Raw genomic sequence first — 243,793 nt, 5'->3', positions numbered from 1 at the left:
ACGTTCTGAAGAGTGCACAGAAGTTGGCAGAGGAACTTCATACTGAAGCTGTTTTCCCACCCGTTCAAGAATACAAGAGTCACCAGAGAAGATATTTTGATTACGAGGCACGGGATAATTCCATAAGAGACCCCAAACAACAATTCAAAGTTGAATTCTTTAACCAGGTGCTAGATTGTGCAATACAGTCAGTTGAAGAACGTTTCATGTAGCTCAAGGAACACAGCAGTATAGTTAGGATGTTGTATGATATTCCCAAACTCCTCACTATACCTGAAGAAGACCTACACCAGCAATGCAGGGCACTAGAGACAGTGTTGACACATGATGACATGTGCAATATTGATGCAAGTGATTTAGGTGATGAACTGAAAGCCCTTTCAAGATGCATTTCAGCAGGATCAACTCCAAAGGCTGTTCTGAAATATATGTGCACAAATAAGATGACCACCCTCTTTCCAAATGCTTTTGTTGCTTTGCGCATACTTCTAACACTTCCTGTAACAGTTGCCAGTGGAGAACACAGCTTCTCCAAGCTGAAGTTAATAAAAACACATCTACGCTCCACAATGACACAGGAGAGGCTGGTCGGCCTTGCAACCATCTCAAAAGAGCATGAACTGGCCCTGACTGTGGACCTTCAGGAAGCAGTTCAAATCTTTGCAACCAAGAAGGCACGGAAAGCACCACTTTGATTGTTCAAACAGATAAAAATGCCAGTGTTTACTATGCAGACAAGAAAAGTGACATTTACTGTTCAGGAATTTGAAAGTTAAGTGTTACTTAAAAATTTTTGAACAAGGCATTTTAAGTTGTTAGTTCACCTTTATTAGAGTAGGTAGCAGAGCAGTACCATGAGAGGAGTAGAACAGGAGAAGGCAGAATTGAGACCTTTCAAGGTTTTGGCCCAAGCAAAGGGGCATGGGGGCCTCATTTGAGCTCCCTGCCTCAGGTGCCAAAATGTTGTGGGACGGCCCTGTTTGTTTGTCAGACTTTCACACAGCAAGGTGAGAAAGTGAGGCACAGGATACTGCCCAACAAAACTGTGGGGTGGGTGTTTGCCTATGGTCACATGCTTTTGACTTTTGGTTGTGGTGTTTTCCCAAATTAACCCCTTTTCCCTTTTAATAACAGTTTTTGTTGTACACAAACTCAGTGCATGTGAGCGAGGCAGTATTGCCTCTTAGGGGCGCCCAGAGGTAGTGTTTAGTTTTCCCAGATTACTGAAGGATGGGCTCAAGCAAGTTTGGTTTTGTATAATACTGGCATTTCCTACTGGTAATTTTGAGTGTTTGATTCTACAAGCTAAAATAACTTTTTTTTTCAGTTTAGTTTCTTTGTATCTAAGTTTCTAGTTTATTTTAAAGTAGTAAGGTAAAAGCTGAATGTAATTGAGGAACACAAGTGAGAGAAGGGAGATGGCAATTTTTTACAGCTTGTTACTGCAAAAGCTGAACAGAACTTCAAGTGAGAAAGAAAAGGCAATTCCCTAGTCTGAGGGCATTGCCCCTGATGCATATCAAAGGCTTGCTGCAAGCAATGGAGGTGTGAGAGCTTCTCAAAGAAAAGATCTTTTATAATAGAAAATATTAGGTAACCTAAATACAGGGTTTGCTCTCAGCTCCATTTATTGTAATAAAATAGTGAAGCTATCCATCAGAGGTATTACATTTTGGAGACTTGCTTTATTCTGATAAATCAATACAGTACTGTCAAACCATCTTCCTTTTCATACCCCACCATCTTTATTATCTCTCCTAGTTTTCAGTTTTATTTAACTTTGGCCCCTATCTTGCAAGGAGGTTTCAAGCAAGGAGACCTCTGTACCCATACAGAGCTCCTTGCAAGATTAGGGCCTTAGAATATAATCTTCCTGTGGCAGGGATCGTATAATATGTCTATACAACACCATTTACATGTGTGGTGTGGAAAAAATAATCTACAAAAATCATGTTTCTCTGTATACAGAGGCGGATTATGGTTTTGTGGGGCCCTGGGCCAGAGCAAGTAGGATCCCTCCCCACCCCTTCTGCCTGCAGTACCCCTCCTCCAACCCCTCTCTCTTTGGTGCTCCTGCTGGGGAAATGGGGTCGGGGTCCAGGGGCTTGCCCCACTCCGCCCATCTGGTATTCTGGCTGGGGAGTGGGGCAAGCTGCCACACCCCGACCCCACTCCCCAGCAGGAGCTCTGGGCGTGCAGGTGGAGTGGGGCAAGCCCCAACCCCGCTTCCTGACAGGAGCACTGGGCGATTGGAGTGGGTCAAGGGGGCGGGGGAGGTCATTTTGCTGTGGGCCTTCCAATTGGCCGGGGCCCTTGGGCATGGGCCCTGTTGGCCAAGTGACTAATCCACCATTGCTTGTATATTACCTGTATGAAGATTTGTAATAGTTCTTGGCCATAGGTTAGACTCATGACTTTTTTGACAATCCAGGGGAAATTACTTTTAAAATGATATACAGCTCAACTTTCAACTCCTGGTAGCCTAGCAGGGCTTCACATCCAATTTCCCTCAGGATGTTTGAGTTATATTTTTAAATAATAGATTTGTTATGTACATAATGGAGCTATCAGCTCTTTCTTAGTCTCTTTTAGCTCTTCTGAAACATCCCCATCCCAAAGAATTTGCCTGAGTGAAAGTACATGGAAATAAAACACAAGAAATAAAATTTCTAAAAGGAAGTTACAGAATCCACATAAGAGACTGTACAATTTATCACTTCCCCCACAAATGTAACAAAAAAGACTGATTATTACTGCTGTCAGAGAATGTCTAAGGTGGAAAATACTTTATACTACTAAACCTCCTACTTCATCAGTTATGTATTTCAGAAGAGCAGACTGAAGTACTGTTGTTTTTCTCGTTAGCTTTACATAAAATCAATGTGAAAGAACAGTGATATTTTTAAGAAGCTGTCAGTGGTTTATCTTCACAGCTGGCACCTATTAATACTGTGGCTATTTTTTTGCAACCCCAAATAGGCTCTACAGTTAACACTAACCCATTAGGAAAGACCACAAAATGCTAAAATTGCATCAGAATGCTTTCTAAGGTAATAAATCATTCTTAATGTTGTATTTCCATCCATTAACACAGGTTTCTAACCAGGAAAGTTGCAAATGTATTTATTTTTAATGCAACTTAATCCATATCTAGTTTAACATTACTGACAAAAATTACTATTTTTCTATTATTCATACACCCATGAGTTTTTGTGGGAACTAATCAAGTTGACATTTCACTTGCTTTCTAGCGACCTTCCGGTAGTATCACAGCATCCTTCCCAGCCTCTTCAGCCTCTACCAATTGACAAAATTACTCTAGATTCAACAGTGCAACAATAAATTACAAATTGTCCTCTAACTTATTTTTGCACTCCCACAGAAGGCTCCTTCTCTGCAGTAGCTCTCAGAAAAGCGGAGATTCCATCTGTCCCCTTTCTTACCCAAGCAAGGGAAGGGGGCAGGGGAACCATCAAACCAACAACCATCAAACCAACAACCAAAATTTAAGTACTAAAGTTGGCATTCACTTTAACCTCTGCAAATCCAGAGTAACTCCATTGACCTCAACACAGTTACTCTGGATTTATAGTGATGAAACTGCCTGCCGAATTTGGCCAAAAATTGTACTCAAAATAGAAGTTAGACTACAGTATTGTGAACACAGTCTGGAAGCAGGTTGAAATGAGGAAGGAATTAGGTCTGGGGGCATATTCACTTCTAGTGTAAGCTGCTGAAGCTCCTTTGGATTGAAGGCTATGAAAGCTGCTCTAATTTACCCCATATGCCAAGGGTCACAAGGGTCTAAGGCATCTGGGAATCACTGGTGTACATGAAAACCCAGCCACATTTATTTCCTCCTGGCAGCACTCCGTGTTCCAGCCTTTGGGGGTGGAGGTCTTAGTGCAAGAGTTACCAGAGAATTTCCTCATGTTGGGGTGATCTTCCCATGTTTGGCTACTCTTACTTCCTGCGCAGAGTGACACTAGCACAGCTGGGAGGCGTGGCCTTCAAGTAGCTTTACAATCTGATCTCTTTTACAACTGTTTTTTTCTATCTCCGTAAGAGGACTCATAGGATGTACTCACCATGGCACTGAGATTTCTGTTGCTATTTTCTCCGAGAAATGTAAAGGCCCATGGTCATCTTATCAAATCATTTGCACCCATTTTGCAATAGAGTAACTAAACTGCCTTCATTTGAGTTAATTGATTTAAATCATTGTGAGATCAGAATCAAGCCCAGTATTTCAGAGAGAAGAGGCCAGAGTTCATACACAAAAACTTGGGAGCACTCACATTTGCCTGCACAAATTGGTTAATTTCATTTGCAACACTTATTTCAAAACAAACAACAGATTTGTAGAGACAAATACAGATACATGTATATCGTTGCCTTGCCTATATTGTTTCATTGCTACTTAAATGTATTTGCTGATAGCAAGTAGCACTATGTTCTTTGGTACACCTCTGACCCGATATAACATGACCCGATATAACACGAATTCGGATATAACGCGGTAAAGCAGTGCTCTGGGGGGGGCGGGGCTGCGTGCTCCGATGGATTAAAGCAAGTTTGATATAACGTGGTTTCACCTATAACACAGTAAGATTTTTTGGCTCCTGAGGACAGCATTATATCAGGCAGACGTGTACTTTGTAGATCTCCCAAGACAGACTATGCTAAGTTACTTTATATACAGCAGCTCTTGACTTTTGGAAGGTTTCTAACATCAGAACATGACCTCCCTTCCTTGTCAATTGAAAATTAAATAAAACAGCAAACAATAAGGGAGAATTGTCAAGCAGCCTAACCTATGGAACTGACAGTCTCCTTTTTTTAACTCCCTGGCTTTTCCACTGCTCTGGTACAGTTGAAGCATGTTCACGTTACCATAAGGTGTCCCTGCTGTTTCTTTTCTCTTTATGTAAGAAACATTAGATTTGCAGCCCTGCCAATCTCTGATAACAATGAAAATAGAAATTTCAAGGTTACTTCTGAATTTGGGGGGTTTGTATGTTTGGGCCATTTATCAGCACATCCAAGACGCTGATTGGACTGACCAGTAATAGCTCTTCCAAGATCCTCATTGAGGCTATTGAATTGAAATGGCTGCGTGCTGTGAGAGATTGTTTTGACCATGCTTAGTTCTCCAATCTGTTCTAAAACTCGGAATATAGATAATGCTGTCATTTCATGTGGTTATTGCGTCATATTTACAGACTGGGTGTATCGTAAGGAACAAGTGCTTATAATACGCAGCTGTATAATGCGTGTATCATTATAGATGTATGCAGTGTAGTTGTAACCGTGTCAGTCGTAGGACATTATAGAGGTGTCAGTCACAGACTGATCTGAATTTTACACTTAAAGCAAGGATTCAAGCTCTTTGTTATGGATGAGGAATACAGCACATACTCTCTGAGTACAGAACGTATTTGTGACAATTTACAATTAAATCTTTTAATTAGTTTATAAGTTACATTTAAATTTTTAATGGGTCCAACTAGAAATGTATCACTTCTCAGACCTTTTTTGTTCTGAATGATCTCAATAATGGAAAAACACTGACCGTTCAAACTTTCCATAGAGTTAAAACTCTTGAAATCTTGTGTGTAGGCTACATATGAAGAAATTAGGTAATAACTGAGTTAGCTTATTCATGATTTTTTGTAAAATTGTTATGATTTATAGGTAATAAACAGAGCCAGGTCAATAGTTCAGGTAATTCTTAAGTGCCATTGTGACACCAGATGTAACTTCACTAACCGTCACGCTTCCTCTCCAGTTAATTTGCATGCTTTAGTTTTATTGGAAAAAATGAATCAGTGACATGAGGGGACTGTACATATGTTAATAATTCTCATTGACAGATTACTTGGCCCACAATTGTCACTGGATTGGTCCCATATGTGTCTGCTCTCAAAAAATTCCAGAGCTGCGTGCAACTAAATTAAGGGCCAGATTCATGAGTTCTCTATGGCTGCTTTGTGCTTCTCCAGTGATGCAAAGTGGCTGTAAACCTGACCTCACTGGCCAGTGTGCGCTGGCTGCTTTCCAGTGTGGCACAAAGCAGCCAGAGCATACTGGTGAATGTATCTTGAAAAGTTAAAATGTAAAAAAATATCATCTAAGGATGATACTACATATCTTCAACTCATGAGCAATGTCATGGTAGCATTCTGTTTGGGTTTCTTGTGCCATGTTCACATATAACATTTAAAATACTTTTTTAAAATAAAAGAAATTCTCAGACAAAATCTGCTTTAAATTGGAATTAAGATTGAGAGTACATTTCAGTAATTAAATTAAGTATGAATGATGTAATTATCCCCCAAACAAGCATTACAAACCCCAAACATTCAGAGTTAAAGTTAAAATTAAGTTAAACCTAACCATGCTACAGTACAGAAATGTACAATTGAGGCGCTCAAATGATCTTAATTGTGCTCAGTAACGACACCATGCAATAACTATCCAATTATGTTTAATGCATCTAAGAGTTTGTGGTCCCAGATTACATTAAACTGGTTTTTATGGATAGTTTTCTGTTTTCCTCATAGCATTACTAGAGTGTTAAGATTGTCTAAGTGCCTTAATTGTGCATTTCCAAACTTTAACATGTTTGTATTTCTTTTAAGTTTAACCTTAACTCTGAATTTCTTGGGTTTATAATGCTTGTTTTGTGGATAATTACATCATTCTAATGTTTTTTACTCCTAAATTACAGAAACCTACTCTCAACTGTAACTCTACCTAACACACACTTTTTTGGGGTCTATTATCCCTATATACACACACACACTATATATATGTGTGTGTGTGTGTGTATATAGGGATAATATAAAGGTGCAAAGTTATTTGAAAATCAGGACAGTTATGTATGTGCCTATATCTGGATTTAGACACCTCACTTTTGGCACCAAAGTTTGATAATCTTCACCTCAGACATGGATCCCCAGTCTCAAAGTCCTAGAATCTTTTGAAAGGACATGACTTGAATCCTATCTCAGTTAGTATTGCTAGTTGTCTTAAAAACCACATATCTCTCTTTTTCACAGTGGATCAAATCTGCCACTGATTAACTGAATGCCCAATGTTAGATGAACAATACAGTATTCAAGGGACCAAAAAGGGAACAGATATTCAAACATTTACATCTGATGTATTTTAACTCTGACATTTGGAGTCTCAGTTTAGAACTGTATTGATTTATACGGTGCATTGTCTGGTTTGTTTCTGAAGTCTTCTATACTTTTGTCAATGGACAACAAAATATTTTCACCTCTCCTAAAGTGATATAAATCTGTTGCAAGGCTAGTCATAGAGAGAAAAATTCTATTCTGTTTGAGGAGCATTAGCCTTTTTCCTTAGTGTTGATGAAAGCAGGCAATTTACTGTCAATTACAGGCTGTTTAGTTTATAGAACCATATATTCAGACCTGGAATTAGCCATACATATGAACATAATCTGACTGAAGACTGCTATTTGTCCATGGCTTGTCCTAGTCCAGTCAAATAAAAATTCCCATTGGTTGGTCCTTTGCCAGCATGGTAAATTGTACTTCAAATTATGTCTTGTTACTCTTTGAAGCTTTTTCATCCTTTGATTGCTACAGTGTCTAAAATTAACACTGGAAGAATGATAGTTACTGTGGTATACAAAGGATTCTATAGCTTCAAAGATTATAGATTAAGTACACTTGCTTTTGAAGATTAGTCTATCAATAATCCCAGTATTAATGAAAATAATACCTTACAACCCTGTAATGGGCTTTCAGGACTAGCCTTTCAGTTGTTTTCATCATATCTGCAAAACAGGCTTCAAACTGCAAGAATTCCAAATGCTGTTTGAATCATTTATTATGGCTACAATTTTAGATATGGCCTCTCTGCCTGGACTTCTGGCATTGCATATTTACCTTGTCCTGTAAGAAAATGATATATCCTTTTTTATACACTTCTGCATTCAAATCTGTCAGAATAATATTTTATCTTGGCAAATGTTCAGCCAATACATCAACTTAAACAACAGAAGCTATTATGATTTTGAATCCCTTCAATCAAATCTCATCTTTGAAACCCTAGTGTGTACCTCACCATGAATTTGTGACTTTCCCACAACACCATTTGAAATTAAGGGATTGTTAGCTTTCAGACACAGGCATACCATCAAATTATGAACTGTGTTCTATCTTAAAAATGCCACTTGAATAAACCCTAGTTTGGCAAACCAGAGAGATAATGATTCATGCTTTAATTCTATCTGTTGGGTGCTATTGCAAAGCTGTTCTGGCTAGCATCCCAGGCAAATTATTAAGATTTAAATCCAGACAGAAAATAGCTATCAGAATATGCACCCATTTTAAACATCTAAACTCTATATCCTCTCTTATATTTCACCTCCTGAGGTTAGCAAATGAACACAAAGTCAATCAATCATTTTCTGCCACTGAAAGGTGCATTTTTAATACATCCACTACATAATTTGTGATCTTCTACTCTCATAGGGCCAGATTCTCAGTTAGTTTTAATCTGTGAAGGACAATTGACTTTAATGAAGATATGCTGGTTTCACACCAGTTGAGACTCTTGCCCATTTACTGCACATTGATGTCATAGGCTTGGCAAAAGGGCTGCTGCCTACTGATGTGAGATATAGCTTTTGTCAACAAATAAATCCAATTATATGATGTTTTTTCTTTAAATGTATTACACGAGAGAAATAACCACTGCATTTATTTGGAATCTTCTTACTAGGGAATTATAATAATAGCTGAATATATTTTAAAAGAACTCTGCACCCCACACTGGAGCCCATATGGCATATCATTAAACAACTACAACCCATACTAGATGGGGAACAGATCCTGAAAGAAATCTTTCCTGAACCCCCTTTTCTGGCCTTCAAACAACCCACAACCTCTCCAAGCTCATCATCAGAAACAAGGTCCACGCAGACCAGGACCCACCAACTCAAAGCGGCACCACACCCTGCCGGAACAACAGATGCAAACTTGCAGACATATCTCCGCTGCTACAATATCAGCACCTTCACAACTCACCTCTCAAGATTCCTACACTTGCCTATCACACCATATGTGATGTACCTCATCTGGTGCATTAAATGCCCCAATAACAACTATGTGGGTAAATGAGACAATCACTATACACTCTAACAAACTCACATAGAAAAATGATAAAAGACAAAAACACGCTATCACCTGTGGGCTTTTCACAAAATGGTCACTCCATATATGACCAAAAGGAAACTTGCACAACACTTTTTCAAAAGATTAATCTGGAAGCTTAAATTCATAACTTTGTTAGACACTAAAAATCATGCTCTGAATAAAGACACTGAATTTATTTCTCATTACAACAATCTATAACCCACTAATCCTCCTTGGTCCTATGATTGCACTGGTGTTAACTGCCCACTTCACCTTGAATGGTCTCTTACAACGTGTTAATTAACTCCTTATGCTAAACAATCTGTTCCATCTTTTATTTAGCTGTGACACTCTAATACAGTGGTGGGCAACCTGTGGCCCGCACGTGGCCCGTCAGGGTAATCTTCTGGCGGGCTGTGTGACAGTTTGTTTACATTGACTGTATGCAAGCACGACCGGCCACAGCTCCCAATGGCCAATGGGAGCTGCAGGAAGCAGCGACCAGCATGTCACTGTGGCCCACGCTGCTTCTCGCAGCTCCCATTGGCCGGGAACGGCAAACCGTGGCCATTGGGAACTGTGGGAGGCCATGCCTGCAGATGGTCAATGTAAACAAACTGTCTTGTGGCCACCAGCGGATTGCCCTGATGAGCTGTGTGCAGTCCGTGGCCTGCAGGTTGTCCGCCACTGCTCTAATACCTTTCCTAGGCCTGAATGAGAATTCTACATAAATTCAAAAGCTTGTCTCTTTCATCAACAGAAGTTGGTCCAATAAAGGATATTACTCCATGCACTGTGTCCTTCTAATAACTTCTTATTTTAGGAGGGCCAGAAGGAATTAGTAATATTATACATCTGTTTATCCCCAAAATAGGATCCACCTTAGAATAAATAAAATAAGAAAATGGTTCACATCACATGAGACACTTTATTTAAATACCCACCAATCAGCCAAGGTCGGAAGTTCCTCTCCCCAAGAACAGAACCCATAGAAATTAAAATGGCTAAAAGAAAGTTGTTAATCACCTAGGCAAGAATCTCTCATAATCTGTATATGTATAAAACCTCTTTCTCCATCGTAATCTAGTTGAAAAGAACGACAAGTCACCAACCAAGGGTCACACCCTTCTTTCCTATCAGTGTTTTCACCCCAAAGTATAAACTATACATTGTTACCTTATAAATCAAATATACCATGAATAATCTCTTTCACCCCAAATCATAATCTGCACATTTGTTTGCCTTGTGGGTCAGATCTACATCCTTCTATATGTGAAAATGTCATTTGTTCTGTTGTAAGTCCAAAATAAAGTGAACTGCTTATGCACAATCAAAAATGTATGGAGTATGTCATCCAAATTTAGATGATTATGTGGATTTTGTTGGTTTTCATTTTAAATAAAAGTTGTTGCATTCTAGAAGTAATAGGAATTCATAGAATCATAGATGATTAGGGTTAGAAGAGACCTCAGGAGGCCATTTAGTCCAACCCCCTGCTCAAAGCAGGACTAACACCAACTAAATCATCCCAGCCAGGGCTTTGTCAAGCTGGGCCTTAAAAACCTCTAAGGATGGAGATTCCACCACCTCCTTAGGTAACCCATTCCAGTGCCTCACCACCCTCCTAGTGAAATAGTGTTTCCTAATATCCAACCTAGACCTCTCCCACTGCAACTTGAGACTATTGCTTGTCTTGCACAAGGAAGAAGAAATGTTAAAACATATAAACCAGGGTGTAACTTTGGATATTAAGAGTTAATCGAGTGAGTTAACTGTGATTAATCAACAGCCTTACTTTTAATATTCTAAACTGTTCTCTTTTGCACCAATCCAGTCAAAGAGGAGTACCACACTCTTAAAAGATGCCTTCAAGATGAGTGCATCCTTGGAAATCTGATAAATGTGTTAGGAATTGAGAATTTAAGATCATAAGTAAATGTAATAAGAAATCTTGATAATTTGCATTATTCCTGAATACAACTGCAGAGCCTCAGCTCTAGTCTATGATAATTGCTTGCAAGACTGTATTGTGTTGTAGTATGCACAATTGGCTATGTCTACATTTGAGTCGTGAACTGTTGATTGTACTAATGTGGTTCTGGGTGAATTAATAAATTGTTGGTTGGTTAAGAATAAGCAGGAGTTCTGATTTGAAAAATACTATTCAAGTTAAAAGTTGACCTGAAAAGAAACCAGAGTTAAAACTAGTAAGCTAACACCTCTTGGGCTCAATAAAATGGGGTTATCCTACCGGATTCTATTATATATTGGCAAACCTAGGTTGTCAGATTCCAGCACCCTGGCAAATTCATAAATTGACCCCCTTCCATGCTTATATCCCCACCCCCACTGACTTAGAGCATTCTTACAGTAGTTCTAACTTACACCAGCCTGTAGTGGCTGCAAAAGGTTAAAACTCTAATTCAAGGTTGGTGTCATGTAGGTGTGTCTTCAACACTCCTCCTTTTAAGTAACCCCATCCCCATTTCCTGCTCACCAGCAACAAGGAAGAGGTGTTACATAAGAGCCCCTATCAGCTGTATGCCATTGTAGGGTTAAATTTGCATCCTCCAGGAGCCATTTGCAGCCAAAAAACACCAGCAAGATAGTGCAAAGCTGCTGCATCCCACTGAAGGAGCCAGCCTGTAGTGTTCAACTTAAGAGTTCCAAGAATGAAAATCAGTAGAGGTCAGTACTATTATTATTTACTATTTTCTGGATACTTCTTGCAATGTGAAAATGGTCTTAAAAATGCAATTCTACTGGGTCATCTAGACTTTACTAACTGCTTCTCTTTGAACAATCATCTAACAGAGTGAATCAAGCCTGATCTAATATGACTTACAGGCCCCCTTGAGAGGTTTCTCCTTCTCACAGCTCCAGACCACCTGTCAGTGCCATAGGCTCACTGTATACAGAGTATTGTACCTAAGGGCAGAGCCTGAGGGTGCACTCCACATTAATTAAAAATCCTCCTTGCTCTCTTTCTTTTTTTTATTTTGAAAAAGAACCATAATAAACAGGTTCTATAAAACAGTCAATTGAAATATTACACTTACCAACAATAAAAGTATCACCAATGGGAAAGGATGTAAGGAAGAAAAAAAGGTGAGTTTATTATCAGATTATAGAACAAACAATACTAGTGGTGAGGCATCTAGTAAGAAGTAGAATCATCCTGTAATTTATTAAAGAGCTTCTAATTGAAGCAGCAAAGAATCCTGTGGCACCTTATAGACTAACAGACGTTTTGCAGCATGAGCTTTCGTGGGTGAATACTGAAAGCTCATGCTGCAAAACGTCTGTTAGTCTATAAGGTGCCACAGGATTCTTTGCTGCTTCTACAGAACCAGACTAACACGGCTACCCCTCTGATACTTGAGCTTCTAATTGTCTATCCTGACCATCATCAAAGCCCTCTCCATTGTGTGTGTTATTTATTGGCTGTATTAGTGTGTGGCTGTGTTTGCCACATCTGATATTATATTTTATTTTGATTTAATTAAAGAAAAGGGAAAGTATAACAATATCCACTGGAGTCAGTGGTTATTGACACCTGCTTTGTGGGGGGATGGGAAACACTTTCAAAGGGTACGTCTACAGCATGAAATTAATTCAAACTTATTTTATTCGAATTTTCAGAAGCAATTTTATACATTCGGTGTTGTGTGTCCCTACTAAAGCGTGTGAATCTGGCAGAGTGCGTCCACAGTACCGAGGCTAGCATCGAATGTCGGAGCGGTGCACTGTGGTAGCTATCCCACAGTTCCCGCAGTCTCTGCCACCCATTGGAATTGTGGGTTAAGCTCCCAGTGCATGATGGGGCAAAAACATTCTCGCGCGTGTTTCTGGGTGTGTGCTGTCACTCGCTCCTCCCTCTGTGAAAGCTACGGCAGACGCCATACTACCAACAGACGGTGCAGCACGGTGCACCGCCTGTGTCCTGGTACTATGAATCCACCTCACATGCTCTCATCTTTCTATCTACTCTTTCATCTAACCATTTCCCGTCTTTTTTCAGCTACCATGAACAGAGCCGCACAGCTTCAGCCGCTTTTTCCATGTTGTCTGTCCTGGGCTCCTGTGGAAGCTACAGAAGGCAACAATTCCCTGCTGTTTTTTGGCCATCGTGAACAGAGCCGCACAGCTTCCGCTGCAAACTCTGCTCATGTTTCTGCCGCAAACTCTGCTTTCCCACTCTTGCAGCTCTAACGAGCTTCCCAACTCTGTGAAAGCTACAGAAGACAACCATTTACCGCCTTTTATCAGCCATCTTGAACCGAACAGCTCATTTCATGCCCTTTTTCCAGGATTACCCGTGCAGGTGCCATAGCGCAGCAAGCCTGGAGCCCGCTCAGATTTCTGCTGCAGTTTTGACCATTCTTTGGTGTTAAGGATGTCATTTGAAAAAAATCCTGTGAGTGGACAAAGTGCTCCTAGGTGCTGCATTTTGCAGGGAAAAGGGGAATAAAGTTCACCTAAGAATCTAGAGATATTCCCTCGCTGTACATTTCTGTAATGTCCTATTGTGATGTTGCACCCCAAAAGGCTTTATGGAAATATGCCTATGAATGTATATATGACAACTGGAATATGTTTTATTTACATATCTCTGTAAAGGTTATGATCTACTGAATCTATTCATCCTATTTGTATGCATGTATCATTTTTGTATTCGAAGTTATGAATATTGGCTGTGTACTGGTTTGATTTTCAGTAGCCTTAGGGCTTGGCTACACTGGAGAGTTGCAGCGCTGGGGGTGGGTTTACAGCGCTGCAACTTACTCACCGTCCACACTTGCAAGGCACATACAACGGACAATAGATCTTGGAAGGCTCCAATCCACATAAGAAGTCTACTTGAGGTCATTCAAGGTAGCATGTGAACCATGGCTGCTACCTGTAAGTTCTGAGTCATGCATGGACATAGGCACAGCTGCTTGCTTTGAGATATTGGTAGTGATTTCAAGTAAGTTTTGGGTGTGGTGGCTGGAGAACAGACAAACTGGTTACTAGTTTGTTATTTTCTGTTTGCTTATTTTGGGTAAGGGAAGTAGGGACAGAAAAGTAAGCAAAATAAGTAAGAGTAAAGATCAGAAGAAGCTAGAACTGCACAGGTTGCAAATTGCCCAGAAAGGCTGAACACTGGGCACTGGGAAAGTCTCTGTTAACTAAGGGTATGTCCAGACTACCCGCCGTATCGGCGGGTAGCGATTGATTTTTCGGGGATCGATATATCACATCTCATCTAGACGCGATATATCGATCCCTGAAAGTGCTCCCATCGACTCCGGAACTCCACCGGAGCGAGCAGAGTCGACACGAGGAGCCGCGGACATCGATCCCGTGCCGTGAGGACCCCAGGTAAATCGATCTAAGATACTTCGACTTCAGCTATGCTATTCACATAGCTGAAGTTGCATATCTTAGATCGATACCCCCCCTAGTGTAGACCAGCCCTAAGAAGCCCGTGAGCTGAGTGCATCCCAGTTTCAGTGAACTGGAGAGGGGGTGTGGACCAGCACAAGAAAGCAGGATAATGACTACCAGTGAAGCAGCTACTAAACTAGAGCTGGCTAGACTGGAAGCAGAAGAGAAGGCAAAGGACCAGGAGTTTCAATTGAAACTCAAAGAAGCAAAGGCAACTGCACACAGAAGGGCTATGGAGGCAGAAACAGCCAGGGAGGAGGCTGCCCATAAAAGAGCCCTGGAGTTAAGAGAGAGAGAGAGAAATACAGGCCCAAATTGAGGTCCAGAAGCATGAACTGGCTGTTACGGAGTTGAAGAGACAAAACTCTCCAGCTGCTGACTCCACTTCCCCAAAAATTCACAAATGGGAGCGACTATGTCCACAGTATGATGAATTGAGCAATATTGCTGAATGTTTCATCACCTTTGAGAGACTATGCACCCTCTATGCTATCCCTGAAGATCAAAAGATGACCACATTGATAGCAAAATTAACTGGCAGAGCGCTAGACATAGTCAATAAAATGCCTATTAATGATGCTTCAAATTATGGTAAATTTAAGGAACTGGTTTTGAAATAGTTTCACATTACACCTGAAACCTACAGGGTTAAATTCAGGAATTTTAAGAGGGGATATGAATTGAGTAATGTAGCTTATGTAAATGAAATGAAAAATTTGGTAGATAAGTGGGTGAGGGGGAAAGGCATTACAAGCTTTGAAGGAATGTGTAATTTGGTTACTCAGAAACAATTCCTAAATATGTGCAGTAATAATGTAAAACAGTATTTGTGGGACAAAAAGGTGAATGCAGTGGGAGAATTAGCTGGGTTGCAGACTCTAATGAGCAAGCACAAGCTGCAATTAAGCATAAACCACTGGCAGAGGGGTACAGGATTGGGGGAAAGCAAAATCACCATTTTACCCCTGGGAAAAAGGAGGCTGGGCCATTACCTCCCCATTCCCCTGTTACTCATCCCAAATCTCCTGTACAAGCAGAGAAGCCCAAGAGGTGCTATCATTGTAAGTCCACTGAGCACTTGAGGAATAATTGTCCTTGGCTAAGAGGGAACAGGCAACACATGAAGCTGCTGTGTCTCAGAGCCAGGCTGCAGCCTCTTTCCACACAGGATTTGTAAAGGTTGCTTCTACCCAACCAAGCAGTGAGTATCTGCATGCTGTTAAACTTAATGATAAATTACTCATTGGATTAAGAGATACAGGTGCTGAAATTTCTGTGGTCAGGAGGGACCTGATCCAGGAGAAGGATTTGTTGCCAGGGAAAATGGCAGAATTAGAACTGGTGGGAGGTTACAAAGTTCTTGCATCTTTAGCTAAGGTACACATGAAAACTGGTCATTTGCAGGCTAAGCTGACTGTTGCAACAGTGGCACACAATTTTGCACTGTTTCTACTAGGGAATGATTTATTTGATGTGGCAGGAACTGTCCCAGGGTTTGTTAGCAGCAAGAAGGAATCCTGTGCTAAAACCCCAGGGGGGAGGTTGTGAGGTCACATGGACTGCTGGGGGAATAGGAGGGTGTCTCTTAAACTTCTCTGTGGCAGTAAAGAATGCAGCTTTGGGGGCAGCAATAGTTGTAACCAGTTCCTGTAGCCCTGTGGCTCAAGGCAAGTCCCAGAGGGAGGGGCTGGAGGAAGCCAGCTCCTGTCCCATAATCATCTGCCAGCGGGAGGGGAATGTTCCACCTTGTAGCAGGGAGGCCATCCCAGCTGCTGACTGCCATGAAGTTGCAGGTCAGCAGGGGACAGGGCCTGCTCTGGGGTGCACAGACACGTGTCCCAAAGATGGAAGTTGGGATCCTGATAACTGCTGCGGTGAGAATAGACCCCAAGGACTCTGTAGCTGGAAGCAAGCCCAGCCTGAGGAAAGGGGTGGGGGGGATTTTGCTGGCCAGGGAAGGATCTGTCATAGCTGGTAGCTGTGAGTCCATAGCTGGACCAGGGTCACCTTCCCTTTTGGGGGACACAGAAGTGTCTGACCCAGAGGGGAGTCCAGAGAGGGAAGTCCAGATGAAAGGTGGGGGGTGGTCGGAGAGTCCACCCACCTTTTGTAGGGAGGATCTATCCCAGGAGGAGGGTGAAAAATCTCCTGTGGATCAGGGTTTAAGGGAAAACTGAGGGTCAGATCTCCTGGAGGGGAGAGCCCCCACAGCTAATCTTTTGGGAACAGACAGTGGGGTGTCCAAAGGGGTCTTACCAATCCAAAGCACTCCACTGAAAGATGTTCCTGCTACACTTGTAAGAGATAAAACTGTCTCTTCAAGGCAGGAGGAAGAAAAACTTTGCCTTAGGGAAACTTCACAAGTGTGTGAGGTCCAGCCCAGAGAAATTCCAGAGGGAGGGGCTGAGGGCAGGCATGGTTGCAGTATACCCTTTCCTTGCCAAAGCCTCAAACATATGCCTGAATTAAAAGCCTTCTCCAAAGAGGCAGAAGAATCTGCATCAGGGCACCTATCATGGTACACAAAGTAAGTGAAAAAGGTAATAGACACTAAACAAGCCAAATTGTGTGAACAGAGCCTGTCTGCCATAGATTTGTTGTTAATCTTGTGTCTTTTGCAACTTCATCTATATGTCAAGACAAAGGAGTTAATACTAGTGGTAAACCCTTTAAAGATGTGGAACATACCTGATTTGTGAAAAAAACAAAACCGTTGTACATGCTAGGGATGGTGACAAGACAGTCCCACAAGCATGTTACCTTTCAGCTTATACCTATAAACAGGCTGGAAGCTTGGCATAGCAGCAAAAGCATAACAGGCATATACTGCTGTGTAGAAGGGAAAACTGAGGCACACTGCCTCCTGGCATTGGTGGCTAAATGCCAGGACGCCAACACTTTAACAAATATTGCTGTCTGCATTCTGTTAGCAACATTACACCCCAACCTGTTTTCAGGCACCTGGGGACAAGGAACCCAAAAACTTGCTAGAACACTTATGAATGACATCCTTTCCATACCTTTAAACCATATGGAGTGTGACCAAGACAAACAGGGATTTTACATGTACTGCCTCCACCATGGACAGTGTCCAAGTCTCTGGCAGTAAGTTCAGGAGAAGGGTGTGACATTGCACCCCATAAGGCTTTAGGGAAATATGCTTATGAATGTATATTTGACATAACTGGAATATGTTTTATGCTATATATGCATGTAACATATCTCTGTAAAGGTTATGGTCTACTGAATCTATTCATCCTATTTGTATGCATGTATCATTTTTGTATTTGAAGTTATGAATGTTGGCTGTGTACTGGTTTGATTTTTAGTAGCCTTAGTAAGGCATTTGGGCAGCTTCTTTAGAAAGGAATTTGAGTTAAGTGCCCAATCAAGAAACACCTTATGGACAATGGATCTTGGAAGGCTCCAATCCACATAAGAAGTCTACTTGAGGTCATTCAAGGTAGCATGTGAGCCATGGCTGCTACCTGTAAGTTCTGAGTCATGCATGGACATGTGACTTGCTCATGTGGTGCCAAAACTCCATCTTGTAGCTGGGATTCTACACTGGGGGAGGGAGGAGTGTCCACCCACAAGAGAGAGTCTATTTAAACCCCTCCATTTTGTCTTCAGCTGGCTCAAGAGATAGATAGCCTCTCCACCCCAAAGGATACCTGAAAGAAACTGGGACAAAGGACAGTAAGTACGGGGGTGTGAGTGATTGCTGGACTCAAACTAGAAGAAGGCCAGTCTGTAAAAGAGGCTTATTGGAACCGCTCTGAGGGTGAGATTTTATCTGTATTCTGCTTCCTACTGTATTGGCCATAGGCTTGCACGTTTTATTTTATTTTGCTTGGTAGTTCACTTTGTTCTGTCTGTTATCACTTGGAACCACTTAAATCCTACTTTTTGTATTTAATAAAATCACTTTTTACTTATCAATTAACCCAGAGTATGTTAATACTCTGGGGGAGGGGAGGGCAAACAGCTGTGCATATAGAGGGCAAACACTTTATACAGGGTACAATGGATTTACTTGTGGTTCAGACCCCATTAAAAGCTGGGCATCTGGGTGTTAAAACAAAAACACTTCTTAAGCCATTTTCAGTTAAGCCTGCAGCTTTTGGGAAACATGGTTGAAACTTGGGTCTGGGTTTGTAGCAGGCTAGCGGGTCTGGCTCAGAGCAGGCAGGGCCCTAAACCCCCAATCTGGCAAAAAAGGTGGGCTCAGGGGTAGTCTCAGCACATCAGTTGGCAGCCCCAAGGGGGTTTCTGTAATCCAACCGTCACACGTATTACTGTCCCAAATTCAGGACTTACCTGAAGCTTTCTCTCTCTGAGCAAGTTTCTCCTCCTTCCTGCCTCCTAGGTTGAGGTATGCTGCTGAGCGCTACTGCCTGGAGCACGAATCCATCTTTCAAAAGTCACTCTGTCCTATGTCACAGACCAACAATATTTTAGATGTGGTTACATCAAAGGTAGGCACGTCACTGGTGGTTTCCTGTGCCTCTATAAGTGTACCAAGGTATGCAGAAAATAGTATTTCTTCTCTCTCTAATGTTATTCAAATAGGATGAAATTCACTTAACTGCTTAAAATAAGGCTTAAATAGGCAGCAGGTTTAAGACAAATAAAAGGAAGTTCTTCTTCACACAGCGCACAGTCAACTAGTGGAACTCCTGGCCTGAGGAGGTTGTGAAGGCTAGGACTATAACAGGGTTTGAAAGGGAACTGGATAAATTCACGGAGGTTAAGCCAGGATGGGTAAGGAATGGTGTCCCTAGCCTCTGTTTGTCAGAGGGTGGAGGTGGATGGCAGGAGAGAGATCACTTGATCATTACCTGTTAGGTTCACTACCTCTGGGGCACCTGGCAAAGGCCACTGTCGGTAGACAGGATACTGGGCTAGATGGACCTTTAGTCTGACCCAGTATCGCTGTTCTTATGACTTAAGTGGTGAACAGGTCTTCTGCTAGCCCTCTGCATGTGGGTAAATTTAACGCATCTTGAGCAGGGTCAGAATGGTGGAATCTGAAAGATTAGTGGGCAGTTAGGAATGATAGTTGGGGATTAGCAGTTGTTGCTCTCCCTGATGATCAGAAATGATACTCCCCAGGAAATTGTCCCTTAGAGGAAAGAGAAAAGCTGCTATTCTTAGGTTGCAACATAGTAAAAAAGCAGCTTATCCTAGTGTTTCATAGGCAGTGGTCCAAGTTTTATTTTGTTTCTTTTCATTTCTATGGGAAAATTCATAATGTCAGAGAAAAGGTCAAGAAAAAAGGGGTTATTTCAAAATAGTTGCTTTCTCAAAGGGGAAAAAAAGTTACGTATACAGTAGAGACTGTTATAAATAAAAGGGCACCAGGAGACAGGTTCTACCATCATTTCCAACCTAAAGATTTCTTCACAGTATCCAAGTGTCCAGCTTAGCAGTGCATCTCTGGGTTCCATCCCTGTTGTAGACCAGGCTCTGGGAGCGGCAGGGAAAAGGAAGAAGTAGACATTGAGGGAAAGGGAGAAGTGAGGATGGGGAGAGGGAAACATGGTAAGGAGCATGGAGGGCAGTGATCATCAGACAGAAAACAATATTCATTCTTCATATTGTAACAAGTAGTCTGCTACAGCCATAGCTGGCAAGGTCCAGAAAGAGGGGCTGTGGTGCGTTTAGGTAAATGCTGAATGCCCCAAGAAATGAGGAGACAACCTTTTAGTATAATATAGCTCACTATTAGTAGGTCCGTCTCGATTTTCAGCCTACATTTTCCTTTTCTTTATTACACCCCACTATTCCTAGCTAAAAGTCTTTTTGGCAACTTTCAGGCCAAGGAAGAACATTCTTAGTGTTTTGTTGAATGTTGTTAGAGCATACCATGTTAGTCACATTTTATTTGTACTTAAGAATCTATAAGTACAAATATTAATATTATTTGTATCCTTGTATCTAATGCTGGATAAGATCTATTATCTTATGAGTTTGTACCTGCATCTGTCACACTAGTACCAGTGTTTGGCATAGCAAGGTACCTAATGGAACTTCATGGAGTCTTCTGCTCTTCAGACCCTGGTTATAGGCAGCAGTGCCTGGGATACATTTTTTTTTCTTGGGCAAGGGGGTCTAATTATTGTGGTAAATGTTACTCTGTGATAATACGAAAGTTTTATCAAAGAGGGGAGGTCTTACAGCATGATCTAAAGTGGTTAGATTCTAGTTTAGATTACTCTCTTCTGGAATTTTGTTCCACAGCCAGATCTCCTTAATGGATAACTCCTTAACTCTGGCTCTCATAGTGTTTTGTCCTGAGCTTTGATCAGCATTGTTCCAGTGGAATGCAGCTATATTGGTAGTTCATAGATGGGAAATGTAGTCTCATGTACTTAGGACCTAGGGTTCACAAGTTTGGTTGGACATATTCCTGGAGGTTTCATCACATGACATAATCTTTAATTAAAAATTTATCTTTAATTCCTGGAGACTCCAGAACAATCCTGGAGGACTGGCAACCCTATTAGGACCAGATCCATTAATGGCTGTGAAGAGCATGCCCAAGGCGTTGAACTGGCAGTGAAAATGGACCAAGAGCCAGTGTTGATGTGGCCTAAACTGTGGAGAAAGTGGGCTGTCTTATTCTGTACTACTTGCAACCTTAGTATTGTTCATATTTATATTCAGGGAATTATGATTATCCAGTCTGGAGCTGATAAATGAGGCTAGGTCTCTGGCTCACAGGAAGAGGTGTAGTTTGAAGAGATGAAAGGTAGAGGTTTTCTGGATCAGTCCTGGCTTTATGAGGATTGGGTGCTATCTTGCATTGTGTGTAATTTACATATCATCCTAGGTGAGATGACATTCATTTACATGTAATAGGAAAATGGTTCTGTCATGTATTTCAGCCCATGCACTCTACATCTGTAATACATCAAAACACGCATGGCCTATATGAAATACATATGTCAGCGCTGGAGAGGGGATCCGTCTCTCGGCCCGCCTGGCAGCTTGCTTGCCATGTGCTGTTAGGCAAGCTGTTACAGGCGCAGGAGACAACACAATGGCCCGGGGGACCCCCCCACCCCGTCACTCCCAGCGCGGCGGGGACCCCCAACCCACACATGGGGGGGGGGGTTTGCTGGCCCAGCACACGCACGAGTTCCCATCTCCTGCCACCTGCCCCCCGGGCGCTGGCCGTGAAAGGGCGACCCCGACTGCTGGGGCCGTGTGGGGTGAGGGACCCGGGCTGCCCTAGTGGCCTCAGCTCTCCGCCCGCCTGCCCTGGCCGCCGCCCGCTCACCGCAGCCGCGTCCCCGCGCCCCTCCGGCGCCGCCGGCAGATGCGAACCTGCCGCCTCGCGCGGCCTGGGGCTCGGAGGGCTGCGGGCGGCCGCTGGTTGGCGGCGGGGGGACACGTGAGGGAGGAGGGGGCGGCAGCGGCAGCGGGAGCCGGAGTTTCCCCGACAGCTGGAGGTTGCGGCGGCGGCGGCTCCTCCTCCCCGCTCGAGCCAGGGCCCCCCGCGCTCCTCCTTATTTACAAACACACAAAGGGCCGGGCCGGGGTCGCGTCTGCAGCCGGCATGGGAGACAAGAAGAGCCCGACCAGGTAAGGGCGGCGCGGGGGCCTGGCGCCGGCAGCGCCCGCGCCCTGGATTAGCGGCGCCTCCTGGCCGGGCCCGACCCTGCGCCGGGAGCAGCGGCGGCGAGCCGGCTCCGCCGTGCAGCGGCCATGGCGGCCGCGGGAGCCGGGCTGCAGCGGGGGCGGTCGGGCCGGGCTGAGAGCCGGGCCTGACCCACCGCCCTGCCTGTTTTGTCCCTCCCCTCGTTGTGTGTGTTGCAGGCCGAAGCGGCAGCCGAAACCCTCCTCGGACGAGGGCTACTGGGACTGCAGCGTGTGCACCTTCCGGAACAGCGCCGAGGCCTTCAAGTGCATGATGTGCGATGTGAGGAAGGGCACCTCCACCCGGTGAGTGTCCGGCCACCCCGGCCCGGCCGCCGGCGAGCCGCTCGCAGCAGCCCCGGCATGCCAGGGAGCCGCCTACTGCAGCAGGAACTAGGTCAGATTTATTGGGGACTCTGTCGCCCGCGGGCTGCAGGGACAGGGACCAGAAATGCTGCAGCGTTTGATCCCAGAGTCATTTAACCCTTTGGCTCTGCCAGCTAAGAGGCATTTTCCTTTATGAAATTAACAGAATACCTGTCCAGACACTAGCTGATTCAGCTCTGAAATCATCTGGAAGGGAAGAAGAGGTGAGCTCCCTTCATTGCTAGGAGCTCCCTGGGCTTGACTAACATCTTGTTGTGCTTTGATTAATGTGTAGTGTCCAAGCAGGTTTCCTTTTGTATGTTGAACTAAAATAGTGTATGCAATGTTACATTTTGAATATAATGCCTGTTGGCATTAAAATAATTCCATGCAACATAATATGAGAATTATTTTCAAGTTTTAATATATAAAACTATCTGTACAAAGTACAATGTGTTAAACTTTCATTTTTTTAATTGAAAGAAAGACAGGTCTGGGTCACCTTTATACTATTTTACATCCTAAAGCTTTTACCTGTATTAGTGTTTTTTCTTTGTGCAGTAGCCTAATTCTGTTTCCCCAAAAAACCTAAACAAAAATCCCTACATTTTGTTTATTTTATCTCTAACATTAAAGAACTGTCCTGTTTATTTTCAACCCCACCTTAGAGATTCCATTTCTCTAGAGAGGCAATTTCCCCATACTGATTTTACAAAAGAAATGTAAATTAGCTGAGTTTTATTATACAGAAAAGTCAGTCTGAAAATCAGTGACTTCCTAGAACAGCCTTTTTCTTTAGAACTCCTTCAGAGAGCATGCTGGGAATTACATGGATCCAACACGTCTATATAGTTTTAATATTATAGGTTAGAACAGAAATAGTCAATTATTTTTTGTCAAGATACAGATTTCTTAGTCTAGGTATAGTCAAGGTCCAGACTCCAGAGGAAATAATAATAAAACCCCCAATAATGATGATAAGAAAATAAAAATATTTTGGTGTCTGTTCAAAAGTGTTTGGTGGTCCAGATTTGGCCCACGGTCCGCCTATTGATTACTCCTGGTTTAGAACATGCACTAGAGGATGGATAATTCTATAAAACCAACAAGAGTGCAATTGTAGAGTCCTTTGCACGTTAGCATAAGAAAATACTTATTTAATGAGCTTTTATTATTACTATTATACCTCATCAGTTAATCTTGTTAGCAAAAGAAGTTTGTGGCCATAGAAATCGCAGTCTTATCAAGAGTTATAAGAACTTCAATGGCTAGCCAACTACAAAAGCAGTTTCTCCTCCCTTGGTGTTCACACCTCAACTGCTAGAAGAGGGCCTCATCCTCCCTGATTGAACTAACCTCATTATCTCTAGACTAAATATGCAGGCAAGAATCATACCTGCCTCTGGAAATGTCCACTACATGCGTCTGACGAAGTGGGTATTCACCCACGAAAGCTTATGCTCCAATACATCTGTTAGTCTATAAGGTGCCACAGGGCTCTCTGTTGCTTTTTACAGCTCCAGACTAACATGGCTACCCCTCTGATACTTGATTCCAGACATAAACCATAACAATGTTGAATATGACTTTTACAGTGAATTTATGGTAAGTCAGTGTTAGAATACAAAACTGTGTAGAATTGAGTAAAATTATTTCAGGAATAGAGATGAGTCTGTCTCTCTCTCTCTCTCTTTTTTTTTTTTTTTTTGGAAAACCATAATGAATGGTTAAGAATTTTTTTCAAAGCTAACTTTAAATTAATATGAGACTGGCTTTCTGCTTAAGTCACTTTGTCAGTTTTCAGAGAATTTAATAAGCTATACATCTTTAATAGAAGCAGGTGGGTGAGGTAATATCTTTTACTGGACCAACTTCTGTTGGTGAAAGAGACAAGCTTCACAGACCTGAACAAGAGCTGGGGCTAAGCGCAACAGCTTGTCTCTTTCACCAACAGAAGTTGGTCCTATAAAGATTACCTCACCCACCCTGTGTCTCTACTATCTTGGGACCAATATGGGTACAACAGCACTGCAGACATGCGTCTTAATAGTCAGACAGTATCCATAAAAAGTTACAGTGCCAGAAGAGTGAAAGCATAATTTCCCAAACAAGTTTAATACAAGTGAAGATGACAGCTTCTCCTAGACTTCATTAAGGACTCAAAGCCAGTTAAAATAGTGTTTTATTACACTAAAAAAATCATTTGGGAGATAAGTATTAGAATCTACAGGTGGGATTGGGTAGAGAGGCAGCTGTGGGAAACCATTGCTTTATTCTATGGTATTTTAAAAAGAAAAAAACTCTAATTTTGTTTTTCCTCGTTCAGTGATGTTCTGATATGGAGGGTTTCAGTAGATTCATGGATTTTTGTTCCCCCCACTTGAAAACCTAAACCAATCATATAATCGACCAGACATGGATTTCTTGCCATAAGACTGTCATATTTTCAAAAACAGCCTTTTAAATTGTGTTTACAGCACAATGTGTGCAAAGTCCTGGATTTACACATGCCAGTCATATGTACAGATAGTTGAATCACATGTTCAGTTACATTTGTGCGCACAAAATAAACCCTAATCCTGCATTTGGATTTGTGCTAGTGAATGCCTGTGCCCATGAAGAACTTTGTTAGGCTCATTAGAGTCCATGTATGGATCCAATTATAGGAGCCTTAGAGGCTAGAGCAGGGGTAGGCAACCTATGGCACGTGTGCCAAAGATGGCACGCGAGCTGATTTTCAGTGGCACTCACGCTGCCTGGGTCCTGGCCACCGGTCCAAGGGGCTCTGCATTTTAATTTAATTTTAAATAAAGCTTCTTAAATAAGGTTTTTAAAATGTTTACTTTATATACAACAATAGTTTAGTTATATATTATAGACTTATAAAAAGAGACCTTCTAAAAACATTAAAATATATTACTGGCACGTGAAACCTTACATTACAGTGAATAAATGAAGACTCGGCACACCACTTCTGAAAGGTTGCTGACCCCTGGGCTACAGTGAGGACCTTCTGAAAATGTGTTCTAGGTAGTGCATGCAAAAAAAAAGTTTGTAATCAGAGGGAAGACTAGTCACTCCCAATTAACACTTTTGTTAGAGAGAGAGAGAGAGAGTGGATGAATTCTGTAGCCTTTTAAGAACATAAGAATGATTGTACTGGGTCAGACCAAAGGTTCATCTAGCCCAGTATTTTGTCTACTGACAGTGGCCAATGCCAGGTGCCCCAGAGGGAGTGAACCTAACAGGTAATGATCAAGTGATCTCTCTCCTGCCATCCATCACCAAACTCTGACAAACAGAAGCTAGGGACACCATTTCTTACCCATCCTGGCTAATAGCAGTTAATGGACTTAACCTCCATGAACTTATCCAGTTCCCTTTTAAACCCTGTTATAGTCCTAGCCTTCACAACCTCCTCAGGCAAGGAGTTTCACAAGTTGACTGTGTGCTGTGTGAAGAACTACTTCCTTTTATTTGTTTTAAATCTGCTGCCCATTAATTTCATTTGGTGGCCCCTAGTTCTTATATTATGGGAACAATAACTTTTCCTTACTCACTTTCTCCACATCACTCATGATTTTATATACCTCTGTCATATCCTCCCCTTAGTCTCCTCTTTTCCAAGCTAAAAAGTCCTAGCCTCTTTAGTCTCTCCTCATCTGGAACCCCTAATCGTTTTAGTTGCCCTTCTCTGAACCTTTTCTAATGCCAGTATATCTTTTTTTTGAGGTGAGGAGACCACATCTGTACGCAGTATTCAAGATGTGGGTGTACCATGGATTTATATAAGGGCAATAAGATCTTCTCTGTCTTATTCTCTATCCCCTTTTTAATGATTCCTAACATCCTGTTTGCTTTTTTGACTGCCGCTGCACTGTGTGGACGTCTTCAGACAACGATTAATGATGACTCCAAGATCTCTTTCCTGATTAGTTGTAGTTAAATTAGCCCCTATCATACTGTATGTATAGTTGGGGTTATTTTTCCCAATGTGCATTACGTTACATTTACTCACATTAAATTTCATTTGCCATTTTGTTGCCCAATCACTTAGTTTTGTGAGATCCTTTTGAAGTTCTTCACAGTCTGCTTTGGTCTTAACTACCTTGAGCAGTTTAGTATCATCTGCAAAGTTTGCCACCTCACTTTTTACCCCTTTCTCCAGATCATTTACGAATAAGTTGAATAGGATTGGTTTTAGGACTGACCCTTGGGGAACACTGCTAGTTACCCCTCTCCATTCTGAAAATTTACCATTTATCCCTACCCTTTGTTCCTTGTCTTTTAACCAGTTCTCAATCCATGAAAGGATCTTCCCTCTTACCCATGACAACTTAATTTACGTAAGAGCCTTTGGTGAGGGGACCTTGTCAAAGGCTTTCTGAAAATCTAAGTACAGTATGTCTACTGAATCCTCCTTGTCCACATGTTTGTTGACCCCTTCAAAGAACTTTACTAGATTAATAAGACATGATTTCCCTTTACAGAAACCATGTTGACTTTTGCCCAACCATTTATGTTTTTCTATGCGTCTGACAATTATATTCTCTACTATTGTTTCAACTAATTTTCCCAGTACTGACGTTTAGACTTACCGGTCTGTAATTGTCGGGATCACCTCTAGAGCCCTTTTTAAATATTGGCGTTACATTATCTGTCTTCCAGTCATTGGGTACAGAAGCTGATTTAAAGGACAGGTTACAAACCAAAGTTAGTAGTTCCGCAATTTCACATTTGAGTTCTTTCAGAACTCTTGGGTGAATGCCATCTGGTCCCGGTGACTTATTACTGTTAAGTTTATCAATTAATTCCAAAACCACCTCTAGTGACACTTCAATCTGTAACAATTCCTCAGATTTGTCACCTACAAAAGCGGGTTCAGGTTTGGGAATTTCCCATATATCCTCAGCCTTGAAGACTGAAGCATATAATTAATTTAGTTTCTCTGCAATAACTTTATTGTCTTTAGCGCTCCTTTTGTATCTCGATCATCCAGGGGCCTCACTGGTTGTTTAGCAGACTTCCTGCTTCTGATGTACTTTAAAAACATTTTATTACCTTTTGAGTTTTTGGCTAGCTGTTCTTCAAACTCCTTTTTGGCTTTTCTTATTACATTTTTACACTTAATTTGGCAGTGTTTATGCTCCTTTCTATTTACCTCACTAGGATTTGACTTCTACTTTTTAAAAGATGCCTTTTTATTTCTCGCAGCTTCTTTTACATGGTTGTTAAGCCCCGGTGGCTCTTTTTTAGTTCTTTTACTGTGTTTTTTAATTTGGGGTATACATTTAAGTTGGGCCTCTATTATGGTGTCTTTGAAAAGTGACCATGCAGCTTGCAGGGATTTCACTCTAGTCACTGTACCTTTTAATTTCTTTTAACTAACCTCCTCATTTTTGCATAGTTCTTCTTTCTGAAATGAAATGCCACAGTGTTGGGCTGTTGAGGTGTTCTTCCCACCACAGGACTGTTAAAAGTTATTATATTATGGTCATTATTTCCAAGCAGTCCTGTTATAGTTATCTCTTGGACCAGATCCTGTGCTCCACTCAGGACTAAATCAAGAATTGCCTCTCCCCTTGTCCAAGAAGCAGTCATTTAAAGTATCGAGAAATTTTGTCCCAGTCAATATGGGGATAATTGAAATCCCCCACTATTACTCAGTTCCTAATTTTGATAGCCTCTCTAATCTCCCTTAGCATTTCATCGTCACTATCACTGTGCTGGTCAGGTGGTTGATAATAGATCCCTAATGTTATAGTCTTAATAGAGCATGAAATTACTATGCATAGAGATTCCGTGGAACATGTGGATTCACTTAATGTAGAATCAAATGAGGTAAAAATCTTTTCTATCACATAGAGTGCCACTCCCCCACCCTTCCCCGCACGACCTGTTCTGTCCTTCCGATATTTTGTATTTTGCTTCAGAATATAATTTTTTTATAAGTAAAATCGATAGCCTCATTATAGTACTGAGCAGGCATTCGTTCACATCTCAAAAATACTATCCATTTTTTTACTGTGTGATAGGACTGCCTCCTAGGGCATTGTAGACCATTGTTGACGTGCCTTGGCAATTCGGTGCAGAGAAATTTCCTGCTTGGTATCTGGCCTTTTTAGCTTTTTGCATTTTGCGAGTGCTAAATTTCACTAAATTAACTCAGAATTGCAGGGACAAAATGCAGACAACTACAAACCATGAATATTGTATTTTTGAAAGCCACTGGAGAACAGCTGAAAATGAGATACTTGAATCTTCATTGTTCCAATATTAAGTGCATGCTATTAATATAATATAGTAAATATTTTCAATCTTTTCACTGTAGAATAATGGATTTTTTTTACATTTCCACAAAGTTTGACTTGTGCTAATAGATAGGCATTGATTATAATTTTATAAAAAGATAAGTAAAAACAGTGTAAATGTGGGTTTTCATCTTAGTTGGATGGGAGACCTCCCAGAGAAATCCAGGATGCTGCAGGAAGTGATGTGATTCATTAGGTAGCACGCTTTTCTTTTTGTTAACACTAAACCATTACCCTAGCATGGTGCCAGGCTTCAATATACTGCCATTTGGATAAGACATACAGTTAAGACCTTTGTTTTAAGTTAAAAATCCCATTACTTTGGACAGTAAAGCTGAATTCCATTTTGGGTAACTTCACTCATGTCCTAAATTCTTCCTGTAGATATAGTATTTTTATTTACTTTCTAACCTATGTTGTTTGTAGTTGCTGGGTGCTAAGTTATTGTGTTCCACTGCATAGGGAACTGCATTTCAGTGCAGAATGAAGTGATTTCTCTGTCATTTGTAAAACATGTTGGGAATTTTTTGGATGAAAGATGCTGTATACATGTATATAAGACAATATTCATCATGCCTTATACAGCCAGATCTCTCACTGAAATTCAGTAGAGCCCTAAGATATTGCTTTATAGAAGGAACTGGTAGTGACCTCTATATTTAGGTTGCCTAATACTTTCCATTTTAAAAGATTCTTATGATCTCCCTTGAGAAGCTCTGAAACCTCTGTTGCTTGTACCAAGCCTTTGAAATGTGGCAGGGGAGAGCCCTACAGTTAGATTAAGTGCCTTTTTTATTTGTCCCATGAAATTTTGCTCAGATTTTGCTGAGCTATAAAGAGCTGAAAATCATTACTTTCTGTCACTTGCATTGTTCAGGAAATTTGTGGCACCATGCCAAAATAACAGAACATGAAAACATTAGGTGGACACTGCAGTGGGATCTACTCCCAAGAATGCCTGTTCCCCCCTCCCTCATATACCTACCCAGTTGTGGCACCATGTGGGGCAGGTGTCCTCCCAACTTTGGCTGGGGGTAGGAGAGAGGGAAAGAGAACTGAGCTGGGTTACCCTGACCACCTGTGAACCCAGCACATGATCCCTGTGGCCCATCTTCATCTTCCTCCACACACATGCTTTGTACTAAGTCTTCTTCTGAAAGCTAAAGTAGTTAGGCCTGTAGTTCAAGTGATAGACGTCTGTGCTGCAATGCCAAATATTCAGGGTTCCAACCCTGCTGAAGATGCTTGATGAAGGGCTTGTTAGAGTTGTACCTAATAGAATTTTTGTTTACCTTTTCCTTTTGAAAACAAATACCCCCCTAGGAAATTGTATCAACCAACCAAAGTATGTTAAAATAATGTTGTTTGGGTTGCAAAGTCAAGTGCTGAAAAGTTAAAAAATGCGAGATGTATGTAGTTATGCTTTTAATTGATCACATGCTACATCCCCCACTGCTGCCCACCCTCCCTGTCTATCCCTGTTTATTCATTTCACAGGATAAACACACAAGGGGGCAGAATTAAGGTTATATGGGCAATTGTAAATCTGGCTTTTCCTAACTTTCAGGTGCTTAACTATGTAAAGTAAACAACATTCTTTTAACAAAGTTTTTAAAATGTAATTAAAGAGGCTTGTTTAATAGGTGGCCTTCTTTAGATTTAACAGAATTAAATGGTATGTCAGACTAACTAAATAGGTGGAAATCTAAAACCCACTTTTATAAATGTAATTTCAAATAGTATTCTTTAGGAATATAGCAACAGCAGAATTGCTACATAACAGTGTTGTTTTTTTTTTGTTTTTTTTTTTCAAGCCATGGTCTGCGACCCCTACTATGTCTAAGCTTTCCAAAGGGGTCTGCACCTTCATATGAAATTTTTTAGGGGGGCGCAAATGAAACAAAGATTGAAAACCACTGATATATAAAGTTAAATAGTTATTGATTCTTGAAGAATATTTCTGAAGTTATGCTTGAGGGCTTATTACTCCTAAATTGATCTTTAAATTACTTGTATTGCTTGCTTTGAATTTAGTAAAAATTTAATCTGGCTTCTAAACTGCAAATTGGTGCAAAGCTATACAAACCCAAAGAAAAATGGATTTGGGTTTTTCGTGTGGATTCTGACATTTTATAAAATGTAGCACTTTTTAATAAACATATTGGGCCACCTGCTTTACACTACAGTAGATACTGAGAGTTATGAACTGACTAGTCAACCGTACATCTCATTTAGAGCAGGAAGTACACAATTAGGCAGCAAAGACAAAGAGAAAAAAAAAAGCAAACACTTTACAGTACAGTGCTGTGTGAAACAAACTAAAAACAAAGGGAAAGTTTAAAAAAAATGACTTGACAAGGCAAGGAAACTGTTTCTGTGCTTGTTTCATTTAAATTAAGATGGTTAAAAGCAGCATTTTTCTTCTGCCGAAAGTTTCAAAGCTGTATTAAGATAATGTTCAGTTGTAAACTTTGAAATAACAACCATAACCTTTTGTTTAGAGTTATGAACATTTCAGAGTTATGAACAACCACTATTGCTGAGGTGATCATAACTTTGAGATTCTACTGTACACCATTAATGCAGAAGATATGTAGACAGGTATTTGAGGATCACCCCAGTTTCAGGGAAGCTTCTAGAGGCATAGAGATGCAGCCCCACCACACTCCACTGCTGAAATGGGAATATGATGGAAAAAAGGGGGCATGGCTGGAGTATCCTTATGCTCTGCTGATCTGAGTTATAGGATTGCCCCTTCCACCTAGCCTGATTTCGAGGAAAGCAAAAGACATCACGGAGTTATACCAGGAGACTGACAGTGGTGCACAACTAGGCTAGGAAAAGAGGTGCTCAAAGGCCACCTTTGAACCCCCTCTCCCCAGATATTTATTCTGCATTTCTTGTCTATAGCAGAGGATCTATGATCTGGGCCACAAGTTTTCTGTATGTATTTTAAAAAAGACTTGGCTGTTTCTGGTAAACTTGTAAATGTGAGATACAGATTTCCATTTGAAACTCTCATGTGACTTTATATGCATTGAGAAATTATAAATAAAATGCCTTTTTTTTTAGTTGGTTATCAGGGTCATTTTTCTTCATAAAACATGTGAAATATGTTTGGTCATGTGCCATCTGGATATTTACAGTTACAAATGAGTTACATTTAACCAAATCTGGTATGTTTATTTCTTTTGAAATGCAGTACCTCTCAGTGCTGATGGCCAGAGCATATCTAGCATATCTGAGTTTTAACATGTCTGGGTTACAGCAGTTTATTAAGGACTCTTCTTTTGTCTTCCAATACTCAGATTTGTACTGGAGGGGGGAGGGAGGGAATTGGCTGCTATGCTGATTTTACCAAATTCAGGACTGAATCAAGCTTAGTGTATTGAAGAACCGAAAGGGCATGCATTTTCATGCACATATGGCAGTTTTTGCAAAAGAAATATTTGCAAGTGTTGTCTTTGTAAATTTGTTTTCACTCTCATTGTAATGTATATGACGCTTATGCCATTGGTCTTTAATATGAAATTATTATGAGGAAGAGCTGAGTATGTCATAAGTAAATTGCTTCCTCACATTCTATACGTAACCATTAGGAGTTGGAAATACTGAACTGGACTCTCTTAAGGTTTACATGACCTTTGTTAAATCTGTGCATCACAGTGCTGATTTTTTTTAAAATTTTTATCAAAAACGTAATGAACTTTGAGTTTCAGAAAGCTTTATTTTTTGCATGAGTAGTCAAATGAAATGGAGTTCTTGTATCATGATGAGGTGCCATCTTTATTTTGAACACTGTTAGGAGCAGTTTGTATGGGGGTTTGTAAGAAGAGGTCATAATTAGCTGATAAGCAGAAGAGCAGACTTGAAGTAGTAGGTTTAAAAATATTTATAGCCTGTTTTTCAGAATTAGCTCTGAGTGTTAAATGTATTTGATATTTTAAACCTAACTGATAAATAAATTTCAACCCATGTTCTTTTGCAAAATGTTGTTTTTTAGAAATTATGAACTTGATATTTTGACTTGGTTTTATGTAACCATCTCCTGATTTCTCCTGTGTCTGTGTAAAACAAACAAAACAAAAAACCCCCAAGCATTTCATTTGAATTTAAAGTTGTTCCAGTACTACATGAGCTATGTTATACAACTATGTCTGGTTGATGCAAACAAAGTTAGAGATTTCATCTGAGATCAAGTCACAGAATATATTGGTTTTATTGACAACCAGCTTTGTGTTGCGGAGCGTGGCGTGAAGTGAAGCTTAGGTAACTTTTAGGGCTGTCGATTAGTCACAGTTAACTCATGCAAGTAACTCAAAAAAAATTAATTGCGATTAATTACACTGTTAAACAATAGAATACCAATTGAAATTTATTAAATATTTTTGGATTTTTTTCTACATTTTCAAATATATTGATTTCTGTTACAACACAATACAAAGTGTACAGTGCTCACTTTATATTATTTTTATTACAAATACTTGCACTGTAAAAATGATAAACAAAATAAATAGTATTTTTAAATTAATCGCATACAACTACTATAGTGTAATCTCTTTATGGTGAAAGTGTAACTTACAAATGTAGATTGTTTTGTTTTTGATGTAGGCTCTGAAGTTTTACAATTTTTTTTTATTACAAGTCCACTCAGTCCTATTTCTTGTTCAGCCAATCACTAAGACAAACAAGTCTGTTTACATTTATGGGAGATACTGATGCCTGCTTCTTATTTACAATGTCACCTGAAAGTGAGAACAGACATTCACATGGCACTTTTGTAGCTGGCGCTGCAAGGTATTTACTTGCCAGATGTGCTAAACATTTGCATGCCCCTTCATATTTCGGCCACCATTCCAGAGGACATGCTTCCATGCTGATGATGCACGTTAAGAAAAATAGTGCATTAATTTGTTACTGAACTCCTTGGGGGAGAATAGTATGTCTCCTGGTCTGTTTTACCTGCATTCTGCCATATATTTCATGTTATAGCAGTCTTAGATGATGACCCAGCACATGTTGTTCATTTTAAGAACACTTTCACAGCAGATTTGACAAAATGCAAAGAAGGTACCAATGTGAGATTTCTAAAAATACCTACAGCACTCAGAATCCAAAGTGCCTTCCAAAATCTGAGAGAGATGAGGTGTGGAGCATGCTTTCAGAAGTCTTAAAAGAGCAGCACTCCGATGAGGAAGCTATAGAACACGAACCACCAAAAAAAAAAAAAATCAACCTTCTGCTGGTGGCATCTGACTCAGATGATGAAAATGAACATATGTTGGTCCGCTCTGCTTTTGATCATTATCGAGCAACACTGATCATCAGCATGGACACACGTCCTCTGTTGAAGCATAAAGGGACATATGAATCTTTAGCACATCTGGCATGTAAATATCTTGTGACGCCGACTAGAACAGTGCCATGCGAACTCCTGTTCTCTCAGGTGACATTGTAAACAAAAAGCGGGCAACTTTATCTCCTGCAAATTGTAACCAAACTTGTTTGTCTGAGTGATTGGCTGAAGTAGGACTGAGTGGACTTGTAAGCGCTAAAGTTTTACATTATTTTATTTTTGAATGGAGGTTTTTTCTCATAATTCTACATTTGTAAGTTCAACTTTCATGATAAAGATATTTCACTACAGTACTTGTATTAGGTGAATTGAAAAATACTATTTGTTTTTTACTGTGAAAATATTTGTAATAAAAATAGTGAGCACTGTACACTTTGTATTCTGTGTTGTAAATGAAATCAATATATTTGAAAATGTAGAAAACATCCAAAAATATTTAAATAAATGGTATTCTAGTATTGTTTGAGCGCGATTAATTTTTTTTCAATCGCTTGACAGCTCTAGTAACTTTCTCTGACACCTTGACTTTCTCTGAGAACATGAACAATGATGATAAAGAAATAGGAATCACATTACTTCACACTTTGTCAAGGGAAATACCTTTTGTCCGTGGTCACTGGAACTGATGAAGTCAGAACTATTGGAAAACCTCTACTTATTGCTGTTCTTGGCCTTCTAGATCCCAATACTTCAAGTGTTGTTCAACCCTCCTTTTACACCGTTGGTATATGTGTTTCCTGAAGGACACATCTAATGCAAATGTATGCTGAATAACATCGGCATAGCTGAAGGGGTTTGGGGAGGTGAAAGAAAAAAGTCTGAGGATCTACTGCATAGGAGGGATTCATAGACTCCAGGGCCAGAAGAGACCATTATGATCATCTACTGACAGTCTGACCTCCTGCATAAGACAAAGCCAGAGGACTTCCTCAAAATAATCCTTTCTGAACTAGAGCATATCTTAAAAAAAAACAGAAAACCAATCTTGATTTAAAAATTGAGAATCCATCACATCCCTTAGTAAATTGTCCAGTGGTTAATTACTTTTTCTGTTAAAAATATATGCCTTGTTTCCAGGCTGAATTTGTCTAGCCTCATCTTCCAGCCATTGGACATTTGTTTGCAAGATTGAAGAGACCATTATCAAATATTTGTTCCCCATGTAAGTACTTATAGACTATAATCAAGTGTGACAAAGTTCCTCCTCTCCCTTGGTGGGTCCTGCACTTATTGGCAGATTTGCTCACCTCAGTGATCTTCCCCACAGTCTGGATCAACTCCTCTTGTGTCTGATCAGGAGTTGGGAGGTTTGGGGGAAACCCGGGCCCGCCCTCTACTCCGGGTTCCAGCCCAGGGCCCTGTGGATTGCAGCTGTCTATAGTGCCTCTTGTAACAGCTGCATGACAGCTACAACTCCCTGGGCTACTTCCCTATGGCCTCCTCCAAACACCTTCTTTATCCTCACCACAGGACCTTCCTCCTGGTGTCTGATAACACTTGTACTCCTTAGTCCTCCAGCAGCACCCGCTCTCACTCTCAGCTCCTTTTGCCTCTTGCTCCCAGCTCCTCACACGCACTCTCTCCCCTCTGGCTCCTCCTCACCTGACTGGAGTGAGCTCCTTTTTAAACACAGGTGCCCTGATTAGCCTGCCTTGATTGGCTGCAGGTGATCTAATCAGGCTGTCTGCCTTAATTGGTTCTAGCAGGTTCCTGATTACTCTAATGCAGCCCCTGCTCTCGTCACTCAGGGAACAGAAAACTACTCATCCAGTGACCGGTATATTTGCCCTCTACCAGACTCCTGTACCCCACTGGCCTGGGTCTGTCACACAAGTCACCCCTTAACCTTTTTCTTTAAACTAAATAGATTGAGCTTGAGTCATTACTATAAGGTGTGTTGTCTAATTCTTTAGTCATTCTCGTGGCTCTTCTCTGAACGCTCTCCAGTTTATCAGCATCCTTCTTGAATTGTGGACACCAGAACTGGACACATTATTCCAGCACTGAGATCACCAATGCAAAATACAGAGGTAAAATAACTTCTACTTCTCCTCAAGATTCCCCTCTTTTAGCATCCAAGGATCACATTAGCCCTTTTGGCTCCAGCATTGCACTGGGAATTCATATTCCACTGATTATTCACCGTGACCCCAAATCTTTTTCAGAGTTAGTGCTTTCCAGGATAGAGTCCCCCATCTTATAAGTATGGCTTATGTTCTTTGGGCTTAAATTACTACATTTACATTTAGCTGTATTAAAATGCATGTTGTTAACTTGTGCCCAGCTTACCAAGCAATCCACATCACTCTATATTACTGGCCTGATATTATTTCTATCCATTATTTACCACACCCTAATCTTTTGTTATATGCAGACTTTATCGGTGACGATTTTATGTTCTCTTCCAGGTCAGGGTTGTGCTGAATCCTGTTGATCTATCTTAGCTATTTGTAAGGCATCTGTCACTTTGGTATTGAAGTGCATTTAAAATAAAGAGAACTTGGGAGTTTACTCCTGGGGTGCTTCTAGGAGGACTGCTATGGGTCCTAATGAGCATTCTAATGATTCTGGCTCTTCTGTTGTCCTTCACTCTTTCACCTAAAGGTTGTGTTTTAATATAATTTAGGGTTTTTTTTTGTTTTTTGTTTTAAATGTGTGCAAGTGGGGTTAATAAATTTAGTGTTAGTGCCACCAGTCTCCTCTTCTTTAGCTATCTTGCTGTTGCATGGTCTGAAAGATACTGAGATTTGAATGAATACCTGAGTCAAGATTAATTTAGATAAGACAGATGATATTGGTACCATCTTCTAAGGGGAAACGTGACCAGCTTGCATTATTATTTTCTTGAAAGGTTTGGGGAAGGGCCACCAGCAACTAGAAAATTCCTCCAGCCTTCTGGCTTTCCTTTGAAAGCAATGACTTGTCCTTAAACTTGGCTATTCCATAGTGCTTGGCTTTGCCATAATTAGAACACACAAATTGATTCTCCCCCCCCCCCCCCAGTGGAAAAAGCATCTGAATCCATCGTTCATTTAAAGCATAGAACTACCAACTCTAAAAAAAATAGATAAAAGGTCAGCTTGACTGGTTCAGCAAAAAACTGTTGCTTACAAATATAGGGTCAGATTGTCCCCTTATACTTTCTGAGCAGAAGAGCTTGTATCTGCCTGCGTGAGGAGAGGAACAGAGAAGTTGAGGAATGCTGCTTCTGTGGCATCATCTTCTCCTGGGCTTCTGTAAACTCCCCACTGTGAGCTGAAGAAAAAGCAGTGTTGTCCACATTCCCTCCTCCTTCCTCTCCAGAAAAGTGATGGATATTTATACCCAATATTAACCCTCCTTTGAGCAATATTAACTGTGCCTCTGCAGATAAACTGTGTGTGTGTGTGTGTGTTGGGAGAGGTCATGTCATGTTCCCATGAATCCCACAGATCTGGGAGTCTATATCAGCTGCCTGCTCTGTAGATTCCCAAAGGCTTTCTCCTAAGGGGATGTTGTAAAGGAAACTGAGCTTTCTGACCCTTCTAGCCCCCTTCCATTTCGCCTGTTGTTTTCTAATAAATAGTAGCTGTCTGAGATCCGTACTCCTTTCAGTTACTTTTTTGTAACAAGTGTATTCCAATATTTATTATGTGAGCCTACATTTCTTTCTAGTGAGAAAACATACACCTCTACCTCGATATAACGCGACTCGATATAACACGAATTTGGATATAACGCGGTAAAGCAGCGCTCCGGGGGGTCGGGGCTGCGCTGCGCACTCTAGTGGATCAAAGCAAGTTCAATATAACGCGGTTTCACCTATAACGCAGTAAGATTTTTTTTTTGACTCCTGAGGACAGCGTTATATCGAGGTAGAGGTGTATTTGAAATAAACATCACTTTGCTGCATACTGGGGTGGGGGGGAGATCAGTTGTAATACCAGTATATGAGAAGTTAAAATCTTTAGCTGTGTTACAGAAAATAACATTAGGTTGCTGATTTTTTTTTTTTTTTAATAGATCCATGAATGTAAATTTGGGTTTTCTAAAGCTGCTGAAATGGATATTTCTTTCTCAGGATGGACTGCTATGCAGCATACCAGTCCCCTGCAGGATGCTTGCTGGCCTCATCTGTTAAATGCCATCTGGAAAATAGGGCAGTATGTGCTTTAAGGGAATGATTAAATAGGGACACTGCCTCAAGGGGTAGTTTTCCGCACATTTATACAGTGACTGATAAAACCATATGGGACCTGTACGTCTATTCTAATTGAATCAGTTTTTATAGAAAGACAGAATTGCTAGAAATGTAGTAAATGGATAAATTCCAAGTAAATACTTCACACAACAAAATAGCTAGGAATCTTAAGGTACTGGAAATCAGTCACTGTTGGAAATCTGGGGTCACTTGGAGGTTAGATTATTATTAATTTTTTAAGTGTAGTAAATACAGGGCAACAGTGCAATTTGTATGTATTCGGCACATGGCTTTGGGCTACTAAGAGTTCCATAGCACCATTCAGGCAACTATTTCCATTGTTTGCATTGTCAGGACTGTTGTATAATTTGTATAAGCAATACGACTTGCCCTAAGCAATATGGCATACAACGGAAGTGATGGTAATGAGAATAAAAAGGGAAGAAAATCATTTGGATTAGTTAAGTAAATTAATAAATGTTGAAGATACTCTTATCATGCACTGTCCTAATGTAGAACTATGGAAGACTAGTTACTCAGAAGATGGCTGCGTGTTGTCATTAGCAGCAGTGTTTATGTAACATTGTTGCACTGCTTCAGTTTAGAAGAAATTATAATTTTAAGTAGAAGCTGCAAATTCACTTTCCACAGAGTTAAAGTTGAGGAGTGATATTTTGCTCCCATTGAAGTTGAGGGCAAAACTTCCATTGACTTCAGAGGTGCCAGGATTCACCAAATGTCTCTAGTGAAGTTGAAAAAAGTTGCTAGTTTTGTAATAGCTTTTATTTAATATTGCTGTAGTACCCAGTGAGGATCAGTGTGCTGTTGTGCTAGGTGCTGTACAAAAATCTGCACAGATACAGCCCCTATCCCAAAGAACTTGCAAAATAGGTAGGTAAGTCTGATATAGTCTGTCTTAATGGGACAAGAGATGTAAAATAATTTAGAATTTTTAGTTTTGAGAAACTAAGAGAACATTATTAGAGTAGTTGCAAAAATTGAGTGCCGAGTAAAATTGACTGAAAGGGACACCTTCAACTTGAAAATAACATTATCTGGAAATTTTGTACTTACTCTACACTTAAGACCATTATAGATGAAAAGTTGATCTATGAGATTGTGTGTGGGGGGGGTGACCTTTATTTTTATGTCAGTATGGTTTTATGCTTGACAGCTCTTTTTTGAGCTTGTTTGTTCCTGCAAGAGGACTTTGAGGTACTGAGCATCTTCAACAACCATTAAAGCCTCTGCGAGTTGAAGGCACTCAGTACGTTACAGGATCAGGCCCTTTGTGTTTAGTCAGTTTTATAGTTTCCCTACATAGTCAGCAATTTTCTCATTATTGGAAAAAAAAAAAAAATAAGAGAGCAGAAAAACCTTTACAGACTTTTCCAAGTTCCTTTTAAGATTTCAGGACATGTGATTTAAAAGATGACCTATCAGAAACTAAAACTTTAATTTAAAAAAAATACACTTTTAGCTTGAATCATGAGCTGAGGCCAATAAAAACGTAGTTTTGTTTCCACTTTTTAAAAAAGATTGTGCAAAAGTGCATGCAGTTAAGGTTTAATTAGACTGTTCAAAATGGAATAAACAGCATAAGATGCAAGCTTTTAAATTTCTGCCTTTACCTGGAAGCTGACTTCCATCAGATCCTGCCTCTTAATGACATCAGTACAGTAACTCCTCACTTAACGTTGTAGTTATGTTCCTGAAAAATGCAACTTTAAGTGAAACGATGTTAAGCAAATCCAATTTCCCCATCAGAATTAATGTAAATAGGGGGGATTAGGTTTCAGGGAAACTTTTTTTTTTTTTTTTGGCCAGACAAAAGGCATTATATACGTTTTAAACAAGCAATTTAATACAGGTACTGTACTATAGTTGGGAGGTGCCCGTGCCTTACCCTACACAGGCAGAGCCCACTGGCACTGGAGATGAGGCAGGCAAGGAGGCTGAAGGTGCTGTAGGCTAGGAGAAGCACCTTGCGCAGCAACGGCAGCTTCCCCTACTCTGCAAGCACCGGGGTGGGGGGCTCAACCCTTGGCCCACCCACTCCCCTCCTTCCCCCAAGCCCCCATGCTTGATCTGCCTCTTCTGCCTCCCCACCTTCTCCCCCTTTACTTCCCATGCTGTGTCCTCACTCCTCCTCCCTTCTAAACGCCACAAGCCAGCTGATTGCCCTTGGGCAGGAGGCAGGGGAGTGAGGGGGAGCCTGCATGCTGAGTCCTCGCTCCTCCCCCATTCCTCCTGCCCCCAAAATGCCACAAGCCAGCTGATGCTGCGGGTAGGAGACAGGGGAGGGAGGGGGAGGCGTGCCGAGTCCTCGCTCCTCCCCCCTCCCTCCTACCCAGGGCAATCTACTGGCTTGCGGCGTTTAGGGGGCAGGAGAGAGGGGGAGGAGTGAGGAGTTGGTGTGCAGGCTCCCTCTCCCACCCCCCTTGCTTCCTGCTCGGGGCAATCAGCTGGCTTGCAGAGTTTAGAAGGGAGGGGGAGCCTGTGCACCGAGTCCTCGCTAATCCCCTCCCCATCTGCCCCCAAAACGCCACAAGCCAGCTGATTTGCCGCAGGCAGGAGGCGGAGGAGGAAGGGGAAGGCGCTGATCTGTGGGGTCCGCCGGCGGGCAGGAGGCGCTGTGGGGAGGGGGAGCATAGAGAGGCTGCCAGCTGTGGAGAAAGCAGGCAGCCAAACAATGTAAGAGTGGAGCATTGCACAACTTTAAATGAGCATGTTCCCTAATTGATCAGCAACGTAACAACGAAACAACATTAACTGGGACGACTTAAAGTGAGGAGTTACCGTATTGGTTTTAGTGAGAAACTGTGGCAAGATTGAATTACTAACTGTATGCCGTCTACATCACCATATGAGCAAAAGTATTAATTGTTTTACTTTCTAATGTCTTAATCTAAATATATAATTTTTTTTGCTGAAATCTATTGATTTCTGCCCATATCATGAAGACTTGCATTTAGTGGCAATTTCTTGGATCTGTGGAAATTCCACATCTGTGCATTTGTAGACTCTGGTCATAAGATAAGGATGATAAATTCACTATGTTCTTATATAAAATGCTAATAGGATTACAACATAGGTACAAATATGCATCCTGATCCCGCAAGATTTTCCATGTAATGGAATCCCCTGGCCTACAAGGGGTTCTTTTTGAAGTCAGCAGGACTCCTCCATATCGGACCCCGTACAAATAGAGGTCATCCCCATACAAGGCTGCTTGTAGGATTAGGGCCACAGTGACATACATGCACTTTCTACTAGGACTAAAGATCAGAATATAATAAAAATTAAAAGAAGTTGTGAAAGCTGTTAATATTTGGTTATTATAAAATACATCAGAAGCTGTTAATTCTTATAAGAACAAGACAGTTCTGTCCTTCTATGAATTACTGATAATTTAATAAAAAAAATTATTTGCTTTTGTACTTTTAAAGGAACAAAAGATAGATGGGAAAAGTACATAGATACAGATGTCTCTTAACCTCTATGTGCCTTTTAAAAAAAATCTTTTCTGTAACAGGATTTAAAAAACATACCTATTTGTACAGTGGTGTTGTGTGGATTGATCAATGTTTGTAAAGAAGTTTGTCATCCTTAGGTGAAAGGTACAATGTAAGTGTAAAGTATACTGGAGGGAAAAAGATGTTTACTTGGTTGTAACTCCTGTTTTATATAACTTTTTAATGGTATTGCAGTTTATACTGCATGTTTATTTCAGTATATTATGACTCTATTGCATCCAAATTGTCACTTGTCATGAAAAATGTGTCTTCTAATGCTGCTCATAGTTGTAACCTATTCTGTAATTTCAGTGCTGAGCAGCTTTGTGTAGTTGGTTTCGGGTTTTGGGTTTTTTTTGGTTTGGTTTAGTTTTAGCTGCAATTAAAATTTTGCATAATGACCTTTTGTAGGAAACTATATTAAATTAGAACAGGGGTTCTCAAACTGGGGGTCGGGGCCCTTCATGGGGTCACAAGGTTGTTACATGGGGGGTTGCGAGCACCACTCCAAACCTTGCTTTGCCTCCAGCGTTTATAATGGTGTTAAATATATTAAAAAGTGTTTTTAATTTATAAGGGAGGGGTCACACTCAGAGACTTGCTATGTGAAAGGGGTCACAATCAAAAAGTTTGAGAGCCACTGAATTAGAATGAATATTTACTGTCTGACACCGCACCTATAATAAAAACCTAAACATTGTACAATGATTATTAAGATCATACATACATACATATTTGGGTTACGTGAAGGTGTGCTTCTTAATACTATGTATTCTGATATTCTGTGTGTAATCTCATACCAGAAAGGTTTAAGTACATGTTTCCTGTATCATTTATAAAAAATATACCTGCTTGTGTTTTGTAGTTCTAGCATTTGCTGGAAATAAACAAAGTAGCTATAATTCCAGCTGGTATGAAGAGAGAGAGAGAGAGTTGATTAGATTTAATTTAGAATTTTCAGTACATTTGTTTGGATTATTGAATTAAGATACTTGAGTACCTAAGCAGTTATTTGTTCTTTTTTGTGTGGGATTTGGCAAAGATATGATTATGTAGATAGAAAGTTTTAAAGATACACTGTGACAATTTGTGGTTCAGCCCAGACCAGTAAGTGGTGGTATCACCATCTGTCCTGTAACTCTGGGTGCCTTAAATGCTATGCTGACACCAACACCCAGTCGACAAACATTCAGGTCACACCCAGGCTTCCACCACCCATTTACTTTTTGCAGAGTGACCCCAGCACCTTCCCAATCCTGAATTTCTCCCAAATTCATTTGCCAACATGACAATCTGCTGATGCTGCCTGAATTGTGAGTTACTGTGTTACCCCTCTCAGCCTCAGCAAGTGGGAATTTTGCTCCTCCTGAGCTGTGTGATAACACCCTGACGGACCAGTTTCTCTACCCTGCTAGCAAACTCTTCAGGAGTCTGCCAGTCCAAACCTTGCCTTGCAGGTAGCAAACAGTGAACCCCCACTACTGAGTTCCCCAGAGACATCTCCCCGCAGTGTCCAGCTCTCTCCTGGAATACTCTCAGAAGTTAAGTTGGTTGCTCCTTTAACAAGACAATACACTGCAGCTCATTAATTTAACTGGGGTTTGGCAGACACTCTTATTTCATTCTCGGCACTGGATTGGTTTATAGTAAACCAGTTTATTAAATAAAAAATCATAGATTTAAGTCATACCAAGTATAAGGAGTAAAGATAGAAATGGTTACAAACAAACAAAAGTAAATCTACACTTCTAAGACTAAGTCCTGGTCTACACTAAGAACTTTTGACTGTCACTGAGGAGCGTGGAAAATCCATACCTCTGAGTGACAGTTATACCAACTGAACTCCCAGTGTAGGCAGTGCAGTGTCGATGGGAGGGCTTCTGCATTCACATAGCTACCATCTCTCAGGGAGGTGGAGTGCCTGTGTCGATGAGAGAAGTCCTCCTGTCGGTGTAGGTAGCATCTTCACTACATCACCCAATGCAGCTGCGCCACTGTAACTCTGTAAGCATAGACAAGCACTAAAACTTAACTTTAGCAAGTTGCAATCTTTGCCTAAGCAGGTAACTCACTTATATTCCGTTCCCAGAGACTTAAACCCCCTTGGTTGATGGACCTAACATTCTGTGATTTCAGTAGCTCTGGCCCCTCGAATCCCCTAAGTGATGGTTAACTGTGGGGTTCTCTCCCCTTCTTTTTGTAGTCCGGTAAACCTCTGAAATGTAGTCTTTGAAAAGTAAGCCCAGACAAAGTTTCTCTCTCCTGCTGGGGTGTAGATGCCATGCTGTATTCTCCTCTGCTTGTTAGCTGGATAGCTTTGTTTACCTTATATTTAAATTTGCCTTCATTGTCTTTGCTTGATGCCCAGGCTGGTGAGACAAGCACATTCATTCCTTTAGACTAGATTTAGGCATTGTTTGCCAAACAACTTTAAGAACAACATTCTGTCACATACTTAACTGTTTGTACACACCCTATACATACATCACTGGATGATTTTTTTTCTTTTGGGACCAGCATGTCACCAGTTTGCATATGATACCTTACATGACATCTTTTAAATGCACATTATGACAGTAGTATGTTAGGTGCAGTGAATGTTTCAGGCCTGATAGCTGCTGACAGAGAGTTGTAAACCCACCAGTGGTACCCTGTGTCACATATGCTTTTTCTTCTTAGGATTTCAGAGATGACTATGCATTGGAAAAAATGGGAAGATGGAAAAATGGAGATAAAATCAATTTTATCTGAAGACCTGTGATTCTATAAGTGGTTTCTTGAGACAGTGTTTGAGATTCAACTGGTGTGGTATGGCTGGTGGTCTTCAAATAAAATCCATTAATTTATATAGGGAAAGGATTCCATCAACTATTAGAACTGAAGATAGGTGGAATTGGAATTATTCTTGCTCAAACCTCTGCAGGACTCTAGTGCATTTAGTGTTTCTCTAGCTGCACTATAACTTCTGTCATGTCAAAGAAACATTTTTTTTAAAATGCTGTAAATGCAGAAATATTAGCAGAAAGAGAAATTATTGCTTTACATGTTTTTAGAACCATTCTTGTAAAATGCTCTGGTTTTACTTTGTATGCAGCATTCTTGTAGCTGTATTTTTACTTTGGTGTTTACTAGGGCTGTCAAGCGATTAAAAAAATACGTGATTAACAGTGCGATTAATCGGGCAGTTTTTAAAAATGATAATAGAATGCCATTTATTGTTTCGGGATGTTTTCTACATTTTCAAATTGATTTCAATTACAACACAACACAAAGTGTAGAGTGCTGACTTTATATTTATTTTTTTACAAATATTTGTGCTATTTAAAACAAAATAAATATTTTTCAGTTCACCTCATGCAAGTACTGTAATACAATCTCTTTATCATGAAAGTTAAACTTATAAATGTAGAATTATGTACAAAAAACCCCTGCACTCCAATAAAACAATGTAAAACTTTAGAGCTTACAAATCCACTAAGTCCTACATCTTGTTCAGTCAGTCATTCAGACAAACATGTTTGTTTACATTTGTAGGAGATAATGCTGCCTGCTTCTTGTTTACAATGTCACTGAAAGTGAGAACACTTGTTCACATGGCACTGTTGTAGCTGGCATTGCAAGATATTCACGTGCCAGATGCATTAAAGATTCATATGTCCCTTCATGCTTCAACCACCATTTCAAAGGACATGCGTCCATGCTAATGAGGGGTTCTTGATAATGATCCAAAGCAGTGCAGACAGATGCATGTTTACTTTCATCATCCGAGTCAGATGCCACCAGCAGAAGGTTGATTTTCTTTTTTGGTGGTTCAGGTTCTGTACTTTTCATATCGGAGTGTTGCTCTTTTAAGATTTCTGAAAGCATGCTCCACACCTTGTCCCTCTCAGATTTTGGAAGGCACCGGATTCTTAAACCTTGGATCGAGTGCTGTGGCTATCTTTAGAAATCTCACATTGGTCCATTCTTTGCATTGTGTCAAATCTGCAGTGAAAGTGTTCTTAAAACAAACAACTTATGCTGGGTCATCACCCAAGACTGCTATAACATGAAATATATGGCAGAATGCGGGTAAAACAGACCAGGGGACATACTGTTCTCTCTCAAGGAGTTCAGTCACAAATGTAATTAATGCATTATTTTTTTTAACGAGCATCATCAGCATGAAAACATGTCCTCTGGAAAGGTGACTGAAGCATGCAGGGGCATGCAAATATTTAGCATCTCTAGCCCGTAAATACCTTGCAACACCAGCTACAAAAGTGCCATGCGACTGTCTGTTCTCACTTTCAGGTGACATTATAAATAAGAAGCCGATAGCATTATCTCCTGTAAATGTAAACAGACTTGTTTGTCTTAGTGATTGGCTGAACAAGAAGTAGGACTGAGTGGACTTGTAGGCTCTAAAGTTTTACGTTGTTTTGTTTTTGAGTTATGTAACAAAAAAAAATCTACATTTGTAAGTTGCACTTTCATGATAGAGAGATTGAATTATGGTATTGTAGGAGGTGAATTGAAAAATACTATTTCTTTTATAATTTTTATAGTGCAAATATTTGTAATAAAAATAATTGAGCACTGTGCACTTTGTATTCTGTGTTGTAATTGAAATCAATATATTTGAAAATATCAAAAAACATCCCAAATATTTAATAAATTTCAATTGGTATTCTGTTGTTTAACAGTGCGATTGAAACTGCGATTAATCACGATTAATTTTTTTTAGTTAATTGTGTGAATTAACTGCGATTAATTGACAGCCTTAGTGTTTATCTAACATGGTAGCCACTAGTTGCGTTGTATGCTATTCCCAATAGTATATTGCTGTTGTGTTGTCTTATTAACATCATCTGCAATTTATCCCATGTTACGGTTCATTTATTTTAAAAGCTGGATTTCTTCATATAAATATTCATGGAAAAAGTACTACTTGTCTCTATTTTTTGTTGGCAGGTGCGGTGGTGAGTGCTTAATGTGAGGTCTGTGTTTGTTGAGAGAAGCATGATGCTTCTGATATATTACATTGTTTTTTCTTGAAAAGGTGATGTATGAACTAGCTGTTTTTTGCCATATCCTGCAGTAACTGCATTTCAAAAACTGCCTGGTTAAAATTGGAATGTTCTAAAATATCTTTACAATATCGATTTTGATTTGTTTTTGAGATGTAATTGTAGTTTAGGATTTTAGCCTTTGTATATTTTAAACTAGTCAAGATCTGTGGCTTTCTACTAGTGTTTAAATGTAACTTTTAAAACCAAACAATTTCAGATAATTCAGTGTTAACATTTATAAATTATGTAACTAAGCATGCAGTACAAAGATCTAATACCATGGAGGAGTTCTGGTGAAGAGACAGTCCACGAGAGCAAAGAAAGTATTTTGTCGTCAGGATCCATTACTAGAACTTATTTCCAAAATGACAATTGGATATGGCACCTTTGCTGGGAGCTCAGTCTCCACCCCCATGACTTTTATCCAGAGCCTATCTTTTAGCCCCTAGAGATAGCTTATCTCCCACCATTTCCCCCCTTCCTCCCCTCCCATATTTGAGCTGAAGTGCGTTTTAAATTGCTGTGCCTGTTAAGGTAGGCAAGTAGACTATGTCAGTCTGGCATCTTTCACATCAGTGGTCCCCAACCTTTTTGTGGCCAGTAGCACATTCATGTTTTCAGAAGAGTGTGGCGGGCGCCAACACTTACTCACATGCAGGGCCAGCTCCAGGCACCAGTGGAGCAAGCACGTGCATGGGGCAGTGCATGCTACGGGGCGGCATTCCGTCCATTCTGCAGAGTCAGAGTGGTTTTTGGTTTTGTTTTTGGCGCCAGTTCTGGGCAGTGCGGAGAGAAGCTGGGAGGACAGAGAACACAGGCGCCTGCAGCCCTGGAGTACTCTGTCCCCAGCAGGTGCGGGGCCCCAGCTTTTCTCCTCTGCTGGGCACTAGGTGGGCCCCGCGCCTGCCGGAGACAGAGAACACCAGCGCCCGCAGCCTAGGAGTTCTCTGTCCCTGACAGGTGCAGGGCTGCGGCTTCTCTCTGGCTTAAGCTGCGGCCCCGTGCCTGCCAGGGACCGAGAACACCGGCGTATGCAGCCTTGGAGAAGCTGGAGAGAAGCCATGGCCCCATGCCTGCCAGGGACAGAGAACACCGGTGCCCGCAGCCTGCAGCCCCGGAGTTCTCTGTCCCTGGCAGGCGTGGGAACACGGCTTCTCTCCCCTGCTGGGTACTAGGCGGGCGCACATAAATGCCTCGGCGGGCGCCATGGCGCCCATGGGCACCACGTTGGGGACCACTGTTTCACATGGACTGAGCTTGTTGTTAAATGTTAAAAGAAATTAGGGTTGGAAAAATTCATAAAATAGAAATCTTGATATTTTTAAATCTTACCTCAGTGAGGTTACATGAAAGAATGGGGAAGGCGGTATCAGCAGGATGATGAAGATGGAATTCCATCATCTCGGTTGAAACAATATTTTGACTTCAAAAGAGCTTAGTCAGGAACACACAAATATCCTATATCAGAGAGGACACAATGCAGATAGGGATAGGAGAGTGTCCAGATCCATTGAGCTCTATGTGAACCTAAGAACAAGAGCTAGAGATAAATTAGTTTACACTTTGCATTCTGAAAAGTTGAAATAGCTGCCAAATATTATCCCACTCTTCAGCTGCTGAAAAAAGTATGTATGCTGTTTCCTAGGCCTTGTGGAAGTGGGGATTTTTACTGCACACAATGTACAAGGTGCTTTATGAACATTAAAAAGGCACAGTGACTGCTGCAAAGAGCTTGCATTCCAAAAAAAGGATAAAAAAGATGCAAAGACAGAGGGGTAGGGGGAAGGGAGGTCAAGAGACAAAGCAGTAATTGATGATGTTCTGATAACACAATGTTTTAGTAATATGTTTGGGTTTTATTTTTGTAAGATACATACTATTTCCAAATACTCTACAATGCTGCCACAGTCAGATGGTTAGATTTGTATAGGCCAGGTCTACACTACAGACCTATATTGGTGATAAATCCACACCCCTGAGCAACACAGTTATACTGACCTAAGCCCCTATATAGACAGCGCTACATTGGTGGGAGAGCTTCTCCTGTTGACATAGCTACTGCCTATCGGGGAGGTGGATTAACTATGTCGGCAGCAGAAGCTGTCCTGTCAGCTTAGTATGTCTTCACTAAAGTGCTGCACTGGTGTAGCTGTGCTCCTGTAATGCTGTACGTGAAGACAAGCCCATAGACACTATAGCAAAAGTGAGCCTTCAGGAGAGGCCTGAATTAGGGGATCTTAGTTGCCTTTTGAATTAGCTTGGGAGGGAGGACATTTCTTGTACAGGGGATGGTGTAAAAGAAAGCAGAGATAATTCTGAAGAAGCAAACAAGTGAGACATCAAAACAAACATTGGGCATGGAACAGGAGTTGGGTGACCCAATGAGAGAGAGAGTGGATAGGGAAAGAGGGTCAGTTTATGTGGAATGTCTTGGTGTAGTGGTTAGGGTGCTAGCTTGGGACTTGAGAGGCTCAAGTTTTCTGCTTTGCTGCAGACTTCGTGTGATAGGCCACTTAGCTTTTCTGTGTCTCAGTTATAAATAGTAGTAGAAGTAATAAGTACTTTTCTATGTCACTAGCATAGTGAAGATTATTGCTAAAGATTGTGTGGTCCTCAGATGCAACAGTAAGGAGGGCCATGTCAGTAGATATGAAACAGAGATGTCTATCTTAGATAAAAAATTTTGTCCTCAGTGTCTAACTTGTGTTGAAAAAGTGGAAGCCAGTCAAGGGATTCAAAGTTGTGTGTAAGAGACATGGCCAGATTGGTGGACAAGAAATGATTTCAGCAGCTTTATTTTGTGTGGGTTTAAAGGGACAACATTGGTGTCAGGAAGATATTACAGAGTTCTAACTACATGGGGGAGGGATAGCTCAGTGGTTTGTGAGTTCAATCCTTGAGGCCATTTAGGGATCTGGGGCAAAAATCTATCAGAGGATTGGTCCTGCTTTGAGCAGGGGGTTGGACTAGATGACCTCCTGAGGTCCCTTCCAACCCTGATATTCTATGGTTCTATGATACATGAACAGAAAGAAGAGGAATGATTTTAGACATATTTTAGAGGAATCAAAGGGACATGAATGATATGAAAAGTGATGTCCATAGTAATGGAGATAATGATAATAGTCCTAATAATAATACTTTGGATCCTTACAAGACAGCATCCTGACTTTTGGATTTTGAGCAGAATTAGGACAAAGGTAATGAAGAAAGTTCTGGATGAATGTAGAAGAGGAGAGGAAGGAAACCTGTCAACAGTGGGGGAATTACTCCTCATGATGCTTCAGGCCATTGAAAGATTATAATTTAGACATGGGCTCCAAGAGTAAAAGTGGTTGAGTTCACCATTTTGATCTCTGGATGAGGTTGATTAGCTGGGACTCTCTGGACTAGATTTGACTTTAGGGCTTCTGCTAAGTATGGAGATAAATGAGCAAACCTGCTGTGCTTAGTCCAGTTATGTGTGGTCAGCATTTTAGGGTTTGTTGCAAAAGTTTCATTGAAGTTCTTCTACAAAATGTTGCCATGATACATGAGGACAAGAACTGAAATTGAACTTTGATAGGAAAATCTACATGTGATTGAAGTGATATCACTTCTCCTTTTTTCCCCATCCCTCCTCAGAAAAAAATCAGTCTCTTCTGAGACTGAAAAGCCATAATTTGGCAGGGTTTTGTGTTTGTATTATCCATTCCATTGTAATTAAACTTCCCAGTGTTTGACTAAAGATGATTTATGTGAATGGATTAATTAGTGCTTGTAAAGCCCTTTGGAGATGAAAAGAGCTATTATTAATTATTATTTAATAGGCTTGGCAGAATTCAATTTTTATTATTTATAATGTTGACATCAATTTATTTTTATACTTTTTTAAATTTTATTTTTTAAATTTTCACAGTTGTGGGAAATTATGGGGGGGGATTCAGACAATTGGAAGGTCAGACAGCAATTAATGACAACAGATGTTGAGATTCAAAAAACTGTTTTATAACCATTAAAACAGAAATTGTTAACATCACATCAACATACAGAGTAAATATTGTGAAATCAAACACTAAGTTTTCAAGCAGCATTTTTCTTACTTTGCCTATCTGTAAATTTCAGCTATTATTGATGGACATTTTTGTGTGTGTGTGTGTGTGTGGTGAAATCAGCAATTACTAATAAAAATCTAATATTTCCAAGCCTAATTATTAATCATTGATAAAACTCTGCAGCATGAAATAAATCTGCTTTAGAGTACTATTGGATCAGATGTGCATTTATGTGAATATCTTGTCTTTGACAATAAATGGTCACTCTCAAGTGTTCAGGGAGCTAGCCTGTAAGAGAAACTTGTGTCCATGAACCAAAAGTAATCTGACAGTGTTGTAATTGCCACTGCAGTTATTGCTTTTCACAGGCCTCTATGAATTGAATTTCATATTTGCCTCTATGAATTGCTTTTCACAGGCAGTTGCGTCCTAGGCCCTGGCTTCCCAAACTTTGTAGTAGGGAGAGAGATGCACTAGCAATTTGTCAGGAGTCCAATGAACACACTGAATTTGAATACTTTAAAATGTATGTAGTTTTATTAAAAACTAACACCATAGTGCACATATACTTTATCAATAGGTGAATAGAAATTGCTTGTTACAGTGCACCAGTTATGAACAGAAAAAATGAGCCATGTAAAGCAGCGAGGGAAATGTAATAGTTAAATTGGGTAAGAGCGGATTAATACAAGAATCAAAAGGTGGGTAAGGAACTGGTTAAAATGGAGACTACAACAGGTCATGCTAAAAGGTGAACTGTCAGGCTGGAGGGAAGTTACTAGTGGTCTTGGGGACAATCTTATTTAATGTTGTCATTAATGACTTCGACACAAAAATTGGAAAGTATGGTAATAAAATTTGTGGATGACACAAAGTCGGGAAGTATTGCCAACATGGGGAGGATTGGACTATCGTACAAGAAGATTTGGACCACAAAAATTGGAGTAATAGAAATTGGATGAAATTTAATAGTGCAAAGTTCAAAGTCACACCCTTAGGCACTAACAACAAACATTTTTGCTATAAGTTGAGGTTGTATCAGTTGGAAGCAAGAGAGGTGGAGAATGTCCTGGGTGTATTGTTCAGTCAGAGAATCGCTGAGAGCCCCAGTGTGATGCAGCTATGAAAAAGGATAACGCAATCCTAGGATGAGGTGCTTTTGGTAGAGATAAGGAAGTATTATCATCATTATACAGGGCACTGGTGAGATGTCATGTGGAATATCGTTCAATTCTAGTCTCCCATCTTTAAGAAAGATTAATTGAAATTGGAACAGAGAAGGGCTACTAGAACTAGATGATCAGAGGAATGGAGAACCTACCTTACCGGAGGAAATTTAAGGAGTGTGGCTTGTTTATTCCAACAGAATGAAGGCTGAGGGAAGAGATGATTGCTCTCTCTAAATACATCAGAGCGATAAACACCAGGGAGGGGAGGGGAGTTATTTTAATTAATGGCCAATGTTGGCACAAGAATAGTGGATATAAACTGGTCATCAGTAAGTTTTTAGGCTTGAAATTAGATGAAGGTTTCCAACCATCTGAGGAGTGACATTCTGGAACAACCTTCCAAGGAGAATAGTGGGGGACAAAAAGCTTAACTTGTTTTAAGACAGAGCATGATGAACTTATGGAGGGGATATGATGAGATTGTCCACAATGGCATGTGGCTCATCCATGACCGTTATAAGCAAATATCTCCAGCTACCAGAGATGGGATGCTAGACGGGGAGGGCTCTGAGTTACTGCAGAGAAGTCTTTCCAAGGTGTATAGCTGATGGGTCTCGCTCACATGTTCATGGTCTAACTGATCATTATATTTGGGATCAGGAAGGAATTTTCCCTCAGGTCAGATTAGCAGAGACTCGGGGGTGGGGGGGTTTCTCCTGCCTCTGCAGCGTTGGGACATGGGTCACTTGCTGGTTTGAACTAGAATAAATCATACATTGCTGTAATTTTAAGTCTTTAAATCAGGGGCGGGCAAACTATTTGGCCTGAGGGCCGCATCGTATGGAGGGCCAGTTAGGGGAGCGGGGTCATGACCTGGCCCCCCCCCCTAGACTCCTGCCCCATCCAACCCTCTCCCCCCCCGCCCCCCCGTTCCCTGACGGCCCGCCCAGGAACCCTGCCCCATCCAACCACCCCTTCTCCCTGTCCCTGCCCCCAGAACCTCTGCCCCTGACTGCCCCCAGTTGCCCCATCCAACCCCCTCTCCTTCCTGACTGCCCTCCCCTCCCGTGACCTCTGCCCCATTCAACCCCTGTTTCCCTCCTGACCACCCCGACCCCTATCCACCTCTCCCCGACCACCCCCCCCCCCCAAACTCCCCTGCCCTCTATCCTGTCCCCTTACCACGCTGCCTGGAGCACTGGTGGCTGGCAGCGCTGGAGCTGGGTGGGTCAGGCCGGGCTCTGCAGCTGCGCTGCCCTAGGAGCTCACAGCCCCACCACCCAGAGCATTGCACCGGCGGTGGAGCAAGCGAGCTGGGGCTGCGGGGGAAGGAGGACAGCAGGGGAGGGGCCAGGAGCTCGGGTGCCGGGCAGGACGGTCCCACGGTTTGTAGTTTTGCCCACCTTTGCTTTAAATGAAGATTTGAGGACTTTTGAAACTCAGCCAGAGGTTATAGGCCTACTACAGGAGTGAGTGGGTTAGGTTCTGTGGCCTGCAACGTGGAGGTCTGACTAAATGATCATAATGATCCCTTCTGGCCTTAGTCTGAGACAAATGGCAGACTTGACCTCTGGGTTGTTTAATCTGGATCTGCAGCCCGTATATAGACATAGTAAACTATATTAGATACCATGAACTATATAATATGTTGTGTACCACACTTGGCACCCTTGTTTTAGTAAATTGAGGGATCTGCCCCTCACTTAGGATAACGTAGACTCCCAATGAAGTAATCACCTATGCTTAAATCTCAACAAAAATGTAGATGGGCATTAAATAATTTGGGGCGAGGGGGAGGAGACTACAGTAGAATAGAAGGCCTAACTGGAAAGTGTGTCTCTTGGCCTAAGTCATCCGCTACAAAATAAACTGCCACAATAGTAGAAAAATTAGAGGTAGTAGTTGTTTTTTAAAAAACAAACAAACATTCAGCTGTTAAAAGGTTTCCTTAATTTGTAACCCTCAGGTAGAAGAGAACCATTTTAGGGATCCTTAAAGCAATGTGACCGGTGGATTATTAAACTCTTAATAGATAAGGGTGGTGGTGGTGGGAGTTACTTAGGTGAAAGTATACTGCCAGATTAGGAGACAGGGGACAGTGAATAGAGAGGGAATTATAAAAGATGGAGAAGGAATAGGATGTTGATGTGAGGAGAATTATTGTATAAATCCTCTTGGAAAAATAGTTTGCCAAACTAGTTATAAATTATTATTGGTATTGCAGTAGTGCCCAGGGGCCCATGTCTCAGCTATGGTCTCTGTCTCAATGAGGTTGTAGCCTTATCTAATCTAGTACAGTGATTCTGAAACCCATGAAACACAGGCCTCTTGTGGCCCAATCAGCACACAGCTGCGGCTGATGTGACATTCTCAGGGCCATGCAGGTAGTATATATATTGTATGAATGCAGCCCACATAACACATAGAGAGATGCATATGCAGCCCACAGTGGTAAATATGTTGAGAACCACTGACCTGGTGTAAAAGCGTGTGTCTGGTGGTTGTCCCACTCATCACTAATTTCCTGTTTCTTCAGTGTGTTTGTCTGCATGAGCATTTTATAAACAAATATATACTTTGGCTTTCTTCACCAATCAATGCTTGGTAATTCTGACTTTTGAATACTGATCTCTGAGCTTAGAACCAGGTCAGATCTCTTTCCAGAACTCAAAAAATGCTACTGAGGGAAAGGAGAGGCATTCTGGATTAAAAAATTGAAGCTTACCCTTTTTAGGGTTGACCGTATCTGTGACCAAACCAGTACAGGCAGAAATACTTCTACAAATGCCAGAAAAAATTACTACTTGTATCCTTTTTCTGTAAATGGGAATTAGTCCTGTTACACCTGCATGTAGTCATAAAAGCAAGTTTAATGTGCATAAAATACACAATTGTTTAAAAAGACCAGTAGAGCAAATAGCAAATACTGTAGAATTTTAGTAATTTCATCTATTTTAATTGTCTATAAGAATATCTATTGTAGCCGTAAACTAGTTATATTTAAAAATTTTTTTTTTTTTGGTATATTGCTTAGAACAGTGGGGTCTTGATGGTCAGTTTTGGGCTCATAAGCAGTATGGTAATCAAAATAAATAAGCTAGTTTGCCCTGTATGTGAAACTGGAATTATTTAAAATCAAAGGTCTTTATGGTAGCTGTATCTAAGGGTTTGGCTACACTTGCAGCTGTACAGCGCTGGGAGTTAAAGCTGTCTTCGTACAGCTGTGTAGGGAAAGCGCTGCAGTGTGGCCACATTTGCAGCAGTGTTGGGAGTGGTGCATTATGGGCAGCTATCCCAGCGTTCAAGTGGCTGCAACGTGCTTTTCAAAAGAGGGGGGTGGGGTGGAGTGTGACAGGGAGCGTGGGGGAGAGAGAGAGAGTGGATTTTTGGAGCCGACACTCCGACCACTTCCCCCACCCCTCATTCACTCATAAATGCAAATAGCCTTCAGACCAGATAAGCAGCTGCTCCGATGGACTCCCCCCCCCCCCCCTGCTGTTTATCTCCTTAAGAAAACACTAGCTGTGGACATTCATCCCCCTGCCTGCCTCATTCACAGCAAACAGTAGCTGTGTTTGTTTTTTAGATAAGCAGCTCCGGGAGCCCCAGTTCACAACAAAACAAAGAGAGGCATCATAACAAAACAAAGAGAGTTCTTTAGTTAAAAGCATTATGGGAAAATTCCGGAGGTCAGTTACAGAGTAGTAAGGTTAATCACTGTTTACACTGGCACCCCAGCGCTGCAGCACCAGCGCTGCAGTCGTTATTCCCCAGGCCAAGGTGGAGTACAGCCAGCGCTGTAGCCAGGGAGATACAGCACTGTATGTGCCTTGCCAGTGTGGATGGGGAGTAAGTTGCAGTGCTGTAAAGCCACTACCAGCGCTGCAACTCTCCAGTGTAGCCAAGGCCTAAGACTGCTTTCTAATCTGAATTTAGCTTCTGGGACCTCTGACCATAGGGTCTTTCCCAACACTTGCCAGAAATTACTCCTACATGTCTCATCAAATATGCCAGGGGTGAAAGTAAGGTGGTACGGGCCGGCACGGTGTATCGGTAAAAGTGGCCACCAATACTGGCCCATACAGCGCTTTAATGTTGCTGCTCCTTTTGCGTCTCCCCCATCAGCGGCCCTGATTGGGGGAGTGGGAGTGGGGGGACGCACAAAAGGGGCAGCAATGTTAAAGTGCTGCTGCAGCAAAGGACCCTGTTTAATGTTGTTGTCCCTTTTGTGCTCCTCTTCCTCCCCCCCCCTCCCCCCCAGGGCTGCCGACGGGCAAAAAGAGCAGCTGCCCTGGGGTTGGCGATTTAAAGCAGCAGTGGCTGCAGTCCTGTGCCCTTTAAATCGTCGCTGGAGCCCCAAGCAGCGTGGACCAGGCAGTGCGGATGGGCTGGCTGGGGGACCCTGAACCCCAGCCCCGCCCCTTCTGCCCGAGCTCCCACCCCTTCCGGTAGGAGATAAATTTTACATTCACCCCTGGCAAGACACCAAATAATTCTTCTTCGAGTCGTGCCCTATGGTGGCTCACTCTAGGTGCAGTAGTGCCCCCTGTGCCTTTGATCAGAGATTTCCAATAACAGTGTCAGTTTGGCCTGGGTATGTGTACTAACCAGCCCCATGCCGTTATATAGCAGAGTGTGGGTGAATCGCTTTGTTTCTTCTCAACCACCTCGTCCTGAGACAGAGCTCTGGCAGTTGTTCTTATTTCTTAGTCTTGTAGTTAGTTGAAGTTGTTCTTAGCATTAGTGTATTTAGTTTAGTGAATAGTAGTAGTTACATTTTCTTCTTTTTTCATATATAGGTAGATATTAGTTAATAGTTCTTGTTCACTGGAAAGTTATGCCCGATTCTCCTGGCTTCACATGTTGTCTATCATGCTGAGAGGTGATCCTGGTAAGCAACGGGCAAACCTGGTGCATCCGTTGCCTCACAGAATTGCATGTTGCCCAGAAGTGTAACTTCTGTCTGGCACTAAAATCCAGAGCCAGACAAAACAGGTAGACAAAGTTTTGTTTCATTATGATAGAGTTCTCTCTGTCCAGCTTTTGACCCAAGCAAAGGAACCCTGCCCTGTACGCTGGTCTCTGAGCAAATTTGCTGCCTCCACAGTATCGGAGCCCCTCTCCTCCATGGCATCTAAGGGGAAGACACATGACTCCTGTCATAAGTCCTCCAAGGACTGTGCCCCAAGCTCACCAGTCAGAGAATATACCTCTAAAAAGCCAAGGTCATTTTTGTCTTCAGCCACTTCAGCACCATCTGCTCTCCAATCAGGTATACACAAGGCTTCTGAAAGACCAAACGATGGCAAAGCCTCAGGCCCAGGGAGATCACTGGCAGACCAAGGCGGCAAGAAGAGCTCTTCCTTGGTACCAAAGAAACCCTCTTGGGCTCCGACCGCACTTTCCTCAGAGTGCCCAAGACTCATGGTACAGTAACTCCCCAGTTAACGTTGTTTCGATCTTATGTCCCTGCTCAATTACAGAACATGATCCATTTAAAGTTGTGCAATGCTTCGCTATAACATCGTTTGGCGCCTGCTTTGTCCACAGCTGGCAGCCCCCTATCAGCTCCCCTATGCCCCCCCCCAGCGCCTCCCGTGGATCAGTGCCTTCTGCCTTTTGCCCGCGGCAATCAGTTGGCTTGCGGTGTTCAGGAGGGGGTGGGGGGAGAAGCAAGGACTCGGCGCGCAGGATTCCCCTGCCTCCCGAACGCTGCAAACCAGCTGATTGCCATGGGCAGGAGGCAGTGGGGGGGGGGGAGAGGAGCGAGGACGTGGCATGCGGAGTAAAGGAGGAGGGGTTAAGGGTGGGGGCTTGGGGAAAGGGGTGGCGTGGGCGGGCCAAGGGTTGAGCCCCCCGCCCCTGGTGCTTGCAGAGTAGGGGAAGCTGCCGTTGCTGTGCAATGTGCTTCTCCTAGCCTACAGCACCTTCAGCCTCCTTGCCTGCATCATCGCCAGTGGGCTGTGCCAATGTGGGGTAAGGCGGGGGTGTCTCCCAACTATAGTACTGTACTGTATGGCAAAAAAAAAAAATTCCCTAGAACCTTCCTCTCCCCCCCCCCCACCCATTTACATTAATTCTTATGGGGAAATTGGATTCGCTTAACGTTTCACTTAGTTGCATTTTTCAGGAACATAACCACAACGTTTAGTGAGGAGTTACTGTACTATCAGTGCCCTCGGCCACCATCTCTTCAGTGCAGACCATGGACTCAGTACCAATAACACATTTGATATTGCAGGAATTCCATTTTCCCCAGAACCTGGCTGTATCTCAGACTCCCGAACCGCTGCTGCCCTGCTTTGACTTAGTGTCTGTACCGAGGACATTGAGTTCACCTGAAGTTCATCTGGTACTGACAGTTTCACCTCAGATTTTTCCAGGTACTCCACCAATCCAGAGTGAATTTGAGGAAGAGGATTCTGATGAAGACCTTGCCTCGGTGTCTCAAATATCAGTTCAGGATTCTCTTTTTCACTCCTATAGAGGCTCCTTTCCAGAAGTCTCTGATGAGCCTATAATTACTCGTGCCACAAGCTTGCAACCAGCATCTCACTGGTATGAGCATTTGTGGGTGCCTCCTCTTATGTCTTATGCACCACTTCCTTGGCCATATTGGGACCCTTGGACAGCCCATTGCCAACAATTTTCCAGGGCACTGAGCACCACCTGTCACAGGAAATCTGCATCACCTGCTCTCTCTCAGAGACCTGCCCCTCAAAAAGAATCCTTTGAGGAGCAGGAAGATAGAGCCAATGAAGAGGCCTGTTAACGCCAACATTTCATCTTCATCTCCAGATGAAGCTGTCATGCCTCCTCCTCCTCATCCGGGATGGATGATTTTAAACAGTTTGAGGATCTAGTCAAGAGAATTGTTGACTCCTTGCAGATCCGTCTCGAGGAGGTTAAAGAACCTCATTATAAGCTGCTTGATATCTTTCATTCACCATCGTCTGCACGCATAGCTTTGTCTGTCAATGAAGCCCTTCTGGACCCAGTGAAGATCGTTTGGCACACTCCAGTTGCTATTCTGCCTACATGCAAGAGAGTGCATAAGAAATATTACGTTCCAGCAAAGGAAGCAGAATTTTTTTTTCTCATCCTTCACCTAACTCCTTGGTAGTTGATACAGTTAATGAACATAGAAGGCTGCATCATGCTAAAACCATACCCCATGAAAAAGACCATAAGCATCTATACCTACTGGGAAGGAAGTCTTGCTCATAAGCCTCCTTACAATTTAGAATTGCCAATTACCAGGCACTAATGGCAAATTACAATCATATAAACTGTACCAAACTGAACTCTCTTTTGTTGACCACCTGCCGGCAGAGCACAGGAAGTAATTCCAGGCAATTATTGTGGAGGGCCAGCTACTCACCAGAACATCTCTACAAGCCTCCCTCAACACCTGATACTGCCATCTATTAAGTCACTACAGCAGTAGTTATGAGAAGGGCTTCCTGTCTCCAGCTCTCCGGATTTCCGAAAGAAGTCCAAAATATGGTGGAGGACCTTCATTTTGATGGGTCTGAATTATTTGTGGACACCACGGACGAATCTCTGCAAATGTTAAAGGACTCTAGAGCTACCTTATGTTCTCAGATCTGCCTACAAGAGAGAGCTCAGCAAGTCCCAGACTGCTCAGAGATCACATCGTGCTCAATTCCTGACGTCCCAAAGGCCATACGAACCATATCAAAAGAGACAGATTCCAGAGATGGAAACCATCCACCCCTCAGCCTTCCACCTTGCACTCGTCCACCTCCAAGCAGCAATCTTGACAGGCTGGTAGAAGGCCTGAATTACCATCCTGATCCTTTATCAGCTGCAGCGATTCACCTGCCTTCCTCCCTTTGGTGACTGCCTTTACGCCTTCAGGAGGGCTTGAGAGTTAATCACTACAGAAAAGTGGGTTTTGAGATCATCTCCACAGAGTATGCCATCCATATTCCTATGTTTTCACCAGCAAAGCCCCCTTTCCCGCCCCTCTTCAGGGACTCCTCTCATGGGAACTTGTTTTTTCAAGAAATAGACTCTCATATGGTTGGGAGCTATACAACCAGTCCCCATGCAGCACAGAGGGAAGGGGTTTGATTCCCAGTATTTCCTGATACCAAAAAAGAGCAAGCTTTGGAATTGGTGCACATGCAACTTGGTCGTCATCACAGCAGGTATTCAGAACATGACCGGGGAACTGCTCGATAGTTATCCAGAGTGGAGCATGCATAGGGACGCTACTCAAAGAAGAAGAAATGATTACTCACCCTGTGCAGTAATTCTGGTTCTTTGAGATGTGTGTCCCTTTGAGTGCTCCACTACCATCCTCCTTCCCCTCTGCTTAGGAGTTCTCTGCTATGGAGCTTCGCAGTAGAGAAGGAACTGAGGGCGGTTCGCCCATACAGTTCTATGTAACAATAGCACAGGACATGAGGCTGACTAGCATGCATGTGGGGGCTGAACAGACATTGAATAATCTCCATTGAAGGGTGTAGGGGATGCTAGCACACCTAGAGAGGAGCACCCTTAAGGATGCACATCTTGAAGAACCACAGTTACTGCACAGGGGCAATAACCATTTCTTCTCCCATTCACCACAGACTTAGATATTAGTATTTCTAACAATTGCCTCATGACAGTCTATTTCACTGTATCCTCATCTCCTGGAGGGATCTCCTTAATGTATTCGCAGTGATCAGCCTTCTCTCCGTCAAATGGTGATTCCTACCTAAGGGTGTTTATACATCCATTCCACCTTGTTTCCTGCTATTTTGACACCTGCTACTTCAACTGTAGCATAGTGGCAGCCAGTTCTGAGGCAGGATCACTGTACAGTATTCCTCTATGCTTTTCTTAACCCCTATCTATAATGCGTAGTGAGGGTTGAGGGGGAAGCTGCATTATCATGGGTGACTTCAGTCTGAATGACACATGCTGGCGATCTCATGAAGCAAGTATTAATATTTCCTCGGAAGTTCTAAATATTGCAGCTGATAAGTCCCTAACTCAAAAAGTGTTGCATTCAATATGGGGGAATTCTGTATAAGATCTCATTTTGACAGATTAAGAGGAATTGATTTCAGAAGTAAAAATTAGTGGTTATTGAGGTGCAAGTGATCATGACTTGAATACATTTATGTGCAAACAAATCAGTAATATGTACTTAGTTAAAAGGGTCAGATTTACAAAGTTGAAAATATTTGAGCTGAATCACCTGGGAGAAAGAACTTTAAACAGAAAAATGTGAATGATAATTGGGAATTGTTTAAGAACATTTTAGTAGATGCCCGAATCCCACAGAGAAAAGGTTGCACTGATTTTAAAGCAAATAAAAAAAAGCCTGGCTTAAAGGGGAGTGAAAGGTGTGTGTGTGTAATATAAAAATAAAATAGAAGAATGAAGAAGTTGATAGTATTGAATGTAGATTAGAAGTTTAGGAAGTGAAGAAAATTGATAAGGGAAGCAGAAGGACACATGGAGAAATCTGTCAGAAGCATTAAGGACAATAAAAAGGTGTTTAAGTATATCAAGTACAAAACAATTCTAACATTACTAGAGGGACATGGCAGAAATAATAATAATGATGTAAAAAAGGAAAAAGTTTTAAATAAATATTTGTTCTGTATTTAGCAAGAAGCCAGATGATGCATTTATATCATCTGATGATACTGAAATACTTTTCACCCTCACACACAGTACCTGAAGGTATGTCTATACAGCAGCTGGGAGGAGCGATGCTCAGTATCGGTAGACATATCTGTGCTAGCTTTGCTTGTATTAGCACCTAAAAATAGCAATGTGGCTATAGCGGCATGGGTAGTGACTCAGGTGAGCTGCCTGAGTACAATCCTGCTTGACCCCCTGGGTACATACTTGGGTGGGTAGCCTGAGACACTGCTATTTATCATGCTTCTGTGACCACACTGCTGTTTGTTGTGTTAGCTCAGCCAGTGGGAGCTGCGATCGGCCGGACCTGCGGATGAGGCAGGTAAACACACTGGCCCGGCCCGCTGCAGCCAGTGGGAGCCGCGATCAGCCGGACCCACGGACGGAGCAGGTAAACACACTGGCCCGGCCCGCCAGGGGATTTCCCTACACAAGCGGCAACCCCTGTTTGAGAAACCCTGTGTTAGCTTGAGGAGAACTAGTGCATGTATGTCTACTCCTGCTGGGATTCTCATGGTTTTTGAAATCAGTAGGTTTAGATAACTTGCATCCAATAGGTTGCCGAAGAGGTCTCCAAATGGGTAATGTTGATTTTTTTTCAATCAGTCTTGGGACACTGGGGACAGTCTAGAGGACTGAAAGAATGTTAATGTGCCAGTATTTAAAAAGGGTAAAAGGAATGACCCAGCCCGACATTGATCCTGGGCAAAATCATGGAGTGGCTGAAATGGGATTCGCTTAATAAAGAATTAAAGCACAGTAATATAATTAATGCCAATCAACATGGATTTACAGAAGATAAATATCACCTTAGTTTGACTATCTTTTTTGACACCTTTATCAAGTAAACTTGTAATCTTAAGAGTTGATGTAATATACTTATTCCAGAAGGCATTTGACTTGGTATTTGACCTCTCGACTAATAAACTAGAACATTAAAAGGATTAAAAACTGGTCCCAAAATGTAATTATAAATGGGACATTATTGTTGCGTGGCTATGTTTCTAGTGGGATTCCAGAGGGATTGGTTCTTCCTATGCAAGTTTTTATCAAGGAGTTGGGGGGGGGGAAAAACATAAAATTGTTACTGATAAAGTTTGCAGATGAGACAAAGATTGTGAGAATAGTAAATAATGAAGAGGATGGGTTACTGATGCAGAGTAACCTGGATCACTTGGTAATCTGAGTTTAGGCAAACAGTATGCATTTCAGTACAGCCAAACATAAGGGTCATCTATCTAGGAACAAAGAACGTAGGCCACACTTAAGATGGGAGATTTATCCTGGGAGGTAATGAGACTGAAAAAGATATGGGGGTCATGGTGCATAAACAGTTGAACATGAGTTCCCAGTGCGACACTGTGGCCAAAAGGGTTAATGTGATCCTTGGAATACTGTCTAGATTTGGTGTTCATACTTCAAGAAGAATGTTGAAAAATTGGAGAGAGTTCAGAGAATAGCCATGAGAATGATTAAAGGATTAGAGAATATGAACTCATTAAATCTTCCATTATAATGCAATTTATCTTATCAAAGAGAAGGTTAAGAAGTGACTTGATCACAGTTTATAAGTACTTACAAGGGGGACAGAAGTTTGATAATAGAAGGTTCTTACTCTAGCAGAAAAAGGTCTTACAAGAGCCAATGGCTGTAAACTGAAGCTAGGCAAATTCAGATTAAAAGTAAGGAGCACCTTTTTAAAATTTATTTATTTATTAATGGTGAGGATAATTAATCATAGGAACAACTTACCAAGGTTTGTGATGTTTTCATCATTGGACATTTTTAAATCAAGACGGGTGGTTTTTTTCTAAAAGTGTACTCTAGTTCAAGCACAGTTATTGGATCTAAAGCAGGGGTAAACAAGGAAGTCCTATGGCTTGTGTTAAGCAGAAGGTGAGCCTAATCACAATGGTCCCTTGTGACCTTGAAAAATCTATGTAGCTATTTCCATATAAATATTTCAGCTACTGTCTGCTATTTTAGTTCAGCAGTTCTGGCCTCAAGATGCTCTGACAACCATGCACTATATGCCAATATCAAGTGCAAATGTACGCCACTTGGCCCCAAAGAAAATAGTCATATGTTTTGCCTTCTGACATAAACTGTATAGTTCTCACTGACTAATTGGGTGCTATTTTTCTACCTCCATTTGTTGTTCTGGTGTTTTTACTCCATGTCTGGGTGTTGGGTGAACCTAGGTTTCAATTTCTGTCCATTGTATCAGTCTAATTGTCTCCAGCACTCTGGCCTCTCAGCTTGACAGTGGAACTCTATATGTAACCTTAACAATAATGGTAGTTACTGAAAATACTATAACTTGCTGAAGGCAGTTACATTGGCATTCTGTTTGCTATTTCAATTACTGTTGCACCAAACAACAAATGCTGAAGAAGTGAACCTGCAGGCTAAAATAAATAAGGCTATGTCTACACTACAGTTTCTGTTGGCATAACTTATGTCACTCAGGGGTATGAATAAGCCACCCTTCTGAGCAACATAAGTTACACTGACATAAGCAGTGGTGTGGTCAGCACTATGTTGGCGAGAGAGCTCTCTCCAATCGGTAGAGACTCAGGAGTGGCCAAACTGACTGATTACCCCCGCCCCCTCCAAAGCCGCATTCAATAATCTTCATAAATTCAAGAGCCACAAGACAAAACACAAGCTGCCCTGTGGGGCGGTGCCTGCTGGGGCACAGGGCTTCTGTCCCGACACCTCCTTGTAGGGCTGAAGCCCTTAGACTCCCCTCCCTGCAATTCAGAAGCCCCTAGTCCCACCACTCCACCACAGGGCAGAAGCCCCGAGCTCCCCCCGTTCAGTCTTGGTAGGTGCAGAATGGGAGGGGGTGTGTGTGGTGAGCTCTGCGAGCCACACTTTAAGAAGAGCTGCATGCAGCTCATGAGCCATTTCAAGCTTGATTTAACAACTGCTTTGTATTTTCTGAATGTTATTGTACAATGCTCATGGTTTCACAATCTTATTTTTCTAAGGAATATCTAGAGCTACACAAAAGATGGAAATTTTGTTTTCAGAATCATAATGAAACCTGAAAATTTCAAAATTCTGCAAAAGAAAAATCTGAAATTTTTGTTGATCTAGCCAATTAAAATGTTTCATTTTGATTTCAGCTTTATTTTTTATTTTTATTACAAAATATACAACACAGAAGTTTCTGTGTGGAGTTCAAGGGTATAGGATTTAATCTATAAAGCCCACAATGGCTTGGGATCTAGTGAGATGAAAAATCAGCTCTTTCCCCATGTGATATTACTGCTTTTGCTATCCGCAGATGTGCTCAAACTGGGGACCTTTAAATTAAAGAGGTGGGTGCTGCTGACAGGGCATTCTTTGTGAGATCACCACCTTTGGTGTGTCTACATATATTAATTTTCTGGGCACACAGTGTCAGTGAGTCAGCTGGGGTCCAAAAAGGGATCTCATACTTCAGCGACCACATCGCCTAGCAGTGAAAGTCCAATAACTGGCCACTTACTTCGGTGGCCAAATTGTCCCACAGCAACAGTCTATGGGGCCGCCTCTCTCTTGGTGGCAGTGGTTGCCCAACAGCAAGTCTAAGGAGCTGCCCTCTCTAGCGGCAATAGTGCCTAAGGGTAATTGTGGGGAGGGTAGGGGCCTCTATACTCCACTGGGTTCCAGCCCAGGGCCCTGTGACAACCAGGTACCCTGGCATAGGGTTCTGGTTTTAGTATGCCCAAACGTGTACCCTGGGCCACTTTCTACCATTAGTCTCGATTCTGTAGCTCCTTGTTGATAGTGGCTCATCATCCTGTCTGGTCTCTGAGGTCGACTAGGGTCTCGCGGCATAGTCAGGATGCTCTGCCTCAGTGATTTGGAGCTCTGGTGGCTTCTTAGCAGCAGCCTACAGCACATGTCCTCTCTCCTCCTCAGCCAGCCCAGACTGAGCTGAGCTGCATACTTCTATATGCTCCCTTCATTGGGAGCATGCCCAGCAATGGCTTCGGGGTGTGGCCTCCTGTGCCCAAAGTATTAGGTTAACTCTTGTGATGCCAGTGCAGGGTTGATACACCTTTTCACACATTCCACAAAGCCCTGTCTCTAAATCCTTAAAATTTGTCTCTTCTGGTGGATTAGTAGGTTAATGAGTAGGATACAGTGAGTTTGAATTGGAGATGCTATTACTATGAACTGTTGGCAGTTTGAGGTGTTTAACAGTCTTGAATTATTTACAGTGAAATGTAGAGTATAAGACTGACACTATAAAATCTAAATAATAAATATATATGTGTTCACAGGAAACCTCGACCTGTCTCTCAGCTGGTTGCACAACAGGTTACTCAGCAATTTGTGCCCCCTACACAATCAAAGAAAGAGAAAAAAGACAAAGTAGAAAAGGAAAAAAGTGAAAAGGAAACAACTAGCAAAAAGAACAGTCATAAGAAAACCAGGTAAATTAAAAGTTGTTGGTATTTGTAAAATATTAAATGATGCACATTTTTCATCACTGGTGTAAGTTTTCTCTTAAGTCATTTTAAAATTAGACTAAATATTTGTTGAAGTTTCATTGTTTTATGATGCTGTTGTTTAATGTGAAGCAATCTTGCAGTTTGTAGTTTTGACCACAAGATGGAGACTAAATAGGAGAGGGAAAATTAGGTATTGTCAGTAAAGGGACAGAGTTTTCTTCATCTAGCAAAGTGATTTGTAGACAGAAAAATGGAAGCTATAACATTCCAGTAAACCAGGAGAAGAGGAAAGTGACTAGTTTTTATACAGAATTGGATGAGAAAAGGGAATATAAGGTTCTGGAGAAGTAGGCAAGGTAGAGTTGTTGATATTCATGCAGAATTTGGCATAAGGAACAAAGGCTAGAATAGCGACTTTTGGAGACCAAACTGACTTATGAAGCTGAAAACAAATGCAGTGGATTGAGATACTGAAGGATATCTTGGACTCTTAGAATACCAGTCTGAAATATGACAGTTCAAGCAAGTAGCCGCAAAGTCTTGATCTTGCCATGGACTAGGAGCAGCCTGCAGTTGGAAGAAAAAATGTAGGATGTTAGACACAAGTAGAACTGGGTGAAATTTTTCACTCAAAAATACAGATTTGGTGATACAGAAATTTTTTTCATTAATTTGTGTCAGCGTTGCCAAATTTTGTGTTTGGGGGGGGGAGAACAAAATCCAAAAATGTCTTAACATTTTGTTTTAATATTTGCGAAATGAAATGTTTGATTTTTTTTATTCAAATGGACTGTTTCAATATTTCCTTCAATGTAATTTAAAAAAACTAAAAACACCCACTCAGTGTTTAAAAAAAACAAAAAAAAAACCCCAAACATACATTGTTTCAGGTAAAAAGAAACATTTCATTTAACCTGAAACTGATTTTTCTAACTTTTCAATTCACTGAAAACCTAGAAAAAGTCCCTTTCTGGGTTGATCCAAATGGATTTTTTTGTAATTTATCTTTTGGAACTGCAAGCAGACCAAAAAATCAGTTGTTTGCATAGCTCTGGGACAATATTGCTTGTGTCTCGATTTCCCCAAATTAAGTATAAAGTTACTTTAGTCACAAATATGTAACTAAAAACCTGAGAATACTGAAAGAGGTGTAACCTGCTTAAAAGAGGAAGAGAAAATGTAGGGAAATAGTGTCACTGTGTGTTTTGGAAGTGTTGCAGTCTGTGAGGCAGAGTTCAGCCAAGGAAGATTCTATGGAATCACTTCTGCAGAGAAGTAGCAGACATTTTCCATGCATTGGATGAAACAGGACCTTTCAGGGACTGCGCCAGAAAGAGTAAAGAGTACTCACCAAATTTACGTTGAAAAGATTGGGACTATTTTTTTCAACAGGAAGGAAATGGAACAGACTGGGATAAAGGATTTTTGTAATGTTTGTCTTATTTCTAATTGTACATTTTGGCTGGCTAGAGTGTAACATTTGTAAGTTAGTTTCTTTAGAGATATTGTTTTGAATAGTAACAATTATGTGGGAATGCTGAAGGTTAAATAGTCTTATTACATGAGAAGTGAGAGAAGGTGATATTGCAAGGGCTGGGAACGGGAATGTGCACAGGAATTTAAATTTGACCGCTTTTGGAAGGGCACATTAAACACACACATTAAACCATATCAGGACACACACGTACATCACATACATAGAAATAAACACTCACCACTTCAATGAAAATCCACGTGCTGTGGAGCCATTTGAATACATAGATCCACAAGGACTTGGCTGTGGTGGAGTCACAGAGCTCTATCCACCACAGGGCCATGGTAGAGAGACTGAGCGGAGCTCTGTGACCTTGCCAGTTATTGAAAGGGGCCCGTGCCACTGCTTGCCCTCCCATGTGCACACCTCTGGCTGGGAATATTGTTTTAAAAAAAAAAAGTTCTTTTAAGTAATCCACGTAGAAACTAAGGTGAGCATTCTTAATCAGAACCCAGTCGAGCCAAAATCAGATAATACTTTTTTTTACTTATATGTAATAGTTGAGTGTTTGACTATGGAAACCAGTAGGTTGATTTCTCTTCATTATTAATTTTTCAAGCAATTCTTTGGGTATGGCTACACTTGCGAGTTGCAGCGCTGGTGGAGGCTTTCCAGCGCTGCAATTACTAAGTGGCCACACCTGCAGGGCACTTCCAGCGCTGCAACTCCCTGGCTGCAGCGCTGGCCGTACACCTCACTCAGCATGGGAAATAAGGATTGCAGCGCTGGTCATCAAGTGTGGCCACACACCAGCGCTGTTATTGGCCTCCAGGGTATAAGGGTGTATCCCAGAATGCTTTTAACTAAATTACTCCCTTTGTTTTGTTATGCAGCCTCTCTTTGTTTTGTTGTGAACCTCCGGAGCTCCGTTGCTACCGGAGCTGCTCTACCGGAGCTGCTTAGCAGCTCCTGTTTGCTGTGATCAATCTGTGAACAATCAAATGAGATCCTCCTCCCTGCGTGATTCACAGGGGTTGAGTGTTTGCGTTTTGCTTGACCAGCAGCGAGAAAAGGAGTCATTCACAGGGGTTGAGTGTTTGCTTTGCTTGAGAGAAACGGGGGGAGGGGGCAGAGGGGGGAAAGAGAGTATGTTGGATGCAGGCTGTTTGCAGTTAACAGTAAGGGGGTGGGAAAATTTTCTGATTTTGCACAGTGTCAGTTCCAAAAATCCACTCTCTCTTCCCCCCCCGGTCCCTGTCACACTGCCCCACACCCCCCTCTTTTGAAAAGCACGTTGCTGCCACTTGAATGCTGGGATAGCTGCCCATAATTCATCACTCCCAACAGCGCTGCAAATGCTGCAAATGTGGCCACACTGCAGCGCTGGTAGCTGTGAGTGTGGCCACACACCAGCGCTGGCCCTGCACAGCTGGACTACCAGCGCTGCAGATTTGTAAGTGTAGCCATACCCTTAAAGGAGCTCCTTTAAATGTTGTTTCCAGAAATATGTATAACAAAATCTGCATACAGTAAGCCCTAAGTTTTCTCTCTGGCATGCAGCCCATTCAGGCTGGCAAAAGTGAATCCTTCCTCTACACTCCCACATCTTCGAGCAACCAGTTAGGCTTTTTATTAATGCCAGTTCAGCCTTGGGGCAAGAGTCGCATTGGGCTCCCTGTGTACTCTTATGCAGCTTCAACTCTTGGCTGCGTGGGAGTGCAAAAGGTGGGGTGAGGTGACTCACCTGCCAAATCTTGGTTTCATGTTAATTTCTTTACTTCCAAGCTTGGCCTGGAGAGAGTTGTGGAATCAAATATAGGTTCTGTAGGTCAGTTTTAAAAGGCTTGCTGTGTGCTGTGCTGCTGTTGTCAGCAGGTATTTTCAGCTGCTGTGGTGACATGATTGGTCACCTGGCACATACACACACAACTAGCAACTTAAAGTTTTGCAGGCCTAGATCACCCATTGCACTAGCACCTGTAAAGACCAAGTTGATGGAATATAGTTTAAATGTTCTGTTGTGGTATTTTTAAAAAAAAAAAAAAAAAAAAAAAAAGTAGAAATCAAACCAGAGTTTGTGGCCCTGTGTCCTATGCAGGATATTAGGATTAAATTATGCATCAGGGAACCCAGACTCCATTCCTGTCGTCATAGTGTTTTGTGTGTAAATTATTTTAAAATTTTAAATTCTATTTACATGATGCCCATTCCAAATTTTAAATTTTCAGTGTGCTGCAGAATTTGTATTTGATAATACAGTAACTCCTCACTTAACGTTGTAGTTATGTTCCTGAAAAATGCGACTTTAAGCGAAACGATGTTAAGCGAATCTAATTTCCCCATAAGAAATAATGTAAACGAGGGGGTTGGGTTCCAGGGAAATCCCTCTCTCTCTCTCTCTCTCTCACACACACAGTTTTAAACAAACAGTTTAATACTGGTACACAGTGATGATGATTGTGAAGCTTGGTTGAGGTGGAGGAGTCAGAGGGTGGGATATTTCCCTTACTGCTAAATGATGAACTAGCAATTGGCTGAGCCCTCAAGGGTTAACTCTCTCACTCGGCAAGGCAGCAGGAATGGAGGGAGATACGCACATTTCCCTTAAGTACACTGCCTTGTTAATTAGATCAGCTTGCTGAGACCGCAGCCCTGGTGTGTCCCTCCTGCTCTATGGAAGATGGGGTAAGCGGGGTGCAGGAGCAGGGGGGAAGGGGACACCCTGACATTAGCCCCCCTTTTCCTTCCCTCCCTCCCCCCCCCGGCACAGCAAGCAGGAGTCTCGGGGAGCAGCTCCAAGGTAGAAGGCAGGAGCAGCACATGGCAGTGTGGGGAGGGACACAGCTGAACTGCAAGCAGCTGCTGCACAGGGAACTTAGGGGGCTGCTGGTCCACCCTGGTTCCAGGCCCCCACAGCTAGCTGCAAGGGGCTGCTCTTTCTGTAAGCAGTAGATGAAGCAGGCCGCTGCCAAATGACGTTAGAAGGGAGCATTGTCAACTTTAAACGAGCATGTTCCCTAATTGATCAGCAATGTAACAACGAAACGTTAACCAGGATGACTTTAAGTGAGGAGTTACTGTACTTGCACAGTAGAAGTTTAGAAACAACTGGTTAGAGGACATGGGAGCTGGTTTCTGCATACTAAGAACTTAAAGTCAGCACCCACTGAGATGAATGGAGAAGTTCATGCTTCTCAGGGCTGTTGTTTCAGGCTGTCTGGTGACACTGATATTACTGTGGGGTCACATTTTGAACATTTGTTGCAGCCGTGAAGGCTAGAGATTTACGGTATATACTTGTTCATAAGCCGAATATTTTTGGTAAAAAAGTGACGCATCAAAGACCAGGGGTCAGCTTATAAACGGGTCTACACCAAAATTTGATGATTTTAAACTCTATGGAATCATTGAATTGAATATCTAATACATTGTAGTGTTGTTTACCTGGAGCGTCTGCAGGCACAGAGCCCCTTGGCTCCTAGTGGCCGCGGTTTGCTGTTCCTGGTCAATGGTAGCTGCGGGAAATGGCGCCATTTCCCATAGCTCCCATTGCCTGGGAACGGCAAACCACGGCCACTGGGAGCTGAGGCGCTCCGTGCCTGTGAACGCTCCAGGTAAACAAAACTTCCCAACCCACCAGCGGCTTACCCTAATGGGCTGGGAGCCAAAGTTTTCCAACCCCTGAAATATAGGGTCAGCTTATGAAAGGGTCATACAGTTTTTGCTGTTTTTACCTATCCATTTGGGGGGTCGGCTTATAAATGAATCGGCTAATGAACGAGTATATACGGTAACTTTTTAACAGCAAAAAATTTTAAAATGTGGAGTACAGTTTTGAGACTCCCCCTTAATCACATTATCCAGGGGGCCCTGTTCAAATCAAATTACTTAGAGGTGAAGAAAAATTTTAAATATTACAGTATAGAGTTGCTAGCTATGTGGTACACTCTCATTTTATGTATTCATAATATTGCTGTGTGCAGTATTTCACTACGTTATACGTTTTCTACAAAGATCACTAAAAATTGGAGTGGCAAGGGGATTATGGGATGCGGAAGCTTCTAGCTTTTAATTTGATTGTGTTTTATTTAGGCCAAGATTGAAAAATGTGGATCGAAGTAGTGCCCAGCATTTGGAAGTTACCGTTGGAGATCTGACAGTCATTATTACAGACTTTAAGGAGAAAACTAAGTCACCACCTGCTTCCAGTACTGCATCTGCAGATCAACACAGTCAGAGTGGTTCTAGCTCTGACAATACAGAGAGGGGAATGTCCAGGTCATCTTCGCCCAGAGGAGAAGCCTCATCGTTGAATGGAGAATCTCATTAAAGTTTATTTTCTCCAGTTTCTTTAGTCTCTTCTCTTCAAAACATGCAAATACACAACTTCTGCCAACAGCTACCACATTTTCATGACAGATTATCCATGCACAATTGATATGTTTACTGGAACATAATTTATGCAGTTTTACAAAAGTGAAGTGAAGCAGTAGAAATAATAATTTAAATGCAATCTACAAATGCCTACAAAGCATTTTCAGACTAACTTTTTAATCTTCACATTTAAAGGTGCCATGAAAATGTGGTTTGAATGTTCATTATGCAGTGTTATTGGTAAGTCCATTTTCACTTTTAGTTTAGTGAATTCTAACACAACTCTTGGAGTCTACTATTGGCATGTACTGAATTAAAATTTTTATAACATAGTTCAAGCTGCCTAAATATGTATTATTTGAGAATTGTGAAACAGTTATATGTATGCAAATCAAAGATCAACTTAATCAACTATTGCTGCAACAGAATTTTCATAATTATTATCTTCTTAAAAACACCTGCTGGTACTTGGTGTGCTTAAATAGGAAAAATGTTATTAAATAAAACATTTGTATGAATTTTTGCCAATGTTTGACATCGTTTACTAAATTACTGTTACTGAATTATGTTGCTGGTGTTACCAATATTTTTTCACACTTAAAACACATTGTAATGTTTACGAACAAAAAGAGTGAACATATTATGAGCATTGGTTATTTAGCTTTATAATTCAGATACAGTACTACATTGTCCTTAGACACTGGTAGTGTCTGTATTCTATAACCGATATCAAATCTCAAATGACTAAGCATTTGGCAAAAAGTAAAATTTTAAAATCTGAAATTCTGGAAAAGCTTTAAAAATAACTTTAGTACAGTTTTCATTTCTGCTTAGCATTATTTCTTTGCCCCAAACTTGCCCAGTGTCATAGTCGCATATCAGTGTAGTACAAAAATACTATGTTGCACAGGAGTAAGGAAATAAGGAATACTATCACATTTTGTTCTTAGATCAGCTTCTTTGATTTTGAATTGGCCCTTTATTAAATACTGTAGCATCAGTCATAAGAAAAAAATGCAGTACCCTATTTTCTGGCATAAACTGTCAAAATTTATGCATTTAGCAATATACTGATACAGAGCAAAAATATTTACAGTCCCACCCGGTATTATGTAAAATAACCAATAAAATATTTTTATGAATACAGATTTCGCATTTTTGTTTACAAGTAGGTGTTGGGGTTTTTTTAATGCACAAAAAAATCCATATATAGATTTAAATTATAGGGTCAGATTCAATACAAAAATGCATCTGGCTCCTGTCCAAAGGAAGCCCATTCACATCCCAGTAATTCTCTCTTCTCTTTGTGTTTCATTCAAAATATGTATTTTTGGGCCAATGTGAAAGTGGGATGGACTTTTTTGGTAGTGAATCCAGCCCTAAAATATCTTCGTATGATGCATCCTGATAGCTAAAATAATGGATTTTTGTAGACCCTGACAATTGTGATGTTTGGTGGTTTCTTGTAGTAATGTATCTTTCTGTTTTTTAATGCAGTACTTCTACAGGCACAATGGTACTGTCTATTTTGTAAGATGCGAGTTGTGAAATACAGTTAGTTGCATAAAATGAAAGTCTGATGTGATATCTAAAAACTTACATACCTCATTCCTTGGTGTTACTGTTAAACTTCTAAAAATCCAATGTTAATTATAGGTTATTTCAAATGGACAACTACTGACCTGGTTAAAATGTATTATGCTTTACCTTACTAGACATTTCTTCATTCCAATTTTCTGATCATATTTTAATACCTTTTAAAACATCGCATTTTAAGTTTCATAAATGTTTTTGGCTGGGGTGGGGTTAGATGTTCAAGTAATGAATGTTAATTCTTACAAAGAAAGATGCATTCTTCTGAGTTTTACTTTTTACAATTTGTTAGGTGGAGCTATATGGAAAAGAGTTAATGGATTACAAGAGAGCTGAATCTGTTTAAAGTAAGCAATAGTGAATCTCAATGCAAGATCCTTTATGAAATGTTTCAATTTTAAAACAAAATGAATATTAACATATTTCAGTACTCTTTGCAAACATCAAATAGTGATCTAATACCTATAGTTCACTAAATCAGAACCTTATTAAATTTAGTATAAGTTGACTATTCAGCACCTGCAACAAGTGGTCTTTTCTGTCTAGAGAAGTAGGCAGTCATTGATTTATTTAGTTAGTTAGTAGTCAATTCCATGCAAACTAAGAGGTATAATCTAATATCAAATGAAAGCAATCCTTAGCATCTGCAAGAGCAGTTTTAAAGTGTGGTTATTATCAGAAAAGTGATTGTAAAAAGAATGTAACTGGATTGCTCATTGTTACTCAAAATTTTCTATATCAAATATACTCCATTTATGTAAAATTGCCAGCACTGCATACTCCACTTAGAGTTTGTAATTAAGTTGTAGTATTGGGGTGATGTAAGAGGTGTAAAGAACAATGATTACGTAATCAAAAGTTAGCTTGCCATGCCTGTGGATACATGATACACATCAGAATGTTTGCTCTTCTATAGCAAAAGTGGTGTGACAGTGCTGATGGCAGAGTTAAAAAAAAATAATCAGCGAAGTAAGGAGCTCTGACTCTCTCTACTGATAACATTATAACTATACTTTAAACCAGCCTCACTTCCATAATCTCTGAAGAAGTTTTTAGTTGGTTTAAACCAAGTCCTTTCTTCAACTCTGTAAATTCATAAGGAAGGTCTTACTCCATCTTTACTCAGTTTGTAGAATGTAAAAACCTAACATTGTAACTCATTGTTAGCTATTTTTCTTTTACTGTTCTCTGCATAATAACTGATCATCATCTGTTACATTCTAAGTCTGCACCAACCTTCATCAGTCAAGCATTTTGCATGGTTACATGAGATGATCCAACAAAGATGAATGTGATGATGCTCCATGTAAATAAGTTCCTTTGTGCATTGATTGTCCACTGTTTCAAAAACAAAAAGAATGAGATGCAGTTAATTCACTGTAAAGGTGTAAAATAATTCAATGTTTTGTCATCCTGTTTTCTGCCACTAATTATGGCTGGCATAAGGAAGTACTGAAATATACAATAGTAAGGTGTGATTTATTTTTTTACTTCTGAATTTCAAAGTCTGCATAATAGAAGCAATCAAAATCTGTACCAAGTAATACCATGTCAAAATCTGCAGTGTAAAATATTGACTCTTAGGATTAGCGATAGGAAAAAGGTTATCTTCAAAGGCTTAATTTTAAGTTTTGATGCAGTGACTAGTCTTGAAACAATCAAGATTATGATCTAAAATGTTACCCTACTGTATGTGTTTCTCTAGCTATTTGATGTTGTATGGCATAGATATAGTTCGAGCAATTTAAGATTATGCAGTATTCTGAACTTTAGATGTGTGGTTTTTTTTTAATGTGGTCAGAGGCAGTGCATTTTATCTAGCCATGTAAAATAGAATGGATAGGTAGCTCATGCTTCCCCCCCCCCCCCGCCCCCGACACACACACCCCTCTATAGCCCCAGGACATGTCTTCCAAGCTCCACACAGTGGTGTAGCTCTGTCCTGTGGCAGAAGTAGCCTAAGGTTGCCTCACCACTCTGGCACATGTGGGGACGCTTACAAAGTGCACAAATAGGGAGGCAATTGATTAGGTCTGGATGATTAACCAGTTAACGTGAGGATTAACTTGTCAGCTGGGGACTGTTAAACTGGAGACAGGAAGGCAGAAGGGGAAAGAGAGGCTGGAAAGAAGGGCAAAGACACTCAGGACCTCACAGAGGTGAGATCTCTTTCCCTTCCCTCCCCTCCATGCCTAAGGGGTCTGCTGAAACTTGGGGAAAGCCTTATGGTGATGGGACATGAAGCTGCATAAAACATTGAAAATAAAGTGCACTGTGGTGAATTTACATAAGAATGTGTGAGGACTGCTTGCAAAGGGAAGTCTAGGGTGAGGGAGCCCACCCAGTGACATGCCCTTTGTATTTTTAGTTCTTTCTCTCCTCTTCCCAAAAGCGGGAAGACTTCCCAGATCATGCAGCTAGCTGTGCTTATGAAATATAGGAGGGAGCTAGTGATAGACCTGTCAAGTGTGTGCCTTCATTAAAATCCACTTTTTTCCCCTCTCTCTGTATCTAATCTATTTTTCTCTCCCTTACATGCCTTCTGATACTACTACTGTCTACTAGAGAGAAGGGCTGAAACCAATTTCCTTTGGAGTAGCAGAAGTCATAGCAGAGGTAGATGAAATCAATTTTTCCCCTGACAATTGCATGTTACCACATTCGTAGTGGGTTTGATCACTAGGAAAAGCTAGTTCTGGAGACAAGTTCAAAATGTTAATGCATTTATTGGATAATGCACTAGTCCAATGCTAGGCATGTTTAGTTAGCAACACATTCTCTTAGCAAATTGGTAAGATTTGAGGTTGTTGGAAATGTCACTGGAAGAGTAGAGCTATAAAAGGTTGGATATCGTTTCTTACCTGACTTCAGAAGCATGAGTCTCGTTTGAAGGTATATATTGCACCTACTAGTAAGTAGGACAGCTTGACTTTTTTTTTTCCCCTTCCTGCTTCACAAGTATTTCAAGGCAATATTTCTGTAGCAGAAGGAGGAAAAAGAAAAGTAGTGTAAACAAAAGCCACAAATTTGAGCCTAATTGAAGACTAAAACAAACAAAACCAACAACCCTCTCCTAACACCATTTTAATGAAAAGCAATACAATCAATCTAGGATTTAGTTAAAATAAGGACTAATACTTTGCAAGTCTGTTATGAACAAGTACTTTACAAACATTTTAACCTCCCATATCCATCTGTACGCATTAGGTAAATATTATTCCCATTTTGTAGGTAAGGAAATAAGATTTACAACTTAAATGACTTGCCCAACATGTCACATGTGGAAAATTGGGGTAGAGTTAACAAATAATAATCTATGAATATGCTACTTCATTGAACTAATCAGCCTGGTCCTCTGGCTCTAGAGGTAGAGGCTCCTGCTTTTAAATTCAGAGATTCTGTGTTCAAACCTGGCAGACAACCCACCCAGAGATATAAATTACCAATTCCATTAGTTCAAGGTACTAGCAAAGAAAGTAGCTAGTCTAGCCACTGAAGAAAGACAAAGAGCCACTTGGTGTTAGCCTGGGCTACATAAGCAGAAAAGGCAGTGTTAGAATAAATGGGCCAAAGGTGTTGTTGTAACCCAGTCACTGTCAAACATTAAACAATTTGAACAAGGTCCAGGGATTTGGTGTACAGAGATGTCAGCCTGCTTAGTACCATGGCACAAACATCATTAACCTTATATTAAAGATAGAGAAGAGAAGGAAAAACAGTTAAAGCATTTACAATATGAAGTATTAAATAAGACTTTCATTTTAAAATTTCTTGTTCCCTTTCCCTTCAGGATGGAGAGAGTTTTAGAAGGAAAAACCCCTTGTTTGACAGTCTTTGATCGTATTAATGATGGCAGTAACTATCTTTCTTAGAAAAAAGTTAGTTTAGATGAGCCAAGAGCTGGATCTGTTGCTGCTGTTAAAATCCTTTAATCCCAGGTAGTTGTTTGGGATTCAGCTGCAGCTGATAGGCTTGTGATGTCCTCTGGCTCCTTCTCTCTGGCCTGGTGTGGTCATCGTTCCAGATGAGGATGATGAAGTCCCAGGAGACGGTAGTGGCAGCCGTGATGATAAAGTTTGGTTCAGTAGTCTCCGTCTGTTGTTTTAAGTGTGTGTTATGTATTTTTGTTCTTTCATATTTTCCCCACAAAAGCTTTCTTTTAAGGACCCAGAAAGGCATTGATGAGTAGAATAGCCCCTCCCCTTATTATTTTGTCCACCAATTAGGCCTAGTATCCGATGTACCAATTTTGGCTCATTAACTTCTGGCTCCACATCTGTTTTTTAATGCATAATTTCAGAACAGTCCTGGAATCATCTCAGCTTTACCTTCTTTAGCCTAATTTAGTTATTCTGTCTCCCTTTTGTACCTTTTCCCATCAACATTTGTTATAGTTTATTTTAACACCGTATAAACTTTAACATACTTTTTAGTTGAGCTCACAATTCTTGAAAATTTGTAGGCCCAATTGTCACAACAGTGGCTGTGGCCAAAGTTCTGACTACTGAGGACCTTTTTTAGAAGATATATTACTGGTTTCCCTGAAAAAGAGAATATCTATCTCAGACTGATCCTTCTTTGCAGAGAATAAATCAAAACCAAGGTCTATTGGGTGTACAGTTCTCTAGGCAAGAGAATCTTCCATCAGGTTGGTCTTCTCTAACACAACAGCCAACAGCTATGAGAGGTTCTCTTTGACACTTTTAAAATAAATTTAGTATTGGTTAAGTATCATAGCTCCACTTGTAAAGGAAATAGGCTCTGCTCTAACATCTCTTTGAACTCCAGGGCCAATTTCACTGCTAGCGTAAGTGGGTGCTATTTGTTTGAAATAATAAATTATACTTGATTATGCTAGTGATCAATTTGACTGACACCCACCCACCTACCCACCCCCTGGTGTTCCTGATTCATTGAATAGTATTTAGGTATCTCTACAAACTAAACCTTGTGTGTGACGGAAGATCTCCCAACTCTGCTCTAGTTTTTACACAACTCTCTTTCTTCCTAGATAAGTGATATATATATATAGGGAGAATTTTTGCTGAATAATTTTCCTTTGTACACTCATGGGAGCTCTCTAGTTGATGAGACTGGCATTCTGAATGCCAGTTACCACTTTGGTTCTCAGATTCATGTCCCTGAAAAGAACTGCTATCACTTGAAGGAGGTTTTCACTCCTAGGAAAGTAGTTGGGATATGTTCTAGATCTTGATGAAGAAGTGTCCCCCAAGTGACACACAGTTCCTGAAGGCTTTTGCAAGGTGCAGGAAAGAAACTTTGGAGAGGCAGCCAAGGGTGGATGGAGAGGGAGATCTTCTGCCAAAAAGAACACACAGTTTTCACCATCTCCTTATGGAGATCCTGGGGAGATGGCCTCTCTCTCCAAGATGTCTCTCAATACTTTTTGTTGGAATGAAGAACAGAGAGGATTATAGCAAGAGAAAAATTATTTTGTAAATCTCTGAATGACTAGAAAGTCTTCCTACTTCTGTGTTTAAATAAAAAAACTTCATGAGCTAATATGCCCTTCTCTGTGAGAATTTGTTACTTTGCACCACCATCTGCTGTTATGATGTGCAGGTAGGCATCCTCCATTTCTACCTTTACTAATATCCATACTGATAGATGGCTTTGATTTAGAATCTTTGGGCATAGGTAAAAAATCAGTGAACCAATCTAAGATATATCGCAAAATATGACCCAAAGAAGAGCACTATCTAAGCTCGAAAACATCTTTCTCTCACCAACAGATGGTCCAATAAAAGATATTACACCTCACCCACGTAGACACTCTAAAAATATCTGTCTGTCAACTTTGGGGTTCTAGACAGTAAATGGCATATATATCTGGCTTTTGGCTACAGATCCTTGGTGGTGGCTCTATATATACCCTTAATTTTTCTAGAGGACTGGGGGTCAGGAGGATTGGCTTGAAGGGGAAGAGAAAGGAAAAACTCTTGTGGACCTTCTTGCACATTCTAGAGACCATCCAATCTGAGATGATCGTATTCTAAACTTCTGTAAAAAGGATAATCTTCCTATTGAAAGAATGTTCTCTGGGACAGTCAGAGCCCCAGTTAGACCTTGTGGTCTTTCTCAACTGAGGAAGATTTTGTAGGCAATAGTTCCAGAATGAATAACTGGTCAAGGTTTGGAATAGCCAATCTTGAAGCATAGTAGGAACAGTAATAGGTAGAAAAAACCTTTAGAAGTAGATGGAGACTGGCTCTGACAAAATTCTTGGTAGCGAGATCCTCTCTCTGTAACTATGCCATCAAGTGCCTTATCCGCAGCATTACTGAGGCAATGACTCCATTGAAAGCAAGAAAATATTTGTTAAAAGATCTACCCTATGGGTGAAGCCACAAGTTGTTATATTTCTGGTTATAACCCAAGGAATCTTAATGTACTGCTGGTAAAGGTACCTTAAAAGAAGCAGTGAGTCCCACAACTTGTTGAATTTTTCTGTTTGTGAAAATAAGTAATTTTGGAGGTGACCATTTCTTCTAGTCCAGTGGTTCTCAAACTTTTGTACTGGTGACCCCTTTCACACAGCCAGCCTCTGAGTGTGACCCCCCCCCCTATAAATTAAAAACACTTTTTTTATATATTTAACACCATTATAAATGCTGGAGGCAAAGCGGGGTTTGGGGTGGAGGCTGACAGCTCACGGCCTCCCATGTAATAACCTCCCGACCTCCCCAGGTTGAGAACCCATTCTACAAAACTGCTATAGCCTACCAGTATATCACAGAATGGATGAAATTACCTGGAGGGAAATCATTACTAATGCTATCTGAGTGGACACTCTAGCTTCTTGACTGCCATGTCAAAGGGAGTGACCCCTTCAATGGGTATAAGTAGACATTGGATTGATCAATAGGATTTGTATTTGTCTAAGGGTAGACTTTAAACTTTAAAGATTTTCTCAGAAAAAGTTCTTATGAAATTTTGGAAAATCCCAGAAACCAGGCTGCCTGCCCTAAGTGAATAAATTTCTGTTCTGACTTCTTGGAAGAAATGACCTTGTCTAGACTGAATTGTAAATCTTGAATAAATGACTGAAGTAGTAAGCACTAGCATTAGCTGAAGGCCTGAATTATGATTCCTGCTCACTGCAGGCTCCACTTAGTTTTGTGGCTTCAGCCATGCCACTTTAACATGGGATATCAGATATCAAGTTAATGATAGCTAAGTATGGATTGGAGATCTTCAAGGAAAGCTTATGTTTTTCAGGAATGGAACTAACATTGATTATTCAATGGTCAATACCCTACTCTGATTCAATGATGCTCCACCAGGATGGCAAAGGGTCCTTTCTATTGATGAACACTAAAACTGAGGCCCTGAAACTTCTAGTCACTAATGAACCTGTGATATTTATTTGAAAGAATAGGACTGTGAACCTTGAAGTCATGCTTGCATTTTAATTAGGTAATTATGTTCTTCTCACCTAAATTTCACCAGTTGCCAGGCAGGAAGAAATGTATGAAAAACAATGAGGTCCTCCAATTTTATTGGTTTTGCTTCCTATGTGTGGAAAAAATCTTCACTCAGGATTGGCACCGCTGAATGTATATTTTTCCTTCATGCTTAAGGCTAATTTTTAATGGGGTTTCTCTGAGACACTTTTTGTAGTAATATCCATATTTCCAACAAACATTGAAGGCAACAATAAACATATCTCCATAAACAAAATATGCATGTGAATGTTTTTCATGAGCACACAATATTTATTATAAAATCTCAAAGGTATTGCAAGGAAAGGAAAAACAGGGTCAGAATAGAAGGCTGCTTTGCACTAATTACAGAATACAATTTAGAGCAGTTTCAGCAGGAGGGCATATGCTATAAAATCTGTAGGAAGATGTGAAATTATAGGTTTGCCTTCAAGCGCTACTCCCTGTGTGTCTTTCACTGTGCTTCATATTTCCGGAGTCAGAGAATTCTTGAAAGCAATGTCCATTGGTCCATGCAAGCACCATTGCTCTTCTCGTGCATCCAATTATGCATCCAACCAAGGAGATAAAGGGTGGAGCAGACCAATTGCCTTTCCAGTTCCTTTTCACCACTGCATGGCCTTTGTTGGAGCCTCCAGTGTCCAGAGCTTCATCTTCATTTACTCTTCTATCTGTAAATACATATTTTTAGAACTTTATCCAGTAGCTTAAACCAAGTTTTATAGTTAAATTCTCCATACTGGGGAATTCCACCCTCCCTTCCCTTCACCCCCCGCCTATCCCCTAGAATCTAGGCTTCAAAATCTGTGCTTCTCAGTCAGTGATGGTTATCGGAGCTGCCTGTACTGCCTTGGGGAAATCACATTGTGGCAAGGTGCAGTATTTGAAGCTCTTTCCTCAGCTGCACCCGTGAAGTGCAGGAACTCCACCTTAAGAAGCTTTAATGGAGAAGACTTTGAAGTTGCAATCGGACCCAGGCTGGGGGCCCACTCCATACTTCAGCCTGACTCAGCAAAGAGTGCCCCTCCGGGTGCACGGTCTCATTTAGGAGAGAGGGAAACTACCGCTCCCCTGCCCCCCGAGAACCTCTGTAGGGTCTTGTTAGGAGGACAGGGAATGTTCTCATAAACCCAAAAGCAAATCCTTTAAATACACTTCAAGGAAGTTGGATACAACCCTGCCTAAGTTGAGCAAGTCTTTCCACTCAGCCCAGGAGGACTTAGAACATCCTAAGTCTTAGGATCATGACAAGAAAGTCCATAAATCCAGGGCTTTGTCAGCACCAGACCACACTCCAGTGGCAACAATGCCTCTGGAACCAACCAACCCTAAACTTCGAGAACAAAAGGCGACCATTGAGAGCCTCCACCATCAACGATACTGGCTCTGCCTCACCTGACTATGACACAAACAGTAACTGCTCCAGCCTCTTCAGTTTGGACTGACAGGATGTCTGACACTTAAGGGAGAGCAAAGTCTTATGCTCCACCTGAGGGCATTATTGTTGGCCCAGATCACCAGTCTTGATCACCATCAAGTCCTTTTGCTTATGAGACAGGTCCTGAGTCCACCACAAGATGCAACTTAGAATAGGAGAGATACTCCTCCCATATCATCTAGCCTTAGCTTCCCTCCAGTGGAACTCTCAGTACTGTCAGTGGATCCAGAATTGACATTTATTTTCTCAGGAGACTCTGAAGCACCTGATGAACTGACTTCTCCTCTTTTGAAGCATGCCTTCCCAGGTGGGACCCGGACCAACCTGCATCCTATTACCTGCCTCAAAACCATTGGTACCCCATGCTATGGGGACCTCCATAATCACCCTGTGACCCACCTTACTGGCCAAACTGGGGATTGTGGGACCTGTACCACATTGTAGAGTTGACACAGTCTGTGATGCTTTGTACCTAGAGGGAACAGCCTACACCCCCATATTCATCCTTGTAAAATGATTGTGTGGTATTCAATGTAAAGTTTGTCTTGGGTGTCTTCGGAAGGCTCATGATGTACCGAGCATTGTTGTTAGTGATGTTATAGGTTATAATTTCATGTATCTAGTTATGAGGCTGAAAATGTATCCTCATGGCTTAAAGCAAGCCCAGGCAAAAACTCTCCAGAAGCAGGGGGCAGTTCACACCTCATCAGGGTATGGATGGGACAAACCCAGCACAGCCTCACAGCAACAAAGGACACTGGCCTAGGCAGCAACAAAAGAGTCTGTTAGACTCTCGAGGGAGTCACCCCCCTTCCTTTGGTCAGTTTGGAACTGTGATGAGGTAATGCTCACCTGATTCTGAAGGGGAGGAGGCAAAGCCAAGAGGGAAGAAAGGACATCTCTTCCACCTACATCTACAGACACCACACCAAGCAACTGAAGAGCTGATCAAAGGGGAGAGCCTGGCTGAAGTGCAACCAGCCAGCCTGTGGTGAGAAGCATCTAAGGCCTTGGCTACACTTGCAAGTTACAGCACAATAAAGCAGCCCCAGGTGCCCTAGCTCACTCCCCGTCCACACTAGCAAGGCACGTACAGCGCTGTGTCTCCATAGCTACAGTGCTGCTGGTACTCCACCTCGGCGAGTGGAATAACGTTTGCTGCGCCCCCACTGGAGTGCCGCAGCTCCAGTGTGAACGAGGTGTTGCGTTACTGCGCTGTGATCCGTCTCCGGAAACGTCCCATAACCCCTCTAAGTCAAGTGGCCACTCTTATCATTGTTGTGAAATCAGCTGCACGAATGCAGAAATGCCCTTTCAAAGCTTCGTTTCGGAGAAGCCGGCTGCTGATCAGCTCCGAGGAAAAAGCAAACATTTACTGTTTGCTTTGAGTGAGTGAGAGAGAGGCAGGCGGGGAAGGGGGTCTGAACTTACAAGACAGCATGCTGACACACTCTCAGCACCCCAAAAACTCACTCACTCTCTCTCTCCCCACATACAACACAGTCCCTGTCACACTCCATCCCACTCCCATTTGAAAAGCACGTTGCAGTCACTTGCATGCTGGGATAGATTCCCATAATGAACCACTCCCAATGCCACTGCAAGTGCCACAAATGTGGCCATGCCAGTGTGCTTGAACCTGTCAGTGTGGACAGACTGCAGCACTTTCCCTATTGTGCTCTACGAAGTTAAGATCAGCTTAGAATGCGTTTTGCTTTTATTTCATTTGACCAAATCTGACTTAGATTTTGACTTATAATCACTTAAAATCTATCTTTATAGTTAATAAATATTTGTTTATTCTACCTGAAGCAGTGCGTTTGGTTTGAAGCGTGTCAGAGACTCTCCTTGGGATAACAAGCCTGGTACATGTTAAATTGATGAACTCATATAAGTTTGCAGCATCCAGCAAGCATAACTGGACACTGCAAGATGGAGGTTCCTAGGGTTGTGTCTGGGATCGGAGGTATTGGCTAGTGTCATTTGGTTGCAAGTAGCTGGGAGCAGCTTACATGCCAGAGGCTGTGCGTGAACATTCTAGGAGAGGGGGTTCTCACAGCAGAGCAGGGTAAGGCTGGCTCCCAGAGTCAAGGATTAGAGTGACCTAGCAGATCACCGGTCCCAATAACACTAGATGGGAACATCACACAGACCACTAGTGGGTCACTCCACCCTTCCTCTCCAAGTGGACAGCCAGAGCTTCCTCCTGACCCCATGGAAGAGGAAGAGTATGAGCTGGAACCGTCAATTTCATCAGTACTGGTGAGACTGTTTTCGTCAATCTCCAAATTAAGCAATCACTACAATATCTCTACCTCCCCCTCTCTATCTTGACCATAAGCAGTTCCAGGAACTATTATGAAAGGTTGCAGAGGAGCTACAGATCTCACTTAATGGAAGGTCAGAATCCTTAGCACAAACTCCTGGACGTGCTCCATTCATCTGGCTCCAGCTTGATAGTGCTTCCTGTTAATAATGCCATTCTGGAACCAGCTAGAACTGTCTAGCATTCTCCTGCCATTTGTGTCCCTACCCCTGAAGTGAGGCGGGAACGGATATTTTGTCACAGACAAGGGGATGGAATTTCTGTTTTCTCATCCTGCTCCTTTATTCTTTGGTTGTCCGGATTGCCTTTGAGAGATCTGGACAGCAACACCATATATCCACTCCGGTTGATAAAGAAAATTGTAAATGGTTTCAGCTCCAGCACTCCCCCTGTAACTAAAGCCCCAAACCCTGATGCACCCTCCCCCGGCTGAAACTGGGAGTGAATCTGTGGGGAGCCCCAGTGCCCTCTGTGCTCCAGCGCTCTGTCCCGGTCTAAAGCCCTGAGCCCTGGTGCTCCCCCAGAGCAGAAGCCCTGAGCCATCTTCCCGGAGCTCTGGTGCCCCAAAGGTCAGAAGCCCCAACCTCCCTCTCCTGCCCAGAGCCCTGACACCCTCCCCCACAAACACCTTGTGGCTGCAGCCCCAACTCTCCTGTGGCTGAAGTCTGTAACATCTTGTTCAGAGTTACGAACAACCTCCATTCCTGAGGTGTCCTGAACTCTGAGATTCTCCTGTAGCTCTATCACATGAATCTGCTAATGCCCTGGTAGGACCAGGAAGGCCTCCTCATAGCACCAGATTCACCTGAACCTGAGCTCGGCCCACAGGTACCCTTAGGCCATAATATTAGAGTGATATCCATGGAAGAAGTCCAACCTGAACAAAAACAACAATTATGACAGCTGATGGAAGCCTTCTCCTCAGTATTTTCAGTGCTGCCAAGATGCATCCACCTGGCTTACCATCACATAGATCGTGAACTGGGAAAAAAGGTCTGAGAGTCTATGACCTCTGCCACAAAAGATGTGGGAGACAGTCCGCCTAGAACTATAGGCCCCGTTAGATTTAGGGGTGGTTGAGGAATCCCCTAGTGAGTAGGGGAGCCCCGTCGTGTTTTCACTGAAGCCTGACAGGTTAACCTGATTCTGCATTGATTTCCAGAGAGCAAATGTACTATAGAAATTTGTTGCATACCCTGTGCCTAGAGTAGATGAGTTGCTAGACAGGTATGGGGCTGCCAGGTATGTATCCACTCTTGACCTTATGAAATGTTATTGGCAGATACCTTTCACAACTGAAGAATAAGAGAAGACAGCATTCTATATACGGTTTGGTCTCTACCAATTTAAGACTATGGCCTTCGGCATTCACGGAGCCATGGCCACATTCCAGTGCCTCATGGACTATGTATTTCAACTGCATGGATGGTACATCACAGAATATATTGACAATATTGTCATTTATAGTTATGACTGGAACAATCACCTAAGACACCTCACCGCAAAACTGAAATTCCTCAGAGGCAGGACTAACTGCCAACCTGGCCAACTGCAAACTGGCCAGCCAAGAGGTGACTTACCTCAGCAAAAAAGTGTGGGGGTGGACATCTGAAGTCGCTAATTGGTAATATACAAGATGTGGAGCAATGCCACATACCAACCACAGAAAAGCCGGTGTGTCGCATCCTGGGCCTCGCTGGGTACTACAGGCACTATGTATTGAGTTTCACCATCATTGCGACCCCTTGATAAAGGACATGAGCCCTAAGAATTATCAGTGATCTGAAGCCTGTGACATGGCATTTAAGACTCTGAAAGAACAGCTAAATTGGTAACCAGTGCTCTCACATCTGGACTTCTCAAGATGATTCACATTGCAGACAGATGTGGGTCTTGGTGCAATACTTTCACAGGACATTGATGGAGAACACTCCATCCTGTACATCAGCAGCCAAATCATGAAGAGAGCATCCTGGGTCATAGAGAGAGAGAGAGAGAGAGGCAGTAGGGCACATGAACATGCAATAGAAGGGGGCATTGGACCTGGAGAGAGCTAATCCCCGGAGCAGCCAGGAAGAGGCATCTCAGTGGTGAGTGAACCCAGTGTCAGGTGTGAACTCTAGAATGTTTTTGTTCTGAAGCTGTGCAAAGCATTCTTACTAATAGTAGAAAGGATTCCATTAGAAAATGTAACTTAACAAAGTGGAAGCGTTTCTCTATCTGGGCACATCAAAAATGTATATCCTCAGAGAATGTGTGTATTCCCCTTATTCTGGACTACCTTTTTCCACTTAAAAGAGTGGGTCTTTCCATTAACTCTTTATGGGTATACTGGCACCAGTCCGTGAGTACCACCTTTACATGGGTAATCAGTTTTTGCTCACCCACTAATTAGCAGATTCTGAAGGAGTTTAATCAGAACCTACTCTTCAGTGAGACTTAAACCTCTTTCAAGCCTCTCTTCAAGCTATTAGCTATATGTTCCATGTGTCTTCTATCCATAAATATTGCATTCCTTGTAGCCATTGCCTCAGACAGGATAGGTGAGCTCAGAACACTGATGGTGGGATTCGATTTACCACATATTCCATAGGATGTGAATGCAATGAGATTTTGTCTAAGATCATCCCCAAAGTAGTTTGAGTTTCAGACTGAACCAGTCTATTCTCTTACTTGCGTTTTTTTCTGAAAACACACATACCTCTGAAGAAGAGAGGAGACTTCATTCCCTCAGTGTGCAATGAGCCTGCAATGGACAAAACAAATCAGAAAATCTCTCAGATTGCAGATTGGAAAGAGTTTGAGGTCAAGCTATATCCTCTCAGAGGATCTCTAAATGAACCTCTGCCTGTATCTTACTGTACTATAAGCTGTTTAATGTTCCTTCTCCTTGTGGGATGAGAGCTAATTCTACGAGAGCACAAGCAATGTCAATGGCATTTCTTCAAGAAGTACCTCTACTTGACTTTTGCAAAGCAGCTACATGGAGTTCCATCCACACATTTGGGAGACAATATCTATGTGTTAGTACGGGACTCTTCCACTGATGCATCCTTTGAGAAGGCAGTCCTTAAAATGGCCATGCTGCCTGCATCCCCTCACCCTCCTCCTATTTGACTACTGCTTATCACCCACAGGGACAGCACTCAAAGAAGTGAAAGTTACTTACCTTATAGTAACTGGAGGTTCTTTGAGATGTGTGGTCCCGATCTGTAGTCCACTGCCCACCCTCCTTCCCCTCTGCTTTGGATTGTTCCAGGATTTTTGTTAGAGAAGGGACTGGAGAGGCAGTCAGACCACTCTGCCCTTTATATCCTCAGTTGGAGGCACAAGGAGAGCAAGGACGCATGTGTGGACCAACGGATGCTGGTTTCAAGAATTCTTTGGCTCTGCATGTGTATCCACAGGAGAGTACAGACAGGGATCACACATCTCAAAGAACTCCAGTTACTGTAAGGTAAATAACTTTTCTCACACCAGTTGCCATGGACTTCAGTAGCCTGTCTCAGACAATGAAACATCTGACACTAGCCAGAGGAAAGTGCAAGAAACCCCCCTGAGAACAATTATGGAATAACTTGCTGTAAGAGGCTAGGAATATTTGTATCATACACCTACCTTGTTGTCAGAGGCTGATGCTGCTGAAGTGCTACTTGGATTTTGCTGACTCATTGATGCAGGATTCATATTCCTACCCAGCTATGGGAGAGGCGAAAGTTAATAATCAAAGCAGAGAGTGCCAAAGGTAAGAGCTGGGACAGACGGTTCTGAGGGAAGGAACCACAGGAACAGCCAAGCCTTAGGAGAAGGCTTAGGCTAGGGTAAAGCAACCACAGGGGCAGGAAGCTTGAGGAGAAGACCTTGGCTGGGTTTTGTCTTGTATTGTTTGGATTTACCCTAAGAGAGGTGAGCTCTTTAATTTTATGGAATGTGTATATTTGTTTGGAGTGGACAGGGAGCCCCACACATTTATACCTGCCCTGAAGGAAAGTTCCTTCTTAACCCTTGTCAATTAATCATTTGTTTTTGTCCTGAAACATGAGACTTTAATCTGTAAATTGTTTCCAGAAAGCCATCGCCTCACTGCAGAATGGTCTGGACTAGATCCCTTGTTTGTTGACATAGCACATGGCTGAAGTGTTGTCTGTGACCACTTGAACTACTCATCCCTGAATGCAGGAGAGGATTGGAATTGCTATCAGCTCCAGAACACTGATATGTAGTCTCATCTCCCAGATGTTCCAGTGGCCACAGACCCTGAGGCCTTGACAGTGAGTGCCCAATGATGGGAGGAAAATGAAACAATGATTGCCAAGGGAACTGGAGGGGTGAATAGCTTTCCCCTGAAAATTATGTCCAATTTTACCAGTGGAGAGAATGAAACACTTCTCTGGGCAATGTTAGCAATGGGGACATGTCCATGTTTGGAATATAGAATCTTGGCAACCAATGGTGGAGATGTTTCACTATCAGTCATGCAAATGGAGTCACATAAAGCCATTAAACTCATTAGCCCTAAGAAGAATATCACTGGTTGACATGAGTGCTTCTTCAGGGTCCTGTAGCTGTGCACATCTGGTGATACCTGTCCCCTGGCAGGAATGCCTTTCCATACGTTCAATCCAGGACTGCCTCAATTAAAGTAATTTGTTTGGCATGAGTAGTGTGAGGAGGTTAATGAGCCAGCTCCTGAACGCAAGTCTTTTGCATAGCTGCTGTGACAGCTACCTGGGATGATTCAATTGCAGCCAGTCATTGAGATAAGAGTAGACATGAAAACCTTGTCTTTGAAGATCAGCAACCACAGCTCAGAGCCACTTTGTGAAAACTCAGGGTGAGGAAGGGAGTAGTCTTTTCCAGTGGTAAACCTCAGATATTGCATTCTGTTACTACCATGACAATATGCCACACCAGTTTGATCACCAATCCTGCGCCAGCCGCCTGACCTTTCAACAGGAATAGCCATGGTAGCCGTAGCACAAGAATGAGCATGGTACCATTGAGTGACTACATAGCAACATCAAAGAGAGAGACTGAGAAACCTTCTCTGTTTATTTTCATAATGTATAACATCTGCAAATATGGTGAAAAGAAATTTACAGTATTTTTGGACCCTAAAAGCTCCCATGTTTTTCTATTAGTGCCACAGAAACATTAAGACTGAGGGATAAACATAAACTGAACATAAAAGCTATGAAATTCAAAAAGTTTGTTTCTTAGTTTATGTAGTGCATTAATGCAAAAGTTCATGAAAAATCGGATTTACATTACTTATGTTTTTGATGCTTCAAAAAAAGTGTGAGAATCTATTTTTTTCCTACATTTTGGCCATACTTTTCTTCATAAAGAGGCATCTATTACAATTATGCTGTTTGTGTGTTAACGTGAGTTGGTCTGTGCAAAAATAAAAAGGAACACTATATCAGTGCTGGTATTATCAGGGCAATATCCCACATTCCCAGTCCATGTTTGGTTCTGTACAGACAGTGCTGTCTATCCAACATAGATTTACAAACTAGTATGACACTCAGTATGTCATGGGCAGACGGTCTAGAGACTCACTAAATATTTACTTTCTCTGTCATTTATCTTATGTATAGTTCAATTCCTATGATAGTTCAACTCCTCCTAAGAGTCCAACTCTTCCAAGAATAGACCAAGGAGGGGAGCAAGTTTCAAAGTCCTGCCAATAGTCTTCAATCCTTTGACTTCCTCTGTGGACTACTTGACAGGAGGTCTCTCAGGTAACTAGTTCTCAAACCAATTAAGGCTTTGAGGGTTAAAACCAACATGTTAAATTCTACACAAAAGTATTGGCAACCAGGGCAGATCCCAGAGCATTATATGATATGCTTTCTGCCTAGTTAATAGCTTAATGTTGTACCCTAATGTTTTTTCCCTTGACACCAACAAAGGGTTCTTGTAAAAGAGTCTAAAACTACATAAGAAAACACTGCTAAGTTATTTGTGGCTACTTTGGACCCCCGGCATAAAATGTTACTTTAAAGGCACATTAGTCCCTCCCCATTCTTAGATCCTTTACCTCTCACTGGCCTAAGCACATATCTTAGACCTAGATTCTGCTACAACTCACAGAAAGCAGCACAGCTTGATATCTATTTAAGGTATTTAGAGTGCCAATCAGCACAGTATCTAGGCACTAAACTAGGAGTGGCATAAGAATATAAAAAGTAAGCTGACAGATGCTTCACTGCTGTATTCGTCTGTGGATTTTGTGAGACACTACAAGAAGGAATTGTGATGAGGTCTAAAGATGTTCTGGTATGTAAGAATTTACAGGGTTCTGGCCTATCACATAACTGATCTGTGCAGGGTTATAAAAGGAAATGGGAAACTGGTGCAAAGGAATCTGCTACAGGGAATGCATATATCCTCTCTCATCCCTACAAGCTGAAGCTGAAAGGCCTTGGACAGTTATTACCCAATAGATTGAGCTAACATGTCCTGGTTTTTAGTTAATTTTTGGAAATAAAAAGTCCTGAAGAAAGGGATGCAAACAGCTTAGTAATTACGACTTTATTTCTGTGTCTCTGGCTGGTGAGTCTGCACACTGTGTTAAAGCTTACCTGTAACATGGAAGCAGCACACAAATAATAAAAGTAGCAAATTGACTTGGCCAGCAATTGTCCCCTTACCAAATCTGATTGGTGCAGTTATGCGCCTTCCAGCAAACTCTGTTACTCTAAACCATTTGTCCTCTTTCCACTGCAGCATTATCTAGCCTGTTCTGAAGATGGCCAGTTAGCTACCTAATCCCCAGCTCACCTCTTCCAAGGTAGCTGATTTGTTCTAGTGAATGGCTTTTTGAGATTCCTCAAAATCTCAGTTGTTCCCTCTGTTGACACCAGCTGGCTGGCATCTTCCATTACCTTCCTGACTATAGCTATCTTCCAGTTTTGGCCCTCAAAAAGTCATACAGGTTCTTCTTTGAGTGATTGCACATGTCCATTTTACTGTATATGTGTGCACACCCCGCGCACAGTTGTCAGATTTTTCCCTCTACTGCCTCATTCTGCTGTGTAATGGTATAAAGGGTGGAGCCAACCACTGCTTTGCCAATTCCTTCTTACTGCCTGTGACAGTTGTTGGAGTATGCGTTCTTGCCATTGGACACCCTTCCCTACTTCTTATATATAGTATCCATTTTCTATTTAGAGTAGTTTATACGTTTTTAGATAGTTCTGAGGTAGAGATAGTGTCAAGTTTTAGTTCTTAAGTGTTCGGGCATGACTTGGTCACTTGGCTTCAAGTTCTGTCACCCCTGTAATAAGCTGATTGCTAGTGAATGACTTGCACCCTATCTGTCTTAACTGCTTTGGAGAAATGCATGTTAGTAACAGGTGTCATATTTATAGGGGTTTTAAGCTTCACTCCAAAAACGGTAGAGCAGTGTGATAGGGTGTTCAACCTAAAAGGGGATAATGAGGCTGAAGAGAGGCCACAGCTGAGGGGAATTAGTTGGCTTAAGTAACCCTTGAATAATGATGGAACCAAGCTGAGAAGGAACAGGTAGGGCTAGTATAAACCTGGGAAGCTGGCCGCAGAATGGGCTGCAGTGAGCTTGGTTGTCCCCACTCTCTGGACAGTAGAGAGGGAAAGAAAGGGTGTAGGAAAAGGCAACAAGGTTTGAGATGGTGCAGAACGTGGCTGCTAAACTGTATAAGGCAGGGAGTGACATCATCTGTTCTTCACTCCCCACATAAGAAGACTCCTGGAAACACTTGAGGAACAAAGACTGAACTCGGGGAAGTGCTGGACCCAGGCTAAGGGGATTTCTAGCCTGTGTATGAAAGACCTGGGGATTCCAAGCTGTAAAGCAAGTGCAGCTTGTCCCTTAAGAATCTGAAGCCTGCTTGTATCATCAGCCAGGGTGAGAATTTGCTAATTCATATCATTTCTCCTATCCTTAATTTGCATTTTTATTTATTTACTAGGTAATCTACTTTGATCTATTTATCACTTATAATCATTTAAAATCTATCCCTGTAGTTAATAAACTTGTTTTTGCTTTATCTAAACCAGTGAGTTTGAAGTGAAGTGTGTGGGGAATCTTAGTTCACAGGGACTGTTGCATATTCCTCTCCACATGGGGAGGGGTGGGGTGAGGACACTCCTATGAGCTTACGCTTTACGGTTCCCTGTGCAGTGTAAGATGGTATAATTTTGGGTTTATGCTCTAGATGGGTGCTGTGCCTGGGGAGCTGAGAGTTAACTTGATTGTTGGGTCATGCTGTAGCTAGTCAGAGAGCCTTCATGTAACTGCAGCTGGTTGTGTCCCTACCTGTGTGAATGCTGGTGGAAGTGTAAGACTAAGAGTGGGTCTACAGCTTGTCACAGCAGCACAGTACGAGAGGGAGCCCAGGAGAGTGGGTCAGAGGTTTCAGTGGTACCCCAGTTCCAGGTGACACCTTGGGGGGATGGGGGGGGGAACCTGTCATCGATGGTATCAGAGTACTTCTGACCCACCTAATGATTACACAGCCCATCAAGACTTGTTGAGGAGGATGGCCACAGCTCTGGATATCCAGCCAGAAGAGGTCCAAGAAAAGTCACAGATTAGTGGGTCTTAAACACAGTGGAAATGGAATATATCCGTTAGTTTGTTTCTGATCCTCCTTCTCACCCATTTTCCCATCCCTCTTCAGGAACTACTCTTATGAGGTCATTCTACTGCAGGAGGTGCAATCTCTCCTTCACATGGGGGCCATAGAGGAAGTTCTCCTATTAGTCAAAGGAAAGGTGTTTTATTCACACTATTTCCTAATCATTAAAGCAAAAGGGGGTTTCAGAGACCTATTTTAGATCTAAGGGAGCTCAACAAATTCCTGGGAAAAAAAATTCCAGATGGTAACTGAAGTTTCCATTATTCCTTCCCTGGACCCAGGGGATCAGTATGCTGCCCTAGACTTAGAAGACACATGGCACTTCATCAGAGCCACAGAAAATTCCTCAGGTTTGTGGTAAACTGATCCCGCTACCAATTCACAGTGCTACCCTTTGGCGTATCAGCAGCTCCTCGTGTATTCACAAAATGCATAGCAGCATTCCTGTGAAGGTCAGAAGTTCACGTGTTCCCTTACCTAGCTGACTAGTTGGTGAGATGCCGGTCCAGATCTCAGGTGCTGTCCAACACCTTATCCAGTCCACTTTCAATGTGCTAGGGCAATTAATCAACATGGAGAAATCGGTCCTGACACCTGAACAGAGAATAGAATACATTGGTGCAGCCCTGATCTCTATGAAGGCCAAGGTCTTCCTTCTACAGCTGCAAAGAGTCCCGTGGCACCTTATAGACTGACAGACGTATTGGATCAGAATAAGAATCAGGCTTGCATATTTATACCTGCCTCTGGAAATTTCCACTACTTGCATCTGACGAAGTGGGTATTCACCCACGCAAGCTCATGGTCCAATACGTCTGTTAGTCTATAAGATGCCACGGGACTCTTTGCTGCTTTTACAGATCCAGACTAACACGGCTACCCCTCTGATGCCCTTCTACAGCTGAGATTCCAAAAGATGCAGGCCTTTGCTTTAGACTTAAAGGCACATCCGGTCACCACAGTATGAGACTGCCTTAAGCTTCTGGGGCACATAGCAGCATGCAGTTATGTGGTGCAACATGCCAGATTGCACTTCAGAAAGCTACAAGTCCATCTAAACATGTTCAATGCCAATGCAGGGTCTTGTCCTCCTTGCACTGGTAGACAGACCCCTTGAAAGTTTGGATGGGGCCCCTTTTGCTGCTCCACAACTGGTACTCATCTTAGTTATAGAATAGATGTTACAGGTTGGATAGCTCACCTGGGGTTTCAGCAGACACAAAGTCTTTGGTCTATGCAAGATCTGAAAATACACATAAATGTCAGAGAATTGCGAGCTATTTGGTTATCTTGCTTGGCCTTCCTTCCATATATTGAGAGGAAGAGTTTTCTGGTGCTAGTGGACAACAGAGTGGCTATGTTCTGTGTGAATAGACAAGGAAAAGCCTGGTCAATGAGATTGTGCCAAGAGGCAATACGGCTTTGGAATTTCTGTATCACCAGCTCCATCCACCTGACAGCTGCTTACCCTCAGGGTGGTCCTTTCATCCAAATCTGGCCAGATCCATTTTCTAGTTGTGGGAGACTCCTAAGTGGACCTGTGTGCAACCAGGACCAACAGAAAATGCCATCAATTTTGTTCTTGAGCAGGTCACAGCCCAGTTTCTTTGCCAGATGCCTTCCTGCTACCCTGGATAAACAGCCTGCTGTATGCCTTCCCTCCAGTTCCGCTCTTGCCCAGAGTCTTGTCCAAAATCAAAGAAGAGCATTCTCACCTCATACTTAGAGCCCCAGTGTTGCCCTGACAATACTGGTTCTTGGCTTTACTAGCCCTACTGGGTGGACCTCCACTGTCACTCCCACTGGATTCAGATGTGATCTCCCAGGACCACAGGTGCCTCCTCCTGCAGGTCCTCCACCTGATGGCCTGGTTGCTTCATGGAAGGGAGATGTTCTAAGGAGGTACAGGAAGTGTTTTTAAATAGTAGAGAGCCTTTGACTAGGAGTACTTACCTGGCCATCCATCCATCATGTATTGGACTATCTCCACTTCTTGAAACAACAAGGGTTAGTGTTAATTCCATCAACATCCACCTAGCAGCTGTCTCGGCTTTGCGCTCTCCTGGATCCACTAGTAAAAGACCCTATTCCCCCAGGAACTTGAACCTAGTACTGGGAAAGCTGATAAGTCCCCCTTTTGAGCTGCTGGTCACCTGTTTGCTGCTACACCTTTCAATGCAAGTGGCCTTTTCAATTGCTGTTACCTCTGCTGGGAGAGTAGGGGAACTGTGAGCTCTGGTACCAGAACCACCCTATACAATCTTCTATGGAGACAAAGTTTACCTTCACCCTCATGCAATGTTCCTAACTAAAATAGCAGCAAAGAATCCTGTGGCACCTTATAGACTAACAGACGTTTTGCAGCATGAGCTTTCGTGGGTGAATACCCACTTCTTCGGATGCAGCTTGGGTATTCACCCACGAAAGCTCATGCTGCAAAACGTCTGTTAGTCTATAAGGTGCCGCAGGATTCTTTGCTGCTTCTACAGAACCAGACTAACACGGCTACCCCTCTGATACCTAACTAAAATGTTTTCCAGTTTTCACATAAATCAAGCAATCTATTTACCAACATTCTTTCTTTCCAAAACATATGAATAAAGATGAGGAAAAGCGCCACACTCTGGACCTTAGAAGAACTTTGGCTTTTTATCTAGATCGGTCAATGTCATTTAGGTCATCGTCCCAGTTGTTCATCGTGATTAGAAACAAAATGAAGGGCCTCCTAGTATCCTCCCAAAGAATCTCTCCTTGGATATCTGCTTATGTTTATTTATGTTATTAGTTGGCTAATGTGATGCCCTACAAGTAGAGTATTGCCCATTCAACCAGGTCTCAGCTTCTGCAGTATTTCTGGCTCATGTGCCCATCTTAGACATTTGTAAGGCAGCAACTTGGTCATCGGTCCATCCTTTTTCCTCTCACTATGCTATTTCTAACAATCCAGAGACAATGCCAGATTTGGACATATGGTCCTCCAATCCTTGTACAAATAGACTCCAAGCCCACCTCGTGTTCAAACTGCTTGTGAGTCACCAAGTGTGCAATGGACATGTGCAATCACTTGAAGAAGAAATGGTTATTAACCTTTTCTGTAATTGTTGTTCTTTGAGATGTGTTGCACGATAGCTCAGTGGTTTGAGCATTGGCCTGCTAAACCAAGGGTTGTGAGTTCAATCTTTGAGGGGGCCATTTAGGGAACTGGGGTAAAAATCTGTCTGGGGATTGGTCCTGCTTTGAGCAGGGGGTTGGACTAGATGACCACCTGAGGTCCCTTCCAACCCTAATCATCTATGATTCTATGATTCCATGACCCACCCTCCTTCCCCTCTCTATCAGAGTTTATCAGGTAAGAAGGAACTGAGGAAGGTCAGTGGTGGCTGTGCCATTTATACCATTGTGCAGCAGCAAAAGGCAACAGAGGTCACATGTACATACAGGTACCGCTGAGGGAAAAATCTCTGATAAATCTCTGTTGACTGTGCAAAGACCTATGGTGGAACGTGTGACGTTGCAGTCTATATGATTTTATAAACATTTTATGAGTGAATATAATGTAACTGGAATATGCTTCATGCAAAAGATCTCTTGTATCATTACAAAGCTTATTGTCTACTGACTGTGGTCATCCTATTTGTATAAAGGTATCACTCTTGTATCTGAAACTAGAAATATGAAATATAACTCCGAGGGCCTATTGTAATTGTGCAAAGTGTGGGCCATTAATGGTGGTTTGGAATCTTAATGGCTCCCATCAACCAGGACAATTGACTGGATGGCTCTGTTTGCAGGCAAGCCTTCCTGTGAGTCAGGCTTGGGGGAATGAAGGCTTGGGGTCTTACAGTGACATGTGATCATGTCACATGAACTGAAATCCATCTTTAAACTGATGCTTTTCCAGTGTGTGTGTGGGGGGGAGGGGGTTGGAAACCCAGAGAGAGACAAAGGATTCCTGCCTTATGCAAAAGACATATAAGGGGGTGGAACAGAACAAAGCAGAGAGCCATCATGAAGAATCCCCTAGCTACCCTAGCCCCCTGAGCTGGAACAAGAGCTCTACCAGGGGAAAGAATTGTGTACAGGCCTGGAAGGTGTCCAATCTGAGGAAAAAACTTACTGAAGCATCTCTGAGGGTGAGATTATCTGTATTCAGTTTGATTGGACATAGACTTGCGCATTTTATTTTATTTTGCTTGGTAACTTACTTTGTTCTGTCTGTTACTACTTGGAACCACTTAAATCCTACTTTCTGTATTTAATAAAATCACTTTTTACTTATTAGTTAACTCAGAGTATGTATTAATAGCTGGGGGAGCAAACAATTGTGCATCTCTCTCTCTCAGTGTTATACAGGGCAAACAATTTATGAGTTTACCCTGCATAAGTTTTATACAGGGTAAAACGGATTTATGTGGGTTTCGACCCCATTGGGAGTTGGGCATCTGGGTGTTAAAGACAAGCACAGCTGCTTTCAGGTAAACCTGCAGTTTTGGGGCAAGTAATTCAGACCCTGGGTCTTTGTTGGAGCAGACGGGAGTGTCTGGCTCAGCAAGACAGGGTGCTGGAGTCCTGGGCTGGAAGGGAAAACAGGAGCAGAGGTAGTCTTGGCACATCAGTTGGCAGCTCCCAGTCACAGAATGAACATGTGCAACGTATGTCAAGGAACAACTTCTTGTTATGGAAAAGGTTAGTAACCGTTTCTTTTCCTGCACTCTGGAATAACTGCTGTCTAACGCCCCAATACTACAAGGTGATAGACTTCATTCTTTTTTAATTATATCCTTTAAACCATCATGCAAAGTTTTGACTGTACATAATATGAGAATCATTATCATTGTTAAATATTTATATCAGCAATATAAATATATTAATGTAGCAACTACAGGACCTCATCAGGATTAGGGATCCATTGTAATATGTGCTGTACTAAAGAGAGTCATGGTCCCTGCATCAAAGAACTCTAAACTGGATGCAATTTGAGAAACCAATCAAGCCTTATTTGTCTTCCACATTTATGCATACAGAGCACATATTCCCATTGGCAGATAAGCATGCTTTGCTCCTTTACAGAACAACTATTTAAACTGAAATAGTAGTGCCCCAGAGAATTTCCGGCAGGGCAAAGAAGAAAAGATTAAGAATTCCCACTCTACTCATATTTTGGAGCTCGCCTTTAAAAGATCTTTAAAGAAAAATGCCTTAATCCTTGATATAGAAATAAGTGGGAGAAAGTAAAAAACAAACAAACTTCTCTGTATATTGCTAGAGAGCCTTTTCTCTAAATATAATAAAAAAAGAGAAATCTGCAGAAAGAATTAGAAATTGTACTGGTCTCTAGCAAATCACAGTTGTATTCACATTTGCTTAATGTTAAGAGAGTTGAGCTTTTTGGAGCAATGATAAATGATTTGCTGACTATTTACTGTTTGGGATCTTCCAAAAGTTCTGATAAGACTTATTCAGTAATGATTTGAGGTGAATTAAAATAGACTCCTATGAAGTAATATTTTTTAAAATTTGAAAGAACACTGCACACACTTTCCCCAGCACATACAGTGCAGCTTAATTCAGTTCCTTTGACATTTTTTGCCACATCTGTATATTGCTGATCCCATGAGTTCTTTATTATAAATATTAAATATGTACACACACAGCCCCTCCTTACAATGAGTAAAGAAGAAAAATAAGAGAATGACGGAAGGAAGGAAGGAAGGAATCAGATGAGATGATATTGGCAATTTAATCTTAACAGTTTTGTTTAAAAAAAAACAATTCTGAGATAGGGATGAGGGAAGGAGCAAGTACCATAGGAGTGGAAGTCAGCTGTAGAAAGCAAGCCTCAAGAATTGAGTTTGGAGGAGCGGGAGGATGCTTGACCACAGAAAAAGAGACACTGCCTTGTGATGCCTGATGCTATCTTGTGTGTGCAGCACATGTCAGCAAGCTTTCAGTTTCTCCCTGCTTATCCCCTGCCTACAATCAATCACAGGAAAATGTTTGCACTGTACGTTGTACTAAAAGGCATATGAACTTCAAAGTATCCCTTCTTTTGAAAAACTCTTAAGTAGTCTGCATGCTTGGCAGCAGTGACACAAAGCTGTCACAACAAAATGTTGCTGCTATGCAGACTCAACTGAATTTCCTTTAGCGATAGTTTAACTTCTTAAAAGAACAAATCTATACAGAGTGAATTGACACTAAAATATGAGATAAGATTTAAATGAAAATGCTTCATGTGTAGCATTTAAAAAAAAAACTAAAATAAAAAAAATGGTAGGATGCCTGTTGTTGATAGTGGAAGTTACCATATATACTCAATCATAAGCCGGTTCGTTTATAAGCTGACCGCCCCGCCCCCAAGATGGAGAAGTAAAAATAGATTTTTTTTTTAACCCTTTCATAAGCCGACCCTATAATTCAGCAAACTTTGGCTCCCGGGCCATCAGGATAAGCCACTGGTGTTTTGTTTACCTCGAGCATCGCAGGCACGGAGGTTAACCTAAGTAAACAAAGTGTCCCAGCACGCCAGCTGCTTACCCTGACAGGTCGGGACAGCAACTGGTGGGGAAATTTTTTTGGGGGGAGAAGCTGGGAGTCAGGGGAGTAATGACTCCACCCCTAGCCCGGGACCCCCACACTTTCCCCATCCCATCTCTTCCCACCTTATCTGGGGAGGGCCAGGGAAGGATGTCTCTGACCTGGCTGGAGCTGCTCCAGCGGGCCAGACCAGACGGCGTGGCCGCAGCGTGTTCCAGCAGGCTGGGCCGGATGGCACGGCTGCAGCGTGTTCTGGGGGGCATGGCCACAGCCTGCTCTGGGGGCGGGTCAAGCGGCACGGCTGCAGCCTGCCAGCCCCGGAGCTGTAGCTGCCTCGGAGGCTGGGGGGAAAGCAGCGTGGCCAGAAGCAGATGGAAGAGGCAGGGCCAGAGTCTCTTCTGGCTGTGCTGCCTTTCCTTGCTCACTGTGTTGGGAGGAGGGGCTGTGTCCCAGCTCTCCCTCTCTATACTTGTTCATAAGCCGACCCCTTTCTCTGGTGCTTCCCTTTCTTTTACTAAAAAAAATTCGGCTTATGAACAAGTATATACGGTAGTTTCTCTTTTTATTCAGTAGGAGCAGAATTATTTTCCTCTTCCACTATTCATAATGAAATCCCTGGGGTAATAATGCTTCATGGTAAATCCATCATGCAAATGATGCACACACAATACTACCAGCTCTGCATGTTTTTTCTTATAACCCAGAATGAGATTTATATTCTGTTAAAATACAAATATATTGCAAATAGATAGCAATAGAAATTCAGTTTTAATTATGTCTCATACATTAATAACATTAATGTAGCTTTCAAACATACTGTAATATTTAAAATTTCTCAATTGCCTTGGATAGATACATAAGATTTGCAGTTGACTAACCTTAGTTTTTCCATATTCAAGTTATTTTCTATAGTACTGTAGGTAGAAAGGAATCCTAAATATACAGAGATTACTGTATCTATTTTTTGACAAATAAGCATATTTTTGAATGCCACTACTGTAACTCTTTCAAGATAGAGATTTAAATTTTGCAACAAATGGAAATAATCCCATATTTGACTATGCTCCTGCACAATTAATATTTCCCGGAAGGGCAATTATGCAAGGAAATATCACATCTCCTTGTTCAGCATAAAATATTAAAGTATCAGAAATTACATCAAAATATCAGTTATGACAAATAATCTAGATTATCCTGTCATTTAAAAAATCTGAGAAGAAAAGGTCTAATTAGGTTAACAGATACCTTTGATAAAGAAATATTAATGTCTTTTTCAATGATAAAATCCTAGTATGATATTCCAACTAGTCACTGATATGGTACAGCAGCAAAATGAGGACAGACATGTGCATGGAATTAAGTGGCAGGCCGCAGCTTTTATGGGTAGCATTTGTACTGATTTTTATTATGCAGAAAATTGCAATTTTTTAATGTTCAACAAAAAGCTTCAAATGAATATTTGGAAAATAGTTTGATTAATACTCCAAGACCTAACAAAATGTATGTACAACTCCTATCCTTCTCTGACGCTTCTCCATTCTTTCCTTTCTGAACTATGAACATACTTCCTTATTTTAGAAGACTGAAAACATCCTTACGGTCCTTGATTCATCTAGAATCCAGCTCATTTACTCTATGGTTCAAAAGCACTCTTTAGTATATTAAGCAAGGGTAATGAGGTGGTAGACTACAATAGAGGCCTGCAGGTCCTTATCCTGATATTCAGTCTTCAAATACTCCCATCTCCGCTGAATCTCTTCTGTGAGACTAAAGTATTGCTACTACCCTACCCTTTTAAAAAACAAACAAACAAACGTTAAAAAAACAATCACCACTACTTGTTAACCACCCTCTTGTCTCCAACTTCTCTTAATCAAGTCTGTGGAACTAGTAGTGATCTTCTCTCTGCTCGCTCCCGCAGCATAACCTCCTTGATCTCTTCTATCAATCACCAACGTTGTCCTGAGCACTAAGGGTATGTCTATACTACAAGCAATACAGTGGCACAGTTCAATTGCTATAGTAAGTATATCCCTTAAAAAGGAGGTAAATATATTGACAGAAGAATCTGCATCCACAGTAGGGGATAGGTTGACCTAACAATGCCCCACAGGGCATGAAACTTTTCATAGCCCTTTGTGTCATAGCAAGGCCAACCTAAAATTTAGGTGTAGATGAGGCCTTAGAGCAAGAAGTCAGTGTTTCCTGATCTCTTTAGCCTTGTCTATCTTTGCCATTTGGACTTCATAGTGCACCCAGAGGAACATGAAATAGGACAGTGACAGAATTTATGACATGGGGGTCAAAACAAATGTTCAGGGACAGCAAACTAAACCACTTTTTGAGCATCAAAACAAATGTAGGGAAGAAGAGAATGGGGTTGAGTATACCCATCAGGAGAGAGAAATGAGTTTTGAGGAGCAAAGGTTCCAGATGGAATGCTTAACAGTACATGCAGAGCTAATAGCAGACTGCAGTTTCTTCCTTGATAGGCCCCTGAATGTTTGTAAGTGATGCCAGTGTCTTCCAAGATGTGTAACAACTGGTGGTGCTTAGTACAGCAACAACCCACCATCCCCCCCACCCACAACTTCCCCATTAAGTTAGTACTTACCCTTCCTAACTGGAAGTTAATTTTCCCTCTCTCCCTCATCAGTTCTATCTTTCAAAGTTCATTATCTTTCCTCCCTTATCTTTGGGCCCTCAGTTTCCCACCTCTTCCCCCAGTCTATTAGGTCTTATCTACACTACACAGTTTTGTCAACAAAAGTCAGCTTTTATCAACAAAACAGGGGAGGTATACACACTGAAATGCTCCTTCCAACAATGTAACTCCCCTGCTACACCGACATAATGAAACCACCTCAACAAGCAGCAGAGCTCTTTGTGGTATAGTTAGAGTGACGCAGAATCAGTGTAGACATTGCGCTCGATTATGTCACCCTAATTGGCCTCCAGGAAGTATCCCACAATGCCCATCCTGACTGCTCTGGTCAGCAGTTTGAACTCCACTGCCCTGAAGGTACACAGGTATGCACCCCTTGCCCCTTCCTGTTTGCTCAGTGTGCACAGTTCACACAGCATCTTCCTAGCCGACCACGCCAGCTTTCCACAGCAGACACTCTCCCATGTGAAGTACACCGGAGCTGTTGGATCTGCTGAGTCAATGGGTAGAGGAGACGTTGATACTATAAGCTGATTGCTAGTGGCATGCAGGAGAAGGGGCCTGAAACACAGCACTGTCGTGCTAAAATCGAGCTGAGGCAGGCATGCCAGAAGGGACGCTCTGGTGCGGCACCGAAGACATGCCACTTCTACAAGGAGCTGCACGCCATCCTTGGCAGTGATCCCACCTTCACTTACAGGAGCCTCGTGGATACTTCAGGGGGACTGAAGGCTCAACTCCAAGGATGAAGTTGTGGATGAGGAAGTGGAGCTGGAGGACGATGTGGCGCACACAACAGGATCATCTGTGGTGCAGTGAGTCAGGACCTCTTTTTAACTCTGGAAGGGTCTAGCTCAGGGGTAGGCAACCTATGGCACGTGTGCCAAAGACAGCACGCAAGCTGATTTTCAGTGGCACTCCCACTGGCCACCGGTCCGGGGGGCTCTGCATTTCAATTTAATTTTAAATGAAGTTTCTTAAACATTTTAAAAACCTTATTTACTTTATATACAACAATAGTTGTTATATATTATAGACTTATAGAAAGAGAGCTTCTAAAAACATTAAAATGTATTACTGGCATGTGAAACCTTAAATTAGAGTGAATAAATGAAGACTCAGCACACCAGTTCTGAAAGGTTGCTGACCCTTGGTCTAGCCAGTCCCAGCACTCTGGCTCTGGTGCACATGATGCAGGAAAGGGGAGCTCTGGTAAGTGCTCATTTTGCTTTGATTCTGCACAGTGAGAGGAGATTCAGCTCTTATGTGCTTAGTTATATGGTAGAGGAGGAATAAGGAACAGAAATTAACAACAAAGCCTGTGCAACTACGCAGTGGGGGCTCGGTGGAAAAGTTTGTTAATGTACACCGGGATGTCCTAGGAATCCTCCATTGAAATCTCTCAAACTTTCCTGTAGATATTCTGCAATCCGCTGCTGAAGGTTCCTTGGGAGAGCTGCCTTGTTTCTCACCGAAACTTTGCCACGCCACCCGGCAGTTATTTCTGCAGAGACCAGAGTGGCACACAGGCAAGCAGCATAGGGGACCAGTCTGAAACCACACACACACAAGAGATGCACCCTTGCATCCTGGGTTACCCTTAGGAGTGAGATATTGGTTCAATTACCCTACTCTAAAGGGTACCAATATTCAGTCTCCCTAGCCGCTTGTAGTAACCCCCTTCACAAACTATCCTTTGTCCCTTCTTGCCCATTCCCCCTTGCTCTCTCTCCTCCCCCGGCAACTCACCATATTTGGTACTCATGCTTAGCTGTGTGCTAGCCAAGGAACAGTGAGAAAGAGGTACGTGTAACTTTTGTGATTCACAGCTGTGAGCACACTCACAATTCTATCTCTGTTCATTGTTTTTTTGACTTCTGCAGATGTTCTCCTCCACACCAGCAGAGTGCCTCAGTCATTGAAGACACTGAACGAGGAAGAGTAAGGACTCTGAAGATACTTTTTGAGAAATGATGCAGTGAACAAACGCAACACATAGCGAAACAAGAGCATGGAGGGAGACAATTAATTAAAGACTCAGGCTGGATAGCCTGGAAAGGAGACAGGGACAGGAGTGGATGATAAAGCCACTGGTGGGCTAGACAGAGATGCTGAAGTCCCTCATTATGCTGCAGTTTGAGCAAATCTGCATGATTGCCCTTGCAGCCAATACAGAACTCTCTTCCATGCCCTCCCCAAAGTCCCCCACCACATTCCTTGCATATTCCCTGTCCCTCACAGTACCCCATGCATTCCACGCCAATGCACTGGTTTCACAACGAAAGCTAGAGATGCACACAGCTGTGAGAACCCTAACTGCAAGACTGTTCCTCATTGCTATGTCCCGTTTGACCAAAAAATTGTGTTTTGTCCTTTTATTAAACTTGAGTCTTTGAAATAAAATGAGTATTTGTGTCATACACATGTTGGTCAGTGCTAACATACAAACACAGTGGCTATAGGTAGGAATATTTGCTTAGTACAATTAAGGCTCAGGAAGCAAGCACTACAGGGGTAATTCAAAGGAGCAAGTAAACATTGCCTGGCCAAATACTTCACATAAAGACACATTACTGGGAATCATTGTCAAAATGCTCTTTCAAAGCCTCTCTGATTTGAATAGCCTCCTGCTGTGCCCCTCTAATTGCCATGATATCTGGCTGCTCAAAATCAGCAGCCAGCCAATCAGCCTCAGTAGTCCACCCCGGGGAAACTTTGTCCCCTTCATTTAGCAAATATTATGCAGAGTACGGCATATAGCAATAAGCATGAGAATATTTTCCTCAGTGAGGTCTAAGCAGCCAAAAAGACACCACCAGCAACCTTTTACTCTTCCACAGGCACTTTCAACAGTCATTCGGCACCTGCTGAGCCTGTTGTTGAAGCACTCCTTGCTGCTGTCTAGGTTCATGGTGTAAGGCTTTATGAGCCACAGGAGCAAGGGGTAGGCAGGGTTTCCAAGGATCACTATGGGCATTTGCACATCCCCCACTGGAATCTTGTGGCTTGGAAAGAAAGTCCCAGAGTGCAGCTTTCTATTCAGTCCAGTATTTGAAAGATGCATGCATCATACACCTTCCCTGACCACCCAACACTGATATCAGGGAAACGGCCCCGGTGATCCACCAGCACCTGCAAGACCCTGGAGAAGTAGCTCTTTTGGTTGATATATTCCATTGCAAGATGGTCTGGGACCAAAATTGGGATATGCTTTCCATGTATCACCCTGCTGCAGTTAGGGAATCCCATTGCCTGAAAGCCATCAATTATTTCCTGCACATTAGCAAGAGTCACAATCCTTTGCAGCAGGAGGTGCTTAAGGGTCCTGCACACTTGCATCACCACAACCCCCATGGTGGACTTTCCAACGCCAAACTGATTTGTGACTGATTAGTACTAGTCTGGAGTTGCCAGCTTCCACATAGCGATTGCCAGTCGCCTTTTCACAGTAAGGGCAGCTCTCATTCTGGTGTCCTTGCAGTGCTGGGGTGATCTCTGCACACAGTTTCACTAAGGTGAATTTCCACATCTGCAAAGTTCTGTAGCCATTGCCCATCGTCCCATACATGTATCAAGATGTGATCCCACCACTCAGTGCTTGTTTCCCAAGCCCAGTACTGATAGTCCACTATGTGCAGCTGTTCCATGAATGCCAGCAGCAATCTTGAATTATTTGTTTCCATGGCAGACAGCATGGCAAGCATCACTGATTCACACTCTCTTTTTCACAGCTCATGAAATACTTCAGGACTACCTGTATTGTGTTCATAATGCTCATCACTAGACTGGTCAGCAGTTCAGGATCCATCCATGCTGTCAGGCAGAGATGACAGGCGCTCAGCTTACAAGGGCTGTTGAAAAATGGCGCGAAACGAAGTTGGAAGCCCATAAAATGATGGGACAGAAAGAACTGCATCATGGGATGGCGAGCACGCCCGCATGATGCACCACGACCTTTCCCCAGAGCTGTCAGTGTCAAAGGGTGACACAGGGTGGCGAGTTGCCTAGTGGGATAGCTATCCACAATGCAACACTCTCTCTGTCGATGCAAGAGCACCAACTCTGGATGTGCTATGCCGACACAAGGAGCATTGTGTGGATTTGCACAACTGATGTAATTAAAGCAGCTTTCAACATAAGTCGACTTAACTATGTAGCATAGATATGGCCTTAGTCTTCACAATTCCTCATTTCCCCTGAGCCGCCTCCACAATCCCTCAGCTTCTCTACCCAGGTTTCTTATACCTCCTTCTCTTCCCCCAGTTCTCCTCCTAATACTTCATTCCCAGATCTGTCTAACCTCTGGCTTCTAGTTAGGGACTCTAGCTTTCTAGTCTCACCTCTGATTACATTTTTTGGGAACTGGTCAAGATGGGCAGGGCATCTTGCTGAAACAACGACTCTTCCTCCTCCTTCAATGAGAGTGCCAAAGGGAGCACTGATCAGCAGGGGAAGAGGAAGCAGGTTAAGAAGCAGCAGCAATAACAGAAGCAAAGGATGAGATCCATGAGAGGACTCAGGCATTGCAATGCTGAGCATCATGATGCCTAACTTTCAGGGACCTAGAAAATCACAGGAACAACATGCCAATCCACAAAGCCTAGGCTCCTATACAATGAATAGGGAGAGATAGATGCATTAGATTAGGATCCACAAAACCAGCACATTAAGCACCGAGCTGCCTAAACTAGTCAATAGGTGCTGCTGACAATAAAGGTGTGTCCTAAGCCCTGCCTCTCTCTCCCTGAGATAGGTGCCTAAATCCAGGCTGCAAGAAGATGCCTATCTCTGCTTGCAATCCATTTCGCTGCCCCAAGCAGGGCGGCATGCTGCAGGAGGTGCTCTGCCGGTCGTCAGTCCCGCGGCTCCGGTGGACCTCCCGCAGGCGTGCCTGCGGAGGGTCCGCTGGTCCTGCGGCTCCAACGAAGCCACATGGGACCAGCGGACCCTCCGCAGGCACGCCTACGGGAGGTCCACCGGAGCCGCCTGCCGCCCTCCTGGCGACTGGCAGAGCGCCCCCCGCAGCATGCCGCCCCAGGCACGTGCTTGGCGTGCTGGGGTCTGGAGCTGCCCCTGAGTGGGGGGAAATATAGACACTCCTCAGCCTAACTCGCATCTGGGGCCCAATACAAAACAGTAGAGGAAGTCACAGGTTGACACAGCCTCAAGCTGGGGGACTCTAGAATTGGAAGGATATATTCATAACTGGAATCTCTAGAAACATGTTTTGATTAGGCAATGTTCATGGGATAAGGTTGTTGCCTATTTAAGGACATTACTTTTTGGAGGATCACTGGGCAACTTGCTTACATGAGTGGAGTGGAGGCAGGTGGATTGAACAGCAAAGCTTCTGAACTGATCACCATAGGTCAGTGAGCTACAACCATCATGGCTCACACACACACACATACTGGAACCCCAAATGTATTGCAAATTTTATATTTGGTGTTTTTTCTTAAATCCCAGTTCCCAGAGTCATGTGATTATGTGGGAATCCAAGCTTTCATTTAAAAAAACCTGAGTTTATAATTGTTATTGTTGCAGAGGAAAGCTTGTGACCTGAGTACACCCTAAAGGATCAAAAACCAAAAGGCAGAGAAAAAGAACTGAAAATGTATTTTCAAAAATTTTAAGCCAATATCATTATTTTGGGTGGCCTGTTTGATTTCTGAATGCTTGAGATTGCCAATATTGTATCAAATGGCTGCATCACAGCCTTTGCTTTTCTGAGCATGAAAGATATCCTGAGCAGACTGAACCAGAGGGAGGAAACCAGATGACATTACCTTTATTGGATTGTGCTGAAACTTGAACACACTTCAGATGTGTCCCTGCCTGGTATCACCCACTTCACAGTGTGCCACTTCTCATTTCTTACCTTTTCTTCTGTCCTCTCTTCCTCTTTTTTGCCTTCTGTCAAATACAAGTCTGTCTGAGCGAGCCACCTTTTGTAACACTTATCTGACAAACTGTGAAAAGCAAGCTGAAAGTAATCCCTTAGGCCAACATTAATAAAAGGTTGTCAGGTTTCAGGGAGAATATTCACTAGGAAAAAGGATGTCTTCTTAACCCAAGTTAGCTAACACCCGGTAAAATCTAGTGAAGCCAAGGCAGTTCATAGTTTTAACACCTGTTAGCAGGTTGAGTTAAATAATAGAGGCCAGGGGCACCTAGGGTTTACCTAGATGACCTGCTAACTCACATAAAAACTAAAAATCTACTTTGTCTTCACTGGGATTTTACTATGCATTGAGTTAAGTCCTCTAATGAATGTTGAATGGCTGTTCAGGTTTGTGTGCTGCGTCTGTAATTTCCTAGCAGCTACTTTGCAAGACAAAAGCTGTGATCTTTTTGCCTTAAAGAGGACAGGATCAGCCTTTCACCACAACAGCATCAGTGAAAGCAACCACCTAAGGAAACTTATGTCTTCCCCCCAACAAGGGCAGATCATCTCTGCTAGCCTCATCTACAAGTCAGGGAGAAGGGAAAGTTTTTTGTTTTACTTTGTACGTTGCAAGCGCGGCCACTGTTTTCCGACTCTGCTAGACTGGGAACCAGCCACTATTTAATGCTGCAGCAATTAACCAGGCGTTTGAACGCACGACGCTGGGTGCTGAGAGACACAGCCAGAGCGCCGTGCAAACGCCCCCGTGTCTTACTGCCCCTGCCACGGCTCCTTTTCTTCCAGTGTCCCCCTTGTACCTCGGCTCCTCCTGCCACCCCCGCCGCCCCGTCATCACCTCGCTTTCCCCCATTTGCCCCCTCCCCCGGCACCTGGCTCCTCCCAGCCCCGCCCCCACCCCACGGAGGACGCTGCTACCTCAGCGCTGCGGTGACCCCAGCACGGGGCTCGCGCTGCCGCTGTGTCCGTTGGGGCCGGGCTCGCGCTGCCGGCTGGGCCCCGGCCGCCGGGGCAGGATGCGGCGCTACGTGCGCGTGGCGCTGCTGTGCCTGGGCTGTGGCTTGTGCTCGCTGCTCTATGGCTCCAGCCAGCTGGCCCTGGAGCAGGAGCCTGGCTGGGGGAAGCCGCAGGCCCGAGACCCCGCCGCTCCCGTCCGGAGACAGCGCGCCGGCGGCGGGAGGGCGGCTGCGGCGGCGGCGGCGGGAAGCGCAGGCCGCGGGGAGCCGGAGCTGCCAGACAGGTAGGGATTGGCCCCTTCCTCTCCGCCGGGGAGGGGCCGGGCTCAAGGGCTGGTGCTGCCGGGGCTCGTGTGGAAGAGCCCCCGGGTGTGCGGGGCTCTGTGCGGCCGGGCTCTGGCCGTCCCCTCTGTCCTTACGCCGTAGCGGGGTGAAAGGACCCGCGCTGGGACTCCAGGGTCTCTCCAAAGCTGCGCGGCTCCAGCCCGGCATGAGCGGCGCTCTCCTACCCGGCGGGGCCGGCTGGGAGCCCGAGCGCGGTGCTCAGGGGACGCCGCCAGCTGAGATCGAGCCGCTTTTCCGGCCCCGGCCCCCCGCCAGCCTGAAGATGGACCAATCCCGCCGTGCTGCGGCTTGGCTCGTCTCCTCGTGACAGGGCGGGAAAGCCCCCCTTCCCCCCCCCAGTGAGGGGAGCTATTAGCCAAGGTCTCTGCCCCGCACGGAGCTGCCCCCCTGTGGAGCAGCTTGCGGGACTGGTACCCAGCTGGACACCCAGGAGAAACGGCGACGGTGTCTCTGCACAAACTGCTGTCACATCCCCAAAGGATCACGGGGGGGGGGTATCTTCTCTCCCAGCACAGTTATCGTAGCAGTTCCTAAACTGTGGGTTGGGACCCCAGGGCTGGTGTTAGACTTGCTGGGGCTGAAGCCCAATCCCCACCCCCGGAGGCCTGGATGACAGGGTTCAGGTTACAGGTCCCCCGCCTCTGAGGCTGAAGGCCTTGGGCTTCAGCTTCCCCACCCAGACTGGTGGGGTTCACTCTTTGGCTCATGTCCCCTCAACCTGGGGTGGCAGTGCTCAGGCTCCAGTCCCTTCTCCTGAGGTTGTATAGTAATTTTTATTGTCCGAAGGGGTTTGTGGCGCAATGAAGTTTGAGAACTGCTGAGTTATAGTAATTTTATAGGGTGTAGGATGGAAGGGGTAAGGTTAGTTTAGCTTGGATAGGAAAATAGGTGTGCTTTGTAGCTTGTGTAGGTGGTTAAGCAAATTAATAAGGCCTTGAAAAATAGCAGGCTCATGAGGTAAGAGGAAGGTGGCATCTAGTAAGACAAGTTTTCGGAGGATGCTAAGCTTTTATATGGCTAATAAAACAAAAAGGAGGCTTCTGGGTAAAGGGACTGTAAATTATAGAAGACTGTTTATAAACTGATTCTAACAAAGAGAAGTGTTTTTTAAATGTGATAAATGTATAATGTCTTCTCACAGACTTATGTTATCTTAAAATATGGGCCTTTGTGGGAAGATAAAATGCTAGGTGCAGCTAGTTTTAAGATCCATACATTTAAGATAATTTGAAAGAGAGAGTCCCAGCTACCATATGTTGTTTTAGCCAAGGCGAAGAAAGGGGTCATACCCAAACAGGCCAAAACTTGTGGTTTTTAAGCTAATTTAATAATGGTCAATATGGCATCACTTGTTTTAGCACTGTATAAAGGAGCAAGGCTTGTTGGGGTATTTATCCGATCCTATCCGAACATGTTGGAGCAAGCCAGGATGAGAGGGTTATCCCTTGGGACTGATCCTTTCATGAGTATTCTGATCAAATGCTTATGAACGTTTGTTTCTTTATGAATGTACTAATTGCTTATTATTTAGACATTTAGAGCAATGGTATAAATACTATTTGTCCTTTTTATTTAATAAAGGAATTCATGGTTAAATTACTGTCTGGTGGTACCTGTATTAATAAAATTAATAATAATTTCAACATCTTGGTGACCACAAAAGAATACCACTGACATTAATGTCAGTTGCTCTAAATGCTGCCCCACTTCTCCCCCCAACAGAGTAGTGACCTATCTTCTGGGGCCACTATAGAGTTTTCTCCTAGAGCAATTTAGTAACATTAAGGGAAATAAGGGTGTTCTTTAGGTACCTCTGTAGAAGAATTCTTGGCAAAGCACACTGCAGGTGCTTTGAATACCATAAGTAAATTCCTGGCACAGAGGTGAAGGTCTGTTGAATGCCATTGATGTTTTAAATGACTTTATGATTGAAATGGTTTAGGTGGTGTACATCCGTGGTGTGATGAATCATTGTCACAGACTTAAAGTCAACTGGAAAGTGGGGAAGAAGTGCAGTGATGACCTGAGTGATGTCTGGCATTGGCTTGATCTCCACTGAAGGTATCCAGGCTTGTGGGTGGCTTGAATAAGTAAGGCAAGAAGCATTCTTCTTGCAGGGTTTGGGTAATCAGTTGGCAGTCAGTCTTGATTTCAGCATTTGCAGCAAGGATGGGAGCATTGGTTTTCTTCAAGGTCAGTTGAGGCACAATAGTGTAAGAAATCATATAGTCGTCTTCACAGGTGCTGCAGTCTCACAGTCGGGTGGGAATTCCATGGACAACTCCCTCCACTTGAGTACTGCAATGCTGAAAAAGTACCGGTAATATCCCAATTCTGTGGAAGGAGTCTGTTGCTGGGTGGAGCTGGAATTATGGACTATGTTGTGTATGCCACAGTAGCGAACAGACCACCACAAAGCTTTAGAGGACAGACTACATTCTTATCTTCAGTGTTGGCATGTGCTGTTTGCCATGCTGGTAGAAATGGCTAACACTTTGTCATAGGAGATGGACAATCAAAGTTTAAAAAAAGTATCTACTAGCTCGCTTTTTCATGTCTCTGCATGAAGCATCAAACGAATGTAGATTGTAAAATGGTGGTCCCCACATTTTTGAGGGTCGTCCCAACCATCTCCCTGGGGCCAGGAGTGGGGCCACGGCTTCAGGGGAGAGGGGGCGATATGGACAAGGGTAAGGCCCCTGGCTGCAGCCCCAGACCCACCACCAGCTGTGGCCCCAGCCTCGGCTGGGAGCCGGGCCTGGGCCTGTGGCCAGGTGCGGCTCCACTGCCAGCCTTGGCCCCAGACTAGGAATGGAGCAGCGGCTGAGGGTTGGCGTGGGATCAAGAGCAGAGCTGTGTCGAGGCTGGCAATGGGGCCAGGCGCGGGGCTGGGATCTGGGACATGGCTGGGGGCAGGACCGGAGCAGAGCTGGTTGGTACTCCCTCCCTGCCCCTGTGGGGGCTGGCCCAGGCCCCACCATGGCCCCCGCATGTTCCTCCATGCCCCCTTAGGGGGTACATCCCACACTTTGCGGACCTCTGTTGTAAAGGCATTTCTTGAGCTTTGTTTTGGTACAAACTTTTTGTTCCTTCACAGCGATGGATGTTGCTATTGTACTGTAACTGTTGTGCCAAAGTAAGGGTAGCTGGATGAATGGAAACTTGTTCTGAGTTCTAATGTTTTTGGACCATCCAATACCTTGGACATCGGCGCCTGCAGTGACTTGGGCATAGCTTTTGCTTAGCATCCTGTGTCAGATGAGCCAGTAAACTGTTTTTATTTGAATCATGTCTCTTTGAATAATTTTAGCTGTTTGGGACTGGTGAAGTGCTTCCTTGTCACAGTCTTTCTCATATGCTTTTTGGAGGGCATGTCCAATATCCTGTTTGAAGGCAAGGAACACATCATGTCCTTCTTTGCATGCTTGAAAATCTGGAATGTGTGAAAAACTATGGGATTTTAGTTCAGTGCTGTGAATGTGCCCAGCCAATATCATCTCCAGTTGTTCTAATCTAGCTATGTAGAGCCTTATGAGATCTGCTAGTTTAAATACTGAAGCCATGCCTTTATTCAGTCTTGTCTCTTCAGTGTATGTGGTCAGTTAGTTCACCAAAGGGAATCCCATGCAATATCATCTCTTTTTTTCCTCTGTCAGTGTTCTTCTTCATGACTTTGTTTGTAGAGAGATATACCAAACATCTTACACGATACTTTGCCTCTTGGGCTACTATGTCCCCTGCACTTAGTTTTGCAAGCAAGTGCTGGTCTTTCAGATGAAATGCACACTGGCAGACCTGACTCTTAATGCCAAGGATAGAAGCTTCATGGAAATCTTCTGATGGTATCCACAAAAACAACGTTAAAGACTAGTGGATTTATTTGGGCATAAGCTTTCATGGGTAAAAAACCGTATGCCCAAATAAATCTGTTAGTCTTTAAGGTGCCACCAGACTCCTCGTTGTTTTTGTGGATACAGACTAACACGGCTACCCCGCTGATGCTTCTGATGGTACATTCATTTTACAAATAAAACAGGCTTCTTTTTCTGGAGTTCCTTTGTGTTGGGCACTTAAACGTGTGTATTTGCTCTGCAGTTTGTCAGCTTTCAAACTTTTTTTTCCCCATCAGCCTTTTTAGTTTTGGTCCTGTTAAACTTGATGTAGCAGGATTTGTGCCAACATCCATTGTTCTTGTTTAGTCTTTTCAATACCATAACCATAATCTAATTGGCATATGCCCATGGATATAGAAAGTGCATACAGCTTATGAAAATGCCTGAGATTTTCTACTAGAGTTTGATAGCCAAATCCAACATGCTCTTTTTGATTCTACTGGATTAATCAACTCTGGACCTGTGTCTTCTTGACAAAGTACACTCTTGCTTCAGTCAGTAGAGGAATGGGGTTTCTCTGTTGATGGTACTGACTCTTGAACAAGCTTGTATCTTTTTGACATGTTTGAAGCAATAGTAATAGCCAGTAGTAATCTAATATATTTTGATATGGTGTGCAGTTAATATTACTGAATCCCCAAGCAGCTTTCACACAACCAAAGTAGCATGTAAAAGAAAAAAGAGAAATGTGATTAAATTCTACCAAGACTATGTTGATAATCAGAAGTAGTATAAAATGTGTCCTTGCACCAATTGTAAGGTCTCATTGAAGCAAAGCCGAGAATACACTCCTTGTATGTCCAACTGTAAAACAACATTATTTGCCAGTTATGACAATGTTGTTAAAATGGCTGCCACAGTCAATATGGCATGAATTGGCAATGGCCCCATTTCTGAAAAGTGTTGTTAGGTCATGCTGTAAGACTGTGGCAAATGCAATGCTTTTATCATAAAATCCCCAATGACCCTTTTTTTTTTCTTTTTTTTTGCACAGATCTGATTGGCTAGTAGTGCAGAGCAAGTTGCTGGATAATTGGGTGAAATCTTGTAAATTACTTTGCTAAGGAGCTGTTTGTTTCTAAGGCTACAGAAACCAGGAGAACAGGATGACTGGGAACTAGAAAGCATATGGGTAAAATAGAGAGAAGGGAGAGAGAAGGTGAGGAAAAAACCAATGTGGTGGAGAGGACCAGTGACGAATTTGGCCTAGAAGGGAAAAGCTGCTGTTTTTATTTTTTTTTACTTGCAGTTATAATTCAGGATGCTGTAATATTTTCTGCAGAAAGTATTACATCTGCTGCAGCATTTAGGGGGGGATGTCTGGAGACCAGATACAAGTTCTAGCTTCAGTTAAGTTTGCAGGTAATGAGTTTAGTGAGAAACTGGAAAAAGCAGTTGCAGAACATGTAGGGAGCACTTTGTCTCTAAGAGAAATGGAGAAATCTAGAACAGGGATTCTTAGCTTTGGGTTGTTACCTTGTAGGATCCTGAAGATGTGACCAATCCCCCCAATGAATCTATAAGAACGTCTTGTTTTGCTACAGAAGACATATCTTTGAAACTGACCAGCAGGCAGTTCTTGCAGGTGCGTTGGATTGGCATCACTGAATTGGTGGTTGCCCGATAGTACCCCAGCTCTGATGGGAAAACACAGCAGTCTTGAGACTCTGATTCAGTCATTTGCACCCTAAACCATGCAGCAAAGAGGATGCCAGTGGAACTGAAGAATGTATTGGATAAAACTGCAAGTTATGAACTTTAATAAAAATAAATCTCCTAGTGTATCTGTCTTTATTTCATGTAAGAGAAAAGTGCGCTTAGCTTCAGCAGCTCCTCTTAGAAGTTAATTGGCTTTCCCATGGCAAAAGCTCAAATTTCTTGTTTGAGCTCAGAGGATGCAAGATTCCCTCCTCTCTCCCTCCCCCCCCGCGATTGTAGCTCTGCCATTTCTGAATACTTCACTGGTCATTGTTGGCTTGCTCTCAGTGCTTCATTTCAGGGGCAGAACATAAAAATCTTCATTGATTGATAAGGTTGAAATCTTGGTGAAGCTAAATTATCCACCAAACATTTCTCAAACTCCTGGATGTCTGTGAAGGAGAAATACCCAGAACTTTAAGTAAAGCTTTGAGAGTACTTGTGCCTTTTGTCATGACTTAACTCTGTGAATCAGGCATTTTTGCTTTGCTTTGCTTTTTTTTTTTGAGAGAGAGAGAACTCATTGCTGTTAAAACACATCCTACTCTCTCTGACCTCTCTGTTGAAGATGACCTCTGCTCTTGCCTGGCAAACACTGAGCCTCAGGTACAACATCTTTGCTTATTAAAGCAGGCACAGCACTTAATGAATTTTTTGAACTTTTTTGATAATGACACCTTATTAATCTAAACTTTATAAGTATCTTGTGCCAAACGTTTTTCACTAATTTTCAGATAGTTTTATTTCATTATTGGCTTTTATAAACTACGTGCTGGTGATTAAGTATTTAGAAGGCATACAGGAGATGTGAACTTGCAATCTGAATTTCACAATTTGTTGCTTCTGCAAAGGATTTTGGAATATAGTAGGATGTGGTGAGTTGAGAGATGACTTCTTGTTTTTTCCTAGCCATTCGGTGGGTTTCAGACCAAAAAAGTGGAAACAAATGCTGTAAGTGAATTACATATCAATGATGTACATGCATATATATACATGCAGAGTCTTTCATCCCAAACAAGTAATAACACTTGAAGATTGTGAACAAAAGTAAAAGCATCATGACAGCCCTTTCCTCCTTATATTGCTAAATGGCAGGTAGAGAGGTTCTGATATGGAAAAGGCTGATTAGAATAATGACTAAACTGACCTTCCTTTTTTATCCTGCCGGTTTAGCTAGACAAAAGGTGGCTAGCTACATCTGAGGAATATATTGCTCTAGACTACAGACTTTGGAAGGAGGAAGCCCTTTATGTCCAGGGCTAATAAACAATTATTGTCTTGCAAGAAAGCACCTCTAGTCAAGATCTGTTTCATATATGGAGTCAACTAATTCAGGAGCCAATAGCCATCTATTTTGAAATCATTGTAAGTCCATAAAAGATTGTGTTCTTCAGATGGTCAAAGGAATAGGTTTCTAGTGTGCCTTGCAGTTCCTAGAAATATTATAGAAGAAGATTCTTGACGTTATGCTGTACATTCCTCACCCCACCTCCCCCGAAATGTACAAGTATACTACCAATCAAGATGTGAACAAGTTAATGCCACAGTCCCTAGAATTGGTTGTAAAATGAAAGAGACACAGATAATGAGTGACAGGAAGATTTTCATGACAACGCTGTACCCAAATCTATGTATTCCACAAATTGGTTCAGGAGAATGGTGGTTGTCTAATTTTTATTTCCAGTAGGTTTATGCTGCTGGTTATCCCCTTGAAATTTCAGAATATAAGAATGTCCATATGAGGTCAGACCAATGGTCCATCTAGCCCAGTATCCTGTCTTCTGACAGTGGCCACTGACAGATGCTTCACAGGAAATGCACAGAACAGGGCAATTTTGAGTGATCCATGCCCTGTTATCCAGTCCCAGATTCTGAAAGTTGAAAGTTTAAGGACACCCAGAGCACGGGTTCTGTCCATGACCATCTTGGCTAATTGCAACTGATGGACCTATCCTCCATTAACTGCTCATTCTTTTTTGAACCCAGTTATAATTTTGGCCATCGCAGTATCCTATGGTGATGAGTTCCAAAGGTTGTCTGTGTTGCATGAAGAAATATTTCCTGTTTGTTTTAATCCTGATGTCTGTTAATTTCATTGAGTGACCCCTGGTTCTTGTGTTTGTGAGGAGGGTAAATAACACTTTCTTATTCAGCTTCTGCACACCATTCATGATTTTTTTTTTTTAAATCTCCCCGCTTACTCATCTCTTTTCTAAGACGAGCAGTCCCAGTGTCTTTAATCTCATAGAATCTCCTCATATGGAAGCTGTTCTATACCTGTAATAATTTTTGTGGCCTTTTTTTGTACTTTTTCCAGTTCTAATATCTTTTTTGAGATGGGGTGACCAGACCTGCATGCAGTATTCAAATTGTTGGTGTACCATGGATTTAGATAGTGACATGATATTTTTTAACTAGCCCTTTTCCAATATTCTGTTAGCTTTTTTGGCTGCTGCTGCACATTGAACAGATATTTTCAGAGAACTGTCCATGATGCCTCCAAGATCTCATTCTTGAGTATCAACAGCTAATTTAGATTCCATCATTTTGTACATATAGTTGGGATTATGTTTTTCAATGTGCATTACTTTGCGTTTATCAACAGTGAATTTCATCTGCCATTTTGTTGGCCAGTCACTCAATTTAGTGACTGCTTATATATACCTGCCCCTGGAGATTTCCACTACATGCATCCGACGAAGTGGGTATTCACCCACGAAAGCTCATGCTCCAAAACGTCTGTTAGTCTATAAGGTGCCACAAGACTCTTTGCTGCTTTTACAGATCCAGACTAACACGGCTACCCCTCTGATACTCAATTTAGTGAGATTCCAGTGTAACTCTTCACAGTCAGCTTTGGACTTAACTATCTTAAGTAATTTTGTATCGTCTACAGACTTTGCCACCTCACTGTTTACCCCTTTTTCCAGTTCTTTTATGAATATGATGAATAGCACAGGTCCCATACAGGTCCTTGGCAGATCCCGCTATTTACCTCTCTCCACTGTGAAAACTAACTATTTATTTCTACCCTTTGTTTCCTATTTTTCAACCAGTTACTGATCCAGCAGAGGACCTTCCCTCTTATCTGGTGATTGCTTAGTTTGCTTAAGAGCCTTGGGTGAGGGACCTTTTCAAAGTCAAATTACAGTGTATTCACTGGGTCACCTTTGTCACATGTTTGTTGACCCCCTCAGAGAATTCTAATAGATTGTCGAGGCATGATTTCCCTTTACAAAAGCTGTGCTGACTCTTCCCCAATATATCATATTCTCTCATGTGTCTGGTAATTCTGTTCTTTACTAGAGTTTCAACCAGTTTGCCTGTTACTGAAGTTAGACTTATTGGCCTGTAATTGCCAAGTTAATCTCTGGAGCCTTTTTAAAAAAAATCAGCATAACATTAGGTATCTGCCTGTCATCTGTATGCAAGCTGATTTAAGCGATAGGTTACATACCACAGTTAGTAGAGTTGCAGTTTCATATCTTGAGTTCCTTCAGAACTCATGGGTGAATACCCTCTGGTCTTGGTGACTTATTACTGTTTAATTTATCAATTTGTTTTGAAACTTCTTCTATTGACTTCTAAATCTGGGGCAATTCCTTTGATTTGTCACCTGAAAAGAATGGCTTAGATGTGGGAATCTCCCTCACATCCTCTGCAGTGAAGACCAATGGAAAGAATTCATTTAGCTTCTTGTCTTCCTTGAGTGCTCCTTTAACCTTGATCATGTCCAGTGGCCTCACTGATGTTTGGAAAAATTCCTGCTTCTGATATACTAAAAATGTTTTGTGCTGTTAGTTTTTGTGTCCTTTTCTAGGACTTTATAGTCTTTTCTAGTCTTTTACATTTGACTTGCCAGTTTGTCCTTTTCTCTTTTCCTTAGTACCTGGTGACTTCCAATTTTTAAAAGATGTCTGTCTCTAACCACCGCTTTTACTCTGTTGCTTTAGCCATGGTGGCATTTTTTGGATCTCTTACAGTTTTTAATTTGAGATATACCTATAGTTTGAGCCTCTATTATGGCTTTTTAAAAAAAATTTCAGGGTGCCAGCTTGTGGTGGTCTGCCAACATGTGAGTAGTAGTATGCCTGAAAAAGTAAGGAGGTAGCAGAGGCAATGATCTCCTCTAAATGACGCAACTGTCCAGTTGGGCAGACTATTTATTTAGCTTCAAAATTAGAGCTCATGAAAGAGAAACTAGGTAATAAAGGTAATAATTGGAGATATACCAATCTCCTAGAACTGGAAGGGACCTTGAAAGGTCATCAAGTCCAGCCCCCTGCCTTCACTAGCAGGACCAATTTTTGCCCCAGATCCCTAAGTGGCCCCCTCAAGGATTGAACTCTCAACCCTGGGTTTAGCAGGCCAATGCTCAAACCACTGAGCTATCCCTCCCCCCCCTGAGACAACTCAGGCCTTGTCGACAAAAAGTAAGGTTTCTTTGACAAAACAGTGGAGGTGTACATATTGCAATGCTGCTTCTGCCACAAAACTTTCCTGCTTTGGTGACATAATGTGGCAAAGTTATATTGACAAAGTATTAGTGTAGACACCACGCTTGGTTATGTTGCTATAAATGGCTTCCAGGAGGTATCTCACAATGCCCATCCTGACCACTCCAGTCAGCAGTTTGAACTTCACTGCCCTGCATCCAGATACACAGGCATCCGGCCCTCCCCCTTTCAAGGCCCGGGAATTTTTGAAATTCCACTTCCTGTGTGCTCGGTGCGGAGAGCTCACATCGCATCTTCCCGGCTGACCATAGCAGCTCCACACAGCAAATGCTTTTCTGCTTGAGTCGTTAGATCTGTTGGCATTGTGAGGAGAGGAGGCTGAGTTGTTGGATCTGTTGGCATTGTGGGGAGAGGAGGCTGAGTTGTTGGATCTGTTGACATTGTGGGGAAAGGGGGCTCTGCTCCGGCTGTAGGAATTTTGATGCCTACAGTCTGATTTCTCGTGGCATATTGGATAAGAGCTATGAATGGGACATGCCCCCTTACACACTCAGTGCTATGCAAAGATAAAGGAGCTGAGGCGGACAAACCAGAAGATAAGGGAGGCAAACTGTCGCTCTGGTGCTGGGCCAAAGACCTGCCACTTCTCTAAGGAGCTGGACATCATCCTCGTTGGTGACCCCACCTCCACCGCCAAGAGCCTGGTGGATACTTTGGCATGACCGGAGATAGTGGACAGTGGACGAGGAGCTCAAGTTGGAGGATGAGGTGGAGCATTTGGCAGAGTCGTCCAGTGGTGTGGCAAGTCAGGACCTCTTTTCCACTCCGGAGGGATCTAGCTAGTCCCAGCAGTCTGTCTCTGGCACACATGATGCTGGAGAGGAGAGCTCTGGTAAGTGATCTGTTTGAGTTGATGCTGCTTGGTTATATGAGGTAGAGTTGTCCCTAGCTCTGTATATTCTAGAAGTGGGTGAAGGGATAGAAATGTACAAGAATAGCTGTGTTTGCATGTGTTCCACGTTCCCCTGTGCAGCTAAGCAGTGTGGCGTAATAGTGTTTTAATGCACACCAAGATTTCATGGGAATCCTCCAGAGAGATCTCTAGGAAACTTTCCTGGAGGTACTTGCCAATCCTCTGCTGAAGGTTCCTTGGCAGAGCTGCTTTTGTTACTTTCCCGTGCCAATCGGGAATCATTTGTGCAGGGACCAAAGCGGCACACAGGTGCACAGCATAGGGACCAGGTGTGAAGCAGCATGCATGCAGGAGATGCACCCTTGCATTCTTACCCTCAGGAATGAGATATTGGCTTCACTGACACCCCCCACGTGTGGAAAATGGTGGCAGAATTTACAATATTGTCCCTAGTCGCCTACAGCGATCCCCTTAAAAAGCCACCTAGAACCTTTGCCCCATCTTGTGTCCCCACCCTGGGCCAAACTCACCATGTTTAGGGTGTTCGCCGAGATGTGTGCTTGCCAAGGGACAGTGAGAAACTGATTCATATGTAAAAAGAGGGGTATTTTACAATAATGATTTGATGATGTGCGTGAACTAACAATCATGCTTCTGTTTATTGTTACTTGTGCTTTTGCAGATGAGGCCTTCTGGGGACCCCCTTACACACCGGCGGAATGCCTCTGCCAGATAAGGAAGAGCCCAAGGAGGACATGTTGCAAGAGGTCCTCCAGTCTTCAGATGCCAAAAAACAAGAACACAAGGAGTGGAGAAAATTTTTTCCTTCAAAATCTAATATAGAAAGGGAGTACAGAAAGGAGAGCGAGGAGTGAATTGTAATGGGTCAGGAGTGGATGATGAAAGTGTTGGAGGAGCAAACAGAGATGTTGAAGTCCCTAAATCATGCTCCAGGCAGAACACGTGCTTGCTTCCCCCACCTCCCTCTGCAGAACTACTTTCTGTGCCCTCCCCAAACTCCTCCTAAACATTCCTTGCAACTTCCTGGAACATCTCAGTACCCTGTTCAATCCACCCCTTCGAACAGCTTTCAAAATGATAGCTAGACCTACACACAACCAGGAGAGCCTACATTGCCCTGCACTGTTATCTCCCTTCCCACCAAGCCTTTTACGTGTGTTAATTGGTGTTTAATAAAAACAAACTCTCTGAAAGATAAGCAATTCTTATTTGTCTTCTATATGTGGTTGTTGCTGCTGGAATTAATACTCAGGGGCAATATGATCATTTGCTGACTACAAATAACAGTCAGGAATCATCAAAATTTTCATGCAAGGTGGCAAATTAAAACATGGCAGAGTGCTGTATAGAAAGACACGTTACTGGTGCTCATTGTCAAAATGTTGCCTCAAAGCCTGATAGCTCCCTGTTGTGCCCCTCTAATAGCCCTGGCATCTGGCTGCTCAAAATCAGCTGCTAGGCGATTGGTGTCCGCGCTTCACCCCGGAGGAAACTTTTCACCCTTAACCTCACAAATATTATGGAGCGTGCAGGAGGCTGCTATGACCATGTGAATATTTTCCTCATTTAGGCCTAAACTGCAATAAAGGAAGCACCAGTGTGCTTTTAATCTGCCAAAGGCATATTCTGTGGTCATTCTGCACCTGCAAAGTCTACTGTTGAAATGCTCCTTGCTGCTGTCCAGGGTTCTCGTGTAAGGCTTCATGTGGTATGGGAGTAAGGGGTACACTGGGTCTCCCAGGATCCCTATGGGCATTTCAACATCTTGAAAGCTCGAAGCATGGACTTTCTTTTCAGACCAGAAGATTCCAGTATTCCACGGGAATCTTCTGGTCTGAAAAAAAAGTCCATGCTTCGAGCTTTCTGGACAGGCCAGTGTTCCTGAAGAGGCGTGCGTCATGCACCTTCCTGGACCACCCACATTGATGTCAGTGAAACGCCCACAGTAATCCACAAGTGCCTGCAATACCATAGAGCAATAACCCTTTCTGTTGATGTTGCAGGATGGTTGGGGCCAAATTGGGATATGTGTGCCATCTATCGCCCCACCGCAGTTAGGAAATCCCACTGCTGCAAAGCCATCCACTATTTCACGCACATTGTCAAGAGTCAGTCCTTCATAACAGGATGTGATTAATGGCTCTGCACACTTGTTTTAATGCAGCCCCAATGGTGGACTTCTCGATTCCAAACTGATTCGCAACTGACTGGTAGAAGTCTGGAGTTGACAGCATCCATGTACCAATTGCCATGCGCTTCTCCACTGAGAGGGCAGCTCTCATTCTGGTGTACTTGTGCCGCAGTGCTGGATCGAGCTCCGCGCATGGTTCCAGAAAGGTGGCTTTCTGCATCCAAAAGTTCTGCAGTCACTGTTTGTCATCCCAGACCTGCATAACAATGCGATCTCTCCACTCAGTGCTTGTTTCCCGAGCCCCAAACGATGGTCCACTGTGTGCAGCTGCTGTGTGAATTCCAAAAGTAATCTGGTGGGATTTTTCCCATGGGACACAGCAGGTCAGGCAACTCTGATTGCTGTTCAGATTGGGAGTTCAGGATATACTGCGTGACCATCTGCAATGTGTCATAACAGTGACCACAACATTAGAGAGCAGTGCGGGATCCATCCTTTCAGACAGATGACCTGCACACAGTAAACAGGAGTCATTGAAAAATGCCATGAAATGCAGTTGGAAGCCAATGGAATGATAGGACGGAAAAAACTGCATCATGGGACGTTGAGCCTGCACCCATGATGCATTGAGATCCACTCTGCCTTCCCACAACTTGTAGCTGCAGAAAGTAGTGAGTAGCACAGTGGGATAGCTACCCACAGTGCACTGTTCTCACTGTCGGTGCTAGAGCACCAACTTTGTATGCGCTCTGCCGACAGAAGGAGCGTTGTGTGAATGTGCACAAGCGATATAATTATACTGGTTTTTGATTGTTGGTGTAACTTGCATCTACAAAACTGTGTGGTGTAGATAAGGCCTCAGTGTAACAATGGCCTGATTTTGCAGCAGGATTGCTCATCAGAGGAGTGAAATCTGACAGCCCTGTTAAATACATCTCTGCTCAAATGATTAAAACAATTGTGATTAATCACAAGATTTTAAAAAGTCGCAATTAATCACCATTTTAAGTCCACTGTTAAACAATAGAATACCATTTATTTAAACATTGGATGTTTTCTACATTTTCAAATATATTGATTTAAATTATGAGACAGAATAGAAAGTGTACAGTGCTCACTTTATTTTTGACGAAATATTTGCACTGTAAAAAATAAAAATACTATTTTTCTTTTCACCTCATACAAGTACTGTAGTGCTATCTCTTTATTGTGAAAGTACAACTTAAAATGTAGAATTATTTTTTTTTGCATAACTGCATTCAAAAAATAAAACCATGTAAAACTTTAGAGCCGACAAGTCCACTTGGTCCTACCTGTTCAGCCAGTCACTAAGACAAACAAGTATGTTTACATTTATGGGAGATAATGTTGCCTGCTTTTTATTTACAATGACACCTGAAAGTGAGAATGGGCATTCGAGTGACACTGTTGTAGCTGGCATTGCAAGGTATTTACGTACCAGGTATGCTAAACATTCATACTTCCCTTCATGATTCGACCACCATTCCAGAGGACATGCTTCCAAGATGATGATAGGTTCTGCTTAATAATGATGCAAAGCAGTGTGGACCAGCAAACACTCATTTTAATCGTTTAGAGTATGTGACCCACCCCAAAAAACAAAAACACACACCTTCTGTGCGGGATATAATACTTAGTTTCCACATTGGGGTGTTGCTCTTTTAAGGTTTTGGAAGGCAGATTCTGATTCTTAAACCTTGCATTGAGTGCTGTATCTATCTTTACAAATCTCATATTAGTACCACCTTTGTGTTTTGTCAAATGTGCAGTGAAAGTGTTCTTAAATCGAACAACACATGCTGGGTCATCATCCGAGACTGCCATAACACGAAATATATGGCAGAATGCAAGTAAAACTACGGAGCAGGAGACAATATTCTCCCCCAAGGAGTTCAGTTACAGATCTGCAGGGCTCAAGCAGTGTTTCTAGCTCTTGACAGTTTTTCAAAATCCTTGTTGGTACTGATAGATTGTTTTTGAAGAGCTAAGGTGGCCTTGGTAGCGACTTTATTGCAAAGCAAGTGCTGAACCATACTCAATGCGGAGTTCCATCTGGTTGAAAAATCTTGTAGAGGAGGTTCTTGTTTCTATCCATTTGCAGCTTGTTGTATTCCTAGCTCTGTGTTTGAAATGGCCCACAAGTTTTCTGTATTTTGCCAACACATTTTCAAAACCACCATCACCGAGCACCACTGTAATGCATCACTGCAGACTGTGAGCAATGCATGCCATGTGTTCAAAAGGCAAATGACTGCTGCTATCAATTACGTGCCCTGTCTTTCAGTACTAAGTGTTACCTTTAAAGCAAATGACTGCTGTGTCCATGCAGTAATCAATCAACTCCAAGATAGCTGTGATTGCTCAAGGATGTCCAGTGATCACCAGTCAAAGCAACAGCTAGTTTATTTTTCAGAAACTCCAACTTTACAGTATTCTCGTTGTGATATAGGTCATGTATTCCTAGGGAGGGCAAAGTATATGGCTGATTTGGAAGATGCAATTTGAATATCATCTCTTAGCCCTCTGTCGTTTACAATGTTGAGTGGGCTGCAGTCCATAGCTATCCACTTTGCAATAGCATTGGTTAAGCTACTGTACTTTATTTGATCCATGGGCTTGTAGCGATTCTGAAACTCTGTAAGCATACTCTTTTGCAGATGTTGGGGTTCATTTGCTGTCGGTGGGTTTTCTGTAGCACAAAACCTGAAGACGAAAGCATGTTTAGCACATAGTTGGTACTGCAGACTTGAAGTACTTAGATGGTATTAGAACTCAGCATTGCAATAGCTACAGATAAGTCCTTTTTTTTTTTTAAAATCCAGATAACCATCCGGAAGTTTTAAAAAAAATAAACTTCCCTTTCAAAAGACCTGAACTCTTACTACATTGCTCCATTAACTTTTTCTGATACTTAATCACTCCAGATCATGAGAACACAGTAGAACTGTGCCAATGTCCACCAAGCGATGAAATACAGTAAATGAAGTGGGTCAAAATACAGGGGTGCGATTTAATGCTTGTTGAAAAAAGTGTTAATTTGTTTTGTGTTAATTGCTTGTGTTAACTACAATTAATTGATAGCCCTAGTATTTAACCATCTGATAAATCGGCAATCTCTGGTGGGTCGGGCCAGTTTGTTTACCTGCCACGTCCACAGGTTTGGCTGATCGTGGCTCCCACTGGCTGCGGTTTGCTGTCCCAGGCCAATGGGGGCTGCAGGAAGCGGCGCGGGCCAAAAGATGTGTTGGCTGCCGCTTCCTGCCACCCCAATTGGCCTGGAGCAGCGATCGGCCGAACCTGCGGCTGTGGCAGGTAAACAAACTGGCCCAGCCCTGGCGGGCCGCGGGCCAAAAGTTGCTGATCCCTGTGATAAGTAAATGGAGACATCACCTAGTAGACTCACTTTTTTTGGCAAATGAGAGGGCATCCATATGATCTTCTCATGTTGTTTTCAGCAGCCTATCCACAAATGCCTCTTGTTGAGAAGATGAAGATAATATATGTGTAATACTAATTGCTCCATGTTGAGTGAAGAAGCAAAGCTATTCCAATAGTATAGAGATTTTGATGCCAGCACCACTGTCTCTCCTGATTAAGGAAAAACCTATTATACTGGGACCCAGTTCTACCTCAAGAGCTATCTGTCAAACTGGTTGAAATAAATTATATAGATTCTGTGGTGTTGCTTTAATCTTCAGGAAGGACTCAAAATCAAAGATACAGTACTGCAGAAAATATAGAATTGCTGGTGCATCAAGGGGGGAATCTTAGCTTTTAAATCATACCCTTACAAAGCACCTTTTTTATAACAAAGTGTATCTATCTGCACAAGCATTTTAGACAGTGAAGCAGTATCCTGGAAGAAACTGAATATTGGACTTACATGAGTACTGAACCATACTGGAAATATTCTGTCCTCTTTGTGTTTCACCCAGAGTTCGGAGACAACAAGATTGCTGGAATCAGATGTGTAAAGAAATGTTCTTGTCTTTCAAGAAAAATGATTCATCACTTCCTCAGGGAACTAAAGCCAATTCCATGAAGGCTTTGATGGTCACGGCACAGCGCATCAGTGGAAGAAATGTGTAAAATAAGTACTTCATTGCAGTACAGAAAAAGCTTTTAAAATGACTATTCAAAAGTCTTAGTGCAAGTACAGGTTGAATATACTGATCTGGTCTCCTCTGGCTTTCTGAAGACCATATCTGCAAGCTCTAGGAAATGGTTGACAATAAAAAGCAAAAATATAGGACTATTTAATTTTGTCTAAATGCTGTCTGCCTCCAATTTTTTTACTTTCAGCAACTTCCCTATGGTGATGATTGGACATCCTTTTGATATGACATGAGATTATTTCTTATGTTTCCTTTTTCTAGTTAATGCATGTCTGCCAATTTGGTACACTCATTATAGTAGGTAGATGTGTGTTTAAAAAAAGATTTTGCTATCCTTCAGACCTGAGAGCTCATGCTTACATTAGCCTAATTTTTGGTCGTCATGGTTACATGCATTTTATGTAGTATGTCAATTGAATAAACTTTGAAATAATTCTGTCAGGAACATTGGATGAATGGGCCTTCCTCTGTCTCTTCTGAGATTTACAGTTTTGTTGCAATTTCTGTTGGTATACATGAGAAGGGGAGGTGGAATTATTGATCTGACTGGCAGACACTTTTTATCTGAGAAGAAATTAACAGGTAAGACATGTTCTCCTGCATATTGTATGTAGCTTCTTTACATTTGAATATGTGCAGTAATTGACTAAGGTACAAAGATGATTTTGTCTCTAAACTAAAATCCTGGTTTAGATCTGGTTCTTGCTGCCACCAGTCAAGTTTTAAGTGTTTGACACACTCCCTGTTCCCCCAAAACTCTCCCTGGGGACCACAGATTCAAACTTGAATCTCAACACAAAGGGAAACAACCATTTTCCCCCCTCCCCTCTCCTAATGCTTAGGAGAGATACCTGGATTCAAATTCCTTGAATCAAAACAAAGAGGGATTCACTTTTCCCCCCTCCCCTTCCCCTGAAAATCCAAACAAGGGAAGAAATCAATCAAGTTCTAAAAAGAAAAGATTTTATTAAAAAGAAAGAAAGTACACTATCTCTGTAATACCAGGATGGAAAAATATCACAGGGTCTGACTTATAAACCTGGAGAGACTTCCCCCTCCCTCCTCCTCAGAATAATCAGTAACAGCAAACAGAAATAAAGAATTTTTCCAGCAAACACACAATTGCAAATACAGAAAGCAACTCAAAAGACTAATCTGCCTTTTTAACTAATACTCACTATATTGAATAGAAGAGGCTATTTCAGGAAACTTGGAGAACTTGAAGGATATGACTGGCCTCTCTTAAATCCAAAAAGAGACTAACTCCAAACAAAGAAAAACAGACAAAGACTTCCCTCCACAGAGATTTGAAATTATCTTGTCCCTTGATTGGTCCTCTGGTCAGGTGTTCATCAGATTACTGAGCTTGTTAACCCTTTACAGGTAAAAGAGACCTTAACCCTGATCTGTTTATTTATGACATGTAGTATTTAACTTTGCACTAACAATTTTAAGGCATTTAAAGCACAGTTTATAGTCAGAAAAGTGACCACTTAATAGAATATCAGGGTTGGAAGGGACCTCAGGAGGTCATCTAGTCCAGCCTCCTGCTCAAAGCAGGACCAATCCCCAGACAGATTTTTGCCCCAGTTCCCTAAATGGCCCCCTCAAGGATTGAACTCACAACCCTCATAGAAGATTAGGGTTGGAAGGGACCTCAGAAGGTCATCTAGTTCAACCCCCTGCTCAAAGCAGGACCAATCCCCAGACAGATTTTTGCCCCAGTTCCCTAAATGGCCCCCTCAAGGATTGAACTCACAACCCTGGGTTTAGCAGGCCAATGCTCAAACCACTGAGCTATCCCTCCCCCCATCTGCTTTCTACTTTGACAAAAGCTTCTACTACAAATACTAAAAGAAGCTTAATGGTGATGATAAAATGATTTTTGTCCCTTGCCTTTGGTATCAACAGATTTTGTTTAAGTCCTATTGAAAAATCTGTAGTGCTTATGCAGTACAAGCAGGAAAGAACTCAACTTCAGATTCAACCTGGAAAATGAAAATTTAGTCTTATAGCCTAGAAGCCCTTGAGTCTGTAAGCAAAAAAACAAACCCCAAATCACTGTAGTAATCAAAATAAGGCAAGTATTATTAGTACTATAACTCTATGTGATTTTCTTCTTTTACACTTAGTCAAAAACATACTTTCTCTCCCCCCGCTCCTTCCCCCAAAGTGCTTTTCATCCATAGAGCTCAAAGGAGGGTAGGTATTGTTACCACCACATTCCAGTTAGGAAAACTCAGAGCCGAAGCTAAGCATTTTAGTGCCCAGGGTGAGCAGTCATATTTGCACTCTCTAGAGGCTGTGGGTGGGTGGCGTGGGGGATGACATGGTGTCATGTGCCCCCTCCCCAGATTTCTGCCTCCCATTTAGCACAGAGGTTTTTAAACTGCAGGGTGTGCCTCCCTAGGGGAATGCACCCCTCAGTTAGAAAACTATCGTCTCCTGCGAGGAGCCAGCAGATGGGAAGCTGGTGGGAGCCACTTGGGCCCGTGGCTCTCTGTGCTCTCCTGTACGGCTGGACACTCCCCAGGCAGGGTGGGCATTACAGCTCCAAGCTGTGCCCCGACATGCTCTTGCGTCCGCCGTGAAGGAGCTTGGTGCTGACTTGTGACACCTCCTGGAGCCAGCCCCTGCCTGTGAAGTCTGGCTGCCATGAGATGTTCCGCTTGGGCACCTGCCTCTCAGCAGCCTGGTCACACTCCGGTTGCCATCTGGGGACCTGCCATTGCAGCCGGGTCACTCTCCCCTGCTCCCTGTGCATAGAGCAGATCAGCCCCTTGCTCTCCTTTGCTGCCCCGCTCCAGCCCCATGGCTGCTGGGCTTGCAGTCACACAGCCTGAGCTCTGAACTCAGCCATCTGAGCCCAGTGATGAGCCCAGGAACTCATTCAACTGGACTCATTCCTGCCAGCTCCGGAAAGCAAGGCTGTGAGCATATTGCAACCCCTATGGTTACACCCTGCCTCCCTTGCTCTGCTTCCTCCCTCCGTGGGCACTTATGGATGTACAGAAAACAGGATGGAGGCCAAATAGGGAGCCCAGCACATGTAGAAGGCACTAGGATTCAGGAGATGGCATCCAGCTGCAGCGGTACCATTGCCAGGAGAAGCAGCTTCATGCCGGCAGCTCCTGTCCCATGCCTCTATTTAGGGGGAGGAGCAATGCCACATCCCACCCCCAAAAACTATGTCTTGGACTCCGGCCAGTGGTGTTGAGCCCAATCCTGCACTGCCCCATTTTTGTGCCCCTGCCAGCTCCGTGTCCTAGGCAGCTGCTCATCTTGCCCCATCCTAGTTATTGCCCTGGGAAAATGGGGCATAGGAGGTTACTTCAGAGTATATCTGCACTTTAGGGTCCTCAAATTTATCCTTTTAAAATGTCTTTAAGTGAAATTTTGAGGTTGGTTTGCTCACATAGGCCTTTGAACATGCATTTAAAAAGCTTTCCCTAATCATTACTTGCCTACTACTGTGTAAAAGTGGGTAGGGCAACAATAGAACCTGCTATTTCAGTTCTTAATCTAGTAGAGGTCATTATTGCACGTCATTAATATGAATGAGGAAAACTTGCCAAAGATGGTTATGATGACACTGCACAGCACTAGAAATGTGACTACAAAGAAATATGGTTCTGCCATGTCATATCTTACCATTGTCTATGAAAATAACTTTGTGTAAACCTGTTAGATTCTAATATTAAATGAAGGTTTTTAGGTGGACAGGAATGACATTTAAACAGACAAAATGTTATTTAAAAAAGATTACATTTAAAAAGCTGTTCTAATTTAGGACTGATTTAGGCTGTCTAGAGGAAAAAACACTTATTTTTTAACAGGTTGAAGAGCTAGCATATGTTATGGTGAAATACTAGTGGCCTCATCTACACTAGGGCTTTGAAGCCTGTTAGTTTAGTGAACAGGTTTTTTGTATAGAAAGCATTTATTTTTCTAGACTAGACAAGGCCTTAGAAAAAGAAAATTCGTGAGAATACTTAAATGGAAGTTCATCTTGCTCCTTGGGTCACAAGAGAACCAGTATTTACAAGATACCCTCTGATTCTAATAAAAATATCCCACTTGCCCATGGCAAATTAAAAGCTTGCTCTGGGCCATGAGGGAACCTATACCATCAATTTCTGCAACATTTAAGTATCAGAGGGGTAGCCGTGTTAGTCTGGTTCTGTAGAAGCAGCAAAGAATCCTGTGGCACCTTATAGACTAACAGACGTTTTCATTTAAAAAAATCTAGTTCTTGGGGTGGCAAAAACGACTACTAAACCTATGTATTATATTCCTCACTTATCCATAGCAAACAATTCTGCTGCTTACAGCTTTGGTAAGCAGTATGAAATTAGACTGGTCAGTTTCACTGCTGTTACTGAAAACTCTGTGGGCAGCAATGAAAATGTCAATTTCATGCTTCTGTTGCTTTAAAAAGAACTGAGGAACAGTAGAAGCAAGCACTGGAAATAGTACCAGGGAGAAAAATCCAATAAATAATATGTGCATGTGGAGAGGACATATGCAGTCACAGAAATCCTCCCTCCTTACAAGAGTAGAAAGTATTAAAGGTGGGGTGAAAAAATAGAGCTTCCCTCCTTGCCAGCCTTTACAGGTGAAGCATTTCAAAAGTATGATGCGTATAAACTACAGGCTAATATCCAAAGAGAGCCCCAAGAAGAGACTAGGGCAGAAGCCTGGTAAAAAGCCCAGCCTCCTTTACCTTCCTGGCATCTGGAGGTGATGGTGGGGTGCGGGAAAGGGAGAGCAAGAGTGGGGACTGGACTTCTCATAATAGAATTGTTCTTGGACATTGCTGATGGTGCCCAATACTTTCTTAAAGATGTACCTCTGTGGGGTCCCCAATGTGTGGGATGTGCCCCCTTAGGGAGGCATAAAGGAATATTTGCGGTGGGGCATGGCTGGGCCTGGAATGGCCCCCACGGGGGGGGGCAGGGAGGGAGTGCCACCGTGCTCCACTCCTGCTCCTGGCCCCAGTTGCCAGTCCCCCCCACCAAGGGTCCCAGCTGCAACCCTGCACTTGAGGCTCTGCTCCTGGCTGCTGGCCCGTGCCCAGGGCTCCGCTCCTGGCCCCTCACTCGAGGTTCCAGCTGCTGGCCCAGTGTCTGGAGCTTTGCACCTGCCTCCTGATGAATCCCCAGCATTGGCCCCCTTACCCCTGTCTGTGTCCCCTGCTCCGGGGGGCAGTGGAGAGGCACAGACAGGGATAAGAGGGGTGCAAGGTGAAAAAGCTTGGGGACCGCTGCTCTAGCTAGTATGTTTAGTGTTTGGGGGGCTAGTAGGTATCTGGTTTATTATCTAAGCCTTGATACAATATAACGGGTAGGCAACCTATGGCACGGCACATGAGCTGATTTTCAGTGGCACTCACGCTGCCCAGGTCCTGGCCAGCAATCTGGAGGGCTCTGCATTTTAATTTAATTTTAAATGAAGCTTCTTAAACATTTTAAAAACCTTATTTACTTTACATACAATAGTTTAGTTATATAGTATAGACTTATGGAAAGAGACCTTCTAAAAACAATAAAATGTATTACTGACACGCGAGACCTTAAATTAGAGTGAATAAATGAAGACTCAGCACACCACTTCTGAAAAGTTGCTGACCCCTGCAATATAAGCTAGTGTTCTTTATGGAACTGCTATGCCATGGAATAACAGTTCTGATGTTGAGCTGAAAATAATACTTTTCATTTTGATGTAAAACCAGTAACTTTCTTATAGGATTGTTATTTCTGTCTTATCCTGTTAGGTGTAAGAATTTGTCTTTATCTTACTGGAATTCCTATTGGATGCTGCCCTCTGATGTTTGTGGAATGAACTGCTATTGGGAAGCTGCTTTTAGGTAGGCTCCAATATTAAATAGAAACTTATTACTGGCAGCTAGTATCGGTTATATAACAAACTGGCAAATTAAGCACACTTTAAAAATTACTTCAAATGTGTTTTCTTGTGCTTATAGTGCAATTGTCTTCCTAAACTGGACTTTTATGCCCCCTTAATGGCACTTTGTGCATTATCATTTATCCTGAGAAATTAAATATCAAGAAATCCAGGGAATATTTACCAATTTTCTTTATTGCATTATTTCTTTTCTTTTTATTACTACTTATTTAGGAATTATTAACAGGCTTACAAATCCTTGCCATGTAAATATCAAAAACAAAAGAATAATTGTTAAAACAGTGAGCTTTTGTTTCAAGAGACATGTGGGAATATAGTCATTAGCTCTCTCTGTTTAACCGGGTGCTATGATATTACAGAATGAGCCTCATTAGACACTGACATCATTTCTAGTGATTTTATGAAATTGAGTGAAATCTCTATTTACTCATATTTAACAGATGAGGCATGTCTATCAAATGCTAATATTCAACATTATTTTTTTCTAACTGAGACACTTACCATTCTTCTAGCCTAACATAATGAAAAACTATTTGTGGGTCACCATTCTTAACGAACTGATAAGATTTGTTGCAGTGAACTGTAAACCTGCAGATTAATTCAGTATAGATAGAACAAATACACATTTTGTAATTGCTCATTTCCAGTGCTCAGATTTATTATTTGAAGCCAGGAGTTCCTTATTAACTTTTTTTCCCTAGGATCTCATGACTAGCTGAGAGCACTAGCCAAACGATTCTGAGCTTACTTTACAGCATGCCGTAAGTAACCTGAAACAATAGTTGTACAGTACATTGGAGCGATAGCATGACCTCAAAGTTTCATCTTTAATTAGTAGTTTACACGTATTACAGCTTTAATGCAAATTTGTTTTCAAATGATGCAAATAGTTTGTCAGAAAAGTAACATTGCATGTCTGGCATGCTTCAGAACTACTTGACAAAGACATGGTCCCCAAGCAACACAGTGCTTTTCAGTGTACATCTAATATGGCAAGTTTACTTGTCTTCTGTTAAAATCTGATTAGGGTCGTCTTATAGATGCACTGCACAAAGATATCTGATTATCTCTGAGGAAATAAAACAAAAGTATATGAATGGTCTTCATTTTTCAGTAACTTTACATTTTTTGGTAGGCTTAATATTTGTAAAAAGAAAGTATATTATTTTATGTAAGCATAGCAAGATAATGGGTTATGAAACACAAATGCAAGAAGCCTGGGGAACAAGCAGGGAGAACTAGAAGTCCTGGCACAGTCAAGGAATTATGATGTAACTGGAATAACAGAGACTTGGTGGGATAACTCACATGATTGGAGTACTGTCATGGATGGATATAAACTGTTCAGGAAGGATAGGCAGGGCAGAAAAGGTGGGGGGGTTGCGTTGTATGTAAGAGAGCAGTATGACTGCTCAGAGCTCCAGTATGAAACTGCAGAAAAACCTGAGAGTCTCTGGATTAAATTTAGAAGTATGAACAACAAGGGTAATGTTGTGGTGGGAGTCTGCTACAGACCACCAGACCAGGGGGATGAGGTGGACGAGGCTTTCTTCCAGCAACTAACAGAAGTTGCTAGATCACAGGCCCTGGTTCTCATGGGTGACTTTAATCACCCTGATATCTGCTGGGAGAGCAATACAGCGGTGCACAGACAATCCAGGAAGTTTCTGGAAAGTGTAGGGGACAATTTCCTGGTGCAAGTGCTGGAGGAACCAACTAGCGGAAAAGCTCTTCTTGACCTGCTGCTCACAAACAGGGAAGAAATAGTAGAGGAAGCAATAGTGGATGGGAACCTGGGAGGCAGTGACCATGAGATGGTCGAGTTCAGGATCCTGACACAAGGAAGAAAGGAGAGCAGAGAAGAACAGAGACCCTGGACTTCAGAAAAGCAGACTTCGACTCCTTCAGGGAACTGATGGGCAAGGTCCCCTGGGAGAATAACATGACGGGGAAAGGAGTCGAGGAAAGCTGGCTGTATTTTAAAGAATCCTTATTGAGGTTGCAGGAACAAACCATCCCAATGTGTAGGAAGAAAAGTAAATATGGCAGGCGACCAGCTTGGCTTAACAGTGAAATCCTTGCTCGTCTTAAACACAAAAAAACAGCTTACAAGAAGTGGAAGATTGGACAAATAACCAGGGAGGAGTATAAAAGTATTGCTCAGGCATGTAGGAGTGAAATTAGGAAGGCCAAATCACACTTGGAGTTGCAGCTAGCCGGAGATGTTAGGAGTAACAAGAAGGGTTTCTTCAGGTATGTTAGCAACAAGAAGAAAGTCAAGGAAAGTATGGGCCCCTTGCTGAATGAGGGAGGGAACCTAGTGACAGAGGATGTGGAGAAAGCTAGTGTACTCAATGCTTTTTTTGCCTCTGTCTTCACAGACAAGGTCAGCTCCCAGACAGCTGCACTCTGCAGCACGGTATGGGGAGGAGGTGACCAGCTCTCTGTGGAGAAAGAAGTAGTTCGGGACTATTTAGAGAAGCTGGACGAGCACAAGTCCATGGGGCCAGATGCACTGCATCGGAGGGTGCTAAAGGAGTTGGTCGATGAGATTGCAGAGCCATTGGCCAATATCTTTGAAAAATCATGGCGATCGGGGGAGGTCCCGGATGACTGGAAAAAAGCTAATGTAGTGCCCATCTTTAAAAAAGGGAAGAAGGAAGATCCAGGGAACTACAGGCCAGTCAGTCTCGCCTCAGTCCCTGGAAAAATCATGGAACAGGTCCTCAAGGAATCAATTCTGAACCACTTAAAGGAGGGGAAAGTGATCAGGAACAGTCAGCATGGATTCACCAAGGGCAAGTCATGCCTGACTAACCTAATTGCCTTCTATGATGAGATAACCGGCTCTGTGGATGAGGGGAAAGCAGTGGATGTGCTATTTCTTGACTTTAGCAAAGCTTTTGATACGGTCTCCCACAGTATTCTTGCCAGCAAGTTAAAGAAGTATAGGCTGGATGAATGGACGGTAAGGTGAATAGAAAACTGGCTAGATGGTCGGGCTCAACGGGTAGTGATCAATGGTTCCATGTCTAGTTGGCAGCCGGTATCAAGTGGAGTGCCCCAAGGGTCGGTGCAGGGGCCGGTTTTGTTCAATATCTTCATTAACGATCTGGAGGATGGTGTGGACTGCACCCTTAGCAAGTTTGCAGATGACACTAAACTGGGAGAAGTGGTTGATACGCTGGAGGGTAGGGATAGGATACAGAAGGACCTAGACAAATTAGAGGATTGGGCCAAAAGAAATATGATGAGGTTCAAGAAGGACAAGTGCAGAGTCCTGCACTTAGGACGGAAGAATCCCATGCACTGCTACAGACTAGGGACCGAATGGCTGGGCAGCAGTTCTGCAGGAAAGGACATAGGGGTTACAGTGGATGAGAAGCTGGATATGAGTCAACAGTGTGCCCTTGTTGCCAAGAAGGCTAATGGCATTTTGGGTTGTATAAGTAGGGGCATTTCTAGCAGATCGAGGGACATGATCATTCCCCTCTATTCAGCACTGGTGAGGCCTCATTTGGAGTACTGTGTCCAGTTTTGGGCCCCACACTACAAGAAGGATGTGGATAAATTGGAGAGAGTCCAGCAGAGGGCAACAAAAATGATTAGGGGGCTGGAGCTCATGACTTATGAGGAGAGGCTGAGGGAACTAAGATTGTTTAGCCTGCAGAAGAGAAGAATGAGGGGGGATTTGATAGTTGCTTTCAACTACCTGAAAGGGGGTTCCAAAGAGGATGGATCTAGACTGTTCTCAGTGGTAGAAGATGACAGAACAAGGAGTAATGGTCTCAAGTTGCAGAGGGGGAGGTTTAGGTTGGACATTAGGAAAAACTTTTTCACTAGTAGGGTGGTGAAGAACTGGAATGGGTTACCTAGGGAGGTGGTGGAATCTCCTTCCTTAGAGGTTTTTAAGGTCAGGCTTGACAAAGCCCTGGCTGGGATGATTTAGTTGGGTTTGGTCCTGCTTTGAGCAGGGGGTTGGACTAGATGACCTCCTGAGGTCCCTTCCAACCCTGAGATTCTATGATTCTATGAAACCATGAAGAGGAACTGATAAATAAGCAGACCGTTTCTGGGCAAACCATGTCGCTTCAAGGAGTGTCCCTATAGATGCTCCACTTCAGGTGTTGGTGTGTCCCAGCACCTTTGATTGGAGAATTTCAGCAGCAGTGTTTGAGTGCGCATGCGTCTCCCCATCTTGCACCCTTGTCAGCGCCTATCTAGTTCCGCGCGACCAGACCCCCCTCAGTTCTTTCTCAACCATCCTTGACCTGAGACAGAGCTCCCAGCAATATTAGGACTGATAGCTATGCTTAGTGTTTAAAATAATTTAGAGAAGTCTTTAGTACCTTAGTTGGGCTTACTTTTTGCTTTCTCCCTGTGTATTTTCTTTTTTCTCCATTTGAGTACCCCTTAGCTTAGTTAGGGTTTACCGTTAGGATTGAACTGCTATATCTCGAGCCATGCCTGGTTCACCGGGCTTCAAGCACTCCCTTTCCTGCTGAGAGGCGATCCCCATCTCTGACAAGCACTCTGTGTGTCCCATGCCTAGTGGGAGAGATGTTCCTCAAAGTGCTCTCATTGCACCCACCTAAAGGCTCGCACCAGAAAGGACAGAGACCTATGTCTCAAACTTCTATTAATGGAAAAGTCTGCACCCAGCATCCTGTCCAGATCTGAAGACTTGCCGTGGTCAACGGCTTCCGGTGTCTTCACCCCCTTCACCAAAAGGGTAGTGAGGAAAAGGGCTTTGACTTCTCCTCTCAAGGAGCCACCAAAAAAGAAGCAGTCTCTGGCCCGTTCCTCATTCTCAGTATCAACCGCACCATGGCTGAGTACTTCCGAGGCAGTGGGATCCTCTGGTACCATGTGTACTGTTAAAGCCATTGACCCTTAGCAGGCAGGTTCGGAGTTGAGGAGCAAACAGAAACCTATTTCCTCCACTACGGCATCGACAGAGCCTCCTAAAGGTTACAGCACTGGGAGGTTATGACGCCACCTTCTGTCCTAGTAGCGCAGAATGCTCCGAGGCAAGCACCAACAGCCATGACTACAACAGCGCCATCTGCACCGATTACCTCGGTACCGAAACCGTCAGCACTGCACCTTTTCCTACATCATGCGGACCTGCATGTCTCAACGCCGGAATCACCTCTCTTTGGCAACAGTGTTTCTCTGGCACACACAGCACCATGTCATCCCACTTCCCCTCTGGCCCCTGCATTCTCTAGCAAGGAAGAAGATACTGAGGAGAAGGGTGCATTCTCATCTCACCATTCCTCTCCCATTCAATCTACTGAAGTGTTGGGTCCCCCTGTGCAGCCTAAAGTTCATCACAGGGCTGACACCCAGACCTGGTATAGCCCCCCAGGGATGCCACCGCCTATGCCATTCTCCACTCAGTGGCCCTACTGGGACCCCTAGGGAGCATACAGGAAACAGTACCTCAGAACCCATACAGGGATAGACTTAGATCTCCCCCACCATCCTCAGTTACTGCACCTTCAGAGCCCCCTGAGGAAAGCATTGAAGAACAGGAGGAGGCCTGGGACCAGGACACAACATCACCAGCAAACATTCTTCCTTGTCCCCAGACGAGGCCATAATGCCACTGCCACCCACAGCGGCAGACTATTTTAAACATTTTCAAGAACTCTTTAAAAGAATGGCTGATACCCTAGAGATCTCTTGAGAGGAGGTCCCAGTGTTCCAGCACAAATTGCTGGACATTCTCCATACATTCTCCTCATCAAAAATTGTGCTTCCTATAAATGATGTACTCATGGAGCTGGTCAAAAAACATATCTCAGATCCTTGCTGTGATACTGCCCACCCTCAAGAGAGTAGTACTACATTCCCTCTGAAGGACTGGACTCTTTTATTTTTTCACCCACACCAAACTCCCTAATGGTCGATGCTGTCAACCAATGAGGCAGACAACTCAGATCCACCCCGTACGACAGAGTCGAAACACTTAGATCTCTTTGGCTGCAAGGCCTATTAATCCACCACTCTTCAATTCTGGATTGTCAGTTACGCTGCTCTAATGGAGAAATACGACCACGCAAATTATTCCAAGCGTGCAGAATTTATTGGCATCCTACCGGAAGACAAGAGACCAATTCAAGTCCATCGTTTTGGAGGGCCAGCTCCTATGCGGAACCGCCTTACAGGCATCGTTAGATGTGGCTGATACAGCGGCATGCTCCAAGGCCACTGCCATAGTTTTATGCCAGGCTTTGTGGCTCCACCAGTCCAGCTTCCCAAAGGAGGTACAATCCACCATGGAGGACCACCCGTTTTATGTCCAGAAGCGGTTTGTGGCAAAAACCGGTGAGTCTTTTCATACCATGAACGACTCAAGGGTGATGCTTCACTCCCTGGGTGTATACACATCTGCGTCAAAAAGAAAATGGTAAATTTTATCCCATTCAACGTACAAGGTCTGTCCTGTACACCTCACAACAGAGGCACAATGACATACAAAGGCAAAGATAAAGGCCTCCAAAGCATCGCCAGTCTCCTAACTCAGTCATCAACATCCCACCAGCCCTGTGCAAAACAATAATTTTGAGGGTCTGGTTGAGGGACCCGAAAGATCTCCCACATTATTCAGTGCTGACACCATCACTAACCATCCCCCGTGTTGGATACTGGTTGACCCTTTTATAACCAGCGTGGCAATCCATCACCACAGATAACTGGGTTCTGGAAATAATCCATTCAGGCTATATGATACCATTCATCTCTCCATCCCTCTTCAGGGGTCTCTCTCACAAACACCTTGTACAGAAAGAAGTAAACCACCTCCTACATTTGGGCACCGTGGAACAGGTACTATCACAGCACAGAGGGAAGGGTTTTTACTCCCACTCCTTCTTAGCCCAGAAAAAGAACAGAGGATGAATGCCTATTTTATACCTCCGAGAACAACTTCATAAGGGTCCAACGGTTCAGGATGGACACATTAGCAACAATAATACCGGCACTGAAATGGGGAGACTGGTTTTCAGCCCTTGGCCTCCAAGATGCCTTTTTTCATGGAACCATACATTCCGTGCACAGGAGGTTCCTCACGTTTATTCTGGGGACAGAACATTATTAATACAAGGTTCTGCTCTTTGGCCTTTCAACAGCACCTCAGGTGTTTTCCAAAGTGCTCGTGCAGTGGTGGCACACCTCCACAAACACGGAATGACAATTTTTCCCTATTTGGACGATTGCCTTTTAGAAGCACCCACCTGGGCAGATGCCATAGACACTACACACATGACAATCATCCTCTTTTTGCAGCTGGGACTACAACTCAACATACAAAAATCAACACAGATACCCATGCAGAAACTGGACTTCATCAGGAAGCATCTCGATGCAAAAGAGGCCAAAGCGTCATTACCACTGACCAGATTCCTCACTATAGTCAATTGGATCTCCACCCTACTGAACAGCCCACAGATATCGGCAAAGATCTGCCTCCAACTATTAGGCCAGATAGCAGCAACCACATTCACGGTACGACCAGTGTTCCATCTAATTTTGTGTGGAATTAATTTTGTTATGTGCACCAATATGGAAGTGATGTGTGACACAATCCCCTTGATATTGGTGCACATAACAAAATTCATGTGGTGGGGATGGGACCGAGGGGTTCGGAGTGTGGGAGGGAGTTTAGGGCTGGGGCAGAGAGTTGGGGTGCAAGGGTGTCAGGGCTCTGAGATGGGGCTGGGAATGAGGGGCTCAGGGCTAGGGCAGAGGGTTGGGGTGGGGGAGGGCTGCAGCTGGCTCTGAAATGGGACTGGGGATGAGGGGTTTGGGGTGGAGGAGGGTGCTCCGGGGCTATGGTGGGGCGTGAGGATTCCCCCCAGCAGCATCTTTGCTGGGGGGGAGAGGCACCTCTCCCCACCACGGCAGCTCCAGGGCTGGGGCCACAGGTTAGGCGCCCCTCCCCTGGCCTCCACAGGTCTGGCTGGTTTTAGGGCGGGCCACCCCATGACAGGTCCAGGCCACTCCAGCCATGGCTGGGTTCTGGCTGGGGTATGGGCACCCTGGCCATGGCAGGTCCGGGCTGCGGCATAGTTGAGGCTAGCGGGCTGGCCATGGCAGGTCTGGGCTGTGACATAGTTGGGGCCGGGGGCCGTCCCAGCCATGGCAGGTTGGAGGCTGGGCTAGGTTGGGGCTGAGGGAGGGGCGTTCACAGGCAGGTTCCCTGAGCACCTGTGCGACACTAAATCGGCTGCTGCGTGGCCGCGCAGCTTACAAGGAACTTAGGGTACGACACACACATCTTCACATATGCTGCTTTCAGGACTGGCTAAGAACCGTCTACATACCACACAAACACAGCCTAAACAAATACCTCGTAATGCCGCTCAAAGTCAAAGACTCGCTACACTGGTGAACACAGCCCAACAATGTGTACATGGGAGTCCCTTTCACACAGACTCCACCTTCAGTGATTCTCACAACGGATGCCTCCTTGATAGGCTGGGGAGCCCATATACAGCACCACACAATTCAGAGTAGGTGGTCTCCCACCAAGACACTGTTGCACATAAATCTCCTGGAATTGCGCACAGTTTGCAATGTGGCTTACACATTGATCAGGAACGAGACTATATGGGTAATGACGGACAACATTGCCTGCATGATTTATATAAACTGAAAGGGAGGGGAAAGGTCACACTCCCTATGCACCAAAGTCATGAAACTATGGAACTGGTGTATCTGACTGTCAAAATGTCAGCCTCATATCTCCCAGGATGTGAAAACACCACAGTGGATACATTGTGCAGGGAATTCTGGCAGGACCAGAAATGAGAGCTAAACATCACAGTCATGCAGAGGATATTGAAACATTGGTGTCACCCATCCATAGACCTCTTCGCGAACTCCCAGAATTGCAAATGTCTGCAATTCTGCTCAAGAGCAGGGTTGGGCTCCCTTTTTCTTCAAATGGGATACATTTCTGCTGTACGTTTTTCCACCAATCCCCCTGTTATTGAGGGTACTACACAAAATAAGAGACAAGACCAAAGTCATCCTGATAGCCCTCACATGGCCCAGACAAACTTGGAAAGCATACCTATTGAGAATGGCAGTATGTGCACTGCACACTCTTGCTGAATCTTCTCTTGCAAGATGCTGGCAGGTTTAGCATCTAAACCTGGAGAGACTTCACCTGAGAGCATGGCCTCTACATGGCTCCAGCACTACAAACTGACATGTTCTGCACAGGTGAAAGACATATTAGGAAACAGTAGGAGGACAACCACACGGAATACTTACCTGCATAAATGGAAGATATTTGCCATCTGGTGTCAAAACAAATGAACCCAACCTGTTACCACCCCTTTACCAGTGATTTTAGAATACATGCTAGAATTAAAGATCTCCAGCCTGTTCCTTAGCTTGCTTAGAGTACACCTCACCACTATTACTGCTTTTTGCCACAAGGTGGACAGGATATCAATGTTTGCTCATCCTACCACCAAACACTTTCTTAGGGGTATCAGAAACATCTACCCTGAAATACAACTACCTAACCCACCTTGGGACTTGAACCTGGTGCTACTACTGCCTTACCTGGGCCCCATTCAAACCATTAGCAACATGCTCTCTAACACATCTGTCAACGAAGGTGACATTCTTAGTGGCTATCACGTCTGCCTGACGAGTGGTAGAGTTAGGAGCCCTCATGGCGCACCACCATATACCATCTTTTTCAAAGATAAGGTCACCTTAAGATTTCACCCTGAATTTTTACCTAAAGTACCCTCCTCTTTTCACTTCAACCAACCAATCCATCTTCCCTCATTCTTCCCCTAACCTCATGGGAGCAAACAGGACTCAATATTACACACCCTGGACATCAGACACACACTAGCGTCCTACCTTGAGATAACCAAGACCTTCAGAAAGTCAGAGACTTTTTATTTCAACTTCAGAATGATCTAAAGGTTCCACCATTTACAAGCAGAGACTGTCCAAGTGGATTTCTGGATGCATCCAAACCTACTCTACCAGGTCATTATCAATCTCAGTAGCTTTTCTCAACAATATACCTATCATGAACCTATGTAAAGTCCACATACGTGTTTACAAAACACTATGCAATAGATCAGAGCTCAAGATCAGATGCATTGGTAGAACTTACTGTACTATCATCAGTTACCCATGCAACTCCGAAGCCCCTTCCATCGACTGAGGGGCACTGTTCGACAGTCATCTGAAATGGGGCACCTACAGAGACACTCCTTGAAGAGAAAGTTACTCACCCTGTGCAGTAACTGGAGTTCTTCAAAGTGGTGTCCTGTGGGTGCTCTATTACCCACTCTTTCACCCCTCTATTTCAGAATTTACTCTATGGACTTGGTGGTGGAGAAGGAACTGAGGGGGGTCCGAGACAGGGAGAATGCATGCGTGACCTAGACAAGCACTGCTGCTGAAATTCTCTGATCAAAGGCACAGTGATGCACCAAAACCGGAAGTGGAGCACCCACAGAGAATCTGCTACCACACAGGGTAAGTAACCTTTTTTTTTTTGGTTTTAGTTCCAACACTTTTAAGCTTTGAATGCCCTTCTGCAGTTGTCAGTCAGCAACCTTAGAGCGTATATTACTGTCTGCCTCTTACCTTCAACAGAGGACCTCCTCTGTCAAGACCCCATGTCACAGCAACCATTCTTGGCCACAGAGGGCTGGACAGACTTTGTTCAAATCCTGTTAATGTAATGTCTATATCATAGAGCTTATTCTAGAGCAACACAACACATTTCCCCCTAAAGCCTGCTGTGTTGAAGTGTGCAAGACTGGACGCAGGTTTTTATTTATATTTGATTGAAAACTTTCCCCCCAAATCAGGGGAGAACAGTAGACCCGAGATCGAAAGATAAGGGAATGAGAGGGAGGAGGGAAAGGAGACAAAGTGGGAATAGGAAGGGAAAAGGAGAGAACATCTCTTCTGTCTGGTAGGAATTAATGAAAGGTTCTAAAAAATTAGATTAAATCTTTTCAAATTTGTCTGTGGTGTCGTCTCTGAAACATTACCTGTTCTTTAGCTGCTAGATTGGGTGAGATGCTGTGACAAACTTCCATCCCTGGGGGGCAATGTGCTCTTTCATCTAAGCAAGTCGTTTGGTTATAAGCAGTACTATAGAGAACCAAGCTCTCTGGAAACTGGAGAGTTTCCAGAATGATGGGATGTATCCCAAAATACAGGTCTGGGAAGTAACTTTTAATCCTATAAATCCTCCTATCTACTTTTAATCAAACGGATTATGTCTTGGGATAGTCCCAAAACATGTGACCCAGTGTGGCTGGATCCAAGTTTTGTAGCTGTGTCAAGCTCATTTACAGGGGCACTGGGCCAATCCAGTTTTCTTTTATTAGAAAACATTTGTAATAGGGAAACCTTGCTGCACTTGATTAATTGAACATTAAAACTTGTAACCATAGAGACACTCTCCATCTCTGAACCATAAATATTATGCAAACATGTAAAACTTCTATACTGATCAGGTTCCTGATTTGTTGCCACTTAGATCTGTATAGTGCAAAGCCATTATATGAAATTCTGTTCTCTTGTGGGAGAGGGTAGGAAGTCGGAAGAAAAGAATATGGACTTTGAGGAACATTACAATTTTAGATTTGTGAAACAATGTTTTTAGTGCATATCTATTGATTAAAAGGGTAGCCAATTGCTTGGTAACCCGTGTGTTTCATTACAGTAACTCCTCACTTAACGTCCTCCCGCTTAACGTTGTTTCGAAGTTACGTCGCTGCTCCATTAGGGAACAAACACGCTTAAAGTTGCGCAATGCTCTCTTATAACGTTGTTTGGCTGACTTTGCAAGGGAGCATTGCACAAGTTCTTCTCCGCCTCCTCCCCCTCCTTCCCTCCCTCCCTGCACTTCCCCCACTGCCAAACAGCTGTTTGACGGCACTTAGGACTTTCTGGGAGAGAGGGAAGGAGATAGCGGGGAAGCTGCCTTCCCCTCCCCCCACATCAGGCAGGGCCACCTGGAACACAGGGGCTTTAGGGGCTCCAGGGCCCTGGCCTGCAGCTCTAAAGCCCTTTCGGAATGTGGCCCTGCCAGCACGGGCTGGAGGACTCAGGAGGAGCAGGGGCACCACACAGCCAGCGGCCGAAGAGAAGCGACCACTTCTCTCCGACCAGCTTTGAAGGGGAAAGCGCCACTTCTTTCCAGCTGCTGGCTGCGCGGCTGCCCCTGCTCCTCCACGGGCATTCTGAAAGGGGCTTTAGAGCTGCAGGCCAGGGCCCGGGGCCCCCTTAGCCCAGGGCCCTGCAGCCCCTAAAGCCCCTGCGTTCCGGGTGGCCCTGCCTGCTGTGGGGGGAGGGGGCAGCTCCCAGAATTGTGGCTCCCAGAATTGTGGCTCCCAGAATTGCAGCAATGGGAGCAGTGCTGTGCTGTGCAGAGCCACCTGCACACCCCCTGCACCAAACAGGAGCTGCCACAGGTAAGTGCTCTGCACCTCCTCCCTGCCCTAGTGCTGAGCCTCCTCCTGCACCCCCACCCTGAGCGCCCTCCCGCACCCTAACTCCCAGACCCTGCACCCTGAGCCCCAGGGGTAAGCCAGGGGCACCTCCCCACCACAGTACAGTATATAATGCCTTTTGTCTGCCCCACAAAAATTTCCTTGGAACCTAGCCCCCCGCATTTACGTTAAATCTTATGGGAAAATTGGATTTGTTTAACATTGTTTCACTTAGAGTTGCATTTTTCAGGAACATAACTACAACATTAAGTGAGGCATTACTGTATTAAGAATGTTTGAGGCCAGTTAACTAAGTTTAGGCAAACTTTTTACCTAAAGACAAAACAGTACAATACAAAAAAGAGACATACATACCCTCCTTCTGGGAAACAATTCTTCTCGCTGTGTATTCACCTTACTCAGAAGGTTTGCTTCAGAGATACATCCTCAAACCTATATTGTGGATTGTTCCTATTGTGGTTGTTTACTAACTAAAAGCCCCATATGTTACTCAAAGTTTTAAGTTTAACCCACTAGTTTGTGCCCGCTTTGACCTTCGTATTTTCCTATATTTTCTCTGTCTTGTTTTAAAACTACATTCCAAGTGTTGATGAACCATGAAAGTACTCGCTAATTGTTGCAGGTACTGGTCCAGGAAGTTGGTACTCCAACTTGTATCGGGGCAGAACATTAATATATTTTTGGTTTGATAAGTTTCTTATTTTCTAATGCCAAAGCTGACTTAGCATAAGTGACCAGAATTATAGAAAGACATAGGCCAATTCAGGCCATGTAACTTCTAGAAAGATATATACAATATAATATTGTATTAATACTGTGTGTCTAATGCATATTAATATATGCGATGTGAATAATACATATTGATTTATACAATAGCCAAGCATATATTAGTCAACATTGTACTTGTTAAAAGGATTCATGCATCTTGGCTTAGACAGATTTCCTATTTTCAAATGCCAAAGCTGACTTCAGCTTTGCAAAGTGTTGTGGGATACTTGACAGGGATGAAAAGACTTGTGGAAAGAGTATATGTGTTCAATTAACATAACATCCCAACATCCCTATATCTGATGTACATCTGTCTTTGCTCTGTCCATGCAGGTCATTGTGTTTCTCTGGCAGACAACTAGAGTGTCTGTGGTACAGAACTTGCTAAATGACAACCCAAGCCATCTATATGGACCCTTATCCATCAAGGGAATAGTGTCATTCTTACTCTCTCTGGACCAGTGACCATTCAAGTATTTGATACAAAGTGGTACAGTTTCAACAGGAGAGGATAAAAGAGACCCACACCAGAATATACCTGGTGGTTAGGTAGGTCACTCACCTGGGAGAGGAGAGACCTGGATTCAAGTCCCTGAACTAGAGCAGGGATTCAAATCTGAGTCCCTCACATTCCAGATAAGTGCCCTGGACATTGAGTATAAAAGAGTGGGTAAAGAGAATGGCACCACTGGTTATGTGAATAGTGCCTAAATCCCCTTTGTAATGTAGCTTGAAAACAATGTTTTGTTTTGATGATGGTTCAGTTTGATATTTTGGAAATGCTTTCTTTTTGCATTTCGACGGAAACAATTTGCAAAATTGACAGACATTCATGGAAATGTTTCTGTCTCCAGATCTGCAGATTTCAGGGAAAAGTTTCATCTGAAATATTTCATCCAGCTCTATTCCAGTTATCATCCCTTGAATCTTATCATGAGAACTCTCTCTTGTTGAGAGAAAAGCATGGTCCACACCCAGTTATTAAGCTTAATTAACTTTAAGCTTTATTGGTGAAAATTTTAGGATTTAGAAGGTTTTATCACCACTTTAATTAAGCAAAAAGCATGATTTAAAGCGGAGCAGGTCACGGTAGTGATCAGTTGTTTTAAAGGCTAGAAGTTCACCAGTTTCTTTTAGTATGAATTCTTTTTATTGTGAGTAACGTATTTCATTTTATAGGACTTAGAACTGTACATATTAATGTGTTTTGGCCTGATTGTAAAAAGTTAACATATTTACAAAGCAGCTTTTGATAACTTGAAGGCACCTTTGTGCGTAACTGTCTTTAATTAAATACATGTCTTAATGGCATAGACTGGATTAAAGATTAAGCACTAAAGAGCATGTTATTTTTCATTTTGAAATGTAGCACTCTTTTTTGGAGGATTGGTGAGAATGGATAATATGGTAGACAGATTCTTTGTGTTTTCCTCTATATTTATTGCTGACAAACTTAATTAAAACAATTGAATTTATGCATCTAAAATATATTTCTAATGCTATTTTCCCATGTATGTAATTTCTGTAGCAGCTACAGCTAGTTATGTGCTGGGGCAGGGAGATGGATAGGAAGAGGAGCTAGGGGAGCAACTGACACTTGTGGAGGTGGGGCGGGAGCAGGCTCCAAGCTGGGAAGGGGCATTCTGGCAGTTCCTATTTCTGTTCCTCATTGGCTGGTGCTTGGTGCACTGTGCTCCCCAGAGGCTGGTGCACATGCTCCTCACTCTCGGGTGGGCTGAGTGACTCTGCCAGAACCCACAATTGCTGGAAGCTAGGGAGAGGAGATCTGTTCATATCTTCTTTCCAGGGGGCTGGCCTGATCTCGTGCACTGTGATGGCTGCTTAAGCCCCTTCTCCAGGTCTTGTTCTGGCCTTTGCAAGATATTGTGGTGGAAGAAACATACATCAGCTGCCCCAATAAGCATTTGTCCTGTCCCTCCAGTTCTGCTGTCCCTGGTTATGAGATCACAAATGGGAAGGGACCAAGTCTGTATGGTGGAATGAGGGTGGCAGGGGGTGCTCAGTCATGAATAGGAGATGCTTTACAAATGTCTAATGAAATCTGGCTTTTAGATAAAGTTTGAGAACTCCTGAGAGATCCTTTAATCAGATATTATGTATGGTCTCAAACACTATGGTGAGAGATATACAGTGAATTTTGATTTGTTCTAGTGGAATCAGTAATTTAGTTGCCTTCACAGGGCCTCTAGATACTTTTCACCTCAGTCCACATTTAATGTTGCATACTGTCCTCTGTTGGTTAGCTAGTTAGAATAAGTTTGGAAGCATTCTAAGTCAAAAGTTTAAAATTAAAAAAAAAAAGTTCCTTTTGTCAAATAATTATTTGTGAATGGTTAAAAGTTATCCCTGAGCAGTGTTTTGGCTTTTTCTTTTGTTACCCGGGGGGGTGGGGTGGGGGGGAAGGAAACTTGGGAGGGGGAATAAAAACTGTGATAGACCCAGACCAGTGGTGTACAGCAGAATAGTAGAAGGCAGATATACTGGCCACTGGATAAGCAGTTTCCTGGTTCCTGACTGACCAGAACAGGGGCTGCTCCAGGCTAGGGTGGACACATGACTCCAATTAGCCTGCAAAGAGTCAATTGAAGCCCTTAGCTAATGTGAACACCTGACTCTAAGGCTTCTCTGATACTATAAAAGGGCTCACTCCAGTGAGGCTGGGGGAAGCCAGAGGAGAGGAAGTGTGGCTGAAATGCTGGGTAATGAAGACACCCTCAAGCCACTGGAAACGGAGCCCTGAGGTAAAGGTGAAGAAGGCATTGAGAGAGAGAGAAGCGGGAGAGCTGTGGGGAAGTGGCCCAGGGAAATGTCGCAACTCTGGCAGTGAAAGGTCAGCTGCCAATGGCTGCTACCATTAGGGTCCGTGGCCCGGAACCCAGAGTAGAGGGCGGGCCCAGGTTCCCCCCAACTCGCCACTACAGAAACACCTCCTGGGAGGGGAAGACAGGCCCCTATCAGGACAGGAGGCTAAACTGTTCGGGAATAAGCCCCTAGGGACAACAGAGACTGTGGGAGTTCGCTCACCAATCTCATTGCTGGGTTATGATGAAAAGGGCTCAGTAGGCTGTGACCCTCTCCTCTAAGGGGAGAAGGACTATGAAGAGGATCACAGTGAGCCTCTGAGGCTAGTGTAATCGGCCAGGAAGCACGGGACCCACTGAGACAAGGTCAGAGCTCTGCCACAGAATTTAAATTTGAGTTAAGGTTTCAGGGCTACATATCTCACTAATGCAAACCATAAAGAGCATTCAGTTAAGCAACTAAGTCTTTCAACACCCCGTCTACATTCTACTCAGCAGTTTTTTCACAATATCAACTACCTCCCTTCCACCACCCATAATTCATATGCTTCCGCTCTCTTCTTAAACAGCATGCAGCCTTAACTATGGCCAGAAATGTAATTTATGAATGTGCTTGCTTAGAATTATGTAATTTCTATGAAAAAAAATTACTACAAAATTCAGAAAAATCTCTTAAAACAGATGATCCATTCACAAAACTTTAGTAAGCATTGCAGAAAAACATCTCACAGACACCATTTGCAATATAACATATCTAATTTACTTAGATCAGTACAAAACCAGATGAAGAACTATGCTGAACGTTATTTATGGAAGTCTTCCACCAGCCCTCTATTATGGGGGCACTTGTGGCTCCATAGTTAAGGTTGCATTGAGGGTTTTTTTGCACTTAGGATCCCATGAGAAAGGAATATAGTGAGCATATAACTAAGAACTTTTTTGTAAAATATATACATAAGATATAAGGTTGCGCTTTCAACCTTAATCGTGGCATTTTTGACTTCATGACGCTTGTAACTCTGTAATCCATATTCTGTTAATATAATGTAAAGTTTCCAATAATGTGGATATTTCCTTTTGTGAGTGTTGCTAACATTTTGTATCTGTATTGCTGTGTAATTTTGTGGCTATAAAGCTGGGTCAGACTAAACTTTAATCTAGACAAAATGTAACTCAGTACTATTTTTTCTTTCCTGTTCCAAGTTATCTTTTGTTAAAGAAATACCATTCTTACTTCCTAACTTCAATTTAGAGCAAGAATGTTTAATTAATCAGATTATGCACTTAAGAAGACATAACTTTTTATATCTGTTCTTGGAAAATGCCAATTTAATTTGTACTATTTTTCATTAGATATGATTTTATGAAAACTCAGCCTGCTGAGAGGATGCATCTAGCAGTGGTTGCCTGTGGTGAAAGGCTGGAGGAGACTGTTACTATGTTGAAATCAGCCATTATTTTCAGCATCCAACCTCTACAGTTTCATATTTTTGCAGAGGGCCAACTGCACAACAGCTTCAAAGGCATAGTAAGTATCCAAGTCATGCACTGAATCAGTTCGTAGCTTAGTGGAGGTATGTGTGGCTTTCTCTTAGACATCTACCACTGGGTATTGTTCGGTTAGATGTAGTTGCAATGATTCAGGTGTGTTAGGAAGTCCTTATATTCTCTGTTGCTCAAACCATTGCACGACACTTCAAGCCCATTTCACTTGGTCATTTTTTCTTTTTTTTTTTTCAGCTGCAGTGTGTGTCTCTTGCCCACTTCACCCTAGAGGGTGGGGTGGGAAAGGCACCACGGGTAGTGTTCCAGAGCCCAGTCTTGGATGTGGGACTTGGGGATCCTTCCTTGCTTAGTACTAATCCAAATATGCCTTTAGCACTGGGGAAAGAAACTATGTAAAAGCTTTCCTGCAGCATACTGCATTATTGTGATCTGACAGACTTCCTTTTTAGTGTTTCTCAACAAGCTTTGCACAGAAACAGTAGTGCTGTTCAAACTTTTATTAATGGTTCTGTTCCCTGTTTCCATTGTAGGGCTACTGAAGGATGGCTATCAGAGCTTATGTAAAAGTTAGTAGAATAAGTAAAAAGTGCCCTTACAGTGGGAGGGGATCCACAACAGGTACTGTGGCAGATTTTCTTTGCAATAGTGCTCTCCCCTCAACCTCAGGCCAAGGGTTACCCTCTGTTTCATTGAGGTTGCTTATGGCTCTTCTCTAAGCCTAATCATCATTGTGGCTCCAAGCTCAAGTTTCATTCATCTGACCTATTAGTCTCTGGTTCAATCTCTGGTTCCCTCCTTCAGTGATACATTTTAAGAACATAACATAAGAACATAAGAAAGGCCGTACCGGGTCAGACCAAAGGTCCATCTAGCCCAGTATCTGTCTACCGACCGTGGCCAATGCCAGGTGCCCCTGAGGGAGTGAACCTAACAGGCAATGATCAAGTGATCTCTCTCCTGCCATCCATCTCCATCCTCTGACGAACAGAGGCTAGGGACACCATTCTTACCCATCCTGGCTAATAGCCATTTATGGACTTAGCCACCATGAATTTATCCAGTCCCCTTTTAAACATTGTTATAGTCCTAGCCTTCACAACCTCCTCAGGTAAGGAGTTCCACAAGTTGACTGTGCGCTGCGTGAAGAAGAACTTCCTTTTATTTGTTTTAAACCTGCTGCCTATTAATTTCATTTGGTGACCCCTAGTTCTTGTATTAAGAACACCCTGTCTTGGACTCAACTGTCTTGGACTCAAAGTCCAGTTTCCCTCTGGGACCCACACTTTTCCACCTGTCAGGCGTTTGTTTTTCTAAACTTATTCTGTTTTCATAGCAACACACAACCCCATTTAAGATGTCTGTGGTACAGAATTACTGGTCTTTCTAAGACACTTTTCCCTATTCCCCAATTTCTTCCGAGTTAATTTCCCTTAACCCCTCTACGTCTTCATCTGCCAGGTCTTTTTTTGACAGTGTAGACATCTCTTTAGTGCCCTGTCAACCTCTGAATCCTGGTCACAGAGATCATCATGGGAGAAGAGCGTGGAAGGCTCCAAAGAGGAGGTGATCTAGATCTCCTAACAGAGCCTCCTTCAAAGAGAAATTGATCACTTCAGAGACAGATAGTTCTGGAGAGCTCAGTTCGCAGAGGGAGTCGCCTTTGAGGCTCCAAGCTTCTCTAGTACCAAGAGTTCTTCAAGACTTTAATTCTTCAAAAAAACCAGTGCCAGCCACACAGAAATTTGAAGTTATGTATGTTTCTGGTGATTCCATTTCCCTCTGCCACTGTTCTCCCACGAACAGTTCCTGTCCTAGCCTTATCCTCCATAATGGCAACTATGGCATCATCTGTCTTCTCAATTTGGTGTTTGATAGGCTTTATTGCCTCCACTCGACTTTCCCATCTTGTGGCACTCAGTGGTTTCATTGTCAGAGAGGATGTTCCCAGATGTTGCTTCAAAATTTTCCATTCATGAGTTGATGCAGAGAAAAATACATAGATGCTTTGAATTACATTAAAAAATCTAGCAGCCTCACTAGAAGCTGATGTTGCATCACTGACCACCAAATTCAATGAATGAGAACTGAATGGGACAAAAAAAGCTCGAGGGTTTAACTCTCAGATCCATGTCTGCACTCTTCTGTTCTTTCCCCTCATGTTGGCACCATTATCGAGGCCCTGACCTCTCATGTCAGCTATTGCAATTACCGTATCTTCCAGCCTTTTAAGAAGCACATTTGTCATACCAGCTTCTGTAGTATCATCATTGTCAATAAATTATAGAAAACGCTCTGGGACAGTCACCATTGGGACACTTTCACTAGGTTCTGTTGTTGTTAAAAACACACCATTAAAATCATTTGTTCCGTATGGCTGATGTCAGGTGTGCAGTCCAGAATAACAGAGTAATATCTTGCTGACTTCAGATCTGCCACAATCTTCTGTTTGACTTTTGTTGCCACTAACTGTATGATCTCATTTTGAATTGTTTTTCCAAGGTAGTGGTGTTTGTACATTTCTTGGGTGATGACTCTTCTTAGATGCTCCTGGAGTAGAGCATCAAACTCAGCCATCAGCTCCACAATTTTAAGGAAGTTTCCATTGTTTGGCACCTACAGCTGATCTGAAGTGCCACGCAGTGCTAGGTTTTGGGTAGCAAACATTCTCATAATGGCAATGAGCCTTTTCAGAACATTTTGCCAGTAAAGAGACTCTGATGCAATCTTCGCTTGATGCTGATCATCTATGGTGGCCTTTAACCTTAGGCCTGGTCTACACTGGGGGGGGAATCGATCTAAGATACGCAACTTCAGCTATGAGAATAGTGTAGCTGAAGTCGACATGTCTTAGATTGAATTAAAATTACTTACTTCGCGTCCTCGCGGTGCTGGATCGTCGGCCGCGGCTCCCCCATCAACTTTGCTTCCGCCTCTCGCTCTGCTGGAGTTCAGCAGTCGAAGGGAGAGCGATTGGGAATCGATTTATCGCATCTACACTACACACGATAAATTGCTCCCTGATAGATCGATTGTTACCCGCCGATCTGGCGGGTAGTGTTGACGTACTCTTAGTCTCATCTCAAGCTCTTAACACCTATGAGATGCTCTCTGGTGGTTTACTGCCTTCTCATGGCATGCCAGATTTCAAGCCAGATTTTCAAGTCCTTTGTTCCTGTAGAACCCACTGTGGCTGGAACTTTCGACTGGAAGAGTTTGCAACAAAAACAGCAGGAAACAGGAAGTTCCATAAGAAGCTGGTGTTAATCAGTCCAGGCTTCTGGGGGTGCTAGAGAGGTACATAAGAGGCTCCTCTTCTCTCTCTCTCACTCGCTCTCTGCAGCTCCTGCTGCTTTCTGTTTTTCCCTGTCACCTTTTCTCTTGCCTGCCTGTTATGTCTCTTGTGCCCTCCTTCCTCCAGCACAGCACTCCACCATCTCTGTGCATCTGGAGCAGAGAGAATACGTATGCACCAGCAGCAGACACAATTTTCTACACTCTGGGTCCTAGTGGTGCCCCCCCTCCCCCAGTCTGGCACCTGAGACGGTCTCCTCAGTTTGCCTCATGGTAAGGCCAGCCCTGCTTGGTACCGAAACTGACCATGGTACTGCCTAAGCAGGATTGTGCTTCAGGAAGATCAGTGCTACCTACTGATTCCACAATGTTGGTACCCAAACCGGCATCCCAGAAGTCAATGTCTTCAGTACCAGTGTCATCCAAGAGATGCTTACCACTGAAACAGTCAGTGTTGGTACCAGGGATACTGTCTTCTAAAATGGGACCACTGAACCAGTCAGCTCTCTCTCGTTACTGATGCCGACCACAGCAGAGCCTCAACTTTCTTCAGTTTATGTACACCTGATACCACAGGAATTTAGCTACTCCAGAGACTTTCTAATTTCAGACAATACAGAGTCTCCTTTGTTAATGGGTATCAAGTGACTATCAACACCAAAATCTATTGGGTCACTGAAGCTTTATCTTTCCCTTGTATTGCCTGAGTTTCTAGAACCAATCGGACCAGACAGACAGCTGTCTTCACCTTCACTGTCCACCTTGCCCCTGGACTAGGTTGAAGATAATTCCTCAGTTCTCTCATCTCAGTACAGGGATTTTTTGTCTGCCATGAAAGGGATATTTCCCAAACCACCTTCCTTGAGAGAGAAATTCCAAGGAAAAATAATTTTTGTGCCCCTTTTTACTGGCATAACCAATGCTGGATGTGCCCCCTGCCCCGCCTTATAGCCCACATCAGTCTCTGTACTGGGTCTCATGGGCTGCCTGTCTCCAGTAGTTATGTCTAGCTCTTCCTAAGGAGATCATGGATGGGATATTCTCCTGCTCCATCACTCCCTTCTCAACAGCCCCAAACTCAGGAGGAGTCTGTTGAGAAGGAAGAGGATACAGCAGATAAGGGGGTGACACCACAAACTAATATTTCATTGTCATCATATGAGGCTGTAATGTCTCCCCCACCTTCTGTTGCTGATGATTTCAAGCAGTTTCTGGAACTGATTAAGTGGATTGCTGACTCATTATGCATTCCATTAGAGGCGGTCCGGAAGACGCAACATAAACTTGTGGATATTCTACATACTACAGCCTCTAAGAGGCTCTACCACTGAATAAAGCCTTACTGGATTCTCCCACCACAGCACCTACTTGCAAATTGGCTGATAAGAAGTACTACATCCTGTTGAAAAACTCAGAATTTTTTTTCTGCTACTCTCCACCAAATTCTTTAGTTGTCAGGCTATCAGTGAGTGTTGAAGACAACATCATATGAAGTCTACACCCTACGTTAAAGACCAAGCTACTCTTTCACAACCCTGCAATTTTGGATTGCAAATTACCATGTCCTAATGGCAAAGTACAACTACACCAACTATGATAAATGCAACAATTTTATTGAACACCTTCCTGTGGAATATCGTGAGCACTTCAAGGCTGTCATAGCTGCTGGTCAGTTCTTAGCAAGAACCTTGCTGCAAGCCTCCCTAGATGCATTTGACACTGTGGCCCATTCCATCTCTACTGCTGTTGTCATGCGTAGAGTATGGCTACAGCTGTCTTTTTTTTCTAGGGAGACCCAAAATACTGTTGAAGGCCTCCCTTTTAATGGACTTAAGCTATTCATCATGTTCATGGATGAATCTCTCTTGTAGTTTGAAAGATTCCATGGTCACACTCAGGTCCCTTGGCATGTATATGCCTGAAAACAAAAGAAAATTTAGCAGGTTGCAAACAGCAGAGAGTTCTAACCCGGTTCAGTTCCCCAGTTACCACAGGCTTTCTGAACCACCTAAAAAGTGACAGAGATATGAGAAGAAGAGAGTGCCTACCATGACTGCTACGACCACCTGGCTGACCTCTATATCAAATATCAATTTTGATGGTTTGGTTGAGGGTCTGGAGCAGCCCCACCTCAGGAATCTTCAACTGCACCATACCACCCACCTCCCTCCCTTTGGGGACCATCTCTCCCACTTTTGACCTGCATGGGAACAAATTACAACTGACAAATGGGTTTTGTAGGCTATAATATTTGGTTGTTCCATTCAATTTACTCCATCTCTTTAACTCCTACCCTACACCACTCCTTCCCGATACCTTTACAGGGACCGCTCTCATGAACGCTTACTAAGACAGGAAGTCATTTCTCTTCTATCCAAGGGGGCTATAGAAACAGTTCCAGTCCAGCACAGAGGGGAAGGGATTCTATTCTAAGTATTTTCTGGTCCCCAATAGAGCAGGAGATGGGGACCGATATAAGAGCTCAGATCCTAAACACCTTTGTGAAATCACAGAAATTCAGGATAGTGATGCTTAATTCCATCGTTGTGTTCCAAGGATTTGGTTCACTGCCCTCAACCTTCAGGGCACATATTTTCACATCGCCGTTCATCCCCCTCACAAGAAATTGCTGTGTTTTACAGTTGACCAGGATCGCTTCCAGAGTAGAGTGCTTCCCTTCAGCCTCTCCTCTGCCCCAAATGTATTCTCAAAGACCATGGCAGTGGTAGCCTCTCACCTATGTTGACTTCGAATAATCATCTTCCCTTGCCTCAAACCCTGGTCATGTGACAAAGTTCTCTCTGCAGTACTGGCAGCAACGTCCCCGTTCCACAGGTTAGGACTTAACTCAATATCGAAAAGTACACTTTGGTAGACTCTGGATGCCATAACAGTCAGAGCCTATCTTCCTGTGGACAGGTTTGCGTCTCCTAACAAACCTAATTTCCAATGTTCAAATAAGCAGCTAGATGTCAGCAAGAAGTTGTCTTCAACTGCTAGGATGTATGGCATACATTCTATGGCATAGGACATATGACAGCTTGTATTTTCATTCTCCTTTACTTTTGTATCCCATCTTTGATTTTCTCTCATTTTAAAGACCTTTGCTGAATCACGTTTTGCTTGACATTAAGCATACTTGAACAGTATTCTATCTGATTTTTGTAGTTAAAAAAAACTTTCCAGTTTTGGGGAGGGAGGAGAAGATTAATAAAAATCAGTTAGATCAATACGAACTTCTGCATGTCTTCAATGAAATTATCAATCTAATTGATCAGTTCTTCCTATGATACATTATTCTCTGATAAAATTAAGCTTAAAAAGTTCTGTCTTTTCTTTACCTAGCTCAATGGTTTGCCATATCAAGGAAAATTTAATTATACCGTATACCCAATAACATTTCCGACTGAGAGCGCAGCAGAATGGAAGAAACTGTTTAAACCCTGTGCTTCACAAAGGCTGTTCTTGCCAGTAAGTTAGCTTATTTCATAATAGTACAATGTTTACAGGTTTTTTATGAATTCATCAAGAATTGTTTTTGAATTTAACTGTTGGCTGAAATTGTGCAGGGAACTGTTTCCACTAAAAATCATTTTTGTCACATTTTACAAAAACACTTACTCCCATTTTTTCTCCTTAGTAGCAATGTACTAAAGAAAAAAGTTGCATTTTCAATTGCATGGTACACCAATGTCTTAAACTGTTCTACATCAGGTTTCAGTTTTTCTATTCTTATTATGTGTAATAAAAGAATTTGTACATTTGTAAACTATCTGTCTGAAGTGAATTCATTGGCTCCTGAAAATATATAAAGTAAACTACTCTGTAAGGGCAAGGGGTGCATGGGAGTGAATGGTTTCCAAAGAACTTTTTTTTGTCAAAGTAAGCTATAAAAAAGCAAAACAGTTACTTCATGGATCACCTACAGTTTGATTTTAACTTCTTTTCTTCACAGTTAATCCTCAAAGATGTGGATTCGTTACTGTATGTTGATACTGACATCCTGTTCTTGAGACCTGTTGATGATATTTGGTCTTTTCTGAAAAAATTTAATTCCACACAAATTGCTGCAATGGCACCAGAACACGAGGAACCTCGTATTGGATGGTATAATCGCTTTGCTAGACACCCATATTATGGAATAACTGGAATAAATTCTGGAGTAATGCTAATGAATATGACCCGTATAAGAAGAAAGTATTTCAAGGTACGTATGCTGCTTTGGTTGATTTGTCAGCATTCACCTTTTTTCATTCAAATTGTGAGGAAACATAGTTTCAAATAATGAACATCAATTTTGAAAAATAATGCTCTTTTCCAGTACATTTTTCTCTTGTTCTGGGATCAGAATATTGCATAAAAATAAGTTTTATTTAAGAAGCGCACAAGTTCACTTTTAGTTGCAGGGATGTTTTTAAAAAAACTGAATTTGTGACTTTTACTAAAAACTGGTTTGTTCAGTTTCGTGAATTCTGGCAAAATGTTTGCTTGTTAATAATTCCCAGTCTTTTGCAGCAAGTTATATTTGTCAGCAGATATTTTAATTTACCTTTATTTCTCAGTATACCTATATCTTTGAGAAAATGATTTATGCAATTTTTGTATGTGGCAAAATTAACAGCAAGTAGAATGTTTTCAGCCTTCGAGTATGTGTGCATGGTAATATGACCAGGAGGTGGTGCTACTAGATTACTTATTAGGGCCTTGTGACTCTTTTAGTGCCATATGCTACATTATTTCTTAATTTTAATCTTTTCTTTCAAAAGATCATTCAGTTAAATTAAGTAATGGTGATTGAGTTGTTTCATCAACATCTAAATCATTAAGATGACTTATTTCTCTTTTCAACTTTGCTTTTGTATTCTAACCAGTTGTATAACTACAGAATTTGAATTTTTTATTAAAGCAAAGTATACAACAGCTGAAAGAATATATGGGAAAACTTTCAAATCAGTGATATATGCTTGAAAAACAGTATTACAGAAGTGGTGCCATATGTAGTTACAGCTGAAGAGAAGGCACTTGTCCTGAGAACAGTTTTTTACAATAAATGATCACTTCAGCCCTATTATTAATTTCTGGTAGACATTCTTTGTCCTAGAATTTTATTTCACTTTATTTTAAGGGGGAGGGTGGGGTAAGGGGGAGTCCATTCTGCTAGCCCTAAGTTATCAAAGAGTAAAAAATACTGGTGAGGTACAATTTTTTAAAATGTTTTTCAAGTTATTTTGTTGCCTACAGACTAGAACATGGGGCTGAAGATGAAGTTTTTAATTTTGCTATTAAACATTTGTGTTACCTTGGGCAAGTTGCTTGGTCTTTCGGTACCTAAACTACCCACTCTGTCTGACAATAATCACATGTAGAGAGAATTCTTACCCACCTTTATAAAGTGCTCTGAAGCTTTCAGATTAAAAGCTCTATATCAAGTGCTACAAATGAAAGTATATTCTGATTTTAATATTCTCCTTTCTAAGTAAGAACAGAAAGCCAAACCTTCAAGTCCTTATTCAGGCAAAACTCTCATTGACTTGAGCATCTAACTTAATATAGATGCCCAATACAGATGATTTATTTATGTGTACATTTCTTGAGCATTGAAATTTTGTATCCTTGTCCATGAAGGACAGCTAAGTGCATGAAAAATCCCAAATTGGAACTCTGACGTTTTTCTTCAGTAGTTACCAAAAAGTTAATCAATCGGTTTTATTAGATTTTTAACCATTCAAATATCCTTTTAAACTGCAATCTAAAATTTGGTTTGCATATTCACTGTTGGCCATTGTCACATCTCCCTTTAAAACGCCTAACTGCTTAATCAGCAAGGAAGAGAGTGAGGATATGTCTTCTGTTAAATGAAGAGTACATTTGTGAGTTTGCCAGATGCAATCTGGGTGGCCAGGGAAGGACATGTAGCAGTTGGAACGTTAATGGCAATGAGGAGGGAAGACTCCTGAGATGGAAAAAGATGGAGGAGAGTTTGAGGAGGCCAGTTCTGTTTTGCTGGTATTAGCCAAGTAAATGGCCAAAACAAATTTTTCAAAATCATCATTGGGAATTCTGATACTGTGAGGCTTCAGGGCCCAGAAGTATAGCTATCCATATACAATATAATATTACACATCTAAATGTCATGGGCTATAATGGTCCTCACTCGGGGTTTGGTTGGGAAGCATGGCCTAGTGGTCAAGGCTTCAATCCATGACTAGCAGTGGGATTGTGGGGAGGGGAGCCTGGGCCCTCCCACTCCACTGGGCTCCAACCCAGGGCCCTTTGGGTCTGGCAGCTGAGGCTGCTTAAGGCTGTCTTCCCTGGGTCACTTCCTCTTGTCTCCTCCCTTCCCCCTGAGTCAGTTTAGTCCAAGGCTTTCCCCCTGTTGGGGAAGTTCAAATCAAATAAGTAAGAGGGGGTTGTGATGGGTTCCCCCTGGGGTGCCACATGGAACTGGGGTACCACCGAGCCCCCCATCCACCAGCCTGGGCTCCCTTTACACTGTACTGCTGTGACCAGCCTGCCAAGCCCTCCCAGGGTCCAGCCTGTACTTCTACCAGCACACATACAGGTAGGGACATACCCAGCTGCAGTTACATGCACACAGGTTCTTTAACCAGCCCCTGCATAGGAAGGCACAGCTAGGGCTCCTCCCAGTTCCAAAGGCACATACTCTCCTCGGAAGTGTAAACCCAAAGTTATACTGTCTTGCACTGCACAGAAAACTGTACAGCCAAGATCATCAAATTCACCCCCCCTAACCCCCAGCTTTCTGCCTGGAGTTATGATTTCCCCACACACAGGTTTTAGACCAGGGGTAGGCAACCTATGGTACGTGTGCCGAAGGCGGCACGCGAGCGGATTTTCAGTGGCACTCATACTGCCTGGGTCCTGGCCATCGGCCCGGGGAGATCTGCATTTTAATTTAATTTTAAATGAAGGCTTCTTAAACATTTTTAAAACCTTATTTACTTTACATACAACAATAGTTTAGTTATATATTATAGACTTAGAGAAAGAGACCTCCTAGAAACATTAAAAGGTATTACTGGCACGCGAAACCTTAAATTAGAGTGAATAAATGAAGACTCAGCACACCACTTCTGAAAGGTTGCCAACCCCTGTTTTAGACAAACAAAAACAAGTTTATTAACTACAAAAGATAGATTTAAAGTGATTATAAGGAATAGCAAACAAATCAAAGCAGACTGCCTAGCAAATAAACAAAACACAAAAACTAAGCTTAATATACTAAAGAGATTGGATATGAATAGCAGATTCTCACTCTAAATGATGATCCAAGCAGGCAGCAGATTCTTAACGGGCAAGCTGCACTAACTTACAGCTTGGAATCCCCAAGTGTTTCATTCACAGGCTAAAAATCCTTTTAGCCCTGGATCCAGCACTTCTCCCAGTTCAGTCTCTCTCTGTTCCTTAGATGTTTTCCAAGAGTCTCTTTGGATGGGGAGTCAGTGAAGAACCAGGATGATGTTACTCTCCTGCCTTAAATAGCTTTTGAATATGGTGGGAACCCTTTGTTTGGCATGGGAACCAAGCTTTGAGTCAGTGGAAAAACACTGGTATCTCAAGATGGAGTCCAGCACCAGGTGACCTGGTCACATGTGCCTGTAGTGTCATAGCAGCCATGAGTCAGAGGCTGTTTGTAGAATCCTCAGGAAGCCTCCCCAATGGGAGATGAACTTCAAAGGCATATTGTTTTCTCCTAATGGCCCTTTAACCTGAATGGGTCCTTCCCAGCCAGCCATCTAGTGCATTCTGCCTAGTGGGCATTCCCCAGGTGTGAACCCATTTGTAATACAGATATATAGTCAACATTCCTAACTTCAGATACAAAAATGATACATGCATTCAAATAGGATAACCATATTCAGTAAATCATAACCTTTTCAATGATACCTCATGTGACTTATGTATAAGATACATTATGATTATGTCATAATCAATCATATCATAATATCTCTATGAAGAATATGGGGTGCAGTGTCCACAAATAGAGGAGAGGGAGTTACTTCCCTGTCTTATTGTTTTTGGGATAGGTCCTGCATTCCCTCAAGGAGGGCCCCTTTGGGCAGCTGTGTCAGATACTTTAGCTTCCCTCTATTCTGCACTTCTGGAGCTGTGGGCTGCAGGTCTGTTCACTTCCATCTCTGCCACCCAAACGAGCTGTTTCCCTGTCTTTTAGTTCCTCCACTAGGTGGAGCATTTACTGCAGGTGTGGTGGGGCAGGTCTGGCTGGGCCCCAAATCTCTTAATCTCTTGTTCCCCAGTGTGGAGCTTGTTTACCCCATCACACGGTGGAATAAGTTACGGTAACTGGCGGGGGGGGCGGAATAGTAATGACTAGACCTTGGAGGACACAATAACATTTTGAGGCTCAGCTAAGATTTACTCTCTCCATTTAGTCACTACAATAAATAGCATTAAAAGAAAGTTACAGTTGTGTAGAGAAGCATTAATCAGGTGATGACAAAGTTAAGGTTACCCTCCCAACTTTGCCTCTTGTCCTTTGCACGTGCATTACAATAGTTTTCAATTGCAATGTTTTGTTTTGTTTTGCTGCAAGATGCCAACTAATTTGGTGCAAACAATGTCTAGAGCTAGGGAAGGAGATAACAATTAAGTATTTACTTTTTATCTTCATCATTCATTGTGTGGTCCCATGCCCTATAAACTGCATGCCAGCCAAACCTGTACTGAATAAGAAAGGGGGTCTGTAGAAAAAAAATAGCATGTGACCATGTAATTGGAAACTGAATAGTAGGGCATATGCATAAGAGGGGCAGAGTAAAAGTTGAATGAGCAACATTAAATCTTTTCTTTTCTGATTTATAAGTACCTGATTGTGCAATGTTAATATTCTTTTAATGTATTTTTATTTTAGACTTTAATAAAGAAATTTAAAAGAAAAATAGAAAACAAGTAAATTCTATCATGTAATTTGCTAGACAGCAGTAGAAAACATTTCTTGTTCAATTTATGCAGTTGGACAAGAGATCTTGCCTCATCTGTATGCACTTTTTCATAGGTTAACTGTGATAGCTGGAGAGGGAGGGGATGTTAAAGGGTTGTGGTGGTATGTGAAGGAGGAAAAATGGGGGGGGGGATGTACTTAATTTTTGACAAAATGCTGATGAATTTTTTGCCATAAGCAAAAAGTGTGTCTTGTCAGGTTTTTTTATATTGTAAATTCTTTGGGGCAGGATCATCTTTTGTTCATACAATGCCTAGCACAACGGTGCCTAATCCTGGTTGGAGCTTTAAGTGCTAGCAAAATGTAAGTAATGAATCACCATCAGTCACCACACCGTCTGGGATAAGGTAGTACTCCTTTGCAGCCCTGCCTCCTTCGGTGTGTGGAGTCGCAGATCATATCACATCCACACCTACTAAAAATGAAATTCCACTCAACTTTCTTAAGCATCAGTGGTGTCCCTAGGGTCTGTTTGCCAGAAGCTGGGAATGAGCGACAAGGAATGGATCACTTGATGATTACCTATTTTGTTCATTCTCTCTGAAACACCTGACATTGGCCACTGTTGGAAGACAGGATACTGGGCTGGATGGACCTTTGGTCTGATCCAGTATGGTCGTTCTTATGTTCTTTATAAGTTGAGAGTATCTGTTCATTATAAATTTCCTCTGCAGTTTTACTTACATATGTACTGTGACGGTGCCACTCATAAGGCTTTATGGAAATATGCCCCTGTGTGTGTGTGTATAAATAACTAGAATGTGTTTTATGCTACATATGCCATGTAACATATCTCTGTAAAGGTCATGATCTACTGAATCTATTAATCCTATTTGTATGCATGTATCATTTTTGTATTCGAAGTTATGAATATTGGCTGCATACTTGTTTCATTCTAAGTAGGCTGTAGTGAAGCAGTTGGTCAGCTTCCTGAGAAAAGAATATTTTCAGTAAGTACCCCAGCAAGAAACACTTAAGCCAACAATGAACTTGGAGACACCAATCCACATCTGGACTTTCCCAGGAATGTGGCTTAGCTGGTAAGGAACTCAGTCATGCATGGACATGTGACTTGCCCAGGTGACTCCAATACTCCATTTTGTAGCTGGACTTTGCATAGGAGGGAGGAGGGGGTCTCCACCCACAAGAAAAAGTCTATTTAAGCGCAGGGGAGACCCCTCCTTTTGTCTTCAGCTGGCTAAAGAGAGAGCCTCTCCACCCCCAAAGATACCTGAAAGAAACTGGAACAAAGGACAGTGACTGCAAGGTAGCAAGTCTGGCTCAAACCAGGCAGAGCACTAAGTCCTAAGCTGACAGGGCAGGAAAGCAGGGGCAGAAGTAGTCTTGGCACATCAGGTGGCAGCTCCCAAGGGAGGTTCTGTGATCCAACCCGTCACATGTACATACTGTATTAATAGTACATTGGCATATTTGTTTCCCATAAAAACAGAAAGCAATGCACATGCTTGAAGTTAATATTTAAGTCAGAATTCAGCCAAATCCCAACTATCTTTTACCAAACCGCTAAAAAGCACATCTGTTCCTTAGAAGTTAGTTAAAATGTTCAACAGAACTAAAGTCACTAGACACTTAAGTTCCGTTTTCAAAACTAACTTAGGCACTTTAGGAGCTTTTGGAAGTTTTAACCTACATGTTTGCCTAGGAAGTATGTTCCTGCTAAATTTCCAGTTTCTGCCAACTCTGTTGAAGTACTAGAACTTTGTTCATAGGTAATTCTTATATAATTACAAGTATGTATGTTTCATTTAGTCAAAAAAGGCTTAACTCATGTATATGGCTTGATCAGCAACAATGCAAATTCTTGGTTCCTTGCTTACTCTGAAAGGCAGGGTAATAACCATTCACCATCGAGGTATTGCCTACTATGAGCAGTTCCCTCAGCTTTCTCCACTTTTATTCCTGCCTTATTCAGCATAGTGTGAAGGAAGGTGATCTTTGCAGCTGAGCATTATGGATTTGGCTGAGCATTATAGTTTGGTGGTTGGGCTGTATCTTCTAAGCTCCATATTACAGCATGTCACTTTAGACGGGCTATCTCATTTGTCAGGTAATATTTCTGAACAAATTTACCAGCAAAGAAGCTTCTAAACTCTCTTCCTCATGAAAATATTATTTCAAAGTCAGTAGATTCCCTCCAAGTATAAACCTTTTTCCAGTTTTTAGGAGCTGGTGTGACTTCTCTCTCCCTGGGAGTAAGTCCAAGCCTTCTTTTTCAGCCTGAAGCCTCTGGTGTTTAGGGACTATCAGCTTTCTTCATCTGTGCATTTGGGTAGGAGGACAATCTCTCATTTTCTTTTCTGCCTGGGAAAAGCCACCTCCTCAGTATCGAAGAATCTCTCTGTTCCCTTCATCTTTTCCTTTCCCAGACTAGAACTGGCTTTTTGCTATGCACAACTTCCCAGTTCTGGGGGTTGAGGGCCTTCTCTTGATGAACAGTGATGTTGAGGGGAGGGTTATTCTATATTTTTTGTGGCCTCAAAGAAGGAGGCAGCAGACCATTTTTAGAAAAGGTATATATTTTTGGATGTTAAGTGGGTGAACTGGTTCCTAAAATGTCAGATTAAAAATGAAATATTGCAGATCCATGCTGCTAGCAGTGGATCAGGGAGTTTTCTAGGTATAGGTGGACTTGAAGGTGCTTGCATGTGCAACCCATATTCTTTTCCTGAAAAAGTATTTGAGACTCACATTGGACAGTTGGCATTTCCAATTCTGCTTTCTTCCATTTGAAGATCTCCAGCCCCTGAGTGTGTTTAAGAATGTCATGTCATTTGTAACAGCATCCTTCTATCAGTAGAGGGATTTGTATTTTCTTTTTGGACAACTGAATTTAATGGCATACTCTTGAGACCGAGCACCAAAATAGTATGTGAAACAGTAGTTTTGTTTACTTCAATTAATTAATTAGCATGGTGAACCAAAAAGTGTCCTAATTTTATCCAACATGTCTTCAAAGTGAATCTTTTGAGGTGAGGTCACATGGATGCTCACTCACTGCTTGGAATATTAAGTAAATGGAAAAGAGTTGCACAAAAATTCCCTTAAGCTATGGCTGACCCAATTTTAGTCACATTAGTGTTTGGAAGATTAAGATAGGAAAACACATCCTCAACGTCTGACATGTCTGTGTACTGAAACCACCAATGCAGCATGAGAAACTAGAGTTCTTCTTCGAGTGCTTGCTCATATCGATTCCAATTAGGTGTGCGCGCGCCGCGTGCATGTTCGTCGGAAGATTTTTACCCTAGCAACACTCGGTGAGTCGGCTGGGCGCCCCCTGGAGTGGCGCCGCTATGGCACCGGATATATACCCCTGCCGACCCATCCGCCCCTCAGTTCCTTCTTACCGCCCGTGTCGGTCGTTGGAACAGTGGAGCGCGGCTTAGCTGACCTCCACTTCCCTAGCTACTCGTAGTTCTCGTTCCTTCTTGTGTATATAGTTAAAAACTTTTTATATAGTTCAACTTAGTTTATCACTTTGTAATATATTTAGTATAATATAGTTAAGAGGGGTTTGGGGAATAGCCCCTTCCCCGCACCCGGTGCCGGGGCCCATGCCCGGTTCACTGGGTTTCAAACCGTGCTCGGCCTGCCGCAGGCCGATGCCGACAGGAGACCCGCACGACTCCTGTCTGAAGTGCCTTGGAGAATCGCACCTGACAGCTAAGTGCCACATTTGCAAGGCTTTTAAGCCAAGAACAAAAAAGGAGCGGGACATTAGGCTAAAGCAGCTCTTCATGGAGGTGGCTCTCACCCATCTGCCTTTGGCACCGAGCGCTGGTCACTCTTCAAGCAGGAGCACCTCCTCGGCACCGGACCGCGCCGGTAAGGCTAAGGCTCCTCGGCACCACCCGGCACCAAGGCCGGCTCGATGCCGCTCCCTCTCCCCGAGGTCGAGAAAGACTAAGACTCCTGCTGCTTCCGTGCCACCTGCACCGCAGCCAGAGAGCTCGTCCAAGTCGGACCGCCCGGCGCCGACACCCGCCGTGGCACCGACGAAGTCAGCACCGTCAATTCCGGTCCAACAAGGGCCGTCGAGTCCGGTGACTGTCAGCTCCCCGGCTAGACCCGAGGTAGAGCTTACTATCCTGTCACGCCGGAGACGTTCTCAACGGCAAGGGATCTGATTTCGATGACAGAGTCGACGCTGCCTTCGCCCCCGGCACCGCCGGTGCGGGCGATACAGTCTATAGGCAAGCCGGCCTTGATTCAGCCACCTTCTGTCGACACAGCAGACCAGCATCGTTCAAGATCACGTTCCCGCAGATGTTCCAGGTCCCGACAGCGCTCCGGCTCCCATCGCCGCTCGCAGTCCCAGCACCGTTCTCCTCTCCGGTACCAGTCGCACTCGCAGCTCCGGTTGGCATCCCGGTCGCCGGCCCGCTATTCTCGGCACCGCTCCAAGCACCGTGACTCCTGTAGCCGCTCCCGACGCCGAGCCTTGAGATCGCGGTCGACCTCCCGGCACCGTTCCGGTCGCAGGTCCCGATCTCGTTCCCGGTACCGATATGCCTCCTGGTACCGGTATCCAGTGCCGAGTAGAGCTGGGCCAGCTAGAGACATGGACTCTGATCAGGGCTTCTCCGCTCCTCCATGGCCATCAAGGCACGCTTCAGAGTCGTCCCGCACGGACAGCTATTATGCACAGGACCGCGAGTCTGATGTGCCCACCGGGGTCTTCCAAGAGGCCCAGGCCCAGGACCTAGGCCCACACCAGTGGTCCTTCTGGACGCCTTGGGCGTACCACCAGGCCCAAGGGGCACCAGTAGTCCCGACCCGCTCGGCACCATCAGAGCAAAGGTCCCTCGAAACCACCAGCGGGACCAAAATCTAACTTTTGAAGGTGCGCCCGAGGACAGCATACCAATTACAGGCCAGGATCCTTCTCCTCCCTTCTCCAGCCGTCTCTCCTACTTCCTCCCGGCGTGGTCCCAGTTAACTTCGGATCTCTGGGTCCTACGCACGGTGGAATATGGATACCACCTCCAATTTGTTTCAACCCCACCCCGTCCCTCTTCAGGGACCCCTCTCACGAGCAATTCCTCTTGCAAGAGGTGCGGTCGCTCCTCGCATGGGGGCTATAGAGGAGGTGCCAAAGAACAAAAAGGGCAAGGGGTTTTACTCCCGTTATTTCCTGATCCCCCAAGTCAAAGGGTGGTCTCGGACCCATCCTCGACCTGCGAGGACTCAACCAGTTTATGGTAAAGTTGAAGTTCCGTATGGTATCCCTGGGGACCATTATCCCGTCCTTGGATCCTGGAGATTGGTATGCCGCCCTCGATATGAAGGACGCATATTTTCATATCGCCATTTTTCCTCCGCACAGGAGGTACCTCCGCTTCGTAGCCGACCATCAGCACTTCCAGTTCACGGTCCTGCCCTTCGGCCTTTCCACAGCCCCAAGGGTATTCACGAAGTGCATGGCCATGGTCGCCGCATATCTCCGCCAAGTCGGATACACGTGTTTCCATATCTAGACGATTGTCTCATCCGGGGAATCTTCGAGACACAAGTCACTCAGCATGTGGGCATCGTCAGGGACCTATTCTCTCGTCTAGGCCTGGTGATCAATATAGAGAAGTCCTCTCTGGTTCCCACACAGAGGTTAGACTTCATAGGAGCGACCCTAGACTCCAATCTCGCCAGGGCCTGCTTACCACAGCTGCGGTTTCAAGCAATGGCAACAATCATCCGCGGTCTGCAGAATTTCCCGACGACCTCAGTTCACACTTGTCTCGGTCTCTTGGGTCACATGGCTGCATGCACATTCGTAACCAAGCACGCCAGGCTCTGCGTCCGTCCGTTACAAACTTGGCTCAACTCGACATAATAGTCCGCCCGAGCAGGGACTCAATAGACACAATAGTCACCATTCCCCCGAGCACTTTAGGCTCTCTAAACTGGTGGCTGACTCCCTCGCTGGTGTGTGCAGGGCTACCATTCCATCCGCCTCAGCCCTCAGTGTCCCTTCGGAAGCCTTCGTACGCAAGGCCTCTGGTCACCTCAGGAGCTGACACTGCACATAAATGTCCGAGAACTGAGAGCAGTCCACCTAGCGTGCCAGACGTTCCTGCAACATTTACAAGGCCGCGGTGTCTCAGTGTTTACGGACAACACAACGGCCATGTACTATATAAACAAACAGGGAGGGACTCGATCTTCCCCCCTTTATCAGGAGGCCATCAGACTCTGGGACTTTTGTATAGCCCACTCGATAGACCTGGTAGCGTCCTTTCTCCCGGGGGTTCGGAACACTCTGGCGGATCAACTGAGCAGGTCATTCCTCTGCCATGAGTGGTCGATACGCCTGGATGTTATTCATTTGGTTTTCCAGAGGTGGGGATTTCCCCACATAGACCTGTTTGCTTCCCGCGAGAACAGGAAATGCCAGATGTTCTGCTCCTTCCAAGGCCTCTCACCAGGGTCGATCTCAGACGCATTCCTGATGCCGTGGACGAACCGGCTGCTTTATGCCTTCCCGTCGTTCCCGCTGGTTCACAAGGTCCTGCTAAAACTCCGCAGGGACAGAGCGCACCTAATCTTGATTGCTCCAGCGTGGCCTAGGCAGCACTGGTACACCACGCTGCTCGACCTGTCACTAGTCAACCCGATTACCCTGCCACTCCACCCAGACCTCATAACGCAGGCCCATGGCAGACTTCGCCACCCAGACCTGCAGGCCCTTCACCTCAAGGCGTGGCTGCTGCATGGCTAAACCAGTCAGAGTTGCGTTGCTCTGCCTCAGTACAGCAAGTACTCCTGGGTAGCAGGAAGCCTTCCACCCGGTCAGCGTATCTGGCCAAATGGAAGCGTTTCTCCTGCTGGTGCGGGACACACAGTGTTACCCCCGCTGAGGCCTCGATCCCAATCATCTTGGATTACCTCTGGTCTCTCAAACAGGAGGGCCTGGCGGTATTTTCCTTGCGGGTGCACTTGGCGGCCATCTCTACCTTCCATCCAGGGGGGAGTGGCCGCTCTGTGTTCTCACACCCTGTGGTCTCTAGATTTCTTAAGGGCCTGGAGCGCCTATACCCACAGGTACGACGCCCCGCCCCAACATGGGACCTCAACCTGGTTCTAACCAGACTTATGTCTCCCCCATTTGAGCAGTTGGCAACATGGTCATTGCTATATCTGTCCTGGAAGACAGCTTTTCTCGTAGCCATTACATCGGCCAGACGAGTTTCCGAGCTTCGTGCTCTAACGCTGCACCCACCGTATACTTTGTTCCACAAGGACAAGGTGCAGTTACGACCACACCCGGCATTCCTCCCTAAAGCGGTTTTGGCATTCCATGTCAACCAGGATATCTTCCTTCCAGTCTTCTTCCCGAAGCTGCACTCATAATGACGGGAGCAACAATTGCACTCCCTGGACGTCCGTAGAGCGCTCGCATTTTATATCGAGCGGACAAAATCATTTAGTAAAACGCCCCAGCTCTTCGTCGCAGTGGCAGACCGAACGAAGGGTCTACCTGTCTCATCCCAGAGGATCTCATCGTGGGTAACGACGTGTATACGTACTTGTTACGACTTGGCTCAGGTACCCTCGAGCCACCTCACCGGACACTCTACCAGGGCTCAGGCGTCATCTGCCGCCTTCCTGGCTCATGTACCTATCCAGGAGATATGTCGTGCAGCTACCTGGTCTTCATTCCACACATTATGCTCTGGTCCAGCAGTCCAGAGATGATGCAGCCTTTGGCTCAGCAGTTTTGCACTCTGCAACATCTCACTCCGACCCCACCGCCTAGGTAAGGCTTGGGAATCACCTAATTGGAATCGATATGAGCAAGCACTCGAAGAAGGAAAGACGGTTACTTACCTTTGTAACTGTTGTTCTTCGAGATGTGTTGCTCATATCCATTCCACACCCACCCTCCTTCCCCACTGTCGGAGTAGCCGGCAAGAAGGAACTGAGGGTCGGGTGGGTCGGCTGGGGTATATATCCGGTGCCATAGTGGCGCCATTCCACCGAGTGTTGCTAGGGTAAAAATCTTCCGACGAACGTGCACGCGGCGCGCGCACACCTAATTGGAATAGATATGAGCAACACATCTCGAAGAACAACAGTTACAAAGGTAAGTAACTGTCTTTTTGCTAAGGAAGGTGTCTACCCCGTTTTGCTTTCCTGGGTGGAGGTGAACCAGTTTTTAGTAAGACCCTGTTTGTTCCTGAAGCCTTAATAGTGCAGCAACCTAGTTAAATCAGTCAAAAAATTACAGTCATTGCTCACCGTCCAGAACCAAACCTTCTATCTTGGCAAAACAACTTGGTTTATTTATTGATAAAGGGGAAGACAAAATATATGGCTGTTAGTGTCCCCAAAGTAACTGTTAGAGTGGATGAAGAAAAACTAGAAATAAGAAGTCATTTTACCTGTCTAGGGAATGAGATGTGCAATGATGGTGATACCATGTTAGATGTCAAGCAATTAATATCAAAAGCAGCAACAACTTTCGTAAAGATTTGGAAAAGGATCCCAAGTACTGACACCCAAGTACTTTTTTTTTTTTAAATACTGGTATCATGTCTGTCTTCTTTTATGGAGCAGAGTCATAGAAATGTACAACAGAAATTGATAAGATCAATTAATTCCAAAGTAAATGCTTATGGTAGATGTTCAGAGACCGTCAGAAGGAGTTCTTTTGCAACATCAGAAATTCTAAGTAGAGCAAACCAATTTAAAGTATCAAATAGACACAAGTAAAAAGACAATGATGGACATATTTAGGACACACTTTAAGTATGGAAATCAAGTTGGTGGCATGGCAAGTGATAACATGGACCATCAACTGGAAAGAAAAAGAAGGTTGCCTAGAGAGACGTTATGCAGAACAATAGAGAGAGAAGCCAGATCCATCAGCTTGAAACTCAGTACAAACCAGCACAAGACTAACATAAATAGTGGAAATTGGTGGATGCCCAGTACACCTGTGGATGCAGGAAGATAAGGAAGAAGAGCCCACTTTCCTTCTGTTTCATAGGTTGCTATACACCTGAAACTTGCAGTTCAGGCCAAGGAATGGAGATGAATGGGGGCTGCACTTACACAGTAACTTGGGCATCAAATATTCTGCATTATGAGGGGGCATGAAGATCCCAACAACTGACCATCTAGTCCCAAACCCTACATAAGGGTTCTTGTTTATTTAAATAACAAAAAATGCAGACCAAGGTCAGATAAACTCAGAGTAATATGAGGCTTTCCCTGATTATACTAGCTGGGAAGGGAGAGACCCCCTCCCATCACCTTTAGTAGCCTTTCCTGACCACTATTCAGCCCTTCTTCCACAGCTTCACAGTCCTTCCAAGCTGAGGCTCTTCCACTACCTCCAAGTTGGCATCTGCTCCCTGTAGGTGTCCCCCATCTCAGACTTTGACTGACAGGTACAGAGAACCCTTTACTTTATCTTGGTCTGTCCTGTTTGTTGCCTTGCCTAAGAGGCAGGAAGCTTTTGAGTATTTTCCTGTAGGTCCCATGACTAGGAGCAAGTATGTACCCTGCAACTAACAGCTTCCAGTTTTAAAGGGCCCCAAGGCCATAAGTTGCACTCTGGTGTCTGTGTATGCGCCGCAAGGCCCAACATCCTGTTAGATTACACTTGTGCATCCCTATTGACTTGGCTTTCCAGAAGCGTAAGCTGCTATGGGATCCATCCCATGAGTGTGATTGTACATCGACAGCTCTCCAGTCTGGTCTATACTCAGGGTTAGGTCTGAGTATAGACCAGGTTAAGTTGCCTTGTGTTGACCTAGCTGTGCAATTGGCCACAGCTGTTTACAATCCTGTTTACTCAAGTGGCCTAATATCCAAAACTTCACTTCCCCCCCCCCCCCCGCCAATGTAAGTGCCTCTTTATGCTGATTTAGTAGCACCACCTTCCTCAGTCACAGTCAATGTAATTAGGTCAATGCAGTGTGAGTGTATACACTGTGTCCTTTATGTTGACTGTTAATTGCTTTCAGGAACTCCCACAATGCCCCATGCTGACAAGACAATCGATACAAGTGCTCCTGATGAGGATGCGCACCACCGACTAAAGGAGCCAAGTGTGCAAAAACAAGCAATTTAATAACTCTGGTGGCTGTATGCTGATGTAAATTTGGTTGACATAATTTTGTAGTGTAGACATGGTGTCCAAGAACTACAGTTACGAGTAAATAACTTTTCTTTCCTTTTCTCTTCATCCTCACCACCCTTCTTCATGTGTTGGTTGGGCAGTACTACTTAAATCCCATCTGTTAAGATCAGAGAGACTGTTGGGGGGGGGGCGGGAAATAAGGCTTTCTGTTCTTTTTGCAGTGAACTGGAACACTGCTAGGTTGTTAGTTTATCCTTTCATATAGACCCTAAATTCCTTAACAGCCTGTATATGGTATAATTCCAGTAATCTGAATTCCCTTTACAAGAAAATCATAGTTAATGAAATCCACAGTTTCCCCCAGGTAGCCCTGTGTTAGTTAATCATCTGCTAATAGCACTAAGAGACTAGTTGAGGAGTTATCAACAACTTTGTACTTTTAATGCTTAATATTTTGTACTTTAATACAGAATACAAAAAACTAGTTTACTGAAACACCAGAATTGTATTAAAACCACTGTGGACCTAATTGTAATACAATGTAGGTGTGTTAATACATTTGTTAAAAGTACAAAGTATTAAGTAAACATCAGCATTACTCCCTTTGTTCCCCATATTTCTGTCAGTGAAACTGCTGCTCAAATTAACACTTCCATTTATCTGAATCCCCATTACCCAGAAGTTTTGGATATTAGGCCACTTGAATAAACAGGATTGTACTATAAATGCTGAATATTACTGTTTCAATACAAACAAAGATATAAATGTATTAGTTTAAACAGGTTTTTTAAAGCTTTTTGTACTGCATTGTTTGACTGTGCAAGTGTGATGTAATCTGTGAAACATGTATGTTAATTTATTTTGACTTTGTATTACACGCAGAATTCAACAACATTAAATAGTATCTAACTTTTCAAATTAGAAGTGATCTTAAAGAAGATACAGTAACTCCTCACTTAAAGTCGTCCATGTTAACGTTGTTTCGTTGTTACATTGCTGATCAATTAGAGAACATGCTCGTTTAAAGTTGCACAATGCTCCCTTATAACATTGTTTGGCAGCCGCCTGCTTTGTCCGCTGCTTGCAGAAAGAGCAGCCCATTGGAGCTAGCTGGTGGGGGCTTGGAACCAGGGTGTACCGGCAGCCCCCCATCAGCTCCCCGCTCCCCTAAATTCCCTGTGCAGCAGACGCCCAGCAGGCTATCAATTGCTGGCAGTTCAGCTGTCCCTCTTCCCACTGCCATGTGCTACTCCTGCCTTCTGCCTTGGAGCTGTTCCTGGGAGCCTCCTGCTTGCTGCGCCGGAGGGGCGGGGGGAAGGGGTGCTAATGTCAGGGTATCCCCCTCCCCTCTGCTCCTGCCCCCAGCTTACCCCATCTCCATAGAGCAGGGAGGAGGGGAGGAGGACATGGGAGGGAGCTTCTTGGCAACAGCAGCTGTCTCAACTTGCTGATCTACTTAAAAAGGCAATGTACTTAGAGTGGGGTCAGCGTACGTAAAGGGGCAATGCGCATCTCTCTCACACAGGGTGTGTGTCTCTGTCTCTGTCTGCCACGCTGTCTCCCCTCTCTCCATTTGTGCTGCCTTGTAGAGTGTGAGGCTACATTAACAACGTGTTAACCCTTGAGGGCTCAGCTGAGTGCTAGTTCATCATTTAGCCACCCTCTTCCACCCTCTGACTTCAGCACCTCAACCAAGCTTCACAATCATCATTGCTGTGTACAGTATTAAATTAATTAAACTGTGTGTGTGTGTGTGTGTGTATATATATATAGAGAGAGAGAGAGAGAGAGAGAGAAAGGTGTCTAGTGACTGCCATTAATTCTGTTTTGAGACCGTGATCAGAAAATGTGGGGTAAACCTAGAATATTAAAGAAACTTGTGGAGAGATACTAAATTGGGAGTGCAGCAAACACCACTGATGATGGAAAATAAAACAAAATTACCTAAAGAGATTAGAAACATGGACAGAAAATAGTTACTTGGTTTGGAAAAATGCAAGCAGATATAATTGAGGAAAAAAACCTGAATGTGACAGTAAATGGAACATTAGATGAATTTGCAATGTAGTATTCCAAAAGTTTAATTTTTTTTGGATACGCAGAGTTATCCTGGCAAAAAGAATGGACATAAATCTGAGGCCATACTTTGAAGATTCTGTTCATTTCTATAAAGCTCTGTACTAGAAAAATTAAATAAATTGGAAGGATTTAGAGCAGGGGTCGACAACTGGTGGCTCGCGGCTCGCCAGGGTAAGCACCCTGGCGGGCCGGCCCGGTTTGTTTATCTGCCGCGTCGGCAAGTTCAGCCGATCGCGGCTCCCACTGGCCGCAGTTTGCGGTCCCAGGCCAATGCGGGTGGCAGGAAGCCGCGGCCAGAACATCCCTCGGCTCGCGCCGCTTCCTGCCTCCTGCATTGGCCTGGGACCGCGAACCGCGGCCAGTGGGAGCCGCGATCGGCCGAACTTGCCGACGCGGCAGATAAACAAACCGGGCCGGCCCGCCAGGGTGCTTACCCTGGCGAGCCGCGAGCCACCGGTTGCCGACCCCTGATTTAGAGAAAACTAACAAATGATTAGAGAATTGGATCATTTAATATGCTATTAACCTATTCCCCCAATCAGTTTTTTCCATCCAAGGTTTTTTCTTGTTTCCCACACCTTTGCTCTTCAACTCCAATTCTTGTCAAAGGAAGGAGAGAATGGATGGCAGGTTTCTCCACTTTGTCCCGAATAATTTTCTTCCCCCAAGCATTTCTAGCATTTAGACACCATCAGTAATTCTAATAACCAGGGCTGTCAAGCGATTTTAAAAAAATTAATCGCAATTAATTGTGATGTTAAACAATAATAGAATAACATTTATTTAAATATTTGTGGATGTTTTCTACATTTTCAAATATATTGATTTCAAGTACAGCACAGAATACAAAGTGTACAGTGTTCACTGTATATTTATTTTTTATTACAAATATTTGCACTTTAAAAACAAAAGAAATAGTATTTTTCAATTCAACTAATACAAATGCAATCTCTTTTTCATGTAAGTTGAACTTACAAATGTAGAATTATATACCAAAAAACCTGCATTCAAAAATAAAACAATGTAAAACTTTAGAACCTACAAGTCCAATCAGTCCTACTTCTTGTTCAGACAATTGCTCAGGCAAATAAGTTTGTTTACATTTGCAGAAGATAATGCTGCTTGCTTCTTGTTTACAGTGTCACCTAAAAGTGAGCACAGGTGTTTGCATGGCACTCTTGTAGCCAGCATTGCAAGATATTTACATGCTAGATGCGCTAAAGATTCATATGTCCCTTAATGCTTCAACCACCATTCCAGGGGACATTCGTCCATGCTGATGATGGGTTCTGCTCAATAACGAGCCAAAGCAGTGCAGCCCAGCACATGTTCATTTTCATCATCTGATTCAGATGCCACCAGCAGAAGGTTGATTTTCTGTTTTGGTGGTTTGGGTTCTGTAGGTTCTGCATCTGAGTGTTGCTCTTTTAAGACTTCTGAAAGCATGCTCCACACTTCATCCGTCTTTGATTTTGGAAGGCACTTCAGATTCTTAAATCTTGAGTTGAGTGCTATAGCTATCTTTAGAAATTTCACATTGGTATCTTTGCATTTTGTCAAATTTACAGTGGAAGTGTTCTTTAAATGACCAACATGTGCTGGGTCATCATCCAAGACTGCTATAACATGAAATATATGGTGGGGCCGGCAGGCTTCCTACCTGGCTCACGCCTCTTCCCCCCTCTCCACCCACAGCAGAGTTTGGGTGTGGGAGGGGGCAGGGGATTGGGGCACGGGACAGGATGAGGTGGGCTCTAGGTGGCGCTTACTTGGGGGGCTCCCTGGAAGCGGCAACATCCCCCTTGCTCAGTTGCTAAGTGGAGGTGTGGTCAGGCAACTCTGCATGCTGCCTATGCCTGCAGGCACTGCCCCCGCAGCTCCCGTTGGCCTTCTCCCAGCCAATAGGAGCTGTGGGTGCTGTGCCCTGGGCAGATGCAATGCACAGAATTGCCTGGCCACACCTCCACCTAGCAGCTGAGCGAGGGGGATGTCGCCGCTTCCGAGGAACTCCCCAGGTAAGCACCTCCCAGAGCCCACCTCACCCCATCCCGTGCCCCCACCCCCCTGCTTCCTCCCACACCCAGTCTCTTCTGCTGGGGGGAGGGAGGGTGTGGTGGCCCAAGACTGCCCCAGCAGCGGCCGATGTGCCTGGCACAGGGGCTGTCTAAGCTGCCCCTGAGCCAGGGACACTGGCTACTGCAGAAGTCACAGAGGTCATGGAAAGTCATGCAATCCGTGACCTCTGTGACAATCTCACAGACTTAAGTATCATCCATAGATATTTTTTCAATGTAGTCCTTTCTGTGTTTCTCCGTTCTATTGAGAATGTTTCAAATTACTTTTCTGTGTTTAATCTTATCTTTTTACTGCTCATATGTGTCTAGGTAACTTTCCATATCTCTGTGCTTGTGGATGTTGGCAAGACCTCTCAATAAGTATAATTTGTGTAAACAGGCTGTTTGCCTGCCTTCATGGACAAATAATGAGAATGTTAGGTCCCTATAGATCCCACTCCCCACCCTTTTTCTCTGTCCAAATTGGAATATTATTGTTCTTTGTTTAGGATTCCATCTATTTTTTTTTATAGTGCTCATATTCAAAGTAGCTTGATCTTCTTACAGATAGTCCTCCCCTTTATTTTGTTAAATTTCTCTTCCTTTATTAATCCTCCCAGTTCCTCTTGACCTCTTACTATTTACTTATTCCTTATCTACCTTTTCAACACTTAGCCTAAAACAGCTGAACAATACACTAAAAATATACCATTGGGAAGAATTTTGCATTGGCAGGAAGGTGAATTGGTGAGTCAACAAGTCTCTTTTTTTCATTCTTACCATATTATGTTTTTTCCTACCACTTCTGTATGTGTTCTTTTTTGTTTTTTTGAGACCTGTTCTTGTAATTTGCCCACAGTTCAATCTGCTATCTGTTCATAAGTAGCCTGTTTCACCTGTTTTCGTCATAACTATTTGAGAAAAAGACTTGTTGCTATACAAGCACCATCTTCTCATGCACCAGCCTTTTCCACCATACCTTTAGGTATCCTCTCTGCAACTATGTTTTTGGACGTAAGAATGCAGTAGTCTTTGAGGTTCTGTTCTTTAGTTTGCTTCATGGTTTCTTAAACATAGTCCCCAGAACCTCATTTGCTGAACTGGGATCCCTATTTAGCAGTATGATGAAAGATACAAGATCTTGAAGTTTTGCAGGAATGGTCAATATCATATTTAGAGAACAGGAACTCACTAGTATAGGCAAAAAGGCTGTAGGTCAATATCTCCCAAGTTGAAGGTTGGGCCAAAGTGTGCCTGAGGAAAGTCACCACCTCTGTTCTTGCTCTGATTCAGGACTGTGGGAGCATCTTAGAAGTACAGGTCTGCGGATTGAGCTGGCAAGCAGCCTATAATCCAAGCTTCTCTTCTCTGTTCCCATGTCCTTCAGCTCATCTGGGGGGTGGCCTCAACAAGTGCCCTTACCCTCAGTGTCATATAGTCTGATGAGTAGGACCACAGGATTGAGTAATAGAGCTGCTGGGAGTGAGTGGGAAAGGAAAAATCAGCAAAATAAATGAAAGCACGCTAGAAAAAATGGGAAGAAGAAAAAGGAAAAAAAATACATGGGGGAAAAAATGAACAGACCCAAAAGGGAGAATCAGAGTAAATGAACAGGGGAAAAAAAGGAAAGACTGTGGCAACTGTATGAGTGGAACAGAAGGCAACACATTCATTCACTAATCCATCCCCAATGGGTGGCTGAAACAGAAAAATTTGGAAACTACCGCAGTAGCTAATTATTGAGTATGTTTGACACACTCCATCATTTGTTCATGTATTCATATGCATGGTATCAGAAGTTTAACTGGCAGGAATTCAGCTATACCTGTTTCTCCATCTAGATTCAGTTCTAGGCGTGTAATCAAAGGTTACTTTAACCTTGAAATCAACATACCAGTAGAAAGGCTATTGTAGCTCGATCATATAACGTAAGGGTGCTCATCACCCTCGCTGATTTATTTCCCTCTCTCCAGCCTCTCTGTTCACTTGCTTGCAGTCCCTGCCTTAACCCTAGCCCACCTCATCTAGAGTCTATCTGAGCAGCATTATTCAACTAAACACCTCTGAGCTAGGAGAATTCTCCTCTGGCTTACACTGGAAATTTGAGGTTCAAGAGTGTGATTTTTTTTTGATTAACTTACACCTTCAGAGAAGATGAATTACAGCAAAGTAATTTTCCAATTTGTAGGCACAAATGACACTATGGAACACTAAATAAGATGTCTAAATTTTGTCATTTGTAGGTATCACAATTAGGTACAAAATTGTGACCCAGTTTGAGCTTTGACAATTGGGATTTACACTAGTGTCGTAAAATCTGACATGTGGGGCCATCACCCCTGGCTCCATATTGATTTAAGTTGTAATTAGCCTTCCATTATTTGTTCTGTAATTAGCATTTAGTAATTTTGGGAAGGCTATTTGTTCTTTATATAACAAGTTGTCAAAACCGTCCCTGGTTTAAATCCAAAATTCATTTCAACTTTAACTGCAGAACCACGACTGTTTCTTCTGTGATCCCAGTTTTTACAGTCTTCTCGCACTCTCCAACGTCGTCAGCATAATTCTTTGAAGTATTCATTTGAATCTACAGGTGGAGAGTTTGTGTAGTTACTTTTCTAGATCAAGTCATGGTGCCATACTTAAGAGTTAGTTATAAGTTAATATTTAATAAGATTGATTCAGTGAAAAACCTTAATTTTACACGTTTGTGCAATTGTTTTATAAATCTTTCGCGGCAGTTTTTATGTGGGAAATTTAGCCAATTTAAAGTTAATCAAGACTTTTGTTTTGAAATCAATTTTAAAAAATTATCTTTTCATCCTGTAACTCAGCCCCAGTTCAATACTCTCTCTCTTACTAATGTTAGAAAAACTGCTTGAGGTATGGGTTTTGAGGAGAGACTGGGAGATCTGAAGTTCAATTTAAAATATCTTGCACAGCCTTTTGCAGAATTTTCTATTAGAATAGATTTCGTATTTGATTCCATTAATCCATAGCAAAGGGTACTTTTTTGTTTCTTAGTATTGTTTGTATACCAAAGCGCTTTCTATGGGAAATAATTCATGATCACAAATGAAAAATTACTACTTTGTTCATCTCCTCCTCTTAATTACCATATAAAATAAAGTTACAAACGACTAACCTAATATTTTCAAGAGAAACAAGGCATAATTTAAGACATATTCGACTTGGATATAATTTAATTTTCATGAAGTATGAAAAACATGTTTAAAAAAAAATCCTATGCAATTTCAGAGATTCCAGTTTTGAAAAGCAGATTACTGGGATTCTTTGATTTCTCTTGTGACTTGGTCCTAATGTTTTCTCTGTTTGTTTGTTTTTTTAATAGAATGATATGACAACTGCTCGGCTGCAGTGGGGAGAAATTCTTATGCCATTGCTTAAAAAATATAAACTAAACATAACATGGGGTGATCAAGATCTGTTGAATATTATGTTTTTTCATAATCCAGGTATGTCCTTTTCTCTGTTTAATTTTGATATTGTTTCACACTACAACTGTAAGATATTAATCTTGTATTTAGTTTCTAAATGCAGAAAATGTTGCCCTTTTTCAGAATTTTCAATGGATATATTCCAGATAGCATTTTGCTTATTCCTTTTAAAAAATGTTCTTTATGTTGATTTTGAGATCATTTAATCCAAAATAGATTTAAATTGTATTGATGCCACCTAATTATTTTAAATATAATTGTATACAAATATTTTAACACAATCTCTGCAAGATGTTATCTTATCAAGAAAAACTACTGATTACATTTTTGTTCTCTCCCGAAGAGTTTTGTTGTGAACTGTATACTGTGTATTTTTCTGAACAGAGAGCCTATTTGTCTTTCCCTGTCAATGGAATTATCGTCCTGACCACTGCATTTATGGAAGCAATTGTAAGGAAGCTGAAGAAAAAGGAATATTTATTCTTCATGGAAACAGAGGTGTTTACCATGATGATAAACAACCAACTTTTAGGGTTATATATGAAGCAATAAAAAAAGTAAGTAACTGTATAAACTACAATCATCCATAACTTGTGTAGAATTATTTATAAAATGTATCATCTGTTAAAGTTTAACATTTTTAGGACATTTGCACTTTTTCTTGTATTATAATAATACCTCACCTTTATTAATTCTAGATAATTAACACAGTAACACTTTAAAATGATTTGCAATTCAGCTGGACTTCAAGTTTGGTTTTATGACAAAATAGAAACAGAATTGTTTGTTGTACTTTGAAACTAACATTTTAGATTATTCAAGGATTATGATCAGCTTGGAATCTAAGACATATTCTGTAACTGCAGCATATTTATTAAAAGACCTTATGCTGAGTCTTATAACAGATAAACACAAATATATAAAGAACCATATAATATTTATTTGTATTAGGATAGTTCCCTCAAACCAACAGAGATTGGTGTTCCATTGTGCTAAGCATTATACAAACAGAGTAGGAGACATTCCCTGCCCCAAAGACCTTACAATGTTCATAGTATCATACAATTGTTAAAATTTTATTGTAGGCATACTTTGCCCACTGGAAAACAAATATTTGTGTATCATATTGTGATCTGTTTTGTATGCTAGGCACATTAATATGTGGTTATCACTTTAAATGCATGCAAGTTTCTCTTCTAAGCACAATGTATTCTTTTTTATTCTGCAAATAAGGCTTCCAATAAAGTATTTATCACTACATCAGTATATTCACTGAAGAGCTGTAAAAAGTAGCGTTGATACACATTTTAATGTAACACACTATCTTGTATATGACCTTCGAAAATCAGTAGTATATTTTAATGGCGCTTTATTGCAGGTTGTCATATGGATATAAAAATGAAGAAAAGTACTTTCGGGGGTCTGAAAATACACTGCAGAGAGAGAAAATTTGTTCCCATAAAATAAGATGCTTTGTTTCCTTTGAGCATTGTCAAAAAGAAAAAAAGTATCTCCTTTTTAGTTATGACACCATTTGGTTTATGAATATTCCACAGAAAGTATATAAAACAATGCTGATCTGATGGTTTTAAGATTAGCACAATTATTATACTATGAAATATTGGGTTTGCAAATAATTTTTCATATCTCAAGAAAAAATATTATAATACTGAATTAATGATTGTATTTTTACTTTATGTTCATGTTAAACACAATATATGCTTGACATTCATTCAATTTAATGAAATTGTTCTGTCTTTATTGGTACTGTAGATTATCCATTGTGCTGTTGATTCACTGTAACTCAATAAGAATTTTAATTTTTTAAAGAAGTGCATTTAGACTGGGATAATTGTACATTTTTTAAGCCAAAGCTGAGATGCAGTAGGCATGTGATCATGTGAACAACCCATGAATTATGTTAGATCTTTAAAGCTTATTTTGAATTTGCTTGTATGGCTTAGTATGTTGATTTTGTATTTTGTCTAAGCAATATTTGAATGATGACTTTTTCATATTGTATTCAAAACAAGCTGAGCAAAGTTTTCACTAGCCTTAGAGCATCAAGTAACCATATATATGGAGTTACTTTTGTGTTTCACAATAATGATGAAAGACATTTTCATAACACTCTTGCTTCTTTGAAAAAAAAGGAATATTGTGCTTACACATGACCTTAATGTCACTTCTCATTTTTTTCTCCTCTAGTATTCCTTTGGTGATGACCTGGTTAATTTCCTGTTACAGCCCCTAGAACTGGAACTGCAGAAGACAATGCATACATACTGTGGAAGAATATACAAAGTGTTCATAAAGCAGCTAACAAAAAGCATTAGAGATATTTATGATAAAAGATCAAAGGGAAGTTGATTCTTGCTACAAACTCACAAAACTATTGAATTCAAACAGACGGAATATATAAAATGTATGAATGATGTTCATGCAAGAAATATAATATTGCTTGAATCACCTATTCCTAGCGTGCCTAGGTAAATGTTTACCAGTGTAGATAAAATGAAGAAACTGTTCATATTATGAAGAATACAAACACTTTCCTGCAAAGAAGATATTTTTGATCTTTTAATCACTGCTAATTTTCATTCCAGTTCTAGTGAATATGGGAGTTACTGGCTCTTCTAGTCGGTTTTTTTATTCTGCATAATTCAGTTGTCTGTCATACTCAAATGGGTAAAACAGAAATTAAGATAGATCTATTGGTAGAATGTACCTCATACATTATCTATGATTCTGCTAAACTGTGAATGTAGCAATAATTGAGTCAGCACTAACCTCACTTTAAAAGTGTGAGAACAAAGTTGTTTACAAGGACAGAAGTTATTCTGTTTTCAAAGAAATGTGATATAACCATTGACAATCTGTATGTGCCTTTAGACGTGTTCATCTCCTACGTGTTAAAATATTGTTTTGACAATCATGTTTCATATTTTTAATGTAAACTGCACATTATAAGCAAGATTTTCAAAGCAATTAATCACTAGTGTAAGAGGAACTAGTTTCTCATCTATAGTTACTGATATCTTGTTGTGATACAACCTCATAACAGATGCTGTGTTCAGCCATCTTGCCAAAATACTCCAGCTGAATTTTTTACAAAGATATAATACGAGATTTTTTTAAAAAATACCTTTTTGCAACTTTACTGAGCTTTCTGGAAGCAGAAATATATAATGGAATGTTGCCTCTATTATATTTAATTACTAAGAATGATTACATGATATGGTAGAGAGCTGTGAGTGGGGCTCTTAATTGTTCACCAGAATGCATATAGGACATGTTTCCTATGAGAAGTATTAATCGTGAGGAAATATTATACACATTACCACTTCACCTCATAACCCCCTCTCCTCCAATAGATTTGCATATGTGCTTAATAACAAAGCTTAAAAATCTTGGACAGATCCTCAGATGAATGGTTCCATTGACACCAATAGAGCTATGCTGATTTACAAGAGTATTAGGCCCCTGTGTTTTTGTTTATAGGAAACCTGTCCATTGTTTTCAGGATATAAATTTATTTCCTTTTGAAAAACGAAACAAAATAAGAAAAAAAATCTATTGGTTCTAATAGTAATAAAATATTCTTCTTCGAGTGATTGTTCACGTCCATTCCAATTAGGTGTGCGCATGCCGCATGCACAGACATCATAGACCTTTTTTCCTTAGCAGCTCCCGTCAGGACCGCAGGGGAGCCCCCTAGAGTGGTGCCCTTATGGCAGTATATATATTACCCCCCCTTCAGTTCCGTCTTACCATCCATGGAGGGGTTGGAATGTGCTCGCTCGCTCGCTTGCAAGTGATCCCTTAGCCTTTCAATCTTCTAGTTAGAGTTGTTCTTAGATAGTTATCAGTTAGTTAAATACCATTGTATTCAGGTGTCTGGAAGCTAGTTCCAGCACCAGCCTTGGACTGCGGGAAATGCTGCAAGCCCAGGGTTTCAAAGCTTGCGACACGTATTACAAGTTTATGCCTAACAGCGACCCCCACGACTCCTGTCTCCAGTGTCTGGGAGTGTCTCATCAGGCAGAGTGCTGCAAAATCTGCAAGGCCTTCAAGCCGGGCACTAAGAAAGAAAGAGACTTTCACCTTAAGCAGTTGCTCATGGAGGCCACTTTACAACCACCAGCCCCTGACTGACCAGCACCAACCCCAGCTTCCTTGTTGAAAAGTGCCCCGGCATCCATGCATGACCTGGCACTGCCCAGGCACTGTAAATCGCCAGCACCAAGACGGGCCGACGAACCTCGGCGCCAGTCGACTAAGCGTCACAAGAAAGGAGAAAGAGGGCGCTCTCCCCAAAGAGCTACTAAGTTGCTCAAAGAAGCTCCTAGCATGCAAAGACAGATTGTGGGCCCAAACCAAGAACTGGCACCATCGACTTCGGCACCGCAGGCCCCGTTGAGTCCAGTACCCAGCAGATTCAGTGCCGACGAATGTCTGGAGGAGGTCATCGAACACCCCTCCACACCTGACTCTTTCGAGGCAGTGAAAGACCTCATTGAGTTGTCGTCGCCAAACCCCCTCCTGTGCAGGGAGAAGCCTTCTGGCATCATCAAGAAGGTGCTGTCCAGAGGGAAGCCAGCAATGGTGCTCCGCTCAAGGTCACCCTCTCAGCACTGCTCTTGGCACCGCTCCTGTTCAAGCATGGCATCCTACTATTCCCCGGCACCCGCGACCCAGTGTGAAGTTATGGCACCGGAGGCGAACCCACCAGCAGTGCCCGCGGCGACCGCACGCCGGTCCACAATGCCATTGGTCGCCCGGCACCGGAGTACAGCACCGACAACCTCACCGGCACCGAGTGAGAGGCACCAGTCCCGGTCCTGAGACTCCTGGTACCATTCATGGTCCTGGTCAGCCAGGCACTGCTCCCCAGCTGCTCAACATTCAGTACCACCCTGGTTCTCTGTCGGCTCCAAGGCCGACTCCGGTCGGTCTAGCTGTAGCAGACATCGAACTGTAGCCAGCAGAGAATCCCAATCAGCACAGCAGCCACAATGACTTCCTCTAGGTCAGTGGCCTTTCTGGACCCCATGGGCCTACCACCAGCAGCAGGGCATCACCTCCAGAGTCTCTAGGTCTGGGCAATCTATGCGACGCCATTCCAGGTTGCTACACAGGCACGCATCAAGGACAAGGGAGACCACTCTCTCCACGCCGCCCCTGGACCCCGAGAGCAACCAGCACTTCCAGGCCCAATGCCCGAAGCGGTGCCAAGTACTGCAACACCTCGAGAGGTGTCAGTCCCACCAGGCCCTGAAATGTCCCAGGCATATGGGGACACACAGGAGGGTCTAGATGAAGGCAACTGGCAGCACCTCACTTCCTCCTCTTCCCCAGACGAGGCTGTGGCGGGCACATCAGTCTCAGGACTGCCACCGATCGACCACAGGGCTCACCAGGAGCTACTCCGTAGGATCGCCCTCAATATGGGCCTCCAGGCGGAAGAAACGGTCGAGCAGGAGGATCCAGTGATGGACATCCTGATGCCCGAGGGTCCCTCCAGAGTCGCGCTCCCTCTCATAAAGACCATACAAACAAATTACAGTACTATACGGCAGACCCAGGCCTCCATCACACCGACAGCCAGCGGGGTAGAAAGGAAATACTTCGCCCCTTCCAAGGGCTATGAGTTCCTGTTCTGCCATCCAACTCCCTGTTCCCTAGTCGTTTCAGCAGTCAGTGAGAAGGAACGACAGGGCCAACAAGCCTTGGCCCCAAAGGCCAAGGAGGCCAAGCATTTGGACCTCTTAGGTAGGAAGGTCTACTCCTCTGGGGGCCTCCAGCTACGCATAGCCAACCAGCAGGCGATCCTTAATAGACATAACTTCAACTCTTGGATGGCCGTGTCCAAGTTTAAGAATCACCTGCCCCAGGACTGTCACTCTGAGTTTATGGCATTAATCAAGGAAGGAAAGGCCGTGGCTAAGACTTCGTTACAAACCTCCCTCAATTCAGCTGACTCTGGGGTAATCATGTGACGCTCAGCGTGGCTCCAGGCATCGGGTCTCCCTCCAGAGGTCCAGAATACCCTCAAAGACCTTCCCTTTGAGGGCTCGGGCCTTTTCCTGGAGCAAACAGACTCCAGGCTGCACTGCCTTAAGGATTCTAGGACCATCCTGAAATCGCTAGGGATGCATATGCCGGCAACCCAGAGAAAGCCCTTCAGGTCTCAGCCTCCGCAGCAGAGGCAGTATCAACCCCGCCCCAGGTAGGAGCTGTATCGCAGGCGGGGCAGAAATAACAGGCGTAGACAACAGAATAATGTGCCTAACCAAGGCCAGAATAAACCTCAGCCCGGAAACAAGCTAGGGGTTGAAGGCATTCCCGGGACAGTGTACCAATCCAGTTCCCTGATCCATCCCCACGGTTTTTAAACCAGCTATTCCACTTCTACCATGCGTGGTCCCCTATAACATCGGACCTCTGGGTGCTGCACACTGTAGAGTTACTCCCTCCAGTTCTCCACCTTCCCCATCCCTCTTCAAGGACCCCTTTCACAAGCAACTCCTTATGCAGGAGGTTCGTTCACTCCTCAAGATAGGTGCGGTGGAGGAGGTTCCACAGGAGCTAAGGGGAAAGGGGTTTTACTCCCATTACTTTCTAATCCCTAAGGCAAAGGGGGGTCTTTGACCCATTTTAGACCTTTGCGGACTCAACACCTGTATGGTCAAACTCCAGTTCTGCATGGTCCCCTAAGCACATTCCATCGTTGGATCCAGGGGATTGTGACGCTGCCCTCGACATGACAGATGCATACTTCCATATTGCCATTCATCCGGTGCACTGACTCTTCCTCCGGTTTATCGTAAACCAATATCACTACCAGTTCACAGTTCTCCCGTTCAGCCTGTCAACAGCCCCCCCGAGTGTTCATGAAATGCGTGTTCCAAGGACGAGGTCCAGTACCACATGACAATGGTCATAGACATGTTTCATAGACTGGGGCTCCTCAATGTACCCAAATCATCACTCATACCTACCCAAAGGATAGAGTTTATAGGGGCAGTCCTGGACTCGATATGGGCGAAAGTGAGCCTTCCAGAGCCCAGGTTCCAAGTCATAGAGCAGACTGTCAAAGCAGTGCTTCAGTATCCCACCATGAGTCCGGTGTTGCCTGCAGCTAACAGGGCATATGGCAGCATGCACGTATGTGGTCAAGCATGCTCAATTGAGACTCAGGCCCATGCAGGCGTGCCTCGCACTGTCTTACTGTCTGTACTGAGACCCCCTGGACCTTGTGGTGACAATCCCGGGACAGGTTCTAGAATCCCTGCATTGATGGCTGGTCTGTGCAGGGGTCCCCTTCGCCAAGCCCCAACCTTCTCTGACGTTAGTAACAGATGTGTCAGATCTGGGCTAGGGCGCACACTAAGGGGATCTGAGGACACAAGGCTTGTGGTCGAGGGACGAGATACCTCATATCAACCTGAAGGAGCTCAGGGCAGTTTGTCTGGCCTGCCAAACCTTTCACACCACTTTGCAAAGTCACAGCATGACCGTCCTGACAGATAACACCACCGCCATGTTCTATAAACAAGCAAGGTGGAGCCCGCTCCTCACCTCTCCGCCGCGAGGCTTTTCTTCTCTGGGACTTCTGTATAGCCCAATCCATTCAGCTTGAAGCATCCTACCTTCCAGGGGTACGGAACGAGCTGGCAGATTGCCTCAGCAGGTCATACCACATGCACGAGTGGTCAATCAGATCGGACATCATACAGTCAGTCTTCCAAAAGTGGGGTTATCCCCAAGTAGACCTCTTTGCCACCAAGAGCAACAGACAGTGCCCTCAGCTCTGCTCATTCCAAAACCACAGTCCAGGCTCGATTGCTGATGCATTCTTAATACCATGAGACGAGGGTCTGAAGCAGGGGTCGGCAACCTTTCAGAAGTGGTGTGCCAAGTCTTCATTTATTCACTCTAATTTAAGGTTTCGCGTGCTAGTAATACATTTTAATGTTTTTAGAAGGTCTCTTTCTATAAGTCTATAATATATAACTAGACTATTGTTGTATGTAAAGTAAATAAGGTTTTTTAAATGTTTAAGAAGCTTCATTGAAAATTAAATTAAAATGCAGAGCCCTCCGAACCGCTGGCCAGGACCCGGGCAGTGTGAGTGCCACTGAAAATCAGCTTGCGTGCCGCCTTCAGCACGCATGCCATAAGTTGCCTACCCCTGGTCTGAAGTATGCCTTTCCTCCTAACCTGCTCGTCCACTGGGTCCTCCTCAAAATTCGCAGGGAAAGGGTGATGGTAATCATGATCGCCCCGTCTTGGCCCCAGGAGCATTGGTACAGAACCCTCCTAGAGTGGTCCATAGATGCCCCGATAGCCCTGCACTCCACCCGGATCTGATCATGCAGGACCACGGGTGCCTCCTTCACCCAAACCTGCAATCTCTACATCTCATGGCTTGGAAACTCCATGGCTAAATCCCATAAAGAGCCAGTGCTTTCAGTCGGCGAGACACATTCTCCTGGGCAGTAAACCTTCCACTAGGGCTGCCTACCTGGCAACATGGAAAAGGTTTTCCTGTTGGTGTGAAGCCAAGCACCTTCAATCACTCCAGGCTCCTATCCCAGTTATTTTAGACTATCTCCTACACCTTAAGCAACAGGGTCTATCCCTTTCCTCCATCAGAGTACACCTGGCGGTGAATCAACGGCAAGAAGGAACTGAAGGGGAGTCGGGATGGCAGGGTAATATATACATCTCCATAGGGGTGCCACTTTAGGGGGCTCCCCTGCCATACTGACAGGAGCTGCTAAGGGAAAAAGTTTCCAACGTCCGTGCATGCGATGTGCGCACACCTAATTGTAATGGACGTGAACAACATATCTCGAACAACAACAGTTATGAGAGTAAGTAACTGTCTTTTATATCTTAATAGCATGAATGCTGTTTTAGGTAATACTTGAGCTGAATTTAGATAATAGTTCTAATTGGAATGAAGTAATTATATGGTGGCTTTTTCTGGGAGTTCCTTAGTAATCTGAGCTTGAAAGATCCCGCCAATGTCTAGTCATCCCCACCTTCCATGAGGCCCCATATAATGGCCATCTTTCTGTCTCAGCATGACTGGCTCTTATGTTTGTCAGTTCCAACTGGATCTAAGGAGTCGCTGAGCAATACAAAAGCACACCCTCTGTTGTGAGCAGTGCTTCTGTTGTACTCCCAGCCCCTGCTGGCCCAGGGAGCAAGAGACTGGATGGGAAGTAGAAGCCAGAATCTCTTGCATGTTGTGTAGTGCACAACCACTAGTCTTATTAGACAAATCTGGAGCTATTTTTAATAGGGATAATACATTGGAAACTATTTGTGGGTTTTGATTATAGTTATATCACATTAGCTTCTGGCATCTGAATTTATCTGCCCCGACTTCACTCTCAGTGCATTTTTTGTGCATACACGTGTTGCATATCAAATAAAAGTATTAGTGAGCCAGATAAATAATGTTAATTCTACTTAACCATCTATTGGAAGTCACCAAATGGTCACCACACTGTATATTCTTATTTTTAGAATAATGTGGAAATCAAATAATTCTCTTAATGTTTGTGTATTTACTTATATTTTGCACACTAAAACACCATAGAAAATTTACTTTACTATTGAAACTAGTTCATACTTACGGTTTCCATACTTATGAAGTGAAAGATGTTTATCTCCTTTAAAACTCTTTCTAGATTTAAAATCTATATGATCGTGAATGCAATTGTAAAGTTGAATGACTTGCAGCATGCAATGCATTATTTTTTTACATAAACTTTGTTTTGCATCAGTTTTTGTCTTCAGTTTTTTATTTCTATTAATAGTACTGTGTGATTATGTTTACAAACACTTTCCTTTGTAACACCCTACTTTTGCACATTTATAACTTGTTGAAATATTCACTCTTGGGACAGATGTTTCATGATTGATCTTTATACAGATGTTGGGTGTTTGGTTTTTGTGTGTGAAAGTTTTGTTGAATCCTTTGAGACGTTTTTTAAACAGAATGATAGAGTGCAAAAAGCAGCAGTAACTTTTTCATTTAAAAAATCCACTTCTACTCTTTTTTTTAACAGAACTGAAACAAAAATGTCTGAATTTGAAAGTTAAAGCTTGTCATAGAATAGACAGCCTACAGTGAGTTGTGCTTTATTTAAATAGATTTTGCTTTAACATTTTTGAAAATTGCATTCTGTGCAATAGACTTTAACACTGTATAAACTTAAGACAACCTCAGTGAACCTCTGGGCTTCTTGGAAAGTGTAAACTTTTCAAAAGTTGTTAAAAGGGAGCATGTGCTTCTGGTGAACCTTCCCAGTGTCTGATTAGCCTTCCAGCATAATTGTCTGTCTTCTAAATTGTTTGGGATTTTTTCAGTTTCAAGTTCTTTAGGGTCTATGGATCATAAATTTTTCTACCTTCAAAAAACAAACCTAACTTACAAAACAGATGTCCTGGGGACAACAAGGAGAATGAAAGGGTGGTAATGTGATGTGAGGATCTTGCACTTCCTTAAGAATTTCTCAAACTGCATGTTGGTAAGGTTATATGCATAGAGGTGTAGAAATATGTATTTAGCCTGAAACTTGGCTGACTTGTGCTTTCTAATTTTAGAAGTGGGCTGTTTACTACCGACATTGACAGGTGGTGTTTATCTGATTTCCTATAATTATAAAACTAGAGACTTCCCCTTTTCCCTATTTAAAAAAAAAATCTAAGAAATTAAATGAAATCTGCACTTAGGACGGAAGAATCCCATGCACTGCTAAAGACTAGGGACTGAGTGGCTAGGCAGCAGTTCTGCAGAAAAGGACCTAGGGGTTACAGTAGACGAGAAGCTGGATATGAGTCAACTGTGTGCCTTGTTGCCAAGAAGGCTAACGGCATTTTGGGTTGTATAACTAAGGAGCATTGCAAACAGATCGAGGGATGTGATCATTCCCCTCTGTTCCGCATTGGTGAGGCCTCATCTGGAGTATTGTGTCCAGTTTTGGGCCCCACACTACAAGAAGGATTTGGAAAAATTGGGAAGAGTCCAGCGGAGGGCAACAAAAATTATTAGGGGGCTGGAGCACATGACTTAGGAGGAGAGGCTGAGGGAACTGGGATTGTTTAGTCTGCAGAAGAGAAGAGTGAGGGGGGATTTGATAGTTGCTTTCAACTACCTGAAAGGGGGTTCCAAACAGGATGGATCTAGACTGTTCTCAGTGGTACCAGATGACAGAACAAGAGTAACAGTCTCACGTTGCCGTGGGGGAGATTTAGGTTGGATATTAGGAAAAACTTTTTCACTAGGAGGGTGGTGAAGCACTGGAATGGGTTACCTAGGGAGGTCGTGGAATCTCCTTCCTTAGAGGTTTTTAAGGTCAGGCTTGATGAAGCCCTGACTGGGATGATTTATTTGGGGATTGGTCCTGCTTTGAGCAGGGGGTTGGACTAGATGACCTCCTGAGGTCCCTTCCAACCCTGGTATTCTATGATCTTTTGGATGAGTAACCACTTGTGAAAAGGGACCTGAAAGGGGATGGGTAGCTAGAGTGTGGAACTCGATTGTATGAGAGACATTATAATGCTATGACCACTTGTCTGATGGTATGAGTGACAATAAATGAAGAGGCGGTTTCCAAATGATGCATGGGTATAAGATGGAGTAATAGCCATAAGAATGATCACTTTGCAGTTCTTGACAACTTGTCAAAAAAGTTGCTTACTTGAAGATGCTAACTGCAAGGACACTGTATGACAGTCAGAGGGTCTCCTCCTCTGCAGCTGCTACCTATTTTTAGGAGACTCCTATGGTCTCTGATAATAAAACCCCATCTGAAGTAGTCTCTGACCTGAGTGAGACTAGGGCTTGGCATACTTTGTCTTTAAAACAAGTATATATACTCCTAAGAAGAGCACTGCAGCCCAGAAAATCTTCAAGTACATTGAGAGCTTCATCTATTTTTTCACTAAACAGGTTGGGGCCCTGAAATGGCAAGTCTTCCATGACAAATAGAACTTCTCCTGGTATGCTTGATGTTTGTAACCAGGAAGAGTGTCTCATGAGTAGTCATGGATTATGATGCCATATTTCCAGCATCAAGCACCACTTGGAGAGAAGTTCTGGCTGCCAACTGTCCCTTTTATTATAAGTGACAAACTGTTCTGAGTTCCTGTGGAATTTTACCAATAAATTCCGTAAACTTGTTATAATTAATGTAATCATGTAGTTCATCTGTCAGAAGTGCTCAATAATTGGGTACCTCCAGCATTAGTGAAATCCTAGCATTATTCTCTCTTATCTTTACCAAGGAAGTAGTACAAGCTTCTAGATAGACACCTGCCAGGGAAAGATTTCCAGCCTCTTAAGTCTGGTAAGAGGATTGAGAAGGAGTCAAGTAGAGTATGTCTCAAACCAAAGCACTCCTCGTTCAAATTGGTGCCTAAGTTGACACAGTCAGATGGTCTCAGCTACAGAGGATCCCTCTCCCAAGGAACTCAAGACAACAAGCCAGGAGCAACACCATGTCCAGTATGGCTTTGCTCTGTGTGAAGGGCCGCCTGTATATTCCTCTGGGACCTCCCCAGTTAGAGATACTGTAGCTCTGTTATGACACAGCATTAGCAGGCCATCTGGACATGGACAAGGCCAAGGAAGACTACAAGTGGGACGCTGACTGCAGGTGCCAAGAAAGCATGGCATTCGTCAGGCAAAAAGTGTGGCTTTCAGCCCCAAACTTTAGCACCCATGTCATAAACTGGACCACAATACCTTGGTCCATATTCTATTAGCCAGGTAATCAGCCCAGTGATCATGAAGCTTCAGTTACCCAGATCTCTCAAAGTACACCCAGTGTTTCATGTATCCTTGCTAAAGCCCTATATTGACAACCTTTTCACTCATGGGTTCAACCACCATCAAGGACACAATGAGTAGTAGGTCCACGAGATACTGGACCCAAAAATCAGATGCAGCTCCTTCTGGTATGTCAGACTGGGAGGGCTATGTCCCAGAAGAGCAATCCTAGAAGTCTGAGTCCTCAATTTCATGCCTCTGACCTTGTGGTGGCCTTCCCTACAGCCCATCCAGACAAACCCGGGTGGGTGACCGGGGGGTGGAGGGGATAGTAATTCAAGGCCCCGTGGGTCTAGAACCCTGGGTGTGCAGGGCTGCCTGGCAACTGCCATCTCTGTGCTGTCACCCAGCAGCAGGTGTAGCTACCTTGTACTCCACTCCCCATGACCCGCTGTTGACACAGACCATGGAAAATTCCACCTCAAAAGGTCTAACAGGCAGCAGCCTCATGGCTACTGATTGGCTCTCCACTCTATATAAACTCCAGGGGTGTTCCAGGGAATAACATAGATCTCCTGTAGCTGCCATAACCATTTCTGCTTGCTGCTTCTGAACTCTTGGCTTCGACCTTGGCTTGATTTAGATTTTGCCTCCTAACTTGGACTCTGACCCTTGGTATCAGTCCTGGTGTGGAGCCTGACTACAAACTCCTCTGGTACTCCCAGCCTCAGGTTGACCCAGATCTGACCTTTGGTCCTTCCTGGCCTTGTTAAGATACTGACAGTAGGCTGGTGCCAGCCAGCCCTGCAAAGTTCTGAGTTGCCATCTGCCATGTTGAACCATGTAAATGCAAGAGGCCATGTGACCCAGAAGCTTCAAACAGTTTCATGCTCTTTTTTGATCAGATAAGCCTTCAAACCTATGACAGTTGGTTCAATTGCCTGAAACCTGGAGTCCAGAAGAAAGACTCTGGCTTGAGATGAGTCCAGTACAGGCCCTATAAAATCTGTCCTCTGGACAAGGGAGAGGAGAGGTTTTTCTGTGTTGATTAACAGTCATCAGGATAACATTGTTCTTCACTTGCTGTTTTGGACTGGCCTTTAACAAGCGAGTCATCTAGGTAGGAATAAACCTGCACTACTGATCTTCAAAGGAATGCAGCTGCTACTTCCATGACCTTTGTAAAAACCCTGGGAGTTGATGATGTCCAAAGAATCTCACCTCCACATAAATATCCTAGAGCTCTGGGAAATTCAGAATGCCTGCAAGGAGTTCCTCCCATTCATAGACAGTCGTTCCACCTAGATCAGGGACAATACAACTGCTATGTTCTAGTTAAAAGGGCACAGGGGTGTAGTGAGGCAGAGTGGCCTCCCTCCAGACTGGAGAGCAAGGGATCACTACGCTCCCCCTCATGTGCATAGCCGAACCTGCCCTGACCCTCTCGCTTGGAAGTACCAGGGTGGGACAGGAAGTATAAAGGAAGGATTCTGCAGCTCAGTTGAGCGGGAGCCAGGGAAGGAGACACCCGGGCGCTGAATCTGCACTTTGCAATATCTTGCCCTTAGAAGAGATGGACCTAGAAGGGGAGTTACCGTGACTACCATCCACTGTGTACCCAGAGGAGCCAGAGGACCTGTGGATTCCAGAGGTGTCAAATCCCAGGGAGGTAGGAAGTAGGCCAGGAGCAGCCGACTACTGTCTGGCTATGTGGCTGACTGCTTCTAGGTCAGCGTGTTGTGGCTGGATCCTCGTTGACCCAGTGGTGGACCACTCCACCACTGTTAGGGCCCTGGGTGGGACACGATGGAGTCAGGCGGGCCCACATCCTCCTACCTCACCACTGGGGTGGCCAACTCCCCACCGTAGGCCAGGAGGCCTGTGTGAATCTACCGTCTGTCAAGATATGACGCTACACTCGGCTGGTGCCGACTTCCAGAGCCCCTAGACTGCGAGTGCTCATCCCTACCCGAACCGAGTGTTTATTGGCTGCCTTAGCCAGAAGGCTTAGGCCAACTCCCGCTCCCTGGTCTGCCCTGCCCAAAGGGTTAGAGCTCCAGTCTGTGTGTTTGCTGGCTGCCTTAGCCCACAGGCTGAGGCTAAAGCTTGCTCTCTGCTCTGCCCTGCCCAAAGGGCTAGAGCCCCAGACTGTCTGTGTGTTAGCTGGCTGTCTTAGCCCAGAGGTTTAGACTACCGCCTGCTCTGCTCAACGATTCTTCTACCAACTCCTTAAAATTATGCGTTGTAATGAAAGGAGGTTCAATTGGAGGAACAGAAAGTTGTACTGGAATAGCCCCAGACTGCATTCCTTTTTCAGGCTGCAACTGGGCCATATGTAGCTTCCATAAAATACTGTTGGATGATTTTACCATGAACGAAATAGGTCCTGTGCATTGTATAGTTTCTCCAGGTACCCATTTCAGTCCACAGCCATAGCTGTGAGTCCACAATTGCTCTTCTACTTGAACAGAACAATGACGAAGTCTCACATTGTCAATCAACTTGCATAGGTTTGGATTTGGCTACAAGTCAGGCAATATCTGGTCCCAACAAGTACACAAAGCTCATGCCAAGTAAAGAGTTGTAGGTGACTCCTGGGTAGTAGCATGTGATGTTTTCCTGTAGACAAGCAAGAAATTGTCCAATTTCTGCTGATGGCTCAAAAATACACTTGTTAGCCCTGAAAGCATGACTAACTATAAAGTGTTCTGCTAATCCTTTTGTAGTGGAATGGTATGGAGATGAACATATGTGCTGAATTTCATTTGAAGCTAGGAACCTCTGAAATTCTTCTGAAAGGAATTGAGGTCCATTGTCACTCACCAACTGTAATGGTAAGCCTAACTGGCTAAACAAGGTATGAAGATGTATAATGGTCTTGATAGCTGTAGCAGATGTCATTCTGAAAATGTCTGGTCATTTTGAATATGAGTCATCTACGACCAAAACCACACAACTTTCTAATGTTCCAGCAAATTCCACATGCATATGTGTCCAGGGAGTCTGAGGCAATGATCAAGCATGTAATGAGCTGGGCCAGGATCATTCTGAATTTGCTTACACATTGCTGCAGTAATTGCAGTGTTCATTGTAATGCTGGGCACAAGTTGGAGAAAATAGGTCACGGAGCAGTCTGTATGCCTCTGGACTCATGACTGTCAGTAAGGCTGAAGCTCTTTTTCCACCTGGAATGGTGTAGCAAGCTACAAATTGCTCAAAACATCTACTTTGTCTCTGCAACAGTTAGGCAGTAATGGCAGAAAACTCCTGTGTTCTGACCATATTTGCCAACCTCCTCTTCTCTAGCTGACTTGTTCCAGCTGTACCTGAAGCGAAATGTAGCAACAGTCTGCCAGCCCTGTTTCTAGATTAACTTTTTTCCTTTATTTTATTTTATTTTTAAATAGTATCTTTTCTTTTTCTTGTTCAGGCAGTGGGAGCACTGGACACTCATGGGATAGAAGATCTTCATTGCTGATATCTTACATATGAACCCAGCAGTGAAGGATAGATACCTGGGTAGCTAGCAACACAGCTGTCTGCTGTAGAGACTTTATTGTTTTTGTGGCAGCAAAACTGAAGCTATCACGACAATGAGGCTTTTCACTGGGGAATAGGGCATGTTCAAATATTGAAAGGGATAGGACATCACACGATAAGTGTCTGCATTTGTGTGATTCACCAGCTGGCTGGCCACACACAGCAGGCTGTTTTCCTTTTGCATCCCCTGCTGACAGCTGCTGCAGCCCTGCAGTGGTCTGCTGCTTCTTGTAATTCTGCCCTCTGGACGGGTCACACATAGTTTCCTCATTGGGCTTGTAGGGGAATCCAGGCCATTGGGTTCTGGTCCAGAAATTCTTTAATAACCAGTCAAGACCTGGCTACACAACCATCACTGACTCCCTGGACCACTTCTACCTTGCCCTGTCTTGGTCCTTTTCTGCAGTTTCTTCCTGAGTTCACCATGTATTGGCTCTTCCCTTTCTAAGCCTCTTCCACCGGCTTACTGCAGGGTTCTTAGCACTTTCTACCACCTAGATGATTCTGCTGAAGGAGAATTCTATATTCCCCTAGCAGGTCAGGCCCTGACTCAGCAGGAGTCTTCCTGCTCCCTGCAGGCACTTCCATGAGCACAGAGAATCTGGGTGGCCTCACTTCTTCCCAATTGTCGATCTACTAGTTGCAGCAGGCCTACCTTCCTTCAGGGAGGCTCTGTCTACCAGCAGCCCAACTCAGCTCCCTGTGTGCACTGTAGGTAAGGTCTCCAGGAAGTGTACACATGCCACACTTCCTGAACACACTCTTCAGTCTTTGGTTTTCTATGTGACACTTCCTGCTTGGGCAGATACAAAAAAGTCTAGGACTGGGCAGTTGCAGACTGTAGCTACACAGCAGTAGGAAGTTTTTTTACCACATTTCCATAGTTCTGTTTATAGCAAAAGTTTATCTTGACACTACTCTTCTTAACAATAAGATACTATCCGATACCAGCAGTGGAAGGCACAGCATGCTGGAAAACACAGTGAGAGGTCACATTGTAATGGCTGCTACAGAGCCTGTTTAACTGCACATGACTCCTCCTCCAGCCCTGAGAATCAGGGGAAGTACTGAATATGCCTAGAAATGGTTCATACAGCAATGTGAGCTGTATATGAAAATCAGAAGGGCAAATAAACTCAAGGATGAGCAAAAGATTGCTCTGCTCTTAACATTGGTGGGCACAGAAGCCCTAGATCAGGGATTCTCAAACTGGGGGTCGGGACCCCTCAGGGGGTCACGAGGTTATTACGTGGGGGGTTGCGAGCTGTCAACCTCCACCCGAAATCCCGCTTTGCCTCCAGCATTTATAATGGTGTTCAATATATAAAAAAGTTTTTTTTATTTATAAGGGGGGGGGGGTCGCACTCAGAGGCTTGCTATGTGAAAGAGGTCACCAGTACAAAAGTTTGAGAGCCACTGCCCTAGATAGACAGATTGCATTTCGTACAGATGGTGGTGGGGAAAGTGAATAATAGTAATGTAAAAATAATGAAAAGGTTTGAGGATTGTTATGTATCCAGAAAAAAAAAGTTATGAAATATGCTCAGGATGAGAACACAGAATGAAGGGGAAACAATAGAGGTGTTTGTCACATACTTAAAACTAAAAAGTCAGTCCTGTCATTATGGAATATTAAAAGACTCATTAAGGACCAGATTGTTCTGGGATGTAACAATAAGAAAATATGTGAATGGGTTACTAAGGGAGATGGATCTGACACTAGAGGGCAATACGTATACACCAAGCAGCAGAGCGCGTGCACACACAGCCAAGAGAAAGTCATATGCTCTGTGCCTGTAGGTACCATAACTTAAATCAGCAAGAGAAAAGTTCATCAACATTAAATTAGCCAGGGATAGAAAATGGAAAGCAGGAAACAATACCAGTGATGTAGCAACTAGCATGAGTATATGAAATGCCCAGCATTCATAAAAATATGAAGAAACTTTAATAGGACCAGCTATTATGCTAAAATGTGCAAAGAGCAGGACAATGCATGTATTGAGTGCAAAAATCAATTCCTCAATGACTAGGAAAATCTGTTCTTAAGCACAATAATGGAGGAAGCTGAAAACTCAAAAGATTGGCTAATTAAAGTGTGCACAAATTACACAGATACTGAGGCACCAGTAAATGTCATAACCAAGTGAAGAGAGAAATGTAAGGAGTATGTAAAAGTGTCTGTGAAAGGCTATAATGAAGGAACAATTCTAGTGTTGGGAGAGTGCACACTGACATTTAAATAGAAAGGGAAAATGACAAAACAAGAGTTTGTGGTAGCACATGCAGTCAAGCAAACAGTTTCAGGCTTACACGTGTGAGAAGTGCTTGGTCTCATTAAGAGGATGTATGCCACAGAGAGACAGACGGACAACATAGAACCAAATATGAAAGTATTAATAGCATTATATGAAGAGATATTCACAGGGGATGGGTGCCTCCCAGTAATACAGAAAATGCAGAGCCTGTGGTACCTGCTACATGAAAAGCTCCATAAGTCTAAAGAAAGAGGATAAAAGAAGAGCTGCAAAACATAACAGCAAATGGTGTCCGTCTGTCTCTCTGTGGCATACATCCTCTTAATGAGAGGAAGAACTGACAGGTTGGGTTCACTTCCTAGTAATTGCAGAACGGGGATTTCAGCTGAGCATGGACCCTGAAGAGTAGAACAAACACACAAAAAGAGAACATTTGTCCATGAGAAGTGAACTATTTCAGATGACAGGATCCAAATTCTTCAGCAAATTAGATATCGACCGCATTTTGGCAGATCCTCTTGGACACAGAGCCCCCTAAATTGTACTTTCAATACATCAGTTGGCAGATACTGTTTCCTAAGACTGCTGTTTGGAATATGTTCAGTTTCAGAAGTATTTCACCATACCATGAGCCAGATGATAGAGGGTCTAGCAGTAGTGAAAGTGTACATTGATGTAATTTGGGACAGCAAATGGCAATTGAGGATAGCTAATCCTAAAAATTTCAAACAATGGAAACAACATACTTGAAAGACAGACTGACCTCCCAGGGAATCTTGCCTGATGAATCAAAGATTCAGGCAATACTGAAAATGTTGAGGCCGGAAGATAAAAAAGGAATTCAGAGGCTGCTAGATAAGTTGAATTATGTCAGCAAGTTTATAACAAACTGTAGCTCAGCTAAGACATCTCCACAAGGTCACTGAATGGGCATGGATACCACAGCATGAAAAAGAGTTCAGTAATTTAAAATATGTTCTGACATCAGCTACAGTACTGCAATTTTTTGACCCATTGAATGGCAAACTCTCCAAGATGGCTCAAAAGGAGGGCTTGGAGCAGTATTATTACAGTGTCATGGAACTGATTGGTTGCTAATCTCATATGCATCCAGCGCGATGACAGCCATAGAGTTGATATACACACAAATTGAAAAAGAGACACTGGATGTACAAGATTTCACAACTGTATAGTGGTAGCTTCAAAGCAGAAACTGATCACAAACCACTCACTACAATACACAGAAAGGGACTTGGAGAAGAACCACCCAGGATACTAGTGAATATTTTTGAAAATATGGAAGTCTGATGTGACCCTGGAGTTCCAACCTGGATGCCACTTGGTAATGACAGACCTTTTCAAGAGCATATGCTCTGACAGTACAAAGCCTGATGATCTGGAACAAGCAGTAAATATACATATGACTGTAATAAATGTCACATGCTGTATCTCCAGGCATATGGAATGAAATTCAGACAAACAGTAAAGGTGCAATGTTGTAAGCAGTGATACAAGAAATAAAGGGGGGGGAATCACTTCCCACCTCCATATTCTCACTATAAAAATGACCTTTCAGTGTTCTCAGAAGTGCTCTTGAGGTGGATACAGATCATGGTTTCCATAGTGATGAGAAGAGAAATATTGCAACAAATACATAAAGGCACCTGGGAATGACCAACTCAAAAAGGAGAGCTAGAGAAGTTGTAACCTGGCCACAGATAAATAGTGACATTCAAGAAAGGTGAGCAGGTGTGGAACATATCATAAGTATGGCGATGCTCAGCAGAAAAAACCAATGATGCCACACAAACAACTCACAGTTCCATGGGACAAAGTCAGAACTGACATGTTCTATTTGGGAAGACATGATCACCTAATTATAATGGAGTACTTTACCAATTTCCCTGAAAGTCATACTTGAAGATATCACACTAGCAACAGTATTTTGGCCCATTAAATCTGTATTTGCACATCATGGAATTCCAAGAACAGTAATAACATACAGTGGCTCTCAGTTCCTGGACTTTGCTAAAATGTACAACTATCATCATGGGACAGCTAGTCCCAGATATCCTCAAATCAATGGATTAGCTGAATGTGGAGTACATACAGTGAAGAATTTTGCTCAAAGAAATCGATGCAAGAAAAGATCCATGTTTAGCACTACTCAATTATAGAGCCTACACTGCTGCAATGTGGAAAGTCAGCTGCTGAACTCCTCTACAACAGATGTGTAAATACTTAATTATTAGATATGGGACAAAAACAAAAGATGACTAAGGTATTCGATAGAAAGGGAAAGTTTAGTCAGACAAAATAATACAATAAAAGAGCAAGACCTCTTCTGTTAGAAAACAAAGATTTGGTGAGAATTTGGAAAGATGGGCACTGGCCCGTCAAAGCTACAGTGAACAAAAGTCACCTCACTCATACTCACTGATCGCAGACAAAGGCAAAATCTTAAGAAGGAATTGTAAGCATCTGCCAAGATACGTGACAAGTTGGCCAAGAGAAGTGAGGTGAGAACAGACATAAGTTGAAAAAGATTCACAAACTAACCTAATTTTGATCATGACACTCAATGCTCTGTTACAGACAAGGACTTGCCTAAAGAGGGTTTGCAATACAGTGGATTGGGAAGATTGCTGAAATGCCGTAAGAGACTGATCGAGACACATTATTGTGTTAGAGCAATCTGAAGGGCTGTTAAATCAGTTATGGTCTTTGTGTAAATAGTTTTTCGTTTAATTGTGTTTTAGTTCAGTAAAGAAATGTAGAAAGCCTTCCTAAAAAGGGACGATGCCACACTTCCTGTACAATCCAAATGTAGTCTTTGGTTTCACATGACACTTTCTGCTGGGGCAGAAATTAATAAGTCCATAACAGGGCTTGTCATAGGCTGTGCAGCTACATCAAGTAGTAGAGGTAACAAATTTTCATTTCTGTACATAGTTCTTGTTAGTCATAAAATTATGGTTCCTGATCTTGATGCCAGTCTGCTTGTCATAAAGATAATCCAGCCAGGCTTGGCTCACTGAGTGACAGCTAATATCTGCTCTTTCCAGGTCAGCCCCTACTGGATTCAACCCTTTTGACGGCCTCCTCCAGGCTTGATACATCCTACAGGTGTAGCTGAGGGAGGCAGTTTGAGCCCACAGGCACTTATTAATGCCTTCTTGCCCAATGTGAGGTTAGTGTCAAACAAAATTTCAGTATAAAACAGAAAAAAAAATCAACCATAAGATGGTTGCTAGGCAGGAAGCAACCTGGGGCAAAGACTTCCTTTTCTAGAAGTCTTTCTTCATGACTCTACTGGCTTTATTCCTGGTGTGTGGGAGGGAGCATGGGCTCCTGCTACAGGGCAAAAAGACTGAGGAAATGACTTCTTCCCTGCCAAGAAAGATCTTATCCTCATGGCTTCTCTTATACTTCTCTCTTATACTTCAGTAGAAGTCTGTGACTTGGAGTCATAGACACTGGAGATGTTGCTTCCTCGTGTTGAGTCTGAAAATGAATGTGATCTCAGTCCTCCCAATCTTGATGCTGATGTAGCTCTTGAATCTGGTTCATGCTTTGACTGCTGCGCTTGGTTCTGATGATTTTAATCTGCTCTTATCTTCTCTTAGACACTGGAACATACAGATGTATTGTTTTAATGTGCACTTTTCCAAAATGAATCTTATGGTATTTTCTGCCACATTTCTAATCTCCCTGATGCACCTTGTACTATTCCTTCTTCTTGTTGGCATTTGCAGTATTTTTTCAATTTAGCATTATCTACAGCTTCCCCTATCTGCTGTTAACTCCCTCTTCTAGAAGATATTTAATAAGTCCTTGATGGTAGGAGAAATTCATTGCCACACATCTTTACTCCAGTGCCAGCTGAACGGGCAAAGTATGAGCCCAATAAGTCAGAGCTTCATAAGTGAAGCAACTGAGGCGCATACACACAACTCTGGGGGAAAAAAACACTAGGCTGGGTCCCAGGTTTAGTGCTACTAGAGAAATGTTTTATAATTTGTTTTCCATATTTAAGTTCACTGCTGAATCCTAAATAATGCATTGGCAATCTTCTGTAAAATATTGACTGCCTCACAATTGTTTTCTAATGTTGGTAGATTGATATACAATATTTGCTCATCTTTAAAGGCTGAATAAATTTGCAGAATTAATAATGGTTGAGTTGTTTACTTCACAAAGTAAAGAGAAATCTCATTTTAAAAGCAGTTTGAAAATCTTTCTTGAAAATGCTTAATGGAGCTACATAAAAACAACTTGTCCTCTAAGACTATAATAAAATTTAAGATTCGCAATACTCTGATGCGCATGATGTCTTAAGCCTATAACATTTTCAAGGTTCTCGAAGGGATATTTAATATCAGAAGGTTTTGAGTTTTGAGGGTTTTTTTTGAGGAATTTGCAAAGTCATGTATCTTCAGTTTTACTGATAGTTTATACACCACTGCATTAGCTTAATTGGAGAATTACCATCAAAAAGTATTTGAAAATGCATCCTCCAGAATAAAACTTGGAGAACTCATACATGTCTTTTCCCCTGTTTTTTAAGCAGATTGTATACTTATTAGCCCAGATCATCTTTAAAGGAGAGTCTGAAAGAAGATATTTCTGTGAGGATCTGCAGAGACACCTTCTTCCTCCCCCAAACATTGTCCTTTCAGTGTATGGTCAAGGTTTGCCCTTCTGTGGGAAAGGCAGAAGAACATGTCACCACCTCTGGCAGATACCCTGGGATGGACAGGAAGCCCCCCACATAGAGACTCTCTAGGGGCATGCCCCCAGCAGGGTCCCCTGTTTCCCTTGAAAATTGACTTCAGCCAGCTGAAATACCAGGGTCTACATCTAGATACATGGGTATACAGAATATACAAAATTAGTTCTCTCATGAGTAGAGCTGTAATGATGGGTCATCTCCTCAAGCCCCTCAGCCATCACAGATCCTAGATCATGTGCATAAACCTCCATGGGGAACACAGGGACAGGTGTGTATAGATGCTGAATTGGTGCCTGAGCCCTCATTCTATGCAGAAAGGACAAAATCCCAGTGCAGAGGGCCTTCTCTATTTGCTGAGCTAAGCACCATCATCTGGCCCACTTGCATTATTACATTTACCGGAAGAAAAATACTTTATTTGGGGGAGGGAAGTTTTCACAATGTTTTGGTTTTTGTTTCATATCCATACTAAGGAGCATCAAGTCTTCAGAAATGTTTGATATTAGAGCAGCTCCATTTTGTTTTTAGTTCAGCACAGAGCATATTTAAATTCTTAACAAAACTTCACAGTTAGGGTCATTCCAAAAATATTTTTGGACAGCATTTGTTTTCTTATGTAGCCCCATTCTGGGACACCCCTGGTCACCAGGATTGGTTCAGACCCTTATTTCTTCCTCCTCCGGCTCAGTGGCTCATGTTAGGAACAGTGATGGGCTCTGGTTTCTTTACACTAGGTTCTTCCTTCTGGCAGCGAGGTGCATAAACTAATAACCCCTGTGACCTCTACAGCTTTACAGTTTATAAGTACAGGAAATCAAGGACCAGCCTGTAAGGCTAAACTATGTTTTTATTCCTTGAAAGGTATGGATCAATCTAAAAGCCAGAAAAAGAAACAGGGAAAGGAATCGAATACCAAATAAGTGAGTAATCAAGCAATCACACAGCAGTAAACACTAAATGCCCACAAACTAAGTACAATTAACCCCAAAGTTTCCCCACTGTCCTTATCTGGGACTAGAGATTGATGGGAGGGGCTGGTGTCTTCACCAGGAAGCCAACAACCCATGCTTTTGGCTGGAGTGTGTCCTTGGTGGCCCCAAGCCCTGGTGGTCCCCTGGGTCCTGGTGGAGGGTAGTCGCATGCGCCCATCTGGCAATCAGTCCTCACAGGTGCAGTGGAGGTCAGCCTCTCCATTGTGGAGCTAGGAGTTTCAAGTTAGTCTCAAGGCTGCTACCTAAGAGAAACAAAGTGATGCCTTCCCTTTGGCCATAGGGAGCAACTCTAGGGTCTATTCTTCTCTGGCTACTGTAACTAAACTGCAGCCAGATCTCTGCCACAAAACTTGGTCCCAGGCATGTGGAGACTCACTGGTGACTCAGTTGATCACCTGTAACTCTTCATCCCAATATGGGGTTTGTCTGGGCTCTTTTCACATGTCAAAGCGATCCCAATAGATTGACTGGCTTTTCAGTTGGTCTTCTGGTCTAGCTCCTACCAGTTCTTTGCATCTCTCAAGCACAGGTCAGGCAGGTAGTGTCCAGGGGCGGCTCCAGGCCCCAGCACTCCAAGCGCGTGCTTGGGGTGGCATGCTGCGGGGGGCGCTCTGCCGGTCCCCGGGAGGGCGGCTGGTGGCTCCGGCGGACCTCCCGCAGGCATCCCTGCGGAGGGTCCGCTGGTCCCACGGCTCCGGTGGAGCATCCGCAGGCACGCCTGCGGGAGGTCCACCGGAGCCGTGGGACTGGTGACCGGCAGAGCGCCCCCTGCGGCGTGCCGCCGTGCTTGGGGCGGCGAAATGGCTAGAGCCACCCCTGGTAGTCTCTGTTTCAATTCATGCTCTGTTCAGTTGTGCCTCTAAAGACCCACATTGGCAAGGAGGCTACATTTACAGGAACCTAGGCAGCTGCTGTGAGTGATTGTCCACATGGATTTCACTCTTAGTGCACATGTGCCAGAGACTGTGTTCATTAGGCCCAGGCCTGAGCCCATGCTGAGAGACAAGAGTCAGTAAGTGTCTGGCTTGTCTCAGACTCTACAGTTGAAGGGTATCCAACAGTCTGGCATAGAACCTTTTGGCACGTTGGTACTGACGACTAAACTTGTGCCTGCAGTACCAACTAAACCTGTGACCCACCCTTCCTCTGGCACTAATGTCCTCGGTAGCTGTCACCTTGGTAACTTGATCATTGATACACGGTGCATCAGTAGTCCCTATCGGCACCTAGTGCATATATCATACCAAGTGGGCCCAGTATTGGAGTCACCTTTGCTGCATAGGTTGACAGTGGTGCTGACTTGACCACTGGGCACTGATACCTTGATACTGCAGACAAGAGGTATCAACAGCACTGATTCCTTCCCCTATTCAAGTAGAGGGGATGTTAGATCATCCTAATACACCTGGAAGGGTAGCTCCACCCTTTGGAGGAGCTTTACTCCTTTTCAAACCTCCCATCTCCATTTGGTGCACAGCAGGGACTCAGCTCCTGCCCTCTCCCTCGCTCTCCACCCCAGCTCTCCCTCATCTCATGGGGACTCCAGGGACAACTCTCTATGTAGGAAAAAAGGTGTGGATTTCATAGAGAACAGGTTCCCAGGTATCCTCCTTTGTGTCCACCAGTCCAGTACTCATATGCCTATCAGTCATGGCCGTTCTGGACACTCTGGGGTAAGCACCCCCATACCTGCAAGCCAGTAGCTATTGCCCCCACTTCCATGGCTTGCTCCCCCTCACAAGATGTGGTACAGACATTTCCAGCCAAATCAATTATTCAGACTGCGGGAGGTCCACCCCGGTCCCGCGGATTCGGCGGCAGTTCTGCGGGAGGTCCACCCATCCTGCACCTTCAGCATACCTGCCGCCAAATTACCGCTGAAACCACAGGACCGGCAAACCTCCTGCAGAAGCACTGCAGAAGGCAGCCTGACTGTTGCCCTCCCAGCCACTGGCAGGCCACCGTCCCCCCTCCGCTCCCAGCTTGCCGCCCCAGGCACGCGCTTGCTGCACTGGTGTCTGGAGCTGCTCCTGGGCACTAGCAAGACAGGAGGAGGAGAAAGGGACCAAAAATCAAGCAGATGAGGGAGAACAAGTCCCAGCTGCAATTTTCTCATCCTCCACATATGAGGCAGAATGAACCATTCAACATCTTCTCCAGTCAGTGATTTTAAGGTGATCCAAAATTTTATTAAACATGCAGCAGATGTTCCCAACATACCATTTGAAGTGGTGGTAGAGAAATCTCAAATTACTGGTCACTCTGCACCCTTCTATGCCAGGAAGGCTAGTCCTACTTAGGCTACATAAGCACTTTTGTCAGCAAAACTTTTGTTGGTTAGGGGGTATGAAAAAAACACCCCCCTGACCGTATTAAATTTCACAGACAAAAGTGCTGAGGTGGACAGCGCTATGTCAGCGAGAGGCGTTCTCCTGCCGACATAGCTACTGCTGCCCTTTGGGGGTGGTTTAATTATGCCAGCGGGAGAGCTCTCTCCCACTGGCATAGTGCGGCTACACAGGAGATCTTACAGCAGTGCAGCTGTGCTACTGTAAGATCTGTAGTGTAGATATAACCTTAGAAACAAATGGATATTGGAGCCTGCAAAAGACCTGTGGCAGACTCCAGCATCAGTTCTAGCCACATCCAGGCATAGAGATAGAAGGTACCAAGTCCCTTGCAAGGGATTTGAGTACATGTATTCTCACCAAATCCTGGGATATCTTGTGGCAGCAGCTGTCCAAGGGAAGTCAAAACAGCAGTGACCTCCAAATCAGCATGTAGTGGAAAGAATCAAAAGGCTGGACCTATTTGAACATAAAATCTACTTGTCAGCCAACATCCACATGCAAGTAGCTAATTACCAATGACTTCTTGCAAAATATAGTTATTTACACAGGGACAAGCACTCTATTTATGGATAGGCTTGCTCCTGAAGATAGGGAAGAGTTCAAAATGTATAATAAATGAGGAGCAGCTGCACTTCTTTACAAGCAGCATAGATGTTGCCCACCTCAGAGAACTGGGCAGAATTGCTGTTAAACTGTTCCCATCTCCCCATGTTTTATGTTAGAAGAAAGTTAATGATGCCCCCCCCCCCCCCAAAAAACCAACCCCACACTTCTGCTATTCTTAAAGGACCTTTTTTAGTTAGTTTTGTATTAATAAAATTACTAAACCAGCTGAGATGAACAATTTATTAGGATGGCCTAATGCATTTTTCACTACCCTCATATTCTATTAGGTCAATTTGTCTCACGCTCTTCCTTTGGCTCATTTAACATCATATCCTCATTCACATAATTATAGACTGCGTACAATAGATTCATTTTTTCCCTTTATGTTCCTTTCTTATGAATCTTAATGTTCTGCCAGTCATTCGTGTACACATTTTACCAGAGCAATTAACATTAAATCAGTTTATAATATTCATATGAATTGTTTTAAAATATAAAATGTGGATGTAGACATTTTTCCTAAATTACAAAGCAATGTGGTTGAATTCACAAGTATTTAGGGCATATTTTAATCTTTCAAGAAAATGGAAGATATTTTATCAGTTTTTACTCCTAATTTGGGAGAGTAGGAAATTAATTTTTAATTAAGGTGGATGTTTTAGCCTTGTAATGCTAACCTACTGTGTCTCATTGAACAGCTGATGCCTAGAGACTCTGCTTGCCTGTGGTAGATATTGATACTTCAGAACTATTGTATAGAGTAGATACTTGTCCTCTCCCTGCATATTTCTTTTGCATTTTTAAAACATGCTCCCTCTGCATTTTTTTGACTTTTCATTCCAAGGTTAACATTATAGTGAGAGAGCTATAATTACAGATCTGAAAATCAAGAAGTAGAAATAGCTGTATTCCTATTGCTTACAGAGTTTGATACGTCTTTTATGTACATTTCTAGACATTTTAATATAAAAAGTGATTCTTTTTACTAGATTAAAAAAATTAACAAGGCCATAAAGTTGTGATAATTTGCAACACATTCTGATGGCATGATAATTTGGCCTGTGCAGTAGTGTTTTATTGAGAGTCTATTTTCTCGCTTACAATAACTACCATTGGCCCCCTTCCTTGCTTGTTTCCTTTCTTCCTTCCACCCACTTCCCTCATGTCTGTTCTTCCTGGCCTATTCATGATTACTTTCTTTCTCCACTACCCCTCAGTTTTATCCCTGTCACCCATCCCTTCCATTAAGCATTGTGTAACCCTATCTATTCTTCCCCATTAGTTATACAACTACTCCCACATGCTGTCTTCTCCATCTGATCCTGCTAGTTGGTAGACACACCAGATAACTCCCCTTGCCTCCTTCTGCTACCAGATAGCCACTTTCAGGACCAGATCTGTGGTGGCATTTGGGCAACTTTGTGCCACTTCTGTCCACAGCAACCCTAAAGCTGGGGCAACCAGTCACAAGAGGATCCATCCTGCATAGACGTATCCTCAGGTAGCACTGAGCTGCCATAGAGGCTTCTATGTCACCTCCTACCTGCTGTTAGTGCAAGGAGCATGGCCTTTCCTACACCCAGGTGATCCCTATCTCGAAGTTTCAGCTGGCCCAGAGTTGTTCCAAAGTTGTGCTGGTGCTCCTTGGCTGAAGCTCTGGCAATAAAGACCCATTGTTTTCTCCCCAGGCAGGAGCCTGAGCTTTATTTTCTTTTTAAATTAGCTAATGCAAGTTTGAAATAAAAACAATCACAATATTTAATTCTTTATGCTTCCCCTAGTCACTGTATGGAGAACAGAATCTCTGTACTGGTGGGTAAATCTGGTTTTAGTTGCTAGAGGCATGCATCAGAGAGGTTGCTGGGCTAGTGGAACAGTAAGTTTAACATTGATCTCCTGAACCATTCTGTTTGGGCTCAGAGCTCATTGGCTCAGCAGAGATCCTTACAACTTCTCCAAAAAGCATCATGGACTAAGGGTAACTCCATTAACCAAGCTACTTAGCGTGCAATGGAATGCTTGGTTGCCATTCTAGCTGGCTTCACAAGAGAGTGGGGGCTTATGGGAGGAAGCAACCTGCACCCTCTTCCTCTTCCCCCTACCTCTCTGCACCTATATAAGAGAAGTCAAAATTTTAAGCCTATCTATAAACACTATATTTTTAATGGATTGTAGATCACAAAGGAAGTGCTGGGTGTATAAAAATAGTTTGCTGAAAGCATCACAAGAGACCTGCTGTGCTGCATACAGCTCTCAGGAGCAGGTACACTGTGGAGAACTACTTTCTTCCCCATTCAATGAAAACAGTGAAGTTGAGCAAGATACATAATGGCAGGATATTACTAAAATGTGGATCAATATCCTGCTTCTGTGGTAATGTATTGCTCTTCTTTGCTTTTTCTGTGGCCAGATGAACAGGGTGTACTTGTGGGAAATTTCTTGAAGTTTCACTGTAGATCACAAAGTTTTTTGGAGTTTTCCTGATCTAAAAATAGAGCAAATATCTAATATGTACCATTTTTGTTATGTTAACTCTTGATGGCTGTCTAAATATGTTGGCTGTTCCATTGTTAGTATTAGTGTATCCTGGGATGCACTGAGAAGAGCCTGCATTGAAATGCTTTTATAGTCTATCATTGTTAAAATGAGAAACTGCTGAACTGTAGTAGTTTGCAAACCACATATAATATAATTCCTTATACTGATAGCAAATTCTAAAGCCTATCAACACATAGTCAAAACTACTAGTAAATAGTATAAAACCAAAATATCCTGGAAAATACTCGAGAGTATATAGATTGGGGTTGCAATCAGGTTTCAGTTTCTGACTAGATTGCAGAAATCTGAAATTATTTTTCTTTGAATTATGGTCTTACATTAGATGATGGTACGTTGTCACATTGGACCCAATTCTATGTTCGTTTGATACCCAAATCTTCAATAGGCGAGGAATACAGGTTTGGCTTGTTACATCAACAAATCACTAGACTGATATACTAAGCAATATTGAAAACCACAGCACAGAAAATAATTGTTTCAACTTATTGATGAATATTTTTGCAATGGTATAAGAAATGCAAGGAACCATTGTCTCCAGCTATATTAAACAGAACCATTCTTCCAGTGCTCAAACATGCACAGTCCAAGATTACTAGGTGACTGCTTTCAAACACTACCCAAGCATGAAGAAAAGTTCAGAGACAATGCAATTCGCAACAGGTGAGATAGACAAATCCCTATCCCAAGCAGAGCTTTTACCCCCCAAAGGGAGAAGTGCTGAGGACCACTTTATATCCACAAGGTACTTCACTATTGCTATTGATTTTATATGGAAAGTGCTGTACTATGATGAGTGGCAATAAAAAGAACTGATAGATTCATAGAGGTTAAAGCAAGATGGGACCATTATATCATCTAGTCTGACCTCTGGTATATCACAGGTCATTACATTTCACTCTCTTCCCTCTGTATTGAGCACAATAACTTAGGTTTGGCTAAAGCATATCTTCTAATCAAGACTGGATGCCTTTCTGGAAGACAGAAAGAGATGGAGCTTCCATGGATAGTTTGTTGTTAAAACCTTTGTGCCTTATTTCTAATTTGAATTTGTCTGGCTTCAGCCTCCAGCCATTAGTCCTTGTTATGCCTTTCTCCAGAGGATTAAAAAGCCCTTTAGTACCCTGTTTTCTCCACAGGGAAGGTACCTATACACTGTAATCAAGCCATTTCTCAATATTCTATTTGATAAACTAAACAGATGGAGCTCCAAGTCTTGCACTGCAAGGTATTTTCTCCAGCCTTCATATCACTTTTGTGGTCCTCTTCTGCACCGTCTCCAATTTTTCCACATCCTTTTTAAAATGTGGACACTAGAACTGTTTGTAGGCAGTATTTCTACATCAGTCTCGCCATTGCTATGTACAGAGGTAAAAATCACCCTCATGCTCCTATACCCCTCTTTTATATATCCAAGGATCAAATTTTTACCCCACATTGCACTGGGAGCTCTTGTTGAGTTGCTTGTCCACCATAATCCCTAAATCCTTTTCAGAGTCAGTGCTTTCCAGAGTACAGTTTCCCATGCGGTAGGTATGGCCTGTGTTCCTTGTTCCTAGAAGTGTAATTTTGCATTTGACTGTATTAAAATACATTTTGTTTAAATGAGCCCAGCTTGTTAAATAATCAAGATGGCTCTGTGTGGTTTCCCTGTCTTCATCATCATTTACCACTCCATCAATCTTTGCGTCAGCCACAAATTCTATTAGCAGTGATTTTACTTCTTGATCATTGATGAAAATGTTGAATAGCATTGGGCCTAAAACCAATCCCTGTGGAACCCCACTAAAAACACCTCCTTACAAGGACAATTCCCCACTGACAGATATTTATGAGATCTGTCACTTAGCTAGTTCTTAATCCACTTACTGTATGCTCTATCAATATTGTATAGTGCTAATTTGTAATCAGAATATCATGCAGTACTAAGTCAAATGCCTGCAAAAATCTTTTTATTAATGGTTACCTTTATCAATCAAGTTTGTAATCTCAAAGAATGAAATCAGGTCTTTGTTTGGCAAGACATATTTTCCATAAAGCCATGTTGACTAGCATTAATTATACTCCTATCCTTTAATTCTTTATTATCGAGTCCTGTTACAGCTTTACCATTATTTTGCCCACAATTGCTGACCACCCTATAGTTGCCTGGGTTATCCTTGTTGCCCTTTTTGAACATTAGCACTCTTCCAATCTTATGGAATGTCCCTGATATTCCAAGATTTATTAAAAATGAACGCCAGCAGCCAGAGATCTTCTCAGCCAACTCTTTAAGTAGAGTTCCTAGTTTCCATTGGATATGAAGTCCTGGCAAAACTCCCATTGAGTTCAGTGGGGCCAGGATTTCACTCATTCTCTTAAAATAGTGTGGAAATGACCTCTAGTTGTGTTTTTATTTCTAAATCTGTATTGAGTAAATATTGTAAAAAGAACTAGATGAGCTATTTTCAGTTACTGAAGGAATTGCAGCTAAACTAGTTAGAATTATTTTAATGACAGGTTTCAGAGTAGCAGCCGTGTTAGTCTGTATCCGCAAAAAGAACAGGAGTACTTGTGGCACCTTAGAGACTAACAAATTTATTTCAGCATAAGCTTTCGTGGGCTACAGCTCTCTTCTTCGGATGCATAGAATGGAACACACAGACAGGAGATATTTATACATACAGAGAAGATGAAAAGGTGTTCTCTGTATGTATAAATATCTCCTGTCTGTGTGTTCCATTCTATGCATCCGAAGAAGTGAGCTGTAGCCCACGAAAGCTTATGCTGAAATAAATTTGTTAGTCTCTAAGGTGCCACAAGTACTCCAATTATTTTAATTTTCCTTATGGATTTAGTGGGATTTATTAACAGAATTTCTGGTCTCTAAGGGCTTTAACAAATAACATCCCAAACCTTGCTACTATAGCAGAACACATGAGGAAACAGATGGGTCATCAAGTGTGTATTGAAGGTCCGACAACTCAGATTATTTTGGACTAGTGAGCAGGATAAAGAAGGCATGAGTTCTTATTCCTGAAAACTTCCCCTGGAATAAAGTTAGGCCTACATCCTGCAATCATATCCACTGATGTGCAACCTTGCACTCATTCAGACACATTGGCATCACTACATGGGCATAAAAGTCTACCCACACTGATCTGTTTTCTTACTTGCATTTCTCCAAATACTTATAAATGTGTATTTATTTTTGGTTTGATATAAACTTAATTTTATTTAGAAAGCCTGATTGGAAATCTCAGATTACTAATGACAATGTAAACAACATGTAGTTGTGGCTAATATGAGGTTTCTTTAAAAAAAAATCCTTTAGCTTAATTTTAAATGTAGGATTGCATATTGCATTTGATGTGTTCTGAGCTTTGCAGGATTTTTGTTCGGCACCGTCTAGTGCAGAGGTGGACAAACTACGGCCCGCGGGACTGTCCTGCCGGGCCCCTGAGCTCTCAGCCCCTCCCGCACAGCGCGGGCAGCATGGCTGGATGCAGCAGTGCTGTGAGCTTCTGCTGCTCTGAGCAGCATGGTAAAGGGGGAGGGGGATTGGATAAGGGGCAGGGAGTCCCCAGGGGCAATCAGGGGACAGGGAGCAGGGGGTGTTTGGATGGGGCAGATGTTCTGGGGGGGCAGTCGGGACAGGGAGCAGGGGGGATTGAATAGGGGGTGGGGTCCTGTGGGGAGGTTGGGGCCAGGGTCCCAGGAGGGGGCAGTAAGGGGACAAGAAGCAGGGTGGGTTGGATGGGTCGGGGATTGTGAGGGGGGGAGTTGCGGGGGGGGGGGGAAAGTGGGATGGGGCAGAGGCCAGGCTGTTTGGGGAGGCACAGCCTTCCCTACCCGGGCCTCCATACAGTTTCGCAATGCCGATGTGGCCCTCGGGCCAAAAAGTTTGCCCACCCTTGGTCTAGTGGTAAAAAGGTGCCAATGGAGATGGTAGTCTCTAGCAGACAGATATTTCTAGCGATATTTTCTGGATGAAAAAAAAAATCCTCCTAGATATCTTTGATGTATGAAATATGAATGAATTGAATATTCATTGCTATTTGTAATTACCATTCTGGGTTATTCTGCATCAAATCTGACAATTTTATTTTTAATCTTAAAATGTGTCCTTGTGTGTTGAGGTTTGTGCCTCCACCTGTTCTGAAACAAAGTAAATTGTATCAATAGACCTGTGCTTAGCTCCCTATATATGTTCCCTTTGTGTCATAAAGGAGACACAAAACTGACCTAACAGGGTGGCTGGTGTAGAGCCAGTTCAGGGGGCCCCACGGGATGGGAAAGGTACGACTCGAATGTGCTGTGCTTTGAAGATCCCCAGACAGTGAAACATCTTCAAGGGGAATATTACAGACCAGTATAAGTTCACAAAAAGAACAGGAGTACTTGTGGCACCTTAGAGACTAACAAATTTATTTGAGCATAAGCTTTCATGGGCTACAGCCCACTTCATTGGATGCATGGAATGGAATATATAGTGAGGAGATAGATAGATAGATATACAGAGAACATGAAAAGGTGGGGGTTGCCCAACCAACTCTAAGAGGCTAATTAATTAAGATGAACTGTTGTCAGCAGGAGAAAAAAACTTTTGTAGTGATAATCAAGATAGTCAAGACAGTTTGACAAGATACTTAACATGGGAGAAATAGATTCAATGTGTGTAATGGCTCAGCCATTCCCAGTCTCTGTTTAAGCCTAAGTTGATAGTACCTAGTTTGCATATCACTTCAAGTTAAGCAGTTTCTCCTTGGAGTCTGTTTCTGAAGCTTTTCTGTTGCAAAATTGCCACCCACCTTTAAATCTGTTACTGGATGGCCAGAGAGGTTGAAGTGTTCTCCTACTGGTTTTTGAATGTTATGATTCCTGATGTCAGATTTGTGTCCATTTAGTTCACAGAAGCCCACAGAAACCAGCCCTTTTGAGGCCACAAGGCTTGGGGAATACAAAGATAGCTTTATGCTTCCTCCTCTTTTAGTCTCTTCCCTAGGTGTCCTATGTAAAATACAACTCAGTGGGATCCAAAGATATTGGCCAAAGATTCTCAGGCTGATTCTCCACTATCTTGAACTTTGTGTAGCCAGAAGTATTAAATGTAATTCAATAACATTTATATTAATTCCATAAGGTTTGTCCAAGGTATTACAGGACACTGTCAGTCTGTCACAATGTCAGCCAGCCTATGTCCAAGCCATCAGGTGCTACAACCATGGGTCTGGCTCTGTCTCAGAGATATTATGTCTGGGAAAATCAGAAGGTGAATGGGGTGGCAGGGGAGCGCTGCCTGAACATCTGCAGTAGGTTCGACTGCCAAAACTGCATCTGCCAGTAAGAGGCTAGGATGATCGTAGCCTTGTCCCAGCTCATCTTGGATATTATCCTGGGAACTAGGGAAATCATTGGAAAAATTATACAGGCATCCTCAAGACTACCAGGAGAAAGGTGCCTGGCAATGAGCCAGGGCTCAGGACCCCTCTGGAGCAGAGTTCAGGCATTTGGCATGGTCCTCTGTGGTGAGAAAGTCTTTCTTGGGAATCCCCCATTGATAAAATATCACCTGTACAGTATGATGACCTTCTGCAGTGACCCCCCATGGCTGGTTATCCCGTGTCTACTCATGGAGTCTGTCATGTCACTGCTGACTGATGGGAGGTGTAGAGCTAGTGGGGCTATTTGTTGTTGATGGTACACAGCCTGATGGCTTGCTGGCAAAGAGGGAATGATCGAGTGCCTCCTTGCTTATTCATACAGTGCATTGTGGATATATTGTCTGGCAGGACTTGCATTGAGGAGCTCCACAGAGCAGGAAGGAATGATGTCCCTCAGATCCAGGATATTCGTACGTAGCTTCAGGTTGTTCTGAGAGCATGTTCCTCGTATCTGCAGATGATTCAGGTGGACACCCCAGCCTGTCCCTGAAATGCAGGTGATACGAGTCTCATCATCTCGGAGGGAATGCAGAAGGGAACCCCTTTCCATAAGTTGTTTGGATCTAGCCATCAAACAAGCTCTTATAGAATCTGAGGGAGGACTATGACTCACTTGCTCATGTGATGCCTTGAGCACACTGATCTCAATCTCATTCATAACAGCTGCAGGTGAAATCTGGCCAGTGGCATCATGGTTGTACACATCTACATGTGGTGTAACTGTCTCAGACATGTTTGCACTGTTGCCTGGGGATATGATGTTTGATCCTTTGGCAACGACTGAAGAGATGGGAACCTGACCTCTGGGAGGCAGGGTCTTGCAGATTGGGAGTAGCTGCTGTGAACTATATAGACACTAGTGGTGTGAGTGATGATTTTCCATAGTTCACAAAGAGTTTTGATTGAGAGAACAGGGAAAAGACATAGAAGATTGCAACAGCATGAGGCTATTGGTACCTTTCTCTGAACAGCCAGTTATACAGATACAGGAAGACACAGATTCCCTTCCACAGAAATGGCCATCGTTTCAGAGGCATCCATTATTCCCTTTGGGGAAGTCCTAGCCGCTAGTTGGCCTTTCTTAATGATGGCTTTAAATTCCTCTCTGTTGCCATGCAGGAGCTTTGCAAGGAAGAGTGTCAGTCTGTCCCAGTTAGAAACTCATAATTGGCTAGTAAGGCCTGTAGGGAAGTAGAGGAGTCTGACTTTCTCACAACAGGTCTTGGCAATTCTCACAAGGAGCACCTGGAATGATTTAAAGTCATCCGACGTTGGGTACTATTTTTCAGGTGATGAAGACAGAAGGTCTTTTGCTGGGGATCAGGGTGCTGCTCTGTCCCTGAATATAGCTCTTTCTGGCATTCTGGTGTAGATGGTCTGGCCAAGGATGCGGATGCCTGAGGTGGTGGGCTACAGTGGCGTGTTGTAGGAAATGACTGGCTTTTTGGGTACTGGCCAGTCCAGTGTCATTCTTGACAAGCCAATGGTGGCTGAGCCCTGTAGGGTAACCTTGTAGGTCTATCTGCATCATTGCCTGCTAACTTCAGAGGAGAGAGCTCTCTACTGGAAGACGGGGAATATGTATATGGTGAGGAGGGGGTATATTTTGTCCAGGAGTGGCACTGAAGCATATGGCACTCTTGGTACAATGGCCTACACTTGTATTGGCAGTTGTCTGAGTCCCGATGACTGTCTTGGTTCTCTTCTGGGCTCATCCTCTGAGGTGGGGGTTGACAATGATGGATGATGGAGGAATTTGCTGCATCAGCGGTCAATGCTGAAGGAATCTGCTACATTGTAGGCTCTGCCTTCTTCGTAGCCCTTGATGTTGGGTGGGATTTGATGGATTTATCTATAGAAGCTTTACAGAGTCCTTATGGGAGAACACTGAGCTACATCTGGAGTCTCTGCTAGATATTTACTCAGTGCTGTCTTCTCTGGACTGCTCTTTAGTGTGGTGTCTCTGCTAGACAGGGTGCTGGATGAAGCTGGTTTGCCTGCAAGCAGCACTCTGGAGGTCGTCTCCTCAAGTCTGATGAGACCTTCATGGAATGTTCCAGAAGACGGAGCTCTAGCCTTGTCTCTTGTGACAGCAAGCAGACTGAGCTTCTGCTTTGTATATGAAATTTCTCCAATCAGAAGAGAGCCCCTACATATCCATCTTTCAGGGGGATTAGTCCATTGCAGGATGGACAGGGATTAAAACTTGCAGATTTCAACTCTGCTATCGTATGGAGCCCTGTACAAAGGGGAGGTGTAAAGGGGGTGTCTGACCAGTTGAATTCAGTTCAGATTGACAGCGGTGAACTGTTGCATCAGAAGTAGTTGTGAAGGTGTTCTTGAAGATTTGTAGAAATTAAGGCTGAGCCAAGAACTAGCAATCTGACATTCACCATGTTCTGTCTCTCTGACATGGGTGGTAAGAGGAAACTGAGGGATGGTTGCAGCTACCTCACCTCTTATGCCCTCATATGGGAACATAACGTATAGGACAATTGCATGCCCCTGATGGACATTGCTATTTTAAAAGAAAACCTTCTGATCTTGCTTGCATGTGTAACATGTTCACCTTCAGTGGGATCCACAGTGACACACAGTCATAGAAATGGAGAGCTGGAAGGGACCTCGAGAGCCCAGCCCCCCTCAGGTGAGATAGGTCCAAGTATACCTAGACCAATGGTCCCCACACTTTTTGTCTGATGGGCACCAGACGAAGGACCACTGTGGCAGTGGAGCACCCGCCGAAATGCCGCCAAATTTCGGCAGCATTTCGGCGGCGACGCCTCTCGATGACGTCGCTTGTCGACAGCAAGCGGCGTCATAGAGAGGTGTCCCCGCCAAAATTCGGGAGTGACGCCTCTTGATGACGTCACTTGTTGGCGACAAGCGTCGTCATCGAGAGGCGTCCCCGCCGAAATGCTGCTGAAATTCGGTGGCATTTTGGCGGGTGCTCTCCCGGGGTCCAGGACGCGGGCGCATTAAGATGCCCCCGTGGGCGCCATGGCGCCCGCGGGCACTGCATTGGGGACCACTGACCTAGACTATCTCTGACTGGTATTTGTTAAACCTCTTCTTATAAAGCTCCAATGACAAATTCCACAGCTTCTCTTGGAAGCCTAGTCCAGTGCTCAGCTATCCTTATAGTCAGAAAGTTTTTCCTAATAGCTAACTTAAATCTCCCTTGCTGCACATTAATCCCATTACTTCTTACCTTCAGTGGACATGGAGAACAACTGATCACTGTCTTCTTAATAATAGACCTTAACATATTGAAGATTGGTATCAGGTCCTTCTTCAGTCTTTTCTCAAGAATAAACATCTTTCCTCATATAAAAGGTTTATAAAACCTGACCTCATATTTGTTGCTCTCCTCTGGACTCTGTCCAGATTGTTCACATCTTTCTTAAAGTGTAGTGCCCAAAACTGGACACAGTATTCCAGCTAAGGCTTCTCCAATGCTGACTAGAGGGGACAGTAACCTCCCATGTCGCACATAAGACACTGTTAATACACCCCAGAAGACTACCTTTTTTTTTTAAACTAAACCACATTGTTGGCTCATATTCAATTTGTGATCCACAGTAACCCCCAAATCCTTTTCAGCAATACTAATGCCTAGCTAATTATTCCCCATTTGCAGTTGTGCATGTGCTTTTTCCTTCCTAAGTGCAGTACTTTGCACTTGTCTGTATTGATTTCATCTTATTGATTTCAGACTAGTTCTCCAGTTAATCAAGATCTTGAAGAACCACCTCCAATTCATCATTTTAAAACTCTCATGAACTGGGGGGGCAGGGATAGCTCAGTGGTTTGAGCATTGGCTTGCTAAGCCCAAGGTTGTGAGTTCAATCCTTGAGGGGACCATTTAAAAATCTGGGGCAAAAATCTGTCAGGGGATTGATCCTACTTTGAGCAGGGGGTTGGACTAGATGACCTCCTGAAGTCCCTTCCAACCCTGACATTCTACAATTCTATGAATGCTTGTAGTTGGTAATACTGTATCCATTTTACACAGATGTAAATAGCTACATGAGATGGAAGAGGTGTGGCTGCTGGACAATGTCACACCTTTGAGATCTCCAGCTGGTGAATCTGGTCTGGTCTTGACTGTGGTTAGATCTCATAGTGTTTTGTATTTTCACCCTATCTAGAAAGTGTATGTAACACAAATATGGAGTGTGTGTGTGGGGAAGGGGAATAACCAGTAGAGAAGTAAATATCCTTTCTTGCCTCTTCACGCAAGACACAGACAGCAGAAACCAAATGCAAGAGAGAGAATACAACATAAAGCAGCTTTGAGAAACTCTACAGTAAGTACAAATTCCTCAGAGTACAAATAAGTACAAGCACTTCAAACTGCAGTGGAAACTACATTACCCTTCTGCTCCTTTCAAGTGTCTGCTTAGTTCAGTGGTTTTCAGCCTGTGGTCTGCAAACCCTTCAGAGTCTGCAGATTATGTCTTAAGATTTACAAAGGAGTCTGCACCTCCATTTGAAATTTTTAGGGGTCCATAAATGAAAAAAGGTTGAAAACCACTGGCTTAATTTAAGTAACTGTACTAGTATTGCCACAAGGGAGCACTTTCACTACTCCTTCCTATACTACCTGCTTTGGAGGAGAGTTTGCCTCTTGCTACTTATTTTCCACTTAAAGTTAACAGCCTAGTTGTGATATCACAGCTGGTTTTTATGGAATAACTGATATAAAACATGACTTCATGGGGGATAGACAGAAGATGAACTCTGAAAAAACAAAGATTGCGTTTTCATGAAAATATTCCTAGTGCAGTAACTTTTTAAAAAATGGAGAAAAAACAATCTAAAAAAATACAGGCGCAATTATTTCTAAATCAATAATTGTCAGTGATTTGCCGAGAGCTGGCTGGTCACGTGGTATTTGCTTCTCCTTCCTTCTCGCTGCTAATTTTCTAGAAAATACATGTCAATACTTTACTAATGATAATGATATTCCCAATGTTACCTTTCCACATAAGATTTAGTTGCCATATTGTTGTGTTGTTAGGGTGAATGGGTAGGGAGATGATCCACACAAATATGAATGGAAGGCAAGATGTCCATTTTTATTATATATTTGTGGTAGCACCTACTTATGCTAGGTATTCTCCAATCACTTAAGGATAGTACCTGTCCTGAAGAGATTATAATCGAATTGTCCATAAAACGAATTTCCCTATTATGAAGATGTCCAAACGATGAGAACATTTGAGGAACTCTGTAAGACAGCAGTGGCATATGATTTGCCAGACGTGGCTATTCCATTTATTTGTGAATATGTCCAAAAATAAATCACTGTTTTCTTAAACACATTTATTAAAAATAATCTTCTGAATAATTCAACCTATAAATCTTGGTCTGTTGCTAGTTTGAGCAATTCATTGGAAGTACTCAGAATTCAAACTGTTTTGACAGGACACATAGTATCTTAATGTTCCTTGATTGGATAAGAGTAAGGGCTTGTCTACATGGGGATATCCAGGAAAATTAATCTGAATTAACTAAAAGCGTGAATTTGAAGTAGATTACTTAAACCTCCTTAAATCCCTGTGTGAATACCCTTAATCAGAATTAAAGTGGCCTTAATTCAGTTTAGTTGAATTCACTTCCAAAGTGAATTTAGCTAAACCAAATGAAGGATATTTTAATTCAGAATAACACTGGCTACTGAGATTTAGTGAGGTTTAACTGATCCAGTTCAAATTCACACCTTTAGCTAATTTGGATTAATTTTCTTGGATGTCCCTGTGTAGATGAGTCCTAAATCTTGGAATGGAGTTTTGAAATTGTATTTACAGCAAAATCCAATTTTTCCTGCTAATTTTTTAAAATTTACTATGTTTTGAAAAACTTTCCTGCTGATAATCTTGTTTTCTAAAGTCTATGCACAAGGGAACTCTAAAGGGGTGTGAACACCATCAAAGCAAGTTCACTTAAAAATTCAACTGAATAATTGGAGATAATGTTAGCAGTAGTATCTTATATACTACATTGGGACACTGGCAAGCTAAGACTTGTGGGACTGACAGAATAAAGGTAGCATAATCAACCATTCCTCTCAAACACCTTGATTATTTTTGGTTTACCTCCTTCAGTTTGTCAATATATTTCTGATAAGATGATGACCAAAACTGAAAGGCCTGTGTAGGTAATATGTGACCAGAATTGGAGTTCCATCCACATGTTACTTTAAGACTCTGAATAGGGCCCTTTGTTTGTAACTTCAGTAAGGAATGGTTTCAGTCTGACACATTTGATTAAGGCTATTCCATTGAATAGTTATTAGACTAGTTGCTTTTAGACTCTTCTCTGTGTGCTCATTAAGAGCCTTTCTGCCAGGTTCTTCATATAGAAAGGACACACATTTTCAGAATGCTGGAAACTAGCTGTATTCACCACCTGCCTGTCTATCGACCTAAAGCACCTGTCACTTTGACATCTAAGCACAGAATAGAAACCCATATCAAAAGGGTCGAGGGAGATACATTTTTGTCTTTTTTTCCTTTTATCTTTTTCAACCAGTGGTAAGAGACAGCCAACATCAAGGTGACATAATAGGTTTATTGAGTGAGTCATAGGCACAAATTAAAAAAAACAACCCACAGTTAGCAACTTCAAGACATCCCTGTCCTGAAAAATCCCTGCTGATACAAAGATCAATAAAAATAGCCCCAGCTCACTCACTCATCACACACTTCTGTTTAACAAGAATAATTCAAAGTTAAAGAATGGCCTCTGCTGACAGGAACAGAGACATCAAAAGGATTATCAAAATCGAGTTGAAATCCCACATAAATTACACATCCTGGGGTGTAGAAATTAAAGAAGACATACCCTAGATAGCAGGGTAGCAAACGGGTTCTGTGGAGATGGGACATTTTGAATAGAATGGCTCCAGTCAGAAATTGTTGGCATATGATCTTGCAATGGGATGTTACTATAGTTCTTTCAGAACAAAGTATAGAGCTGGTGTATCCCTTTGAGAACAAGAATAGGCATTTCACTCAGGGCACTTTCCTTGCTCTGCATGGGCATGTGTGAGGAAAGGCCCATGCCACCAGGATCAGCAGAACAGTTTCCCACAGGGCTCCACGTATTCCATGGCTGGAGGCAAATTCGGTGGATGTGAAACACGGATGCACAGCAGCCTAATCAGGTAGAGATGTCTGAAGAATACACAGACAATGTTTTCTTCTCGAGATGTTACATTCTGATACTTGTAGAGAGAAGTTCTGGCTAGTAAATCAATATTTTCAGAATACCAAACAAAGCTGACACAAACTAAACAAATAGTAGATATGTGTCATGGGCACTTATAATTTATTAATGGAAGGCATATGTGAAAACTCAATATTTTGACAAAAATAGCTTTCAGAACAGAATATTTTTTTTGGCAAAGCAATTTAATTATTGTCTTAGAATAATTTACATATACAAGAATAAATGCTTCTTGTTCAGTTTGATTTTTTTGTTTAGAAGGTTACTAATTAAATGCACAGGGCACTGAAGCTTTAAAATCTCAGTTCTCCAGGGATTGTGTTATCAAGAGAGTAGCCCTATTCAGATAATGAATCTGACTGAAATATCAAAAAAAATTGTCCGTGTAATAGATTTCACCTAGATTATATGAAAAGAAAGGACAGGATAAGTTCAGTCCATCCCTTCTTAAAAAAAAAAAGTTGCACTCCGCCCCTTCCCCAATGTGGGCAAGAATTATAGATGGCTCAGAATCAAATATCTGGATCTGAGCACCCATGAACATTGGCTCTGTCTGAATTCTGAACCCAGATCAGGAACTGAATTTTGCAATTGGTTCTTCTATTTATACCTGACAAATCCATAACTCTGATCTGGGTAAACCCAGACTCAGGAATGCTCAAAATCCAGGTGTGAGGTTTTCCAGCTTTGAGCCCTTCTCTCCCACAAATACTGTGAAGTCACCCTGTTGTCTTTTGCTCATGCAGCATCTCTTGCACCAGCACTATCTAGGAAAATGAAGAAAAGGTTATGTTTCTGTCTGTCTCTGATATGTCTGGGCTGCCACCCACATCATGGGGGTACTTTAGCCAGTTCAGAAGAAAAGTTAATAGGTACTTTAGAATTTCTTAGAATGGACTGAAAGAGTAGTTCCTATTAAGGTGTCTATGAATTACATTATTTCAATGGTTATGTTAAGATGTCTTGTGTAATAATAATTTGATCTGCTTACTGAACTTTTTATAATGAGCTGATATGATCCTTGCAAGTTTAAACAGGGAAGTCTCAAGTAGGAATAAGGTGGTTTTGTTATCTCTGTGTTTGGCACTGGTGTTACTGCTCCTGAAATAGTGTGTGCAGTTCAAGAAGGATATTGATAAATTGGAGAAGGTTTAGAGAAGAGCCCCCAGAATGGCCAAAGGACTGAAAAAACATGCCTTATGGTGGATGTGGCCCATTCCCAACAGTTGACAAGAAGGTGTGAGTATCAACTGAGGGAAAAATTATTTTTTGTAGTGACCCAGCCACTCCAGTCTTTATTCAGGCCTGATTTGATGGTGTCAAGTTTGCAAATTAATTCCAGTTCTGCAGCTTCAGTTGAAGTCTGTTTTTGAAGTTTTTTTTGTTGAAGAATGGCCACTTTTAAGTCTGTTATTGAGTGTCCAGGAAGATTGAAGTGCTCTCCTACTGGTTTTTGAATGTTACAATTCTTGATGTCTGATTTGTGTCCATTTATTCTTTTGCATAGAGACTGTCCAGTTTGGCCAATGTACATGGCAGAGGGGCATTGCTTGCACATGATGGCATATATCACATTGGTAGGTGTGCAGGTGAATGAGCCCCTGATGGTGTGGCTGATGTGGTTAGGTCCTGTGATGGTGTCCCTTGAATAGATATGAAGGACAGAGTTGGCAATGGGGTTTGTTGCAGGAATTGGTTCCTGGGTTAGTGTTTCTGTTGTGTGGAGTGTAGTTGCTGGTGAGTATTTGCTTCATGTTGGGGGGCTGTCTGTAAGTGAGGACTGGTCTGTCTCCGAAGGTCTGTGAGAGTGAGGGATCATTCTTCAGAATAGGTTGTAGATCCTTGATGATGCACTGGAGTGGTTTTAGTTGGGGGCTGTAGGTGATGGCTAGTGGCATTCTGTTACTTTCTTTGTTGGGCCTGTCCTGTAGGTGACTTCTGGGTACCCTTCTGGCTCTGTCAATCTGTTTCTTCACTTCCCCAGGTGGGTATTGTAGTTTTAAGAATGCTTGATAGAGATCCTGTAGGTGTTTGTCTCTGTATGAGGGATTGTAGCAAATGCATTTGTATCTTAGGGCTTGGCTGTAGACAATGGATTGTGTGAGTGGTCTGGATGAAAGCTGGAGACATGTAGGTAAGTGTAGCAGTCAGTAGGTTTCCGGTATAGGGTGGTGTTTATGTGACCATCACTTATTTGCACTGTAGTGTCTAGGAAGTGGATCTCTTGTGTGGACTGGTCCAGGCTGAGGTTGATGGTGGGGTGGAAATTGTTGAAATCCTGGTGGAATTCCTGCAAATGGTCACATAAAGGTGTTTAGGGTGCTGTATGACAAGTGATGTAAGGTGACACTTTAGCTGAATGAATCTTGACACTTGCTCTCTTGGTTTATCTAGAGAGAAGCTCCCCTTAAGTTCACCTGGTATCCCCTAGATCTCCAGGGCTCTAGTTTGAGATTCAACTGTGATAATGGTAAATCTACACATGGAGCAACTCTCATGCCCAAAATATGACTTTTAGACCTTTATTTTCTAGACGTATCCATTCTTTGTGTTCTTTTTTTCAACATCACCTACCTGACTGCTTATCCCACCTGCATGATACAATTTGCCCTTTTCATGAGTGTCCCTTGGCCCACATCATTATCAGTGTTTATACTCTCTCTTCCACTGCAGTTCCTTGCAATCATCTTGCAATCTTTCCTAACTAAACCCTGGCAGGTCTGGAATACCTCCACTCCTGTTGTGTCACAAAGTGACACTAGTCTTTACTTACCTCCACTGACTGTCCCTCAAAGAACAGTGTTGTAATCTCTGGGCAATAGGTGCATGTGTGTAATATAGCTTGTCCAACCTTGCAAACTTACATATATATATATTTGTAAAACGCTGTACACCCTATCATATTTGCCTGTACTGTTCTCTTATCTTTGGACTACAGCACTTTTTGTTTCCCTGTTCACCTCTTCACCTTTAGGGCAAAGTCTTTTGCCATTTTGTCTTCTATTTTACAAAATAGCCTTTTCAACCAACCTGTCTCTCTCTCTAATACTCGACTTTTCCAAATTCCGCCTAAAAATCCACTGTGTCTTGCTTTATTCAGGAAAATGAGTGAAATTCTCCTCCATGCAGTGGGCCAGCAGTAGGCATATTCATCACTTCAGTCCCACTGAAGCCCTCTGCTCAAGGGTGGAGTTCCTGAATAAGGTATTCTTGTCAGTTCTGAACATTAAAACAGACTGAGAAATGTTTGCAACACTGCTATATTAGTATGAAAGAAGCTTTATAAAAAAAACCAATCTGTTACCATAAAGGATGCTGTTTTTCCATGTTATCTTGCTCCAGACTGATATTCTCTTGAATGGCAGTTGAAATCTTAGTGTTTCCATGACATAATAGTATGCCGAAATTATAAGTGCAAATAAAAGCTAAATTAACTATAAATTGACAAATGGACCCTATAGGAAAGGATAACACAGGGACTTAGTTTATTGCAGCCCCTGCTTCAGCTTTTTTCCACTCTCAAATTCTGAAGTTATATGGTGTCATTAAGTCACAGCCCTGAGATAGGGTGGTGTAATGCTGCAGCATCCCAGGGGTACAGTCATTTCTGGAGCTCCCAGATGCACTGGAATAGCAGGGCTGCTCTGCCATCTAATACAGGGTATAGTGTCTGTTTCCCTTTTGGTCAGCCCTGCTGCCTAGAGTGGCATGGGAGGCACAGTCAAGCTTTGGAGTGGCTGGCACCTCTAGTGGCACTAGCTTGCTAGTCTTTGTGCTTGGGGAGGACAAGGACTGCAATCATCGCTAGGATTGTCAACTTTCTAATTGCACAAGACTGAACACCCGTGCCCCGTCCCTGCCCCTGCCCCACCCCTTCTTTGAGGCCCCACTCACTCCATCCCCCTCCCTCTGTCACTCGCTCTCCCTCACCCTCACTCACTTGCTCATTTGCACTGGGCTGAGGCAGGGGGTTGGGGTTCGGGAGGGGGTTCAGGCTCCAGCTGGGGTTTTGGGCTCTTGAGTGGGCCAGAAATGAGGGGTTCAGGGTGCAGGAGGGGGCTCAGGGCTGGGGAAGGGGATTGGCGTGTGGGAGAGAGTGTGGGCTCCAAGCGGTGTTTACCTTGGGTGGCTCCCTGAAAGCGGCGACGTATCCTTTGGCTCCTAGGTGCAGGGGTGGCCAGGCAGCTTAGCGCACTGTCCCCATTTGCAGGCAACATCCCCACAGCTCCCACTGGCTGTAGTTCCTGGCCAATGGGAGCTGCGGAGCCGGTGTTTGGGGCAGGGGCAGCGTGTAGAGCCCCCTGGCCATCACTCTGCCGAGGAGCCGGAGGGATGTGTTGCTGCTTCCAGGAAGCCAGGTAGGGAGCCTGCCAGTCCTGTGCCAACCAGACTTTTAATGGCCCAGTCAGCAGTGCTGACCCAAGCCACCAAGATCCCTTTTCTACCAGGTGCTCCAGTCGAAAACCGGACACCTGGCAACCCTAATTCATAACTAGCCCTTGAGCGCTGGTGTAAGATGGAGGCTCCTTGTGCTTTCTACCCTGCTGCACACCCACATAATGGTTGCTCACACAATGGTCCTTTTTAGTCAGCTGGATTCAAACCTGCACAGACTCCCTCTCTGCCCTCATCCTTTTGGCTCTATACTTGCACTCAGTGCCTTTTCTCTGATATCCAGCCCCTGTTTTTCATTTCCACTCTATATGTACACCATGTGAATAGACTCTTCACTGGCTATATCTTCTGCTTTTCAAGATCATTCCTGTACAGCTTCCTTGCCAAAACATAGCTGCTAGCCATGGACCTGATCCAGTGAGGTAGTGGGTGCCTTCCACTCCCATTGGCTTCAGTAGGAGTCAAGGGTGCCTAGCAACTCATGGGACTGGGCTGCTTATTTACCTTTTTCACCCTATGTTTAAAGATGCCCTGTTGGTTCCGGGTTACAGGTCACACAATAGCACAGCTGCCTTCTGCCCTTTCCTTTTCCATGTACAGATGTACAATAAAATGGCACAGCACTTACATTCTGATTACCTTACTGGAAAACATTACCAGAAATGCTTACTTGGGTCCTTTTCTCTGGCTCTATTATGTATGAACAGAATTTCTTTTGTAATGGGTTCTGGTTCAATGTCTTGCAGCTTTGAATAGAAGGATTTATCTAGTCTGTGTTTGTCAATAAAGAAGTAGTTGAAAGTCACCTTTAGTACTTCCCTTAAAAGTAACTAATCTTTTGATACCCTGGGGCCTTGAATCAATGGTCCCAAATCAATATTTTCTATATACAGTTATTGTTTCTCTTCACCCAACACACTGTGGACTGAAAATCAATGCGGGTACATTTGTGAATTTTACAGAAGATTGGATAGGCCGAGAATTAGACAGTGTATTCTTTTGGGACATGGACAAAGGAAATTATGGGGCACTCTCCTGAGAGATAGCAGTGATATAGTTACTCAAGGCTACCAGACAGTATTGTTTTAAAACATCTTTATGGTTCTGTCTGAAAAGAAAGCATCCCCTTTACTTTCTAGTAATGCAGGGCAATGCTGGAACATTAATTAAAATATGAAACATCAGGGCAACTTTTGCTAATGTAATTGGCTTTGAGTACAGGAAGAGTTTACCACCTGCTTTGCAGTTCTTTCACATTTGGACTTCATTTAAAGAGATCGTTATTATGCAGTGTTCGAAAGGAGTCCCAAATTCAGCAGGATCCCAGGGGGAATAGGCAGCATGAGTTCATTGTCTCTGTCAGCTTAGTAGAAACAGATGTATTTATCTTGCTGTTGTTGTTTTTAAATCCCAAATATTAGTTATAAGTATCTTTAAAAGCAGTGCTGTCTGGACTTCATCAATGGTCTTTAAGAAAAGGCTGTCTGGTTTGAAACTCAGATTTCCAGAATGTGCTTGTCAGCAGTTTTACAGGGGGTTAGCTATGCTGCATATTTCATGAAATAAACACATTTCTGTGGTTTGAGGGAAAACTGAGGGTTGATCGTACATTTTTTTTGAAGCCTAAAGCACGGTTTGCCAGATGGAATTTGCAACCTCTGCCTTAGTGACCTGAAAACCAAGCCTCAGGAGTCCTCTGAGCTACCAGGACGTCAGCAAACAACACCTTTTGCCAAAACAATAATTAAAATGTTTAGGTTGGTCACAATGATACCCCTATGCCATATAAGTAAGCCTGCTGGCTCCTAGCAATCAGTGTGCTGTTAACATGGACAAATCCTTTGCCATTTAATTTCAGACAATTTAGTGTCCTTAAAACTCTATTTTTTTCCATAACAGGCAGAAATACAAAAGTCACCTTTGGCACAATGTTTTTCCCCCTGTAACACTTGGAGCAGAAGCTAAATGGTCTTTGTTCTGGGTTTTTTAAATGGAAATTCTGCAAAATTAAGTTAATGAAGTATGCAAAGCAGGGTACCTGGACAAACTCCATCATCACACAGCACAGCTGGATCTAATGTCAGAGCAACAAATCCAAGGTGGAGAAAGAAAGCCTAAGTGCATTTGTCATTTCCATCAACCTTAGAACATAAGAACGGCCATACTGGGTCAGACCAAGGGTCCGTCTAGCCCAGTATCCTGTCTTCCAACAATGGCCAATGCCAGGTACTTCAGAGGGAATGAATGGAACAGGGCAATTATCAAGAGATCCATCCCCTTTTGTCCATTCCCAGCATCTGGCAAACGGAGGCTAGGGACACTTAGTTGCATGGTGTTGCCTCCCTGCCCATCCTAGCTAATAGGTCTATCAAATGAACTTAGCTAGTTCTTTTTTGAACCCTGTTATAGACTTGGCCTTCACAACATCCTCTGGCAATGAGTTCCTCAGGTTGACACTGCATTGCATGAAGAACTACTTCCTTTTCTTTGTATTAAACCTGCTGAGTATTAATTTCACTTGGTGACCCCTAGTTCCTGTGTTGTTAGAAGTAGTAAATAACATTTCCTTATTTACTTTCTTCACACCAGTCATGATTTTATAGACCTCTATTGTATCCTCCCTTAGTCATCTCCTTTCCAAGCTGAAAAGTCGCACTCTTGCTAATCTCGCCTCATATGGAAGCTGCTCCATACCTGCAATAATTTTTGTTGCCCTTTTCTGTACCTGTAGAACAGATTACATGTGGTTCTGTTGAACTGAATCAGGAAAGAGTGTTCTGGGTTGGTTCCATACACTGAAATTAAATGTTTCAGCATTTCCAAACACAATGTTTTGGAATTTTTCATTTGTTTTTATCCTGAATTGGGATGAAAAAAATCAAAATGACATTTCCTGTGGGATGGGAATTCAAGTTTTCACTCAGGTCTAGCCTGAATTCACAGTACTCTATAAAAGCCCTGCTTTGTAGCTGGCCATGGGAAAGGTCTTCAGCAGCATGTGACCACCCACTCCACTGGTTGTTACAAGGCTGGGCTGTAGCCCAAGCTATTTTTGTTTTTCTGTCTATAAAAACCTCTTGTTATTGCCACTGCACCCTCTGCCTCAAAAACAACTCCACCCACTACCTCCTCTTGGCTGCTGTGTTGGGGTGTACTCCCTACACTTGCTCTGGGCCCACTTGGGCCAACTGAGCTCTTCCAATCAGCCAATTAGGCTCAAATCTGGGAGAATTAAGCCTGGGAGGAAAGCCCTAATTAGGGGAAACTCACCTGCATGGGAACAGCAGGGCTTATATAAAGACAGGAAATTGGAAGCAGTGGGGGCAGCAAAGAGGTAGTCTGCAATCACTCCCTGGGAAGAGGGAGTTCGGGGGAGGGGAATAACAGAGACAAGCAGCTCACAGTTACTCCCTGGGAGGAAGGCATTGAGAGGCTGGCAAACCTAGGGGAGTAGGGAGAAACAGGAAGTAAGGGAAGGACAGTAGGGTACAGAAGGAAACACCTTGGCTGCTGTTTAGAGGATCCTGGAGCTGGAACCCTGGGTGGAGGGTGGGCCTGGGTTCCCCTACTGGCCACTGAAGGAGAGGCACCTGTGGCTAGGGGCGCTGGAACAATTTTTATAGTGGTGGTGCTGCGAGCCATTGAACCAAACTGTAAACCCTGTATATGATGGAAACCACTTCAAGCACCTATACCTGGGACAGTGAATGGGAGGACTGCCTGAGACTGCTGGTAAGCAGGGACTTGGATACACATCACCAGAAGGGGAACCACACAGAGACCTGCCCAGAGGACCAAGTCATGAAGAGGAGGCTGTAGAGGGAGAAAGAGGTGGAGTGCAACTGCAGGAGGGGGCATCTATCTGTGCAGAGCTAACCCTGGAACAGGCCAGGACGGGGCACCATAATGTGGTGAGTGGAGCACCCCATGATAGTCTATCCCAATGATCATTCCTCCTTTAATTTCCTTCTCTGGCCTTAATTACTGCAACCAGGGGTGGCTCTAGGTATTTTGCCGCCCCAAGCACGGCAGGCAGGCTGCCTTTGGCGGCTTGCCTGCAGGAGGTCCCCGGTCCCGCGGATTCGGCGCAGGACCCTCCGCAGGCGTGCTGCCAAAGGCAACCTGCCTGCCGCCCTCGTGGCGACCGGCAGAGCGCCCCCAATGGCTTACCGCCCCAGCCATGCGCTTGGCGTACTGGTGCCTGGAGCCGCCCCTGACTGCAACCAAGTCCATTCAAAACATTGCTGCCAAAAATCTACTGTGCATGTTGCTTTAATTATATCACACGTGCCTTTTGAATCCTTCCATTGGCTCCCCTTTATCCTCTGCATCAAATACAAGCTTGTTCTCACCTTTAAGGTATTTCATGATTTAGACCTTCCCTGGGTATAAGATCTAATTACTACGTATAATTATTTGTATTGTGGTAGTCTCATGAATCTGGAGGATGAGACTAGCTCTATGGATATCGGGAGGTGCTTTTGCCATGCATAAGCTGTGTCATAGGAGAAAACTGGTACTAGTAGGAGAGGTGGACTAATGGGTGGTGAAGTTTGAGAATGTTGGTGAGGGTCAGTGACGTGATGCCCCCAATGGCTTAGGCAGCTGGCGTACCATGACCAATGCTTATTACACTTACCTCGCTGTTGCCCTGTACTCCTCCCCCATCTGGTTTTGTATCCATTTGTTGTCTATGATATTTATACTATAAGCTCTTTGAGGCATAGACCATCTTTTCACGATATTTGTATAGCATCCAGCACAACTGGGCTGCAACTGACACCTCTATGCTATCATGCCAACAGTTCACATCAGCTGCTGGCTAGCTCGGCACGTGGTGAATGGCATTGTGCACACAGCTAGTCCACATGGAAACATACTTGCATTATTGTTGTCCTCCCTCTTTCCCAGTCCTCCCCATTTCTTGGTTTCATCTACCTGTTGCATCTTGTCGTCTAATATAGATTGTGAGATGCACAGGGCAGGGACTCTCTCTTCGCTTATTTGTATGGTGCTTAGCACACTGGGGCCTTGCTCTTTCTTGAGAGCCCTTATAACAGTGTTTTTCATGGATTCAGTGGCAGCATGCTTATCTTATTTCATATGAAACAACAGATCAGAAGAATGCTTCAGTCCAAATTAGGGCAGGTCCATACTCACTGCACGGGTCGACGCGGTGAGTTCGACTTCTCCGAGTTCGAACTATCGCGTCTAATCAAGACGCGATAGTTCGAACTCCCCGCGCGCTCCGGTCGACTCCGGAACTCCACCACCGCGAACGGCGGTGGCGGAGTCGACCTTGGAGCCGCGGAGTTCGACCCCGCCGCGTCTGGACAGGTAAGTAAGTCGAACTAGGGTACTTCAAGTTCAGCTACGCTATTCTCATAGCTGAACTTGCGTACCCTAGTTCGACCCCCGCCCTTAGTGTAGACCAGGCCTCAGATGGTGATGGCGGCAGTAGCATCCTCCTCTCTGTGGATGACCTCTGAGAGCCTCCTGACTGCTTGCAAAGTCAATCCAGGGGACTTTGATAAGTTAGACCTGAATTGTGAGCTGCAACTCTCCTTGGACAGCAGTCAGAACTGTCTGATTTGGAAGTGGCCAGCACTAAGGAAGTTATGCTGTGACCTCTGTGTCCACCTACAGCCTGTTGATAAGGTGCCTTTCTTTTTTTATATATGGCAAGCCATTGCTTTTTATTATTAATTATTATTATTATTATTATTTATTATTTTATTATTTTTTTAAATGCAGGATGTGTTGCAGTGTCTGACCCTCTTCCTTTAGTGAGGAATTCTTGCAATGCCAGAAGAGAAGACAGCTTTCTCAGGGAGCTCAGTTTCCCTTTAAACCTCTGAACTAGTGAAAGGTATGAGGCTTATTTAGAATCTCAAACACTGGAAAAGAAATCAATTTGCAGGCTGCTGAAATGAGGGGAACCAAATAGAGCAGTAGCTTAGAGGAGTGCTGGCTTCAGTGAACGAAGACACTGCTGTAGGGAAATGACCCATTTTTAACTGAACAGAATGGCTTTAATTACAAGCAGTTAAGGGCATCCCGGTTAGGCATGATGACTTGGATGCTAAACCATTTCAGGTTAATTATTGTATAAGTAGTATTTCCTTTTATCAGTTTTAAACTCATTGTGGTATTCAGCCAGCCTGACTTATAATATAAGACTCAGAATCTCAAATGTTAGAAAAATAACAGAACCACTAGTTATTTTCTGACTGGTTTACAGATAGCAACAAAACTCAGCCTATCCATCTGAGAATGAGCCTGCAATGGCTTGCCTTCAGGCTGGTCAACACCGTGGGCTATCTATAATCACTTGGGGCTTGACCTAGTACCCACTGAAATTGGTAAGTCTTCCCATTGACTTAGGGGGGGATTGCTCAGTCCCTCTGATAGGACGATTGAAGCCAATGGAACTACTTGCATGAATTTGGCCCTGTGTTTTCAATCAAGTTACTAAAGTCAGCTAAATTGAAAGCTTCAGAGAAATGAAGCATGATGGGGCAGCCTATAAATTATTCCATGTTAATTGGTGTTCTGAGTCACAAGATTTGTGTGGGAGTTAGGTGCTAAGGTACAGACCACTTGGTGTAGACTGCAAGACTGTTCCGCACAATGTTTGCAGCTTTGAGATGTAAATCAATATAGTGGTTTCACCTGTGATGTAGTGATGGTCGGGTGTAGAGCATAGCTCTTGCACTGAGAACAAGCAGCACTCCAGCAGTATTTTTCTTCAAGTGTTTTAGGTGCACTTCATATCTTGAAAGAGACATCAGTGACTATGTCTAAGTTAGAGGTTTGCGATCCTGTTTTTAATTCAAGTTAACTAACAACTATAAATGCAATTCGACACATTCCACAAATGTTCCAGGCCACATGTTTGTGGTTTAGCTCAGGACTCAATCAATTAACTCATATTAAAACGGCTCACTAACTCTAATGTAGGCAAACCAGTGTACAAAGGTACTTTGCAAGCCTCCACACATGGCTCTGCCAATGTCAGGCCTGATGTAAATCACCAATACTGTCCTAGGGTGACCAGATGTCCCGATTTTATAGGGACAGTCCCGATACTTGGGAGTTTTTTCTTAATATGGGCTCCTATTACCCCCCCCACCCCCGTCTCGATTTTTTACACTTGCTATCTGGTCACCCTATACGGTCCTGACTGTGTCTTCAGCAGTTGTGCCCAGTTACGTGAGGTTTCTGAAGGAGCCTAAATAGCAACATGGATGAGGTGCCCAAGCTCAATGCCAGTTGTGATTTACCTATAAAAATGGGATTTAAACAATTATTTCAAGTGGTAAAAATCAGAGGAGCCAGGATTTTATCCTTAGAAGTCAATAGCAAAATTTTCCATTGACTTCAGTGGGCGCAGGGTTTCACTCTAGACTGAGATCCTGCAGGCTCAGTCAGATAAAAAGGCAACATGATGAGAATTAAGAAACAGGTTGAACATTTTGGGGCTGATTCTCTTCCCACTATAGTAATTTACTGGTGTAGTTCCTGATTTATGCCGGTGTGTAACTCACTGGAGAAACAACCTTTAAGTATTGGGGCTGGAAATACACCAGTAGAAAAGTTGGTTAACTACTTCCAATGGATTGGATGCCTAAACATCTACCATTACAACACTCTGTGCATTCCTGATAACTGACTACAGCAAGAGCCATGCGGTTCTTTTTAAAGCTAAAAATTGGCAGATCACATGCAATTTTTTTGACATGAGTCAAGAAGGCCTTGCACTAGAAACAAGTGCATGAAATATTTTTAAGTTTTGTGATGTGTACATTCTAAGGTATTGTTTTGGCTCCCGTTTTCTGTAGGAATTCCGATGTGTATGGAGGGAAAAGCATACCCTGTCGTGGGGATTCAGAGCAATGACAGGAAATTCTCACTGGCCATAAAAAATAATTGTTTCAGTTCATGAAATAGCAAAGCCTTTTTGTTTGCATTATTTTTTGGGATGTGAGAAATGGAAAATAGTTTCCATGGGCAAAGGCCTCTCATTTTACACCAGAAAAACTGGTGAATATTTTCCAGAAAACTCTGCCTAGGTGGGGGCTAATTTAGCTACAACGAGTCAGGAAAAAGATCTTGGCGTCATCGTGGATAGTTCTCTGAAGATGTCCACGCAGTGTGCAGAGGCGGTCAAAAAAGCAAACAGGATGTTAGGAATCATTAAAAAGGGGATAGAGAATAAGACTGAGAATATATTATTGCCCTTATATAAATCCATGGTACGCCCACATCTTGAATACTGTGTACAGATGTGGTCTCCTCACCTCAAAAAAGATATTCTAGCACTAGAAAAGGTTCAGAAAAGGGCAACTAAAATTATTAGGGGTTTAGAGAGGGTCCCATACGAGGAAAGATTAAAGAGGCTAGGACTCTTCAGCTTGGAAAAGAGAAGACTAAGGGGGGATATGATAGAGGTATATAAAATCATGAGTGATGTTGAGAAAGTGGATAAGGAAAAGTTATTTACTTATTCCCATAATACAAGAACTAGGGGTCACCAAATGAAATTAATAGGCAGCAGGTTTAAAACAAATAAAAGGAAGTTCTTCTTCACGCAGCGCACAGTCAACTTGTGGAACTCCTTACCTGAGGAGGTTGTGAAGGCTAGGACTATAACAATGTTTAAAAGGGGACTGGATAAATTCATGATGGCTAAGTCCATAAATGGCTATTAGCCAGGATGGGTAAGAATGGTGTTCCTAGCCTCTGTTTGTCAGAGGATGGAGATGGATGGCAGGAGAGAGATCACTTGATCATTGCCTGTTAGGTTCACTCCCTCTGGGGCACCTGGCATTGGCCACTGTCGGTAGACAGATACTGGGCTAGATGGACCTTTGGTCTGACCCGGTACGGCCTTTCTTATGTTCTTATGCTCCTCCAGCTGAATTCCTACTCACTCACCCCACCCCAAGAATGCAGTGACTGAAATGGTGACATTTTCAGTCTGATGCACATTTATTGGCACACTACTGAATATTAGTTATTTGCACATTACTGCTTGTGATGCAAACATTGGTCACTTCACACAGCTCTAGTTTTCGCCGGTAGTTTTTTTTTTTTGGGGGAATGCAAAAAAGTCTGACTACCTTCAGCTTCAAAACTCTAGAGAACGTGTTGCAGCATCACTGGCAATTTTCTTAATTCCCCACGATAGGCCAGATTGGGTTCTGTCCTATGCAGGTGTGCGTGGTGTAGAGGCCACAAAGGAGCTTTCATCAGTTTTTCCCCCAGGGCAAAAGCAGGGCACAACAGTAGCCCTCATGCTCTCCTGAGCAAAGTACTCCCCAAGGCTAGTGCCCATAGCGGTGCTAGCCTCCCAGAGAGGGCAGAAGGATGTTGGGCCATGGCCCCACAAAGTGTGTGTGATGGGTTGAGTCACAGAAACCCCCTTGGGAACTGCCACCTGATGTGCTGGGACTACCTCTGAGCCCATTTTCCTGGCAGCTTGGGACTTCAGTGCCCTGCCTGGTTGTGCCAGGCCCACTAGCCTGCTACAAACACAGACCCAGGTCTGAACCACGTCCCCCAAAAGCTGCAGGCTTAACTGAAAAGAAATGCTCCTGTCTCCAACACCTAGATATCCAGTTCCCAATGGGATCCAAACCCCAAATAAATCCATTTTACTCTATATAAAGCTTATAAAGGGTAAACTCATAAATTGTTCACCCTCTATAACACTGATAGAGATGGACAGCTGTTTTCTCCCCCAGGAATTAATACTTGCTCTGGGTTAATTAATAAGGAAAAAGTGATTTTATTAAATATAAAAAGTAGGATTTAAGTGGTTCCAAGTAATAGACAGAACAAAGGGAATTACCAAGCAAAATAAAATAAAATAAAACATGTAAGTTTAAGCCTAATACCTGCATTTAGTTTCCTACTGTAAAACTCACCCTCAGATGTTCCAATAAGCCTCTTTTACAGATTAGACTTCCTCCTAGTCTGGGTCCAGCAATCACTCACACCCCCGTAGTTACTGTCCTTTGTTCCAGTTTCTTTCGGGCATCTCTTTGGGGTGGAGATGCTATCTTTTGTGCCAGCTGAAAACAAAATAGAGGGATTTCCAGGGGCTTATATAGCCTCTCTCTTGTGGGTGGAAACCCCTCTCTCACCCTGTGGAGAATCACAGGTACAAGATGGCGTTCTGGAGTCACATGGGCAAGTCACATGTCCATGCATGACTCAGTTCTCTATAGGCTGACCCATTGCCCACATGTTAGCCTGAATGTTCCCAGGAAAGCTCAGATGTGGATTGGTGTCTATCAAGGTCCATTGTTAGCCAAGTACTTCCATTTACTTGAATAACCCCTTCCCACTATGTTGATCAAATCTGCCTTAGGTGCTTTCTACAGCAAACACTTTAAATACAAGCATAGAGCCAATGCTCATAACTTCAGATATAAATATGATACATGAATACGAATAGGATGAATACATGCAGAAGAACATAACCTTTGTAAAGATATGTTACATGGCATATCTAGCATAGAACATATTCCAGTTATGTCATATTTACACTCATAAGCATATTTCTATAAAGCATTATGGGGTGCAACATCACAGTGTGCACTGCACATGTCACTCTCTCCGAGGGTGCATTTGCACTACAAGAATTTCCAAGTATTTTTCTGCATCACTGCAGCTATTCCTGTGCTACCAATTGCTGTAGCTGTAGTATAGACAGGACACTGGCATACTTTACCACTCTGTATAATCTTGAGAGCAGGGTTAGATGACATGGTCCAAAAAATACCCTGGGAGCAGTAGTGCAAAGAACATTGGAGGTTTGGAGTAGATGCATCAATGCAGAAAAAGGTTTACAAACTTTTTGTTCCTCAGTGCCTCCCAGATCTCCTGCTACAGGGCAGTGATCTTTTGCAGCATCCCCAATCTGGAATGGTGCCATCAAGGATCAGCTGAGTTCTGTATCTTTGGAGATATTCCTGTGTTAACCCTTGTGGCTGAAACATTGCTACTGTTTTCTACGTGCAGCTTTTTATAACTTCCTTGCTCTGTGTGTTACCTGCCTGCTGGCTTTGAATCCCCATTGTTAGTCTCTGTCTATAACATCTGGCTGCTTCCATCTCAATGCTGTGTAATGAAGCCATTATGCGAGTTACTGCTAAATATTTTGTCAGCATAAAACTAAGTGTACTTGTTCATTCTGTGTGTACTCTTAAACATACATAGATATGCACAGTAGATGGTGCTGTGCTTCCCTGTCTTTCTGCACTGAATGTGATATCTCATTAGCAAAGCTTTTCAAAGCTAGACTTCAAATTATTAATAATTTCTTCTGAATTGGCTGATCAATTGATATTATATATTTGGAGAGACAGTTTTCTTAACTGTGCACCTGTTTTGCTTTATGGAACTTAAAGACTGTGTGGTAATTTACAACACTAATCTAAATTCTTCATACACTGAGAGGATAATATTGACTCTTAAATCTTTTAAGGGGAGCTTTTAATACATGTGGAGACCAAGCTTGTTTTGGATTGATAATTCTTTACCACGATAATATTTAACATGTAAATTACAAAGGACAATGCAGAGTGGTGTATTTAAATAAATCTGGAACAGTTAATATATTAGGAAGCCTTGAGAAATGTAATCTAGCCATTTTCACCAGCTTTACCAGATAAACCCATTTAAATGGGCTTAAAACCTATCAGGCAATATAATTTACAATTACAAATGTTGGGCTGGAAGGGACCTTGAGAAGTCATTTAGACCCACCTCCTACACTGAGGCAGGACCAAGTATTCCTAGACTATCTTTGACACATTTTGTCTAACCTGTTCTTAAAAACGTCTAATGATGGGGATTCCACAATCTCCCTTGGAAATTTATTCCAGTGCTTAACTATCCATATGAAAATAGATTTATTAATGTCTAACCTAAATCTCACTTGCTTCAGGTTAAGCCCATTAATTTTTAATCTACCTTCAGTGGACTTGGAGAACTGATCACTGTCCTCTTTATAACAACCTTAACATATTTGAGGACTGATACGTCTCCTCCTAGTCTTTTTTCTCAAAAATGCTTAATATTTACTGTAATGTAATCACATTTAACATCCTTGTGAGGGGAAAAATACCAAAGAAACCCACCACAGTAGCATTTAACTTCAGAAAGGGGAGCTACATAAAAATGAGGGTGCTATTTAAATGAAAATGAACAGTCACAAGGGTGAAATGCATACAGACTGTATGGAGACTATTTAAAAACACAATAACAGTGGTTCAAACTAAATGTATATCTCCCGCTCTCCGCCAAAATAGTAAGAGGGACAAAACATGGCTTAACAGCAGAGTAAAATGGGCATTTAGAGGCAAAAAGACATCCTTTAAAAATTGGAAGTCAAATCCTAGTGAGGAAGATAGAAAGTACCATAACCTCTGGCAAGTCAAGTGTAAAGTACAGTAAGGCAGGCCAATGGTGAATTTGAAGAGCCGCTAACTAAGGACACGAACAGCAATTTTTAAAAATACATCAAAAGAATGAAAGCGATCAGTCAATGGAGCCACTGAATAATTGAGATGCAAAAGGAACGCTCGAGGAAGACAAAACAGTTGTGGAGAAGCTAAATAAATTTGCATCAGTCTTCATCACAGAGGATGTGAGGAAGATTCCCACACCCAAACCATTATTTTGAGGTGACAAATCTGAGGAAGAGCTCCAAATTGGGGTGTCAATAGAGGAAAATTTGGAACAAATTGATTGATTAAACAGTAAGTCACCAGGCTAGACTATATTCATCTAAGAGTTCTGAAGGAACTCGTATGAAACTGCAGCACTTCTAATGATGGTAGTGTCACACAGCCCACTCATACTGGGATGCCTTCTTGTAGCCACAGCTGGGCATTAGCTCCACTCTTATTCTGCTCACCCTGCTACTATTGTCTGACTGTATACAACTCAGTGTGCTCTGTCTTTGTGTCTTGGTCCTCCATTCAGGTCACTGGGTTTTCCCCTCTTCTGGGGCATCAAAGGCCTACTGGATCAACAGCCCACTTGCCATTCCAGTCAGCCCTCTAGTCCAAGACGCTAGGTCCAGTGCTGTTTTCCCAGCACTGGCAGGGGAACCCATACCTGCCCACTACTCTGGGTTCTAGTCCAGGGATCCTATATCTGACAACTGTGGTCTGCTTTCCCTTAGACACTGTTGCTCTTTCCCTGGACTCCTTCCTTCAGCTTCGGACTCCCCCCTCTCCAAGTGTACCAGCTCAAACGCCCTCTTCTCAGGGAGTAACTGCAGACTAATAAACTCCATAGCTTCAACCCCCCCCACTTATTCTGAAGCCCCTTTTTTCCTCCTAATTTCCCAGCTTTATACTAGCCCCTCCACTTCTTCCCCAGCTGGGCTCCATCTTCAATCAGTCCTTCAATCTCTGACTATTCCCCAGGTGCAGTTTATCAGGTTAATTATCCTAATTTAACCTGCTTTGCCTTGTGTGGGGTGGACCTCTCATCACAGGTATGTAAACTTTTTTGCTTAAATCGACTGTACCAACTGACTGGAGGATAGCTAGAGTAACACCTATTTTTTAAAAAGGCTTCAGATCCTGACAATTACAGGCTGATAAGCCTAACTTCAGGACCAGGCAAAATGGTTGAAACTATCATAAAGAACAACATTATCAGACACATAGATAAATGCTATATGTTGGGGAAGAGTCAGCATGTTTTTTTTAAAGGAAAATCATGCCTCACCAGTCTATTAGAATTCATTGAAGGAATCAATAAGCATGTGTACAAGGGTGATCCAGTTGATACAGTGTACTTGGACTTTCAGAAAGCCATTGTTTAAGAGCCTTTGGTGAGTGACCTTGTCAAAGTAAGCTTATCATGGGATAAGAGGGAAGCTTCTCTCATGGATTGGTAACTGGTTAAAAGGTAGGGGGGAAAGGGGAGGAATAAATGGTCAGTTTTCACAATGGAGAGAGGTAAATAGCGGAGTCCTCCAGAAATCTCAGTGGGGACCAGTGCCATTCAACATATTCATAAATGATCTGGAAAAGGTGGTGAACAGTGAAGTGGAAAAATTAGCAGATAAAAAATTATTCAAGATAGTTAAGTCCAAAGCTGACTATGAAAAGTTAGAGGGATCTCACTGAACTAGGTCACTTAATGACAAAATGGCAGATTAAATTCAATGTTAAGTGCCAAGTAATGCACATTAGAAGAAGTTATCCTAAATATACATACAAAATGATGTGGTTTAAATTAACTGTTACCAAGAAATAGATCTTAGAATAATTGTGGATAGTTCTCTGAAAACATCTCTGTGCAGCAGCAGTCAAAAAAGCTAACAATGTTAGAAACCATTAGGAAAGGGATAGATAAGAAGACAGAAAATATCAACATGCCTATATATAAATCCATAGTAGGCCTGCACCTTGAATACTATGTGCAGCTCTGGTTGCCCATCTCAAAAAATGTTAGAATGGGAGATGTTGCAGAAAAGGACAGTGAAAATTATTACGGGTATGGAACAGCTTCTATATAAGGAGACAACAAGGAGTCCGGTGGCACCCTAAAGACTAACAGATTTATTTTGGCATAAGCTTTCGTGGGTAAAAAACCCACTTCTTCAGATACATGGAGTGAAAATTACAAATACAGGCATAAATATACTGGCACATGAAGAGAAGGGAGTTACCTTACAAGTGGAGAACCAGTGTTGAAGAAGTGGGGTTTTTTACCCACAAAAGCTTATGCCCAAATAAATCCGTTGGTCTTTAAGGTGCCACCGGACTCCTTGTTTTTGTGGATACAGACTAACACGGCTACCCCTCTGATATATAAGGAGAATTTAAAAAGACTTGGACTTTTCATCTTAGAAAAGAGACAAGGGGCTATATGATAGAGCTCTATAAAATAATGAATGACGGAGAAAGTGAATAAGGAAGTATTATTTACCTCCTTCACATAAGACAAGAACTAGGGCTCACTTGCTGAAATTAATAGACAGCAGGCTTAAAACAAATATAAGGAAATACTTCTTCACATAATACACAGTCAATCTGTGGAATTTGTTCCCATGGGATGTTGTGAAGGCCAGAAGTATAACTGGGCTCAAAAAAGAATTACATAAGTTCATAGAAGATAGACCTATCAATTGCTATTAGCCAAAGTGGTCGGGGATGCAACTCCATGCTCCAGGTGTCCCTAAACCTCTAACTGCCAGAAGCTAGGACTGGATAACGGGATGGCTCACTTGATAATTGCTCTGTTCTGTTCATTCCCTCCAAAGTATCTAGCAGTGGACACTGCCAGAGACATGATACTGGGTTAAATGGACCATTGGTCTGACCCAGTGTGAAAGTTATAAGGGATCAGAGGTCTCCAGCTGGCTGCCTGGCAGATTAGCCTGCTGCATCTGAGAGGAGAACTGGCACTGGTCTGCTGTGTGACCCAGGGCAAATCACTTCATCTCTCTGTGCCTCTGTTCCCTACCTCATCTATTTACATTATAAGATCTACAGGGCAGGGACTGTTTCCTTTATGCCTAGGTGAGATTGCCTAGCACAGTGGGACCTTGATCTTGGTTGGGGCCTCGGGGCACTATTGAATATCATAAAAGATGAAAAAACTAAGTGGGCATCTTGCTCTCTCTCATCCACAGAAGAAATTTTATGAATACAATAGGGGAAATCCTGATTCCATTTGAAGTCAAAGGCAAAATTCCCATTGACTTATCATGGGTTAAATCATGGTCCCATTGAAAACAGCCTGCAAAAAGTGATAAAAAGTGACAAAAAGTCCACCTCTACCTGGACTGTTTGAAAAGTTAACTTTCATGCTTCCATACAATGCTTGCTCGTGGTTTGGTAAGATGCGAATGATGAAAGAAAATGACACTTCATCCTAGAAACACTTCATAGAATCATAGAATCATAGAATTCAAGATCAGAAGGGACCATTATGATCATCTAGTCTGACCTCCTGCAAGATGCAGGCCACATAAGCCGATCTACCCACTCCTTTAGCAAGCGACCCCTGCCCCATGCTTCGGAGGAAGGCGAAAAACCTCCAGGGCCACTGCCAATCTGCCCTGGAGGAAAATTCCTTCCCGACCCC

The 243,793-nt window shown here is 42.9% G+C and overlaps 2 protein-coding genes and 3 long non-coding RNA genes across 16 annotated transcripts; 3 read left to right on the top strand and 2 right to left on the bottom strand.

Annotated features, from left to right (window-relative positions):
* Positions 1-15,642: 15,642 nt before the first annotated feature.
* Positions 15,643-79,309, top strand: YAF2 (YY1 associated factor 2). 7 transcript variants are annotated; one of them, XM_045032069.1, is made up of 5 exons: positions 18,237-18,387; positions 18,973-19,081; positions 22,428-22,553; positions 66,173-66,325; positions 71,910-75,262. In XM_045032069.1, the coding sequence occupies exons 2-5, from the start codon at positions 19,065-19,067 to the stop codon at positions 72,145-72,147; spliced, it is 534 nt and encodes a 177-aa protein (XP_044888004.1). In that variant the 5' UTR covers positions 18,237-18,387; positions 18,973-19,064; the 3' UTR covers positions 72,148-75,262. The 7 variants fall into 7 exon arrangements, with proteins under 7 accessions (XP_044888026.1, XP_044888004.1, XP_044887998.1 ...); XM_045032063.1 differs by having other exon boundaries at positions 18,973-19,128; XM_045032091.1 differs by lacking the exons at positions 18,237-18,387; positions 18,973-19,081 and adding an exon at positions 15,643-15,804.
* A 2,092-nt stretch (positions 79,310-81,401) lies between these two features.
* On the bottom strand, positions 81,402-110,163 carry LOC123378407. 4 transcript variants are annotated; one of them, XR_006582604.1, is made up of 8 exons: positions 109,658-110,163; positions 108,716-108,806; positions 95,104-95,173; positions 94,837-94,997; positions 94,113-94,229; positions 88,630-88,710; positions 87,713-87,757; positions 81,404-81,918 (listed from the first exon to the last, which is right to left on the bottom strand). It is a non-coding gene; the product is annotated as an uncharacterized LOC123378407 (long non-coding RNA). The 4 variants fall into 4 exon arrangements; XR_006582597.1 differs by having other exon boundaries at positions 81,402-81,918; positions 94,837-95,173; XR_006582605.1 differs by lacking the exons at positions 108,716-108,806; positions 109,658-110,163 and having other exon boundaries at positions 81,412-81,918; positions 94,837-94,878; positions 95,104-95,961.
* On the top strand, positions 101,618-105,359 carry LOC123378419. The gene is made up of 3 exons (XR_006582607.1): positions 101,618-102,194; positions 103,538-103,652; positions 104,256-105,359. It is a non-coding gene; the product is annotated as an uncharacterized LOC123378419 (long non-coding RNA).
* LOC123378424 lies at positions 104,677-107,531 on the bottom strand. The gene is made up of 3 exons (XR_006582611.1): positions 107,178-107,531; positions 106,592-106,688; positions 104,677-104,764 (listed from the first exon to the last, which is right to left on the bottom strand). It is a non-coding gene; the product is annotated as an uncharacterized LOC123378424 (long non-coding RNA).
* GXYLT1 (glucoside xylosyltransferase 1) lies at positions 109,656-184,354 on the top strand. 3 transcript variants are annotated; one of them, XM_045031968.1, is made up of 8 exons: positions 109,656-109,961; positions 133,063-133,155; positions 150,673-150,847; positions 157,462-157,587; positions 158,072-158,323; positions 180,690-180,813; positions 181,180-181,352; positions 183,004-184,354. In XM_045031968.1, the coding sequence occupies exons 1-8, from the start codon at positions 109,756-109,758 to the stop codon at positions 183,163-183,165; spliced, it is 1,311 nt and encodes a 436-aa protein (XP_044887903.1). In that variant the 5' UTR covers positions 109,656-109,755; the 3' UTR covers positions 183,166-184,354. The 3 variants fall into 3 exon arrangements, with proteins under 3 accessions (XP_044887903.1, XP_044887885.1, XP_044887895.1); XM_045031950.1 differs by lacking the exon at positions 133,063-133,155 and having other exon boundaries at positions 109,656-109,979; XM_045031960.1 differs by lacking the exon at positions 109,656-109,961 and having other exon boundaries at positions 133,045-133,155.
* The last annotated feature ends 59,439 nt before the right edge of the window (positions 184,355-243,793 follow it).

The sequence above is a fragment of the Mauremys mutica genome, chromosome 1 (assembly GCF_020497125.1).
Source record: "Mauremys mutica isolate MM-2020 ecotype Southern chromosome 1, ASM2049712v1, whole genome shotgun sequence".
Classification (NCBI taxonomy): domain Eukaryota; kingdom Metazoa; phylum Chordata; order Testudines; family Geoemydidae; genus Mauremys; species Mauremys mutica.
This window is presented reverse-complemented; position numbering and strand designations above follow the sequence as displayed.

What these genes read in the sequence shown, in the direction of transcription:
- YAF2 (XM_045032044.1), top strand. Translation starts at nt 21,928, where the DNA reads ATGCGAACCTGCCGCCTCGCGCGGCCTGGGGCTCGGAGGGCTGCGGGC. An exon ending in AGGAAGGGCACCTCCACCCG is followed by an intron (nt 22,554 to 66,172) that starts GTGAGTGTCCGG and finishes ATGTGTTCACAG; the next exon opens with GAAACCTCGACCTGTCTCTC. An exon ending in AACAGTCATAAGAAAACCAG is followed by an intron (nt 66,326 to 71,909) that starts GTAAATTAAAAG and finishes TGTTTTATTTAG; the next exon opens with GCCAAGATTGAAAAATGTGG.
- GXYLT1 (XM_045031968.1), top strand. Translation starts at nt 109,756, where the DNA reads ATGCGGCGCTACGTGCGCGTGGCGCTGCTGTGCCTGGGCTGTGGCTTG. An exon ending in TATTGGGAAGCTGCTTTTAG is followed by an intron (nt 133,156 to 150,672) that starts GTAGGCTCCAAT and finishes ATTTTTCATTAG; the next exon opens with ATATGATTTTATGAAAACTC. An exon ending in TATGTTTTTTCATAATCCAG is followed by an intron (nt 180,814 to 181,179) that starts GTATGTCCTTTT and finishes TTTTCTGAACAG; the next exon opens with AGAGCCTATTTGTCTTTCCC.